General features: G+C 42.7%; 15 protein-coding genes across 26 annotated transcripts; 6 read left to right on the forward strand and 9 right to left on the reverse strand.

Annotated features, from left to right (window-relative positions):
• Positions 1 to 39,439: 39,439 nt before the first annotated feature.
• On the reverse strand, positions 39,440 to 54,793 carry LOC118117768 (SUN domain-containing ossification factor). Of its 2 annotated transcripts, XM_035170308.2 has the most exons (24): positions 54,446 to 54,792; positions 51,086 to 51,200; positions 50,808 to 50,930; positions 50,222 to 50,454; positions 49,938 to 50,039; positions 49,660 to 49,801; positions 49,446 to 49,563; positions 49,192 to 49,316; positions 49,021 to 49,088; positions 48,805 to 48,912; positions 48,512 to 48,617; positions 48,019 to 48,039; positions 47,489 to 47,544; positions 46,534 to 46,616; positions 46,295 to 46,360; positions 46,133 to 46,198; positions 45,858 to 45,948; positions 43,020 to 44,360; positions 42,841 to 42,928; positions 41,627 to 41,731; positions 40,809 to 40,966; positions 40,442 to 40,533; positions 40,279 to 40,334; positions 39,440 to 40,174 (listed from the first exon to the last, which is right to left on the reverse strand). In XM_035170308.2, the coding sequence occupies exons 1-24, from the start codon at positions 54,508 to 54,510 to the stop codon at positions 39,707 to 39,709; spliced, it is 3,996 nt and encodes a 1,331-aa protein (XP_035026199.2). In that variant the 5' UTR covers positions 54,511 to 54,792; the 3' UTR covers positions 39,440 to 39,706. The 2 variants fall into 2 exon arrangements, with proteins under 2 accessions (XP_035026199.2, XP_035026200.2); XM_035170309.2 differs by lacking the exon at positions 48,019 to 48,039 and having other exon boundaries at positions 54,446 to 54,793.
• Positions 54,794 to 56,172: 1,379 nt separating this feature from the next.
• Positions 56,173 to 77,179, reverse strand: LOC118118058 (dynamin-3). The gene is made up of 21 exons (XM_035170871.2): positions 76,974 to 77,179; positions 76,163 to 76,508; positions 73,976 to 74,049; positions 73,638 to 73,787; positions 72,021 to 72,224; positions 70,858 to 70,956; positions 70,498 to 70,658; positions 70,002 to 70,144; positions 69,687 to 69,822; positions 68,888 to 68,955; positions 68,006 to 68,144; positions 67,740 to 67,826; positions 66,353 to 66,423; positions 66,099 to 66,153; positions 64,373 to 64,486; positions 60,638 to 60,747; positions 59,593 to 59,707; positions 59,160 to 59,324; positions 58,758 to 58,993; positions 58,456 to 58,629; positions 56,173 to 57,823 (listed from the first exon to the last, which is right to left on the reverse strand). Exons 2-21 carry the CDS (start codon positions 76,321 to 76,323, stop codon positions 57,781 to 57,783), a joined length of 2,505 nt encoding a protein of 834 aa, XP_035026762.1. The 5' UTR covers positions 76,324 to 76,508; positions 76,974 to 77,179; the 3' UTR covers positions 56,173 to 57,780.
• A 10,085-nt stretch (positions 77,180 to 87,264) lies between these two features.
• On the forward strand, positions 87,265 to 89,724 carry LOC118118336 (myocilin). Its single transcript, XM_035171476.1, has 3 exons — positions 87,265 to 87,901; positions 88,363 to 88,467; positions 88,592 to 89,724. Exons 1-3 carry the CDS (start codon positions 87,418 to 87,420, stop codon positions 89,392 to 89,394), a joined length of 1,392 nt encoding a protein of 463 aa, XP_035027367.1. The 5' UTR covers positions 87,265 to 87,417; the 3' UTR covers positions 89,395 to 89,724.
• Positions 89,725 to 91,271: 1,547 nt separating this feature from the next.
• On the reverse strand, positions 91,272 to 100,100 carry LOC118117520 (polyisoprenoid diphosphate/phosphate phosphohydrolase PLPP6). The gene is made up of 3 exons (XM_035169803.2): positions 100,009 to 100,100; positions 92,987 to 93,172; positions 91,272 to 92,319 (listed from the first exon to the last, which is right to left on the reverse strand). Exons 1-3 carry the CDS (start codon positions 100,037 to 100,039, stop codon positions 91,898 to 91,900), a joined length of 639 nt encoding a protein of 212 aa, XP_035025694.2. The 5' UTR covers positions 100,040 to 100,100; the 3' UTR covers positions 91,272 to 91,897.
• Positions 93,690 to 96,989, forward strand: LOC118117521 (peroxiredoxin-6). Its single transcript, XM_035169804.2, has 5 exons — positions 93,690 to 93,939; positions 94,564 to 94,720; positions 95,323 to 95,472; positions 95,617 to 95,763; positions 95,860 to 96,989. The coding sequence occupies exons 1-5, from the start codon at positions 93,848 to 93,850 to the stop codon at positions 95,986 to 95,988; spliced, it is 675 nt and encodes a 224-aa protein (XP_035025695.1). The 5' UTR covers positions 93,690 to 93,847; the 3' UTR covers positions 95,989 to 96,989.
• fggy (FGGY carbohydrate kinase domain containing) lies at positions 97,436 to 109,346 on the reverse strand. The gene is made up of 16 exons (XM_047341912.1): positions 109,123 to 109,346; positions 107,867 to 108,060; positions 106,836 to 106,947; positions 106,211 to 106,362; positions 105,904 to 105,992; positions 105,489 to 105,604; positions 105,263 to 105,391; positions 103,799 to 103,902; positions 102,723 to 102,830; positions 102,050 to 102,111; positions 101,566 to 101,728; positions 100,529 to 100,603; positions 100,291 to 100,411; positions 100,009 to 100,103; positions 98,429 to 98,490; positions 97,436 to 97,796 (listed from the first exon to the last, which is right to left on the reverse strand). The coding sequence occupies exons 2-16, from the start codon at positions 108,047 to 108,049 to the stop codon at positions 97,715 to 97,717; spliced, it is 1,653 nt and encodes a 550-aa protein (XP_047197868.1). The 5' UTR covers positions 108,050 to 108,060; positions 109,123 to 109,346; the 3' UTR covers positions 97,436 to 97,714.
• A 5,520-nt stretch (positions 109,347 to 114,866) lies between these two features.
• LOC118117519 (transcription factor Jun) lies at positions 114,867 to 117,035 on the forward strand. The gene has a single exon (XM_035169802.2). It carries the CDS (start codon positions 115,244 to 115,246, stop codon positions 116,219 to 116,221), a length of 978 nt encoding a protein of 325 aa, XP_035025693.1. The 5' UTR covers positions 114,867 to 115,243; the 3' UTR covers positions 116,222 to 117,035.
• A 389-nt stretch (positions 117,036 to 117,424) lies between these two features.
• On the reverse strand, positions 117,425 to 123,708 carry tada1 (transcriptional adaptor 1). Its single transcript, XM_035169801.2, has 8 exons — positions 123,597 to 123,708; positions 123,050 to 123,141; positions 122,869 to 122,934; positions 122,353 to 122,447; positions 121,973 to 122,185; positions 119,917 to 120,068; positions 119,586 to 119,742; positions 117,425 to 118,670 (listed from the first exon to the last, which is right to left on the reverse strand). Exons 1-8 carry the CDS (start codon positions 123,698 to 123,700, stop codon positions 118,518 to 118,520), a joined length of 1,032 nt encoding a protein of 343 aa, XP_035025692.1. The 5' UTR covers positions 123,701 to 123,708; the 3' UTR covers positions 117,425 to 118,517.
• Positions 123,709 to 127,061: 3,353 nt separating this feature from the next.
• Positions 127,062 to 140,094, reverse strand: angptl1b (angiopoietin-like 1b). Its single transcript, XM_035170452.2, has 5 exons — positions 139,729 to 140,094; positions 135,486 to 136,320; positions 133,411 to 133,604; positions 132,054 to 132,324; positions 127,062 to 131,106 (listed from the first exon to the last, which is right to left on the reverse strand). The coding sequence occupies exons 2-5, from the start codon at positions 136,285 to 136,287 to the stop codon at positions 130,919 to 130,921; spliced, it is 1,455 nt and encodes a 484-aa protein (XP_035026343.2). The 5' UTR covers positions 136,288 to 136,320; positions 139,729 to 140,094; the 3' UTR covers positions 127,062 to 130,918.
• Positions 140,095 to 141,853: 1,759 nt separating this feature from the next.
• On the forward strand, positions 141,854 to 151,076 carry LOC118117844 (protein zyg-11 homolog). 5 transcript variants are annotated; one of them, XM_035170451.1, is made up of 14 exons: positions 141,856 to 142,069; positions 142,931 to 143,096; positions 143,897 to 144,696; positions 144,914 to 145,054; positions 146,076 to 146,270; positions 146,531 to 146,595; positions 146,875 to 146,974; positions 147,226 to 147,276; positions 148,241 to 148,402; positions 148,513 to 148,560; positions 148,959 to 149,159; positions 149,245 to 149,297; positions 150,110 to 150,226; positions 150,488 to 151,076. In XM_035170451.1, the coding sequence occupies exons 1-14, from the start codon at positions 142,067 to 142,069 to the stop codon at positions 150,558 to 150,560; spliced, it is 2,175 nt and encodes a 724-aa protein (XP_035026342.1). In that variant the 5' UTR covers positions 141,856 to 142,066; the 3' UTR covers positions 150,561 to 151,076. The 5 variants fall into 5 exon arrangements, 3 of the variants coding, with proteins under 3 accessions (XP_035026342.1, XP_035026340.1, XP_035026341.1); XM_035170449.1 differs by having other exon boundaries at positions 141,858 to 142,069; positions 150,129 to 150,226; XM_035170450.2 differs by having other exon boundaries at positions 141,858 to 142,069; positions 146,094 to 146,270; positions 150,129 to 150,226.
• Positions 151,077 to 157,008: 5,932 nt separating this feature from the next.
• On the reverse strand, positions 157,009 to 168,899 carry LOC118118035 (leucine-rich repeat-containing protein 52). The gene is made up of 2 exons (XM_035170812.2): positions 167,877 to 168,899; positions 157,009 to 160,574 (listed from the first exon to the last, which is right to left on the reverse strand). Exons 1-2 carry the CDS (start codon positions 168,523 to 168,525, stop codon positions 160,240 to 160,242), a joined length of 984 nt encoding a protein of 327 aa, XP_035026703.1. The 5' UTR covers positions 168,526 to 168,899; the 3' UTR covers positions 157,009 to 160,239.
• A 3,509-nt stretch (positions 168,900 to 172,408) lies between these two features.
• On the forward strand, positions 172,409 to 174,840 carry mgst3a (microsomal glutathione S-transferase 3a). 2 transcript variants are annotated; one of them, XM_035170909.2, is made up of 6 exons: positions 172,409 to 172,512; positions 173,021 to 173,147; positions 173,364 to 173,437; positions 173,576 to 173,633; positions 173,844 to 173,916; positions 174,198 to 174,840. In XM_035170909.2, exons 2-6 carry the CDS (start codon positions 173,031 to 173,033, stop codon positions 174,338 to 174,340), a joined length of 465 nt encoding a protein of 154 aa, XP_035026800.1. In that variant the 5' UTR covers positions 172,409 to 172,512; positions 173,021 to 173,030; the 3' UTR covers positions 174,341 to 174,840. The 2 variants fall into 2 exon arrangements, with proteins under 2 accessions (XP_035026800.1, XP_035026799.1); XM_035170908.2 differs by having other exon boundaries at positions 172,413 to 172,561.
• A 242-nt stretch (positions 174,841 to 175,082) lies between these two features.
• On the reverse strand, positions 175,083 to 180,338 carry LOC118118080 (mucin-5AC). The gene is made up of 5 exons (XM_035170907.2): positions 179,859 to 180,338; positions 178,653 to 178,952; positions 177,327 to 177,593; positions 177,067 to 177,233; positions 175,083 to 176,315 (listed from the first exon to the last, which is right to left on the reverse strand). The coding sequence occupies exons 1-5, from the start codon at positions 179,926 to 179,928 to the stop codon at positions 176,271 to 176,273; spliced, it is 849 nt and encodes a 282-aa protein (XP_035026798.2). The 5' UTR covers positions 179,929 to 180,338; the 3' UTR covers positions 175,083 to 176,270.
• LOC118118076 (importin-13) lies at positions 179,786 to 189,897 on the forward strand. 5 transcript variants are annotated; one of them, XM_035170892.2, is made up of 22 exons: positions 179,786 to 179,878; positions 180,770 to 180,895; positions 181,429 to 181,554; positions 182,384 to 183,024; positions 183,104 to 183,244; positions 183,335 to 183,476; positions 184,161 to 184,327; positions 184,576 to 184,696; positions 184,795 to 184,942; positions 185,046 to 185,227; positions 185,362 to 185,388; positions 185,497 to 185,631; positions 186,154 to 186,291; positions 186,511 to 186,591; positions 186,699 to 186,836; positions 186,935 to 187,031; positions 187,105 to 187,157; positions 187,253 to 187,319; positions 188,338 to 188,396; positions 188,497 to 188,586; positions 188,689 to 188,870; positions 189,770 to 189,897. In XM_035170892.2, the coding sequence occupies exons 2-22, from the start codon at positions 180,821 to 180,823 to the stop codon at positions 189,861 to 189,863; spliced, it is 2,904 nt and encodes a 967-aa protein (XP_035026783.1). In that variant the 5' UTR covers positions 179,786 to 179,878; positions 180,770 to 180,820; the 3' UTR covers positions 189,864 to 189,897. The 5 variants fall into 5 exon arrangements, with proteins under 5 accessions (XP_035026783.1, XP_035026787.1, XP_035026785.1 ...); XM_035170896.2 differs by having other exon boundaries at positions 179,854 to 179,878; positions 180,773 to 180,895; XM_035170894.2 differs by lacking the exon at positions 179,786 to 179,878 and adding an exon at positions 180,483 to 180,498.
• Positions 189,898 to 190,173: 276 nt separating this feature from the next.
• Positions 190,174 to 196,579, reverse strand: fzr1b (fizzy/cell division cycle 20 related 1b). 2 transcript variants are annotated; one of them, XM_035170904.1, is made up of 14 exons: positions 196,418 to 196,579; positions 195,922 to 196,109; positions 194,707 to 194,808; positions 194,557 to 194,620; positions 194,305 to 194,432; positions 193,514 to 193,596; positions 193,212 to 193,395; positions 193,049 to 193,114; positions 192,854 to 192,956; positions 192,408 to 192,589; positions 192,052 to 192,285; positions 191,652 to 191,756; positions 191,281 to 191,373; positions 190,174 to 190,755 (listed from the first exon to the last, which is right to left on the reverse strand). In XM_035170904.1, the coding sequence occupies exons 2-14, from the start codon at positions 195,997 to 195,999 to the stop codon at positions 190,714 to 190,716; spliced, it is 1,464 nt and encodes a 487-aa protein (XP_035026795.1). In that variant the 5' UTR covers positions 196,000 to 196,109; positions 196,418 to 196,579; the 3' UTR covers positions 190,174 to 190,713. The 2 variants fall into 2 exon arrangements, with proteins under 2 accessions (XP_035026795.1, XP_035026796.1); XM_035170905.2 differs by having other exon boundaries at positions 196,379 to 196,571.
• Between the last annotated feature and the right edge of the window lie 7,983 nt (positions 196,580 to 204,562).

A 204,562-nucleotide genomic window follows, 5' to 3' on the forward strand; every position in this document is an offset into this window, starting at 1 on the left:
TAAATTGGGATTGTTTTGTCAAAGGAAACAACCTTATTAAAATGTTATTTTATTATATTATTATATATTTATAATATATAATATATATATATATATAATATATTTTATAATTATATTTATTATATATTTATTATATTATATTTATATTTTTTGCTTTATTTATTTAATTATAAAGAATATTTAACAGTTATTTGCATTTCATGATAATATTTCAAGAAGCAGAGTCCGACCATGCTGAATATTTGACTCAAGCAAACAATCTGTACTAACATTTCTCTTCCACTGACATACTGACGCTCTTCCTGACATAAAAAGGAAGGGCCACAGTCGTGCATGTCTCACTCACACAAAAACACATGCAGGCGAGTCAGAGAGAGAGGGAGCATGACAGCCTCGGCTGTGGCCTCACTCATCCGTGGCCTGCTCCGATGCAGATGTGCTCTCTACCTCGTTAACCTCAGCCAATGGGAGCTGCCCGCGCGCAGCTGTGCAGCCGACATGCTCCTCTGCCTCACCAGACTGCGACGCTGGCACGGGGAACCCACTGGCACCAAGTCAACACACACTCACATGCTCGGACACATGTACGTACACATACAGTACACGCTAGCAAACACACACACGCACACACCCACACACTGCTGTGTCTGCACATGACTGGAGAGTGCTCAGACATGACTGTGTACAGGATCCACCTCTGCACACTGTGCTGGTACGTAGAACACCCACTCACCTTGTTCAAGGCCAGAAATAAATAGGTGATTTATTGACATGGGCGGTTCTCCTGACTACATTCAATTACACCGCGCAAGGGGCTTGTACAAATTTATATCCATTCCTATAATGTTCACCGCAGCTCTGCATCCTGCGGAGCGGCAACTACCACCACCACCCCATTTACAGTAACCATAGCAACTACTTGGGACTACCAGGGCTTTGAGGGGAGGGAGGTCAAGGGTTGAGCTCTGTTCAGTGGAGAAATCAAATCTGCTCTTTGCCGAGACAGAAGCTCTGAAGATTGATGTCCGGCAGGAGAGGAGTCTGCCGAGCGAGCTGCTTTGAGGGGTTCAGGCTGCTCTGACCTGGGCTAAAATCTGCTGCCCATGCCCGCTGTGATTGAGCTCCTATCTGCCTGATCCAGAGAGGCTGCTGTCTGCTGAATCAGGAGCTTTTTATCTGCCTGCAAATGCCCCGAAACATCAGAGCATCTGAAAATGTTGGATTTATTCCAGGGTGCTCTCAGTCAATCAGTTTGCAATCTGGTGATTTGTCTCTTTTTGCCTTTTTTCCTCTTTCTACATCAGAGGCGAGCCTACAGGTGGTCCCTTACTTTTCCGTAGCCATGGAAACTGCCCATGAAAATCCAAGAGTGTTTGGCAGAGAAGAAGAAAAAATAAAAAAGCCCTTCACTTACCTTTAGAGGGGCAACTTCTTGGATGAGCGTGGGCAGCTTCTCCTTCACTCAGTTGGTTTCAGGCTCCGATGGACCTCTGACTTGTTACAAAGAACCAGAACAGAATTGACACTGCAGCAGGGCCCCCGGTCAGCCCAGGTGGGCAACATTCATTCCCCTCAAGGCCAGTCCACAGATGGGCCGAGCCAGGAGAGGGTGAGGTGTGGGGGGGCGGAGGGATACTGGGCACAGTCCTGGCACGGAGGAGCCGAGCCATCTGCCTGTCAGGACTGCTCCATTTCAGACCCCTGCTCCGGCTCCGCGGTGTTCCCAGCACAGATGGACAGCCTTCAGAAAGGTGTTAGTCATGCCTGGGCTTCACCGCAGTGACACTATGAGGGCCACACAGTCTGGCTATCATTAAAAGCAAAGGCTGAAGGTGGAGAACGGCGGATTGAGGGAGAACGCAGGGATGGATCTGTTGTATATTTGAACAGGTTGAAAGGGGATGAGACGCAGAGCGGGGATGTCAAAAACTGATATTTGCACACAACATTAAGTAAACGCCGTGTGGATACTATTGAATGTTACAGCCCACAACCCCTGCTCCCACACAGCACCACAATCTTCCTGTTCTCCCTTTCGTCCTTCCTTTCTTGCTCTGCTTTCCTCCCTGTGTCATTTCCTTTACGCCTCTTTCCCTCTCTTGTGTATTCCCACATAAGCACTCACAAATGCATTGTTTGAACACACACGTTCATCTCTGGCTGTCCTTGTAGACCTCTATCCACCCACCGCTTTTTATCCTCACCTTTCCTCCATCACATCATTCCTTCCACCCCCCTCCCCTCTCTCATCTCCTCTCCTCTACACTCCTCCTGTCAGTGGTAGCCCCATCACTAATCCGTCGGGATGCGGTGCAGCATCTCTGCCGGGGTTTTCTGGAAGTGGATTTGTAAGAGAAACACCAGTAAGCCTCTCCCTCCCTGTCTTAATGGCAGATTAGAGCCTTGCTCCAGCATTAAGTCGACAAACACACAGAGCCGTGATGGCAGGTACAGGAGTAAGGTGGAGCAGCTCGGGGAAAAGGCTCGACATCCATCAGGAAGAGTGGGAGCGGGAAGCAGAAATAAAAAAAAAACATGGGGATGGGGGGGGATCATCATAAACTAAACATAAGCTGCTTAATGTACCACCCGCTAATTCAATTTTTCACAGGAGAAAAAACAGGTATGGGGAAAAGGACACACAACCCCCACGTGTTTACCTTTTCACGTTGATGCTGGGATGCTCAGAGAGGTTGACCTTTTGCAAGACATTGGGTTTGATTGCTGCTCATCTGAAAAATCTACTTTTGTCTCCCGTACAGCAGAAATATGGGTATTTTATGGTCTGCATCATAACAGTTATGTGGGAAATACAGTTTAATTACTATATATGTTATATTGAAATACATTCATATGTAATAACTACATATAGACATGTAATAACATATGAATGTAGTCAGCCTTTGATGGAAATGCAGGCCATCATTTGATGTACCTTTTAAGAAGCACAAGAGTAAAACAAAAGCAGCATAGAAATGTGAGTTGTGGATCGTATTTTGTTTGGATCGTATTTAGTGTGGACCCCAAAGTCGCTGGAGGGACTACGTATCCCATCGTATCTCTTCCTGGAGAGTGTGGCTGGGGAGAGGGACTAAATGGCAGAAGACAATGGATGTGGACGGATGGATTAACTGGATAGAATACCTTTATGACAGATAGTACTGGGTGGCACAGTGTTGCATTGGTTAGCGTAATGCCTGGGCCATACTGGGTGCATGTGTAGCCCGTGATGGCTGTGCTGCTGATCTGCTGCGTCTTGTGCGTGTCTGTTGCTTACATGTGGAGCGTGTGTCTGCTGCGTGCCTGCAACAGTGCTGCTACATGAGGTTTCTGGTATGACTACTGTATTTCCTCGAATAAACGTTGGCCTAAACGCAAGTACTCTACCACGGCTGTGTTTATGCAGCCCTGCAATAACAATACAAACCTTGTTAAATCAATTCAGTCGCCAGAAGACCCAGAGTGCTTTTACTTTGAAACAGTTAAAGGAAGTGTTGCATATATTTATGCTCGTGACATATTCAACAGATAAACATTAAAACTTTGGTCAAAGATAATTTTTACAGTCTTTCGCAGCACGAAGAGCAAATAGACGATACTCCGACTCTGTAGAAGAGCAGTGTGGCTCACGTGAGAGGCACACCTGAGACTCATGGCTCATACAGGAAGTGTGGCTGCTCTAACCCGATACCATAGGCTCTGAAATGCCCAGCAAGAAGTTCCACGATGCACATGCACTGCTCATGCATCCAGTGTGGCCTGATAGTAAGGTTAGACAGTTCTGGGTTTGAACCTATAGACCAATTGTTTTCTCCGGATTGGAGTTAGATTAATATGTGACTCTAAACTGGACGGTTTGGATGGTTGTTTGACTCTGTATGTCAACCCTGTGATGTTCTGTTGACCAGGGTGCACCCCGCTTCTTGTTCAATGTCCACTGAGATTGGCCCCAATCCTCAGATGATGGATACATGGACAATCGGCTCTGTAATGGCTGCTGCTTATCTTTGAACAGAGTTTACCGTTTCCTGATCTTGCTCGGTTGAATTGCTGACGGTTTATAACACAATACAAATGTAACATTTATAATTGATTTGACCTTTTCTCAACCCATATCTTGCAGATAACATTTTCACAGCCAGGTTGAGTCAACTGCAAGAGGAGCACCAGCAGTTTGGAATAAGTAAAAGTGCCACGTTATGATCAGCAGAAACACGCAATGCGGCTACTCCTGCTCCCCACAGATGGGGCAGTAAGTGAAAGAGACAAAGGTGAACTGAAGAATGTCTTTCAAAGTTAAGATGGAAGTGAGAAAAAGTTCAAAAAGACACATGTGTCAAAGGCATGGAGAGTTGAAGACTGGTCACAGAGGGAGACAAAGATGCTGTGTGAGGCGAGAGAGAGGCTAGTTGCTCCAAAAATAACATAAACATTTTATGTGGTTTTTTTTCTCTTTGCACTCTTCTTGAGTAACCAATTAGGTTACTATAGCAACAATTAGGCCGCTGTAACAAGAGTTATGTTTAACTACATTTGGCTTCATTTTAGCTAAATGTGTACAATGTGCTCCCGTAAATTAGTCTCATGTTCCAAAACCAATCGAAAAGCACATTGTTTAGTTATGTTGTGAAATTATTAGACTTAATAAAGAAAATAAAGGTATCTCAATGATGTGTTGTTATAGTCGGCAAATTGGTATCAGTTAAGTTAAACAATTCGTCTCAGAGCCCCAACATCAATCATGTTGTACAAATGGGGTCAAGAAAGATGTGTGTGACCCATAGACTGTTTATAAAGATGGACGATATGACAGCTCCCCAAAAGTGAAGCCAAAATATCTTAACCACCCCCTGGTGGCTGGCTGCAGTATAGACCATCATAAATCCTGCCTCCTCCATGTTAGTGGATGTGATATGAGCCGAATTAATGTTTCTTAAAGAGGATTTCTGTTATTTTAGGAAGTTCTTATTACACTGATGTTTTTACAAGTTCACTTTTATTTCTGGTGAGTTTGGTTTTATAAACTTGTTTGATGTTACAAAAATGGGCTGAAATTCCATGATTGACAGCTGAGACCTCGATACTATGACTCCATCCTTGATCACTACTATGCACACTCGGGCTCTAAATGACATCATCGAGGCAAGACGGCTAACGTCCGTATCTAGAATAATTTGGTTACATCTGGATAGAGGGAGAAGGTGGAGACGTGTTGCCATCTTTAAATAGTCTATGGTGAGACCACATGGAAACAACACCTATCTACCTACCTACCAGCTTCACCCTGCAAAAACAGAAATCTTAAAACCATTATTGATCCCCTGTAAGACCTTTAGAAGACCTGTAAGTTTTCTGGACCCTACACTGAGAACCAGCTGCCTTCACTGGCTGGTCATGCAGATGAAGACGCATCTGGACGCTCCTGCCTCGTTCAACCTCTGGCTGCTGAGTGACACGGCCATAACCTCGTGTGCCAGGTAAGGCGGGCTGACAGCAAACGGGACGGAGGGCTTGTTACTGGGTCAGCGCTGTGAACCGACACTGCAGCTCACACACCTGACCTACATTACATTCCACTTTAGCCTGGATGAGCTGCACGCCACCACACAGTACGCTCTGGATAGAGTTAAATAAAAAATGCCACATAAGCTGCATTACAGCTGTACTGAGTGTGTAATATATAACTGATGATGTGTGTTTGACTTCACCCTTCTCTTGCAATAAGTGATATTAATGTGAATGACTTTGTTTAGAGTTTTAAAAGCAATACACATGTATTTTTGCATAATTTTTTTGTTTTGGTTTGGTAATGTTTGCAGTCTTTGTTTTGCTGTCTAAATTAATATAATCCAATAATCAAATATCAAACCAAATTCAATAATACCACATGTAAACCCGTCTATCTTTCTGTTTCTAAGTCTCATTTACTTTCACTACTGAGTTTCCATCAGCAGGCTCCTCTGCATCGTCTGTTACTTCTTCCGATTTATTCGTCTCCTGGTTTTGACAGATGGTCAGATTCACTCTCCTCACATTTATAGACTTGCTCTTCTGCCACATCTTTAAATTAAATATCATCATCTTCATCGAAGCCATGATCCAAAAGTGAAATCAAACTCTCGCTAACTTATTCACAGGTCGTCTCTTCCTCAATTTGGCACCAACACCGAATGATATGTGAGCAGTCTGATTTATTCATAGACAGATTCCAAGATCAGACCACGTAAGTTTCAAGTGATGTTGTGATCGGACACAATATTCAGTTTGATCCCATCGCAGAAATATTTATTTGGTAGTGATATGTCAGAGATGGGATATGTGAGTGTGGAGAAATTTGTTGTGAGGGTGAATGTGAGTCAGCGGCTGGATGCGGTTAGCATGTCGCTCTTGTTGTTTGGCTCCAGACGGGAGAAGCTGAAGAGAAAGTGGATGTGTCCGGGTCTATGTGGGGATGTTTCATTTCTTACAAGCATTCACATCCTTACAGATACAAGTAATATTTATTAAGAACCAAAGTGGTAACACTGACTATGTTTACATGGACAATAAAAATCTGACTGTCGACCTACTGCATTTTGAATAAGACATTATATTGATTATTACATGAGTTGCTAAAGAATATTCCAAATATTCCAAATGACAGATAATAGTCTGACGATTATGACATCAAGCAGTTGGTGACTGTAGCTGTCGACATTATAATTCGTATAAGACATTTACCTGTCTACATAATGTGACTAAGATCAGTCTCCACATTTCCTAATTAGATTATTATTTATTCCCGAATATGACCTTATTCAGGTTATGGTCATCAGAAAGGTGTTTACATGATGGTGTGTTATTCAGACTATTGTTTGGGTTAATAGCTGAATGTTGGTGTCCAATGTAAACGTAAATGTCATTGTCTTCCTGACTTCTAGGGCCAGATGTATAAATGATGTATAAGTATAGTATGTGCACCTCTGGCATACTTCAGGTGTAAGCATGGTTTACTAGAAATTGCACAATATGATAAGAGGGACTTATAAATGTTTCACTGTGTTACTATTGTTAGACTACAGTCTATTTAGAGTTCTGTAAAATATCAGACAAAAGGGAATTTATAAATTTACTTTTAAAGGAGACTAGAGTAGCACTCAGTAGAGAGCATATCACCACCAAAGCCCCAACCGTCCCCAAGCTTGTGAAACCACATTTAAATTCACTCCATCCAGATTTTTATTTGGATCTGAATTAAATTTCACACACTCAGTCCCCTGAATATTTCTGAATTATCAAACTCTTTATCTACATTGTATCCATCATATCCAGGTGTTAGGAAGGTTTCCATTGCATGTGAAGTCTATGGAGTTCATCTGTGAAGTTCGACATGAGTGCTGTGAATAAAACATTGACCTTCCTGGTGTTGAATAATGATGAGGGATCACCGCTGATGAGGGTTTACGGGTACATGTGATGTATTGGTGGTAGAGAGGCTATAAATAGCTGCAGCCGTGTTTAATGGTCATGATGTAATGACAGCAGCTGCACTGGTGTTGGTGGAAAACCATGCTGAAGTGACACAGTCACTTCTTTGCTCCTTTTACTGACAGTGTAATGAGTAGCTGGAGCAGGCACCTGCATATTGATATGGAAACAAGTGATGTGCACTCAGCTCGACAATGATTCAGATTTATATGTGCAGATATATGCAGCTTTGTAATTCCAACAAAAAATAATGAGTTTGGATCTTTCTGTCTTTGTGGGCACACATAGTTTTCTTTTTTTTTATTTATGCGTCTGGCCCCCCGGTGTGCACCCAGCTTCCCCAGAAGTCACAGTGAAGCTGCAGGGTTCACACAGCTCTCAGAGTTGAAAGGTGACGCTGAATAAAGACACACCAGCCGGCTGAGAACACAGAACATGTAGAACTTTAGAGTTACTCCTCTTTTTCAGAAAAGGCCGCTTCCTTTTTTTTGGTGCCAAAATAACACTTTCTGAGCCAGCAAGATTGATACAAACCCTCCATCAAACTCCTGGCATGACAGCAAGTCACTTAGTAGCGTGTCACTCTGCCCGTGTCAGGGAGCATGTGTGTCCATTTAATGTGGACAGTTTTTCTGCCATGCTATTACACCTGTGATTACAGACCGGAATGCGGAAAATCATCCATCAATCATGTGTGATCTGCTGACAGGTTCCTATTCAAGACACATCAAGGAACCTGAAACAGATTTCCAGGCGACAGTTTAACCAAAGCTGTCCTCAACATAGCTTTGATTTTTTTTTTCCAGCTCGGGCCTTATTTTCTATTGCCTATGATAACGTCGCACTCAGCAAAGTGAATCGTGAGATGTTGTGACAGCGTCTTTAAAAATGGCTCCAGTGGGGCAGGAAACGCCGACATTCGGATGACAGGCTGCAAACAAGTCAACAGTTGGGCTAAATCATCTGAGCCACTTTATCTGGAGCTATAACTGAAAGTAATCACATCTGCAATGTGGTTTATAACCCCTCACAGGAAAGACCATGGGTGCACAGGACTATGGCAAGTACAGTGGGTCAAAGTTAAATCTGTAAACTGCATCGACTCTTTCAATCAATAGTCGACGATGATAGGAGACAAGAAAGACATTTAAACAATGTCTTTATTGTCTTTCTTGAAAATTTGCGAGTTGTCCGTTGGATCAGCACCGCTTACGACGATTGTTGTTGTCAGAAACACTCGACCAAGTGCTTCCCCCTGGTGGATGTGTTGCTTAACAACAATGACAACGTAAATGACTCGTGAAAGTGTGTGGGCAGTTACGAAATTAACTTGAAAAAACAATGATGATTTAAACACAGCTCATGTTTTATCCTGTGGTAAGTGTCAATAATGTGAATACACAGAGGCATTCATATTTTGGTATATCAAGACATCTCATGTTTTTTTAGTTTTAAAAGTCATCGCTGCTGCTATGTTTGCACCTGCCATACACAAATACGAGTTTCCGAGCGGCAAGAATGGAAATGTTTGGAAACGCTGTTACTTCAAATTTTAGATTGAAAGGTTTGCTGTATGGACAGACAAAAAGAGACGCTTTGTAAAGGACGCCACAGCCATGCACGTTCGCTTCCTGGTTGTTTGTTATCCGTTGCTAACACTTATTATCCAGTATCAGTTCCACCTCATCGACGCGCCTAAAAAAGAAATCCGGGCTCTCACCTTTCACCATTGCGGTTTTTCGTTCGTAGTATTTTCTGTAACTAAGCAACCAACTGCAGAATAGCCAATATGCTTCGTCTTTACACTGGCATGACAATGTGTGTACGTGAATGGTCATGTGATATGCATTTTTTGGTGTTTTCAATATGGACAGAGATAATTTACGGAGCTAAAACCCTCATCTCGATACTCGACGGCCCCTCAAACAACTGCACCAATGACTTGTAAAGTAAACATGAAGGTACAGACATGTGTGGTACTTTAACGGTGTGTGTGTGTGTGTGTGTTTGTGCGTTGTGTGTGTGTGTGTTTTGTTTGTGTGTCTCCACTGGTGACTGACTCCTATTCCACATGAGTAACTATGTGTTTTGATGTGCGGGTCCCTCCTGTCTGACCCACATGCATCCACGGGAGGATCTGCACACGTGAGCACACAGAACAGCACTACACACCGTAACGCACACAAACACACATGTGCATGCACACACACGCAGACACAATGCAGACCTTTTCATGGTATGTGGACAGCCTATTAGTGGCACAAAAGCACATGTTTTCCTTTTCATTTGAAAGAGATCAGTGGATTTCCGCAAAGGCAACCCAATTTAGACATCTCTAACAAAGCTCGCCCTTTCCCTCCCTCTCCTCCCCGCTTGCTCTCTGTCTCTGCGGCGCATACATTCACACATTTGTATGCTCTTTGAGGAAGTAGCGAGTCTCATCCAAAAGCCCAAGCTGTGAGAAAAGGGGATTGTGCGGGCGACTGAAGGGACAGAATTAGTGGGAAACCGAGAGACACGGAGGGAGAGAGAGAGAGAGGTGTGTATGGGTGAGAGTGGTCCCCAGAAGAAGCCAACGTCTGCCCGCTTTTAAAACGCTTTAATCTTGCTCTGAATCCACTCACCCAAGAGTTAACACTGTTGCTTTATTAAGGACCCTCTCTCCACTGCTCCGCTCTCAGTTCTGTCAACACATTTCTTTTTTTTTTATTTTGGAGCTCAAATTAGCAATTCAAATGGAGGCTATTTGGATATGCTCGCCCAGCTTCCTCCCCTCGGCTTTCCAGGCAGTTTGACAATATTTTTGTTAAGCCCCATTTCCCCCTAATGCAACTGTAGCGACGGGGGAGAGAGAGGAGATGGGGAGATGGATGGGGAGGGCTGGAGCGGTGGAGGGGGAGTGTTGCTGTGGGTGTGGAAGGTCAAATAGGAGACAGAGTGGTCCTCTCCGTTCGGCGCGTTCTCTCCGCTATAAGCTTATTTGAGGGATAATGACAGTTATTGGAATAATGGGGTTGTGTTTATGGATAAAAGGTTTAAAATCATTAAGGGATTAGAAAACAGTGCCACCCTGCTACTAGACGTCCGCTGGCTGACCTAAAGGGCGGGACGTTGAAGCGTCCAACTGTTTTCGGGTAATTTTACAAAATGCTGACGTATCGTAATCGTTCCATCAACAAGCATCCTGTACCTCTGGATTGATGTGAACAGTCGTCAGGGTCAAAGCAGAGTTGATTCCAAGTTGCAAACCAAACACGCGTCTTTTGTGTTGTGAAGGTTTGGATCCGATCGACCTTGGATTCGCGGGATCTTTGGCTCTCGGTCAGCAGGAGGGAGGGGCCTTCTGCTTGGCTGCATAATAGCTGTGAGTGCAGGGGCAACAGTGCAGGTTAATGATGATAGTTAGGTTTAGTAAGTGTTTCACAAATTCAGGTTCAGGAAACTCAGCAGTAGAAAATCTATACATCTACTGTCAAGCAATTATCAGCTGGTAAATCGAGATACAGTCACACAATTGTTCCAGTCAGGTGTTTCATGCATTTAATTGAGGAAGGGTACCGTTTCACACAAACACAGATGTTTAGACCTGAGTGAAGTCACGTGATTCATGTACAGTGCATCACATTTTAATCACCCAGTCGGTTTTTATTCCTCTTTGTTGCTTTTTGCATTGATTGAAAAGCCACATTTTCCACCTTGGCCAAATGCCTTTTATTTCCAACATTTGGAGTTTTTTTTCCCTTTCAAATTTATGCGAAAAATTGAAAATGCACCAATTTAAACCCTCCTAATGTTCGATAAGAAACTGTTGCACTGCTATGTTTGAAACAAACTGATTTGCCGTTTAACCATGCGCGAAGGCATAAATGTTTATAGAGCAGAACGGCCGTGCTCCAAGATGAGGTTACAAGGCTGCCATCATAAAGACATTGGCAGCCCTGCTTCGCGTCTCCACACACAGGAACAGCCCTCGAAGACATGATGCAATGGATTCGTGTGGACAGTGGAGCTCGTATGAGTGGTACGAGTAAAAATATCAAACCTGTAACCTTGAAAGGGCAACATTTTAAAGTGAGATCACGCTTCAGCCCCTTCGAACAAATACACCCACCGACAAACCCTGTTCCCCAACAGGAAGGATTGCATTTGAGAAAATGCCATTTCATTGTGTCTTATGGATTTAACATAATTTCTTTTACACATCAGAAGGAAACCAGTTGTATTCATAAATCAATTTAGCGATAAGTGAAATTATTCTAAGCATTCTTGTTTTGCTCTATTTGCAGTTCGCTCTCTATCCTATTAAAGTCAAACTAATAGGAATCAGCCAGGATGTTTTTTTTTTTTTATCTGTGTATGTTTGTTGGTTTATTTGTTAGCAGGATAATGAAAAATGTACTAAACTGATTTCTGCTAAACTTAGTGAAGAGATGGACCCTTAGAAGAACCTATTCAATCTTAGTGCAGCTGCAGATCTAGCGTCAGATCCATGAATATTTATTTAAGTATGTTTCATGACCAATATATCATTAAGTTATCAGAGCACTTCCTTGTGTCTTTAATTTGTCTAGTATAAGAACAAGACAATTGTGTAGGGCCGTTGGGCCATGGCGGAGGTGTGTGTTCTACTGAGTGTCGTTCCAGTTCCAGCTGGGTTTAGTCAACTGGTCCAGAGAGAGTGATGGAGGCTGGAGGAGGATCCCATTAAGAGACGTGCTGCACCAAATTGACTTTAAAATTCATCATTAGAGGTAATTTAAGGAAAAATCAGAGACAGCACAGTTATACTCACATTCATCATGCATACACACGCTTGTATGCATGGGTTGGATGCCTTTGCACAATCACACATGCGGAGTTAAAAGAAGCATTAGACACACACACACACACACACACACACACACACACACACACACACACACACACACACACACACACACACACACACACGCAAGTCTTACTCTCTCACATATGTTATTGCGGAGCTTGAAATTAAATATTATTTATCTCTTCCTCTCTGTGTTAGATGAAGGGAAATATGACAACAATATCTAATGAGGCAAATGATAGATCTCCGCCACGCGTGGGTTTCTCTCCTCAGCTCAGCCACAGAAGCCAAAAGAATGTGTCTCGGTTGGAACAGCCCATCCAAATTTACTCCATCAGATTCTATGTTTGTGCAATAACATCCAAAACAAATGGAGGGCGTGAGGAGGGGGGGGGGGGTTGACAGTTAAAGTCTAATTCAATATGTCTCTGTCCTGTCAATCAGGTCCGACTGATTAGCGATCGCTTGTTCGTCTAAATGCACTGCATCACCTCCTTGCCAAAATATAATGCGATCCTTTCAAGCGTAGTGGGCCCGGGCTGTGGCGCAGTGCTAAGTCAGCGCTCTAGTTAATAAGTCCTTTTCATTAAACAAGCGTTCATTAAACATTCATTCATTCACTCATCCTCATTTGCATTTCCTCATCATAAAAGCATTCATGAAACATTCATTTGTTCACTTGTTCTCATTTGCATGGCTTCAAATGCATTCTTCAAGTAATGAATAAGGCCGAAAACAGACAGAGAGCGAGGAGGGCGAGGAGGGCGAGGAGGGCGAGCATGGGAACGAGACGGGGGAGAGAAGCGGCGAGGGGGCAGAGGAGATACTGATTACTCCATTTGAACAATCTGCCCTGTAAATGAACACAGAAATTAGATTAGGTTTTCCTCTCGTGATCATGTGGCGGCGCTTGCCTGTTGCACGACGCAAGGCCAAACAAATCATTAGTGATGTCAAAGCACGCGGAGATGGAAATTTCATTCCTAATGTAACTGCAAACAAACACAATGTCCCATTTGGAAGATATGACCGGAAAACCCCCACTCTGTAAAGCCACATCTCAAATATAAATATTCCAACTATATACATTGAGGTCACACATATTGCATTGTTTTATTTCCCCTTTCCTTTGATCCACAGTGTCTGACTGAGCTTTTCCCGACACCATGTTGTTCCTCTCCTCTTGAGCATGTTATACATCAAAGAACGTTCCAACAAATCCTCCGTGCGATCCAGTAGCTTTGCTCTACACAACAGTGCTCTGGGTGCAACTCCCAACACATACCGCAATGCTTTGTGTATGTATGTGAATATCAACGCGATGAATCGAATACCAATGAGACGGCGGCGAGATATCATCTTTACAAGTCTCTAACCCTGGGGAGCATTCTCCATCCTCGATCCCGTCGTCATTACCTTCTCCTCCTTTTCCTTTTAACTTGTGCCATCAGGGGAGACATCAATCTGAGTGACAGCTTGTGTGATCCTCCTCCCGGGCTTGGTGGGAGAAGGAGCGCTGTCAACATAAATATCCTCTCCGGATGCGGCGGACATGGAGAAGCCATGGCCGCCATGAATCTCTATAGCCATGCTCACAGGCAGAAAAACATGAGCCCATCAGTGAGACCGGAAACATTATTGTCACCTGCAAACGCCCCAGTCACACCCTCCACCCTGCAAAAAATCATAATCAATACCGTTTAATACTTGTGCTTGATGATGCAGACAGCATGCAGACTGCCATGTCATGGCACACGCCACACTAGTCTGCATTATGGGAAGTTTTACATAGGTCCTATGTAGATGAAAACACACTTTCAGTCCCAGAACCTATTTTAAAGAACATCTTATATCAAGTTAAGGGGTATTGTAGTCTTCTATAGGATGCTCAGACTACAATTTCTGAGTCAAACAAATTTAGACTCAATTGAACTTACTTTACCTGCACATATTTAGATTTGTATCATCTAGCTAGAGAAAGCATGCAGTGTTAATGCACCACGGAGGCTCTGTTTCTGAAATGGTTATTCATAATGTCATCGTATGTGTTTTGTTTTTATCTGAATTTTGACTTTTAATGTCGCAAAATAAAATATTTCAGTTAACAAGGAATTACTCAATGAATTTGCAGCTACAGTTGAAACTCCTTGTGTATAAAAATATAAATGTGCATCACTTATTCTTGGTTACATAGTAACTCACTGTATTAGGTTTAGGTTACCTTGTTGAAAAATCATTATACCCTTTGACAATGTAAAATGTAACTATATCTATGTAGGTATTCGGTCTTTGTTACAGAACATTTCACTCTTGTCACTGTGGCAAAGTCATTTATTTTTAAAAGTTTCCACAGAAGTTCTGCATTGCTCCTCTATAGTGATCAGCATCAAAGTCACAGAGAGCCGAGAAATCACAACTTGACAATGTGAGACGCATGTATGTGAACAATCGTCCAGCCATTATCTGTGCATTCACATCGGTAAAATGTAAGTATACCAGTGACCTTCATGTGTGTCTTGGGAATGGAAGCAGGACCTCTCCGATATTAATTATCAACTTTAAACTTCTCTAAAGATGATAAATGGTCTCAGACATGTTGTAATTCACTGTAGGTTCAGTAACTTCACTGTAGTTTCTAGTATTTTATTGATTTTTCTCCCATTTTCTTCTATATTCCATTTCTTTGGTGCCCTTCACATTTACACTCAGATACACACTGACATCTATAGTAAAGCTCAGCTGGGAGAAAATAAACCTAGGAATAAACACTCAATTTGTTTTAATATAATTCATCCTAAAGCTACAATTCACAGACCTCACATCTTAATGAAAAGAAAAACATCTACGACCAAAGTTAATTAATTTCTGAGCATTAGTTCACCCAAAGATTTGACTAATGTTCAAAAAAGCTATACAATTTAGAGGGAAATAAAGACCATGAGGTTGTACCTGCTGAACTGTGAAGGCGAACGGAGTAAATGTGGTGTTAGTCAGTTTGTCTGTAAAATGAAGAACATACAGGGCGCTTCCTATTAGCTCTAACACTACATCTCTCTCTCTCCCTCTACCTCACCTTGCTCAGCCAGGGCCAGTAAGAGCAGATGCAGCTTATTGCACTCGGTCTTCCTCCCTGGGATGTTATTAAAGATTACAGGAGATAATCGCCGTGGTATCATGCCGGATGCCTGGATCAGGCTGCAAAATATCACCACATACAGAACAGTTCACCTGAGGAACGCTGGTCCGCTTCGACCTGTGGGATCCGTCCATAAGTCCAACATCTGTTAAAAGATAACACCGCCGCTGCTGGCGAAGGTGTCAGAGGGGTTAAAGGTACAGTCCGTGATTCAAATGTAAAAACATTCAAAGCACAGGATTGGGACCTCCTGCTGTCTCTTACTAACGGTTTGACCGCCACGTAAACAAACTGGAAATAGGAAACAACTGGAATATAGCAATATGTTCTGCCAACAACTTCTCACCAAAATCATCCTCTTTGTTGAAACTTTCTTTTATACTTCAGTTAGTTAATTAGTGAGCTTTGTAGGCACTGATGGATTCAAGAATATCTAAACAGCTGAAAGGAGGTGCTGCAGAACACTCGTGTGAAGATCTACCGACCACAGTCAAGAAACTGAAGCTGCCGTACGGTCGTGTGACAAGATCACAGGGACGAGCTAAGACCATTCTACAGGGGACGGGCCAAAGAAAAAGAAGGCAGAAGACATCAGTTCCCCAAATGTGCCAGTTCCTGATGAAAAATCTGTGATAATGTGAAAAAAAAAAAAGTTCTTGGATCCGCCCCCCCTGATCCAGATCTGCACCAAACTTTACTGGCGTCTTCCCTGACTCACATCGTTCACCAAGGATCGTCCAGTAGTTTCTGTGTAATGCTGCTGACAAATAAACAATCGCCCATGAAAAGACAAATCCCCTGACTGCTATAAACAACACCAGCTCTTGCTCGAAGACAGGGATGGAATCGATTACACAGCTCCTCAGTGCGGCGCCTCCTTGCCACTGGGGCTGATGGGATCTGTTTCCTGTCCTGATGCTAAGCTAAGCTAAGATAACTGGCTGATGCAGCTTCATGTTTGTCATAAAGACGTAAGAATGAAAACAGCATCATCTAAATCTTGGTAACCGAGCACATGAATGTCTTTCCAAAAAAGTCAAACTAGTTCTTTACAGCAGGGCATTAAAGGGATTTGGGACATTTCTATTAATGGGCAGCTGACTGACATAATTCTTCTTTATATGTATGAATTTAGGTCAACATTTTTAAAGTTCTGCACTGCTACAAATGGCCGTGTGTGTGTGTTTGTACTATACACGTCCATGGGGGGTTTGCATGTTTATTTCCCTGCATTCATATGACCCTGCACAACTGAAAACACGTCACTCTCATCAGCGGCAAACACACGGTCTGTGCCTATCTACCAGTCCGTGCAAGGCAGCTTATCAGTGGGCTATCATTGTCTGAGCCCGAGCCACGGACACCTGCTCTGCAGAGTCACACACAGGGAGGAGAGGAGGCCACCGGAATACAAATCAGACCGGGCTGCCGTACAGGCAAGGAGGGGCAGGGATGATGGAGAAAGAGAGAGAGAGAGAGCGAGAGACTGCAGGCTTCGGTTAGGGAAACAGAAACAGTTAATTAGCGAGGATGTTCCTATTCGTTATCCCCTCCTCCCCCCTGCAAACCCCTTCCTCTGAAGGAAATCATGGATGATGGACTCAGGCAGAGAGCTTGCTATTAAACCTATTGCAGTGAATAGACATTTTCTTTTTTTTACACTATTGATTTTTCATCACAAAGCCCTTACACGGTTGACGAATATGTGTTGAGAGAACATTGTACCGGCTGATAGTGATCTGGCTCCTGTAGCAGCAGCAGCTCCATTCTGTGTGCAAAGAAATGAAAAAAAACCTCACACGTTTGTGGTTTTGGTGAATTCACGTCCAAAACAGTCGGCCGTGTTTGCTCGCCGGAGTTGCATAACGACCACAGCTGACTCATAAACATGGCAACCTCTAATTAATATTTTGTTGAGTACCCCAAGCAAGGTCATTATCGCAACACTTCAGTTCTAATCACAGCTGCTCAGCATTGATGCAGCGCAGGCAGAGGGTGAGATATAAATATTCTGTTCTTCCCGGTGAAGGCTGTTTGATTTTAAACTACAGCCTCTGGGAGAATATTAACAGTCTGCGGCAAATGGAGAAACCAGTTTATGACCTCCGATGTCTTTCCCATTGTTTCGGAGGAAGGAACAGACTCGTAATCAAATCCAACGCTGACAGAGTCTGGAATTAAGTTTTCGGTTCAGCCGTCAGTGGCAGGTCAGTATCAAATATTAATAGAGTAAAGTTACTTTTGCAATAAATTTGCATATATTATTTAATAAATCAAAAGAGTCAATAATTGCCCACCAATTACATTCAATCCAGTGAAACCCTGAGGTTAAAAACGCCTTTATTTTTGTATCCCTCCATTTCTCTTTAAGTTCAGGACTGTGCTGCTGTGCTCAGCAAAATCCAGCAAATTAGAAACATGCGCACACATAGGACACTTTTTAAGTATTTAAATCATTGTACACAGCCACAGATTACCTCATATAGTGTAGCCACAATATGGATCTACTTTTGCAACCAATGACATTAGAGGGCTGATTAACAGCTTGTTTAGATTAACCAATAACTCATCATCATATGACAGAACATGACATCATTAAGAATATACATTATTACAGTAAAAAAAAAAGTTGGCATTGATCACTTGCCTTTTGTTTATGTTCGGGACGCCACTGCTGTGCTCAGCAAGATACCCTGAAAAACAAATGCACATATAGGAGACATATACAGTCACTATGGATTTTGAATGCAACTAAGTGAGTTCTTATTGTCATTGTTAGAAAAGGCTTTGAAAGGTGATATTTTAAATTTTTTCGGACAAAATATTTAAACCAACAAAAGAGGGGTTGTCATATACCCTCGTCTGCGAGAAATAATTTTCTGAAGCACATTATCTTGTGGGGATGATTTTTCCAGTGTCCAGAGCTACAAGCTTTCCATGTCTTCTTGAATATCAGTAGCCCCAACATAAAGCTGTCTGTAGATTACAACTAGAACAATTTATGAATATTTTTAGATCTACCAAGACTGTGAAAGTTTCACAATAGTATAAAGTTTCACTTGCAAATATGAGGTTGTCAGTATAGTAGGTGAACGAGTTTGGTCTCATATGTGTGTGAGAGGAAATTGTCATTTTTCTGGCATGTGTGAAACCTTTTCAGTCGTGCGTGTAAAAGGTTTCACTGCTACAGCTTTCAACTTGTTTGTGTGTGTGTTGCAGTTGTGCATGTAAAAGCTTTCTACTTTGGCTGCATGCACAACAACTCTAAATAATGTCCTGACGGCGCCTCATCGCTCCATCTCTGCTGCATCCAGCAGTTGCAAAGTATCGTGCAAGTTTGCGCCCTGTTTTGTAAAAGTCAACAATGTCTGAGTGACAAGAAGCCGTCACTTAAATAAATGTATGAAGCCAACAATGTTACGTGTCCCATGTCTGACAAGGGCTGTACTGAGAATAACAGCAAGCTGGCAAAGCCTCACATGCACTAGATGCTAAATATGTGTTTCTGAGTTAGATTGATAATTTAGTTTTGTGTGAGAGGCCATATATCATTCATGTAAATTGTTGATACTGCAGAGGGGAGTACAGTTTCATGTATCTCATATTTGTATAAGATACATATATCTACTGTGTGTTTTGTTTGTATATCTGTGTGTGTGTGTGCGTGTGTGTGTGATCGTTTGTGTTTACATCTTGGAGTGGATCAGCCAAGGGTCAAAGTCAAGACAAATATAATCAATAAAACATGTTTATATCTGAAAATAATAGAGTTAAAGAGACAATCTACAACTTATATTGATCAGAAAATGATTCCCTATCATCTGACTTTATATGATAAGTGACATGAGTCATATGAAGAGGTCATAAAGTTGTCAGATTCAAAAGATTCATTTTTCGAGGTCTCACTGCCTCTTAAAGGACTAAAGACACGACCTAAAGCTGCATCTTCCCTCTCCTGCTTATTGCATGTTCATTTCCCTCAATAGTACAATCTCACTGCTGTGATGCCGCGCTGTGGGACTCACCTTGTCATATTTGCATTTAATCAGTATTATGTTTTTCTTTAGCATGGAAATTAACAAGCTCAGGATTAGTTCGGAGACAAATTAATTCCACGACATACCAGGATCACAACACATACAGAATAACTAGATGTTTTTCTTCTTTATAACAGTATCAGCTGGCACAGGCGCACCATGACCTTGGACCTTAATCTCAACCAATTTTCTAGAACAAACACAATGTCACCGCCCACGGATGCAAATCCTCCTATCAACATCATCTGAAAAATTCATTAAACCCCCCTGGCTGTACCCCTACCTGTCTTCACTAATGGCTTGTCACATGTATAATGCATAGAATTATAGATTTTGTAATGCAGATCCACCTGCGTGATAAAAACAGAGGGTGAACTGTAAATACTCTCCAGCATTCATTTCAATTTCAAATTGGATGCACTTGCATGGAGTCACCTGATCAAACATGTCAAATTGAACCATGCATCGGTGACAGTGGAGCCGTGGCGCTGCCATGGGGCAACCCCAGGCTCCCCTCCCCATCACTTCGTCCTCAGCATTGATTTGATGTGAACTTGGACCATCTGTCCTGCGTTAATTGCACATGTGCTGCTATGTGGCCTCGCTGGGCCGCACTACAGAGGGAGCCATAATGAAAGTCTGTGTTTCTTCTCCCAGCAGGCGGCCCCCCCTATGCTTTTCTCTATAACGCGTGAATGTACCAGGTTCATTTAGTCCCAAAAACAGTTGGTCACCCGTCAAGCAGGAGCGTGAAATTCAATGAGCGATCCAAAATTGAAACAGGAGAAGAAGAAAAAAAATATACAATTGTCATTCACATTTTGGCAATCTGTTGCATGTATGGCAGATGTTCAGCATTAATCATGTGCATAATCAATCAGAAAGGCCGGGGCATTGTTCTCACTCTCCTTTAAAAAGCTGTGTTTGTCAGCCATCTAAATGCGTCCCTCACATTTTATATGCAGTTCATATGCAGCTCTGTGGTAGAGCCGGATTTGGAGTTTGTGAATAATAATAAGTGGCTAAAGGGAAGATTTAGTCAAAGTGCATTCATCTCGCTGGCTCTGCTCTGGGTGACATGGCTTTCCCCTCCCCTGCTCCCGGTCTCTTTTCCTCTCCCCGCGAAACGGGCGCTCATTGAAAACAGCAGAGCCGTCCCCCATTGACTATAATATTACATGGTCGAGATGAGGGGAACACAGGGCAACAGTGAGGGGAAGATATTTTTGATGTTGAATGATCAGGGACGATCCCGGAGCGGCCGAGCAGAGAGGGAGGAGGTGAACCCGGGCTAAAGAGAGAGAGGGGGAGAGGGAGGGAGAGATAGAAAGAGAGAGAGAGAGAGAGGGAAACAGTGAAACAAGACAAAGTGCAAGACAGAGCAAAAAGCCAGGAAATCGAAAAAGAGAGAGAAGGGGAATGAAATAGAGATGTTAAAAAAGAGAGAGCAAAGGAGTGAAAATAAGACAAGAGAGGGTGAGAATGAAAGAGCAACGTAAGAAGAGGGAAAGCCTGTGATGCTGTCTCCACAGTGAGAAGAGGAACAAGGCCGTTCTGATGGAGCAGGGGAATTGGAAAACATGGAACAGCCATTTCCCCGTCTTGACAGGTGTCATGTTGAGTTCCACAGTGCACCATGTCGGCTTTCTGACACACTTACTGTATATAGACATTCAGCTGCAGTCAAATGCCAGTGCTTCGCTGCATTGTACCCAGTATGTGGGGTAATTATAGACATTGGAAAGTATAGACTGTATATTTTTATCCTGTCTAAGCTCAAGGTGATGATTAGTCATCCCTTCCAGCAGACAGAAAAAATGTCCAAATGATTTGTATGCTTAGTGTAATTAGTTTTTATTATTGAAATAAAGACAAATCATCTTTGAGGAAAATTGGCAGAAGCTAACGGGCTAAACCTGAGCACAGGAACAATGCTTTGTTAGCTGTGAAACAGAAGGACCTCACCATCGACTCCAGGTCCAGAGAGTGAAGTGATGTGGAAACTGTAAATGACCAGCAGGGGGAGACTCCACTGGTCGTTTCAAGTTGTTTCTATAGAAGTCGATGAGAAAATGAAAACTTCTCACTTGGTTTATAACCTCAGTAAACACTTTCATACAGAGTCTATAGGGTCTCTAGTTTGAAACAAAAATGTCAAACTCAAAGCTTCATAATGTCAGTTCACACAGTGAGTTGTCACTTTGACCAAAGCAACATCAAATCCAATTGAAAATCACATTTCCGGGAAAGTTTTTATGCTCTGTCATAATTATAATAATAACTGGCCTACAAACTGATATTAGTAAAGGGCTTACCCAGATGAATGTTTGTTTGGCAAAGGAAAATGTGTGTCCTCGTTTGTAAAGATTGAATTTTCTGAACTAGGCATTACATACACTTACACTTGTTTTCGTGTTTGTTTCAAACCGGCCTTCCGAGGCTGAATCAATCAATATCAGTTTGATTGGCTGTATAAAAACAAGAGTGTCTTCCACGTAGATAGAGAATCGATTGCTTGCTTGATCCTTGTGCTGGTGCCCCAGCTATTTTGATGGAGTGACCTCAACGATAGCGTCGTGCCGATAAAGGGCCATCCAAGAATTACAAAAGAGCTATCGTCCTGCCACCTTAGAGCCAACGCTGAACAGTAAAGTCGCCGTATTGTTAAATCCGATGTTGCGACATGTCGGCTTCTGTCTGGGAGCTGGAAACTCAGCTCGCACCCACGTGACATTTTTTTTCCCGAGCTGGCTAAGGGCTGCAATCATTAAGCTTATAAATCGTAGAGCACATGCCATGATTTAATGAGCAGAGGTGAAGAAAAAAGATTGCTACTTCATCTCAGTGACATTAGAACATTCACTGTGACCCATCTGTTTAATGTTAAAAAGCACAGGGGGAACCTGTCTCATGGAGCCGTGCAGTCCTTCCTGTGCCTGTCTGACAACACAGCCTGCAACACCATCTCTGTTTCCACTGCAGGAGCGGCGGAGGATGCTGGGCACCTCTCCTGAGAAACAATTAGCCGTGAACTTCAGAGGAGAACAATGATAAGCATGTGTTGCTCGGATATTGGGGGGGGTGGACCGCAGTCCTCTTACTGTTACACTATTGATCCCTTACATAATAAACCACTGGATTACATAACGTTGTTTTCACGCAGGATACCCCACCCCCACTACTGCCCCATTTCTCCCCACTTACACTCACACTCACACACACACACACGCACACACACGACACACACTATATCGCTCTCTGCAGCTCTTTTCATTTTATTTTTCTCTCCTTCACAGCAGTAACCTCATTTGGACCACTGGGTTAATTAAAGGGTCCACAAACCAGCGTAAGAGCCGCCATATGCTCCCGCCAACAGAAACTCCAGTGTCACAACCTGGAGGATCAGACATACTGGACTAAAAAAAACATAACTGCCTTCTGCTCACCTCGTCCAATGTCATTAAACCCCTTCAATCTCCTCTAACGATAACAATTTAATGTTCATCATAGTGGGATTTTATAAAGCGTTAAAATAGCTATTCTGCTCTGCATCCCACTTTAGACAACATCATTATGAGTGGTGATATTTCATGGAATAGCACATGACAGAGCAAAAGAAGAAAAAAACTATTAAAAAGAGAATTTGAGGTTAAAATGAAAAAAAGAACCCAGAATATTTAAATAAGACTTACAGGCAAGGAAGCAAATATGAGCAATAGGAAATTAAAGATTACCAAAAGCCATCCAGTGGTACAAGAAGTGATTTAGAACATGATCCTGACTCTGGCAGACTGAGCTCCTGAGGCAAAGCAGCCCACAGGGGCGCTGGCGGCAACAGCACCGGTCACCTTTAATTTTTAGTCCTGATTAAGGAAGAGCAAGGAGACGCTGAGCTGTGGCTTGGAGAGAGCTCACAGGCTCATAAGGGACCAAAAGAAGCCTGAGCAATAGAAACCAGGTCACGCCGAGCCCCAAAGTAACAGACAGAATCGCTAAATCTTTCAAATGTGGCCAATATGGTGCCATGGTGCATAGAATGAGAAACATCCAAATGCTGTGATGTGTGTTTTCACTGTGAAAAATAAAATTGTGTTTCTTATATGTTTGTGATTTTAGAATTTCTTACTGGTTTAAAATCCAGATTTTAAAGGCATGATTATGTTGACTTATACATTAATCAGTAATCAGTTACTACTTATCCACTAATTAATGTGTTATTCACTGACAGACGGAGGGAGTTGCTGAAGAGAGCCCTGTTTCTCTCTTTTAAAGCTAATATTGACATTAATACAGAGGTTCTCCATTTGTTCCCCTGCCAAGGACCTCCTACAAGATGGAACATATTCTGGGGACCCCTCACTTATGCCCCCTGGAATACTTTGATAAATTTTACACTTTGCTATGTAAACGAACAGCACAAGAGAAGTGTCTTAGAAATATATTACACACGTATTACCAATATTTTCACCATGTCAAGACAGATTACCTGTATCCCAGATATTTTCAACCTTTCATGGATCCCTGGGCGTCCTCAGACCCCCATTTGAGAACCCACGGCATTAATTCATTTAAAGCTGGTCTATCAATAGTTTATAAGAACTGTGGATCAAATTACCACTTTTGCATAAAAAGGGTCACTTGTGGTAACAACCCCACAGGAGAGATCACTTCAGCTCCACAGACCTGGCTGCACCGTCACATTCTGGCTTTCTGGCTTTCTGTTTTCAATGCTATGATAGAGGCAGAGATACGACACCTGGTCACATCGATAAGTCGACAGGTTTTTGGTACTTTCTGATGTAGAAACATTGATGCTGAACTGAAAAATCAATCTTCACTAAGTGAATGTCCGTCCACGGTTCTCACTTATTTTACCTCAGCTTCTATCTCTCTCCCTCTTCGCCATCTCAGACTTCTCCAACGACTGGGTTCCTCTGTTGCGAGTTGAGATTCCGTATTTTCTCTGGCTGTTGCACCATCCACCATTTTCACTACCAAAACAAAAATCAAATGCATTATCCTCTTTCTGTTTTTCTTACACAGTGGCAGACAACCTTTGCTTGTGCTGTAAATCAAGTCTTCATTTTGGCTGGGTCTTCACCTGCTGGCAGAGAGAAATGGAAAATGATAGTAAGGCTCACAGGGAACCAATCTAAAAGACAAATGGTGTTATAGTAGTATAATAGTAGTATAATAATATCTCAGATTCCAACGCAAAATGTGGCTGGTAGGATTTTCAAGTAGCTCCATTCTAATATATAATTATATGAATATATTATATACTTTTTAATATGTCAGGACCTCCTCACAACCTATTTAACATGCTGTCAGCAGTGAGCACCACTTGTCACTGCCCCGCTGGGGACTCATTGTGCAGTCGAGACTCAGGAGAAAATAAATAGAATCAAAATGAAATGGCAAATAAAGAGATGCGGCGTCTTTTCTCTTACATGTGCAACTCATGTAATGAGGGTCATAGTGCCCTGGGCTACTCCACTGCACAGACAGGAAAAATAATTTAATTCATGAGGGTGGGGAGGAGTAGTAGCTTTCCATATCAAAGAGGATTGGGAGCATTTTGTTTGAGAGGCGCATTTTAAAATTCTACAAATTCAATATTCTCTTTTTGATTAAAATTCCGAGCGTCTGCCCGGCCTCCTCGCCCGGCTGGTGTGTCGAGGGTGTCTTTCGACAAAAGGTAACGCACTGGATTCAGCTCCTTGAGGCAAATGCCAGCTTCGAGTGTTCACTGCAGCAGGAATCTTTTAGGGGGTGAAGTGAGCAAAAAAAACATAAACTTCAGACAGCAAATCCCAAAAGGCAAAGCGGGGTTCATGATCCATGTCGAGCTGAGAGGCGCAGCAGGGTCCGACAAGGGGCTCGTGTTTTAAGTCTGATCCTCTCTGTGTCACGACGCCGGCTGCGACGGCCTTAGCAATGGCAGCGCTCACTCCTCCGCAGGATTTCCACTCACCAGAGCAAGCGTCTATCAGATCAGACACATTAAGACGCTAATTGTCCCCCTTGGGTTGGACTGTTCATTATCTGAGCCAGTGCACAGGACTCAGTGAAGCAGGAGCAGAAATAGAGGCCATGGCAGGCTGACACATACAAGCATGGTCAGTGGCTCTGTAAAGCACAAACAGGCATCAGTGCAGACAGCCTGTGGTTGTACCGAACTTGCAAGCTGTGCGTGGTTTCCCCTCTGTAAACAAGAAGTCCCTCTGTGAAATTGTCGGCTGCAGTGCTGCAATTACTGGCTACGGTTTGGAGTTTTCTTTCCAGAGTACATAACCTGCTAGCGACAATATTGTGTTTCACTTTTGTCTGACGCCTGAAATGATGCATTTTGCAAAAGGCCCAGATGAAAAAGCCCTTTCACGCAGAGGAAAGCCAATGTTTGCAATGTGAGGCGTATTGTTAGCGTTACGCCGCACGCATTAGTCCGTATTATCCGGCAACTGGAATTCTTTGAAAAGAGTAACACCTTTTATTCATGGCAAGAAAGAAAAAAAACAACCTTCCCTACGCCTGTAGCAGCAGCAGGAGGCATGTTGGAGCCCGTCCAAGAAGAGGACGCACTGGCAGGTGAAACGTTTAATGCCATTCACTCCTCCCCGGCGAGAACACAACAACGGACCCCATCCCCTTTGAGCTCCAACAAATAACTTTCCCCTACTTAGCCAACGTGTGTCTTTATTTCCTCACACAATTGAGTCATGATGGGATTACCCATTGTGTGCACAGCTGCAGTCACAGGATTAGGGATGACTGGGGATGATGGCAGAGAAAACGCCATTCTAACCAAACGCACAATGCCAGACACGGGCTCCGCAGATGCCAGCATGGAAAGCTGCTCCAAACACCTGAGATACGCTGAGTGTTATCCACAGATGTGAAAATATTGTATGTGTTTCTGTGAAAGATGCGGCACGTGTTCTAAATACAAGGAGAGGGAGATTATAACAAATAATTTCTCAGTGTGGCTGTATCATGTTCCAGGTATTCTAAATGTCACACGTGCTTCTGTGGTTTGCAGCTTGCGTGAGAACACGTCATGTTTTGGCATCACAACCTGTCAGGCTTCTCCTCACTCCTTTGTGACAACAATCGCACACAATGACTGCGGGTGCATGTACGCCTGTGTGCGCCAGCAGAGGAGGTAAGCAGCGACTGTCAGAAGTGACACGTGATGACTGGGTTTGCAAGACACACCATTATGATGGTTCTCACACCTCCGGCAAGCACGTGTGTGTGTCTGTGTGTGTGTGTGTGTGTGTGTGTGAGAGAGAGAGAGGGAGAGCCATGATAACAGGGTGCACCTCACATTCACATCCATCTTGTACGACAGAGCTGCACATCTCTGCTGGCAGATGGGCCTCGTATGAGTGGAGCAGAGCAGCCGGCGTCATGGGAACGACGTCTGGCACCGCTGTTATTACACCTCACTACAAACTGGTAATTTAGTGTAATTCTAGTCGGTGTCACAACAATGCCGGTGTGCATTTGAAAAGCTGTTATGTTTTTCAGAGGCGGGCGAGCGCGCGGATGAGGCCCAGCAGACGCCAGGCTTTTTGGGTGATGTGCTGGACCCCTGGGAACTCGAGTCACGCTGAGAGGCAGAGACGTAAGACGTGGTCGGTGGGCGGGCGGGGAAGGTGATCACCCGTCCCATGGCAGCGCAACACTGTCATCCGTGTGGGTCTAGACAGGGGGAGGGGGTGGGGGCAGGGACGCCAAGGGAGAACCAGTAGATGGGAAGAAGATTGAGAGTCACTCATCATCACACATGTGCCCACATCATCCCCCTCCTCCATTACAACCAACACCACCCACACAACTAAGAGCACATTCGTAATACATTTAGACACGCACACGCACACGCACACGCACACACGCACACACACACACACACACACACACACACGCGACAGCACATGAAAGGAGTAGCCCCTACGGTGTGTCAGAGGAGCTTGTCCGTAATGGGCGAAAGCAGTGAATCAAGCACTTATCCGGAGCAGCCGTCCTCTATAATACAGTACTCACAGTTCGAGCAGACATTCAGAGAAAGTGGTTAAAAGCTTATGCAAATTGTCATGTTTCAGTGTCTACATCCTGATAAAGGCTTTCTGCTGCTGACAGGTCACAGCATGCACCAGTCTACGATCTGGATTTCTCAGATACAATAGAAAAAGGCCTGTTTTCTGCAGGCTCTCACTGGGTAAGTTGATTATTTGTTATGAGCACACAATGCAGTATTAATACTGAAAGTGTAATAACAATCCTGTGCTGTAATAAGTGAATATAACCACATCTAACCTGCCTGCAGTACAGCGGCTGAGTGATACAGCTTATCCGCCACGCAGATAAAAAAGCTTTGGCGTGCAATTACTAAATTAGTCGCAAAATTAATTTCAACCCAGTGAACTGACACAGAAACGCACTGAAAAGCTAATCTGGGAGAAGGAGGGCTAAAAAATCCTCTGGAATTTAAAGTTTAATGGATTAATGATGTCAAAGCTCTCGAGTGGATAGGGCTGTAGTACAAAGTAACTCTGGAGGAATTAAATTGCTTCAGGGGAACGTCGGATAGGAAGCCCAAGGAGTCGGCCAGAGCAGTGGCAACTGAGCAACCGACTTGTGCTGGTGGCTGTGCAGTGCAAACTACCAAAGATGCATCAGAGTTATTGTTGTGTGTCTTTTATTCTTCTTGCCTTGTTTTCCCTCCCACGTCGGGTCCTTGAACGGTCGTATGAGTCAGCGAAACAAGCTTTCCTTCCAATATGACATGGTTTATTGTTTTCTAAAAGCCAGCTCAGTGACACTGTATCATGTTGGGAAACCCACACCTACGACATCACTGATCAGTCAGCAGTGATTAGTCATATCCGCCCCCCCCCCCGCCATGAGAAGAATAGGTCAGTATTTGAATGAACCTGGAACTAAAGTCTGAATTAAACCTTTTGGCGGGAAAAGGTTTGTTAGAAAGCTACTGTCTGCAAACACAGTTAATATGTCAACTTTAGCATAAAGGCTCTTGGGGGAAACTGTTATGTAAAACCCAAGTGTTGGACAGAATAGTGGCCGACTGCTCGCGCCAAAAGACTAAAGGTCTCCGTGGGAGAAAATACACTCACACCCACAAACTGAACTGTACATAGAATGACATGCACTAATATGAGACCATGTGTTTTGTGGGAAAAAAGTGACTCCAGAGACTTAATGAGGGTCGAACAAAAGGCCGGGATTTGGACTCCAGCTGAGAGCATTTCATTGGCAGTAGAGCTGACAGGGTAGAGACATGCTAGACATTAACATCATATGGGATGGATGGTAGAAAGGAGAAAGATTCCTGTGTTAGCACCATGTGAGCAGTCAGGACTGATGGTGTGATTGCATCATTGGTCATATGGGGATTGCTTTGATGATTTAACAGCATGTCAATTAAATCCCACTGGAGGGTGGGTTTTGAGCTTTAAGGCGTCTAGTGATTTCTAGACAAGGGGATAAATTTGAGCTATCAGGAGAAAAATCTATTTCCCAGTCATTATTGCAACTTAAAAAAGATATACTTGTCTTTAGCACTGAGTTGAACTAAAAAAGGATGTTAAGGGGGGTAAATAAGCTTTTTCACTTCATTCAATTACCATAAAACACAATTTTCTAGTTGATTACACAATAAATATTGAACTAGCATTTTCTTTAAAAAATTTGAGTTTAGTGTGATGTTACTATAAATATGAAGACATTGGTTTTATGTTGACAACTCATAACAAGTCAAGTTGATACAATCAGTTTTTCCTCAGTGGTTTTATTTTAATTTTGGAATTCAAAATGTTTGGAATTTATATCCGATGAAAACCCGGCAGTCGCTCTCTGTCTCTTCTCTCGTCCTCAGTGGTTGTATTAATAGATAGACCAACAAGTTGAAGTCAGGCAGATTAAATTCAGAAATGTCTCCGAGGAGCGTTAGCTACAGCAGATTTCATTAACGTTTGCAGGCCGTGCACACACGTCTCTCTTTCATTTGTAAGAGGTTATTGCCAATGGTCTTGGTGGAGGAATGTGCTCTACTGAGTACCATTCTAGTTACGTAATGGTAATGCCCTGTGTAGCTGTTGAGCGTTTCCCATCAAGACCAATGGTGGATGGACCGACAGGCGGACACTGCCATCCACATGCTGCTGACTTATCCTGCATTTTTTATGAAAAGCTGTAAGTAAATCGACTTGAACAGAAGATCTTCATTTTTCTTACATCAGCAAAGTTAAATTAAAGTTCCTGCATCAGAGCATAACCCAAAAATATACGCATCTGTGTTTGCCCATTAGAAAAACCTGCAGGGACGTATTCTCCTCTTCTTTCTCTTTGTTGTAGCGTCAAACCAAAAAATCATCCTTCATTACACTATGTATGAGCTGAGGGCTGACATGGTATCAACAGGATCCAGTACAAGTAAAGTGGAAGTGAACATGAGTAACAACATCCTCCTACATACCCCAAAACTGAAGGAGAGAGAGTTTTAATTAAGATGCCCTCAGAGAGCACTGCGGTGCTCCTCACTCTATATATCAATTAAACATACAATATGTAACTACAGCCACTAGGGGTCCCTCAATCAAAACAATAACAACAAATCTAGTTTGATGACATCGAGAAGCAGCTTGGGATCATGGGAGTTGTAGTCTTCAACACCATTGCTAATGAAAATCTACCTGACCCGGCTCAGGCAAGTGTGTTTAAGCTGCATTCACCTAATGCAATGAATAATTGTGACCCATTATGAATGACCCATACAAATAGTGAAAGGAAAAAACAGCCGACTGGCTAACTGGCTAGCAGATTTGACGCAATTCAAAGTCCACCCAAATGAAACGTCCAGTTACCTTGAATAAAATGTTGTATTTCTCTGGGTTTGAACATTGTTGGAAACATTTTGGATGATGTAAGTAGTCGTTTGTAGGCATTTTAATAAAGAAATTCTTACATATTATATCTTTGGTTTTTTACTAATGTTGGTGACATGTTTGATTCAACATCAAATGCACTAGAGCCAATCTGAGCACCCAGGGGCATTAGGGCTCAAAATGATGTGTTGGTCGGACTCATCTGTATCTTAAGGCAGAAAAAAGAAACTGCACTTTTGGGAGACAATTACGAGTACAACGTTTTTGATCCAGCTACCTTTTCTTCCATCATTTCACTAGAAAAAGAGGATTTGTCCATAAGGAGCCAAAAAGTTGTTCCACAGGTGGCATATGGGAGAGTGTCAGAGTGGATGTGAAGCATTAGTATTTGAAGGTGACTTTGTGAATGCCAATATATATGTGTTAAAGACAGACAGTAAAATCTAGCCTTTCAATAAGAAATGGTGAAAAAGTTACCCATAATATATTTGTTCCTGTTAATAGTTGTTTGTGCTGCAAAGTCACTAAAATGAAGACCAAATGGAAAAAGTCCAATGTCAGGAAATTCAAAAGCTAATTTAGTAAAAACGTTATTAAGCTGTCATCAAATGATTGGATCTTAAACCTGGACCATTTGTGATATGTATACTACAGGTATATAAGGTAGACTGTAGCTTGTAGCAGATCACCGTACAGAGGAATCTGTGACACAGAAGCAGGAAGAACTGTTGGAATAGTGTTCCGAGCAGTCGGATGCCTGAGCTTCTGTCTCAGAGGGATTACTTGAACATACCTTCACCTCATTATCTCAATCTCTGGCCACGTTACTATGATCATCTGACAGTGGAACATTATATATGACAGAATGAAGAGAACCCTAATAGGTTCCCCTTTTAGTAGCAACTTCATTCCTCTTGTTACATATCAGCAGGTGCATCGCTGTTCCCCCGTTTGGTTGGAAGGAAAATAAGCCGCTCTGTATTTATAAAACGAGCAAAAAGGTCAGACATATCAGCCAAACACAACCTTGCTCGGGGGAGCGCACATGCAGTCGACCTGGTCCTTCTAATTCCTGTTGCGTGCTTTTCTCACCTGGCGAGTGTCTCCCCAGGGTAGGTGACAGAGGGCACGGGCGGTGGGTGGAGGGCCTGATGGGAAAACAGAGGCCCCTGGGCACAAACTATGACAACTAACACCATCATCATCATCATCATCATAATAATCACCAAATCTTCATCTGCAAACCCCCCCACCCACAATGTATGTAACCATGGCAACAGGCGGAGTGAGAGGGCGACAGTCACCCTCGATGTTGGTGCACAATGTCAGCGTCGGTGCAGTGGCCTTCAAACTGCCTCTCCACACCTCTCTGTAAGAAGGACTTCCTTCTAACCAGCAATTCATAAGACAATGTCATCTTATCGAGAACTTTGAACAGACTGATGATCACAGATCTACGGAGCTGAACAAAATAACAGAAGCAACAAACGATTTTTCTCTGTTAGTAGTTTTCCTGCTTGTCATTTTTTCCTAATGTGTTTCCCTGTCACGTTACATAATTTTGCACTGTTTGTTCCAAGCACTATAATTCACAATTACAAAGGCAGGTACACAAGAGAGCCATATTCATTTAAATATGATTAGCACATTACGGAGGCACATGAGACCGAGCAGTCGCTGCCTGTTCTGCTGCTGAATGAGAAGGTTTGTGTATATCAACAGTGCAGCCACAGGCATGATCATTGGGTCATTAAATGGATCAGCTTCAACAGACGAGATGTGAGATTCAACAAAAGCATATTTTCAGCAGGGCTCTTGTTTAATAAGGTGTTGCCATTTTTTGTCCTTTAAGTGTACTTGGAATCTAATGAGGTCATGAAATAACTAGAATAAAGTCATGATATCACAAGAACAAAATCATGACATCACAAGGACAAAATCTTAATATCACAAGAATAAAGTCAAAATATATTCATGAGGAAAAGTGGTAATTTTATGCTATGTGTCATTATACGGGGGAGAAATCCAAAGATCAGCGAGTCGCCAACTTAATTCAGAAAATCTACAATTGTTTTCTCTTCAAAGTGACCCTAATGCTCCTTTATACAAAATAACTCAGAACGGACGACTGGAAATTTAATTAATAAGTAAGTTAAGAATAAATCTCTCTTTCCCATAGTCAGCTTTGAGTCAGCTATTTATTGCCAGAAAATAAATTCACTCGTGCGTCTTTATTATTGATATATTCGTTACTGCCCCTGACTAATTTCAGAAGTAGTCTGGACTTCAGGGTTATGGTTATGTGTTGTTATTTGATGTACAGGTTAAGGGTGGGGGCTGGGGTCGAGACTCCTGGTTAATTGCTTGAGCGATCAACAATCTGACTGTATGGATTTGTGGCCTGTCAGATTTTTTTGGTCGGCTGTCGGCTGCATTATGAGCAGTTCCACAGTCTGATTTCCCTCATGGCTGCTGTCAGAGGATTCTTCATTAACCGTAGTGATCTTGTTTTAACGTCACTGTGAAGTGTGTTGGGGCTCAAAGTCTTGATTGAGACAGTGTTGTGACATAAACTAAACTTACAGGAGAGACAGTTGGAGTAAATATTGTTAGGGCACTCCTTTCTAGGTATAATAAATTGTATTGATATTGTCAAAGGACCAAACATATATAGATTTCACTTTCATTGAGCTGGATACTAAACTGGATGAGTTGGAGGGGAAAATGTGTTTGGATGAAGCGGATGCTCTTCGGCTTCACAACAACAGCTTTCACTGGACAACATTCTGACGGAGACAGTGCTACACAGGCAGGTTTTGTGGTACGTGAGCTAAAAGCCAAGAAGCTGCAACTTCATTCAGAAAGAAAGTTTGTGAAGGAGCCGTGTTGCCGCTGTGAAGCTGCAGGAAGCAGACACAGTGAAATTAATCCAAATTGTCAGTTTGTGTCAAAGAACTGTTGGAGAGCGGATTATTTATTTATGATATAAAAAAAACAAAAAAAACACTGAGTGACACTGCAGGAAACTTCCCGATTTACTCTCTGAACTGCGATGAAACGAGAGACATGTCAAATACCTCCCATCTACTCATCTGTCTGTGAGATCACTGTTTGACATGATGGAGGACCAACTGTCCTTGGAAGTCATGCACGGCTCCGGTGAGGATCTGTTGGAGCAAGTTGATTGAGTTCAAATCAGTTGTAATTTGTATCATTATCGTCTGATAGCAAAGAGAAGCAGCTGCAACCATCACTTTAGAGGTCTGTCTAAAATGGTACTTTAAAGAGCCTGGATTTAGACCAGTTTAACCTGACATATAGTAAGACTGTATGTAAACATGGAAGACATGACAGCTCTCAAAAGTGAAGCCATAAGTGTCTCGATCGAAACCCCTAGTGGCAGGTTGCGGTCATAAACCCTGCCTCCTCTATGTTAGTGGATGGGACACGGACCAAACTGCAAATACTGCATTTTTCTGAAATATGTTTTTTGTCATTTTAGGTATCACACTGATGTTTGTTCAAGTGTTCAACTTTCTGATAATTGCTATTAAAACACAGTTAATATTAAAACTATAAACTATTTCTACTTACACACTGACACATCACATAAACTATCTGGAGCCGACAGTTGGCACCATCTGCACATTTGGCTGAAAGGGAGAGATTTTTGGAAAACGTTGATCGTGGCCGGGGGCTGTGTGGCACTAAAAACCAGGAGACAACTTTCTGTCACCTGTGAGTGTCAACGTATCCAATCAAATATTCACAATCACTACATATTTGTTGTCATTAAGCAGCATTTGCTCATTTGACTTTGCGTGGAAATGCTAAATTGCGAAGTCAGCGGCATTCAACAGTTTCACACTGAAATGTTTGCTCATGCATTAAGCTGTTTAGATTCTCAAATGTAGCTGGCACTGTTCGGCTCAGTCTGGATTTGTCTTTGCTGATTGATTACTTAGGTTTTCCTCACATTTTGGTGCTCTCTCATGGAAGTGGAGCAGTGTCTTACATTTAACCATCAATACACAATATAAATAATCACTTCCACACTGTATATTTTAAATTCACACACTGACACGTGTGTCAAATGGTCAAGTTGTGTCAGGATCATGTGTGTCTACTACAATATGTACAATGCCGCTCGATCTTTAATGGAAAGCGGACAAATAATTCAGTTGAAATCACAGATATAAAGAAAATGCGGGACGACATGCGGGATTAATAAACAATCGAGATGACGGTGAGATGTGGTTTCAACAATCTGGAAACATGACACAGAGGAAGAGTTTGGCTCGAGTCAGAGGCACAAACCGTGTAAGGTCACCTTTGGCATCTGGGTTGTGACTCATTCATCAGCGAGGGAAAGGTTAGGCTACATGCTTCTGTGAAAGTGCACGTCATGCATGATCATTCTTTACTCCAGGCTGAATGGTGTGCATCCCATCCTGTATTTAGTCAACATGTCACATCTTATCTGTGTGTACGTGTGTGTCTCAGCTGCGTCTCGCCCGTGTGTGCTTCGCGTGAGAACACAGCGCGACCCAGTGAACGTGGACTCAATATTGCATGTCCACGTCTGCACCTCGTCCCCGTGAATGCAGAAGGCACGAGTGTGTTTGTGAAAGCATATCCATCATTGCACCCCACGCACCTCGGGCCCGTGTGTCGGCCGAGCCGCGATCACAGGGAAACACCTCATGTTTCTGCGTGAGGCATTCAGACAGCAGCAAATCTCGGATGACAGAGAAGCGCGGAGGAAATAAGTCCATGAAACATTAAGCAGAAGCTTCCCTGGAGGTGACTGTTATTCATATGCGCACATCTCCAACCAGAGGCTTATCAAATGTGGCACGTCTGCAGCAGCTTTTTCAATGGCTACTCCAGCCCCATGCACCCAGTTTAATCACAAGCACGGGGGAATGGGACTTCTGCGGCGGTGGGTTTACTAAGGGTAAGGCATGGCCGAATTGATTTCAAGTGGCTGCCAACGTCTTATCGGCCTCTCGCTAAGCACCCTGCTAAACGCCCCTGTCAGAACGCCACTAGTAGCCCGACCATGAACGAGATTTAACTGCTCCTAAATCACAACTACCAGTGTGTTCGGTGTGATGTCCGACAACTGGAAGCAAGTGCGGCAAATTGGGTCATAGAAAGATGAGTGGCGCAATTTGAAGAAAAGAGGAAGGAAATGAGCAATAACACTCGTGAAGATGAAGGCGGAGGGAGGGGATGGGGGAGATCTGTGACAGAAATTGTAAATCCGCGTTTAATGTCGCGGCCTCGAATGGTATCCGCAGAACATCAAAGAAAACCCCCCTGCTCCCCTCTCACAAAAAATCTAAGAAAGCAAAGCACTCAGAGGATTATTCTCCTCCAATCGCATCCACTCACACCGACGGGATCCTCCACTCCTCGCTGACTCCACCCCCCCCCACACCGACAGAGAGGAGTACGCATGGTGGGAGAGAAAGAGAGGAGAGAGCTATAGGGAGGCCCGGAGGAGGAGAAGGGAGAGGAGGGTGAGAGCGGTGGGGGGGAAAAAGAATATATATAGCTGGATGTGTGAGTCAATCAATAACCAAGAGTGGAAAAAAGTGAATTAAAGTAGAAACAAGGTAATGGACTGAAAGAAGGAGAAAATTAAGGTTAGAGTGTGTGCCCTTTAAAAGGACAGGTGAGAATTCAGAGCCAATGAGAGCTGGCACTAGTAAAGCCCACACACACACACACACACACACACACACACACACACACACACACACACACACACACACACACACAAGCCTTGTCCTCCAGCAACCAGCACATTTTCCAGACTGGTACGAGGTCACTGTGACCTTTGACTATTGAAATCTATCCCTCAACAATCTCTGAAATCAGTTCATCTTTGAGTCCAAATGACAACTGGTCAATATTTGAAGAATTTCACTCAATAGACTTGAGAAGGCCACTGTGACTTTGACCTTTGACCCTGAGATATTGCATATACAAGGCTCTCACTTGGGGGGGGCCCCAGGCAGTTGTACTTTGCCTTCCCTGTTTCAACGCCCCTGGGTGGTGCAAACACAGCCGAAGATGTTTCTGTGCCAGTTAAAAATGTTTCAACCCGGAAGAAAGGAAAGAAAAAAGCTGCTTGGCTTTTTTTCTTGGCTGAATCGAGCATTACATCATAAACAGAGGCGAGAGAAAAAGAAACGAGCGAGAGATGTAATTGAAAGATTTCAGACGAGTCATGAAATCAATCAGAGGATGAACTGATACACATAGCTCACAAGGTCGGTGGCTTTTAGAACAACCGTCTTCACAGGTTGATTGGTGCTTTAGGTCAGATGACGAGTAAGCCGACCTTTATGTGAAAAAATTGGTGACTGTCCCTTAAAAAAGTGGAAAACAAATTGGAAGGTAAATTCTGCAAACAATTATTTTTTCGGAAGGAGTCACGGGAAAGAGTGAACAAGCCGACACGAAGTATAAAGCAGACACCTGTACGCCGAAATAAAAACATATTCAACAGCACACTGAGAATATTCCGTCCATAACAGAGCTCAGATAAAAGCAGAGTGCCTGAGTAAAGAGGATTGCAGCTCTGCATTTACAGATAATCTTTGGGACGAGGCGTGGCAAAGAGAAACCCAGGAACTCTGTTAACAAAATGAAGGGGGGGGGGGAGAAGGGAGCATCAGGCACGCTTATCTCTGAAAGGCTCCCGCTACCCAACCGGGTCAGATGAATAAAGAGGTTTTAACCTAATTTCTCACATCCACCAGCACTCTGACCGTGCCTGACCACAGCGAGAGACAGCGTGTGAGAAAGTAAATAGAAATGCACCCAGTGTTTCTGTTTGAGAAACAGCTGGAGCCATTCGATAAATGCTTTCGGTTGAGGCAGCACATCAAAGGATCCCCGCTCTTCAAACGCTGTTTCAGTCAGTGTTCTTTTCTTTTAACGATTAAAAACACTTCACATGTGCACGACACAACAGCAAGTAGGTTCAACTGCGTCTCTCCTCCTTGGTTCAGTCTAACAAGTACATTTAATAACCGAGCACAAATAAGGATAATAAGGACGAGCAGCCTCTGCGCGGGCAAAGACTGAGACAAAAGCAAATGAGCTGGCGAGGGTGGAAAAGCAGCGTTAGCCCTTGAAGTAATTTACCTCCATCCTGAGTAATGACTCATCGCATGGAAACTGATGGTGATGTTAGATCACAAACCACTGGGGTTGTATAAAGATAACACTGCCCCCTGCTGCACAAAACAACACTTACATAAGACAGGTTACTACGGTTTCCTGCAGACCAGGAGAAATTGCTGTATATTTACTCAAACTACTGCCTCATGAATACATGAAGGTCTACCGGCGTGTGCGTGTGCGTGTGCGTGCAGCCGCAACTGGAACACATTTAACCTTTTTATAGGTTGAAGGAAATTGCTAAATGAACCATTTCCCAAATAAATCAATGCAAAATATCACTCAGCCAATCAGGAGAAAGCACATGAATGCCATTGCTTCTGAAAAGACACCACATCATATATTCTGTGACCCATCCAACTCTGACCGGATTTCCATCATGTTGCCGTTTCTTTCCGTGATGGCTGACCTTGTCGTGTCTGTCTGTAGATATTTGACCTCCTTAGACGTTATGTTTTCACCCATGTCTGTTTGTTATTTGTTTTACGTTGATGGAAGGATGGCGCCTGGGAAGATATGTTCGGATGAAGACTCCGAGATGCCATTGGCTGAGGTTTGCACTCCACTGTTAGTACCATTCTAGTTTTAGTACCATTCTGTAACTACAGCTGTCAAACTCTAACATATTAAATGCATTGTATCTGTTGTTGAACTACATCAATATTCCAAGAAATCCAGAAGTATCTCAAAAAGCCACTCACTCAATTAGCTTCACACTTGCCATGTGTATTGTTGATGGCTGACGGAAGTGCAGTTTTGAATTTGGCACGACTTGGACCCATGATGCGTTCATATAAACAGGCGTCCAGTGCTCTTTAGCAGCGACGGCTGGGACTCATCAACGCAAGTGACGTTCTCTATCATGACAACAGTGCATCCAAAACAAAGGCAAACTGGATTCTGCGTACCGAGTCCCACTTCACTGAATTACAGGTGATCAGCTGTTTGTGCAGCTTCACGGTTCTATGGGCTGAGTCCTGTAGCAGGTCTTAACTCGACACGGATCAATTACCACAGGTCACTGTTACAGTTTCAGTGAGAAAGCTCCAAATTACATCACCACAGGTCAAACAAACAGCCCATTCCAAACAGCTATGTTCTGAGCGGGCACTGCACTGGTATAACAATACAAGCAGACTAATACAAGTCGACAATGGAAAGCTGTTTCATAATGCTGTGTTCTCTGACGGATGAGGAGAACATTACTCTCCCCCAGGACTCAGGGTCAGTAACAGAACAACACTCCTGAGGCTGAAAGGAGGGGATCATTGACCTGCTGAAAGAACATCAGTCAAGTGTTTCTCTGCTTTTACTCTGAAGATGAAACTGACAAAAGTAAAAGACTAAGTTGCTTCTGACCTTCAAGCTATTGCGTGAAGGTCAGAAGCAACTTATAGGCAGAAGATTCAAAATGAGATAAAGAAGAGAAAAAAAGTGTTCTAGAGACAGAAATGGCTTCAACAAAGTGAGTGAATGTGTTAAATGTGTGCAGCAAAACAAGCCTCTGCTGAGTCCATTGTGTTAGAATTTAGGTCAATGGTCACAATATTTGTAAATAACCCAAGCTCTTATTGTTAATATTGTGTAAGTGTCTTTCTGTTATGTTATTGTGAAATATTTGCTGGCTTTAAGGTCGGAAAATCTCTTTTCCGTTTTTGTGTTACATGCTTTTATTTTGAAAGTGAAGTTCCGGTAGAGACGCGGACTTCCTGTTATGAATCTGTAACTTCACAAAGGGAAAGTTTTATGTTTGTAGCGACCCCCCGAAGAGGCCCAAGCTCTTACGGTGTTGTTTAGGGAAGCTTCAAATAAACCTGAAACCATCAGTTGAAAGTCTCGACCATCTTTCGGGGGATATGCTACAATATTTCCAAACACAAGAGAAAAGCTTTAATCTTAAGCCGGGAAGACATTTCTTTGACTTGAAGTATAACAAATACAAAAAGGTCAGATAGGAACGGAACAGAGAACATGAACAGAGAACAAAAGTGAACAGTGAGAGTGAAGGGACAGCCTCATCGTGGAGCTTAAAGCTGCCTGAGGCTACAGAAATGAACATTCATGCTCTTTTAGAAAGAGTTTTGCAGTGAGTGAGGAGAAGTGGAGCCTTTGGAAGTTCGTCTCTTCTCTTCTGTCAGACAGAACCTGAGAGGGCAACATTCACTCCAAATGTCCCAGAGCTTTGCTCTGTTTTCCTGTTCATGAGGTCCTCTATGGTAGAGATGGGCAACGGTTCCCTCCTGTCCCTCTGTGGGACTTGAAGCAAGTCCACCACCGTGCAGCCGGGCTTGGGACGCCGGCGTCTCAATGCCCGTTTCTCTGCCCGGGTCTTGGGCTGAGGGAGGCTGTCGCAGATTCGAGAGCAGGCTGTGGTGATGCCACAGAAGGAGGGGTCGTCTGAATGTGAGGATCCCTCTGAGCTCCCCTCTGACAGTGAGTCTCTAAAGAGAGGCTGGAGGAATCTTTTTGTAAACGGTGTGGGGTTTGTGGTGATAGGCACACCGTTACACAAAATAGCTCCATTACTCAGTTCTGAAGCAGCGTGGATGGAGGGTTTCAGAGTCTCCACTTTTTCAATGGGCTTCATCTTACGACGTCTCCTCTGTGCGGGGAGAGATTGAGGGTGTTAATATCTTACAGCCAGTATTTCGAACTATTTCATTTTACACTATTATTCTGCACTGCGATACATTTATTTTTACACACCTTTCTGTTAGCTGGACAAAGACTCTGCGTCTCCTCGGCGTGCAGCATCTCAGGGCCTGTGAGCCAAAGAATGAGTTTAATTTTAGCAAGATTGGCTATTATTCAAGATATATGATTATATGATTTTTATTATTACCCTAATAGAACTTTAGTACAACTCTACCTTCAGTGGAGTCTAACTGGAATGACTCAGAGTGTATCAATGGATAGGACGCACTCCTCTTCAAGCCCGTCTCATCACCGGAAGAGAACTGCCTGTTATGAAAAGAGAAAAAACTGCATGTAGCTCTTTTCTAAAGACGTGAGTCACAGCTGTGTGATCCAGCTGCGACGTTTCTGATGAATACTTCTATCGATTAAGTGGATTAATGGGTGGAAGCTATTCGAGGCACTGTAACCTCTTCCCATTTGCTTTAATAGCCCATTTGGAGATGCCGCTCTGCTTATTCACATCCGCTGTCTTTGCCATGTTGTGTCAAAAACAAATGTCCCCTGACTGACTGAAGTACATTGTACAGTTGTTTACCCACCTTTCAGGGCAGCAGTAGGTGTAGCTCTTGGGTATGGGAGGCTCTGGTTCCGTGGCTGGGGGAATCGTAGAGATGCGGCAGTGGTTTGCACACAGCAACAGGACGAGACACACACACAGCGCCAGAGACAGCAGCAGGTAGTTCTGCCTGTCAGACACCTAGGTAACAGATTACACAATAAGCAAAACAGAGGAAATATGTGATGTTACAAAATAGGTGAAAGGAACACCCAGCAAAAATCCAGACTCTAAATAAATTGGAAGTTGAACCGAAAAACTAACTGGATTTGGTTGATGTTTCTGTATATCACTGGACTTATATGAAAGGGTTCAATGGAATTCACTCTATGGAGAGGAATCCATATATGTATTTTCTAGGCAAAAGCTTCATTGTGTAAATTATCGCAGTATCTAGTCTGCTCCAGTAACTTTAGCACTAAATCATAAGATAACATTCCCCTGAAGTCGCTATCCACCCGAATACAGCTGGATAAATCTGCCCTCTCCTTTAAGGCTCCACAAGCTTGGAATGAACTGCAAGTCAATCTCAACCTCGAATCCTTTCCCCCCTCTTGACACTTTAGAAAACATTTTGCTCCCCATCTTGACCGCAACTCCCTGGCAGAACAGATATTCTATCATAGTGGGCCCTTCGTGGTTAAATAAAGGAAACTATGCGTCACCACCTGGTGGGCAAAAGTTCTGGTACATTCGAATGACGTGGTCCCATAAAAATGGACTAAATTGACTCTGTTTAATCCCCAGATGAAAAACTCCTGATCACACATGAAGGCTTTATGCCTGGAGTGTTGTATCTACCTCATTCTGCAGCTGGCTCACTCTGTCTGACAGGTTGAGAACCAGCTGAGTCACATTCTCCAGCTGGCCCTGCAGCAACTGAATGGACTCAGTCTGACGCAGGTCCTATGGGGGAAAAAAAAGGACAATGTCATAATGCAATCACACACGCACACGCACACACACACACACACACACACACACACACACACACAGAATGTTAGCAAAAAGGTGCTTATTGTCACAGCCAGCAGATGTTGGCTCTCATTCGCAGTCGTGTCGCAGTCTATACACCAGCTGATTTTAAGCCCTCCAAAAACTCCTGAGGGAATGATCTGCCTGTTAAGCAGTAAAATGCTTCACTACAGTGCATTCACAGGTTTTTATAACCTTCCTGCCTCTGAGCTCTGCAGGCAGTTCCTTGACCTTATGGCTTGGCTTTTGCTCGGATATGCATTGTCAGCTGTGAGACATTATATAAGTTTATGACTTTCAAAATCCTGTCCAACAAACAAATGAATGGGTATACTCGTATCAAGATGTAGAAAGGTAGGATATATGAATAAATAATATAATATGTATAAAAGATGATCAGGAAAAGTAGGCACCTGAGCTAAACTTTCAGATGTCATAGCAAATAATAAAAGGTCAAAAGATGTCTGATGTCTGTTTTTGAGTATAGATTGATGGAGAATAGTTTTTTGTTTGTATTTTAGCATAAGGCTCCAACATAACAAAATGTGAAACCGTGAAGAGATCTGATTACTTTCCAAATGCCCTGTTTGTTCACCTATAGTCTCTAACCTTGTTTTCCATTTAGCACTGGGAAGATGACAAACAGTGAATTTATTGTTGAACCTTTACTTCCTTTACAGCTCCTTGCTGCTGCTGGAAAGAGGCTGGTAAAAAGAGAAGTGGGGACAAAACAATGAGCTAAAAGAAGATAAAATGCTCTACAGAGCTGAGGTACATCAAGTGACAATTACTTGATGTTACTGGGTTTGTCACTATGGGTTCCCCTTTTCACATGTAACATTTGATCCTTTCCTATTATAAAATTACTGATTAAAGCAGCTTTAATCCCTATGCCGACGAAAACATCTCCAATCTCTTGAATTCAGCCCAGTAAGAATTCGGAATAAATATGATTGAATAATTTTGGGACAGCTATCTCATTCTCAGACTGAAACTAAGTATCTTGTCTGGACCAACATCCATGCCCTTTCATTGCTCACCTGTTCCTCTGCTATTCTTGAGGTGTTCTGGAGTTTTATGATGGTTTTGTTGAAAGCTTTCTGCATCTCCTCCATCTGCTTACGATACCTTTAATCAAAACATGAAAGAAGATATCTTTAATATCACCTTCAACTCAGTTCATACACAAGGAGCAGCAGAGTGTGTCCTCATCCCTCACCTCTGACTTAGCTGCTCCAGGTAGCGTCCGCTGAGCGACATATTCATCTCCAGGGCCTTGATGCGGTTGTTGAGTCTCATGAACACAGACTCCTTCTGGCTGGAGCCGTGCATCAGGTTGCTGTTCTGCTCTGAGCCATTGGGGGTCTCTGCATAGATGTCCGAGAGGGATGGTGAGGCAGGTGAGGGATGAGGCAGGTTACCACCTGATGATGTAGAGATGTCGTCTGTGAGATCCTCCATTTTATTCTCAGTGATGACTGCAGGGCCACCAGAGGGCTCAAGTTCTGTGACAGGGTCTGGAGCAGGGTGGGACGGCTCTGTGGATGTGGTGGTCATTTTAGGTACAGTTGGTGGGTCAGGCTGATGTTCTAAATGAACAGAGGTGGTAGGAGGTAGCAGCTGAGGAGGATCTGTTTTGTCTGGGATTTGGACAGGGGTATTTAATTCTAACTGAGAAACATCAACATCAGGCTTTTCCTCAGTTGGCTCCACTGAGACATTGTCCACTGTTGCACTGACACTGGGCTTCACATCGATGGCGCTACTGAGAGGGACTGATGGCTCAGTGTACTTCTCTGCAGCTAACACATCCAGGCTCTCTTCTGGCCTTTGCTCCTTCACCGTTTCCTCAGGAGGCGGCTGTGGCGTCTCCACAATAGGAGTAGGTTTGGTGCCAGATGAATAGGTGGCACTGGGTTTGGGGAGGCTCGACGTTTGACTGGGCTCCAGCAAAGGAGGTTCAGACACAGGCTCTTTATGAGATTCTATTGTGTCCCCCTGAGGCTGAGGGGCTTCTGATGGGCTGGCTCCGCTCTCTGGCTCCTGCACTGAAGCATGTTCCTTTTTATGGAGCTGATGTACCTCTGTGTGGTGCAGCTGAGGCTCAGGGCAGGCGGTGGGGGACAGGGGTAGGTGCCAGGTGGGTGTTGTAGAAGGAATCCTTTGCTTTCTATCCGTTGTTTGGCATTTCCTCTTTTTGGACAGCAGGGCTGAACACTGCCAAAGGAGGTATTCCTGGAAGGAAGCTGTACAAGAGCATGAAGAAGATAATGAAGGAAGTAGTGTGCAGTAATTCTGATTATCTTGTCGCTTGTGATTGTCCATTTTTTCTTTTCCTCCATCCAATTCCTCTTCATCCTTTTCCAGAAGGACGATTGTAGAGCTGATATGTTCTTCTTCATCTTTCTCTAAAGGTATAATAATTTGTTCCTCCACTAGTGGGAGCTCTTGTTCGCTAGTTTCAGTATCAGATGTCTCTGACTCAGGGGTCTCTGACGAGGGGGCTCCAGTTTCAGAGATACTGGGGTCTGATAAAATAACTGCCTCTTCAGAGTCTGGACTATGGAGACAGAAGAAAAATATAGTATAAATTAGACACATCAAAGATCAGGCACAATATTATACCAACACATTTCAATACAAAACATGTGGCACTTCAGGCTCCACTACAAAATACAGTATATACAGCATGTAAAGCAACGTTATACTATTACTATTAATTTATTAAAACCAGCTACTGCAGCTGCAGAGCACTGGTCACCTCTTTATTCAAAGTTCATTTCATATTGAACGTATCACATGTCCAAATCGGTTTTGGAGATATGCGAGCAACACAGAGATTTCGGGAATTAGTAGATGTAAGATAGATAGGTCCATTTTTTAATATGGACCTATTTTATGTAGATTTGTAGATTTATAATATTTGATGTAGATTTGTTCCTCCTGGGCATGGATGTTACTCGTCTTGCACAAATCTATAGAGATGTTCACAGAAGATTGTCTTCTGCTGCTCTTTGCTGAGATTTGTTGCGTCACCTTCCGCTTTAAAATAGAATCAAAGATATTCTACTGGATACAAGTCAGGGGGACACGGTTGGCCAGTTCTGACCCCAAATGATCCAAACTTTTTTATTTTGGTTTCATCTGATCCAAAGAATGTGTTGCCAAGATTCATCAGGCCTCTTTTCCTGTTCTTTCAAAGTTGAAACGTTTCATGCTGTTTCTTGAGTAATCGTTTTCTTCTTGGATGCCATCCACGGAGGGCGACTTCGGGCAATGTCATTCGCACTTACTGATTAGTCACTGCAACACCAATTTCTACAGATAACTCTAGTGCCAAGTCCGAAGCACTTACCCATCTGTTTTTCTATGTAAGGCTGTGTAAGTAGCAAACTGCACAGCCACTGCACCTTCTGTTGCTGGTAGTGAGGCTCTTTATATACCTCCCCACCACTGCTGAGATTTGTGTTTCAGCTCATGTTCAGGAGCCTTCTGAAGCTCTTGTACCCTCTCCCATCTTTATGGAGTCTCACAGTCTGGTTTCTTACTTGCTCAGGCATTTTCTCACTACATGGTAACCAGCACTGTATTATATATAACCCGAGCCACAAAAAGAAAAAACTGTGGGGTTCACAGGTCATTTTATATCCTTGTTCGTGCATTTAGCCTTAACTGGAATTTCATTTTTGATTGCTAGGTAAACTGACTTTTGATGTTGTAGTCTATCAAAGCAGTTTGTTTTTAAATTATACATACGATCAAATACATTTCAATTAAAAAAAAAAAATGTTATCATAAGAGTTTTGAATCATTTCAAATTTAGTTATATTGCACAGGTGTGTTCTCAGTTTTACTGTAGCTTTCTATGCAGACCTTATATAAGTCATAAAACATTTGTTAATCAAGGCCATATTAACCACAATCAATCACTACAAACCTCTAAACTGACATTTGTTATGCAGCTGCATGTTCAATTAATGAAGAACAGTTAAACTGTTAATTATATGTTGAAGTGGAAGCTATAGGTGATGTTATAAAACTCTTGACAGGTACTCACACTGAAGTAGGATCTGTAGAGGCCGTTTGAGTCGTGGTTTCAATCTGTGCTGATGGCTCAGTCACGTTCACTTCCTGGGATGATATATTGACTATAAAAATAAGAAATAAAACATTAAGACTCGCTGCACCAATTATTACTATTCACAAGCTGTTAAGAAGTGATGAGCAAAGATTTTCTTCTTTTTGGAAACATAAAGTAGTGACTGTATTTCCTTTATAAAACATTTGAGCTGCCAGTGAGCACAGATGTCCAGCTGACTGTGGGGATCTTACCTTGCATCTCTGGGCCTCCACCGAGAACATTGACAGCAATGTTATTGACCATGTTCAGAATGACATCTGAAAAGAAAATTTAAACAGCAGAGTAACAAGTTAATAGAGTGATACAGGTCTACAGGTCTATATGCAGTAGAAATCCCTTTCAGCCAGACTTACCTTTTGCTGATCCGATCAGATTCTTTGATAACTTGACTTCACCGGGTGCGTATCCAGATGGGTAATCTGTAGGAGGTAGTTCCCTTATTAAAAACACATTGATCTCTTAAACTACACTGTGTAAACACTCCTTAAAACAAACTGTACCAGACAGGTTGTACTGTGTGTATCTTGTTCAGCAGTACAACCTGTCTTGTTCTCAAGAAAACATTCCCAGCTGTATTATTTTCAGTGCTTACCCAGGTCATCATCCTGATCGTCTGGTCTTTCTGGGGGATCAGCTATCTCCTCGTACTCTTCTACCATGCTTGTCCCAAACACCCTGGTAGCAAAAGTAAAACAAAAAAAATTATATTCTACCACCATTCACATTTAGAAGTGAAATCTAATCTGTTTCATGCAGCAACTTAAATAGAGTCAAATTTCTATTTCAATCTTCAACCGTCTCAATGGGGCAGGGTTTTTTATTAAAAGCACCCAACACACACACACACACACACACACACACACACACACACACACAGGTCATTAAATACAGGAAAGACATCCAAGAAGTGGTTTCAACATACAAAACAGTGTTAATGTCAAGCAGCAAATTAGTGTTTGATTTCCCCAGAGCAGGCAACAGGAACATTTCCTTCTTTCTAAATGACTATTATAATGAACAGTTGTTAGTTTCAATAATAACTCTCACTTCCTCGTGTGCCAACTTCAACCACATCTGTCTTTACATTATGCAGAAGTGAACTACAGTTAACATGCATGCACTAGTTCCATGTGTAAACACCTCAGGCTTTATAGTGCAATGATAAGTGTCAGCTGAATCCCTCGAGGCCACATGCCAAATATTAATTAATATTACTTGACACCATCTACAGCTCATGCAGTATGCAACAAGCTATCATTTGGAGAACAGACTCCAAGCTGAATGATTTGATATTTGAGATTTAAATAATAGATTAAAATGGTAATTAAATAAAAAATACAAGACAACTCAATCAACAACAAAGACATACACACAGGCATAAAAGAAAGGTAGGACCATAACAGTATAACACATACTTAACTTGTACAAGCTACATTTTGTGTTAATTGTCATGTTTGCTTTAGGGTAAAAACTTTTTTTTTCAGCTTTCTAAAGTAAAAGTCAAAAATGGGCCATTTCATATTTCTAATTCCTTATTTGTTACGTACCTTATGAGACTGAGGGGACAGAAATGTTCAGAGCCAAAGTGAGAGACCAACTCTACCTAAAACAAAATGCAAAAATGATTCAGATATTATGATCATGTGAAATGTGCTGCATTACACACCACGCAAATCAGCACTCAGCAGTGGATGGGCATGTTACGAACAAACAGCAAAGCAAAGCAAAGCTGTTTTGTTTTGTTGTGAATTTAAGAGAAAGGGTTAAAGAGAAACTCCAGTGGACTGAATGGCAACAAGGTACTGCATGAGGAAATAAAAGAAACATCTCAGTATATGACATGTTGGATCACCTGATGGAATATTATTGATTAACAACAGGTTGATTCAATTCGTGGGTTATCAGATGTTCTTAATGTAACATGTAGAATGTTTTGAGTATTTGGGGTTAGCAAGTAGCACAGCAAGTTAAAGATCAGATTCTGTTTAAAGATAACCACACCAGTGATACGAAAGAAAGACAAAACACAACTCCCTCCATGTTTACTATCCAGCTCACACAAGAAATGCAGGCTAACCTTTATGTACTTGGTGAACATCTGAAGCAAGAGACATGGGAAAAAGGGAGAAGTAATTAAAGACATTTATGCATCCATTCACAACAGGAACAAATGTTGTGTACTGGTTTTACTAGTCACTTCAGATTAATATTAAGTCATTAACTCTGCAATTTGTTCATTTAAATCTACAACATACAACCCTCTTGGCCTTAATCACGAAGGATGTATAATATTAACAATCCCGAAATTAACTCCGTGAACCAATGTAAGTGACTTCAACCAACCACTACTAATTACATGAAGATGTCAAGACCTTCTGCAATACTGTCTCATAATAGTCTCTCAATCCACCATAAAATGACCAGACCACTTCATAGCAGGGGAAGAAAATAAAAGTGAAGGAGGCAAAACTTCAATTCAAAGAGATTTAGAGAGAAAGCCCTGCTTAAAGTACGTGTTAAATTATTCAATTGGATTAGGAGATGACAAAGAAAAAAATATTTGTGTTCACCTTCACATATTTAGCATAGAGATGCTCATCTAATGGGAAGCTCTGGGCTGTGCGCTCATCCCTGGCGTGAAAGGTTCCCAGTTTTAACCACTTATTTGTTGGGTATCTGGAGGAGCAAGTGTAAACAATTGAGTGATCTGGATTGCAGACACAGAAAAAGCCCTGGTTTTTATCATTTAAATTTGATATATGCCAGTTGAAGAGGTAAGTAACTAAAAGAAGCTTTAAAATCTACTGAATGAGTTAGAGAAATAGTTACATACTGTGTCACATTAAGTAGCTGCAATGCCTACCTATCACTAATGGAGACCAGGAAGTCTTTGGGAGTAGAGGAAAAGAGTTCAAAGTTTGCGATGTCCAGCTGCTTCACCTGGATGGGCTCACAGAGCTCAATGATGAACCTGAGCGAGAGGGAACATGAAGCAAACAATGACAAATCAGATGGATAAATAAATAATATCAGGTTATAAATGTGGACAGTAAGCAGGAGATGCAAAAATTCTACATACCAGATCTTGTGACTACAGGGGTTTAACATGTACAAGTCCATGTTTTCCTTCAATATCGCTGAAGTACTCTGTATGAAACAAAGCAATATCAGTTTGTATGTGCCATTCGGTCAACAGCCAACAGAGCAAGCATATTCATTAGCAGGATATAGTTTTATACATACACAGTACCTTAGCTTCTGGGTTAGAACCAAGGATCTTGGCTCCACATTCCACTGAGGCATAGTTATTAAAGTTCTTCTGGGCCTTCTTCAGTGTATGAGAACCACCATTGTTAGAGGGGTGAGTAGACAGCGCTAAGGAGAAAAAACACAAGAGTTTTAATAAAAGTTTAAATAAAATTCAATCTTTACATTCAGTTTCATTAAAAACTCTTTTGGGGTTTGAAGTACATACATTAAATATGTTTTAATATGTAAACCTACTCTTCTCTTTCTCCACCTCCATCATCTTTCTCTTCCACTCATCAAAAGTGGGGATGTCCTCGGGGTCTTTGCTGCTCACACTGGGATCTGTGTCTGTGGTGACAGGGGAGCTCAGGTCCTGTCAAAGATAATGAGGTAATGAGATAATGAGAAAAGGAGAGCTGGGACATCTTCCTCTGGAAATAGCTCACACTGTGTCCGTGTTTTTTTTTACCTGCTCTCTCACCACATGTGATGTGTTGACTTCCAGAGGCTGTGTGCTGTCTCCGACTGAAGGAGTCAGAGGAGAGTCAGTGTGGGTTTTAGTACCTGCAGTGTGAACATTGGAAATGTTCTCCAGAACAATCGGAGGACTGCTGTGGAAACAGAAAAAAAACGTTGTGGCCTTGTTACAAAGAGTTATACTGATCTTTTAAACAGAATAACACTCAAACCAACTTGACAAAGTGCAAGAAACATTATGTTGACATTTTTCTAGATGAAAGTACCCACCTATCACTGTCATACGGATTGTTTTCTTCTCCACAGTCACCAGGAGGCAGCTCAGATTCAACAACATCAGGTGCAGCTTCATCAGATGCATCATCTGAAACACTGGAATGAAAAAACGTGCAAACCTTTTTAAATCATTGCACTTACAGGGAAGCCATCCTTGACAAAGTAAACATTTTTAAAGTACCTTGTTCTTCTCACTCGGTGCAAGAAATCCAATCATACATTTTTACAGAGAGCTGACAGATTTAAATGAATTTATTCTAAAACAGATAAAACTATACCTTTTTGTGACACTGTCTTCAAGGTTGATGATGCTGGGATTGTCTTTAAGCTCAGTGGAAAAACCAGAGACAGGGTCAGATGATGGGAGCAGAGCAGGTGAATCATGCTCTTGAACGACAGAGGTTTCATGATTTGGATTTTCTGAGTTTGGCTCAGGTTCTTGCTCTGATTGGGACATTTCCTTGTCTGCCTCTGTTTCTGCCTCAACATTGGGCACTTGCACTTCCAAGGCCTGATGGAAAAACAGAGAGATACTTAAGCTGTCGAGTGGAATGTTTTAACGATTAGTCCATTAGCCAAAGCTGGACCGATCTAACAAACACCTCAATCGGGAAATGTTCCAGAAAGGATCAATAAAAAGAACTGGATGGAATAAAGCATCTGATCCCTTGTCCAGGTCTGAATTCGTTGTGATGCTCAGGAAGCAACCAAATCGCAAAGAAATTAGGTGCAACAATAAACAGGTCCCTAAAATTCTTACGATAATTAAACAAGTGCCCTTACACGGAAATCATTTGTTGTGTTAAGTTGGGATCTGAATGTCCCACACCTCATTTTAAATTTATATACATTTTATAACTATACCTCTGAATCTTGTTCTTTTTTGTCCGTGTGCTGTGTTGTCTGCTCCTCGTTCTGATGATTATCTTCTAACAGCAGCTCATTGTCAGACAAGGACTGGGCAGGCAAGACCCAGCTCTCCTCAACCTGGAGAAAAACACACGCACACACACACTCAATCTGAAATGTGTCTATAAAACTTGTATAACGCGTATGGTCACATGAGTGATCTCAAATAGCAGCCGGGGGAACTTCCTGGTAATGACTTTTGTTGTTGTATAGTACTGTTCAACTGACGCTACCTTTTCATGAGGAGTCTTCTCTCCCAACTCTTCCTCCGAACTGACGTCCTGTGGGGACATGGTCCTCTGGGCCTCTTGGTGCGACTCTGTGCAACCAACATAGCAACTAGGGTACCTACATGATGAAGGGAATAATAATCAGTGAGTCATTTTGTCCTGATATGGGTCACTTCATAATACATTTGGGAAAGAAGCTCAGATTATAGAAATATTCATAAACTCTAGAATCAGTCAAGCTAAACATTTTATTAGAGCGAAGTGAGTCACACACAGAAGCAGCGGCCTGAGAAAATCCAGGTGGCCTGTACCAGAGTGTAGACAATTTATCTAATCTGTATGCAGAGTCAGGGAAATACATACACACGCCTAAAACAAGTTACATATTGCTCAACCTATTTTATCTCTTGTTTGAAACATGTGACATTTGTTGCCTCTAGAGTGAGAAAAGTCTCATTTGAAGACAATAATGTTCTTTATCTTTAGCGATTTTTGCTTCTGTATTTTTTTTCTAGCAAGTGTTAAGTTTCTCTTCTGTCTTTGTCTCCTTTGTATTAAACCCCACACTTCTGTTGGTTGAGACTTTGCCAGGAAATAGGTCTGGGTCACTCCTGGCAGGAAACCAACAATAATTAACAGTAACAAGACTTTAAATATTGCAATAATGTCAGATTCCTGCGGGGTAAAAGGTCATCCAGTCTCAAAGGCCAAACTCCAACAGTGACTGTAAATTGTCAATGATCCAGGCTATTATCTGGACTTAATTCAGGATTCCAGGTCAAGTTCTTTAAGTTCTGGCTGGCTCAACTGCTTTGTTGATCTGCCTTGAGAGGCGAGACTGGCCTCAAACACTTCGGTGAACACAGTGAACATCTGTTTTCTAATTAAAAGGCAGTAGCCGTAATGCAAGTCCCAAAGGAGCAAGAGTCATGACTACAGAATGAGTTGCTAAATAATTAACTATGTGGTCACAGATAAAGAGTGGTATGATGGGTACATGATATGTTTGTAAAACAACTTAATAAGTACAGGATAGTTTAGGTGGACTTCCTCATGATGAAATGACTATTCTCTGTGTGTGTGTAATGAATTAAGGAGACAGGATGTACAAGGGATAACATACCCTATACTAGGGGTTCTCTAAGCTGTATTCAGCCCACAAGACAATAGATCTATACAAAACCCAAAATTAAAAAATTCTCATGACAGCAATTCTTTTTTTTATCCAATAAAAGAAAATAACATAAAAGAGTAGACTGACACATCCTTCAGGGTGGTCTCCTCTGACCGAGTATATGTGCTCAACACAGCTTTTACAAGACCACATCCTGACAGAGACTATTTTACTGAGACAGGTTTTGTGGTAAGTGAGCGAATAGCCAAAAAGACAAAAATAATTTGTGGCGGTTAGTTGAGGTAAGTGTGATATGTGTGTTCAATAATTTAGCATGACCCATGGAGAACGTTAAAAAAAATGAAATGTCCCTTAACAGGAAAAAGACTTCCCATTCCTGCCATACCCAAGATTAATGACAGTCACATGAATATCATGTGACATGATGTATCATTGATTACTTAAGCTTTGAACCCGAGTAATGATCAGATAATGGACTATATGACAACATCGACATGGCACCACCCATGTGGTAATTATGATTCATACATTTAAACTGTATCATAATTACATCTCTTTGAACAAAGTGATATTGAAGCACCAGTATACTGCATGTTGTGGAAATACTTGTACTATGATATTACTTTTAACTGCAGACAAAACAATGTGATAGTATTTTAAAATGAGTCAAAATCCTTTACATTTTATTTGGGGAAATTAAAATATGTGGATGGTTAAAATACATATTTCAAGACCATAATTAATTAAGTGTAAGACGCATGTAAAGTATGACAGATATGGTGGATTATCTGAGTCCTAGAATTAGTTTCACTTCTGAAAATCACTGAATATAGGGTGAAGAAGCCTCAGAGATTTACCCTTGAAATGTCAGAACATCTCACAGATACAGGCAGAGATGCTTTTCATATTCTTTCGTACAGAAAACTGAGTCTAATGCAAAGGATTCTAAGCGGGGGTGTTTAGATACTATCAGTTATCAGTTCCACTTTGGTGTTGCTTGTGGTTTTATCAATTCGCTTGAAAAAAGAAGTGTAGCATGACAAAAGTAGAATTAAATGAACACCAACTTATTAAGATTCACCGAAAGGTATTTGAGAGCTAGTACGTAATAATTTAATATATTTTAGAGTATTTACTTTTTTTTTTACTTTTAAAAAAGGTCCTGTAGAAACCCTGGAGGTCAGGAATGTCTGCTAGTTGCTAATCCAGATGATACCAGGGCTACTACACCAAATGTAAATCAGATGCTATTTATATTATTACTGTTACCTGAGCTGCTCTGACATGAGTGCTGAGGCAACGTCAGTAAATGTCAATTAATCTGACCAACTTCCACTGACTACAGCATCTCTATATTTAACCCGACTGCTCTGTGCCAACAACACAGATAACAGACATTGAAATATTATCACTCAGAGGTTGAGTGTAAAATGACAGCTAAAGCAAAGCCGGTGAAAGTAGGCCACGCAGATCTTAATACCATATTACATCAGTTCTCCCTCCCTCCCCTCTTCTGTGTGAAGAGCAGTGGCCGGTGCGTGTTATGTTTAGTGACTTGTCCTCTAACATGATGGCCACAGCACATAATCACCCTGCATAAGCTCTCCTTCCATGTGCGTGTGTGTGTGCGTGTGTGTGCTCTGTCAGATTCACACAGACGACCTGCAGCTCTCAACAGGGCTGACGCAAAAGGCCTTTAATCCTGCCAACAGCTGATGAACCGGATCCATGTAACGTCAGCCCTGTGGCAGCGTGGCTGCTGGGACAGCGGCTCTGTGAGTGGAGGTGAACCCTTGTGGTCGTTACAGTCACGTGTCTTCCAGTGAGTTTAAACTTCCACCCACCCACCCACACACTTACTGATCAGATGAGATTCAAGAGGTGATACATGTACAGTGACATTCTTTAAATTCCTATTCTAGTCAGCCAAATAGACAGGCCGTGAAAACCCAACGAGCCAGAGGACCAAGCTAACGTTCAAGAACAACTTGTTCATTAGCTAACTCGGCTATGCTACACCTGGCTAGTGGTCAGTGACTGAAGCTAACTCCGTGACAACAAGCCAGGAGTCCGGCCAGGTGCCACATCACACCCCATGTTGACGCCAGCTAGCTAACGGGAGCTACATGTCTGAACCCGGAGCAGCGTTACTCAGACAGTTCAGCCGCGTCCAGGACAAGTGAACAAGCAGCGCCGTGTTGACATGAGACGCGTTGAGCCAAACTTACCGGGAGAGCACAGCGACACAGAGCCACACTGACACCACTCGCCATAACAGAGGTGTCATCTTCATCCCTCTCCCGCCGGGACAGTCATCCTCACCCTGCTCACTAATGGAGTAATGTCTTCTTTTCTCTCCGAGGTTCCCTCCGCCCCCGGTGTGTCGAATAGAAAATTAAAAAAAAACCCCGCTGCTTCTCGTGAACTTCCCTAACGCTGTCAGTTGGTGTGATGCTAGCTGCTGCTACTGCTGTCACACACACACACACAAGCTGCTGTCGCTGCCCCGCTGGCCAATCAGAGGCCAGAGATGAGGTTGCGCAGTTCAAACTGAGCGTGTGTGTGGGTTGGGAGCGCTCGATTCACAACGTCTGACATCCCGAGTCGGCGGAGCTTCTCCTGGCAATGGTGAATATAAACCAACCCAGCCTTCATGTGACGTCACTTTAGGTGGAATTACGACTCATGATGAGTAATTCGAGTGCTACATGAGTCAATCGTGGTGAAAGCTAATTGGAAATAATATATCTATGTAGGAATAATAATATATTATTGTAGGAATGAAATAAATGTAAAAGACTTTCAATGGTTCAAATATTAATTAGGAGATCACTGACAGCTGATTTCCTCAGACAGGTCGTTCCAGAGTTGTTGGGCCCGTCCACTTTAGTTTTTTATACTTGATCTTTAAAAAATATAACAATAAAAACGGAAATCCTATTTTTAAAATTAACTTTTAATTTGCCATCAGATTACGTCATTTACAAGCTGTAAGAGGATGACGGGGTGATATCACCTAAATGCACTGATCTATAAGATACAATCAGAATTGCTCGAATCAAAGTCTGTGTTACACGTATTTGCTTTCTCTATTGCACAAAGTGGTAAACGAGTGAGTCATGGTAAAGTTGGGTTCACTGTCCACACAATGCCACCAGAGAGCGCTCTTTACTAAATTCTACAACATTCCAATCAACCCAACTTTATTTGTATAACACCTTTCATATGGACACTCCTCATAAGGCCATGAGCCAAGAATTATACAACAAATTTATATAAACTATGACAGTGATTTCTCACAAAATATATTTTAAAAGCTAAAATAACAATACAAATATTTAAAAAAGAGTATAATCAATAGTAAGTCAATAGAACAGGATAAAAGAACATACTGTACTAAGATTAACGGACTGTTAAAATGTAATTAGATTTAAAAGCTATGCAGTAAAACAATGTCTTTAAACACCCTTAATCAAAAGCCAGCCATTCTTCAGTCATCCCAGTGATCTAAGATTTAAGAGAGGAGGGGTTGTGGTCTTTGTGTTCTAAAGTATACAGACTGCATAGTGTCACATACAAAACCTTAGATAAATAGATAGATAGATAGATAGATAGATAATTTAGGTGGTAGGCCCAAGAATAAAACACTGCACAAACAGAAAAATGTAAATGAATTAATAGTGCCATCTTCTGGCTAAAATAAAATCCCACAGAAAAAAGAAAGACATGATCATAATGTCCTCATAGCAAGAAGGTTCTCAGTTCGAATCCCAGCTCAGCTACATGGGGCCTTTCTATGTGGAGTTTCATGTGTTTTCTGGATACTCCCACTTCCCACTTTATTATTTGTCAAGAGTGTATAATGTTTGCCGCACTCCACTGAGTGGTCTACATAAATTCATACGCTCTCTGTAAAACCCAGTGGCTGAACCAAAAAAGACTCTGCAGACAAAAATCACATTATGAGGAAGAAGTTTATTGAGGAGCGATACAGAGACACAGAAAATAACAACTGATGCCCAGTTTAACATTATGCCTTCTGCTAAACAAACGCCATCCCACTACACCTGGAACCATTTCATTGTCTGTCTTAGCATAATTGTTTTTCTTCATTTTTTCCCCACTCTACATTTAGCTTTGGCAATACAGAATTGTAATTCATGCCGGTAAGGCAGTCTAAAGAGAGAAGAGAGCATTTAAGTGAATAGAGACAGAGAACGATTAAAGCGCTAGGATCCTGGATCAGGTCTTTATAGTCCACAGGTACAGTATCTCCTTATCATTACCTATATACATCAGAACACAGTTTGGGCCCACATACACAATAACAACCTGACAGAGAAGCACTTGAACATTGACAACAGCACCTTAAGCTCTGATGCATTTGCTGACTGACTGACGGGGCTTCGATGGTTTTTTGAATAGGGGAAATGAGAAGAGTTGAGAGAAGAGATTGGTAGTGTGTGATGTGCATGGAGTTGCATGTGTCAGACCTGAGAAATAGGCTAAATGGAAACACGCAATGCATGTTCTTCGTTCAACTTGTGTTTTGCCACATTAAGTCGCGACTGTTTTTCTTAATTTCTTTGTTTTTTTCAAGTGGCAAGTTCGATCTCAGCAGTCAGCGTGTGGATCAGAGCGTAAGGCTGCATGGGTCACAAGTTGACCATTGGTACAGCACGGGTGGATACCTATGACAAGGGTAAATGCATTATTGAGGCTGTTTCCATATAAGAGAATACTGAAGGTGCTCCTCAACCTTGCTAAGTGTGTATGGCTGCTACTACAACACAGGAACAACTCACAAAAGTCCAACATTAAATTTAACTGCAGGGGTTTTATGATTCATCATTAACAGCTTTGACCATGAAAACAAATACAACTGAAACGCCAACAAACGTGCAGACAGACAGCACATGCACACGTGTCCTCACGCACTCTTACACACACATACACAAAATGACCCACACACAAATACACACACACACACTAAGATACAACTTCTGTTCCTATGAGAACATTAAGCTGATAATTAACACTTACTTTGGGGGAGGGGGGTAATATACAATAAATTAATACAATACTAAATCATACTCAGCCTACATATAGGCAAATTAGTCCCTCCCCTGTTTACATACACACACGCACACACACTCCCATGCAATAAAAGCAGCTTATGTGCCATGCTGCATTTTGGAATGAGTAGGGCAGTACGACTGCTGAGCGTATTTTCATGTAGAAGCAGCAAGTGGGGTTGATGGCTGACTTGGTGAGGGGTACGTGGGGGGGGGTGTAGAGGTCCCAGGGACTGGTGGGTAGTGGATCTGCTAAGCAAACCTGGACCACAGGCGAGCAACAAGCGCACGTATACATACACCACAAGACAAGTACCATACTGTACATAGATATATGGACACCGTCACCTGGCAGGAAATCGAGGGTCAAAGGGGGGTCAAAGACAGTGTCTGCACTAAGGAGAGAACAGGACGGCCGAGCCACGGCTAAGAGAGGAGGGATGAGGATGACGGGGGGAGAAGAGAGGAGAGGAACCCTCACTGGATGATTATGGTGGGGCTTGTCGTGTAGGAGACGGAGGGGGCCGCCGGCTATGGAAGTAAAAAAAAAAAGAGACGAGGAGAGAAAAGGTTAATCTTCAGTGTTTACATGTTTTTAATTTCAAGGTTCTGTATTCATATTATAAATAGGATTCAGAAAGAAGGCTACACGACACTCTATTTCTATTTGATTGACTTTGTTGGCCTTCCCCAAAATGATGTGTCCCGTAATATTTCACCTGCTAACGCCCCTAACACTCAAGGCCAGCCCCCACATTGGATCCCTTGGACTGTGCATGCATGGTGTTGTGTTTAGGCCAGGACGGTTGTTTTCTCTGTGTTTTTCCATTTATGATAATTCATGGGCAACACCAATTTAAATTTGACCCTTTATTGCTATTATTTTTTGGTACTTTACTCCTGTGATTGAGTCTTGGGTGGAATTTGATTGCTGTGAGTGGGTATAGATTAACCACCTTGTTAAATTGGAGCTGAAAAAGAAAATGCCTGCTCTCTACTTGTACCATGTCGCACCACTCTACCTCAATAAAATATTGAAGCATTTATTTTCCTCTCGCTTGAATCAGCACACATCATGTCATTGTAAACATCTACTTTGGGTAAAATACCCCTACTTTCATACAAATATCAAAAGAGCATGCTGTGTGTTGGGCTGCTTTTACCTGGGGATACTAGGAGGAGCCCTGTTTGGGCGGCTGGGAGCCTGCGGGCTGTCAGCAGTGTTATTGAAAGGCCCCAGGGGTCCTGGGCGATTTGGCGGTGGTGGGGCCCCTCTGGGAGCCGGGCGCTGGCCTGAAGACATCCTCCTGGGGGCAGTGGGACTGGATGGAGGAGACCTGGGGAGGAGAAAGGATGTAATTCAGAATAATGTTGAGGGAGGAAGGCTAAACATTTTCAGGTATTTGTTTTTTTATTTAAAATGGTCACAGCATGCATGTGCATAATCATTCTAATTTCATTTTACCTGCGTGCACCAGTGGGGTCTCCCATCCAGGATGTGTCAACAGGCGGAGGCACGGGAACAGTGATGGTGGAGGTGGAGATATCACCAATGATGGCCAGCGCCTCCTTCAGGGCCTGGTGGGTCCTCAGCACCTCGTCCCTCCTCTGGGCCTGCTCTTGAGACTCGTCCATCAGGGCATTTTGGTCCCCTGCCGAGTACAGCTGGGCCAGGAGCTCTGCATTGATGAAGTCCTTGACCTAGTGGCATCGAAGGGGAAGTGCAGGATAATAAATCAGAAATGTGAAAGAAAAGGGTATTTTTGAAAAGATGATTAAACGCCATTATAATCATTTCATCAATTTGGTTGTAGTATCTTTACTTGAATACACTCAAATAAACATTTCAGTCATTTTTTTTTCTCACATTGCCGATCATGAGATGCATAATGGTCTTGGGCATGAGGTCCCGGATGCACTTGTTGACAATAGCCATGTAGGAGTCCACCAGGTTCCGAATAGTTTCGACTTTACGCTCCAGTTGAGGGTCCATAGAGAAGTTATCTGCGGTGGTGGTGGACTCACTCTCAACCTGTAGAGGGAGACAGTTTTATTAGTTTACCTAGATGGACATTTGAATACACCATGAAAAAGAAATTCCACGCTTGCCTCGTTAAAATCCTGGAAATTTCCCCTCAAGGTCGTAAGAGATTTAATTAACGTGTTGCTTTTTACAGGTCTGAGTTTGATATAAAACGTGGTAAGGTCAGGATCACACAGAATAAGGGAACCAAAGGTAAGACACTGTCGTAAAGGCCCTGGAGGAACAAAGTGAATGGAGAATGAATGAGTCTGCTCACCGTAATCGTCTTCTCGGGATAGACTCCAGCGCGAAGCAGAGAAGATTTCCAGCTCTCCACATCATCCTGAGAGTCACAGGCCAACTCCAAGGTGCGATTGTCCTTGTACACATTCCTAAACACCGTGACACAGGAGAGAATATGTAAGTGGAAGCCCTGGAACTTAATCTGTACAAGAATGTGACACGAAGCGTTCATTTATTCAAATAAACGTTGTTGTGCTCAACAGAGGAGATAAACTCTGACATCTGTAAGTATTAACAGTCTATACGGTTATGTGCCTCCCTCCACATGAGACATTTTGTTATTTGACCTATTTTAGGTTTCGAGCCAAGAGTTACTTAATGGGATGAAGAAACTGAATTACAATAAAACTTTTTACAAGACGCGCCAATTACTGGAAATTCTGGCAAAACACTGACTTAAAGTGCTGTCGAAAAAATCGACTGTTTGTTTTCACTATGTCATTATCATTAACCCATTATTACAACATTGAGACCTGGAAGTATTTCTCCATGCAGTGCTCCCCTCTAAAATGTGTGTTCATGTTTCAAGCGTTTGTTGTGTTGACAGTGTGCTTGCAGACTCCACCGTTATCAAAAGTTTTATTACCAGTGCGAACGAGCATATGTTTTCATCTGTGTTTGGTTTATTTCCACGATGTGTGGTGGAAGGAAGCAGTTGGTGTCAGTGAAGAACTCATAAATGTTTGGTGCAGATCCGGATCGGGGGACAGATCCAGGAATTGTTTTCACTTTATTTAATATTGTTAGGCGTTTTTTTTTTACATTTTCATTAATTTCTCTAATAATAAAAATATAATAATTCATGGACCCTGATTAAAAAATGTTTAGGGAACTGATATTTATGAGTCTGTGCAATCTGGTGCAAATCCAAATGAAAATCCGGATCTAGTGAATTACTATTGGGTCTTGGCGGAGGAATGCGCTCTACTGAGTGACCTTCTAGTTTCATTTGCAGCCAAATTAGTTGCACCTCTAACTACTACACAGGTTTAAAAAAATTTTAGGGCCTCGCAGCTGACCTTGACTCCGTGTTGAAAATGCAGAATATGTGCTTGCTGGACATGAAACTCTTCTCCACATCGCGGACCTTCAGGTTGTCCAGGGGGAGCATGTACTTCTTCTCCTTCTCCTGTGAATGAGGAAAACAGAAGATATAGATCATGCGCCCTTTTTATGACTCATACAAGTCTCTCCGTTAATCATTTTGATGTGGAAACAACTGCAGCGTCGGATATCGACGAGACAAAGGTGAAATTAGGTTTGTAAAGAGGGAGAAAGAGGGTAAGCGGAGTAGGGGGGGTGACAGGAGTGAGGAGGAATGGGGGAGAAATGAGAGTGGGAGGTGGGGGGAGTGGGTGGAGAGGGGGGGTTAAGCAGAACCAGAGAAGGAAAAAGGGAGAAGGAGCGCACATGTGGAAGTCATTACAGTGTGGGTCAAGACACACTCGTTCCTGATGGTGCGTTTTTGCCGAGCTGGAAGCTAAGGGCTTAGGAAACTCTCTGGCTGTTGTAAAGACAGGGGAAATGCAGATTAATGAAAAGCATTGAGGGTCAAGGTAATACACTGCTCTAATAAAACATTTATCATCTTGGGTTCAGACTGGGACAGACTCGAAGAGCGGCCTGCGACGGATGCTTAGGCCCAAGAAACTCTGCTCCTCGTTTTTTACAGTCTATCCAAGCCTCCATCTTTCTTAACTCTCTTTCTTTTTTCTTTTATCCCTCCCCCTCTATATTTTTTCAATATTTTTTCTTTCCATTCCAGAGGGGCCCACTTCCTGCCTGATTTTTCTTTTTTTTTGAAGACGGGGGGAGAGAGAGTGAGAGAGAGAGATTAAATGACAGCCTGGCGTTAAAACTCAACATCTGGTAGTGCTTAGCAGCACAGAGAGAAGCAGGGAAGGAGGGAGAAGTTAAAGAGACGGCAGGCGAAGGAGGAGGCGAGACCGCGGAGGAGAAAATGCGAAAGTGGATTTGCGAAAGATTTGCAGGAGAAAGACCACATCTGGTTTGACGGTGTGGAAAGCGGTGGTGGATGGTCGCAGGTAAGAAATACAGCAGATGAGGATAGAAGAAGAAGACAAGACAGGAAAACTCTGCACACCCTTGAGTGTTGTATTCCCAAAGGGGTCACTACAGCCCATATATGGTCACACAGGTCCCCTCCCTCTTCCTCTCTATTCCTCTCCCTTACTCCCTTACTCACTCCCCCCTCCGTCTCCCTCTTTCCCTCTTTTTTGTAATATCCCCTCCCTGAACGTGCAGCCAGTCTGTCCCAGTCGTCTGAGCGAATATGCCACGTCAAGGCTGGATACTCTTCATGGCCGGCGTGACCGAAACGGACCGCGAGGGGACCCCGAGCTCAAGCATCTACCAAAACAAACAAACAAGCCAAGAGACGTGTACCAAAAAAGATGGGGGAGAGCAGCAAACATGAGGATGAGGCGATTTCCAAATTTCCAGGGGTTTTTCGATAGACGGGACCCTTGCTGCCAAAATGGAGAGGCGCGAAGGGAGGGCACAGACGACAGAGACGCGAGCATCTGGAATGGCAGAACAGCACACAAGGCCTGACCCTTAACTCCGGCTCCGTCCACCCAGTGTTCAGACTACCTGTTCATTGTCATACTGGTGTACAGTAGTCTGCACATTGGTTAGACTGGGCACGGACCCTCTTCTGTCAGTCTGTCACTCTCTCTGTCTCTCTGTTGACATTTCAGGTCTCCAAGAAGTGTTTTTTTTTTGCATCTGTTGCTTCCTCTTCACCCTCTGCTATTTTTTATCTATTTATAATCTGTATTTTATCTGTATTTATCTGTATTGTGCATTCTAACACTCACTACGTTCTTTTCGCTCCTATTTGGAATAAACTTGTGTCACAAATGTTCAACAATAACTGCAGATTTAACAAAAATGCTGTGAAAACCAAGGTGTCAAAATCTGACTTTTGAACCAGAGTGGTAAAAGATTTGAAGCCAAAGCTCACAAAAATAGCGGGCTCACATAATTTATAGCATGAATGAGTGAGTGTGCAGGCTGCTAGCCTGGTGCTCTGATGAAGATGTGGTCCACGGGAAGGGGGAGGAGCAAATGTGGCTGCAAAGCATCAAACACAGGCCAAAAGAACGAAGGGCCAATCAATCAAGTGCTGTTTGAAAATACAGTCAGACACCTCTAGTGAAGTTATTTCAGTGGGTGGCCAAGAAGGACTCGGAGGGAAGAGGACAGTGAGGTTTACTAGATTGCTGTGGTGTCAGATAACTGCATAAAGCTGGCAGAAAACGTGTTTTGCAGATGGTGCAAGAATTAGAAAAAAGAAAAAAAAAACGGGAAACAAAGAATATTTGTTTGACATCTGACGCTTTACATTTGACAGGCTAGTTAAATTTGCATAGTTAAGTTATTGTGCTGTTGGTTTGTTGAGAAAGTACGAAAAAGACGCAAAATGGACATGCAACCGTTTCTCTGTTGCATGTGGAATATTCCAGGTCTAACAGTGACTTCATGTCATGGAGTGTAATCTGGTTATGGGTTTGAAGGTCGGAAAAGAGAGTGTGGGGGTGGGGGGGGTGTGAAGGATGGGGGTTGGGGGCATATTGATATTTAATGGAGGGGCTTCTCTCCACCGAAAACATTGGAGGCCGATGTTTGGATTAAAAACTTGTGATTTTCCTGCCAAGAATGCGAGCAGTTCCAAAGTAACTGCCAACCACACCAAGAGAGGGAGGAGGGCGCGCTAATGTGTGTGTGTGTGTGTGTGTGCGTGCGTGCGTCCGCGCATGTGTGACTACAAAAGTTCACGGAGTGTAAAACAGAAATATACAAGGCGAAGCCAGCGGAGTCTATAATTTCCTACATTACCACACTAACGTATCAAATGACAACGTGTAGACCCAGAGCTGTGCGGCCCATGTGCCGTCTGAGGGCTGAGTGTGCTTTCATATATTTTGGGTGTCTGAGTGAACATTTGGTCGTGACTGGGACTGTTCCAAATTCGCTAAGAAGAAGCAAATGCTCAAACTCCCAGTGGAAGGAGGTGGGTAGAGAAGAAAGTGCGGAAAAAAGACGGGAAACTGTGAGACAAAAGGAGAGATGAGTGGAAAGAAGGGGTGCATGAAAGAAATGTGGCAGCGCTCTACACATTAGCAATCAAAGTAAACTGCTCCACCGTGGACATGATGCATTCTTCAGCAGACTGTGGGCCGGCCCAACCACATATAAAAATGTATTTGATAATCGAGAGAGCAAGCTTTGGACAAACAGCAGAGCAGCACCGTGTGGCCGAAGGAGCTGCAGTGTGTCTGCCTATCTACACTTGCTGTGCAGAATATCCTCCAACCTGTACAGCAGGCACAGACAGGCAGATAGACATCAGCCCACCAAAGCAGCCAGCAGGACGGAACCAAAGCGCTGCATCCTGTCGCGGCAGAGTCGTGGGCGCAGATGAGGGGATTTCTTACAAAACCACCGTTGTTGCTCTGTATTGTAAAGTATCAATGATATTGGAAATAAAATGATGCAAATATAATCAATTAAAAAAAACTGTGAGATCCGTGTCATTTACTCAACACTGTTGTAATGTTTATTGTTGAAGTCTCGAATATTAATTAAACTACTTGGTAGTGTTGCACTTAAACAGAGTCCGGTGAATTTTCTCTTGAATTGTCATTATGAAGAACCCCAACTTCGCATTACTCATGATCATTTGATCCATTGTTCATATACAAAATATTGATCATAGTGACTTCGCTCACCTCATCATCCTTGAACCAGGAGAGGCTCTCTGCAGTCAGCACAAACCAGTACTCCTTGGCTCCTCCCTTCATGATGCTGATGTTGTTGATGGTCAACCAGCCTTTACGGATGACCTGAAGGTGCGGGAGGGTCAGACAGTCAGAAAAAAAACATTAAATTTAAAAGAAAACAAAGGACTGACAGAAGCTCTTTATCTGGAGAGATTCTGATTTAAAAAAAGAAAAAAAGAAAATGACTCACCCATCTCTCAAACACATTTCAAATAATCTGTGCAACTCATCAATGCAGGGATTGCAGTTAAATGTGTGTGGAGGTTCAGGTTAGGTGTGTCGTTGTGTCTTTGTGACTCGCTCACAGCCTATAGCTAGCATGTGAGTCAAGTGAGTCAAGGAGCTGTGTTCACAATGCCACATGCAGAAAGCCGTGTTAGCTTGTTAAGTGACCATTGTGTTAAGTGCTTCGAGCACACAATAGAGCCTGTGTGTGAGTGTGCCTTCTGTGTTAGGTGTATTAACCCTACAAGCCCAACATAAACAGGCCTGTGGGCACAGTGCCAGGTGATTATTAGGTTAGATTACTGTCAGTCTTGCACCGCCTAAGACTCACTCAGGAGGTTACCCAAATCATTACAAAGCCTCTCTGTCATGGACACAAATGAGAGAACTGTGGGGCTGGATCCCTGACAGCGTATTACAGGAATTCATACTTTTAACTCATTTGATTCTAGAGATGTTAAAACAAACAAATTTTCTAGTTGGCAACCCCTTGTAGTCAGCAGGCCTTGGTGGGTGGAGGGGGTGTTAGAGAGTAAATGGTTAGAGAGTAAACTCTTACAATCAGGCCTGATGCAGGAGGAGAGGAGGCCTGCAACGGGAAGGAATGTGGGGGGTTTAGACACCCTGCAGCACTGAAAATGGTTTCGTTTCTAGTGCAACTTCTCTTAAAGAAAATGACGCCTCTGACCAGACGCAGCCAATTTGCCATTCTTCACCTGTCAGAGTGAAATTGCGAGGAAATGACAAGTTCTTTATTTTATTTTTTAGCGTGGCGGTGCCGGAGAGCACCACACAATGGGCAGAAGTGTTACTGCAGGCACAAAATGACATATTGCAAAACCACAACCCACACAATGAGCGATACTCACCAGCAGACACCCATAAGAGGGCAGCTGAGATTCTCACTAAGGGATGGGGGGGATGAAATGCAAAGTTGCACCTTGATGACACAGGGGAGGGGGGGGTTCAAACAAAGGGAAATGTCTCAACAATAACACCAGTGATGATGGTGGCATAAAGTAACAGAACCCAAAGTGATTATTTTACTGAAATACAAATGATAAAAACCAAAGAAGGAACTGTACACAACTGGTGCCCCACTGGACGTAATACGGCATGCATGACTACAACTGAAATTAATGACATCAAATTTTAAAAATGGGGCTGAAATATATATATATATAAACACAGTTTGTGCAATGCAAAAGATAAACTGAGAAGAAAGAAAGTATATGAGCTCTCCTTCCTCTCAACATCTCTGTCTTTGCGTTCTGTCAGCAGCAGCCGTCCTGTCGTGTGTTTGTGTGTGTGTGTGTGTGTGTGTGTGTGTGTGTGTGTGTGTGTGTGTGTGTGTGTGTGTGTGTGTGTGTGTGTGTGTGTGTGTGTGCACTACTCCCTTGACCTCGTGCTCTGCTTTTTGTGTGTGACACATAAGGAAATAACAGCTCACCTGATTTCCTGCTGAACTCTGGCTCTTACTGGTCTGACTGCTCCTCTGCTGCGCACTGGAGGAGCAGCGAAGCCGAGACGTCAGGTGAGAGAGGGCGACAGGGAGAACAAGGTTAACGCAGACGAAGGAGGGGAGGAGAGAAACATGACAGGGGTACGAGGGAAACTACTGAGCATTTCTCTCCTTTAGCCTGGCGTGTTCAATAATAAATCATTCATCATTCGTGGGGCACAGCTACAAAGAGGAGTCTTTACTTAGCAAAGCCAATGAAGTCCTCGTGGTTAGTGTTGATGTAAGAGAGCTGGATGTCGATTAACAGCAGAACCTGCAACAACACGCAAAATGTATCGTGAGGAAGAGTCTGACATCCAGGGGAAGTGCACTTTTTAGTTTTCATGCCGAGACTTGGATGATAAGATGGACACCACTCTCATCTCTGTACGGTAAATATGTAGCTACAGCCAGCAGCCAATTAGCTTATTAGTATAAAGAAGCAGGTTGAACAGTTAGCTTATCCCAGTCCAGTATATAAAAGTCTGTAAAAGCTGGATTTTTAATATGTGTTAAACAAACAAGGTATAAAATGTTAATGTTAATTGGTGACCTTCAGATGCACTGAGAGATAAACTGTATTAGGGTTATTTATAAAGATTGTCACATTCTTCCACTTATTACACTTTTACAGGGCATTTGGGGTTTTTGTTGGTGGAGGCCGTGTGGATATACGTTCAGCTCCTGCTGTGTGTCGCTGGCACTTCACACTACTCACTACTTCTGGTATTCTCCTCAGCGGCATTGATTTTTTAAAAATTATTATGTATTTTGTTTTTGTTTTTTATTGTTAGGGGCTTTCTTCATTTTATTCCTTTTAGTCTTGTTTGTTTCTTATCTACTGTTAATGCTTTTACTGTTGGATGTTTTTTTCAATCTTATTTTCTGTATTATTTAAATTGCCTTAATTTATTTCCCATAGTCCTTGCTTATTCATGTAAAGCACTTTGTTTTGAGAAAGTGCTGCATAAATTAAGTTTATTATTATCATTATTATTATTATATATTTTATTTCATCAATGTAACTTATGTATGGTTTTATCAAATACTAGATTTTGAACTACACGCTACCAGCCCCAGTTGTGGAGGAATTGCTATAGTTATGGTATGTCAAAATCTCTTTTTTCTGCTTTTCATTTCATTTCATTCTAAATAATTGTGTTGTATTTTATTTTAAGTCTGAATAATAAATGTCATTAAAGTTCAAAGTTACTTTATATATATATACATATATATAGAGAGAGAGAGAGAGCATATAACTTGAGTGCACATCATTATTCACACATTTAAATCAGTCCTGAAGAGGTGGGTTGTATTGTTGTATTGTATTTTGAAAAAAATATTTAGAAGACTGATATGAGTGTCTGCAATTTTGTGTGGCTTGACTGAAGTTAAGGGCATTGGCAGAGGTTGAATTATATTATTAGTTCATCTATTTGGATAATTTGTACATTGATTGTACCGATATGGATAGAAGAACTGGCTACTGAAGTTAGCTTTGTGTTCATATGTGATTACACTGTGGGCTACAAATCACATCTTCTTGCAAACAAATGTATAAGTTCGTCATTACAATCTCAGCAGCGTTACCTGGTCCTTGGCGCGGCCCTCTCTGTCTCGGATATGAGACGTCACAATTCTCTCAGTTTCCTCGCGCAGCCTCGGGAAGCATTCCAGCTGAAAACACATCACACATAACACATCATACTCAAAACCATTCTTTCCCCCTCGTTAAACCCTTTTTAATTGCAGCTTTTTTTCATGAATCCATCTATTATCACCCATTATCTCCTTCTTATCATCCTTCTTCCCTTTCAGATCAAGTTACACTTTCCGATATATATCACATGACTCACCTTGTTGGAGCACTGGCGCACAGTGTTAATCAGCTCCTGGATGACCATGTCCACACACTTGACGCAGGGCTCCTTCAGCTTTATGACTTGCTTCTTCACTATGGCCTCGAACGCCATGTCGGGGGTGAAGAGTCCGGTCCTGAAACACACCACGAGGATGAGATAAAAGTTCAAACAGTGATGAAAAGCATCGACATGTTATTTGCTGTTGTGGCAGTACTGGTTTTAGCTCCAAAACTATCCCTGGTTTTTGATCTGTGTTTTAGTTTGGTCTGGTCACAATATCAAAGGCGTCCTTTTTATTCATGTGTTAAAATTGCCGTTATAGACGTGTTATTGTTTTTGGAGTGAATTGAAGCTAAAATGTAATGTTTCTTTAAAAGTCAGCTCCTCTCTCGCTTGGGTGGCAATTTTTTTGGTTGCCCTGGCTAACCGCTGCAGAATCAATATAGCAACACACGGAGAGGTTGAACTGAGTGTAAAAAAAGAAAGAAGGAAAGTCGACATGCTCCTCCCTTGTTTATAAATCCCCTTCCAAACCAAACTGTGTATTCTTGGGCTGTTGGCGAACCAAATTTACAGATCTGTAATTTGATTTTGTTTTTCTGTCATGATGTTTACCACACATATGGAAATCTCTTCGGGCCACAGGTTAAAAATAATTATATTTACACTTGTTTAAAGACAAGAGACAGAAATTTAAGTGTGGTGATCAGTGATAAAAATGATTTCAGAATATGTGAGTCTATTGGTGAAAAACGTATGAAAAATGGTCAACGAATAGACATGTACTACTTTGGCAAGAAGAGAATGTGGCTGTAGGGCTGCACAAGGAGATATGGGAAAAACAAAATCACATATTTCAGCCCTACAAACTCCTACCTGATACCATGGATGTTCTTGATGGCGTAGCTGATCTCGCGTCGCATCTCCTTCTCATCACACTCCATCTGAGGGGAACAGAGAGAAGCATTTTCACTGGTGAATACAGAAAAGATGAAGTGGTAAAGTACCTAAAAGTTGAACGATAGTATGACAGAAAGCCTGAGAAAAGGCATACATGATGATTATAAAATAAGGAAGGATGAGAAAATAGTGTGAAAAGCTGTATTTGATAATAGTGAAGCTATTTCAGGATGTGAAAATCACAATAAAGAGAAAAATATTGGCCAATTATATGTGCGAGGAGTTTGAAAGGGATTAGGAGAAACAATAGAGAAAGAAATCATGGAAATAGTCTTCAAAACATGTCTTGGCAGCTCATTTAGTCTAGTATTCAGCTTTCAAGATGCATTTTTCATTAACTAGACAAAAACCTTCCAAATGGAGGTGTCATTACCCTGAGTCTGAATCTTTTCTCAGGATTTTGTCTCAATCTTGACAAAAGACTTATGACACAGTGTTGTCGTTGCCATTGAGGAACGCTTCAATCCCAAAAATTAAAATAGACATGGTTGGATTGCAGTAAAAAACTGGTCTATTTACATTTGGCTACTTTAAGCAAAGAAATCCTCATGTTAGGAAATGTACAGCATTCGATTCATGACCTTGTTTTGATACCCGGCCCATGACGACAGGGGGTAAAAAGCCAATTGTACTTGAAACTGGTCGAATAATTGCACCTAAATAGATTTTTCTGCTTTCATTACAGTGCCATCTTCTTTTATGTGCAATATTTCACCTTGACCAGTTCAAAGGGGAAACGCTCGTGGAAGATGCGGTTGATTTTCGCTCCGCCCGACAGCTCCACCGTGTCCACCTGGTCTCCTGAGCCCTCAATCCTCTTATCAAAGTCCACAGAGAACTGCTGCACCATCCTGAAACACAACAACACATGAAAACCATCAAACAGATCAAGTTGGCAATTACTTCTTCGAACATCTAGAATACAAACTGAATAGGAAGCAAATGAAGAGCAATGGAAAGAAATTCACATTTCCCGTTGAACTGAATCTAATGTAAATGATCTTGCTGTGAGAAAAAGGGGGGTACTGACTGCAACAGCTGCTTGGTTTTACGAGACGGGTCATCAGGTCGGTATCCACGGTATTCCTCGGCCTCCTTGTCCAGAGCCAACAGCTGGGACTGCAGCTTGCTGCGGAAAGCTGGCAGGGTGTCCCGGATGTGGTTGGTCAGTTGCTATGGAGACACAAAGGTCGCAAGATAAAACAAGTTGTAACCACATACAGAGCCACCAATATGTAGATAATGTAACAGTTTTTTTTTTTACAATGAATCAATTTCACTGTAATCTGAGAAGAAGCCTCATTCATACAATAACAACGCAGAGCGGCCTGACTGAGTGAAATTGTAAATTATTTGCCGCTGAACTAGAAAGAGCGAGTGCATTTTTCCACCTACTGAAGGTCTCGTATCACCCACACTGATGTGCGGTGAAATGGAAGCAAAAAAAGAAAAGTAGGCCGCCCCCCTATTAATTATGAAAAGTGCCCTGTGCACGGGTAAGCAACGGGAAAAAAATCTATGGTCACCTCATTGAGTACTCGCTGCAGGCGGGGGGTGCCCATTTTTTCTGCCATGTGCCTGTAACTTGGGTGGGACAAGAAGAACTTCCTCTCCGCGTCCATCGCTGCCTTGATGTCTTTCTTCCCATCGATGTCCTTCTGACTGCGATTCACCACTCCGATGTAACCTGGGAATTAATTTACCAGGACACGCGGTGAGAGAAATAACGAATGACAGAAAAAGGAGTTGAGGAGAAAAAGGGTATAAAAAAAAAAAACGGGGCAGGCTTACTGGACACCGTGATGTAATTGAGAATGAAATGTTGTGAAAGAGAAAGAAATATATAAGAATGTGTCTGGCATGGCTCACTATAGTGTAACGCACACCTCTTCGCAGCGGCAGCAGCTTGTTCTCCAGCACTTCTCGGGCATCTGTGCCCTCATCCATCAAATCCAGTTTGGTGATAACTCCAATGGTTCTCGTTCCTGGAAAAGTGGTCAAAAAGTTATTTGCATATCATTGGTAATTGAATACGTTTGGGTTTGGGATATGAGAAACTTGAAAATGTCATCTGGAAAACATAGACTCACAGCCACACTGGCTGTATATCATAATTAATTAAATACTAAGTATTTATTTTCTGTTAGAGTAAAGGGACCAAACCAACAGTCTGACTGAAGCACTTACATTTCTCCATCCATTCTCTGATATTTAAATTTGTATCTAATTTGCAGTGCCTTAAAGAATCCACTCGTGACACATACCATGACTCACTTCAGTCCCGGTGGGTATTTTTGGGGGCTACTGTGAATCTGTGTCCTTATCCAACTTTGCATCCAGCTCATCTTTTAATTCTTTCCCTCTCACCCTAAGCTACATAACTCTGCTTCTGCTGCATCATCCTTGCCAAGAGTCTCAGGCCTTTCGCATCCTTTCTCTCTCTCCTCTACTCCTCAACCTCACTCTCCTTGATGTAATTCATCCCTCCCTCAAGGTGACTTTGTCCAAGTCAGCGTTCTCTTCGCTGCTAATTCATCCTCGTCTCCTCTCCTGTGTCCTTCTCTTCAGCCTCATGTTAAAACTCCTGGCTATTAAATTAAGTTGTTTCCTTCCTCCTTCTTCACCCTCTGTCATCATTCCACTACAAGATACATTTTTTCTTTAACCTCTCACTGTCTGTCTCTTTTCTTTCACCTTTTCCAAATTTCCTTCTTATCTTCCATTTCACATTTCATCTTTTGATGCGTGTTGCCCTCATCCTCCATTTTCCCCTTCTCTCAGCCCCTCGTATCTAATAATAATGCAACACTTGATCAGTCCCTGAGGGGAAATTCTGTTTCCACATTCAGAAAGGTCAGCGCACAAGGTCAAACACTACGCACCATCCCTGCAGCTTATAGAGATTTGGTGTCTTCTTGAATGCAGCACAATAACGACAAGACCACCCTTCATTTAGCCTTTTTTTTTTCTTTGCTTCCTCTTTAGATGTCCCTCCCACAGGGCCGATTACTCCGAATATCCCTTCCTTACACCCTCACCCACTCCTTACCCTGGGGGTCGACGTCTTTCGACATTTTCAGGGCATCAGAGTTGGCCAGGTCAGTGTTGGCCGGAGTGACGGCCAGGATCAGGCAGCTCTCTCTGGTGATGAACTGCATGATCATTTCCTTGATCTGCTGCTCGATGTCTACAGGCTGGTCCCCCACTGGCACCTTCGTGATCCCCGGTAGATCGATGAGAGTCAGGTTCAGTACTGCACAATCAGAGAAATGTAATGTAAGAACTGACTGTACCTCTGTGACGTTTCGGTGACCTAGTATTGGTCAAAGGGGGGATCTCCATCATTTCCTTTTCATTTGTTTAGCGGAGGTTGGTCCAATATAGTTTATAACATTGACCCCAAACTTGAAAAAAGACAAACACAAAACTATTTGCCACATTTCTCAGTAAGACTTTATGTCCAAAACTATTAAAACTGTACTAATAGAAAAAAAACAGTTAGCATTGGACCAGTATTGTTTTGGACCAGATATTTGTCCATTAAGTTTGCATATAAGCATTAACTATCAGGTTGCATGATTAAAGTACCGTAAAGTAAATTAGGTAATATCTTAGTTAATGTAGACTTAAATCATGTTGATGCGTAAATAGTTGTGAAAATCAAAAGCTATCAACCATGTCGACGGAAGGTCACTAAAAGGATTTTCTAATAAGAGTTGTTTGAGGAGAAAAACTAACTATATGATAAACATAGCTAACTGATAATCATCTGCAAATATGACTTTAATTGTGTTTAAGAAATGTTTAGGTAATTTAGAATAAATGGAAAATATCACATTATGCTAAACAAACCAATATATGGTAACATTTTGTAGTTTGAGGTATTTCAAGTTTTCCCTATATAAACCATTATTAATTGTTTAACATGACATTTGAATCAAGTGTTCAGGATGCTTGTTTTGTCACCTTGTTCCATTAGCTAGCAGGTACACCGAATTATCACTGTCAAAGATTGATGCTATCTAGCCTCCATGTAAAAATATTTATGTAATGAAACTATCTTTAATTTAATGATACATCTCTGTAGCTGGTGCAGCTGGATCCAGGGACTGGAACTGGGAATCACTGGCGAACCAGACAACTCACTTTTAAATGCACATAGTTCATAGTTTATAATCTGCTTTGTGTGTGAATCACAGTAGAATTAACTCAAGTCTAGAACCTCAATCCTGATGCAGAAATATCACTTTCAGCACCACAGCCCTGACTTGACCGAATAAATATGAAAATGTCCCTCAAAGCATTTTAGGCCTTGTTATTAACTGTCAACTAAACAATCACATGTATCTCAGCATTTTAAATTGTATTTGAATGACCTTTCCTGTACATGCAATGAGTTATAAACCAGAAAATCTAAAAACAAGCTAATATACAAGCTAATTTTAAAGAGCAAAAAATCTAAGGCCATCAGTCGAGGACGAAAGTGTATTTGAATGTGCTATATTCAGCCATATTAACACGAAGCCTTTGAAAATATCTCTCAAGCTGCCTCCATTTAATTCTTCACCAACATAACAAGCAAATGCATTTATCTAACTAGCAAACAACCCTGTTTTTGACACTCACTGCCAGCCATTCATACACAGCAAAGTTATTGTTTTCGCACCGTGTGGGGAGTAAACCCGCAGATTGATGGGGACGGGTGATATGCCTTTGTTGGCCCCAGTGACTCGATCCGTCTCCGCCTCGATCTCCTGGCGAACCTCATCGAAGTCTGTGAACTTCTTCCCTTTGCAGTGGAGGAATTCAGCCCATTCTGAGAGGATCAAAACATAGAATGAATAACTGAGATTAGTGGCGGCTGTTCTCCGTGAATCTGAGAGGAAAAGAGCCTGAGAAATAAAACAATGCCATTTTTAAAAAAAATGGTAGAAGGGGGAGGCTGCATGTGTGTGTATGTGTGCATGCTTGCATGTGTGGGTGTGTAAATGTGCGTGCACCCACCTGCAGTGGCGCTGATAAGCTGCAGAACCAGTGGCCTACGGGTGACAATACCAGATCCACGGGGTAGAAAGTCCCTGAGGAAAGACAGCCCATCACAATGCTTTACGTCAAACCACAGCCAATATAAACATTTATCAATCCTGACATCCTGATCCTCTTGAAGAGCAAATGTCTTATAATTATACTCTAATCAATGGCATGCCAACGTCTTCAGTGTCATTCATCTATTTTGCTGTATGCCAGTTCAATCCACTCTGAGAGGAATAGGGGCCATTTTAAAACACAGCTTTCAGCTGCTGCTGCTGCTGCTGCTGCTGCATCCCAGCACAATGTGACCTGATAAACAACAGGTCAAAATGAAGAGCGGCATCTTTGACAGGGAGCTCTCTCATTTAAAAAACGATGACCTCACAGTTTCCTGGGGCTTGCACACACACAGACTCAGTGTGTGTGTGTGTGTGTGTGTGTGTGTGTGTGTGTGTGTGTGTGTGTGTGTGTGTGTGTGTGTGTGTGTGTGTGTGTGTGTGTGTGTGTGTGTGTGTGTGTGTGTCCATGCACACCAAGCATGCCGTCACTATTGCCTCCTATGCTACAGGTCTGTTCAAAGAAACCTGATTAAGACATATCGACCCTCACAGCTCCCTCAAGTGGGATGAGTTTAAAAAAAAAGACAAGTCTGCCATTTGTCCATTCAGCAGACTAGTATGCAGAGTCAGTGTTGGACAGATGGACCATTACTCAGCATTACGACTTTCAGTGACGGCTGAACAGGCCAAAATCAATGCATCCATCTGGATCCATGCATGTGTGTATGTCAGAAGTGCCCAAGAAATGCACAATTTGGTCACACCGACTGAAGAGCTCAGACACTGCATCCTCACAAAGCAGCTAACAAGAATCAAATGAAAGTGTTCAATATTAAATGTCCTCATCTTTTAAACTACAACAACAATTCCGTCAAACATTTAAGCCTAAATCCACCTAACCCTGATGACATCATCTAGGGTTATTATCACAGATGTTAGCTAGCTCCCTCCTGTGCCACAGAAACAATGTACAGCTGTTTGGTGAGCAGGACTCTGTAAGAGGAGAAAGTTGATATTTAGTATAATTAGTGTTGTGGGGCTTTAATTTGTAACATGTTATTTTATTTGTTATTATATCAGAAGGTCGGTGGTTTGATCCCCGGCTCAGTCTGCATATTAAAGTGTCCTTGGCCAAGACACTGAACCCCAAACTGCCCCATCAGTGTGTGAATGGGCGACTGACACATTAAATAGAGACGCTGGATGAGTGTGTGTGTGTGAAAGGGTAAATGTGAAATGCAGTGTCAAAGTCCTTTTAATGGTCATTAAAACCAGAAAAGTTCTATATAAATGCAGTCCATTTACCTTTTAACCCTATAACCCTTTTTACTGTTCAGCCCAAACAAAATGCTGCAGGAAAGTAATCCCCTTTTCAGTGAATCCTGAGAAATGAAGGTCATAATTATAGTAATGCTTCATTTGAAAGGTCATCGTGCAGAAATAAACTAATTTGCAGAAAAATGCACGACATACAGACAGTAGCACTTGGGTAGTTACCGTAGGAACCTGGATAAATCTATAAATCTATAGACACTAGAACTGATGCAGCCAATACAAATCCTGTTCTACAGTTGGCATGGGTCCTTATCTGGAAAGAAAAAAGATCACCTCAAACGTAGCTGCTCATAATTTATTTGTCTTAAGTGTCCAAAATCCGGGGCGAGATGAATATTCATGTGTGTTTTCAGGAGTGGGAGGTAACACTGCTGCATGCATGATGTGGTTTTAAAATGGCTCCATGCAGAGATGGGTCTTTGCAGTTTGCATTTACAACACAAAGCAACAGAAAGGATGCTTGTAAGATGTAAAGATATTTCTAGGACTGTGAAGGAGCCTGGGTGGCACCGATTGGGCTGAAATCCCTGAGGTGCTGCATGTAACCCAAATACCTCTTCTCTCCTCTGTTAGTAGCCACGAGATAAATGTGTTGTGCGTTTGAAATGCTACACAAAACTGGAGGTCTCTGCTCATCTCAAGGCGCAGCAGCAGCGAGGGGAGATGGTCTGAACTCTGCACACAGATTGGCAACTCATAGGCCTCTTATGTCACGCTCAGGGTTAACAGGAGAAGGGATTATCCTATTTCTGGTGGTCAATTTTACCTGCCGACAAAGTTCTCCAGCACGGAGCTCTTCCCCGCGCTCTGGCCGCCGACCACCGCGATCTGCGGCAGGTCCAGGTTGCAGGCCTGGCCGATGGAGCTGAAGGCATCCTGCAGCTTGTTGACCAGCGGGATCAAGTCCTCCATGCCACGGTTTCCCATGGTGCCTCTGGACGGAGGGACTCGGAATCAGCGAATGGCGAGAGAGAGAGAAGAGGACAGAGGAGAGAGAGAGGGGGGTGGGGGTGTGCGCTTCTGCTATATTAGTCCGGGATACCGCGGTGCTTGTTGATGTAGTGAAGTCATCTAGCCGCGCATTGCCCCGAGCCAAGCGAGGGTCGCACCGACTGTGGAGGCAGAGGAGAGGGAGAGGACGAGAGACACAGGGAGCGACAGAGAGAGAGGGACGGAGAGAAAGAGGTGCAGAACAGAGAGATATGAACACACAATTGCGCAGTTGCCACCACCACCATGACCCATCTCTCTCTCTCTCTCTCTCTCTCTCTCTCTCTCTCTCTCCGTCTCGAACACAAACACACACGCACGCACACGCACACAGCTAGCAGCACGAAGCCTGTAGAGTTTCAAGGGCATTTGGTGAGTGCAGCTCCATCCCTCGGCTCCATGTACGCAGCGGTCAAACCGGTGCGCTCCAGGCTGCGAACAGTCACGGAATTACGCGTGGATAAATGATCCACAAAAGCACCTTCCCGCTGCACACACGCACACGGCACACATAAGTACAGTGGCCCGGTGTCAATGCCCATAATCCCATGCAGGTCGTGTCATTGTGTCGCGGGCGTCAGTCTTACCCCGCCTCAGGATTGCCTCGGTGTTCTCAGCGGCCCTCGGTCCCGGTCGCTGTCCAGTGCTGAAACGACAGATCAGGGCAGCGGAGGCGAGCGACGAGACCCGGGACGATTACACAAGAACCACCTGCTATGGCGGAGCATCGGCGTGACCCCCGTCTCCCAGAAAAAAACCTGCGCATCAATTGACGCTGTGCCTGGTGGGTGGGTGGGTGGGGGTGTGGGGGGGGGGCTTCTAACGTTTCGCTCGGTTGGATGTCAGCGCGCTCTCATCTCCAAAACAAATTCGCCTTTGACAGATTAATCTTTTTTTTTTTCTCCCCCTACACCCCCCTCAGCTTCTTCTTTTTCCGCGAAGCTGCGCCTACTGGCTCCCCTCGCCCTGTATTGACGCGACGGCGGACCAATGGGATGCCGGGGGTTGGAGAGAAGAAGGGAGGGGGGGTGTGGAGGAACGCGGCCTCCCATTGGACGAACAGGTGCAGGTTAGGCCTACCTGCGCCCGCCCCCTGTTTACATCCGTGCCATTTGCGCCGCTGTGAGTCATGCGGCACGGCTGCGCATCGCTGCAACGGAGGAGGTGGATGCGCTCCTTCAGATCCCCGCAGTAGAGGAGCAGAAACCAGCTGTCGTAAATTTCCCTTCAATGCCATTTCCTACATGGCACCTACCAAGTCATCATGTGTCGCCTTTGCTCCGTGCATATCAAAACATGGCTGCATCCTTTATGACACTGACCGGATTAAGCATTAAACATGAAGCCGAGAATGACACTAAAGTCTTGGTCCTTGCAGGCCGAGGCTGGTAGAAGCTTTCATGCGGAAAGGACGCTGTCATTCTGTTTTAATCTCTCGGTAGGACAACATCTGTACCACGTAGTAACAAGTTTCTCTCCTCCACTGGATGACATTTATATAACATTCATATCATGATATATTATGAGGACAGATCTAATTTACTTCTCCTCAGTTCTTTTGCAGGGAGGCTGAAAAGAAATCTGATATGCAACACAGGGGGACATAAAAGCCAGGGCTCCTTGCACCCTCCTCCTCTTGCTTAAGACAGTCAAATCTTATTGATTTAGTCGGTATTTGCCCTTTTCCTTATGACCAGGCCTTCAAGGATACACCACATATTGTAGTGAGCTCACACGTCACTAGGTGGCAGTAACGACATGGACACTGCAGCCGTGTGTTTGGGTCAAGTAGATATTTCCTGGTTGGGGACAGATTTTAGAACAAATATTACACCAGCATTGTTTTAATATGAAATAATCAAAAGTTTTAGGTGATAGAAGTACAATTATATCAGGGGGAAAGTTTATTTAATTTAAAATAAATAAATGTGTGGAAAGGAAGGCTACATGTTGAAATCTAAATCTTGCTTTGTCATGGTGGTCTTGACATTTCCTCTGTAACTAAATCTGTTGTTATGATTCTATGAGGAGTAATGCTGACGTAAAAACTGTGTGACTGCCACTCTGCAAGTGAGGGTATCCAATAGCATCAACATCAATGCAACACACTCGTCCCCCTTTCATCTTCTGCCAAAGATCCAAAAAAGATCCGGTTTCCTGAGGTATCTGGGGCAGCAGGAGAGTTGGTCTCCAGGTCAGTGTTTAAGGTTGAAGAACACATGGGCGGGCCTGTTTTTAGACCAGGAACTGGCGAGTCACTTCACCACTGACCTGTCCACTTACAGGAGAAACACCATGAAAACAAGGCCTGAACTTGACAAGGTCCCTGGGTCATTTCAGGGATTATATTTACTAATGTGTCAGCGCTGCGAGCGAGATATTTTCAAGGTGCATGGGCTAACTCATCTTGGGGTCTCCTACCTGAGCATATCTGAATTTCAAGCAGTCAGATTTGGTAAAAAAAGAACAACATGTTGTGTGTAAAGAATAAGTCTGGGAAAGTTTAGTTTAGTAAATGACTAATATACTGTGCTATAATTAGAAGACACTAGAAGTTCTTATTTATACATAAATATTATACAAATGTTCATAGTATAATCTATGGTCCTGTATAGTCAAATTCAGATAATAAACACAAACACTATTGGAAGATATATTATATATATATATATATATATAGTTAATTCAACTAGAAAAATGAAAAATGTACTCTGCCTTTAATATTTTAACTGTAAATAAATTATTTTAGTTTAGTTTTTTCTTTGTTGTTTCTATTATTCTATCTACCTTGGCTTAGGTAGAGATGTTTGATCAGGAGGATTAATGATAAAGGCTAAAGATAAATGTGAGTCCTGTTTAAATGAAATACAGGACACTGTGCTGTTGTGTATATATATATATGAGTTTGCATTTCTTTGTCATTGTAAGTGTATTTTGAATAAGAGGCAGATGGTGCAGTGCTGGTGGAGAACAGATTATTGGCTTCAGGTCAAAGGGAGACCGGGGAGAGTCGTCATCAACATGCTTGTCTCCATGCGCCCCTCCATCATCCCGATGAATCATCCATTACCCATGCTCCCTTGCAGCACTGTGATTGGTGCAGGATGGTGCTACGTGCTCACCATGAGCTCACACAACATCAATACTGCGTCCAGGTTGAGTGGTATACCAGAACTCACTGTTTTCTTTCCTGCATACCACAACAAGTCGCTGAACTGCAGATGCCTCTGCTGAATTTGATACAGCTTCAGATGTTAATCTGTCTCCAGGGAAGGAGCTCAGTTGACCTTATTGTCCTTTCCTTTCTCTCTAAACAAGATTACAAGGCCACTGAGACGAGCCGGGGAGAAATGAGCTCCTGCCATTTAAAGATGAAAACAGATCAGTGACATTTTCAAGGTTGTACACGCTATTCAGGGCTCCAGTGTTTGAGATGAAAAATAAAATGAATTGATGCATATTTCTCCCTCAGAAATTGTATTATACTGCAAGGTCAATTCCTTTGTTTTGTTGTTGTAGAAGTCCTTTCATGTGCGTTTTTGGTCTGTCAGTGGACTGTGGTACCTCCACTCCTGCTCTGTGGAGGTTAGTGATGATGTCACTGACTCTGGGTTTCTTTGGCTTTTTCTTCACAGCTCTCACAAGTTCCCTGTCATCAACTGAGCCTGTTTTCCTCGACCTGCTCAGTTTCCTCAGTAGCCCACAGTTTCTTACTTCTTTTAGGACATTCCAAAGTGTTGCGTTATGGCTCTGGTAACTTGTTGACATCTACAAGTAAATACCAGGAAAAGAAGCTGTCTTATATTCATATTTTAATTCTTAACCCATATGTCAACAGGGATTGTCCTAACTGTTCCAATAGAATTTGAGGGGGCCATGATTTGATGGCGTAGTTGTTAAATCTTTGCCTGGTTTGGCCCACAGTGAAAAGGCCCTGTTGTTAAATTGTCATAAATGGAAGGAAAACCGAGGCCCCATTACCTAACATGCATACTTCACAACACGCACTCTAAGAGGTTCGGAGATTTGTTACGATCTATACTCTCTCTTGATGTGGTTAAAAACAATATTACCAAGAAAGAACATAATGGGTCTCTATCATTATCGCTATTTATTATTCTACATTTATCGTAACAAGTGGCAGCTGTTTGACCACCGTAGTTTGCTAATGGCAACCTAATGAGTTGAAGCCGGTGTTGCATCACTTCTTTCAGGGCCTATTCGTTGATCTCTGGATGTCAATAGAAAGTGTGTGTGTACAGTTTAGGTGTTTGAGAGTTGGCAGCACCTCAATCCGAGTTTTGAGAAATATCTCAGACAAGGGAGGTCCACTCTGTGGTGGGGGACACTTACTGGACTTATAATGGGCGAGCTCAACAACCTATGACCCTATACAACCTATGACCCTAATCACACATCAATGCATCAAACCTTTAGCAAAACCACAAAAAGCAGAAACACAACATGCTATTCATATCAACTGATTACATATAGCATCAAGTGGGGTTGAGAGAGGCTTGGTAATAAGGCTGCATAGGGATGGATCCCAGAGATGGATCAAGTCAGAATTTGGGGGGAGAATGCAATCAAGTTTTATGTAGATAATAACAAAGAGAATATTTACAATGGACAAAAAGAAAAATGCTAAAATAGTCATAATGAATTCAAAAATACAGTTCCCAGAAATCCTCCAGGAGTCAACCCCAAGTGCCTCGATCTTCTTCTTCATCCTGTAGTTTTGAAACGCAATATTCATGACGTGACAACTTACTATCATGGATGATGATTATGTGCGTTCTTAGAAAAATTTATAATAAAACAAATGAATGAAAATGTATTAAATAATTTTAGACCATGGTCACCAGGAGAGGTGTAGAGATTTGGGATCACATTAGGCAGGGCCTCAACAACACACACATACACACGCACACACCATGAACAACAAATAGCAGTTTCTCAGGTATGAAAAGAGGAATTTACTGAGACTGTTAAATGTACATATTAGAGGCGCTGGAATCGCACAACCCATACTTAAAAACATAAAAACAATGTGCCTGCAGGGTGATGCTCCGAGAGGACGCGTTGTGTTTAGATGACATAATGTCAGAACAGTCTGAGACATGGACAGGGGCGTTGCGACAGGGTATCAGCAATCACCTGGGGCCCCCCGAGCTGAGAGGGCCCCCCCTTGTGAATGGCTGATTATGTTAAATCCACCTTAAATTCTATGATCAGCTATGTACAGGAGACTGCAACGACACCATTGTTGCAAACCCCTTAATCTCTAGAAACTGATTCTGAAGATATCTGAACTAGGTACATAGCTGCTATAATGTCAGTGGATTGTGTTCAACCAACTGTTTTCCCCTGTTTACAGTCTTATGCTAAGCTTAGCTATAGGCTAGCAGTCTGAAAACATTTCAGTCAGACAACTCACGGTTGAAATGTTTATTGCAGCAGAACATATTAATGTTTAGCATCTGGAGTCCGACTTCATCACAAATATTTATAACCCCCTATAACCCCCTAGCGAGCAAAGGAGATGGGACATTTTTGTAGCTTAAATAGACAAGTAGCCCAATTGGGAGGGTGTGTATTAGAGAGAATTATGGAGAATGAGACATATCACATGATTGGCGTGGCGCAGCTCGAGTTGGTCGCCTGAACTAGCTCACAAGCTTCGCTCCATATACTGTATGAGTATAGTGCACTTTCAGCAAGAAAGTGAAAAAGCATATTTCTCAAAAGGTATAATATATATATATATATAAATGCTCAGCATTTTCAAAACATTTTCATCCACAACTTTTCCCCTTGCTTGTTTCTGTTTCAGACTTGTCCCTCTCTGTAATGATTCCATGTTATAGGACCTTTATGTCACTTCCTTTGAGGCTGAGGACTTGTCGGAAATACGTACAGTACCAGACACAGACTGTTAAGTATGTTGTGTCAGTGTGTCTTTCAGACCTGATCTCTGTGTTTGTAAATGTTTGTGTTTTTCCCAAAGGGACACTGTGGAGCCGTGTCAGTCTGTTTGTATCAGTAATGAGAACCTCTGGTGTTTAACACCTGTACTGACCTGTTGAATACCTAACAACACCTACGGCCCTGCTTCAAGGCTGAGGTTTTGTGTGTGTGTGTCTGTGTGGGCGTGTTATCCTGTGATTATAGCCTCACTGTCTCAGCAGACATTTTTAATGCTTTACTCAAAAACAATCTGGGCTAATCCACTCTGGGCCCATTCAATAATCACTATAATCAACTATGGAACTATCTTCCTCCTAATTCCAAAAATGTCCATCTGTCCGTCTGTCTGTATGTCTGTCTGTCTGTCTGTCTGTCTGTCTGTCTGTCTGTGTGTCTGTCTGTCTGTCTGTCTGTCTGTCTGTCTGTCTGTCTGTCTGTCTGTCTGTCTGTATGTATGTATGTATGTCTGTCTGACTGTCCGTCTGTCTGTCTGTCTGTATGCAGAATGCATATCTTGCGACCCATTCATCTAATTGGTTTCACACTTAATATGTCTATTGTAAACTGGCCAAGGAGGTGCAGTGTTGAGTTTAGTTCAATTTGGAAATGCAATGTGTTCAATATTATACAACATTTAATAAACAAAGCTTTTATTTTATAAAGTTGTGAACTTAGGTCTGAAGATTGTGTTGGTTGCTAAACAGACCTCTGAAATTGACTTTAAAATCCTCATTGCAGATAAACCAGGTAGGATGAACACAAAGTTGTCTAACTTCACTCTGCACCAGACTGTTTAAAAAAAAGCTACACACACAACGTCCAGCACACAAACAATAGAAGTGACAGTATATTGTAGAACTGTTTGAGGAGGACTCACTAATGAGAAGGAATAATTCTGAAGTAGCTCTGGAGCATTAGCACAGGACAAACATAAAGCCCATTGCAAAACAGGCAGGTTTAGAATGGCCACTGTACTAGTATTAATAAATGCTTAATATCTGCTAAATACAGCTCCTCTCTGTGAATGAATTGCAGTGACTCATCTGAGCGTCAGCATCTTACATCACAACCAGTACAAAGAGTCCAGGCTGACTCTGTGTCTCTGAGCGAATACGCAGAGACCTTCCGAGAAAACAGTTCAGGGTCATGATCTGCACTTTCAGTCTGAGCACTGAGGCTTCGTGTTAAAATGTCACCTCTATGCTGTGGCTGTGTTAAAGCGCTTGATGCTCAGTTGCTGCTCTGGTGACTGTTTGCTTTATGTCGGCATTACATTGTAAATCAAAAAGCCAGCCTGGCACCCATGTTGTACAACACGTCACATTTGTAAATACACGTATGGTGAGCCAATACATGTTTCTGTGGAGTAGTTGCCTTTCCTCACCTGTGGAAAATAATGTTGTAGCTGCGTGAATGACCCAGTGTGGGAGAACTGGCATGCCATTTAGTTGCACCCCCCCATTCTTCTCAATAACAAAAATGTATGGTGGCTGCTGTGTAAACAACTGGTGTTGAGGGTTTCATATGTCCCATGTGTCTGCCCTGATTCAGCAATCACACTGTGTCGCTCATCTGTTTTGTTTTACTCTGTGTACACAATATCCCCGGGAGCCCCCTCCTCTCTATCCTGTTGCGTAATATTATGTAATTCACATTCAAACAAATGCGGCAGAATATGTTCCCTCTGAATTCCACTGTGGAATTCATTTAGTGCCAAGAATTCTGGGACTGTGAGGGTATTTAAAATAACTGCCAGAGGAACTATGATGTCTTCTATTTTTCTACCCTTTCCCCATTTAATCATATTACTTTGTTATTATTATTATATGTTATCAACCCACAGGTAAAACTGTTATTTTTCTGTATAACTAAATGCATACCTGCTATTACAGTTCCATTCATAACCATTCAAATTAATTGTCATTTTTACACTTACAGTTTTTGTATGGAATAAGTAAATAAGTTGTGCGTAAATGAATGAACTTTACAGGATCTGGTAGCCTTTGTTTGTTTATAACCTTTGACAATGCCACACGAGCTGTATCTCCATGTTTTCAGATTCTGTGCTAAGCTAAGCTAATCAACTGGCTGCAGACTTACAGACAAATATGACAGTGGTATCGATCCTCTCACCTGGATCTCCTCCTGAGAGCTATTGTGCAATTTGCCGAAATGTTCCTTTGACAAAGTGGTTTCCACATTGGGGATTAGGACGGTGAAAGTTTCTCTAGATGAATCCAAAGGGTCATAATACTCAACTGCTGTTTTTCTAATTCCTCTTAGATTTTTCCCCTTTTTTTTCCAAATAAAACCGTGAATACTTTCACTCTACGGACTTACTGTGTTTTATTCCAGGTTTCCACTCATTATGTCCACTCTGCAACTACTGTTTTGGTTCAGTCTCACAGCTCTCTGAGCTTTGTTTTCTACCACACCAGGCAGCTAAAGAAACTTCTAAAAATGTCAGTAAATGCTAGCGTCACACAGCAGAGAGATCTGGTTAGCATGCAACTAGCTGGTGGAGTAACTAAAGAGACACAGACCCGCAGGAGTTGGTAGAGACCAAAAACAACAACAACATTGGACTTACATTCATCAGGTATCCAGAGATATGACTCTGAATACATGATTACATTGCTCCATAAGGGTTCATGGCTTAAATAAGCAGCAGCAACTTTTAATTGACTCATTAAAGTAATCACATTGCCTCAATGAAGAGTTTGAAACAGAATACTTTTAGGCTTTGAGGAAAAAGCTAAAGGAATGACAGAAACTGCTGATCAGAGTGAGACCACTGTCCATTACTGTAAGAATCATCAAATAAAAGAACGCTCTTAGATGTACATGTTGAGCATTTCAGCAGACAAACATCAAGGTGCTGGTTCCCAGTATAGCGATTGATGTGAGAGCTATTGCCAATGGAAAAGTCTACGCGCACACGTTGTGATCTTCTGTTCTCTCAGGGGCCGACAGAGGAGCCGGGACCTTTTACAGGTTGCCTGAGTCATTATGTTACATAAGGAAAAACACACCTCAGTGGGAAAAACATTGTGGAATACGGGTGACTTTCCATAGAGCCGTAAAACAGACAGGTTAACTAGGCAGCAGACGGATCTTGTGGAACCCAACACAGATGTGCTCTGCAAGTTGCTTTAGGGTGCACTGCCGTTGGTATTTTTATGAAATATTTTTGTAACAGCCACGCTGGACGACCTCAGCATAGTGATTATGAAAATTGACAAATGGTAAGAAAGGACAGTGGAAGAAGTGTGGAGGTCCTGAGACAGGACGTGTTACCAGCTCATAACAATGAGTAATGATTGTTTTTACCTCAATAATGTTTTGTGAAATATTGGATATTTCCTCTATGTTCATCAAGAAACAGACCAAGTCCCAGTCGTATCACATGGAGCCCACCTGTCTCCATGTCTCAGTGTAAAGACTCTAACGGATGTTTATCATCATAAAAATAACTATTTTCCATTGTCATGCGCCCAGTCAAAGACAAATGCATGGAATACAAATAGTCAACACATACACATACAGAGTTACCAGAGGAGGAAACTTACTGAATCCTACTGACAATAACACCACCATGAGGTTAATTAAGGTTTGTTTTTACTGATATTTCTTAACAATGATCGCATCAATCCTCAAATTTGGTACAGATATTCATGGTGCCTGTAAAATCAATCTTAAGGACTTTGGTGAGCACCTCACTTCACCTCCACCAACACCTTTCCAGAACAATTTTGCGATTCATCCACATGCATACAGTGCATCTATGTGCAGCACTTTCACTATCAATCACACACTCTGCACAGCAGTCAGGGGCAATTTAGGGTTCGGTGTCTGGACAGAATGGGGGAGACTGGGATCAAACCACCAACAGTCTGGTTAGTGGACGAACTGCTCTACCTCCCGCGCCACAGCCGCCCATCAGCCAATATCTAATTGAACAAAATTTCCCTTGATGTGTGACCATCAGGTTCAAGATTGTGATTGTAAGAATGCAAGACGCTATGAAATTAGGCAGATGTTTTGTGTCCTTCTCAGGATGAATTTCAATAACATTTTATTTAAACATGCTATCATGTCAAGTTAAGATAGTGTGCATGGCAAACATTATTTGTTATTTCAACACCTCAAAGCTCCACAATGCCAGAGCAAAGACTGACTGAGTCACTAGTCATGCTGATTTATTGGCATGTAGGCTAGAGTTTGAGGAAATGATGAGGTTCTTTGTAAGAAAGGATGAGCAACAACATCATAATCTTCTCCATTTCCTCAGGTAGCCAGCCGGTGCCAGACATCCTGTACTGCTGTGAAAGAGGAAGAAAAGTGCCAATGTGCCCTGGGGCTTGCAAATGCTGGCTTCAGATTCAGGAATTCTGAAACACTTGCCCTCCATAGCACAAATTTCTCCTCGTCACAAAATGGCTCCTGTCAGTCGCGCGGTGGTTTAACTGCAAAAATATCATTCACAGAGGAAGTCAACTTGCAGCACCTCAGGCGACAGCCATAAAGAGATGCTGTCCAGTCAAAACAACCTGCGGAGACACACCGACGGCTCAGACTATAGGGGAAAAACAAACAAACATCGGCATGTCTATTTTTTCTCTGATGCTGTGTGATTTTCTCAATGTTTGTCACTTTCAGCACACCTCACCCAACCAGTGGCAAAAAGAAGAAACACGTGGACCTCTACACACACTCACACACACACACACACACACACACACACACACACACACACACACACACACACGCACACGCACACGCACACACACACACACACACGCACACACACACACACACTACACACCCCTTGGCTATTTCATTCCCTGCCACACTCCTCGTCCCCTCCCACTCTCTGACTGTAAACTGTATAAATATCCTTCTCTGAGCATTGCTGGGATTCAGACACTGACCTGCACTGACCAGTGACACTCGGGTAGAAAGAGACAAGCTCAAGAAAAAAGGATCTATATCCTCTGAAGGAAGGTAAACAACTGCAGGCACTCCTTAACCTGAAGATCATCGCCTGTGTCTGCCTCCTTCAAAATGTGGCTCCAAGTCTCTCTCCTGTGTCTGTCCTGCTTGATCCTGTCAAGCCAGAGCCAGGCCACAGACCGAGCCTCCCTTCGCCGCTCCAATGACTCTGCTGGACGCTGCCACTACACCTTCACTGTGGCGAGCCCAGAGGAGTCCAGCTGCCCTGGAGGCAGCGTGAAACCAGAGATGGATGGAGTCATGTCGCGGGTCATCTTGCTGGAGGCTTTGGTCAGCCAGCTCCTGGCAGGAGCAGACAGAGGCGCGAGGACGAGGGTCAAGTCTAACATGGAAGAGGGTCTCCAGGAAGCTTATGCCCAGGTCACCAGGGAAAGAAACCAGCTGCAGCAGGACAAGGAGCGTCTGAACAAGCAGCTCCAGGAGCTGCAGAGGAGGGTGGGCGAGCTGAGCCAGGAGGCAGAGAGCCTCAGGCAGAAGCCCTGCCAGCAGACACACACCTCAGGGGGGGCTCAGCATGACAGCAGACCTGCCAGTGGTATGTACATCCCCAAGCAAAGAGCAACTCCACATAAATCAAACACAAATTTCCTTTCACTCCCCATATTTTCTGTATATTTTGCTGGTGACTGCTTCTGTTTCCCATGTTTGTGGTTGACCTGGGCTATGAAAAGTCTCCCAGGGCATCAGGTCAGGTTGCAGTTAAAGTCACCCCAGGTTGAGTAAGGGGATAGGAATTTACAACACAGACTCTTTTATGGCTTGGTCCCCCATGCTTTTCTGTTTACTTGGCATGATCATTTTCAGGAGAGCCATAGCAGGGTTAAAAGTTGAACCAAATATACACTGACACTTTGATGTTATCTGTGTTGGGGCTAACTCTGGTTTATCTGTAGCTGACCAATACCCAACTTTTCAGCCATATTCTTCTCAAAAGCCCTCCCACATTTGGACTTTTGTAATTTAATGGTTTTTTTTATACATCTCTCTCTTCATCAGACCCTGCGTATGACTTTAAGAATGGGGTGTACCAGGAGATGAAGGCTGAGGTGACAAAGGTTCCAGCGTCCCATCTTAATCCTGATGCAAATCAAACCATCACAGGTAGTAGCTGCTCCAATTTTCCTAATATTTGGCAGGGCTTTGATGAAATGTAATTTCTTTGTAAATATTTCTGTGAATATGTATAAAAATACCACGATGTTTCACTCTCTTTTTTCCTGCATAGACTGTGGAGAGCTGCTGTCAGTGGGAGATCCTGTGCTGCACAGGAAGGCTGACAGTATCACAGGCAAATACGGGGTGTGGCTGCAGGACCCCGAGCCTCAGGGCCCTCATTACACCAACAAGACTGTGTGGCGCATTGACACAGTGGGCAAAGATGTCCGTCAGATCTTTGCATTCGAAGACATGGATCAATTCTCCCGAGGCTTCCCCATGAAGGTCTTGGTCCTGCCGGAGCCTGTGGAGAGCACAGGGGCGACCATCTACCGCGGCTCCCTCTACTACCAGCGCAAACGAAGCCGTACCCTGATCCGCTACGACCTGACCTCTGAGAGCCTGGCGTCACGTCTGGAGCTACCTCACGCTGGCTTCCACGGCCAGTACCCTTACTCCTGGGGAGGCTACACAGACATTGACCTTGCGGTGGACGAACAAGGCTTGTGGGCCATCTACAGCACGAGCAAGGCAAAAGGCGCCATTGTGATTGCCCAGCTGGACCCAGAGAGCCTGGCCGTGAAGAAGAGCTGGGAGACCAACATCAGGAAGAACACAGTGGCCAACGCCTTCATGGTGTGTGGACGTCTGTACACGGTGGCCAGCTACACTGCACCCAACACCACCATCAACTACGTGTTTGACACAGCCACCGGCACGCAGCGGGCAGTCGCTGTGCCGTTCAAGAACAAGTACCGTTACACCAGCATGCTGGACTATAACCACGCCCAGAGGAAGCTGTACGCATGGGACAACTTCCACATGGTCACCTATGACATCAGAGTGGGCAGAGCCAATCAGGGCAGCAGCTAGAGGAAACAGACAGAGAAACTGCTGCTGTTTACTGGACTGTTCTGGTGCAAGTGAATGTGATAAAACATATACTCATTTACATTTTATTGAGGTTATTGTAAAGATTGTCATCCATGTGTTTTTACATCATTAAAATCTATTTTGTCTATTCGTACTGTAAATAAGATGTATAATGACAACGTAGAGAAATATTCATGGAGCAGTGACAGAACTGATGATCTCAGTTATTATTAAGAACAGAAATGATGGTTTAAAAAGTGAAATATTTTTGTTGTCTGCTAATAAATGTTCATGTTATTTAAGTTCTCAATAAAAACTAAGAGAATAATTCTGGCTTGTGTCATCTTTTTTTTTTTTCAATTTGACAAACTATCAACAGAAGCTTTATGCTACTCCCTGAACAATAGTGTTTATAGAGTGAAGATAGTCCACAAGTGAACCTAAAACAGGTATCTGTCTCTGGCATAAGATATAACTTACCAAAACATACAATTTCTCCATATATACAGTATATATGTTAATAAAAAAATTATATAAATAAATATAACTTTGCATGTATAATAGATGATCCCATCCAACAAAAACTGACCCAATTCCATGTGAAAACCGCGGACCTCAAAACCTTGACGCGTGTTTTACCGCCTTCTTCTTCTACTGCGGTTACCTTGGGGGTAGGAACTTGGTTTAAGGGCCTTCTGGCTACACACATACTCGACCACACACATTCACTACATACAAGCTTAACCACACACATACATTTATACTGGCATTCATATACATAGATAGCTACAGGAACCACAGATCACACTCATATGACTTCATACTCACACATATTCTCATCTGAGTGTGTGTGTGCATGTATATATGTATATGGATGACAGTATGGATATATACTGTATGTATATATATATATATTTATATATGCATGTGTGTGCAAAGTAAATATACCTTTATGCCAAAACAGCTCCTCATAGCGCTAATCTACCCACATATTTTAATTTAAACACTTAAACTTTATGGCCAAAATATCCACAAGGTTAACTGAGTAGTGCTTGGTAAAAAGTCGAACACTTTTGTTTAGGCTACTGTTGTTTGTTGCCTTGTCACCAATGCATCTATAAACACTAATATCATGCGCACAGTCACATTAACATCCATAGCTTAGTTGTTAACATGGCTATCATTTTTTAAATATTCCCCTGTGGTCAAGTACAAGTAAGGCACCTGATGGAGCCAATTCATCACCATGTTTAATCTGACTGTTAACAGCTGACAGTTAGGTGCTTAAGTTTGTGTTATTTCAGTTATTACATTACATTAGATTTCATTTAGCTGGCGCTTTTATCCAAAGCGACTTACAATAAGTGCATTCAACCATGAGGGTACAAACGCAGAACAACAAGAATCAAGAAAGTACAATTTCTTCAAAAAAGCCAAACTATTACTGACGCAGTTTGTATTGGGGCTTATTTCTTATTGTTTTAATAAGCACTCGTGTCCTTAGATGACACACCCACTCCTCACCTGTGTGGACAGATGGAGAAATATTTAGTGCCTGTGTACTTGAAGACTTGAGCTTATAAACACAGATCCAGTCTCTGAGCTCAGCCCACATTAGTGACAAAGTTCAGAACCAGCTGATGTGGTTATGTGCACTGCACACACCCCATGTTGCTTTTTGCAGCTGCATGTTTTTCTTATGATTATGCACTGCCCTCTGTGGACAACCGGCTGCATCTGCATTTAACACACATCTTCCAGCTCTACTGACGGGCAGTTTACTCTAATGCAGTTATGCACTGGTAAAACTAGAGGACTCGTCTGCTCTCGGTAGGATCTTTTACAGTTTTAACCTGAACCCATATAAACTCAGCACATTTGGTTGTAGTTTATTTTCAAGATTGGTATGTTCATCAACTGTGTAAGATGAGATGGGATGTATTACAATAATAATGACAGTCAGGAGACAGGGCGGCAGCTGATGGAAACTTAGATAAGTGTGAGTTGGCCTCCCCCCCACCAGCAGTCACACAAATAGAAAGAACCCACAGTGTGTTGTCGCTGAGTACAAAACCACACACCCGTCATGAAGCATTGTGTCAGGAAGCACTGTGCCACTGTCAGACAGCAGTGACATGCGACAGTTACACCACTCATCCTGAAACTACCAGGATGTCTCAGTGACATACACAACTACACTTACAACTTATTTTAATTAGATTTTAATGATTTTAAAAAGGGTTTAGTTAAAGTTAGCTTTGGTTTCAGGCTGTGATTAGGTCACCAGGTTTGTGGTGCAAACAATAGCATATATGCATGAACAACTTGCCAGTGACAGCCCACACCATCAATTTCCAAATCACCCACCTAATTCTTAAGAAAATACACAATAAAAAACATAGAAATACTGGAGTCATTTTGATACAATTCAATTCAGTTTTTCAATTACGCAGACTCATGCTACACATCCCATATATATAAGTTGGCACACCACACACCGAACCTAATGTTTCCAAGCTGCCATCCAGAGACCACCACAAGCCCTGTTGAGTGTCTCTCGCAGTTGCATGAGCAGCACGTCCTGAAGGCAGTCCCAGGTCACCCACAGCCTTTCTACCAAGCTGTACTGACAGTAACCCATGGCCAAGCCAAAGCCCACATCTGTCACATAGTGTCTGGCGAGCAGCAGCCGGGACAGGCTCACCAGGAAGGCCCAGCCCACGACCAGCACCCGCATGGAGGCTGTGTCCACCAGCTGGGCCAGGAAGAACCGAGCACACATTGCCGCCCGCGTTGCGTGGCCTGAGGGGAATGAGTAACGCTCCACGAAGAAGGTGGAGAGGATGTCAGAGCGGTTCTGTGCGGGCCTTCGGCGTCTCACCAGAGTCTTCACAACTCTGACCAGCAGCAGGTCCAACAACAGAGCTGTGAGGAAGACAGAGATACAGTTTGCACTGACTCAAATCAAACCAAATATCAAACCTATTTCAAAAGCAACTGTCTAAAATGTCATTTTTGAAGGAATCTTAACACTCACTGATCTCACTTCCCATTAATATTCTTTTTTATTTCAGTTAACTTGTGTCATTAAAGCCCAGACCCTCAAGTAGTTACAGTTCTGCTATGACTGGTCTATAAGAGGAGGTATAATAGCTCACAATATTTCCAGAACACTCTCATCCTATAGATTAAAGTGGCTAGACAAGTTTGACACTTGGTGGACAGATGAGGATGTTGCCTGTAATGCTGTGCTATTTGAATATCCATTATCATCATGCAGCTCAACAAAGCCACCGGTGAGTGCCAAATGTTCCACTTCGGAATTGGCACAAATGTGCGTAATAACGCACTGGCTTTACCAGAAGCTGATGTGGTGGTAAATATAAAGGTGTGTAAGGATGAGTTTGCAAGTAAAAATGTGGTTATTTAAAGAGGAAAGAAAACCAAACCACACTCAAGGCAAAGTTAAAGATACTGTAAATTTTGCTGCAGAATAAGTTAAAGGGTTATTTATCTGGAAGACAGTTTTAAGAGGCCTCCATTCATCTCCTGGAGGTCTCACGTCTGACTTCAACAGGACACACATTGTTACCCAGGGCCAAATTCAGCATGATCTCCTGCTCTGCCGCCGTCTCTCCACGGAGCAGAGTGTACAGGGTGCCGATGAGCCACGGGATGACATGTCCGGAGAACTCCAGCAGGCGCACCAGGGGCCGTATGCTGCCCCACGGAGACTCCTCGCAGGCGCACACGCCGAGCCGCTTGGACAGCCACAGATCTATTGCCAGCAAAAAACGCAGCGTTATGGTGAACATCGGCTGACTTAAACTGACGGTGAAGTCCTCTGTCGGAGCGCCGGAGGAGACGTGAGAACAGCTGGAGCCCCGGAATGATGCGCGGCTCCCACGGCAACTGTTCCGTCTGGACGTCGGTGAGGACATTTTGGTTTGATGGCGCGTCCTCGCAAATGTATCCGCCCTTCTTCAGGGAGCACCTGTGGCCAGTAAATACTTTAATCCTGCTGCTCACATGAAAAACATCCGGCAAACTGGACAGTCAGGAGGTTTAATGTGACCGGGTCAGAACTGGACCACTGTCGTCACGTGGCTGCGTTATCCTCCCTATTAACATGAATTCAAAGTTGATGATGCACCGAATTATGCAGAAATTATAAACAACATATGCAAGTGGAGAAAGGTTTCAATGTTTCATCTTCACAAATAAATTAAAGTTCATGGTTGGAAATTAGGCATGTGCGTAAATGTGCGCCTGTGCGTAAAAGGCGCTTTTGTAAAACTCTGGATGTGGTGCGTTATATCCATCCCCATTGAACTGGCGCTCCTGTAAATAGAGAAGCTGTTCACAGGAAAGTTTCCCCCGCCTCTTCCTCATCTCTCTTGGTATCATCAGAGCAGCTGCTGAACACACGCGCACCTCCACGCTCACACTGAATATGCCGGGACTGTTGCTCGGGGATGTGTTTCCTGATTTCGAGGCAGAGGCCACCACTGGCACAATTAAACTCCACGAATTTCTCGGTGATTCGTAAGTAGGATTGTTTATTATGATTTATTATTATGTTTTTGGTATTGAGTCACAGGCTTGTGGAAGCAGTTGGTATGAGAGGAAGAGAGAACTTGGTCCAGTCCATTTCCTGTTACTGACTTCTGCTTTAGACATTTCCAGTATTAGATAAAATGTAAACCTAATGATGTTTGGTAAATGAAAAACCTGATGTGGGATAGAAAGTGACAAGTTAATACTGTCAATGACCAAATGTGATTAGATGCACAGCTGTTTATGACTTGATCACATGGTCTCTTTATCACAGTGTGATGATCTCACCCCACACACACACACACACACACACACACACACACATACACACACTCAAGCACGATGCACCATGAACTTGCTGACTTCGTAAATAATAAAAACCCTCTTGACGTTATTTTTTGATATAGAGGTCACATCCTGTCAGTTTGGTGTCAGTCACACCACAGCTTTCTAAATACAGGTATATTGTGCATTCCAACAACAAGCAGCATCATTATTCAGAAGTATAAGTCTGATGAGAGGAAACTGAGTAAGAGGAAATCTCCGAAAGGGCTAAGCACCGGCACTGAGCTACACCTGACACAGCCTCACCGTCCTCTCTTTTCAACCCAGATGGGGAATCTTGTTCTCCCACCCCAGAGACTACACCCCCGTGTGCACCACAGAGCTGGGCCGTGCTGCCAGGCTGTATGGGGAGTTCAGCAAGCGCGGCGTCAAAATGATCGCACTGTCAGTCGACTGCCTGGAGGATCATCACAGCTGGACCAAGGTGTGATGGTTAGAGCACACGCTCCCCCACTTACACTGAGACTATTCTCAATTTTCTAAATACTCATTTAAGAAAATAATACAAATATCACACAGGACCCTCTTTCTAACTTAGATTAGATAAATACATGGTCATATCTACACATTAAGATACACACCTATGATGTATTTCTAATACACTGGTCCATAAAGTACAGCGCTTTAGTGTCTCTGTGTTATAATAAAAGAGCCCTCTCTTTCTTAGACTTGTAAAGAATAAAGACGATAGCTTTGGTATGCAGGTCAGTGCCAGGGAGAGAGCCAGGGTGACCTTTGGCCTATGAGAGCGGAAATATCAGCCCTCGCTCCTATAACACTGTTAAAATTACAGTTGCATGTCACCTTGTCTCGTCTGGATTTGCACATTTGAGATGCTCACTGGGAAATCAAGCGATCCAATATCAAACATCATAGTCATCCAGGATTTTCTTGTATGGGCGCAGTATTTAAAATCTTTTTAAAACTCATTTATTTTCCCTTATGTGTCACCATACAACTGTCTATAAAAGAAAAAGCTCTCTGAAAAGCTCTGACTGACTATAACATGCACTGTGTAATAAGTAGGACATCCTGGCGTACAACTGTGAGGAGTCGGCCTGCTGCTCGCTGCCCTTTCCCATCATAGCGGACAGTAAACGGGAGCTGGCAGTGGCCCTGGGCATGCTGGACCCAGATGAGAAGGACAAAGATGGCATGCCGCTAACTGCCCGCTGTGTAAGCGTCTCTGCATCCTCTGCCAAACACAGAATTGCATTTGTTTCTTTTATAGGCTGCCTACATAACTTGTTTCGATCTCCCTTCGTTGGCTGTAAGATATCATCTCTCTAAGTCTCCATCTCTTTCCCTGGTTCTGGTCAGGTGTTTATCATCGGCCCCGACAAAAGGCTGAAACTGTCGCTGCTCTATCCGGCCACCACAGGACGCAACTTTGATGAGATCCTGAGGGTGGTGGATTCGCTCCAGCTCACAGCAGGGAAAAGAGTGGCCACACCTGCCGACTGGAAGGTACAGTGAGACTTATTTCAACTGCCGGCAGCAAAGATAAAAAGAATAGGGTAACTGGCCTCCTGCTGCGTGTAATAGCCTTGTTTCTTCCTACAGCTTGGAGACTGTGTGATGGTCTCCCCGAACATGTCTGAGGAGGAGGCTGCTGCTTTGTTCCCAGAAGGCGTCTACACCAAAGACCTGCCCTCTGGCAAGAAATACCTGCGCTACACACCACTGCCATGAACACTGACTTCTGTCACACACACTCTACCTTCACACTGAAGGTCTCAGTGCCCTGACTCCTTAATGTGCCTGATTTCTATTTCATCCATGAATTATTCTTTGGGAAAACAATGAAAATGTAGAGAAACATGCCTGATCGTGCAATGTTAAAGAAATCCTTTGTGTGGATTCACAACAAAACTTAATGGATTCCTCCCTGACCAATACCACATCTTTCAACCAAGTTCCGTTGAAATCCATTTTGTAGTTTCGGCATAATTCTGCTGACAAACAAAAAAACAACACTCAATAGAGCACAAGGACCAACAGTCCCCTTAAGTTCAGCCAACTCTGCACCAAATTTCACACAGACATACAGTAGAGACCGGTTTCTGTAATGTTCCATCAACATCCTTCACTTATTCCCTGGGAAAAAGGTGAAAATGTTGAAAAACGTCCTGTCTCCCAATGTTAATGAAAGTGATAATAAGAAATTCCTGGATTGGCCCTAAAACCGAATGGGTTCTTTCCTGACCCAAGTTCGGTGGAAATCCTTCATTTTGATCTTGTGTAATCTTGTTCACAAACAAACAAAAGGACAGAGGTGAAAACATAACCTCCTATAAACAGTAAATAGAATTGGTGAAAATAGTTTAAATATTTTGCATATGCATTTGGGTCGCTCTGTCTTTTGTAGACTGATGCAAGAGGAAGTGGCACCTGTGGTTATTTACAGACACGATGAGATAATAGCTGCAGTGAGCAAAGTTCACTCTCAATATTCCATCACCCTCTTCATTGTCCCCAAACCTAATTTATAGTCTACAGAATCAGAAAAGAATGCAGAATTGTCTCTTATCAAATAACTTATTGTAATAACTTGCGTATTTGTTGTGTCAGGCAAAGCAAATTCATTGAGTGAAAATAGTATGGCACTTGCATTTTAATGGTAGGGTGTGTGATGTGTGCATTTCACCTGTGTGAGTGAATAAAAAACGTTGCGGTTGTTGTTTTCCCTCCCACTAAAGCACCTATATTTGACTAAAGAGCAAAGTCTAGCGAACAGGGAACCTTGCTCTGTCACCGCGCTGACGCCTCTCTGATTCAGTTAGCCCTCTCCTTCATGAGTTAGTTGTTTGAAGGCGGCTGACTGTTAACTCAGCTGTGGGGGATTTGCCGTTCTCCCCTTTGCTTGGTCGACGACAGCAGCGGAGAGCTTATCAACTTTGATCCTGGGAGCTTGCTGGCAGGGAGCTCGTCTCTGTGAGCGGCCGACAGGAGAATTTAAGGACGGAGGTGGAGGTGTTACTAGCAGGAAATGGAAGGAGGGGAGGAAGTGCAGCGAGGGGAGATCAAAGGACAAGATGTTTAAAAATGAACCAGTGTCACTGTTGATGTTGAAGTTCATTAAATCATACATCTAATACTTTAGATTGTGGAGGCGGTGAAAGACACGAGCACTGTTCTGTAATTTCAATAATTTCTTTATATATTTGAAGCTGACAGTATTTCATGGTACTGTCACCTTGGATGAGTCAGAGAGGCCTTTGGGGAGCCCAAAAATACTGTTCAATCTGTTGACGTCCCCACATTTGCTTTATCATCCTGCAGCATCGGGTCTGTTTTACTTCAGTTCATTGAAAACAAATATTCGGAACTGCTCTTGTTTGCAGTGTGTGGATCCATTTTCTGTTTTACGTCACAGAGTACTCTTGGTATCAGCTCGGCCTCCGTCCCACTGACTGCATCACCCATCCTTCATGAGGGCCTGGTACTCCCTCTGGTGGGCAAAAAGCCGCAAGAACACCTTGTTCTTTCTCTGATAGAAGCTGAAAAAATATATAATATGCATTATATTTTATTGTATGTTTAATTTGTCATTTTAATTTAAGCCTGGAAACATGCGTCCTTGAGAAGGTCCTTAATTTAAAGAAAACTAATGCGATAATATAATTCAGAGCCCTTTAAGTCCCAACTGGTGATATTTTTTTATTTATTTTGTGCATAAACAAAGACCTTGTTAATGTCTGCATGGTAAAGGAATAATTGGTTAATGCTTTGAAAACAACAAAAGTTGCTTTAATAGCTTTTACGAGCAACAAGTATTGAATTATATGACGAGGTGAAAATAAAAACGTGATTAGCTGAGTTGTCTCCAGCACCTGTTGTGCATCTAAAGTTGTTAGAGATAAATTATAAAGTAAATTATCTTATTGAGGCTCTATAATCATCTTTGGTGTTACCCTTAATTGGAGTGGAATCATTTAATAGAAAAGTAGATCAGTCTCTATATCTACAGGGGTTATTTTGTAACTTTGAAATTAGATTTGAAATAAAATATAAAAGAAAAAGAACAGGTAGAAATTTATGTGAAAATGGTTCCTACAGAAAGGTGAGTATCTTTGTTTATTTGAAACAAAAAATTGTTGAGGTTATATTCATTGATTTGTTTCTCTCTCACCTCTGGACTTTATCGTCGGGCTGAACAACTCGCCCCACTTTAGCCATTCTCTCCATTGCCTCCTAAAAACATAGGTCGCAAAGGAAAATGTGACTCAATAAATCATGTTACACTCATTCAGTTTCAGGCCGGCCCTGACCCAGTTACAGTGCGAACAAAAGCCAGCTGCAGCGGTTACAGCACGGCCGAGTTTATGACTAATGCAGCGCGGGGGCCTCTCTGTCGTCTAAAGCCACCAAATCCAGCCGGTTGACTCTGGGCAGCTCAGAGGATCAGACACAACAACTGGCGGCTGCAGTTAGGGCTGAAAACGGTTTGACAGGTGCAGCCTAGTCCAAACAATAACGTCTTATTTTTAGTATATGTGGCTTAAAGGCTTGTCATTCATACGAGCTCCGGTACTGAGAAGGCAAGGAAGGATAAGCTGACCCAGCAGAGCACTGATCCTCGCTTGTATCTTAAACACACTGTGCATGAATCTGGCTCTTCTCTGTGGCAGAGCTTAGTCAGCAGAGCGATGCACATTATACATTCAAGTTTTACACCCAGCAGATGGAGGCATTGAGCCCGTTAAAAAATGTGTGCATATGGTTTCAGTCATCAATGTTTCTCAGGTCCATTTTTATTTGGAATAGAAATAAGAAGATTGGATTTAAAACCACTAAATACACTGCAAAATAAATATTTTTCAGTGATGTACAAGAATGATTTTACCCATGAAGTTCAGTTTAGAGTACCACACAACCTGTGGAAACAGTTGTATGACAGGTTTGGGACTAACCCAGGTGAGAAATACATAAATTCCTTCAATGTTTTACATTATTTAATACAAAATACAGGATGTGAATAATGGTTTAAAATATTTTGCCAATATTGTTATTTGCAATAACACAGTACAGTGGGCGGTGGTTCAGTGGTTCCCACTTGCGTCACAGCAAAAAGGTTCTTGGTTCAAATCCCTGTTCAGCCGTGGCCTTACTGTGAGATGTTCTCCCTGTGTCTGAGTGGGTTTCTCCCAAAGTCCAAAGAAATGTTCGGTAAATTGACCGTATAGGTGTGAATGTGCGTGTGAATGGTTGTTTGTCTCTGTGTGTTGAACCTGCAATGCCCTGGGACTGGCTCCAGCTCCCCCCACGACCCTCAATGGATCAGCGGTTTAGATAATGAACGGATGGATGGATGGAATAAAGTAAAGCTAAACATATGGTTCTCCAAATTTGTAATGCATTTTCATTATCCTGTATCACCAGCAGTGGCATACATACATACTAGAACCCAACTTAGCCTTACACAGACATATCAGTATCAGAATTTATGTTTCTGAATATGGCAACTTCTATTTTACAGAATAAAAAATGCAGAAAAGATGTGCAATTATGTTTATTTCTGTAAAAAAAAAATTTCTCAATTCAAGTTTTATATATTGGGTTTTATTTCTGTTTTCTTTTTATTTATTCTCTGCTACAGCCATTGTCATCTTCAGGTTTTGAAATGCTGTATGCGTGTGTGTGTGTGTGTGTGTGTGTGTGTGTGTGTGTGTGTGTGTGTGTGTGTGTGTGTGTGTGTGTGTGCTGCTCTACCTGTATAGAGGTGAAGTCCTGCGATGCACATGCTCCCAAAATGGCTGCTCCTATTAACACAGCCTCCACCTGGTCTGGTAACACCACAGGCAATCCTGACGAGGATCACGTTGAACAAAAGTGCAATGAGTGAAAGAGCCGTCATTGTAGATTCTGTTTAACCAGTGTTAGTTCACTTAATAGTTTGTATCTAAAGGTAAATGTAATCCTAATATTAGTGGAAGTTCTAGTTGAAAAGTAACATATAACATACTATTGTGATCCATTCATGACAGTTTCTACCTGTTGCATTGGCGTGAATCTGTACAAACAGAGAGTTTTTGCTCAGTCCCCCACACAGGAAGAGGGTTGTGATATCATGTCCTGCTTCCTTCATGGCCTCCAGAATATGTAGTGTACCGAGCTGAAACCAAAGAAGGAAACACAAGACTATTTAGGTTACAAGTAAAGAAATACATCCTCCCTCTGTAGGTACCATGATGTTAGACTGAGGCTCGGCCTCAGAAGAAGTCAAACTTACAGCGAGGGCTTGCATAGTGGCTAAATAGAGCAGAGCCAAGTCATCCAAGGTTTGAGAGAAACCCAGTCCAACCACCTGCAAAACAGTGATTCATGCAAACAGACTTCAGTGCTGAATAAGAAGAATCCTCCATCAAAAAATTTATAACACTCATGTCTGTGTACTGCAAGTATAGAGGAGGACATAATTCACTTGGTGACTAGAGACAGGGAGGCACAGTTCGTCTCCCTCCCTCCTGAGCAGCTCTACTTCTAAAGATCAGACTGATCTGAAGGTGATGAAAGTGATGAAGCTGGTTAGCACGCTAACTTCAGTAACGACAAAGGAGTGACAGAAATAGAAGCTGATCATTATCTTTACTCATTAAACGTTGGTGTTGCTTTTGACCACTGGAGGCAGCTCTTTGTGAGTAAATGAAGTTTAATGCAACATTTCTTCTAACCTGATAAGTAAACCGCTGATAATGCATATAATTAAACATATATGTTTTACGTTTTTGTAATTATTAGTTTTTATTGATTATTTATCCCCCTTTTTCTTTTTTTTCTTTTTTAAACTGTGATCTACATATGTGTCTTGATTTATTATTTTAATTCTTTACTTTCTTTTTCTTTTTTTATACTATAATCAAGCATTACTGTTTTTAATTCATTCATTTATTGTATTTCTTTTTCTTTTTGGTCAGTTTGATAACATGATTAAACATATATATTTTATATTTATTATTAAATAGTTTCTTTCTTTTTCTTTTGGTGTTCTTCTTTCTTTGTTCTAATCAAACATGTATTCTTAAATTAAAAATTTTCTCTTTCTTTTTTATGACCATACCTCTGCCATGTTTGAACATAATACTACTGATAAAGTTAGTAAAAAGCTGTAAGCAAAATCGTACATATAGCCCCTTTAAGTATATTTAAAGGTTATAAGAGCATCCTACTTGTTATCATTCCACCTCTGTAGGTCAGTAATAAACTTAATGCTTGAAATAACATTTTGTATCATAAAGTAATTTCAAGCCTGGAGTCGTGTCCCCTCACCATGCCCTTTAACGTGGGATCAGCCAGGGGAGACCTGTTCCCGTGGAAGTCTGGCCACAAGTGAAGACTGGATCCCAGCAGGTCAACAGAGGAACTGGAGGTAGCCATTAAACTCAGGTGGCTGTTCAGGTAGCTGTAGATGTTCTCACCTGTGAAGGGACATCTGAGGAAAAAGCACAGTAAGGAAACTGATGAAACAAGTTCAAAAATGTTAAAAATCATAGTGAGAAAAGGCCTTTTTCACAGAAGACAATGCAACTTGTCATAGGAGGAAAAGCACAGGTGTGACTGAGCGAGCACCTTTGTTTAATTCTAGAAAATCAAACCATTAAATAATGCCGGAATTATGTTTAATAATTTTCAACTACCACATAATAGACTTGTAGAGAATATACAAGCTTCTAATCTTTGTAAAGTTTAGTAAACGGAACAGGGATGACACCTGTAGTGACACGTATGTGTGGCGTGCAACACATCGACTGACCTCTGCTGTGCCTGCTCCTGGAGCTGAGCGTAGGCAGCGTGGCCCTTCACCATGTGGTCAATCTGAAGGGGGGGAGAGCAACATGGTCCAACAGAGAAAGAACCACAGATCATACAGATTTTGAGTAGCTCTCGAATCAAACAAAAATATTCTAAATATTTTACAAATCCCCATGTAGAGTTAATGAAGATTAAGCAGATTTTATATAGTAGCTGATCTTGTCAAACCAAAGTATTCACATTCACAATGGCTATAAAGTGATTCTATAGATAGAGTATACGTCAATATTTGCCTTCTATCCAAGAATGTGTCTACAGAGTCACAGACACAAGCTTGACTGCATAATGTCCCTCATACCAAGTACTACGAAAGTAAAACATAAAAAGACACAAAACAACTTGCCTTACATGTTCTGCATTAATGTGCATCTTTACAAGTGTTTCAAAGTTGTATTTGCATTTTTGCTCATATTTGAGTGACAGTACACAAAAGCCTTTTATTTACTGGGCAGAGACAAACTGCTTTCAGACTGAACTGTTTATGTGTCCAGATGTGTGATCACATCCAGATGTGTTTCGAATAAAATTATAATTCATCTCAGCTTGCAAACAGTTTTCTGTGCAGCATGAGGTGTGTGTAGAAGGATGCACGTTAAGCCGCACAGTGGACTGACCAGCCTTCCTGTAGCACTCTGTCCTCCCTCGTTGAGCCACATGTCAGGCACCATGGACGACAGGTGGGGTCCCCACACTCCAGGCACAAACCGAGGCTGCTCGCTGATCTGACAGACGCCACAGTGAAAAATAAATGTGAGGGGTTATTTTTGTCTGTCAATCAGGGTGTTTTTACATCTACAGAGATATGAAAGCCTTTTTTAAAAAGCAGCAGAAGGACTATGTATGTTTGAAATGTGAATGTAAACAGCTAGTAACAGTATTAGTAGCTGTGAGCTCCACTGCTCACAGCTACTAATTCAGAGTATATAATGACATGTGTAAGAGAGAGGATATGAGAGCAGCCCTGTCATCAGTGTTACTGAGAAAGATGATATATCAAACTACTTTAAAATAGAAAAACTACTTCAAACTGATTGGTACCAGTATATTAGTTTCAGTATTGTATTAGTATTCTCAATCAGTGTAAGCATTTTATTAGTATAAAAATCATTATTAGTATAATATTATTTTGAGTATTGAATCATTGTTAGTATTAGTATTTGAGTAAGTATTACACAAAAGTAGGTCAGAGGCCAAGGGGCTGTCACAACATGAACATTAGTATGAGTATTAGTATTATTACTATATTAGTATTAGCATTAGCATTCATATTTGCATTAGTACTTGTATTGTATTAGTGCAAGTATTATCCGTAGCATTATTATTAGTACCTGTGTTAGTAATGATATTAGTACTCGTATAAGTTTTAGCATTAGCACAAATATTAGCATTAGTATTTGTATCAGTTTTAGTATTGGTATTGGTATTAGTATTACTATTAGTATTAGTATGTACATGACTTTAGAGTTGTTCATTTTTGGTTAATAAGTGCATGAGTAATCTGAGGAGGTGTTACATTAGTCATGCAGTGATGAAGTATAATATAGTTTATCATGGAGTTCAGAGCATGCCCATGTTTTCAGGAGCCAATAAGCTGGAGTGACTTTAACTGAAATGCACAGCAGGGACCACTGTAGCTCAAGTCTGTTAAAAACACCACACAGCAGGTGAAGTGTATCTGCGACCCACTCACCGCCATGTGACAGCTGGACGTCCCACAGATCACCGCCATGCGTGAGGTGATAGACTGGTCCTCACATGGCAAATTCAAGCCTTTAACATCTGCACCTATCACACCTGGAATGAGATGTAATATTAGATTTGATGGTCTAAAGCTTTTTGGGGGTATCACCTGATCAAAAAGGTTGTGTGTAGTATTAGCAGTGATTTGCAGATCAAAAGCTTGAAATGCTTTTGAAGCGACGCTCCCACCTACATGTGGGACTCAGCAGTGACACTAACTGCTGGAATAATGTTGGTCAAGCTGGTTTGAGTTTAAGGTGCAAGGCTGATCTATGTGCAAGGGCTGGGGCTGTACATCACTGTGACATGTACAACAACTAAAAGTTCAGTGTGTTTTAACCTCCGGCTGCTACAACAATGTGTGATCGGCAGAGGTCAAAGCCAGAGGTCAGAGGTCAGAGTTCATGAGCAGTTTACCTCTCAAAACAAAACCAGATGGTTGGGCTTTCTGAACCAAGGACACAGATACAGTAAACTGAAGCATTGAGTGACTTTTACTAGAGATACTTGTTCGTTAATTACCTCCACCTAGGAGATTGTGTCCCCCCCCCCCCTGTCTGTTTGTTTGTTGGTTGTTTTGTTTGTCAGCAGGATTACACAAAAATGACTTAATGAATGTCCACTCATCTTGGTGGAAAGATGGGACATGGGCCAAGAAAGAATATATTATATTTTAGCACAGATCTGAACAAAGGAATAATATTCCTGGATAAAAAGTCGTTTTTTAGACATTTTCACCAATTTCCAAGGGAATTACTCGTGGATCATGATGAAAAAAAAAATCAAGCATATTTAAGGGACAAAAATGTGTGTGGATCCAAATAAAAATACAGATTAAGTGGATTTAATGTAGTTTCATGAGGGCACTGTTGGACCGTGGTATATATGCACTCTACTCAGTGCCATTTTTACTTCATTTTTTCACCCAGAATATTTAAGTTCAGGCCGACCAGCAGTTTAAAATGCACCTTTGCATTTTTGCACACTGCATAAGCTCTCTTTAATTGTCATCCTGTGGATATTCATGTGCCCTTACAGCACCATAATAATGGTACATTTTATACACTTGTACACAAGAAATACAAGAAAAAGAAATATAAAATGTACTGGGCAAATAGTTTTGACTTTTACTTGATGTGTTTATGCTGCTTAGAAGCTGCACTTTTCAGGAGCTTCATCTCGCACCAAAATGTGAAATTTGCAAAAACATGTATCACCAACATCAGACCCTATGCTCATCTCTTTAATATTATATATTATATAATTCTGTACCATCAGAAGTAACACCTTTCTCTGCCATGTGGAATTTGCATTACTGAATACAACCACAGTATATATCAGACAATATGTCAGCTTATTCGTGACACTGGTTGAATTTTACGCCCCGGACATTTTGTATTTCAGTGTGTGATACCTAGGCCCCCAGCATGAGCATCAATGAGAGAAGCGCCGACTGCAGTTCCCGGGTTCAGACCAAAATCTGCTGCTGCCTCCTGGGTCAGGCCTCCTCCCAACGGGCTCCCTGGAGAACAGGTCACGCTGCCTGGACGACACAAATGCCACAGCTTATAGAATGAATTACTTTAATTACAATATTTTCTACATATACTACGAATATTTTTGGTAGTTGATTCTCTGACCTATTTTGGAATAGTTATTTTCGAGGAGGTCCTCCAATCCAATACTAGTCCAAAAGCTGTCATCCCATCCCTCTGGAGGGCAGTACATCCACTTACACACCACAGTGCATAGAGATCTGTGAAACATTGCAGAATAATACTTCAACATGCCTCCAAAGATAGTTCCTTGAAATAAGGATGCTCTCTACCATCTATCCAATGGCACAGAGTCACATTAACAGTATCTTGTGAAGGCCACTGTATCAAAAACATGATAAAAGACACATTTCTTAGAATAACCCCAGTTAGGACAAGCCCATTCTTTCTTTCAAACAGAGATATTCTATTACACACATACTTCACCTTCCTGTTATATATGCACATTAAATGACTGGTAAAGGGTGAAATGATGTAATGATGAATCAGTAAAGTTCACCTTGTCAAAGACCCCGTTGCTTTCCACGACAGGAAATCTGGCAGGTCGAAGAAATGAGCCGCTTTGTTCCAGCAGCTTTCTTTGAGACTCTGATAAAAGAAGCCTCTGATTTGTGAGTAATAAGGACACATATATGCACTGGTTGGTCAGAGCTTAGCCGTGAATCACTTCTGGGGGAGCGTGTTTTGAAGAATCTGTCTCACCAGGAGAAGGTAGGCTGAAAAAACACCCGCCACATGCTGACCACCCAGTGCAAACAAGAAAAATCGGAGATCAGTGTCCTCTGGAAACCTCTCTCACCTCTCACCTCTTTGAGCCAGAGCAGCTTCGGGGGCTGCATCTCAGGTGACATGACCCCCCCTACCCTGCTCAGAGCCCTGTGGCCGGCGGTGGTTATACGAGCGGCCTGCTCTGCAGCACGATGGTCCATCCACATAACCACATTCCTTTGTCTGTCACCTGGAGGAAGCAGAAGAGAAAGGGAGAAGGTGCATGTTTAAATGAGAGCAAATATCAATAATGCTGCATGGACTGAATATCTTAGATGTAGCCATAAGATTTAACTGGGAGATGATAAACAAAGTAATTTAACCTGCATATCTGGGTCCTGACCCATGTCTACCGTGATTATTCGAGGAAAAACTCCCTACCAGCTCCAGGGATTCTGTTCTGTAGCTGACCCTGACCTGGAGTTCACCTTCAGGGATCAATGAAGTATCACATAGCATTAGACTAAACAACAAGTCCAAGCAAAGCTAACCGATTGAAAGATCCCATCTCAAAATGCTGGAAAAAATCCATTCTAGCTAAACTTTATTGCAAACGCTTTAGTATCCGGATTTCAAAGACATAATGATTACTTCCACCCTTAAAAACCCAATGTGTTCCCACATGATACTTTGCAAAGTATTCTGGTCATCTGACTCACTCACCGTCCTGACTGACTGGTACAGGCTGGAAGCTTTCATCCAAAACCACAAGAGAGCAGGTGGCATCAAAGCCAACACCACAAACCTGGTTCCTGTCCACACCCTGGGTAACTCTCTGGAACATATAGAACAGATATTAGTTTAGTGCATTTACAATATAACGCACCTTGGCTGTTCTGTTGTATGGTGTATAGATTGCAAAAGCCCCATAAATAAACCAGATGGTTTTGACACCTCAAAGCCACAAGTTGCCATCGAGAGAGCAGGGGAAGTGAAACAGTGAGTTTAAAAATAACGGATAAAACACTGACATGTTGGCTTCAGCTTAATGACTAAACAACTGAAACAGCTCAAAGTATTGAATAAACAGTGGCTACAGTTAGCTAACAGTAAAGAACAAGTAGTTGATATCATAGACTGTATCAGATGGATGATATAACAGCTCCCAAAAGAGAAGCCAAACCAACTTGATCTGCCCCTTGTGTCTGGCTGCTAAACCCTGCATCCTCCATGTTGGTGGAGGGGACATGGGCCACACTTAAAAAAATCTAAAATAAATACAATTTTCTCAAAGATGGTTTCTGTCCTTTTAGGTAGTTCTTAGTCATACATAACATTGATGTATGACCAAGAGTTTATTTGTCGGGTAAGTGGAGATGCATCATCCATCTTTATACACAGTCTATGGTTATACAGTTAGTTAACAGTAATAGATAAACAATTGCTATAGTTTGCTCAAAGTAATGGAAAAACAGTTGTTATAGTTTCCCATAATAAATGGTTGAAATCATGATTTAAAGTTAAAGAATGAACAGTAAAAATTGGTCAAAGTAATGGATAAATTGATGCAGTCTTCCACCTGCAGAGGAAGCAATAGGATTCAAACTACTTGTATAAAAATACATCCTGTTTTATGTAGTTGTTTTATGTACCACTGTTAAATCAGGGACATGATGGCTGGGTTCCCTGTTTGGGTAATTGAGGGTATCTAAAACTAAGGTTAGGAACCAAACACTGCGTTGAGGTCATCCCACCTTGACAACTGCACAGCATTTCTCCCAGATCTCAGTGGAGGACTGGACATAGTGGTCAGACTGGGGCTCCCAGATGCTGATGGGCTCCTTTGCAGTACTCTTCAGGACGCCATCTCTGGTCACCAGTGCAGCCCTCACACTGGCAGTGCCTACGTCCACTCCGACGTAATAGACCTCCGCCATGGGGAGACGAGCTGAATGTAAAGAATGCAGGGGAGATGCAGAGGTTGATTATAAACCAGGTTACAACTTTCTGGAAAGGTGATGGAGGTGCGCCTCCCTCAATGTGTGACCTGGACCCAAATAATTCCCAACACCACTGCGTGAGCATGTGGCACTTTCGCAGGACTCATCACGGTTAACATGCACAGAAACATAGAGTTCTTCAATATTAAGCCATGAAAAAACTACAGAGACAGTTTAACCTCTGACAACTGTGTCCTCTCTGGATGTGAGAGGTGGACGGATTCCGAGTTGTGACTAAGCAATTAAGTCCTAATTAAATGTCTTAAATTAAAATGGTCAAATTGACAAAATGGCCCAAACAGACATTAAACCACTTCATTCATAATGTCGCAATGTGGATGCAGGTGACTTTCCTTCACCTGACCAACTGTGAATTGATATTTACATTCTCTGACTAGAGTGTCCCAAAATCTAAATTACCACCGGAGGTTATGTTTTGGTCTGTGTTTGTTTGTTTATTTGTTTATCTGTCAGTCTTTGGGCAAGATTATGCAAAAACTACTGGACGGATTACCATGAAACTTAGTGGAAGGATGTGGTGTGGTTCAAAAAGGAACCCATTCAATTTTGGTGGGGACGGATCCAGGGCTTTTTTTCTTTTCACTTTCTGCAACATAATGATACAGGGGCATTTTCCAGCATTTTTGTTGATTTCTCAGAGAATATTTCATGGATCTTGATGAACAAAGTCAGGCATGTTTAGGGGACTGATATTTATGAACGTGTGCCGTTTGGTGCAGATCCAATTAAAAATCCCAATCTGAGGAATGTAACTGTGGTTTCATGAGGGGGCTGCTGGGCATTTGCAGAAGTATGTGATTTAGGAGCTGCCCTAACTTTGCACTCCCTATTGTAATGTTGCATGCCAGGAATTCACACTGTTAAGTTACATCAGACCAGAATTTCAACATGTACATCATTTGATCATCACGTATCTGTATTGAAGTGCAAAGGGGGGGTTGCTTTATTCAGCGAAGCTTATTTAGGAGCTGCAGAGTGTTCAGACTAACCAGCAGCGTTTGTATCCAACAGTCTCTGTTTCAGATTCCTCGAAAACTCCGGAGCGTCGTGAACGCGTCAACGTAAAAAAAAACAGTCAAACGTGGTGTGTTCGTGTGAAAGTAGCTGAACTCTTCTTCCCTACAGATTCTAATGTTACTCAGTTTCTAATCAGCTGTCATACACCGCGTGTGTGCGCGCGCGCGCGTGTGTGTGTGTGTGTGTTTGTGTGGAACAGTTTTCTGGTCATTGTACTTTGAGCTGAGGGTGGTGCTGGCTACGGAACGCGTAAGCAGCCAAAATAGGTAGAAGTCGCTTTTCTTGGTGAGCCGGATAAAACCATGGACTGTATATAAATTATAAAACCATGGATCCCTGGATAAAAGCGAGTCAAGAGGGCACCATGAACCGATCTTATTCTATGTTTGTAAAATCCAAGTTGTTAGAGGACTTCTTAGCCACATAAAAATCACTGCAACTCAACAGATCCAGATGCTGCTGGTAGTAACATGATACTTTATCCTATGTTCAAGTCGAATGAGGGTTGATGGAAATACTCTATGGGCCCAAGAGTAGGTCAGAATAAACTTGCTTCCCTCATTTTGTCGACTAAAGTCTGTTATCGTATGTATGGCTTCTCATCAATAGCAATAAAACAAAAGTTCAATATACATGATATTATTTATTATAATGCAATATGAGATTGTACATATTGAAATAATGATTTTGCATTATGAAAACACAGTGAGAAGGTGCACCACATCCGAGTTTAGAACCACAACCTTCATTCAGAAGTAAAAATCTGTCTTTAAACTGAAAAGAAACAATACTGTGACATTTATTTGTGTTGATTATCACTATCGACTGAGATTAAACCTTTTTGCTCTATCGTCCAGCCCTAATCATAAGCTCAAGTCTATACGTTCAGTTATGTTAGAGTTATTAGATGAGTTATTATGGGTGAAATGGGCAACCGACCTGGGGCCTACGACTTATAGGTGCACATGATTTTATTCATTGCAACTTTTTATTGAACATGCATGTCTGAGAATGGTCTTGCATTGTTGTCTCATCTCACAGATGAGCCTTGTAGAGAAGCCCTGTTTCAAAATCTAGTTTTAAGAACTTTTGCTTTAGTCAAACAGTATGCAGCCATCACTAATGTTTGTTATACCTGTGCTTAAACCTTCATGTCCAAAAATTTGCTATGAAAAATATGGAAAACTAAACTATAAGAGCACTGATTGTATATGAATTAGTGATGATTTATATGTGAGCTGGGTAACTTGAGATGATCATTTACTGCAATAGATAATCTGTTACATTGGTGTAGTGATAAGGCTGCAAAGTGGCCTTGGTTGCAAAATAAATAAGAGACAATAATAGCACCGGTTCTGATGTAGAAGTGACATGTCAAACTTTCTATGCTGCATCCCGCCACGTCCCTTTCCTCCATTGTGTGTGTGTGCGTGTCTTTTTCTTGGAAGAGATAAACAGCTGTCTAAAGGAAGCGGCGCTGGCTGTGATCAGATTGTTTGGAGCAGGAATGATCAGCAGAGATGGAGTACAGAGAAACAACTGAGCAGCAGGACAGGAAGAAACAGATGGTCTTCAACAAACACCGCACGGACAGTGTTTGAAATCTCGTCTGCCTCTCGGTGTGTCTCAGAGTGTGTGTATGTCTGTGTGTGTGTGTGTGTGTGTGTGTGTCCTGAAGGTAATCAAAACTTTGCTCTGCTTATACATCAACACATGCACATATAGTCTCGCTCTCTGTGTTTTGCCCACATGCAGAGGGGGGAGTGTTTCCATGGAGGATGGCCTGTCCCACCTCTGCACAACAAAAGCAGGCCTGTTGGGAGGCTGGCAGGAGCAGCTCCTGATTAGAAAACGGTATGCGGTGGAAACAGCTGGCCTGGGCAGGGAGGAGGGAAGAGCTGTTATCTGAAGGCGACCCCGTCGGGCCAGCAGAGGGGAAACACTGACAGAGAAACAGGAAGCACGGCCGGAGCACAGCAGTGGTTTGATGGGAAAATATCGTGGGGTTTACCCTGGGGGTTTAACACAGGTGTACAGAGAGAGAGAGAGACACGGGGAGGGTAAAGTGGATGCATGTATGTATAGAAGTAAGGAAGGAAATTAGAAAGGAAGGAAATTTAGGAAGTAAGTAAAGACTAAGGCAAGTAAGTCAGAGAAGAAGTAAGTGAAGTAAGGAAGGAGGTAAGTTAAGTATTGAAGAAAGAAAGTGAAGTAAGTAAGTAAATCAGGAAGGAAAATATGTTAGAAAGTAACTAAGCAAGTAAGGTAGAAAGAAGGAGGAGGACCTTCACTGTTGTTGTGGTATTAGACACAAACGTTTTTTTAAGTGTTTCTCTGCTGGTTTTCCTCCTCTGGGTGACACATTCTTCAGAATGAGTGCAGCGTGGCTGCGTAGTATTGCTGTGAGGACGACATGTCGTCTGGAGAGCGTTGACCTCAACAGCTCTGATTCTCTCAGGCTGTCTGGTCTGAGGCTGTTAACTTATTTATAGTTGGCTTGAGGAGAACATGTTGAATAATGCAATGGGGGCGAGGAGGCCACAGCGACTGAACTGCAGCTGCGTCAGTCATTAGTCCAGCTCCACATTCACCCGTTAAACCTGTGTGTGAAGAATATTATGAACATCTTTTATGCATTGAGTAGTGCTATGCCAGTTAAAATGCACAAGCACTAATCATATTTGAATTATGAAAAACTAAAGATTTTGAATAGCCTGCAAGTTAGAGCTACATTTGTAATCATGATACATTTGCCTTATTAACAAACCCTCTTTTTGACATCTTATTGATTGAGATAAAAGGGAACTTCATTCATCCAGAAAGACATTTTTCAAGCCAAACACTCTCAGTTTACAAATTAAAATTTGTATTGGTGCTTGGAGACCTCCACCAAGGCTAACGCCCTATCTCGCCATGTTAAAGAATGTGAAAAAAAAGGTTCCGGATCCGCCAGTTTATCTGAATTCATTCAAAATGTAATGGGTTCTTTATTGGGTTATACTCCAGCCCTCCACAAAATTTCAAGGAAATCAGTTCAGCAGTTTTTGAGTATTCTGGCAGACAAACAAAGGGCAATGTAAACATAACCTCCTTGGCAAAAGTAATCCATTGAAAAGAGTACACTTTTTGTCAATAGATATAGAACATAGGTGGATGATATAAAAACAGTGAAAAAACTGATTGTGGTGCTTTTGTACTAAAGACATCTCTTCCGACTACACTTTGGTTGATAAAAAATAAAAAATAAAATCAGTTTAGTTGCACTTATATGTAGCACTTTGTAGTTTTTGAATTTTGTTTGTTCTGCGTTTACCCTCATGGTTGAATGCACTTACTGTAAGTCGCTGTGGATAAAAGCTTCCTCTAAAAGTAAAGCAAAAATGAAATGAAATATGAAAATGTTTGTACAGATAGATGCATCTGAGTCAAACATTACAAATTACAAAAAAGAAATATAGATTGTAACTGGGGAAAAACTCGACTAATCTTAAATTGATTTTATTGACTTTGAATAATTAAGTGGAATTTACATTGTGACCAAATCTTGATCAGCAAGAAATCAATGGCACGCATATTTCTATAGGATTAGATTTGGTTTAATGTCCAGCCCCACAATATTTCAACATCAGTTATTGGTACTTAATGCCAGCTTACAGTTACTATAGATGCTGCATGTTAACCAGTATATTACCTGCTTGTTGTATTTCGTGTTCTCTCATCTTTATCTTTGTTATCTGACATCTTCATATCCTTCTGCAAACCTGTTCTCTGGAGTTGTCCAATTAAATTATGATTCCAGTGAGACACATCCTCATTTCAAAGTAACTAGATCAATAAAACGCTTGCAGGCCTGCATTTATTAAATGTGCTGTTCTCTTCAACAAAGGAACTCTTGTTTTAGTCCTAACCACTCAATTTCCCCTATTCCTATTTCTCTAAGCTTCTTCCTCTTCCCTTTAAATTGTCTACATGCTGCGAAACGCCCTGTTACTACAAATATGTAAAACACTGATGACTTCATGTCACTGCATTTAGATGATGCAATCAATCCCCTCATGTATTGAATATGCTCTGGTCTTGGAGTGACTCATAATTGACTTGTGGGTAAGTAATAATTGACAGTAAATGTCCGAATATACTTTTTTCAGCCATGTATATATTTCCTCACCTGGCGTGGCTCACTTGAGTTGTTTTCATGAAACATGTAAAATGCCAATGTCCCATTGTTTTAATGTATCTATCTGTGTATCTATTTCTGAACACAGATATGAGCTGGTAAACAAGCTGATATTCAGGACTATACTGTGAGGTGATTGGTTGATTTAACTTCTAGCTAGAATGGCACTAGTATAGAGCACACACTGTACCTTTGCCCAGTTCTTTATCTCACATTATAAAAGAAAGGGATTCAAAAATTCATGCTTCCACCCCTTTGTCGAGATCAGCACTGACATGTATTACTGTACAGAAGTGTCCTTGGGCAAGATGCTGAACCCTGAATGGCCCCTCATAGATGTTGAATGCACTAATTGGAAGTCCCTTCGGATAAAAGTGTCGGCTAAATGACATGTAAAGTAATGTACAGGGGCTGAAATAAGCATATACCTCCTATTATATCACATTGAAAAACTCTTGATTTGGATCCACACAAAATTGTATAATTATCAGTCTCCTAAATGTGGCAGATTTCTTTCATTGAGATTAATGCATTATTCTTATTTCACAATGTTAAAGAGAGAGAGAGAAAAAAATATACTGGATCTGCCTCTTTGTACAGATTTGTGCCAAAATGATTTTTTTCTTGGCCCATGTCCCGTCCTTTCACCAAGTTTTGTGGAAATCCACTCTTTCTTGCATAATATCATCTGAAAATATAAACAAACAAACGGAGAGGAGGGAAAACATAACCTCCTTGGTGGAGGAAAACAGATAGTTATTTTGTATAGCATTTCTCTTCTGAATGATCTTTAAATGTATGATATTTGAACATTTTATAAAAAATTGCTTGTTATTGAATAGATAAATGTGGTTTATAATACAATGCTTGTGCCAACCATACCAAACTCCTTGATATACAGTTTACAGTATCAGTTTGACATAAAGCTACAGATACTACATGATTGTTGTTTTTTGTATAACTTTAATTTAAATGTCAATACTTGATTTTACTGCAAACACTCAAGCATGTTCATATAGAAATAAAAACGTTGAAGATCTGTTCTTTACCACTAGAGGTTTTGGGTGCAGGTTTATTTACACCTCTCTACGATTAATGTAACCCCATGGATTTCTAATCTTTTTATATCACTGCTATTGACATTGAAATAACAATGTATTTTCTTTTAATTCATCAAACTCTACAAAAAGATTCAATATAGCTCATGAAAAATAATAAATTATTAAAAAATATATATTCAATTTATTAATCTTATTTTATTTTTTGAATTGTCTCCTATGTGTTAACCAGGGCTGAACCCCACAGAGCATCAGCCCTCCTTATAAGATGGGTAACTAATAATTGAGCGGGTAACTAAATATTCAAAAACACTACGTAATCCCAGAGTACATTGCTCCACTGTCTGCATTACCTAATCCCACAAACCACCGCGGGGTGGGCGTGGACATGGCTTGTTGTCAGAGCAACCTGCATGTCATTAGACCTGCCCCGCCCAGCAAATCATCTCGAGCCAATCGGAGGCCGTAGAAATGACATCATTGTTATTTTCAGTGGCGCTGCAGCTTAGAGGTGGATAAAGTTCGTCTCCACGTTGGAAGTGATAGAAAGTATTATCCCTATTCAGCGTGTAGTTTCCACACCGAGTGGAGGAGGATCAATCGAAACGGGAAAGTAGAAGTGTGAAAACGTTGACGCTCTGAGGAGGAGGAAGGATCTTTTTTTTATCGATGATCGGTCGTGTCACAAGAGAAAAGTTTTCTCAGGACACCAAGTTGTCAAGTGAGTTGAACTTCAACAATAGGCGGATTCTATCACAGGACAGAAGAGGGATCTGGAGTCCCAGGACACATGTAAACAGTGGATTCTAGTTCGATCAAAGGAGAAAACGATTCTTCCCTCAAGGTGATTCAAACTTTATGTCCAGGAAAATGGAAGCGACCTTCTACGACGAAGCCGTGAACGCGTCTAACCCTCAGCATGAAGGCACAGCGGTGTACGGCTTCAACCCCAAAACCCTCAGACAGACCATGACTCTGAACCTCAACGACCCGAAAAGCTTCAAGCCCCAGCTCAGCGCCAAGGCCCTGGACATCCTGACCTCCCCCGACGTCGGGCTACTGAAGCTGGCCTCGCCGGAGCTCGAGCGGCTGATCATCCAGTCCTGCAACGGACTCACGACGCCCACCCCGACCCAGTTCGTGTGTCCCAAAAACATCACCGACGAGCAGGAGGGTTTCGCCGAGGGCTTCGTCAGAGCTCTGGCAGAGCTCCACTACCAGCAGCAGATCCCGGTGGTCCTGCCGGACGCGCTGACCGGCGCCACCAGCAGCGCCGCATCCGGGGCTGCTGCGCCCGAGAGCGGCGGGATCCCCTACAGCTGCACGGTGCGCAGCGAGCCGCCGGAGTACACCAACCTGGGCAGCTTCGGCCGAGCTGCGAGCACCGCGTCTGCACCTGCCAGCGAGAGGCACCCACCCGCGGCGTACCCGCAACCCTCCCACAACCACATGGACCACCAGCTGGCGGCGGCGGCGGCGCACCAGCACCAGCGCCACACGCGGCCGCACGCCCTCAAGGAGGAGCCGCAGATTGTGCCCGAGATGTCCGGGGACTCGCCGCCGCTCTCCCCCATCGACATGGAGAACCAGGAGCGCATCAAAGCCGAGAGGAAGCGCATGCGGAACAGGGTGGCCGCCTCCAAGTGCCGGAAAAGGAAGCTGGAGAGGGTCTCCCGGCTGGAGGACAGGGTGAAAAACCTGAAGAATCAAAACACGGAGCTGGTTTCCTCCGCCAACGTCCTGCGGGACGAGCTGGCCCTGCTCAAACAAAAGGTCATGGACCACGTTAACAGCGGCTGCCAGCTCATCTTGACGCAGCAGCTCCAGGCTTTCTAGACTGCTATAAGGGAAAAACAACCGAGTGGCACTTTTTGGGGACCAAATGCAGCTTAAACGGGCCTTTCCAGCCTCACAGAGGAGCCTCAGCCATGTTTCCTCTAATCACTACTCAGGCTGTTGATGGTGACTGACAAGAGACTTATAATTGGTCAGTGTATTGAATTGAACAGGACAGAAGCCAGCAGACCTAATGCACGAATCACAGCTCAGAGGGAACATTTCATATATCACACCATGTCATTTTGTTACATATTTCTGTGTTTTATTGGTTTCTTAAGAAAAAAAAAAAAAAAAAAGAAAAAATCCATCCAAAACGAGAAAATGGAATTTGTAATTTGTACAAGGAAACATGGCAGGTGTCCACAGCAGCTAAATGTCAAATTGACTGTGGCCCACACAGACCTCCATCCCGGCTGGACTGTCTGTCAGAGCCTGTGTGGGATCAGATGGCACATGGAGAGAAACACAATGTGAGCCAGACATTGTCCCGGCAGATCTCCCAGTATGTCCAGTATATGTATATGGATACAGACACGAGTCTAGCACTGAGTATCCCACCAGCGAGCAGCCGATATGTACAGATTTAACACTTAAAAACCGTTTCACACCTTTACGCACGGACTCTTGTAGGTGTGTTTGTAGCGTTTACTGACAAATACTGCCTTACTTTCTTAACCCCCTGTGTTCAAACAGCTTTGTGATATACGTGTAACTAATGTTAGACCTGAATTAACACTTTGTAATAATATTTCTACGCTGTATTTTCGAGCACTTCGACTGTAAATATGACGAAATAAAATGTTGGACACGCGTTAGTACTTGTGTGTGCTGGACAATCGGAGGATGGAAACGAGGTGTAGAACCTGAAATAATTGAACGCCGTCTTTATGTGAAGTGTTTGTTATTGAAGGAACTGGGCGGACGGGATGTTGAGTCACCAGAGTAGAGTGCGACGTGCGCGTAATGGCTGAAGCTGCGCTGCCTCCTATTGGCCAGCGAGGTGTCGGAAGTTGGCTGCGAGCGGCCAAATATGGCAAGAGGTCCTGAGCCTAGCCCTGTGTGTGTGTATGTGTGAGTCACCATCCTCCCACCGCAGCTGGTGTCTCCCAGTAGAAGAAACCAATACAGGGGAAAAAATAAAATCAGACTTGTTTACACACTATGGAAGTGTATTGAGGAAAAAGAAAAAAAACATTTGGATGAAAATAATACATCATGAAAAACAAGATGCATGTTTTATTTACATAAAGTGCTGTCTGTAAAATTAACCAAATACAAACAACATTTGTGTAGAAAAAGATACAAATTTATATACATTTGAACCCTGTACTAAAAAAAAATGCAGCAAACACACACACACACTGTGGACCACCAACAGTGAGGGACACTACTGAAAGTCGCAGGAATATTCGTCACTGCAGGTTTATGAAGGAGTTAGTTTTACCCATGTGGATTGTAAAGACCAACTCACCCACAGTAAAATGTCAGATGTTTTCAGTTACTCCTCGATTAGACCTCCTCTTAGGATGTTATACAAACTGCTTGACTGACATCTGTGAAGGAGGGACTGTGCCCATCTCTATCATTCTGATTGGCCCATTAAATTAGACATAGCATTGACCCCAACTTTAGCCTAACATGAGGTCTAATCAGCCAGATGACACCAGCGTGGATTTTTTTCATTCTACGTGCAGTATGTTGTGACCTGGCCATGTACACAGTGCAATATGATTAGATATGGGCTGTAATGTTTTCTTAAAGGCTGTTGTTATCAACAGCGTTGGTGCATATCTGACAATGTGAACGAGATGAACTGCAGGCAACGCAGCCCCACTTCACTTGATTCCTGCTTCAAACCCACACAAACCAAACACGGTGCAAGTGGGGCTGGAACCTTGTTTTCTTGTCCAGCGCTCTTATAGCTGCATTCAAATTAAACGCAAATATAACATCCTCACATGTAGAATCTCACTATATGACAGGATTTAAAGTTATGGCTGGTCGACCCCCAAATTGGCTGACTGGACACACAAGAATAAAGCAGCTACAGTGCTAATTTGTCAGCGATTGGCTGTTGGCAGGAGCTAACGGCCCACTCTGTGTCCACTATCCAAATATTTTCTTTCATCCTGCTGCACTCATCCTTTTTCTGTGCAACATTAATGAAAAATTTCAGGTCTTTTATATTTTTTTCTGAACGCACTGTAGGTGGTCCATTTGTGGTTGAGGATGAGTTTCGCGTTTGGTTCCTGATGATATCCACAGTTTATACACAGTCCTGCGTCAGGGCTCCTCAGCTGACGTGCATGCCCTCTTTCCCAGCGAGCCGCTGCCGGTGCACGTGGTCTTGTTCTAGTTCTTCGTGGCTGGGGTGCCAGAGCCGCGACAGGATGCGCTCCATGTTGAGGGCATACATGGTGTGGGAGGGCATCACGCCATGGTGAACCTACACCGGACCAATGGTACAGAGGATATTAGACCATAGAAATGTCTGATGGCATTATTTCTGCTCTGTCACCATTTATGGTGACAGAGCAGAAATAAATAATGTGAATAAATTGAGTGACAAGCAGCAATTACAGAACAATTCACAGACACAAACAAACATGTTGAAATGTCTAATAACATGAAAATATAGACTTAACCTTGTTGAAATATAGTATTTAATTATCGGAATATATATAGTATTTAATTCTCGGAATTAAAGTGAATCCCTGTCACTCAGTTGTGTTTATTATAAAGTGTAAAAACAATTATTTTCTTTGTTACCACGTATTATGTTCAAGTTCATGACTTATAAACAGTGTTACTGAGGCTCACTGACTGCTACACACTTCTGCTTACACTCTATATTTACAAATCAAGAGGTAATATGTCACAACTTCTATATATGAAGCTTGTGTTATTAGGATCAGGTCTCTTGATTTAGATATTTTTAAAGATTAGGGTTGCAATCAATGATAATGTTCTCTATATATTTTTAGTTGTTAAAAAAGTCTGGAAAATTGCTTGTTACAATTTCCTACAATTTAGCCCCGAATCCACAAATAATCAATTTTATGTCACTAAAAATAAAAACAGCAGAAATTCCTGAAGAATGAGAAGCTAACTAAACAGCTCTGTTTCCTCAACTCTTATCAACAACATCAAGGTTTTTGATAGAACACGGGTATAAGAAAATTGAATCACGTTTAACCTGGTTTACAGTTGATTCATGACCTAAATCTGACAACTGCATATATTTCATTAAAATCCTAATACTTCAGAATATCATTTAGTTCCATTCGAGTTCCTTCAATCATACAAGGTACTGCTGAAAATGCTACAACTGGCAACATCCATGAGCACTTTTCTCTTTTACCTGCAACGCCTCCAGGAGATCGAACAAGCTGATTGGAGAGAGAGGCATAGGAAGAATGTCGGCAGAACAAGCCAATAAGTGGACAGCTTGTTGTTCAGCCTCATCAGGTGACACTTGAGGTGGTGGACCAGCAGGGAGAGAAGCACTTGGAGGAGGACTGCATGAAAGACAAAACAAAGATCCCTGTGAACTGAGAATGTGATCCGTATTGCTATAACTCTTTAATGACAGCTACAGAGACGATTATTACCGCTGCAGATTACTGGATAGAAATCATGCCAAATAACATTCACAATGCTTATAATCTTGTAAGAGCCAAGACAGTTCTTACCATTCAGTAACACTGTGGTAAGCAGCGAGGCTGTTTTTCAGATAAGGCTGCGGCGTGACATCACTGCCAAAGGCGTAAGGGAAATGACCATCCCGTAGCCGATACGCCTTCCTCCGGGTGATTACAGCTGTCAGGACGTCTTTCAGGTGATGCTGGAATAAATCAGAGCGGAAAGTAAAGCTTTAGCCAATCACATAAGAAGTGGTGATTAACATATATATCTCCAATCATATATTCCTGCATGGTGGTTAAAACATAGGATGACAACGAAAAAGGTCAGTCAAAAGTCATCTCTACTAAACCAAGACCAACACTGTGTGACTTTGTATTGAACCTACGGGTAATTCAATACATTTGCATGAAAAATTAATTCACTTACTGAGAAGAAAATTTACTTAAATCTAAAAGTATGGCACCATGAATTTCAGGAGCAAAACTGATTTTTGGAAAATATATTGTCTTCTTAAGGCTAGGATTGGTAATCCTGGAAAAGCTAGCAAGAGCAGGCTACACTTTGAAAAGATGTAACCGATACATCCCACTCTCGTCAAACCTAGGCCCCCACAACACATGAACGTGTGCTGCCTGACAATTGCGAGGAGGCAACTTTTCCATTACTTGCTCGTAGGGATGTCACAATATGAGATTTTGGTGCCACGATTATTGGGGGCTAAGTGTGTGTGTGTGTCAGCTGGTCAGAAACTGAAAGTGAACAAGGATTTCTCCTCTCGCTGTGAACTCCTCCGATGCAGTTTTATGTCCAGCGTTGGTGGAAATAAGGCTGTTACATCAGTTCCCTCTTCTCAACTAACGTTGCAGTTAAGTGGCTCGCACACACGAACAAACCTTGATGAAACCGTGATGTTATGAAACCGCGGTAATTGTAAAATCGGTTAATACTGACATCCCTACTCGCTCGCTAACTTCTCACTTACATCTGCTTCAGCGATGTATGTCTCTCTGGCTAAAGACCCTGGTCATGTGCAGTGAGAGCACAGGCAGACAGTTTGCTTAGTGACAGGCAAGTACACCAGCCAATCTTTTCATTCGGTCAAACTGAAATGATTGGTCGTGATAATTACAGTCATGCGACAGACACCGGCTTTTTACCCACACAACTTTATTGAATATATATATTTACTTGGGTTGTCAAAATTAACACGTTAACGCGGTACGATTCATTTGTGGAATTAACGCGTACATTTTTTAAACGCATGCGCAGAATGACCCGCTGCATGTACCCATACCCGCCTACGCTCAGAGCGACACACGCAGTGAGATCAGAGCTCGTTCACGTTAAGCAGCCGGTCAGTGACTTTGTAGGAGAACAGTGAAACACAGAGTTTCTCTGGTCTCAGCTGCTCAGTGACCAGCGCTGCTGCGTCATGATCAGAGCAGAAGCTGCAGCTGGTTTGTACCGAGCTGGAGTTTCTGTGTCCTCCTCCACTCTGCTCTCACTGGAACTAATAAACACTCACCACCAGTCATCAGGACCTGATCAGTACAGGAAGTCACTGATTCCAGAGTTTATGAGGCTGCATTTAAACATCATGAAAATGACTCGTCAACATGTTGTGCTCAGTACAACACAACACGTGACGCTCACAGTCAGGACTCAGTGTTAAAACGAGCAGAGCGACACGCAGACATGATCCGACACCATCGATTCATAACCAAACACATGACCGTACGTTTGTCACCTAAATCATCCCAATAGGAAATGAACTATGAATGTTAACTAGTTCATTTTCATCTGCATGACCTGAACTTGGAACTCATTCTTTTTAAGTGTAAACTGGCTCAACACTGCTTCTACAGATGGGCTCAGATTCAGATTTCTTGTGTAGGGTTGTTCGGCCTTAGTGGAGGTATGAACTTCTGAATTCTAGTCAAATATTTGGTTAGTTATTCCTAATACAGCAGGAAGAAATGTGGTCACATGAGGTCACATGGTATTGAACTTTTATCAGGAAGTGTATGTTTATGACACCACTTTCACCAACAGCCATTTATCCAACAATCATGCTAAATCTCTTGGTGAACCATTTCTACAAACCTCCACAGCATAGATCATAGTGCTGACAGCATCATCTGTGATGTTGTCCAGGCCCAGCTCAAAAGCTGTCACCATCATACGGGCCTCGAGCTGGCCCCGCGTGGGCAGCAGCAGCGTGTGGGCGCTGAGACGCAGCTCCTCCTCCTCACCTCCCGCCTCTCGTGGGCTGAAGGGCTGGGCGGTGCTCAGAGGGTTCTGGGGCTGGAACCGATGCTGAAGACACAAACAGGAGATACAAGCATTCAAATGATAAAGTCAATTTTTCAGACATTTCAAGATTAATTGGACATCATTAACATTTTAAAAAACAATGCAATCATGACATAAAACATAATTTTGGAAACAAGCCGTTTTGAGATCACGGATTTGAAAGCACTTACATCAAATTTCTGTCTCGAGGAACATTTCTTCTTCCCTTTTGGTTTGCCAGGCTTTGAGGCAGAGCCACCTTGCCACTGTGATGGTCCAGTGCCCTCTAGAGGACAAAATAAAACACAACAGCATATGCTTTAAGACACCTCAATGAAGATACACCAGTTAAAAAAGTGTTTCCATTCCATATATAATTTTCAATATATATTGCTTTTTCCTGCTCTGAAGCAGTGAATCATCACAACAGTTTTTCCTCTATTTATTGATTTCAGTCAACTTTAAGTTTACACATGTTGGATGGCACTGACAGACAAAATATAAATTATTTAATCACAGGACATTTCTTACTTTGTCCTCGTTTAGTTGTGTTTATCAAAATGGGGATGAAATGATACTCATTATCACAGCAGTCAGTAAAGTTACAGTATATTAAAAGGTATTGAGACTGAAAACAGTACATCTTAAAAACAAACACACGCTCTCATGCAGTTTTAGAAACACAACACTATCAAAAGCGTTCCTACCTGGCGTGGAGACGATGATCTGGCAGCGTGTGAGAATGGCCAGGAGAAAATCATTGTGAACGTGGACTGCAGAGGAAGGAGAAGAAGAAGGGGAAATTACAAAATAAGAAACATGTTTATACAGGACACAATTTATTTTCCAACAGAAACAATAGCAATGCAGTACTTCCTGTGTACTAACCATTCTCCTGGGCCAACAGACGACGGGCCTCAACGTCAAACTCCTCCTTACTGATCTTCTGTTTGAACCATAGTTTCAGATTTGCCCAGTAACTGTAAAGATGCAACGAATATTAACATAAATAAGATTCATATATAATATTAATTTCACAAACAGCTAAACACACGGTAGCCGTCGCATATCTGTATCTCTTGCTCTGTGTACAGTTAACTAGCAGCACCGTTATCATTTGTCCATCCTTCATTTGATCCTCTTGTTTCACCTCATGCTAATTGAAAGTAAATGTACACACCTCTCCAGACTTTTCATACAAACCTGCAACATCATTGAAGTAACAACTACAATGTCCAACTCGCAAATCTACGTTTCTTTGAATCATTTCACCCTGAAAACAAATAGTAAACACTAAACTCACGGATGCTACCAGTGCTAGCGAGCAGGCTACTGTCGGAATTACTTTGCGTTTTCGCAGCAAACAACCAGACACGTTCAGAATTCACCGTGAGAAAGATTTTTTTTTAAATCACGCAGACATCATTTCACTCACTGTTTGACGTTATCGCCGATCGCATCGGTTAAATTCTTCTTTGCGATCTCCAGCTCGCTAGCATGAGCCGCCATGGCGTTCATTCGCTCCTGCACTGACGTCATCACCCAGCGACACTGAATCCCACCGTTTTTTTGTAATCCGAAAACTTTATTGCACTGTAATTGTGGAAATATAATGGTAACATATTATTTCCCGATGAATAACGCTTAATTATTTTCTGTCTACAGCAAACAGAACCATCAAGCAGCTGTTAATATGAAATATTTGTTGGGAAGACAGTATTTAAAGTATAAAGTATATATTCATCTATATTATTATCTAAATTATGTCTGTGCAACACAAAGGTTCACGTACAATCCATTCACCGTACATATTCTCACACTGCACAGGTTTTTCTTGTTTTTACACTTTATATATTAGTTATTATTCCACTCATATTTTTCTATATTGTTTATATTTCTTTACACTTAACTATTATTATCCTTACACCTAAGTATTGCAAGTTACTTCTTATTACTCACTGATGTCTATTTTTGACTCTTGCTGCTGTAATATTGCAAATCCCCCTATCCTGGGACTATTAAAGGATTATCTTATTTTATGTTATCTTATCTTATCTTAAACAACATAATATCTACTTTCTTATCCCATTATCCTTGTTTTTAGTATCTATGCTTTGTTTCTATATTTATTGTTGGGGCCATATCACATTTATATTACTATCTATGCATATAATTTTGCAGTGTTTTCTTTCACATAGCCAGTTTATCACATTTTATTGCATTCAGAACTATCTATTGAGAAAATACCTCAGTGTAAATTAAAGTATATATATATAATTGCAGCACATCGTGTTTTTTAAAAATATACCGTTTATGTTGGCTGTTACAGAGAGAAGATGTCTATATGTCAGCAATACACCACTAGATGGCGCCATGGTATCCTTTAAATCCTGCAAAGTCACTTCAACTTCACATTTTAGTGCATTCGAGCTGAGTAATTAAACCAATGCTTTTGCAGTTTGCTTCATTCAAGAGTTAAAACACAACAATGTGAATTTCACCCCCAAACATGCAGGGCAGTGAGTTCTAAGTAAGTTCTCTCCTCTTATTGCATCATGGCTTCACTGGAGCCTGAGCTAATGTGTTTAGATTGTGGCTCTGGGGTTGATGTACGATTCTGATCAATGCCAAGAATGTGACCCACGAAGCCCTTTAAAATAATTATGTCTGGAATAAAGCTGAGTTGCAACAATTTGCAACAAAGTCGGAGTGAGTTTAATTTATCCTCCTTCCCAGTTCTGGGAATGTATTATTAGACTTATTTAGGATGTTCAAACTTTTTACTGCTTAATAAAAATGTATCTAAGGGGATTTTTTTCTGGTCCACAAACTTTAGAAATGTTATAGAATAACGTCGCACCAACACAGAGGCAGCAGCCAGATTATGAGTCGACGGTCATCTCACATCTGCAGCCACTTGTGAATACAGCAGCAAAAATTAACTCCTGCTAAATGAAGAGATCAGACACTGTATTTTCTGTTCTGTCATCAAAATGAGGTGGTAGAGCTGCTTTCAGAGCTGGTGGAAAAAATGTCGCTAATCACATTACAGAATTCAGGTTGGACTATCCCTCAGTCTGGACTCAATTTAGCCTGAGACATGAGAACAGTCCTGGATGTCCTCAAAAAAACAACAAAAAACAGCTTTGCGTTTTAATATATGTAAACATCTGCTGGCATATGCTGTTATTTTAACTGTAGCTCCTACTGTTTTTAGTTTAAGTTCTTGTTATCTCCAAATGATAAACCAGATAATGCTTTGGTACTTGTATGTTGACTTTGTTGTTAGTAGCTAAGACAAAAGCAGAAATAGAGCCATTTAAACTGCTGTAAGCTGCTTCTTCTTCTCCTCCACTGGCCTGGATAGAAAACATTTCTGTGGTTCCATCTGTTGTTCTCTGGGCTCACGTCTCTCTTGCGCAGGTTTGACTGGGAGGCCCTTTTGTTTCTCACTGTTTAACTCTGGTGTAAAAACAGTGGAGTCGATCACTCCTCCGGCTCTCTCTCCCCAGGCAGTCGTGAAGCCTTTCGACAGACCTCCGTGACTCACGCCATTCATCACAGTGAGTGTAATCGTATATCCAGGACTTATACAGTGAGCAGTGGTACAGGAGACGGCGAGAGGGTCTTCCAGTTCAGTGACTAATGCTGACTCCACAGTGTTCTGAGGTCACACGTCTTCACAGGGGAGATTCATTAGATCGCGTGATGGCTCTCAAGGCTTGAGTCGGGAATACAAATGTGTTTCATGCTAACCACAGGAACAATGAAAACCGTCTGAATATGTTGGTCACTAACAGATGGATTTAACAGACTTAAGTGTCTGTTAATAAGCAGCTGAAACTCAATGAGCGCACTTCTCGAGGCTCAAATGGCCCCTTTGTTTGTTATCTCTGGGCTGCGACTGCTTCTTAGATTAACTTGTTTCTGCGAATCAAAAAACCTCATTAAAATAAATCTAATTTTCCCAATCTCAACACTCGCTGGTGTGCTTCACAGCTGAATAAATTATCATTCCACAGTTTGTTTGAGAGGGAGAGTGGAAACTTAAAGCTGTCTGCTCACTGAGCTCTCCCAGACCCCAGCAAATGATCATCCATCTCAAACAAGTGTCTGTTGAGCTTCAAGTCAAAAGGCCACTTAGGAGCAGACTTAGCTATGGAGTTGTTTGACTGTCCCAGTTAGGGCAAGAATTAGTCACGGTGCTTATTTTCAAAGAAAACAGCCCCACGTCCTGTCTGTTGACTCGCTGGTTGACACTGACTTGAGGTTTTCTGCAGGATAATGAATCACTCTCATGGACATTTCCCCCAAACAGCACATGTCTTTTAGCAAATAACAACTCAGTGTGCACGGAGCCAGCTTTTTCCAAGAATCCTCCGTGCCCGGTGCCATTTTGGTGGTGGGATTCGTAGACAGCGACGCTTCACTCGGCGACAAAGAGAGCTTTCACCTCTGAAAGCTCTGGAGGACCACACAGCAGCAGCCCTCGGCCATCTTCCCTCTATACAGGCCCCGTTTTTCGAGGGGGTACACAGGCCTGAGTGTGGTCCCCTCAGCAGTGGATGTCACCTCTGCTGTTCTAATGTATGACTGCGCAGCGGTCTGGTTTTTGTGGGCTAATCATGCATTCCCATGCGGCCATTAAGCTGCTAAAAATGTGAAGGGTTCAGTGTGTGCAGGGCAGAGTTATTGGAATACTGGAGTTATAGCTGAAGCTGAATCCCACACTGGCAATCTGAGGGGCGGTTTAGCACCATGTGTCTGAGAGAGAGAGGCAGGTTTGTGACAGGACGGTGGCCTGTTATAACTTGATTCCTGGACCCAACTGGTATAATGTGGGCTGAAGTTAAACCAACTCTCTCATCACTGTCATCAGAAGTTGTTGAAAGGTCAGAAAGAAAGAAAACGTATTTTATTCCTGAATTTACAGTAGAGCTGAACAGAACAGGACAGGATGGACACATTATCCAGAATCTATGAATCCACAAAAGAGTGTGGATTTAAATGCACAGTGTGTAGCATAGTGGTAAAGTGTCATATGGGAACTAGCTGAATACACCTCACCACACCCGCTATTTTCAAGCATGTAGAAGAAACAATGGTAGAAATGCAAAAAAACATCTTTAGAGCTATTGTGTGGTTTGTCTATTCTGGGCCACTGTACAAACCGTGCAAAAGGACCCGCTCCCCACTTGGATATAAACAGGTTGTTATAAGGTAACAAGAACATTATAGTTTCAGGTGATTACAAACTGTAATTATAATATAATTATGCATTTTATATTTCATTTCTGCCGAGATCCCCTTAAATCCTACACACTCGCCCTTTAAAGAACAGATGTGCTCAGCTGGCTGGTTGACAAATAAATATCTTTTAAGAGAATGTGTGCCCTTGACCTTTTCATCTATACACCCAGATTAAATGGCTAGTGTGGGTTCATTTTCTACCCTCGTAGGTTCACCTACATTTGCAATTTTATTTAATTTACTCAAGAAAAATAAAATCCAATATCTTCCCTCAAGTACATTTTGATAAATGCTTTCCTGCCAAGAGTGAGGTGAGATCGATACTGATTTAATGTCTACACGCTAAATATGAAGACTGCATGGAAGGGGACACAGCTCTCTCTGTCAAAAATCCACCAAACATGACCTCTGAAGCTCACTATAGTCTGATTCTGTTTGAAACTGAAAGAGCCAGACTTGCTGGCTCTGTGTCCAGTCTTTATGTTAATGAAAACTAACCACCTGCAGCCTCAGCCTCTCCCCCACTCATCCTTTTAAGGGTTGTGGGGGAGCTGGAGCCAATTACAGCTGACATTGGTCAAGAGGCCGGGTCTACCCTGATCAGGTCACCAGTGTATCACAAGGCTTTACATACAGAGAGAGAGAACCATCCTCACTCAACCCACAGGGTATCCAATTGTCCAATGTCTCTGAACTGTGGGAGGAAGCCGGAGAAAACCCAGAGAAAACCCCTGCAGACAGGGAGAGAACATGCACACTCCACACAGAAAGACCAGGAACCTACTTGCTGTGAGGCGTCTTTCTGCTATGCCAATGCACCTTCATCTGCACCTTACAGAGGGTGTTGGATCAACCTGGCCGAGGGCAGTTGTGGCACAGGATGTAGAGCGGGTCGTTCCACTGAGCAGAAGGTTGGCGGTTCGATCCCTGCCTCCCTGCATGCACCCTTATGAGTTATATACGACAGGAAAAGGGCTACACATAGATGTACTGTGTGAATGGGTGAATGGAAAAACAGAACTGTAAAGTGCTGAGTGGTCATCACGCTACAGACCTGCTCCACCACTACAACCTTTGAATCTCTGAAAGCTCGACATTCAGGAAACAGAGGTTTTGAAGCAGTGACAGATTCAAGGTGTAAAAACATTCACTTCACTTCAGTGAATAATAAATACAGTGGAAAATTACGTAGTGGAAAAGAGTCACATTCAGGTTGTGAGCTAGATTTCAACTGACTACCAGTCATCATGTTTTTGCACATTCAAAATGACAACACTGCAAGTGCAATTTAAAAATAAATTGGGGGTTGGGTTGTAGATGCATTTATCCAAAACACTTCACAGTCGACACTGCACTTCAGAGGAAACCCACCAAGTTTGAAGTTGATCACGTGAGTAGTCGAGACAATCTAAGGACAGACAGAAAAGACGGAAATCTGGATTTATTAGTGGGACGACTCGTCCCCGCCCAGTCAACCACAGAAATGTGCAGACACTTGAAAAGAGATGTCTTTGCATCGCGTTCTTCCGTCTCCCCCGGTGACTGTTTCATATCGAAAGAAAACACACAGAAACAGGAATTTTGTTTTTAAGAGATCTGTTATTTCTGAAAAACTCGAATGCTGCAGAATTTAAGAAGGGGAACTTGTACAGCACCTCCCTCTGTCAGGAAGAATTAGAGGTTCTGTTTGGAACAACAATATATCAGTCTGACTCACACCCACAAGATAAGACTGAAATGTGCACGTAATCTCAACAAAGCCTAAACACTAACAATGGCATGTATCAATTACAGCTCTGTGGTTGCGAGAGTCCCCTGAAGTTACACTAAATGTTGAGTCTTAGTTGTGTAATGTTGTTCTACCAAGGACTATGACTCATTGGTTTTATTGCTGTTTTATTTCAACATTGTAATGTCATTTTATTGGATGATGCTTTTTTCTTTTACATGTCCATAAACATGGTTCCATGTCCAGCTGAGTCCAGCAAAAGTGTGTAAAAGACCTGGGTGTGAGGGCCGTTGTGGTCAATGAGGAAAAACCAGCAGAATATGAGGGTCTATTTTCAGCTCAAAGGCTGTTTCGTCTTTTCATGTGTGTGTGAACGCAACCCTGTTGTTCAGAGCAGACCCACCAGTTCAAACACCACCCCCCAGCTCCCCCTCTCCTCTGGATGGAGAGGTTCCCCCCAAAGGACACCGGTTTCCTTCCATACACTGGCGATCGCAGAGCATAGGAGCCCGTGGACTTTGTCAATGAAAGATATTCTTTATGAAAACAGAATGTACATTTCTCTGTATTCAAAAGGAAGAGGGGGGGTGGGGGAGTAACTTGGAAATTTGGACCAATTCCATCCCAGTTCATCTCCCTCCCTCCGCTCCCCTTCTCTCTCTCTCCGTCCTGTCTGGCTCTAGGCAATGTGTTTCTCGTTGTCTGTCCCAATGCCTATAACTCAGTACGCTTGGTCTGCATATTTTTCATGCTCCAAAACCACTCAAAACCAAATATAATTCCTTCTTGTTTCTCTCGCTCTCTTTCTTTCAGCGTTGCTTGTTTTTCCCAGAGTCATACTGAAATTGAATCAATGGCCCTAATGAGAAAAACATTAAGAGCAATTTTCGAGCACTCTCTGAGAATAATTGTCACATATACCGAGGAGGAAATTAGCTCTATTTTCTGCAGGAACATTCTCTGCTCCCTCAGGATACCTGTCCCCTTTTTCACTGTTTTGATAAGTTTATTGCACACATAAATTATAGTTTCAGGTCATGTGGACTTGGGCAAAGTACTTTAACATACATTATAAAGGATATATTACGTGTAAGGAGTAAAAATAAAATAAAACATGGATTTAAACCTCTTTCCGTTCTCCAACTTCTGAAGATGTTGGTCTTTTTAAATCTGGAATTGGATACAGAGTCTAAATAAATCTAAATAGGTATTAACACAATGTATTTTCCAGGTCCCGGCAAGAACAGCAAAAGTTCATTGAGGGAGAGTTTCCCCCTGACGTTTATCTTGGCGAGGTAGGAAGAGATGCATGTAGATCCTGTGACGCTAAAGCTTATGAATGAAATCAACACCGATGAAGTTGTGTGAGGATGTGGCGCCTCCTCTCTTCGGGGCGACCCGGTAATGAGGAAAACACTGTGGTTTCTTAATCATAAGGCAGCTTGGATTATAAAACTTCAAAATGTAGACCTTTATTATCTATTTCCCCCAACTATCATATGTATTTGGTGGGAAAAGAAGTTGTATGGCTTATTATAAATAATTATGTCCCATAAATTCCTCTATGTGTGCTTCTATTTTATGTTATACAGAGAGGACAATGTTCAAGCAGAGTCTGTTTCTATGACAGGGGGCTTTTCAAGTCACTACCGATGGTCAAACTCCAATGATGCAGTTCTTTTTTTATCTTGGATCAACCAGTTACCGATGACACGCAGTCAGAAGTGTGCCTTGGCCTCCACAGCTGCCCGTGGACCGGCCCGGCTTACACAGTCTCCTCAGTCTATGGGCCTGATCATCAAGCGGACAGTTTTCATGGAGTAGAAGCCTCCCCCATAGTCGGCCCAGAAGATCCCGTCCTGGAACTTGCTGCGGTAGACGCCTCCATTGTACCAAACCCCGTTAAGGTTGGCTTGGCCGCAGGCGTTGTACCACCAGCCTCCTTTATGGAAATGGGCACAGTTACCTGTGGTGGGAGGAAAAGGAAGAGGGATGATTCGATCGGTGAGGAAGAGTGTTTTTCACAGAGGGAGGGATTCAAAAAACACATTCGATGTCGTCTGCCGAATATAATAATGAAAACTTTTTATGCAATTCAATGCTTTTACTAAATGGTGAGTCACTGCCTCTGCCACTTCAAACTACCTGACCCACCACTGCATCCACGTTTTTGATATCATTTTTTTTTAGATCACCAGGCAAATTTTGCAACCATTCAGAGTGGTGGGATGTAACACAGTAGAAATACGCATTTCTTACGTCTTTCTTATTTATTCATTTTTGGGTACTTTTCACATTTACTCCACTACATATATCAACAAATATCTGTACTTTCTACTCCACTACATTTTTACAACGCACTGTGTTACATGTTCACATTGGTTTTTATATTTTTAAAGGTAATCAATAATGGGAGGGGAATTGGTTTCATGATCCAATCAGAGCGGGCAGGTAATATTAGACAGAAGAGGCCGAGACTCAGCCACAACAATGTAGACTGTTTCATTAGGAAATAGGCTACACTCAGCAAGTACTTTTACTTTCAATACTTATATTCATATATAGTATATTTAAAAGACAGTACTTTTACTCAAGCAGAAAAGTTGTGGTTGTTGTACTTATACTTTTACCTAAGTGAATTCTTGTATGTGCATTTGTTTTTGCTTAAGTAAAATTCACCACTGCTACCTGTGACCCGCCAGATATATAAAACCATATTTATTTGATTTTGACCAGTAAAGAAAAAACTACTTCCTTGATTGTCACTACTCCTATGTAGGATGTGAACAAAATCATTCAATCTCATTTCACAGATATAAAACCATATAATTCAAAGGTCACAATACCAAAAGACAGAATCAAACACACCTCACATATGCTACAATAGCACTAAGGGACCTGGTGTTCATCTACCTGCGAAAGCATCCTTGTCTCGATCCAGCGTAGTGAACTGTTTGCCGTTGTGGCTGCTGAGCGAGTCCCCGGCGTTGCCCTGGTAGGTGCCCAGGCGCAGGCGGTAGTCCTCGCTCTGCGGCTCCAGGTGGAAGCTGCTGTACTGAGCGTATACCTTTTTGCCCATCCAGTCCTCCAGCTCCACCAGCAGCTTGTAGTCCCCCTGCCTCCCTAGTTTGTAGATGCCTTCCAGACCGAGCCAGTACTCCCCGTCTATGTTGCCAAAGCCGCTCTGAGTCAAAGGAAGATTAAAAGGAAGGTTACAGAGAAATTACAGAAAATAATGCACCTTGTTTGTTATGAGGCAGCCCCGGGGGTGTTTAGAAACAGGAGAATTGTTTAGGAACTTTGGAAGACGCCGTGGAATTGTTAACAGAACAAATGGGAATTTTCTTTTTGATAACATTTCGCTCTGGGATCTGTAGTTAAGAAAAACTTCAAAAGATTAAAAAAAACTGACTAAGCAAAACAATGCAACCCTGTCTTTGACATTCCTAAGAAGGATGTGTTGTAAAAGTTTGTGCTGGAAAATAAGCATCAATCTTCAAAACGCTGGTTCATCACTCAAACTCCACTGATCTCTCAGATAAAAAATTGGAACGGGTGCTTGTGTTGAATAACCTCGAGCCATCTACATCTGGCCATGTGCCTTCAGAACACTTCACTTGGTAGAGGAGACTGAGGTTTGTGATTGTGGATTAGTCGAGTGAGCCAGGAGATGATGAATGATGTAGGGTTTCAGTCTGGGGCCTCCTCTCCGATGCAGTGTGTGTGTGTGTGTGTGTGTGTGTACATGTGGTGGCTTTGTGGGAGAGCGTAGAGGCAAATCACTGTTGAAGAGACCATTTAGCTTCCAGTTACACATGCACAAGCCTGGCCGGGCTGAATGGAACACTGGATTTCTGCGGCTGCCAGCAGCGATATCCTCCATCTCATTCTCACAGAGTTTTGATGAGACGGCTCCATACGGTGTGGCGCAGTAAGCCAAGCAGCCATCCATCCAGGAAGGCACCATAGTAGCAGCGGTTTTGGAAAGAAACGCCTGAAGATTGAGCTGTGGAACATACCTTCCTCAGCGGGCCGTCTAATGTTTCATAATGGGGATCTCAAACCAAACGAGCAGACTAACAGTGGTGCTGACGTTATATTTTGCAGTAAGTGAAAACACAAGGATGCTGGCCTCGGATATAGCCCCAAACACTCCAGATCATTGGCACAACTGTTGTCTCTGAATGAGCCAAGTATTCCGAATATTGGCCCGAGAGAGGAGAGAGAAAAAGGAGACAGATCATGTCAGGAGACGTGACATTATAATCACCTTGTAGCTCTCCCAGTTCCTGAAGAAGTTAACAGATCCGTCCCTCCTGGTCTGGATCACGGTCCAGCCCCCGTTGTCTATGTCCTGTTCGCACCAGACCTGCAGCGGCCGCTCTGCTTCGTCTGGTCTGATCAGGTACATGCCGCTGGTGCTGTGGCCGGCTTCCTGCGCATCCAGACAGTCTCTGAATGGGCCTGAAAGCAAGACACAACAATAACACTTATTTTACAGCAAAATTAGTTTTTAAAAGTGGGTAAACCTGCTTAAAAGGCAATTAACTCCTTCTCCGATAAAACCCCATGTCTACTGCATTGAATTCAGGAGTGAAAGTCAATTGTATCCATTCCCATTGTAGACAAATATCAGATGGGTGCGTGTTGTTGACTATGTCACATGTTGAAGCCGTAGCAATAGAAGAAGAACCACTTCCTCCTCCATCAACTCCATTATAAAGTATATTTGTCGATTTATTTAATATAATTATCTTTAGCTGTTGATCACAGTTATTTTTGTTCTCAGGATATGATGTAGCTGACTTGAAGTAATGATCAAGAAACAGGTGACCCAACCCCTGTTAAAGAAATGAACCAAAATGCGCACAACAAACAACAAAAGGGACCTTTGTCAAATTAAATACTGAAGAACTGTTGCAGCAGTTCTTCAAACTGTCCGGCGGACATTATGAAAAACATCCTAAAGTGACTGTGTGAGAGTTTAAGCTCCTGAACCAAGCAATGACACTCACCAAGTTCTTCTCTCTTCATCAATATTGGGTATTCCCAGGTATTGCATCTTTTTTTTCTTATTGTAAAGTAAAAGCAGCAGTAAAAGTAGTGCCAGATTATCATCGCTAATGTTTCCATCTTTTTTTTTCTCAGGCTCGATATTTTTATCCTAATAATTTATTTGCTGAACTGGGCTCGTTAAAATGAGTTGTCAGGTGCAATCTACGCTATTTCCTTCCATTTATCCGTTTCACCACTGATGCGCAAAGGTTACTTCTGTTTTGATGTTCTTAAAATGGTAAAACATGTGTCAGACAGACTCTGATCTCAACTCAAGCTTGAACACAAATTTTGTGGCTATATTTTGGCCTTGTGGGCCAGTTTTGAAATATTTTTGTACCAAAAGACTGAAACAAACACATCAGTGCCATTAGTTACATGATGCAGAAAACACTGTGTGTGACAGAGGTTTAAATACGAAGGAAAGACCAGTAAACTGGAACAAAACCGCACAGACAATCTAATAGAAAACACATTTATCTGGGTTCACAAAGATACCCTTGTTTACTATATCCTCCCGGAACAGCAGAGGAAAATGGGGCTAATTAAATTTTTTATAAGAAACTTACAACTTGCCATCATTCTAGATTGAAAAGCGGTCACCCCTGTTTTTGAGTGTGGCCCTTTTCAAGGTAATTCTCATCAGAAGAATTTTAATTATAAGCACATGTAGCACTGACTTTACTTAAAAGGGGGAAATAACCCTCTACCAGAGACCCTGCTATTAATATAATAATGTTAAGGAGTTCATTCACGACATGAAACTTAACAGGAGCTTATATCAGTCAGCCTGGGTTTTGTCTACATCTCACATGCAATGGAACAGTCTCATATGGATAATTTTCATAAACAGCTGCACTGAATTCCTACACACTTTATTATTCTTGGGCAAGGCCAATCTAAATGTGTCAGGAATTTCTGTTGATGAGGACAAAATCGCACCCGTTGGGTCTTTCTTTGCTTTGCTTTTAGTCCCCTGCCTAAATTCAGACGTTACAACGTTTTTTATTTCCACTCTGGTTTGTGTTCTTTCTGTTGAGCGGGGAGCAGAGTTCCAGCTGAATTAGCAAATCTTTAACCTTTCAGAATGAGGCCACTGGCCCACCTGCGGCTGTACTCAAACTCAGAGATTATTATTTTGTTATGGTTGGCCTGCGAAGTCAGAGCTGGTCCAAATTTTACGCTGACTGTTTTGGATTTTCGTGAGTGGATCAAGGTTTAAATGAATGAAAAATAAGAAAGCAGTAGATGGATGGACAGATGGATGGATGGATCCATTCTCCCACTTACCTTCTGCACTGAAGTTCCTCTCGGGAGGATTCTGGACTTCCAGGGTACCAGTTGTGGGTGATGGCCCAGAGCGGGAGCCCCTTTCCCGCACAAACCCTTGAGTGTTGTCTCTCTGGATCTCATTGGTGAAACGTGGCACATTGACAGGAATGTTTTCAGGCACCACCTGCACTAGTGGAGGTCCCATGGGTGGGTGCTCATGCCTGCGGCTGTACACTTGCATACACTGCTCCTCCAGCGCTCCAATCAGTACTGACTGGTTGTTCACCACTGCCGACAGGGCTGAGTATTTGGTCTCCAGTTCCCTGTACCTGGAGGCCAGACGTAATGACTCAGAGGTGGCATTGAGGATGCGTGTCTCCAGCTGCGCAAGCTCCAGTGAGTTGTCCCTCTTCCTGATGATCTCATGCAGCAGCTGCATGTAGAGTTGGGTCACCCTCGAGTTCATGTTCCTGCTCTCTTTCCTCAATAGCTTCATCTCATTCACCAAGTTGCCGTCCACATCGACCACCAGCTTCAAAGTCTCCATCTCCCGACGTTGCTTGGACAGGAGGTCGCGTACTGAAGCCACGTCCAAGCGCGTCACTCTGTCCTTGTCAGTGGAATAACCCCGAGCAGCACAGATGGGGCCTGTGATCTTCTGCTCGGGGACCAGGAAGGTGTAAGCGCATTTCTTGGCTTCTCCGTTGGCCTCTGGTGCCCTCCGTACCCGAGAGAGAATGGGGTTCTTGGTGAGGGCATGGCTGTTGCTCCAGAGGGCCAAACCAAGCAGCACAAATAGACTCCATGTTCCAGGTCCCATGGTTCTTCCTCCCTTAATCACCAAACTACAGATCTACAAACAGGAAAGAAAAAAGACCATTTTACTTTCAGGGCAAAAATGGTGTTATTCTATTTTGTAGGCTGCTAATTGTCGATAAATTCCATCAAAAAGCTATTAAAGTGTACTCGTCCATCTCTCAATACTTACCAGCTCCCCTACACTTTCCCTAGGATTTAACTTCAAGTCCATTGGTGATACGTTAGAGTGAATGTTTCAAAAACTATTTGATGGTTGCACAGATATGCGTGGTCTCCAGAGGATGATTACCAATGACTTTAAATGTGTCCAGTACTTTTTGACAAAATACCTGAAAAACTGATAAAATTCTTCACTTTATTTGGTGTGTTATGTTAGCATTGGCATAGTTGGGGACTATTTTCCACTGTGGACCAATACACAGTTTGTGGGAAAGGAGTAGCCTCTTAATAGCATTAGAAAGCAATTGTCTCAAACAAAACTATAATATATACGGATGTTCCTCATGATGTCGCCCAGTGCAAAACTTATTGGCTCACTAATCAAAGTTTTTGGACACCAGCTAAGACCTATGACACAGGGGCTCTATGACATCTATGACTCTGCTTTATAATGCTTTGGCTTCACTAATAGTAAGCTACTTTTCAGTTGATTGGTTTTAGTATTTTCTTTGGATTTGTAGACATGAGAGAAATCACCAGATTTATTCTGTAATTTGGTCTGAGTGTTATATTTTAATTTTGGCTACCACTCATCTTGTACCTTCTGTTCAATTTCCTCCCAGGCACGCCATAAAAAGATGTTGTTATGCAGATGTATTCCTTTCTTGCCTTACCCAATTTTTTCCAACCATAGTGCCGGCAAAGCTAAAATAGACCAAGAGCATCTGTTGACATAAAAGCCTGTGGTCTTGTTTCAAAGCACAGGACTTGCTTGATTCTTTAGTAGTTAGTGAGCTTTTAAATGTAAAGTGAAAAGACACTCCTGCTCCAGGCAGGATGTGCCATCTGGTTCGCTTGTGGTGGAGTAAGAGCAGTGTCACCCCCACCCACCACAAATCTGTTATCGTAACTCGTATTTTCAATACATTCCTTCATGTGTTGTCTTTCATCAAGGCCCTCACCACAAGTGTATCAGGTGTCTGGGTGTGTGCAGTTGCAGAGACCTGTTTCTCCACATCCTCCATTAACCTCCCCTATATCCTTTCAGTTTACCTGCACTGGCTCGGGAAAAAAACACCAACCTTGGAGACTGGACATTTTTTAATTGAACATGAATATACGCTACAGAAATTGAATCTGTGCAGCCATGGATGACTCTGAACATATTATTTAAAAGGTACCACATCCCCTGTCAGTCTTTAATCGATTCTGAAATTGTAGAAGCATCAGTAGTGAGCACCATGATAGAAAACAGCCGGTAATTATCACTGGGCCAGTCTGACTCTTTGTGAATTCTGCCTTCTCTGCCTGACGGGCACATACAGAAAATTTGAATTTGATGCGGAACAAAACAAATTTTCTGTTTGAGCGGTGGCAGAGGGAGCAGGAATCCCTGATCTATGAGTAATGTTTTCTGGAGTCTATTTTTGGATGGAAAAGCTTGTGTGTTGATCTTATTGGTTTTGACAGCACAACGAATGGAGCAGGAGTGGGTGATGACCCAAAAATGCACGTTAAGTAAGAGGTCCCACCTTCCATATGCAGTAGCGAGGCTCTGCTCTGGGAGCCAGGGCTACCGGCGAGCCAACTGCAGGCTGATTTTGGCGACTGTGCCAAACTCAGAAGCCTGTCAGAAGGCAGTCTGATGAGTATGGCCAAGGAGGTTAAGTAACCTGCGCCTAACACTTCTCACGGAAAGACACTATGACCCACTTCGTATCTGAGCTCATCAAAAACAAATCCAGTGAGGATTTTAACAGATGGCAAAGAGACAGGACTAAATGAGTCCAAGACAGAGGCAGCAGGGGCTTCAACTTTTTTCTGTGGTCGACTCTTGATGTTTACTTGCACTGAAGAGTTCTAACCACAGTTAATGGGACTGATCCCAGAGCATTACCTAAGCTCAAACTGCTGCTGCAGCAGAATAGTACCCTTTTATCATCGTCGTAGGAAAAAACAAGCAGGTCTCAAGAGTAAAATATAATACGAAGTTATGTGTTTTCATTAAGCACAATGGCCTCTTTACAGAAAGCACAGAAAGTACCGAAGCCAACATTGATTTTGAATAACTATGTTGTTGCAGCAATGTTTTTGAAACTGCCCTGAAGCCTGTATTTTAGTTTTAACGTATGGAACAAGGTGCAGTTTGTTTCGTCACAGATTATTAAGCATCTGAGGGCAGAGGAAAAGTGCACTTTGAGGAAAACGGCCCATGTGTCAGCACTCAGAGACACCTTGGCACTGTCACTCAGCTATTATTACCCAGAGAGAACTTTTCCCTGTTTTTTCCGTAATCACGGGTCATCCCCCTTTCAATAGCTTGGTCTCAGCAATTGGCCCGTCTTCACGTCTCCAACCCCACAATATGAATCTCACAAGCCCTCGACCTGACAGGAGTGACAGTGTTTACAGAGAGGGCTCCTCAGCCAGGCCTGTGAATCTCATCTGCAGCTGCCACCACCAGGTTTCTCTCCGTCGTTCACACCCCGCTGGTCTTCATCAAGGCGGCCGCACCAGCCCTTTTTTGTTGACTTATTGGAAAGGTATTTTCTCCTCTACTCTCCCTCACTCCGAGCCAGATCTGGCCATATGCAGCCACCTCATCTATATTAATGCTGTCCTCGCAGGTCAAACTTTGCGGTGTCTGCTTTTCCCAGCCCAGAGTGGGACGGGGGGGACGGAGCCAATTGGCCCATTGACTCTAATTGCTGCCACTGAGCTCCGTCTTACTGGTACACTCCTCAATTAAAAGTTATTTTTTTATATATTCAAGCCCAGAAAAAGCTTACACCACATTTGCACCCATAACTTTCTCTCCAACAGTACAACTTTGTTGTGGCATTTGCTTTCGTCCAACAGATTTTTAGGAGTTAACCAGTTAGCCCACAAGTTATTCCAATGGTGCGACTGATTAGATCCATCTGCTGACAAGATGCAGTAGCTCCACACATGGTGAATTTGATCAGGATATGGGTTTTCACAATACATATGAATATCTTAAAGTGGTCAAATGTTAAACTCAATTTATTAAAATGTTATAAAAATCATTCCATTGTTATTTTATGAAGCATCCTGGATGTGAAGCAAATCCAACTTTAATCTAACAACAGTGTTCAAGATTACATTGACCTTTGCTTGTAAATTCAATTTTTCTTATTTGCAGTTAAGACAAGAAATATCTAGCAATTTTAATACTTTAACAGAGAGGATAGAGAATATATACAAAGGCCACATGAGTTTGATGAATAACCTGATCACAATGGAGCAAAAATAATAACCTTACCTGTGTCAGAGAGTGAGTTTAGTCAGTGGTCCGGGATGTGCAGGTAAGACCCAGCCTAGGCGTCTCAGTTGTGGTTCCTATGTAGGTTCATGCTCTCCATTCTCCTCCTCTCACTCCCAGTCTCCCCCTATGTGCTGCTCGCATTGAGAAGGAAGGTCTGCGCTCAGCTATGGCACAGGCAAACACCGTCCACCGAGGGAGAGAACAGTGGAGGGTGGTCCGTACCCAGAAAGAGGGAGGCTGATGTTGTAATTTTCTCTGGCTCGGCCCTGCCTTCCTCCTCTGATGTCACATTTAAAAGTTTCAGCACAGCAGAAAAAAGCTAGGTGATGACTGAGAGTCACTGAACACACCGAAAATCAGGTTAACTGTCTCCCACACACACAATTTGTCTGTCGGGCTTGTAGAAGGTAATGACACACACTTACACACACACACACACACACACACACACACACACACACACACACACACACACACACACACACACACACACACACACACACACACACACACACACACACACACACACACACACACACACACACACACACACTTTGTCTTTGTTTATGTCACACAAAGAGACACATTCATTCCTCAGCCTCACTTATATTTACATTTCTCAGAGTCTATACTTCCTCCTGCTCACAAAGCGTCTCTCAATTAGGTCCATATAATGACTGAGTGGTTCTGGCAACTTCAGTAGTTTCAACATGATGGCATTAGGCCTGTTTTTTGGATGTGAGTGTTTCTCTCTCTCCGTACATGGGGTGAGTATGTCTCATGTGGCAGAGTCCAGGAACTATTGGCAGCTGTGTTTATTTTGGTTATGAGGACAATAAGCAGAGGGCTCTGTGGAGAAAAGAAAAATCAACGGCCCTCAGCTAAATGTTTTGACTAGAAGAGGAAGCACAGGCTTTGATGCGTGGGGGATTCTCTGCATGGGGAGACATATTTCAGCACGTGGGAGGACTGTTGTGCTTATGAGAAATTGAGACAGGACATAATAATCTAAATAATAAAGAGGAACACGTATGTGTGAGTGTCTGTGACCCATACATGTATGAGGACACATGTTTGCCTTCGCGTAGTTGGGATTGTATGTCTCCCATAGGTGGTCGGTTTTAGGAAATTGAGGTCTTGCAGTTTAAATAAATATAAACGTGTGTAAATATTATGGAAAGAAGCTATAAACCCTGAGCTAAAGCGCTTTGCTAATTTTGTGCTAATTCAAGCCATGTCTGGACGTGTATTTTTCTGTATCTGCTCTACATTTAGAAACTCTTGTGAAGCCTTGTAATGGGGCCACTTCCCTGCTTCATTTGTGCCGATTGTGCCCTATGTCAAACCAGAGGAGCATGTTTGCTTAATGCAATAGGAATTTGAATGGAAGAGCTACCCCATTCTTATTTTTGCAGCTGGAAAAATAAGTGTAACCAACGCTGATAATGTTCTTTTAAAATTTAAGAAGTAAGAAATTGTCTCTTATAAAATGGTCCAAACCCCAAGCCCACTCTGTGAGCCCCTCCTTGTGGCTAAAAGAGTTCACTACCCCCTCCACCTTTACAGGTGCAACGGTACAGGTAAATTTATACTGAGACTACATGATAGATAGATAGATAGATAGATAGATAGATAGATAGATAGCTTTTAAAAATGTATTCACCTTTGATTTGCCTCTTAACTAAAAGAAAGCTCATTGATGTGCTTACAATGTATCAACAATGATGAAGAACGATGTGAAGAAAATAAATCAGTGTAACTGAATGATATGATATGATACGACATCATATTAATAAATTATCGAAATAGAACCATAAAACTAACAATAAAGATAAATAGTGATAAAACACATATCATAATTTAAAAAGGGTCTTTTATCATACTAGTCACATAGGTGCAATTCAATTCTAAAAGGATCAAAAGTTAAATTATTACCAAGAAAAAGAATAAATAAATGGACTATCCCAATATAATGAACAAGTGAATAAGTTTAATTAAGGGTCACAGAAAATAATTATCCAGTGATGAGCTCTCATTGTTTGGTCAGGGTTAATGTGTACAAATAAAAGATGATTAGTTCGTTGAGCTATCGTACCTTCAGACGAGCCTGCGGTGACGTCACGTGGACTGACCAATAGGAGGCGGTCATAATGTGACAGTTGACGCTCGACGGGCAGCAGCAGCGACTCTAATCAAAACACGAGAATCAATTATATCTTTGACTTCATTCAAAGGGGAATAAATGACTTTGATCAATGGCATCTTTTGATTTAAACGCTGCGTGAGGACGTGGTTCCGCGTTTCTTCAGCCCAGTCGACTGTTTTCTTTTTAAGCATGGTGAGTTTGACTCTTCCCTTTTGAAATATAATGTAGTTGTAGTTTTTTTTCCCCCTCGTGCCCTTTGTGTCAGTAAGCAAAGTTGAACCCGCACACCGCGCTGAAGGACCAACTGCCTTTGTCCACCTCGTCCTGCACAGAGCCGCAGGATTAGGTGATTTAAACGGGCTTTACTCGTGTGCGGGGCTTCGTCTGTTGTGGATAAAATTAGAAACCTGCAGCGGGAGATCCTGTGTCACTGTGGATCTGCTGAGGCCTGAGCAGAAAGCCGTGCTTTGCGAATGTGTTGAGAGCAAACAAAGAGCAAAAAAACCTCCCCTGCACAACACCCCGTAGAAAGAAGAACCATTTAAACGTTTAAAGGGTATTTTAACACAAAATATATAATTGAATTTTTTTTTTTGGTAATTTGAGGAAATCAACATGTTAAAGGGATAGTTCACCAATAAATGAAAATCCGCTCATCATCTACTCACCACTGTGCCGATGGAGGGGTGGGTGAAGTGTTTTGGAGTTTCAAGGGTAAACAGCGTTGCAGCCAAATCCAATACAATTAAAATAACTAGGGACCACTTCTTCAAACGTATAAAAGGAAAAAAAAGATAAAACGCCTCCATACTGCTCCTGTGGTGTCATCCAAGTGTCCATAAGCCCCGACATTCAAATGTTCAAATCAGATTTAGGCTAAAACCTGGTGTAAATGACCTTGTTTCGAGTTGAATTTGAATGTCAGAGCTTACGGACACCACAGGAGCAGTATGGAGGCATTTTATCTTTTTAGGTTCACTACACTTTTGCTGCTCTACAATATGGGATTATCCAGTGGAATGACTCTTCTTATTACCTGCTGTTGTGTTCCAGGATGCTGAGGGCCCCCAGGCCTTGTGCGACCTCTGCCTGGTTCAGGTGTGTTGCAGCCTGGACTCGCTGTGCAGCAGGCGAGCAGACGGCTCCATGTGCCTCACCTGGGCCCCGCTCTTTCCACAAGAGATGGCCGATCAGCTGCTGCGTAAGATGGCAACCACAGGTGGGTGAGGTGGACAGAAAGGGCCCCAGGAACATTGGGATCCACAAAGGAGGGAAACTGCAGCTTCTATAGGAAGGTGGTTCCGCTATATGTTCTGATAAGATGAGATAAGCGAAGATAAAATGCGATTAGATAATTTACTGCAGCAGATAGGCTGAATGAGACAAGAGAACCTCTGAAAGTATAAAAATAGAACAAAATAAAGAATTTAAGTAGATACAAAATACAGATAATATGTACAGAATATACACCTGGCCCTACTGTAAAATGTAGATACACAGGATGATTGCATCAGGATGTAAACTGTATATGTGTGAGATATTAAAAAAGATATAGTCAAAGTCAACTTTATTCTCAATTCAGGACATAGACAGGATTGAAATGCTGTTTTTCTCTTAACCAGGTGTAAACATAAGTATACAACAAATGAGTACACAACAAAAACTCATGTGACATATGAGTACACAATGCAGTCAAAAAGGAATAGGGTAGATAGGATATGAACTGCTGTGTATGATTGTAGCGCAAACCGCAATAGTGCCAAATAGATTGACCAGTGGCTAATGTGAAGATAATCTACATAAATAAGATTTAATTAAATTAATTCTTCAGCCACAACTTTCTTCCATAAAATGTAAGAATAGCAACATCCTTTATTCTGTCATCATATCATGTATTGGTTCACAGTGTACTGTATGCCAGGCTGACTTGATGGGAAAATTCTACTCCACAAACAAGAATTTGGGTAAACTGATGCTACTTTTTCCTACAACACCGCTCTGTTTGCTTCTCCCAACAAGGGATACTGAATGACACAACTGTTGGGATTTTCCGAAACTGTAAAGAGCTCCGCCTGCGCAGAGCCGCCGTCCGCTGCTGCCCCGTTTCCACCGAGGCGTTCCACCTGGCCCTCTGCCCTCACCGCCTCCAGGAACTAGATGCCTCCTGGGTCTCTGGGGGCATCACTGGGGCTGACATTATCTCAGGCCTCGCTGCCAACCTGGAGTGCAGGTCCAGCCTGCAGAGGTTGTCCCTCAACGGGCTGCATCTGGACTGGGGGTCTCTGCCGGAGGATGGAAGGGTCCGAGTTGGCTTCAGCTCTCTGCAGGGCCTGAGGACGCTAAACCTGGCCAACACAGACCTGTGTGATGCTGCCCTGGAGGATATCTGCACTCTCCCTCAGTTGGAGATGCTGGATATCTCGTGCACTGCTGTCTCAAAGCTCACGGCGCTCCTTCAGTGCAAGAACACCCTCAGGTCTGTAATCGCCCACCGGCTGTGGCAGCTGGACATGTCACCTGCCAGGCTGCTCTCTGTCCTCAGCCAGCTCCACGCTCTCAGGCATCTGGACTTCTCAGATGACCCCTTTGCGATGGGTGACAATGATGGGAGAGATGGGGAGGAGCTGGTGCAACAGCTCCTGGAGGGGAGTCCCCAGGTTCTCCCTTCCCTCATTTCTCTCGATATCTCTGGGCGAAAGAGAGTCACGGAAGCAGCAGTCCGAGCATTTGTGGAGGCCAGAGGTGGGCTGGTCTTCTTGGGCCTGCTAGCCACCGGGGTTAGCTCCTGTGACGTCCTTTCTTCACAGGCAAACCTAAAAGTAAGGATGTAGTGTGAGCACTGGGCACAGAGTTGATGTCATACTGTTGCCTGTGACATGCCAGGACACTCTGAATGTCTTAAATAGATGCAGAAGCTTGACTTGTGCATACGTTTCCCATTTGACTTTGACTCGAGGCTCCTTCTTATGCATTTGCTGAATATGCACAGTGTTTTCCATGTCTGTGACGCTGCTGATGTGCTGTGTGTGTTTTAAGGTAACCGGAGAGGCTAATGAGAACCAGGTTTGTGAGGCCCTGAGAAGGTACAGAGACAGGGAGTGTTTCATACGAGAGGCCCTCGTCCATCTCTACAATCTAACCACAGACATCGACAAACCACGGCCGGATATGCTGAAGGTATCGTGGTCTGGTTAATTCCTTGACTGTAGAACATTTCGACCAGAGGTTAAACAATCTAGCTATTTTGCTTATCAATTAACCATTAAGTCATTCTTTTCAAGCAAAAATGCGAAACATTCTTTGGGTTCAGCTTCTTAAAAAGGAGGATTTGTAGTTTTTTTTGTCATACATGACAGCAAATTCAATTCCTTTGGTTTACAAGCAAACTGAATGCATCATTAGTTCCAGCTCAAATCACTCCCATGTATTCACATACACTGTCATCATCATCAAATGGAAATTAAAGAGATTATGATTGTGTCTAATCTGGTGGTTTTGACCATCATTTCTGTTAAAATAACAAAATACCCACAGGATTTATCATTAGTATCTGGAGAAACAAAACCAACAAAAAACAGGGCCGGAAATGTCATCTAATGATCGGACAGATTGTATAAAAGTCAAATAAATCAGATTATCTGAAGAGAGCACATAGCGTTGACTCATGTCAGTCTGTAAACAATGCAACTTCTCCATTTGTTATTCTTCTGAGAACTGGTTAATCTGGTTGTTTGGTTAATTTGAGGTGTTGTTAGAATATGTCTCATCCCCTAGGATGTTTTTTTTAATGACGTCACATTCACAGATTGTGAGTACAGTGTTTTCATACTGGTATGCATGTCGTCCAAAACTAGAAAACAGAGATTTTAGTCGAAATGTTCTTTACTGTAGATTCAGTTCTATTTGTGAGGAGCATTCAGAAACAGCTCAGTTTGAACATGCAGCACGGCCAAAGTTAAATCGTCCTGTGAGCTAACATCACCATGACTGTACTTGGATCATATAATATATCAGAGGTAATGAGGCTGTTTGTGAAGGAGTCTTGCAGAAAGAGAACAGTCTAAATCCACAGCTTGGTGAGCGGTTGCCGAGGTTGGAACGTCACACACTAACACCAAGCTGGGAATCGTTTCGAGACAGTTTCCAGTGTGACAGTTACAGGCACAAACATTTACTGATTCTAAAACCGTCATGACAGGCTGCCTGTTTCCCACAGCTGGTGCTGAGCGCCATGCGGAGCCACCCCACCTCTCTGCACGTCCACCTGGTGGCCACAGCATGCGCATTCAACCTGACCACTCAGGACCTGGCCAAGGCCATGCCCGTCAGCCTGCTCACCTCCGCCATCACCCAGCTGCTCAACGCCATGAAGACCTTCCCCAGTCACCATCAGGTCGGGGGCTTCACATCCATCATGACAACATGTAGTTACACATGAGCAGGAAAAATTAACAAGTTGTGATGAAGGAGATTAATACCAGTTTGCTTTTCATAAAACTGATTTAGATTTATTTCCTTTCATTACAGCTCCCATTCTGCCACTTTCACACAGTATTCATAGCCACTCTGTAAAACCTTATGCACACATTAACTCGTATATTTCCTTACACCCATGTGTTTCTTCAATATTCATGAATTATTTCATCTCTCCAGGTGCAGAAAAACTGTCTGCTGGCTCTCTGCAGTGACTACATCCTGCAGGATGTCCCTTTTGACAAGTTCGTTTACTTTCACTCACTATATGTGCGACGTATGAGCCCGCGGTCACGCGGTAGCCAAGATAATCACTGCACTAAAGGCATGACACTTGTTTTTCCAGCCGATTTTGATCCAGCTAAAATATGTTTTGTCTTGAAGTCAAACTGCCAAAAGAAAAAGTGCTTCCAGATGTAAAAGTGCTGACCTGAAGTCAGATTTTCTTGAAGCGTGCATGTAGATTGTTGGTATATTTTTCTAATACTGCGTTCCTTATACCCCATGCTGCCATCATGGTTCAGGTATTTGGCAGCCACGCTGGTTATTAACTGGCTGAGCAGCCACGAGGATCCGACCCTGCAGAGGATGGCTGTGGCTGTCATCTCCGTCCTGGTGGCCAAGGTCAAGACTCTGCTCACTTACCGTGTGTTAGTCTGCTGCAGGGAAATAGTGTGGCACCTGTCATTCCCAAGTGTTGAGCTCTCTCGTGCCTCTGTGACACCACTTTCAACAGCCAACTTTATACTTTCATTTACTCCTGTTTAATTGGGGTCAATTTCCCCTGTAAGACAAAAGTACTGCTTGTTCTTGTGTGACATTTCAAAAAGTGGTTGAAGCTCAGCGACGCTCTCGCCTGTTTGCTTTCTTTGCAGTTGTCCACAGAGCAGACTGCACAGCTCAGCAAGGACGTCTTCATTATGAAGGTACCTTTCCATTTTCAGGGTATTTGGTTTCATACTTACACAACGTTCCCATCTTAGCACTAGATATTCATGAGTGTATTTCTAGATCCCCCTCTGACTCTCTCTCTCTCTCTCATGCTCTGTCATTGGAGGTCATTGAATTTGGAGGTCATGTTGACTTTATGTTCTTGTGAACTTCATACATCAGAGACACCGATCTCAAAGTTCAAAGTCACTGTGATCTAATAATCCTTTCAAATCTGTCACAAATGTTGAACAAACTTTAGCTGTGTCTCAATTCAGGGGCTGCATCCTTCAGTGGCTGCATTTGAGGACCGATTGCATCACTGTGTCGCAACTAGTCCGTCCCATTTTGAAGGATGTGTACCCCTGAGAAACAAAGTGACAAACCGTTTTTCAAAGCGGAAATTGCACCAGCAAGTGATGACATGCTTGAGTGTCACGCTTCAACTTAACCCGAACAACTAACGGTAAACATGTTTAAAAAAATCAAGGGGCATTGAAACTTTCTCATCGTGTCCAAGTTCAGCTGTGTTGCTAGGCAACAGTAATACGGGTGGGAGGAGCCAGTGACGCTGATCATGGAAAGCCTCTGTACATTAGACCGTCTGATTTCAGTTAGGCCTCCTGGAAAATTGCAGTCGTCCAAAGGAGTAATTAGATTCGTTTGGTCAAAGGTCAAAGGTCAGATGTTACAGTGACCTCATATGTGTCTGGAAGAATAAATATGTAGATTGAAACTGCACTGGTTGGAGGAGGCATACTTCCACAGGGTGGTAATTCTCATTTTCATTTATTGTATGTCTGGGGCCACATATTCAAATGCAAGTCCTTTTATTTAACTAATGCAAGTGTTATTCAATGCGGCCCACCTCCTTACCAGAGGATGTTTCTTGTTTATCCACACATCTCTATAATCCCCTCATGCCTCATGTGTTCTCTTCTGCTCGACTCCGTCCCACAGCAGCTGCTGGCTATCGTGCAGCAGAAGGCCATGGTGGGAGTGGTGGACTCCACTCTGAAGTTTGCCCTGAGTGCTCTGTGGAACTTGACGGACGAGATGCCCACTGCGGCCCACAACTTCATCGAGTGTCAGGGCCTGGAGCTGTACGAGGAGGTTCTGGAGGTAAGAGTGCCCTGAAAAAATGCACTGATGTGTGCATAATGAAAATGCGCCTTCATGGCTCATCAGAGACAAACATTTTTATTTGTGTGCTGTGCCATTTTCTTTTACAGTCCTACTACGCTGAACCTTCTATTCAGCAGAAAGTTCTTGGCCTCCTGGTGGGTTCTCTGTGTGTGTGAATGTTCCGTTAATAGTTGTGAAAGTGTTCTTTGGATTTTTTATTACATGCTCTGCGTGCCACAAAACTGCATGTTCTTGATTTTATTGCTTATTTGGATTAACTGGTGTGTTTTGAGGCCAAAATAAAGTTATTTTTATTTTCCGTTTGCAATCATTCATAGATTCAGAATTTAATATTGTTACAACACACAGCATCCACAGTAAATCCTAAAGTCCTGTTAAATAGTTTTTATACTACCCCCCAAATAGTTTATACTACCCCCAAATAGTTTAAATTTAAAAGTTAATTTGCAGGTTGGATTAATGATCTGTAGACAATCTAACATAAAACAGTTGTCGTTGCTGTCATTGCTGTTATCGTTTGTCTCTCTTTCAGAACAACATAGCAGAGGTGGAGGAGCTGCAGTCCCAGCTGCTGGAGGAGGATCTGCTGGAACACATCCTCACCATCCTGCAGGACCCCCAGTTGGAGGTCGGGGTCCGTTACTTTGCCGGAGGAATTCTTGCGCAGCTCACCTCCAGACTGGAGGCCTGGACCCTGGACCCTGAGCTCCGCGCCAACATACTGAAGCAGCTGGTGTGTGTTTTTGTTTTGCTGTTTTTTTTTCATTTAACGGACAATAAAATTCACCTCTTTTCACTGTTGTCACTCTTCACCGCAGCACGCTTCCATAATGACATGGACTCAGCTGGAGAGAGAAATGGTCTCGTACAGGTGAGAGAAAAGCAAACTGCACAGAACAGAAGGAAAGCTTTTCAGGAGCAGTCACTTTAAATGCATTTGCACTTCAACCTCAAATGTATGTTGCATAATGCGCACTTTCTCGTCAATTACACATCCTACACTCTTACATAACATCAGTCGTTGCTGATTTAATATATATTTATTAATATATATATATATTTAATAATATGATATATGCATTGCATGAAACACTGACTACTTTTAACATGATTTTTATTATTTGTGTAAATGATCCATTATCCATACCGATTAACCTTCGAGGATCATGGGGGGGATCTGTTGGAGCCAATCCCAGCTGACATTGGGCGAGAGGCTGGTTACAACCTGCACAGGTCACCAGTCCATCACAGGGCCAACATACAGAGACAACCATTTACTCTCACATTCCTATAGACTCTCACACTAACCTCATCTCAATCTGCATGTCTTTGGACTGTGGAAGGAAGCTGGAGAACCTGGAGTAAAACATGCAAACACATAAGACCTTGGCTGAATCAGGATTGAAACAGGAACCTTCTTGCTGTGAGGTGACAGTGCTAACCACCGCACCACCGTGCTGCCCTTGTATGCCCTGAGTTCCCACATAAGGATTTTTCAGACTGAACACTAGTGCTACAGGAAGCTCAGACAATCACAAGAAACCTACTGAAAATGTATTCCTGCCGGTGACAAATCATTTTGCACCGAAGCCCAAATGGGAAATCGACCATCTGGTACTTCAAGCACAAAATAAATGATCAAAACATTGTGAAGAGTTACTCTTTTCCGTTTTTTAATCTCAGCAAACGGTCCTGGTTTCAGGTCGTTCCATCCATTCTGCCCTCTGCTCCAGACATGTCAGCCCCCGGGAGTGCAGCTGTGGGCAGTCTGGGCCATACATCTGGTCTGCAGTCAAAACAGTAAGACACACAAACACTACTGTGGAGACCCCAGGTGAAGTTTGAATATGGACAACACAAAGGGGGATATCTGTGTATAACCCACACAGATACAAAACAGTGCATATTATCGTTCTTTCTTTATTTACCTTCTGTAGAATATACCACCTTATTTAATGAAACATTGATTCAAATGGAGCTATCTGGTTTAATAACAGTCAGATGGTTTTGGGGTGGGGTCTTATCCGTCTCTTATCTTCTTCTACCTCCACCGTCATCTAGCGTCACACTACAGAAGCATGTTGGAGAAGGAAGGCGTGACGGTACTTCTGAAGGCTTTGGCTGCGAATCCTGACACACACGGAGACATTAAAGGACTATCAGAGAGCATCTTACGGATGGTAGAGCAACAGCAGAGTCACTCAGGGGCCTTCAGCAGCCAGAAGGGGCCTTGAAGCTCTTGACAACAGTGTAAAAGAAAATATTTGTTTTGATTTTAGGTGTTTGAGCTGTTCTACACGTAAGATTGCAAATATAGCAATTGTAGAGGAATATTTAATTGAATAAACAATAGAATGTATATATTTGTTATAGATATAGAAAGGATACTGAAACAAAACCTTACAGAGAGATGCAAATTATTTTCACTGTTTTGAGTTAAATTTGTTGCTGGATGTAAAAATGCCTGAGTTTAGTTAATTGTTCCAAATAAACTGAATTCTGACACCAAAGCTTGTGCTGTAGATACTAAACCTGTCACTAGAGGGTGCTTTAGTATCATAGCCTCAGGGCTATTTTGCTCTTAAGAAAAAAGTCATTACATTTTTAATTCAAGATCATACATGATCATTTATAAAATACTGAAACAGCATTATTCTGTTGCTTTGTCTGTACCAAGGGCCTCATTATAATAGTCATTTTTGGGAATATATTATTATCTCCTATCCCTCTCTTCCTCACTCTTTCTCTCTCTCTCTCCCCCCGGTGAAATGATGATGAATTAACTATAGTTTATGTAACACAGCTGGAAGACAGGACTGCTCCCAGGTATCTACAGCGTCTATTCTAAGTTGGCCTATTAATAATTCCCTTTGAAAAGTGGATTATCAAGCTCACAGGAATATTTGAGTTGCATCCCCTTGTTCCAACTCTTAAGTGTCAAATCCCTTGAGGGAATTCAAAGGGATCTGTTAAACAGAATATGGCATGTCCGTGATTCAGCCAGGTCAGGTCATTGCCTTCGCAGTGTGGTGGGCCATGATAGAGGAAAATGCTGCGAAAACCGATCCAGTGTCAGCATTTAACAACTTGTTCAACCCCTAAACATTAAACTCACTGTGGCAGTCCTGCAGGGTCAAAGGTCAAGTACCTCACAGTGGGCGTGGTGTAATGTTGTGTAATGTGAGCAGGTAAAGTCGTGAGAGGTGTGGGAAAACTGCACTGCTTCCCACAGAATGCCACAGCATGCGGGGCGATTGAGCACTGGTGTCGGCCGTTTAAACAAAATATAAAAGCATATGAGGAGGTAAAGTGAACGGAGGAGCCAAAGTTGTAAAAGTGCATCGCATTAATTAGGTCTAGAGCTTCTGTCTGTGGCTCAAAGAGCTCATCAATATTCAAGTGACATATGAGACAGAAAGACTACATCAAATAGACAGCAGAGGAAATAAAGGATAGGACTAGTTAGGAGATTTGGATGAATGTGCCTATTCGCTTTCATGTCAGGCGTAAGAGCCGAAGACTGATACCTAGAAGCTCAGGTAGTTGTGAAAGGATACTGGATGCCTGGCTCTGAAACAAAATCCAGCTACCAACACCTCTCTTATCTTTAATCTGTAACTGTAGTGTTGAAATGGAAACTATAGTTAGGTAACAGATACCTGAAACAGCAACTTCCTGTATGCTGGTCGCTAGCAAATACTAGCAGAAATAGACTGGCACACCTTAAAACGACATCTTGAACTTTTTTTTTTTTCATATTCTGTATATAAAGATGGAGGACATGACAGCTCCCCAAAAGTAAAGCCGATGCGTCTCTATCGCTACCTGGTGGCTGGCTGCAGTAGCCTATATGTCATAAAACCTGCTTCCTCCATGTAGGTGGATGGGACATGGCACAAAGTCATGGTTTCTGTCATTGTAGTTAGTTCTTATCACTCAAATGTGCAGACTTGCGCCAAATTTGCAAGATGGCAGTGTTCGTATCCATGATTTCTCGGGGGAAGGCCAAATTATTCAAATTTTGTCTAGTTCCTACAGTACTTAACAGGGTATTATATGGCAACACAAAATGTGTCAACTTGAAAGGCCACAAATCATTTTATGAAATCTGAAAAAAATGGATCCGCACAAAAAATGGACACACCCATAAATATCAGCCTACTAAATATGACTGATTTTTAAAATCAAGATCCGATCTATCTTCATCCCACCACCAAGTTTGATGGAAATTGTTTTTTGCATAATCCAGCTAATGAATAAGTTAACAAACAGGTTCGGGTGAAAATAACCAATCGATCCTTATAGAGGTAGCACTGTCTGCACATATTGAAGCCTGCAGCCCGTTAGCACAGTTTAGCGCCAATGGTTTAGCATAAAAATGAGCAGCTAGCTTGTCCAAATAGACACAGCTAGAAAGCTAATCAGCATATTTCTCAAAATGTGTAACTTTCCTGTTAAGATCTAAACAGAAGCTTTGCACTAGAAAAAAGACAGAAATAGAGATTCCTATATGGAAACTGACAGGTAGAAAAAAAAACTTATGACCAAAAATAACTTCAGACGAGATAAAAAAAAAAGCAAAGGAGTCATGCTGCAAGAGAGCGAGTCAAAGGATATTTTAGACCCTTTCATGCTCCATTATTGTTTGTGCAAAAATAACACAGACCCAATTTGCAGAGTCGCTGTCTTGGCTTGAAATTTGATTGTGCTGGTTTTGACTTAGAGCTTAGTGTGAGTAAGCATCTCGTTATCTCACTCGTGCAGCCATCTCTAATGGATTATAACACAACTGGGAACCAGTCTGGGCACTCAGAATACACCAGTGCAATACATCTCCAGCTGTGAGTGTGTGTGCACATGTGTGAGGCCGGTTCTGCAGACTAACCAGGCCCCAGTGCAGAGCCTGAGGCCAACTTAAAGGGTTTTTGACTTGGATGCTAATTAGACACCCGCTAACCTTCTAAACACCCAGAGACAGAAAGAGGGGGAAAAAGTACATTTAAAGAGCAGGAAGGTTGAATAACAAGATAAAGCTAAAAAATAAAAAAACAACACTTCTCCAGGCAGAACTGTGACACATAAAAGGACGTACCATCTCTTCTCAAATGACCTTTTATTGCTAGGGAAGGATACAGAGTTGGTAGGCCCCTGAGCCTGTGCGCAGATGTGTAACAGCAGTAAGACCATCCTCCTGTCTGTCAAGTGCAGGCAGGGGCTCACTCTTCACCGTCAATCAATAGCCATTTCCCCAGAGGAGGAATTGTCAATATCCAGTCCACTACGAAACACATAATATGCAACATGGGGTTCATGGATTTGAAATGAATCCCAGCTGACAAATAATAATGAAATAATGATTGAGAAGGTGTGCGAACGAAAATGGAGAAAACTCTGGAAAAGTGATTCTTGGCCTGTAATGAAAACCAGGCATTTTGCATGTTTGTGTGGACACTGGTTAAATGTGATTAACTTAAAATAATATAAGTTGCAGTAGCTCCTTGATGTTCCAGCTCTGGCTGCTTTGGATCTGGCTGACAGTAATTTGGTGCTGCATCCATATGTGGCAGTGACTAATGATGACATTTTCATGAAATTACAGAAATAGAAAAGCACTATCCAAAGCACAGTCGCTGGAAATAAATCCCTCATCTTTAACTTTGCTGTAACTCATTCCACTGCTCCGTGAGGAAAGGACTTTCATTTTGTTTGCATGTTTGTATGTGAGTGTGAGTGAGTGTGTTTGTAAGTAGATGTGTCAGAGGGCTAACACGGTCGGTTAGATCCGCTCTTACTTAATGTCACATCTCTCATCTGCGGGTGTTTTTATAGTGGCCACTTTGCTTTCAGCTCAGTCGATGTGCACAAAGGTGCAAAACATTTGAGTTAAACAACCAGAGGCAGGACACAGGGCTGCAGGAGCTTCTCCATTCAATAGCTTGTGTGGATTGCCTCGTCTATTCACTGAAGTGGCTCACGGTCGCAGCTGTGCTATTGATGTGACCATCGCCGGCTGAGTGCGTCCCTAACCTAAAACACATCCTGACCACGGCCTCAGCCCAGCTGGTGAATGATGGGATACTTGAGAAGAAAACAAACATCCTTTATCAAGCACAATAGAGAACCCATTAGTACAAATACAATATGTCATCTTAAAGCAATGGTTTATAGTTAAATTGTTTGTAATATTTTGAGAAATATGGTTATTCATTTTCTTTCCGAGAGTTAGATGAGAAGATCGATACCCCACTCATATACGTTAGTGCTTAATATGAAGCTCCAGGAAGCAGTTGTTTAGCTTAGCTTAGCATAAAGACTAGAGGCAGGAAGAGAAAGCTCCATGCAAAGCAGCTCTACAACTTAGAAATCACCCCCTCATTCACTTATTATTCATATAGTGGAAACTCAGTGTATAACTCTGTTATGAGCGTCGGAGCCACTTGAAGGGAAAAATAGAGATTTTGAGAATAAAGTAGTAATTTTGTATGTGAATTAAGACGTTCAATTGTTATTGGTGGTTACATCCTTGTTATTGAAAGGGATTTTGTAGTTTCTAAAAAACCAAAACAATGAGATTGGTGATCAAGTTTTTGGATGCAGGAGTGGAACTTTGGAAAGCACTGGTTCTCCTTGCTAGATCTTCTTCTTCTATATTGTCATAATATGATGACTTTATTCTTGTGATATTTTGACTTTTGTATTTTTAAATTACGACTCTTTCTCATAATCTCATGACTTTCTGCTCAACTACGACTTAATTCTCGTTATATCGACTTTCTTGGTAAATTATGTCTTTATTCTCATAATATTATAACTCCCTTGACCCCAGGAACATCACTGATGATGCATCCCAGCGCATCCTAGGGATGCAACATAACTCTCTTCTCAATAACAACTTTATTCTTATAATATTATGACTTTTCTCGAAATACTTTTTGGTAGTAGTCCATCACTTATTTCCTCAGATAACGACAATATGTTGATTTTACACTTTGTTTTATATGTATTAAACAAATAAGATATAAATCTGTTCATTGCTGAGCCTCAGATGTGCTGGTGGGGGCATTTCTCTTACCTTTGGGCAGAACCAGGTTTGCTGTTACTAAAAGCTAATTGGCTGTTAGCTGTGGTCTCGTATGTACCGTACACACAGAAGAGAGAACAATATTAACCTTCTCATCTCTTGGTAAGAAAGCTAATAAGCGAATTTCCCGAAAAGTCTCCCTCATTTGAATTGCAGATTTTGTTCTTTTGATGATGTGGGAAAATGCTGTTCTGGTTGGTGTCTGTATTCTGGTGCACACAGAGCACTTCTCCCCAAGCTTTCACACAGTACATTGTACTGAGAGGTGATATGTGTTGGAGTTGGCTCTGGAGGCAGAACTGATGCTTTTGTCTCTGTGCACCCGAGCACATTTCATACATGTGCCTCCATACAGGGCGATTTTGACTTGTGGGGGAGTAAAAAGCGCAGAACATTGAAATTCATCCAGTTAGTTCAGTATATTACTCATTATATACAGTTAAAAGCGTATTCAGTCATACAGAACCTGCAGGGTTTGCCAGAGCTGTCAATGCAGAGTTGTGAGAGGTGCATGAGAACTGCAACTATGCCAATTTTTATTATGAAACAGAGACTTGTGGGTATCCCTTGTCATTCCATCCGTCTCACTGTGCTAGCATGAATTAGATCCGCCTGCTATCCTATTTCCAGGCCGCACCCTGCACCCTTGCCTGTGGCATGGCATGGCCTTATCGGTGTGCTTACAGCAGAATGTACTGTAGCACACTCTCACAGCTGAGGTCTGCCATAGAAATGCATCGCATGTAGATATGAGGGTTAATCACACGGATGTCAATAGACATTCATATTAGTTTTTGCATTTTGTATATACTGCAGCCCATGCGGAAATAACACCCAGAGACATGAGAGCAAACCAGCACCCACTGGCTGAAGTGCTCAGCAGACTGGAACAGCTTGTAGGAGACTGACAGGTACAGTATGGGTCATTATTTTTGATTGACACTTTTAGCATCCAGCTATGTGTGCTATGCCAGTGAGTATGCTTAGGTCGGCACAAGCATAGTTCTGCTTTGAAATTGGATCACTGCCTTATATAATAATGGAATGCAGGCAACAATGTATAATCACACACACCAGATTCATTCCTTAGTATCTTATATCAGTGGAGTAATCGAGAAATTTAGACCCATCACACTGGCAGGAAAAGTAAGATTAATTCCATGAAGTATAACTCCCATTTTAAATTAAGTGAGTAAGCCATGTCTCTGAGCTAGTATTTATTCGATGTATTAAATCATTTATTTTATTAATTACACTTGTCCCAAAATGTCTCATGTAAAAAGGTCTATAATGGTGAGTTTTTTATGGATTTAGATAGAATCTCAATAATATGCACATGTGAAAAAAAGGTCTGTCAGTAGCAATTCAGATGACAGAACAAAAAAAACAACAGATGATGTGGAATCTTCACCACCTTCTCATCACACAAATAAATAACTTTACATGCTAATAATCAAATTCCTCACAATTGCATATGATAGAGTTACAGCCTCACAACCGGTTACGCACAGTCCAAAAGTTTAATAGGTAAAAGTCGCATAATACCAGTATAAGAGCTTTTTCTTTGCCTGCACATGTTTTACAAAAAGAAATGAATAATGCCTCCAATCTTTGTGCGTCCCATGCATGCACAACACTGGGACTCTGAAAGTGAAGCAGTTACATGGATCTCAGACACAGCCAAATCCATTATTTACACCTGTGCTTGTCTAACTGCAGTATGTCAAAATGTCCTCGGTGAAAAGGGTCCGTTTCCCTTTGCGAGCACAGTTTCAACAGTAGCTTGGACATGCATACATCCAAGCTTTACAATGCAAACAGTTTCAGAGTAAAACGTGTGTCAAGTCAAATATGCACAGCACAAAAGGAGGGGAACAACTGCTGGCACAAACAATTTTAAGAGAATGCCCTCGTTCTCAGGTCCCCAAAAGGTTCTTCTGTGTTCTCAAATCAAGTAAATTATTCTGATACACAACCAATTGCACACAGACACGCGCACAGACACACACGCGATAGCATTTAAGTGTAGCCACCTTTGGACTTCCCTTATCCAACAAGAGTTTTGTTCTTTCCTGAAACATTTTCAGTTCATAACAGTCAGTGTCATGGTCAGTGAAGTGGTACATCCAGATAAAAACAAGCAAAAATGCAGAAAAACCTCACACACAGCAGGGGCTGATATCACAACTGAATGATGTTTACCTCCACCAAGAGTTTTATGTTTTCATCACTGTCTTTAGGACGATTAAACAAAAAGTACAAAACTGGATTTTATTGAGTTTTGGTGGAAGGGTGAGGTATGGGCCGAAAAAGGACAACTTAACTTTCGGAGTGGATTCATTCAAGAAGGTTTTTCCACTTTCTTTACCGTTGCGAGATGGGAAATTTATTGACATTTCTGTTAATTCCTCAATGGGAAAAATCTGGTAAATTTAGTGGACTGACATCTGTGTGTGTGAAATTTGGTTATTTGAGCTATTCAAGGAACAAATTCCTTCCTGAACTGTCTTATTGCTGTAAATCCTGGTAAATCAAATGAATGAATGAATAAAACTGGGATTTACTTTACACTTTTCATATTTCTTCCAAAAATACAAAAATTATACATTTATAGATCTTTTGTATATTGCCATATGTTCCTTTTCTTTATTTACTTACATGAACGGGTCGGTCTCACAGTTTATACACATCTCATAAGGCTTTTCGGTGCATCAACAGTGCATGCAGACACAGACAGACAGGGCACTGCACTCAAACTAGCAACCCAACACAGACACAGAGAGGCCTAAATCAATTATCGCACAGTCCCGATAACTTGCCATCCAGCATGGGGCCCGCTGCCAAAGCAGACCTCAGCAGATGGCACATGTTGGCTCTCCACTTGGTAAATACTGTGGTTCCTCCGCACATACACCTTGACTGCATCTTCGTGAGAGAGTAACTGAGGGGAGGTTGAACTGTCACCACAAAACCGCACACATGTCGGAGCACAGATTGTCACACTGGTGTCGGCAAAAGCTCAGCCACACACAAAGCTACATCACACACTCTGACTTTGACTCATCTACAGGGACATAAATGGATTATATAAATGCATTTAATCCACACCTTTCATACGAATGAGCAGAATGAGAACAACACTTTAAGTTTAACAAAGATGTTGTGAAGCTGCGTCACAATTCTCTGACCATGCTTGGTGCCATCATGGAGGTCTACGGGTGAATTTTTTTGTGTGAAAACACTGCTTCATGAGTGGGCTCTAGAAATACACTTGATTTTGATTAATTAGCATCCGATTTGTAATATTTTAAGATCAAAATATTTTGGAAATTGGATAAAATCGATTATTCCACATATGCCTCACATATATGGGGGAAATAGTTGACTCCAGTCTTTCCTGACCTATAATTTTAGGAAAAGGCCCTATGGTCGCAAAAAGTAACAATGGTTTCTTGTGCAGAGTAATTAGATTTTTTCCTTTTGGCATAATCTTTTGGAAAAACGAACAGTTCACACCAGTTTATGTGGGTTGGTGGTCTGAGCCCTGCTGTTCCTTTGCTGCTCTTGGCTGGACCCACATGGCGGTTGAAGAAAAAAGTTTGACATTTTGGAAACTGCTCCTATTTATTTCTTCCTGCAAAGCGTCAGATGTGTGGAGAATGACCCCAGTCTCATATTTGTCTGTTAGGCTACAGCGAGCGAACTTTACATGGTGTCACGCAGAAGCTGGAAACATGGAGAAACAGCTGGCAGGAGGATTTTGTTACCTCAGCACAGAGCCAGGCTGGTTGTTCCTGCCTGTTTTCCACACTTTACATTACACTGAAAAACAGAACATGGTTGGACCAACGTAAAAGAAATGACTTCATCTGGTGACACACAAATTAATTAAGTTAGTACAAATTTAAATGAACAAATTATAGAATAAATGATTGATTTCTGTTTTTAAATTGGTAAACAGTTTTATTTTCCAGTGTAAGCTGAGTGACAGTTGCTGCTTCATGTTTTTTGTCTCGACAGATTGATCTCGATCTTAATTATGTTGCTATCGGCCTAGATTGTCGGGGGACATGCCACATGCTTCCCTTTCCTCCGCACTTCAGTCTGTCCTGGGAGAGGGATCCCTCACATGTGACTCTCTCTGGGTTTCTACACTTTTTCTCTGTTTTGGTAGTTTTCTCTCTCTCTTGTTGGGGGTTAAGAACAGAGGGATGTTGCTCCTTAAGCCCTCTGAGGCAAATAGTGATTTGTGAATATGGGCTATACAAATAAAATTTGATTGATTCAATATTTTTAGACAGAGTGGTTTTGATCTTCTTATTTTACTCTTGACAAGAAAACTAATCTTCGCAAATGTCAAAATAGTTTCTTAAGGTGGGAAATGAGACCACTACCTCTAGTACATAAACCGGAATGATATTTCTAAATATCTCATGTTAAACCAGCCTGTTATTTCATCAGAGCAATGATAACCACCTTTACTGATTTCTTTCTGCAGGGATGACCACTTCCCACTCAAATGTTTCACAGACCTCCATTATGGCAGCCAGAGTGCGTTACATCACCTGAAAGCCCACTACAGATGAGCAGAATGACATTCCCTCTATCTGACGAGTCCTCTCTCCTCTCTCTCAGAGCGGAGCCTGTTAAACAGACTCTGGGCTTTAATTGGACTTCACAGACTGTCCTGGAAGTTGACAGGAGGCACTGTGGGTATCCATGGCGTCATCTTTTAAACATTGTGTAAGGTTTTTAAATTCCCGTTGCCATGGTCACTCCTGGCCCGCGAGGTGTGGCCCGTCTCGCTGGTTTCTTCCTCCGCCTCCTCGTCCACTTCGAGCCGTTCATCTTTTTTCTTGATGTAGCGCTCGTAGAGCACCATTATGACGCCCATCACCCAGGCCGACACGGTGCCGGCAGCAAAGATGACGAAGCCGATGGCGATAAAGAAAAGGTAGTCCCAGGAGCCCAGAGTCTGGTGACATAACGTCCGCAGCTGGATGCCCACGTCACCCAGCCGACGGCCCTGCATGTCGGCAGGTGAGCCGCACACCGTCTGGCCCTCATCTGTGACACAGACGCACACCGAGAGAGAATAAAGAGCATTAATCAAAGGATCAGGACATAATTCATAATTCATAGCTCTCGGAATATAATTTATTTTTTGCATGAACAATATTGTCTGTCCTAAGATCACAGGAGTTAAAAAGATCTCAGTTCTTTTGTAACCAACAATACTCTGGAAAGCACAGAGTACATATCGTCTCCTGAAAATGTTCTAACCAGTGAGTTTTACTTGTTGCCATCAGGATGTTATGTCACCTGCTTGTACTACAAATCCCTCCTGCAACTTATCAGTACATAGATTCTTTAAATCCTTGCCTTCTTTGTCACTGATCTTTTTGTATCATTTTTTTTTTACTTCTTTACTGTCTGCAACTTTGATATTTATTCAATATTTATTTTTCATACCCTTCATTTAGCTCCCTTGTATCTTGTACCCGTCTGAGTATGTTTTTGTATAAGCCGTTCCAAATTCCAAATGAATGATTGCCCCCATGGGATTAATAAAGTTGTTTGAATTGAATTGAATCGCTTGGTGTTGTTAACTGGTCAGATTTCCTGGAGTGGTATCATTCAGACAACTCATGCTGTTCTGGACTGAAGGTGCAGGGTGTGTGTGTGTGTGTATCTTCATAGCATCAATCCAGGACAGGGACTTCCTGAACCCACATGATTATTCCTTTACTAACAGTTAGTAAAACTGCATTACAGTTGGTCAAAGAAGGATACACGTGCACTAGAATGTCATTCAGTAGAGCGCATGCGTCCGCCAAGACCCAGCAGTCCCCTTATGAAGCCTAATGAAGCAATAGATCCAGATTTTTATTTGGATCTGCACCAAAATACACACACTCCTAAATATCAGTCCCCTAAACATGCCTGATTATTTTCATCAAGACCCATGAATTATTCTCTGAGGAAAATGTTCAAAAAACGCAACTCATAACTCATGTTATTGTCACGATGTTTGAAAAACACATTCCTGCTTCGGATCTGCACCACAATTGAATGGGTTCTAACCAACTCATAACACATCCTTCCAAAAAGTTTAATGGAAATCCATCCAGTAGTTTTTTCCGTAATCCTGCATTATAAGAAAAATGCAAATGAAAACATTACATCTTTGGCAGAGATAAGCAAAATATTTTTTCAATGAAATTAATAATTTGTGACGAAATGAGCAACAATCGAAGTTAAAGTTAAGAAAGAAAACGTCCTTAGGTATTGTTTGCTGAGTTTTACACTCAAAAACATCATATTTCCTGTCCCTTTAAAGTGAATTTAACTGCTGACCTTCTCTGCAAATATCAAGTGACATTTCTAACAGTATAAATATTCACCGCCTTGATAATCAGCATATGTTTTATAAGGATTCTTTGATGTTGTGAGAGCCACAAACAAAATGCACAAATAATTCAGCAGGAAAATTATTCTACATATGGCATTAATCACAGCAGCCTGTTAAATCATTCATGAACACATTACGACATATCACTTTACATAACATTTGTAAATGGCACATCTGCTGCAAACTGAGCTGAAGAGATCCACAAAACATTCGAGTTCAAACGGCACTTGCATAACCATGTTGCTCTCCTTATCAGAAAACTGGGGGCTTTGGGAGCCTCCCATGTACGACAGCCTTGAGTTGATGCAGCATAAAAAAAAAAAAATCATGGATGAATTATTCAAACTCTTTTCTCCCCCACAGGATTAGAGAGTGACTTGGGCCTTTGTGTCTGCCTGAAACCACTGATAATAAGGTTTCTCATCATCAGGCGCCGGGTACGACTACGACTAAGACCTTGCTGAAATCCACAAATCCTAACAAAAATGTCACAAAAAAAAAAAAAAATCCCACGCCTCCTAGCTCTCACAAAACTACAGCTTGGATCCAGTTTCAAAGGCCTTTCAGTCAATATTAACCGCGGCCACATTGTGGATGTTGAGCTCTGCAGCGGCTGACGAGAGATGCATTTTTCAGGGAAATAATCCCAAAGCCTTTTGTTACTGAGAGCAGAAAGTGTGTGCAACACAACCGAATGCTGCCGTCTCCACGCGGCCGCTGTTTTTAATTGGCATCTGTGTTTCCAGAGCTTTTGTGCTGAGGGGAATTCCCACAGGGACAGATGAAAAGACTTGGAAGTTCCTGCACAGGGAACAGTTTTCCATAACCCTGTCTCTGAACAGCTTTAAAAATCCACTCTCTCATTTTGCTGCCATATATATTGTAGAGTCTGCATGTAAATGTTTGCTGCTTTGCCTCTCGGCAGCCTGATATTTAAGGAAAACCTGGATCGACACACTGTAATCACACTTACTGTACAATGCAGTTTACTATAGACATGTTGTCCTCTAAATCAAGGGTTACTAAACCTTTTTTGTCTTATGTACACTTCTCTATCAGATGAACTGAATACCCCTTCATCAACACCATCCTCATGTTCCAAATGCTGATGTGAGTTCACTTTAAAGTGTACAGGTAATAACAACTTCTGTAATGTCTTTCATATGACTGCATTGTTATTGTTGGAGTCAATTTCTCGACTACACTCTTGCAATCTGTTTCAACTGTCTATGAGTTGCACCTGCTGCGCCTTTGTCTTCTTTTCTATCATGTAGCTCCAGTAATGCTGCCTACCATGCACCAAATGTGCTCTCAAATATGTCGAAAAAACAAGGAGACAACTTAGATGTAAGATTAACAAACATAAAGGAGCCATCCACCGTGCTGAACCTCAATAAGCTGTCGCTAGACACTTGGCAGACAGCACTCAGCAGATTTGGCATTATGTTACCCAACCATCTTAGGGGTTATATAAACCAAATTCTACTCCAATGTGAATATATATTGACCTTAAAACACACTAAATGAAGAACTGGATGATCTGACATGTTTTGTGCGACTCCTTTTATTGTCTCTTTGTACCAACTTAGCCCAATGTGCATTTCATCCATGTATGTACAGTAGGTATACCAGTATTTGTTTTTGGCTATGCTTTGCTGTTCTGCTTGTAATGATCTGACCTGTGGTAACTGACTTCATGTGTGTTTGACCAGGCTCTTGATGACATGCTAATGTCAGAGGAGCCAATATATATACATTTTAATTGGCTCTATATACAGACTAAGCTCCATTTTTGTTATATATAGATATATATATATATATATAGAGAGAGAGGCAATTAAAATCCAGGACTACATGAGGAAGATAGCCCCAAGTGACGAGCTGTTAAGTAAATACCTCGACCGCAGAAACCCAATGATGATGATGAGTAGGAGGAGGAAGATGAACCATCATCGAAGGACAAGCCCCTGCACGGCATGTACCACAGAAGAAAAGAGGAAGTCGCTGATATTAAGAGATCCTACCAGTGGCTGGAAAAGGCTGGTCTGACAGACAACACAAAGGCACTCATCATGGCAGCACAAGAATAGGCCTTAAGCACAAGATCCATAGAGTCTAGGGTCAACCACAGCAGACAAGGCCTCAGGGGCCGGCTGTGCAAAGACGCCCTGGAGACAGTCCAGCACATAGAGACAGTCCAGCACATAGTAGCAGGGTGTAAGATGCAGGCTGGGACAGGGCACACTGAGAGGCATTACCAAGTGGCTGGGACAGTGAACAGGAACATCTGTGTGTGGATTAGAGGTACACAAGTACTGATCATGGGACATACCACCAAAGGCGGTTGAGAACAACAGAACTGAGATCCTGTGGGACTTCAGATTCCAGGCTAAGCTACATTATTTTTTTACCGGTTTATTCATTGATTTTAGATGCTTATTAATTGTTTGGCTAGGTAGCCTATTTCAAATATTCTTCACCTGGTTAACTCCTATTTATAATTTAGTCATTCATTAATTTTTCCTATTTTAATTCCTGCTAGCAGTTGCAAACTAGTCTTGATGCCCTCCCAATGGTACCACGCGGTGTTGTGACTGACTCAGGTGGGTGGGAAGTGTGAAATGACAGAGGGTGATAGAGAGGTATGGTATCCTTCAATCACTTTCATTTATTAGGAAATTTACAGGACGGCTGAAACCGTTGTTTTCCTAATGTTTTTGGCTCAGAGATCTGAGGAACACAAAGACAGTCGGCTTCTCTAAGCTCCATCTACCACAGATAATCCAATGCCTGCTCTGATCCTGTGCACTGTTCACACAAAATGCAGTTAGTCACAAACACACGTGTCCACCCATGCAGAAGCACACACTCTCTTATCTCATATGTATGCACAAACCCTCTCCACAAGAATCAACTTTCCCATCTACTATCTGTGCCCTTGCAGCATGTGTGTGTGTGTGTGTGTGTGTGTGTGTGTGTGTGTGTGTGTGTGTGTGTGTGTGTGTGTGTGTGTGTGTGTGTGTGTGTGTGTGTGTGTGTGTGTGTGTGTGTGTGTGTGTTATACCCGTGCGAGTGTTTGTGCCTGACAGCCAGGAAGGAAACCCTTCTGGCTTCAGCCCCACCACTCATCCTCCTCCACCCTCAAGGGACTGGCATCAAAGAAGAGGGCTTTCCCTCTTTCCTTCCCCCATCCACGCTCTCTGCTCTATTTCTAGACACTCTCCTTATATAACAGCTGAGAGAGTGCTAATCCAGCCAGTAAGGCGAGACAGAGGAGAATCTGTTGGTTCCTTCCTGAAGCTTTCTCTCCCTCGCGCTCGCTCACGCGCTCGCTGTAGATGCGTTTCCTAAACCAAGTAGACAGGCGGCTCGTGTTGTATGAACCAGGTGAGACCGAGATGCGAGATAACAAGGCTGTGGAGACAGAGTTTGGAGCCGAAACACAGTCGCCTCGAGAATGTTAACCTTCTGTCTCCTCCACCTAAAGCACTAAAAGTCAGTTCTGTGTGTGTTTACATGCGTGAATGCGTATTTGTGGTTTTGTATGCATGTGACAGCACATGTTAACATGGTTTAAAGACACAAGGTGCTCAATTTAGGCGATATTGAGGTGTTGTCTGCGTTGCTGGCTGCTGGAAAAAAAGATGGACAGGCTATGTGTGTACATAGCAGAGATGGAGAATGTGTGTGACAGTGTGTGTGTGTGTGTGTGTGTATGTGTGTCCGCCTTCTCCCATGCTGGCAGGTGTCACTGGAAGAGGCACCACTCAAAATTAAGATAAACAAAAGGCAATGAGCGGCAAGAAAATAGGACAGCTCTTGCAGGATTCAATTTGGACTTGAACTAAGCTTCACAGGTACCATGGTGAACCGCTGTGTGTGTGTGTGTGTGTGTGTGTGTGTGTGTGTGTGTGTGTGTGTGTGTGTGTGTGTGTGTGTGTGTGTGTGCGTGCGTGTGTGCGTGTGTGTGTGTGTGTGTGTTTGTGCATAGGAGAGAGAAGCAGGGGATGCCTTTTTACTATGAGTGGTGTGCATTCAACAGCTATAGTGTTCGAATTATGACTGGCTTCTTGCTCACTAAGACGCACTATAAATAGCTGCTGCCCTTTTGCATAGTGACACATCCACACTAAAAGTATTATGGAATATCAAACACTTCTATCAGCTTGACCGAAATAAAACGAGAAAGAGCGATCAATATTTGATGGTGCAACCGTGATCTATTTATCACACACCTGCAGGAAACTATCCCACTCGCTAAATAGATCGATAAGTAATTTCTGGGATAAACGACTCGCTGCTCTCCTCCCAAACTGCAGCGAGCGTGCAGGGCTGAATTAATGAACACGGTTGCTACTGAAGAAATCAGATGGCTCCCGGTCTCCGATCTTCTTTCAGCAGCTTTGTTATTCGATAGTCTGAATGCTGTCACGCTCCAGTCGTCACCTGCGCCTCATCCCACTGAAAGCTGAGAGAGGGTCGAACTTAGACTTGGATAAAGCCCGGGCTGTATATTTAGCATATGAAACACACTGTGTCTTACCATTGACAATGATGCAGTTGTGGGTGACGATGTACGATGCTGGTTGTCATGATGGTGTGTGCTCAGGGGTGACGACGTGACAGAGCGTTTTGATGTGACATGTTGACGTGACATGGTTCAACACCAGTAAGCATGGAGTCACCCCTTCCTTGAAGGGCTCTGAAGAATATTAGTGCTGCTTTGATAGAAGCAAACATTTTTTTACAGTCACTTATTTTCAATTCCTCCCTTTTGTTTTACTGCAGATTGAATAATGCATCCTTTAATAATGACTTGTTTTATAAATGGTCAATCCATATTTCATAAACCTTCAATAACCATAGTGTTATTGTAAGCAGGGTGGAATTTAAAAAATCACCTTGACTGATATAAGCCGTGGAATATCAGCACGGCTGTATTACCAGCCAGGCAAAGTGGGCCACAGGGAACCCAGAAGCTCCGGTTCGAGTGGCTCTTTTTGCACACGGCCTGTTCAAGGTGGAAGTGTTCTGCTTTTATTCTGCGTCACTGTCCTGTAGAAAAGGTGCAAACACGAGTTCCACTCTGATGCTGGCAGCAGATGTGGCCACAGAGGGGAATGAGCGTCTGTGTGCAGCTGGAATGGCGTGAGAGATGCCCACGCTGTTGTGCTGCGTGTCACGCCTCTGACTGCGGGGAAGCCGCCGTGCAATGTGACAACACACACGAGGTCACAAAATGCTGGCAAGTTTCTTTTCAATGTAACCAAGCAAAAGTGGCATGAAGAGGGGCCTTTGAATGGAAATACAGCAAGATCTCTGAAGGGATGATTGTGGAGATCATGGTATTGAAAAGGAGTTTGGCAGTACAGAGCACCCTAGGCCCATCAGTTGACATGATAAGCTTGAGAGAGGACACTGTAATCTTGATGCCCCTATATGGCAAAATTCAGTTTTACAACTTTCTATCTAAATATAAACAATTCAAATCAATGGCTACTTTTTGTCCAGAGGCCCAGTAGCAGGTTAACCCAGCCACTGAAACATGTATTTAGTGATTGACTGATATATAAAGCTACAGCATATTTTGATCTTTAATTTTGACACCAAATTTATAACACCAATAGTTTATCAGATTTAAGTATCTAATAGTTAAAGTATTTCTGCTATCTAAGTTGTCTGCTTTCTCTTTCATAACAATTTTAAGTTGTCTGTTGAAATATAAAATGAAAAGACACATTTCCATCTCTTCGTGGATACAGACCAGTTATTGAGCCAGAAAAAGACCAATAGTTTACATAACAGGTTATCTAATAATTAATATCTAGAGCACAGGAGTCCATGTGGGACGAATCCACTCCAGGCTCAGGAAAACCCACCCTCACGGTACAGGTTCGTGATATTGTGCAGCACCGTATATCATATAAGAATGAAATAGAATAAATCATTGATAGGACCTTGGAACTTGAAGCCCTCCAGGTGGACCCACAGACACAGGTCCTCGTTGTCGCACTCGCAGCTCCACGGGTTCCCGCTGAGCCCCACGGAGCGCAGGGAGGGCATAGAGATCAGGGAGGTGATGTTGAGCACCGTCAGGTTGTTCCTGCTCACGTCCAGAACCTGGAGCGCTGCGTTCTCCGAAAAGGTGTCCGGGTGGATCTCCGAGAGCCCCGGGTTGTCCGTCATCCTCAGCATCACCAGACTCGCCAAGGGCCCGAACGTCCGGTCCTCGATTCGGGTCAGGGTGTTGAAGGAGAGGTCCAGGTAGGCCAGCTTGCGCAGGTTCCCAAACGTGGACTCCGATATCTCGGTCAGGGAGTTGTTGCTGCAGTCCAGGTACACCAGGTCCGAGAGGTAGTTGAGCGACAGCGGCGGCAGCTCCACGATGCGGTTGTTAGAGATGATGAGCTGCCGCGTGGCCAGCGGCAAGTTGACCGGGAAGGTGGTCAGGTGTTGCCCGGCGCACTGAACCACCAGCTGGTCGTCACACACGCACCTGTCCGGGCAGCCGGCGGAGATCACCGGGGACGCGGTCACCCCCGTGGCGAGGAGGAGCACAACTAGGAGCCGCAGGGGTTGCGCGCTTGGCTGCGGGGCAAGACGCATGTCACCGCCGAGGGCTTCATCCACCCCGTTCGGAGAGAATCAGGCGCGGTCACATTCTTCATTGACATGTCCTCGCCAAATGATTAATCACAGAAATGATCCCCGCAGAGGTCAAACCTTCGCGCCTGCCCGTGGCACCCGCTTGCGCGCAATGTCTCAGTTCATCCTGTCTTCTCCCGCGTGGATCCAGAGCGCGCATCCACTGTCTGGAACTTGACAATCGCGTGTTTTTCCTGCTGCTTCACGTGTCATCGGATCGAACGAGTTCCCGACATCAGAACGTACCCGGGTACAAGCTCACCGCGTCCTCTCCCGCTGCGCTGCTGCCGACGATCACGGTCAGTCGCTCCCTTCAGCATGTCTCGCTTTTCCGAAACTGAATCCAAAAGATGGGGGAGGAGGGGGGGGGGGTGGGTGAGCGCTGAAGTGCACGGCGGCGGATGGGGGTGGGGGCGCGGGGGGTTACGCGCTGTGGGGCGATCTGACGCCTTGGACAGATAGAGCCGAGGTAATGGAAGACTAACATTAAATATTGAGGCCGTTGCGAAGCATGATTCAGGAGAGCAGCTGGAATAAAGGTGACCTATAATGCTTCAGCTGCAGGCATCACCACCGTGCCTCAGGTGTGTGTGTGTGTGTGTGCATGTGAGTGCACCCATATGAGATCTGTGTGTGTGTGCGTGTGTGCACTACAGGTATCTTTGTGAATATAAAGTTTAGCCTATATACAACTTAGAGAGTGAGGACATTCTGGGGAAGTGTGGACATTTTGGCTGGTCCTCACTTTCAGACCCATTTGAGGGTTAAGACTTGGTTTTAGGGTTATTGGGTTAGGTTTTTGCTAAGTATTGATGGTTAAGGTTAGGGTAAGGGGGAATGTCCTCACTAAGATAGATTTACAAACATAAACACAAGTGTGTGTGTGTGTGTGTGTGTGTGTGTGTGTGTGTGTGTGTGTGTGTGTGTGTGTGTGTGTGTACTTGTACAGATATCTTTGCGAGGATCATTTTTTAGCCTATAGGACTTGTGGATATTTTTAGAAAGTGAGGACATTTTGACAGGTCCTCACTTTCTGAGTCACCTTCAATCGGGTGTTTGAGGGTTACACTTGTTTTTAGGATTAGAATTAGGTTAAATTTAGAATTAGGTTAAGTTAGGGTAGATTTTTAGGGTAAAGTTTAGTTTTAGTTAAAGGGTTTGGTTAGGCATTCAGTCGTGATGTTAACCATCACGACTGAATGCCGAGTGTATTGGGCCACAGGGGGTGCATTAGGGCAGTGAGTGTCCTCATCAAGATAGTACAACAAATGATAGGGCCATTGTATGCAGAATGCAGGAATATGCACTCCCTGTCATGTGTGTGTTTGTGTGTGCGCACATGCGTTTGTGTTGCATACACTTCGATCAGCCTTTGCCTCAGGTGTGTGTGTGTGTGTGTGTGTGTGTGTGTGTGTGTGTGTGTGTGTGTGTGTGTGTGTGTGTGTGTGTGTAGCTGGAGCAAGAAGCAGGTGCACCTGACACCTGACACCTGAGATTGTGTGAGATAACATCACATGGGGTTTTAAGCTTTCGTAACAAGATAGTGGACCAATTATTACAATGTGCTGAGCGAGGGGGATCCCTATCAGCCCATCACAGCTCAGGCCCGTATATGTGCAGAGAGACGTTCATGACAATGACTGACATATCTGCCACTGGCAACCAGCCGAACTCTGCCCAGTATCCAGCCAGCAGACGGTGGGACGAGATGAGATGGGACAGGGTGGTCTCAGGCAGCAGTGGTTCTCTCCTCCCCTCTCCAGTCTAAGTGAGAGTCCCGAGTCTATTCTCGGTTCTGTGTGTAGGTGTTGAAGTGCTGAATCAGACTAGGCATGATGGAGGAGGAGGAGGAGGAGGAGGACAGATGTGCCGCTGACAATCCGTGAAAATAAAACGACCCCCTCAGATGAGAGTCGACAACCAGCTGCACACTGACCACACTCACTCTTTCTCACACACGCATGCGTCCACATGAAGAAGTTTGGAGTTGTACTTGCTATTCCCTGGTGTAAAAAAGAGCAGGAGGCCTGTTGGCATATATAACCTAGTGCTTTTTTTACACATGCTGGGGCTGAGTTGTTCCACACAGCTGTTTGAAGCCAGGGGATGTTAAGTGACTTCATGAGGACATCTAGTGACGGATACTTGGTATTGTTCTGAGGGAATAAACTTTTGCAGGGTCCCTCGCTTAGGACTGACCCAAAAGCATTGCTATGTCAAATAATTAGTTACATTGTAATATAGTTTATAAATAGAATAACCAACTCATTTTTAAGTCGCTTTTATATTGTACAATTCATTGACTAATAAAATGCTTTATTATCAGTTCTGACACTTGTGGTCCTCCATTCTTCACTACCAAATTAAAAAGGCCAATTCTGTGGAGAACTGGAGGGTTTTCTCCATCTTTTGTCTGCTGTCATTGCACCTTTTACTGTTTTAATAGAATTTGTCTGTGGTTTATTAACCTGTGCCGATTTTGCACACACTGTAAATATAAATGCATTAAAGCTTTTTGATTTTGAGAGGCGGAACTTTTATGCATTTCTCTCCCTACAGGCTCATCTGAGGTTTGAGGGTTTTGTCACACTCTAACTAACCACTGGAATATTTTGGGAGTGTATCAATATATCAACCAGTGATTTTAAATACAGTGAACATGGCAAACACAGCAAAGTATGAGTCATCCCTGGAAGTGATAAGTGAGCATTGTGCTCGCTAATTATTCTCAGGGGTTGAAAATGTGTGCTGTAAGTCTTTGGCATAAAGGTAAGTGTGAAAAACAGTGCTCCTTGTATGTTTTTCATTTCTTGTATAGTTCTTGATTTGTGTTTTTCTGTAAGAGAATAAAACAGATATGCTATGGATTAGGAGAGATTGCATTTATTTCTATTCTCAAGTATTTCCTTTTCTAACATAAAAGAAATAGCAGACTTTGAGCTGTTCTTGAGGTTGCCGTGAATCCTCATCCAAGAATCATCCACTCACTCACCTGTTGTGCAGTCCGATCACTGCTGCTCTGCCGGAATGCAGATTTACCTTGTGGTAATCTCGATTCGGCCAACGTTTGCTTGTCTTGAATGCTACGGGTTTACCTGCTGTGTCACTGACGTCTGATCCAGCTCCATCAGCCACACTACTTCCTGGATTCTCCCCCCTGGACAAACACTTTGGTCTCTTCCCATGGATCCCCTGCACTGGCACTTGATGACTCTTTTCCCCTCATTTTGGCTTGATAGCAGGTCTTGTTGTTCGGTATAGCCACCTTGCATTATGTACTTTGTCACACTTAACCTCTGTAAATAATAGTGCTTAGAACACAAAGATTGTATTGATTGACATTTAAAGGACATGAAAGAAGGATGTATTTCCCCTTGTGGTTATTTATGATCATTATTGTTATTATTTTCTTTGTTGATATTATTATCAGTTATTCAATTATTGTATCTACAGACATTATTATTCAATTATAGCTCGTCAACTATCAGAAGACAGTCACATCTGTGTTCTACTGTTCCCTTCGGCTGATACTTTCAACTTTATTTTTCAGGGCATACTGACATGTTTTTTTATGCAAATTTTCAATCAATAACAGCTCTAATTCTAGATAGTGGAAGAAGGTAGTCATGTGTCTTCCATCTTTATATACAGTCTAAGATTTTCATACATAGTAATCCCAATTGTTCTCAGTGACAACCCCATTTGACCTGGTTTCCTCAGGTCACCTGAGGATGTCTACAGGTCCTGTATGTGACGAGTGAAAGTGGGTGCTGCCCTGACTTTTAGCACACATCCGCTATAAAAGCTAGTCAATCATCTAAGAAAATAAAACACAGGCATTTATTCTCAGCGGTGACCACGCCCCCCCGAGCGTCTGTGCTGGTACGTCATCCTGTGCGCACACGGAAGTAGCTTTAAACCAGAAAACTTCGGGTCTTGCGAGAGTTGGTCTGTGTTGTGTGTTCTCTCCGTGTGTGTAACAGCTCTCGCTTCATCTGTGAGTTAAACGTTGTGTTGTTGTTAGAGAGCTGGGGCTTTGATCGCTTCTTCTACTTGCAGACATGTTGTTGTTGTAATAATGGCGCCGCTTGAATCCTCCGATGACCTTTCGTCTGAAGGCGTCCCTGCTCCTGTCTGTCTTTTGTCCTCTGTGACACTCATGTTACTCTTAATCTGAAGAATTGTGTGTTTTCGTGTCTGGGTTTTTTTTTGTGACTGTACGTTTTTTTTTTTTTTACTGTTTAGTCTTTTAAGTGTGCAATGTTTTTTTGATCGCCTACAATTTTTGTGTGACTGCTATTTTTTGATTGCCTGTTTTCTTGTGTGACTGTGATTTTGTGTGACTGCGTAATACTTTCTGTGACTGTGTACATATTTTCACTGATATTCTGTGTGTTTATTGTGTCCTCTTCTTGACTGTGTTTTGTGTGCGACTGTAATTTTTCCTCTCTCTCAGGTCTGTCAGGATGGTTGTTCTCTCCAAAGAGTATGGACTTGTGGTGTTGACGGGTGTTGCCAGTATGGTCATGGTTGGGCATCTGGCCATCAAAGTTGGCAAAGCTCGCAAGAAGTACAACGTGCAGGTGAGCAAGTATTACTGTTCAAATACATATAGGAGAGTCTAATGTAAATTTTCCTATATCAAATCACCACTCACTGTAAGCATAGGTCTCTACTTTGATGAAGTTGCTTCATACGTGGGCAGGGCCTCTTTGTGGCCCATGGAATGCGGTCTAACAGTGAATTGGTTTTGTTGAAAGGTGCCAGCCTGTGCAAATAAACTTGCCTCGCCTTAACAGTATCCTCAGATGTACAGCGATGACCCTGAAACCGGAAACATTTTCAACTGTATCCAGCGTGCACACCAAAACACGTGAGTATACACCAGAGTAAACCAGGACAATGCAACAAAGATTTGCACACTGTCACTCAGAAGTTGTTGCATTTGAAAAGGAGGTTAAAGCTAATGTAGTAATGTGATAAAAAAAAATCTGTTATCACCTCTCATTAGCCTGGAGCTGTACCCTGCCTTCCTCTTCTGCCTGGCTGTTGGTGGTTTGAATTGTCCAGTGAGTTTATTTTTGTAGTGTCATACTAACACAACACTTAAATACAATTCGCAGACTAAGGTGTTACAAAAAAATGTAAGCATTTATAAAAACAAAGTTTGACTGAAATTTCCTTTTGATAGGATTTGAAAAAATAGGGCCATTGTATGCAGAATGCAGGAATGTCAACATTCTCATCATATCTAAGTGTTTTATGTGTGTGTGTAACAGCATGTAGCCAGTGGACTTGGAGCTGTATGGATCATTAGCAGAGAGGTGTACGCACATGGGTACTCTACAGGAGGTAAGAACGTGTTGCCTTTCATTTATATTTTCTGCTCTTTTATCAGCAGTTAGCACTGCCGCCTCTAAGTACCAAGGTTCTGGGTGTGAACCTGTTGACCCACTGTGGCATGTCTGTGTGGAGATTGCATGTTCTCCCTGTGGGTTTTCTCCAGCTTCCTCCCGCAACCCAAAGACTGGGTGACTGTCGGATCTGTCTCTAGGGTGTACCACGTCTCTTACCTTTTTTCCTCTTAGCTAAAGCAGTTTAGCTAACGGATTGTTATTTTGTATCCCAATCAGATCCTAAAAAGAGAATGCGGGGAGGGTTTGGCAATGTGGCTTTGCTCGGGATGATCCTGACCACAGCCAACTTTGGCCGCAACCTGTTGGGTTGGACGGGACCACGGATGGGGCCTTTCTGTAAGGCGCACTCTTGCTGTTGAGGACAGCGACCAAGCCTGGGTTTTAGTAATGATTATAACAATAAATACTCCTCTACATAACTAATGTATGTAATGTACCTTGAAGCATGCATGCTATAACCTCTCGTCAGGGAGCCGTTGACAAGTGACCTGACCGGTTCTCGCTGAGGGAAAACGCCTCATCTGCTCCATGTGAGATCACAAGTCAGTTTATATTTCAAAGCATTTTTACCTGCTTTCCGGTTTTGACAAGTTGAATGAATTGGCCAAAGAATGTATCTTTTGTAATAAACAAATGAAGACGATGTTATAAAAAGGGACATTTCAGGCACGTTTGATGGACAGAATAAAACCTTATGTTTTACCTTTTGTCTGGCTGAAAAAAGAAATGAAAATGGTTATTTAAAAGAATGCGGGTGTCGTGTAAGAAAACTCAAACATAATTCCAATCACAATCATTATCGTAGTTATTTTTTCATGATAAAGTCTCATGCTATTAAATATGACACATTGGTTATGAATAGGTTTGTGTTTCCTCCTTTGTAGCAAGTGGAATGGGGTAAGGGTTGACATTCTGTCCTTGCAGCAGTGGACTGTGTTTAAGGGAGTGGCTTCATTTATTTAAGGAGGGTATTTGTTCAAATACAACATGACTTGTTGAGGCAGATTCACTGACAAAAGAAACAAACATTCACAATGACACAGCATACGGTAAGGCTTAAAGCTCATTGCTTTTATAAAACAACACCCCACTCTAGATGTGCAACTTTACTGTGGTTTCTATTTTATTATCAAACAGGACATATATCAATAAACTCTTACAGTCTACCTTTCAATGGCATATATATATATATATATATATACACACATAACTAATGGCACTTAATGCAGTCGTAAAGTAATACTAGGTTAACATCTCTAATACATAATTTAAGGTCAAGCACATCTGCACAATATTCCAACTAACACAGATACAGGTAACAAAAAAAAAACGTCCCTGATGCTGCTTGACATGACATTTGACTCATATTTAAGTGGTTATTTAGTGTAGCAGGGTCTTGTGGTGGATGTGCACTGGTGGATTAAATATTCATCAATAAAAGCAGAATAACCAATTTCAAGTTTTATATATTTGCATCAGACTATGATGATACAAGTTCCACAACACAGATAAGTAGACATTAAAGGCTGCAACGCAACAAGAAATATTTGCCACATAATTTTGGTCAATTGGTTAGTTCATGAAAACAGTTTAATAATCAATAACTTAGGTATTACTTATGTTTTTCCAAAATATAGGGCTTTTCAATTGTATATCACTTGCGTTTTTTCATTTTTTTGTGCAGCAACACTGGCTTTAAGACAACACGTGCGACCTGGCAATATGGTGTGAAAGTGCACTTCACTAATATTTGGTCACCTAAAAGATAATAATTCAAGTTCCTTAATCATTTGGGGGCGTGATGAAAACTTTTCAATGTGTCTCAAAGACTTTGCATTCTCAATCTTTATCCATCACTCTCTAATGTCTCCCTTCATAACCTGAGGTGGTCAGTTAATTTACAATAAGGGACCATGTGCAACCTTGATCCACATAACCCCAAATGTCCCCTAGAGGGCAGTGTGACCATACGTGCCACATTAAAGTGCTGTGCGTACATAGGGAGTCAAGTCAGGGATACATAGAACACATACGTTTCCAAACCCGACTGAAGATCTCCTGTACTTTAGAGGGAATGTGGAAAAAGAGTTGAAGTTATACAAAACCGTCGTGTTTAAATGAGTAAAACAATCGTTCTTACGTAGCATCAGAGAAACGTTTTCACCACTGACCCAACACACTGATCAGCAGTGATGCAGCTGCATCAGGTAAAGGCTTTGCTCGTGTCCACACTTTCTTCCTTTGGTGTCCGCTTTGCTTCTGTTGCCTCTGACTGACAGGACGCGTCCATCAGTAAGTGTATCTGGAGAGCGGTGTGTCCTCCATCAAATCCTCCTGGAGGAGATCATTGAGACAAAACTTGATGATAAGTTGGACATTTAGTGGAGTGCAGTTTTAAGAATGAGATTAGAGCACCAGTTTATAAAGTTACTGAGATACAGAAGCATATTTGACTTTTCCAGTGGAATAGATTCAGTTTTCCTTTTTTTTATACACTTGATTTTATATTATAGGAGCCCCAAAAGTCAAGGAAATATATATATTTTTTAAATAAACATTCTCTACTGTACCATTTCTGTTATATATAAGTATAATAATATATCTTAAAAGGTCTGGTTGTATAAAATTTGGGAATCAACAGGGGCTGAGACCTGTATCCGAGGACCAAAGGTTCTGGGATAGAGAAGGTGAGACAGGTACTGGGGGGTCAGGTCATGCAGGGATTTGTAGATGAGGAGGAAGATTGTGTATAGAATGTAGGACTGAATGGGAAGCAAGTGAAGATGAATTAGGGTGAGGGTCATGTGCTGCCACACACCCTACATTTCCCACAATGAGACTGGGAACACTATATCTTCCATAGGAACCCTCCTGGCTTGTAAACAGCTACCTGTGTCAAGATCCACACTCTATTATTATTATTTCCTCCAACAAGTCCCCTTAAAACCACAGTGGACACATATACAACTTTTTTTACATGGTGAATAGTACTCCTCAAAATCAGTAAACCGACCTTTGTGTGTAAAACATTGACGGAGTAAGGAAGGATATCATCCTCACTGTAATGTCTGCTCGGAAGTCTTACCATGGGGAGATCCTGCAGCCGATGAAACTCGGGGTGGTTTGTCCGCTGGCGGAGCTTCAGGAAGAGGACGACAAAGACGATGGCAGTGGTGACGATGAACACCGACAGCAGCCCAGCCAGCAGGGGGTCTAACGGGGAGCTTGGGTGGTACCGGGGCCCCTTGAGGTCTATGTGACACAGGAATGGACAAACATAATAAAACACACTTTTTTTAGAGAAAATGAGAATTATATTGCGCTTTCACCTGTCCGTCACCGTACCTTCATCTCCAACGTTAAGTTCAGATGGGGCCTCCCGGTGTTTTGGCCCCACAGGGACTGGAGCTGAGGTGGAAGGGCGGCCTGTGGGCTGTGATTTGGGCCGTGACCGGGTGGTGGAGCTCATACTCTGCACCGTGTGGGCTGGCTGAGATGAAAAGGTGGCGGTGGGATCTGTGGCCGGGGGCTTCCTGTCCTCAGTGGTTGAGACGTGATGCAGAGGGGTGGGGCTCTGCGCCGTCGGTGTGGATGAAAGGCTGTGGGTGCCAGCTGAAAGTGTGGATGTGAGGGTAGTGCTGTATCAATTCAAAACAGTACAGAGGATTCTTCAAAGCAAATGGAGCACACACATACACACCACCCTGCCCATTACAGCAGGGTAACTCCCACTGACATTACAGCACACACTCCTGCTGTAATGTTATTGTTGTCAGCGTCCACCTGCGTCCACCAGCATCCTGCTTGACATACACTGTTTGTATTTTCATGCATGGACTCCACGGCACAATAACAGTGGTAGTGGTGGATATAACACATGTTCACTGCTGTAAATTAAAGCTTTGTCAAACAAAACAGAGACAAACTTTTCCCACCGTAGTGAACATTGGTTTTGGTTCAGCTAAATAGTCAGATTAAAATCACTAAACTGGAATGACAACACAAAGGCCCAACAGGCCCCTTATGAAACAATTTAAATTCACTAGATCCAGATCCAAAATTTCACACACCTATAAATATCATGATCTCACTATGTTAAAGAAAATGAAGGGGTGGATGGGTGGATGGATGGATGGATGGATGGATGGATGGATGGATGGATGGATGGATGTTTGGACGGAAGGCCCGACTTCATGACACTTTAAAAGCGATGCCAGTTTTAGCTTTTAACGTGTCGAGCTCCGCGTTATTCTACAGAGGCCGAGGTGAGAGAGGTGACGATGACTAAAGGGAGCTAAAGTCCGATGTCACATTGTCTGTTATTTCCATGCTCCTCAAAGAGGCGACGTGGCCTCAACATGGCCGGTTTATATTTAACTGATCTATTAAAAATAATGAAGTTACGACACGCCTTGTGAACGAGGGCCCTGTTCCTGGAACGCAGCTGGGAGTGGAGCTGACTCTGAGGAAAGAGGCTGTGTTTGCAAACAGGAAGCTCTCAGGCAGTTATTATTTTAATAGTTCAATCTGGACTAAGTAAACAGAAAGGATTGGAAAATTATAGATGCAGAGTAAAAGACTTATGAATGGAAAGATGATCATAGTTTCTTGGTCGATAATTATTTCCTTCAACGCTTTAAAAAAAAAAAAGGGCATGAAGGTTTGTCTTACCTGGAGAAGAGGCAGCACCTGTGTGAGCCTCCATGACCACTGCTCCATCCGTGTGTGCAGATGTTGCAGCTGCAGAGCTTGTGCTCAACAAGTGGGTTTTAAATGCTGCATCAGTGACATTATCTGATCTGACTGTTCCTTCAGCCCCGGTGATGGTTTCAGTGGAGGTGTCATCCTTTCCTGCAGGATCACGTGTCCACTGCGGGCCCTCATTCCCAGGATCCGCTGTCACACGGTCAGGAGATGCTGAGGTGTCAGTATGACTCCCAGGGAGGACAGGGGGAAAAGCACTGCTCTGACCTTGAAAAAGTGGATATAGAAATGAAATAAATCATAAATATAATAAAATATAAATAGCATGTAATTGATATTTTATATAAATAGTTTTTTTCCGTAGACTTGTGTCCTTAAAACAAAACAGTCCTCTTTGAATTCACCAGAGCATAAAGTGAAATATTCATGTCTTGATTGGTCTTTTTTAGTTTACTGGCACAGAAGACTAAAATAACCTGACATGTTTACATGTGAGAATCTGGAATCAGAGAAGTGAACAAAAATGATTAGCTGATTATCAAAAGAGTTGCCAAATTCCAATTTTCTGATTCCGATTACTCTCATATTGTAGAGCCAGGATATAGCTTTTAGCATTTTTTTTTTTTCAGAAATGACAAAAGTGATTCATCGATGATCAAGATCAAGAATCACTCAATCAATAACTAATCAATTAAGTGACATGTCATCCAATAACAGTCTTCTGATAAACCATGATTTGAAATTTGAATTTTAAACTGTGAGGCCTGGTTGCATTTTTCTATATAAGCTGTAAAAAAGAGATACACTGAGATACAAGTCTAAATCAAGTTATGTATTAAAAGTTAAACGAAATAATATTTGATATTGAAGGAAATAAAAATGAATACATTTGAGTTGGGTGATCTCATGTAAAGGAACAGTGCACATCCTTCTGACACCAAGAAGCTGATGAATGAACTCAACCTTTATAATATTAGTGAATAATGATCAAATTCTGCCTCCAGCTATGTCACAACTTTCTATTAGACGAGTAAACAGCGGAGAGCATCATGTGCTGAATTAATAAGGAGCCCAGCTCACGTCAGCAGGATGTCCACATCAAACACACACACACACACACACACACACACACACACACACACACACACACACACACTGGGGATGGCACCTTACCTCTTGTCTGCGATGAGCCGGTAAGCAGCAGCACCAACACGACGAACACCAAGTTTATTTCTAATCTCATCTCACCTCCCCCTGCAGATCTCCGTAAAAAAACCGGACTGTGCACAGCAGCTCCGCCGCTTCAGCTCTGAGCTTGTTTTCCGTTACGTGATTTGACAGAGCTCATCAGCAGCAGCGCTAAAAATATCCTGAGGGAGTCGGGCAGAAGAGGAGCAGGGGTGGGGCCGCATGGCACGCGGGCGCACAGACGCACGCGCCGTCCTTATTCCCAAAAGAGCGAAAGGGTGTCAATCTGCAAATTCGTGCTGCACCTTCCATCCGTGTGTGGCTTTTTCCTCTCACAGTCACTCATCCATCCGCATCCATCCCTCTCTGGAGCGCAGCGGTTTGCAGGCGCTGTCGCTCCGCCGCTCCAATCAGGCGCCAGTGCGTCAGAGGCGCAGTTGTGTGCGTCAGGACTCTAGCGCCTGTTGTGGCGCACGCACACGCACACACACACGCACACGCACACACACACACACACACACACACACACACACACACACACACACACACACACACACACACACACACACACACACAGAGTGCCAACGCAGCTTCCAAGTTTCCCCCGTGCTCTGTGTTATTGCAGGTTTGGTGCATGAACTGGTTCAGAGCAGTGACAGCTGACGAGGTGTGTGTGTGTGTGTGTGTGTGTGTGAACAAACTTTTCAGCCCCCGCAGAGGTCAGTGTGTCGTCACGCCTGAGCGCACAGCCCACATGTGTACTGTGTAGACAGCTGAATGACCCGCTGCGTCCTCTGTCAGCGTGCTTTGACACACACACACACACACACAGACACACACACTTCAGAGGACAGCGAGAGCTCGATCTGATCACTTATTTACTTTCTACCGATCAGCAGGCTGTAGTTTCCTGAGGGACACCCAGAGAAAGCTGCCAGTTGCGCCAGATGGAGCCTCCGGACAACCCGGGAGAGAGCCCCGTGGAGTTAACGGTGGAGTTAACGGTGGAGAATGTGGAATCGGTGAGTTAGTTGTCAGTAACCAGCCAGCAATTTTCTGAATGACTGTTTAGTGAGTTTAAACCTGCAGATGCACTCAAAACACTTCTGCTAATTCAACTACACACTATTGTCACTGCTGCATCAGTATTTATTATTGGTAAAGGGGGTTTAGTATAATTCATATACTAGTGAAACAACGGCAGTTAAGCAGAAAAGTTGAGTTTTGTTAATTGTAGTCGAACATGAGCAGATTAGTCAGAGTGGACCCTTTGTAACATGATACCAGCTATAAGCATATGCTGTCCTAATAATAACTAACACCATGTGCTTTGGATTAGTTGCCAGGACAACACATATTTTTTTTATCTCTATTCAGACAATAAGTCATCAAGTATGATTATCAATGCATGGGGAAATTACAGATCTGCAATTAACTGTAAAGTCGACTCTTGTTCGTGTATCAGCCTGTTTCACAAGATAAAACCTCCCCAGTCAATACAGACTGGAGCAGGGTCCTTACTTCATTCCTTTTTCTTGTCCCTCTCCCTGCACAGGCTCTCTACCAGCTTTACTTTGATCCGGACATGGAGCGTAAGAACGTGGCCCAGAAGTGGCTGACCCAGGCCCAGGGCTCCGCACAGGCCTGGCAGTTCTGCTGGGCCCTGCTCAGCCCGGACAAGGTGTGTTGTTGTTGTTGTCGGTTCACAGTTTGTCCCATATTTGAATTATGCTGCCAGGATAATGTAGAAGACTCGTTCATAAGTTTGCTCCGATGTGCTTCAGCTGTTCATGGTGACAAGAGGTTGGATTCCTGGATCAATCAGACAAACATGGGAGATGATAAGACTGTGGAATCATTTAATCACACAATTCTCAAGCTGTTTTTTGGGAAAGCTGGATTACAAAATATGTAAAACAGTAATTTATCATGGAGCATGAACCCAGTTAGAAGATACCAAAAATGATGAACCTATATTTAAATCAAGTATTATGGCTCTGGGTCCTACAGTATGTTACTTATTGAGGAGTCAAAAGGTGTTTATTGTCGCAGCTGAGAACAGGAATCCTTCCTCTGGGTCTCCAAGTTGATCAATTAAAAATAAAAGATCCCTGTGAAAGACAGGTTGTTTGAATTGTGTGAATTATGAATCACAGTTTCTTCTGTGATGCTGTTATTATGATGACTTAAGATGAAGATTATTAGACTATTAATTTTAAAGAGATACTTAGAGATACTAAGTTTGTTCCTTTAATCTAAAAACATCAGGATGGTTTATTTGATAGGTTTTGTAATTGATGCTGCCACTCTGGTTACTAGTTTTGGGCTGTGCACACAATGGGCATTTAAAAAAATCCATATACTGTAAACTGTAACTGTAAAAAGGACATTAGGAAATGTTTTGTGTTTAAAATCCCAGTGATTTATATTATATTTTTACTGTGTTGATTTCAAAACAGTTGTTTCGTCTGTTACAACGTTGCTCATGATGTCAAACTGTCTTCTTGCAGCTCCCAGAGGTTCAGTTTTTTGGAGCCAGCACCCTCCACACCAAGATCTCCCGCCACTGGAGCGACCTCCCCGCTGACCAGCATGAGACCCTCAGGATGCAGCTCCTCTCCCACATCTTGCACTTCTCCTCGGGGCCCAAAATGGTGCTGACTCGCCTGTGTGTCTCCCTGGCTTCCATGGCTCTTAACTTAATCCCCCAGGCTTGGTCTCATCCGGTGGCGGACATGGTGAGGGCATTCCAGCCACAGAAACCCACTTTTGAAGGTGGCTCTGGTGCCGAGGCCTCTCAGGACCCCCAGGCCCACTGCCTGGCGCTGCTGGAGCTCCTCACCGTGCTTCCTGAGGAGTTCCAGTGCAGCCGGCTGGCTCAGGCTCGCCGCACGCAGCTGAGAGGGGCCCTGGCTGCGGAGTGGGCGGTGGTGTGTCCCATGCTGCGTCAGCTCCTCCAGAGCCAGGACTCCTCCAACCAGGTGAAGGAGAAGGTGCTGCGCTGCCTGTCCAGCTGGGTGGCGCTGGACGTGCCGTTGGGGGAGAGTCATGAGCTGGTGCAGGACTGTTTCGCCGCGCTGTCCAATCCCGAGCTATTTGACACGGCCGTGGAGACGATAGTTAACGCCCTGTCACAGCCTGACTGCCAGAGGTGAGAAACACGCCGGTTCTTAGCGTCAGAAGGTCAACGTTCATTCGTCAGGTGTGTGAATGAGAACATGTGTTTGCAGGTCTACTGACGCTCTGGTGAACCTGATGCCTCTGGTGCTGGGTCTTCATGACCAGCTGAAGACTGCGGCTCAGGGCGGAGACATGGAAACCTCACATGGTATCTGTCGTATCGCTGTTGCCATGGGAGAAACACACTCCAGGTACACCCAGATAAGAGCTCACACGACCTCAACCTCCGTCAGTGTGGCTTCTATTTCTTAATTTGGATTCATTGTGTTTGTGTATGACAGGGTTTTATTGGAACAGTTGGATCACTGGCAGGAGTATCTGGCTCTGGTCAACATGATTCTGTACTGCACCGGTATCCCTGGTCATTACCCCGTCACTGAGACCACCAGCTCCCTCACGCTCACCTTCTGGTACTCTCTGCAGGTACGGAGGCCGACTGGAAGAAGACATTTTTGCTGTTTGTTTGCCTCCACGCCGGTGACAGCAAGTGCTCAGAGGCATCGTGTTTTCATGTTATGTATACGTATGTCTGTTGTCCCATCTCAAGAATGTCTAGAGGGAATGTCTTCAAATTTGGTCCAAATATTCCCTTGGACTCAAAGAAGAACTGATTAGAATTTGGTGGCCAAAGGTCAAAGGTCAAGGTTCCTGTGTCCTCACAAACCCTTTTTTTTGGCCTCACGAACATGTGATCTTAAGAAAGCCTCTAGAGCATTCTTTAAAATTTGGCACAAATGTCACTTAGATCCATCGTCAAAGGTCAAGGTGGCCTCTCAAAACATGTTTTCTGCCTCTTGAACAAGTATACCTTTGGGGAATAGCTTCAAATTTGACTAGTTGTCAATTTGACTAAAATATTGATTGACTACATCGCAGTTGCCAAAGGTCAAAGGTCATGGTGACAATATATCATCTAATCTGAAACTGCTCCGGTTGATGGAGGCATACAGCTGCAGTGCGCCACTTCTACATTAAATGTTTATTTTGTCTTTCAGTTTTGTTCGTTACTCGTGAGCACGAAATGTTCCTGTGTATTTTTGTGTCATTCCCTCTGACAAAGGATTTAAACACAGGCTCTGTTGCTCTTTCTATTTCCTGCGTGTCCAGGATGACATATTGTCGTTCGAGGAGGAGAAACAGGCAGTTTATCTCCAGGTTTACAGACCAGTTTACTTCCAGCTCGTGGATGTGCTGCTACAAAAATCCCACTATCCCTCGCAGGAGGAATTCACCTCCTGGTCGTCTGATGACAAGGAGCAGTTCAGAATCTACAGGTTAGTCAGGAAGACGGAGGAAACTTTCAAGGGGGCCAAAAACTCGGCTGTCGTCCTTCATCACAGGGAAGATTTTGGATTTAAGGGGACAAAAAGCACATCTTTCTATCTCTTTCTGTTATAGCTACACACAGAATAACTTTATTTTCTTTTCAAACTATATCCTTAAATGCATTTCAGCCTCATTTGGAGACTAAAAATGGAAGTTACAGATTGACCCTTGTGTCCTCGACTGTTTTCCTGTATAGGGTGGACATCTCTGACACTCTGATGTACGTCTATGAAATGTTGGGGGCCGAGCTGCTCAGTAACCTCTACGACAGGCTGGGCAGGCAGCTGATGGACCCACAGCAGTCTGCAATATGGCAGGTAATGCATTTGATAACTCCTTTCTGACTTCGTTCGGATCTTTAGTGTTTCCTCCTCCTCCTTCTCCTCTAATCTGACATCACCCTCTTCTCCTCTAGGACACGGAGGCCCTGTTGTTTGGCTTCCAGTCCATAGCTGAGACCATAGATGTGAACTACTCTGATGTTATCCCGGGTCTTATCGGTCTGATTCCCAGAATCAACATCAGCAACGTCATGCTGGCCGACACTGTCATGTACACCATTGGTACACGCAGACACAACACCAGGTTTTTTTTTTACCTTCACACATTTTTCTTACAATTAATGAATCATCACGTTTTGCTGCTTTTTCCCCCCTTGTTGTTCAGGATCCCTGGCTGAGTGGCTGGCCGACCACCCGGTGATGCTGGGCGGCATATTACCCATGGTGCTCCAGGGTCTTGTGAAGGCGGAGCTGTCTGTGTCCAGTGTGTCTACTCTGAAGAGGATCTGCAGAGAGTGCAGACATGACCTCAGCCCCTACGCTCAGGACATCCTGTCCGTGTCACAGGTCAGACCCCCCCGCCTCACGGGATCATAAAAATGTTAAAAATTTATCTCTAAAGGTGCTGCATGTATTTTAACCAGAGTGTGGTTACTGCCTTTGTAAACGCATCCACACTCACGATGGATTTTTGTCTGTAGGATGCACTGATTAAAGAAATCCATAAGGTGAGTAAACTGCCTTCAACATTGCCATTTTCTTCTGCAAACATGCGAACACCCACCACCTCGCTGAGGACATTGTGAATAATGTGCACTGTGTGTGTGTGGGTGCAGAGCAGCCAGTGCATGTGGCTGATGCAGGCTCTGGGTTTCCTGCTGTCGGCCCTGCCAGCAGACGAGATCCTGGCCAGACTTCACTCTCTCATCACCCCTCACATCCAGCGGCTGGACACACTGGCCCAGCACGAGGTACAGTCCATCAGCAGAAACTCATACAAGTCTTATACTGAAATAATAAACTGTACTACAGGCTCTTGTGCCATGGAAGAAATAAAGCACACTATATTATGTATATAATATAAATTGTGTTATAATGTTTAATTTAAATGAGAAAAATATTTTAAAATCGTCATACACTTTACTACTTTAAAGGATATTATTAACAATATTTAAAAATGTTCTGTATTAATATTTATGTCTGAATAATTAAAATGGTTTGGTTCATACATTCTGGAATACTGCATGAAAGTGTGCAGCGTCAGCTAACGCTACCACATCTTATATGGGTGTAATAATTCTGGAACCACAATACAAATGTTCACAATCATATATACATGTACAGGAAAATACCAGTACTGTCTATTAGCTGGTTTATTTAGCTCAAGTTCGATGATAACCCTGAGAATGCAGAACACCGGGGCCCATTCAACTCCTGGTTGCTGTCAGTTGGTGGCTTTGTCTCAAACCCAGCCACTTTGTGTCCCTCTGCAGCCTGATCCCACTAATAAACAGTCCATTGTGCACATCCTGGGGATGATGTCCAGTCTCTTCACCACTCTGGACATCAACAGACAAGCAGACGACTTAGAAGGAACCCCCAGTCCCAGACTCACACCCTCACAGAGCCCGGTGAGTTCAGCTTCAAATAACAGCAGACGAAACCTGTCAAATGAGCACCACTAACTCCACTAGTCATAGATCATACCAGCTACTGTTAATAAAATAAGGATAAAATGATCTCAACTAGTTCCTGGATCTTAACCATCAGTGTATCTGACAATTTGCTTAAATTAACTAAATCATACTTCATATTTATATCTACTTTGTCTTTATTTAAAATTTTCTCAGGTTGTGGTTGTGCTTCAACAAGTGTTCACACTGATCCAGACCATCCTCAGCAAGTGGCTTGATGACTCAGAGGTGGTAGAGGTAGGAGGGTTGTTATTACTGCTTATATTAATATGTAGGGTGTCATGTGTGTCTGTGCATGTGCGAATAGATCTGACTCACACTCACTCACATCTGCCCCCCTGCAGGCGGTGTGTGGCGTCTTTGATAAATCCGTTCGAACCCTCCTACATGATTTCGGGCCCATGGTGTCTCAGCTGAGCGAGATGCTGGGGCAGATCTACAGCGCCTACCCACAAGCCTCTGCACTGGACCTGGCTCGGCAGGTACGCCCCCGCAGAGCAGGGCCCCGAACAAAACCTGGAATTAAAGCTCTCAACAAGCTTCTGGAACCAATTTACATTTCCTGTCTCTTCGCGTTTAGATGGTTCACATATTTGCAGGAGACGAACATCACAGCTCTAACATCAGAGGCCTCAGTGAAGTCTTGACTACAGCTACGCTCTCGATATTTCAACAAGGTACTGCAACAACATTTCTTTTCGTTTTTAGGAAATCCCTTTCCTTGCTCACCTTTACACATTTGTTCTCCAGGTCCACGGGATCATCCGGATATAGCAGAATCATTTATGCACCTTCATGCTCAGGTTGGTCAAATGCACGTGTCCATTTATCACTCGTGCATTAGAGGAAATCTTAATTTTTTTTCTCACCACAGTGCTTGTGTTTTCTTGATCGTTAGATTCTTAAAAGAAAACCTGATTTGTACCTGTCTGATCAGCTGGATAAAAAAGCTCTGTTTTACTGTGGTGAGTATCATTACCTGCTTCTACTGTTCACCTGTCAGTCCATTATTATTAGTTTATGATTATAATTAATTGATTTGCATGATTTTTACTCTTTGTACATGTTTGGTGCGATACAGTCTATTATCTTATTCAATTGTGGTTCTTGATAATATAAAGTGGTGAGAAAAAGGTTTTGGATTTATCTGTATATATGCAATATTTTGACTTTTAAAGCTTTTTACAATTAAGCCCCTGCCTGTGCAAATCAAGGATTTTCCAACTCAGCTTCCTTAGATCAGCTGATATTCTGCTTCTGGTTATCCAAGAGTCCGACTGGTGACTAAAACTCTGGAATGACTTATGAGCAGGGATCAGAAATGCTTCATCTGTCACTGCTTTTAAATCCCATCCAAAAAATGTTCTTTATTAGAAAAGCTTTCATCTCTACATTTAATATCTGAATTATTTGTATTTTATTTATTATTTTTAGGATTATTATTCTTGTTGTTGGCTGATCAAGCATGTGCAAATTCTCTTTAACTGATAACATACAAATCATTGTTTTGGTTTAATCCATATTGAATTCATCAGTTACGTTAAAACAACATGTGAAAAAACGATATGTGTCCACCAGGTGAAGCTCAGTACAAGTTGGGTAATGCAGCCGTACAATGAGCCTGAAGTAAATAACATTCAAAGGGAATCTGCCTTTTGGAGCGACCCAATCAGAGCCCAGACTTTAACCTGACAGAGAAACTGTGGAATGACATCAGTCTTTGAGGACGTATGGTCCAAAATGTCCTCCCCGTGCGTTTTATTACCATGAGCACATTGTGTTTGTCTGCACTTGTGGCTCAGATAAAGATCACACCCCATCTTATGACCATTGAATGTAGAAAACCAAGTAATGGCAAAGGGTTTACTCCCCTTTTCTCACCACTCCTAGGTGCTTTCTGTTGTTTTGCATGGTCTTGAAATTCAGTCTCAACAGCTGAAGCAAACATTTAAGAAAAAAAGAATCTTATCCTGTTTTCTCCAGGGATTTTATCACTCAAGTTTCCAGAGACGCCCACAGTAAAAGCTGCCAGTCTATTCTTTGTAAGTTGAGCCTGTAGTGTGTATGGTTCAAGTATCTTTATTGTCTGAATCCAATTGGTCAGGTCTTGAATTCGTGCTATTTCTGTCTTGTCCCTGGAAGACAGAGCTGCTGCCTCGCTGTAAAGACATGCCATGTCTTGGTGAAGTGTTGCAGAGGGATGGAAAGCTCCTGACAGAGACCATACTCCAGGTGAAGGAGGGTTTAGACCGAGGACAGAACTAGATGGAGAAGTGGAAGATATCTACCTCTTCGAGTGTTAACACCCTGTATGTGTTTTATTCCTGGTCTCAGGCGGTCGGAGGCGGCTCTCCTCGCAGCCTGACGGAGCATTTCTCCGAGGTGCTGCTGAGTCTGAACAGACACTGTCCTGCTCTGTTGTCCCAGTGGCTGAAAGACACGCTGCAGAGCCCAGGATTCCCCTCGGCTCAGGTCTCCACAGAACAGAAACACACCTTCACTCAGCAGCTCCTCAGGTAAAAACTGATCTGTTAACAAGGTGACTTCGCAGTTCACTGTTTTACCGTCTTTGAGCTCAATGTTTTGGTTTTCTGGTCCATAACTTTCCTGCTGTGGTTCAATCTCAGCATTCTCATAAATCTCATTTCCAGCTGCAGCAGCTGTTTTTAAGTGAAAACGCTCTAAAGACGTCACTGTGCATCTGCCCAACACCACATGGAAGACACACAATGTTATTAGCCGCATGGCGTCCATTGTGGAGTGTTCGGCAGCTATAAGAAAACAAGACTACAAAGAGAGTGAATGCTTGACTGACATTTATACCATTTTCCAGAAACTCAACTCTAAATGAATGCTCATGTTTCTTTGTAACTGCTGTATACTGGCAGTTTCGGGTTTTCATAGTTTCCCTCTTCCCCATGTGGTCAAAAAAGTTATTGTTAGTTATTGCGGAGCTATCAACTGAATTCCCAACCCTCACAAGTGCCCAAGTCTATCTATCTATCTATCTATCTATCTATCTATCTATCTATCTATCTATATATATATATATATGAATCTAATCTATTGCTGTTCCTGTCAACATGGAAGATTTATCCTCATCATGTTTTTTTAAGTAGAATTATGGGGCATTTCTGTGCTTTTATTTTGATAGGGGAAGTGACTAAGTGACTACAGGCAGTGTGGGGTAAGAGAGTAGGAGAATGTGGCCAGGTACACACCTCTCAGTTTATTTACACCCACGCGGTGTGTGTCCTAACCACTCACCTATGGTTGCAGAGAGTTTCATTTATGATATTAATAAATAAAACCATAAGGATTATATTACAGGATTCAGGTGCTGTGCCCAGTTAAAACTATAAAATCTGAATGTTATATACTTTTGTGATCAGTACTTTTCTGTTCTTTCCTCCAGGGAGCAAACCAACAAGCGTCGTGTGAAGGAGATAGTGAAGGAGTTCTCTCTGCTCTGTCGAGGCCTGCAGGGCTCTGGATACTCTGATTACTAGTCTGAGCTGCCGGAGCTGCTGAGGACAGTCGAAAGAAAAAAGAAATGATCTGAATGTGTTTCTGTGACAAATGGTGCCACATAGGATTTGGGCAGGTGACACTGGACGACCAAAGACCAGATCACTTGGACTGAGCGGAGAGAGAGTGGACGGTGATGAGGATGAATGAGCCTCTGGGCAAAGTGTTTATAATAAAATAACAATTATGGAGAATAAAATGAAATGAGAAGGTGTCATATTATGTCTCTTATCTCCAGACATGGATTCAAACCACTGACGACTGACAAAAACATACTCAAATACTCCAATCTTTCTTTCCAGCTGCGTGAACAACTGAGTGTGTGTGTGTGTTCACGCATTTATTGTTTTTCTTCCTCTGTATACTGCTGTTGATCATATTCACACATTATCAAAATATAGAAACCCTCCCCACCCGAGTCAGACTTCTTCTTCTTCTGCTTCTTCTCTGATCCAAGCAGAGAAGTTTAAAAACTTGACGTTACATTATTATAGCTTAGAACTCTTGTAGATGTATATTTCTGCTAATATATAGTAAAACAATTTCATCACTTACACGACAGAAAAGAAAACAAGACCCACATTTGTAAGCAGACAACATGTCCTGACAATACGCTGCTCATTCTTCTTTTTTTAGATCAGTCACTGTGAGGGATGGCAGTTGTCGGTTGAAGTTGTGGCTGTAGAAAAAGTGGACAGTCTTATTGGGGGTTGTTGAGGATTTGTCTCTGAGATGAGTGGAAAGTGGCGGCTGGTCTGCGAGCGTCACTGTGTGACTGTACAGTTCATCCACAGCTCAGTATTTTCCTCCTGAACCAGTCCTGACACAGGACTATCGTATTCTGGTGAAGAGGTTCAGCACTGACTTTGATTCCTGAGGGAAACAGAGACATTAAAAAGTGTCAACTGGGGTTGATCCGGACAAAGAGCCAGATCCAGGATTTCTTTTCCCTGTCTTGTTTTTTTACATTTTCAACATTTTCTCAGAGAATAATTCATTGATCTTGATGAAAACAATCAGGAGACTGATATTTATGAATGTTTGCTATTTGGTGCAGATTAAAATTGGAATCCGGATCTAGCAGATTTAAATGTGGTTTCCAAAGTACCTCAGCGGAGGAATGCACTGTTCTAAGTGCCATTTTAGTTTACTTATGATTTTTTCATTCAATCAGGGTGAACAACTTTCTGTTTCATGAACACTGAGCCCTCAGTGTTTCCAGAGAGTCTAGAGTTACACAAACATCAAGTTTTTGAGTACTTTGCAAATTTCCCCACCGTGGGACTAATAAAGGATTATCTTATCTTATCTTATCTTATCTTTTCAAGGCCTCATTCAATAATTCAAACAACCAAGGCATTGCACTCGTACATACTGTTATTGACAGACAGACTGTACCTTTGTGCAGCGTGTCTTACTGAAGACGTTCCAGAAACGTAGTGTTTCATCTCCAGCTCCTGTTACGATGGCCTCCCCGTCAGGAGACACAGCCTGAGAAGAGAGGACAGAGAGGTGAAAAGGTGTGTACGTGCACACTGGGGACATTAATATTCTAAATACTGAGAAAAAGCTTGATGTTACAGGAAACAGAACAAGTTCAGGCTCATAATAAAAGCTTTTATTTGAATGCTACATTTAGTACATTTTTACCAGCTCTTACTTAAATATGATTTTAAATGCAGGACTTTTACTGATGCATGTTAATACTTCTACCACTGGACAAAGGAACAGTATGAAAACCCTGGACATCATTAAACCTGTTGTCTCACCAGATACAGCACTCTGTACGAGTGTCCTGTCAGCTTGGCCACCTGTGTTAGTGATGGATACTTCCACACCAGGATCTGGTTCTGCGAGTAGCCATGAGTGCTCACCTGAAAACAAAGAAATTACTATTAAATATAAAATCTGAAAAGATATTGGCCTATTATATCAAATATAACAAAATATCTCTACACTTATTTTCACTAGTTTTTTAATGTTTTACATCTTTACAATAACAATATAACCCTGCATAATATCTGTTATCATTTTTATCTGTAGATAATCGGATGGTGTATATTTTATTTCCAATTGTAACATTACATTTGATTGATTAGTTTATTATGATATACTATATCTGCACAAAGCATCTCCAGGGTGTGTGTTGGTGTGTGTGCGCCTCCTCACCAGTTCATTGGCATGTTTGGACCAGGCCAAGTTGCAGACCTGGGAGCCGGTGTCTGTGCTCTGCAGCGCCTGACCCGTCAGTGTGTTCCAGAAGCGCAGGCAGCGGTCCGCGGTGCCGCCCCCCGACGCCAGCAGCCCGTGCTGGTGGGGGGACCAGGCGATGGCCTTCACGGCTGCCAGGTGGTCACTGTACTGCTGCACGGGGAGCAGGCTGGAGCTGTTCCACACCAATAACTGTCCAGAGACAGACAGAGGCTTTGAGTGCGTTCACCTTTACACTTAAAGATCAGTCGAGCTAATCTCAGGGTGCCACCTGAGAAAACCCTTGGTGAAAGTGAAGCTCTAAATTCTCTAACCTTATTGTCGTTGCCTCCGGACGCGAGGTGCTGGTGGTCAGGAGACCATTTGAGGCCACAAACTTCTTGCCTGTGACCTTGCAGCCTCCTCTCAGCAGAAGGGGGGGTCCTGACGTCCCGCTGGAGGATCACTCTGTCCCGACTTCCCGACGACAGCTGCTCCCCGTTCCATGCCAGGGCACCTTCGGCACAAAGGGAGGGAGGGTCTTGCATTTCACTGGAGCTATCAAATATCCATCTGGCATTGCTTGTACACCACATAGCACATGCTCACTGGCACAATAAATGCATTACCGGGTGGAATTTAATATTTAAAAAATCACAGTTGAATACAAATATTTTTAAAGCTCTGTTAGGACAATTTCATTTTCCTTTTTTCATATTGCTGACTCAATCACACTGTCACCAGAAATGTGTAATTGTATTTTACTCAAGCAATGACTGACCTACGCGGGCTGAGTGACCCTCCAGACTGGTCAGCTTCCTCCCTCCAGCTGCGTCCCAGATCTGAACGTAACCTTTATGGGTTCCGACAGCGACCAGACTTCCCTGGTAGGGAGAGCAAGCAAGTTTTTTTTATTTCTCTGTTCTACATTAATTATTGAATTTATAACACGGTAGATTCAGTTGTGGCAGCTCACCCTCTCATTCCAACATACTGAAGTAACCGAGTCTCCATCCACTGAGAGGTCACATAACCTTGTCACCTGTTAGGGCAGTAAAAGTTCACACACACTTAATTCCTTCCACTAACGCCAAACGCAGGGGAAATGTCACAATAAAAGTCCAAAGTCCTCCTCTGACCTGGCTGGTGCAGGCACTCCACAGGTAGACGCAGGCCCCCAGGCCGACACTGAGCAGGTTGCCCGCCGACCAGTCTACCAGGTTGAGGTAGAAGTCGTCTTGCAGCTCCGGAGCGTCCAGCACTTTGAAGGGGATCTTGGAGATCTTCCGCGCTGGTTTGCGAGGAGAACGGAGCAGCTTGTGACTGAAGACACATCGAGAGGAAACAGAGAAAGTTCACTCACCAGGATCGGAGACAAAAAGCGTAAGCATCAGTTGTGTTCACGCAGCAGTGAGTGAGATAAATGAGGTTTATACTGTACCTCTTGTTACTAAGGGGAGAAAGGGAGTATGGTGAGACTTCATTATCGCTATCGAAAGGCACTCTCTTAGTGTGGACAGTGTACTGCAGAGAAAGAGCACAGAGCAGGATTATTGCAGGAAGCTGCTGACTGCCAAGATGATCACATGTCACAGTTTGTTTTTTTTCAATTTACTTCTTCAGTTCTTCAGTAAAAAGCATAATAAAATGTGGATACCCATTTTCCTTATGTTGTTAAATTGTGGTTTGATATTTTATCACAATGTCGAGCACCTGTCTTCTTCATAACATTTGTATTATTAATTCCTCTTATTGTTTATGGTGCACGATGTAAACAAACACAGATAAAGGTTTAGCAGATTTATCACTCAACCAATTGAAAGCTCTAGATACATTACACAACCTCCTGTTGCTAGATTTATTTTATTATGTAGCTTAAGCTTTCTTAGTAAAACATTAAAGTATTAAAATAAAAAATGTAAATAGGTAAAGTTGAAGATATATTGATGTGTCCTGATTATTTAGTCACCATTCGTGATAAAAAAAACATAAAATCGGAGCTGAATCCAAATTACATTGTAGCATTTTTATATCTGATTACAGACCACGTATAAAAAAATGCAGGGACAGATACACAATACATATTTTACACATGAGATCTTTGTCAGCCTAATACAATCCAGTGTTACCGTCATTGCTCCTGGATTTAAAACTTCTTCATATAATGTCAGATTCTGTGGTGTCTCGAAAATGTCTGGAAACAAATGACAAAGGGATTGAGACGACTTTTACCCTAAAAAGGCTGTGAGAGTCTTGAGAGAGGACTGTGTGCCTCCGGTCGTCCGTGTGAGGGTCTGGCACCATCTCTATTCCCGCCCCCAGCAACTCATTCCTCAACAGGGCAGCGTACGCCACAGTGTCTGCAGGGGGGGGCAGAGGGAACACAGAGGGTAGAGGGATGTGATCCACAATCAAAACACTGCAACTGTTGAGGGAAAACTGCAACTTCACATCAAAGTGTCCACTGAGGGTTTCTTCTTCTACCTTTGCTTGAGTCTGAGCTGGCGTCCTTTGGTTTATGGGTCTGACTGGGAGAGCGGCAGTTCTCCTGTGGAGAGGAGCAGGACACTGATTACTGAGCGGCACCTCCCATTAAAATACCTGACTGAGTAGACAAACTGAGGAGCTGCTCACGTTAGCATAGTGGAAGTTGATGCTCCAGTTGCTTCCAGCTCGGGTGGGAATGAAGCGGTCCCCTGACTTCACACTGACAGGACTGCAGGTGGCACTTGCACACTGGGAGGGACAATAACACCATTTAGACAACAACAAACAATTTAGCAGAGTTATATCCCTCATGGCTAAGATGTGGCCGAGGGAGATACTTTTCAGGGGTCCTGAAATATATAGCAGCACTGCGGTGGCCCGTAAAAAAAAATCACATAACACAATGACAAATAAGAAAACACAACAGCAAATCTTAAAACACGATGTCACGTTTCCTTCATGTTAAAAAGACGAGCCTCGTCGGCAGCAGGTACCTACTGTTTCAGTTTAGAGGTTAATGTGTAACTAAAAGTTTGGGCTGAAGTGTCTCTCCCTGGAAATTCAAAAAATGCCCTGAGAACGCAGTGCTGGGAGGCGGACTAAGGGACACCTAGAGGCGAGAAGCCCTCTACTTTGTGAGACATTTCTGTTGAAAATCCATGTGTGTGAGAGGAGACATGGAGGGGCAGGACCTCTCCTGCCCCTCCATGTCTCCTCGACCATTCAGAGACGGGGGGTCTCTGAATGGTCGAGACGGGGGTCTCTGAATGGTCGAGGATGTGGTGGTTATGGATTTAGTTTCAGCATACATTGAAAACAAGTGCATCTTTGCAGATTCCCACTCACGAGCGGTCGCTTTGATTGGAGGGTGTTAACTGGTTCCGTGGAACATGGATTGAAATATCAGGTGGCGTCATAAGCCACATTGAACCCATACATTTTCTCTGAAAATAAATGTGGTAATAAATGTGATATTAAAACCTGCACTAGTGTGTTTCATCACAGAGGAGCGATACAATTTGGTTTAGAGATCAAAAACAGATTTACGTGTGCAGTATCTCTTTGACGTGTGTTTTGTTGTTTCCTTCTTCGTTGTTGTGTTTTTGAGATTGGTTGTTTTATCTTATGATTTGTTGTTGTGTGTGTGTGACACCTCGGGGCCACCGTACCACACCTCTGCTCACACTGCTCCAGGACCACATGATGACACTGAACCATCTCTTCCACTCGGTCTGCGGCTCCATCCCGCAGCTGCCACACACACACACACGCACATCATGTCAGGCTGTACGTCGCATCACGCAGCTGCGCGTGCACCGGTGTTCACAAACACAGTGTGTGCTGTGCTGCGGGGTGTCTGACCTTTGACAGGCGGGCCTCTGTGGGCAGGTTCTGGTGGTTGATCTGCCGGAGCAGCCTCCTCTCGTACTCCTGGTCCATGTCCTCAGGGCGGACGAGCCGAGGAGCCTCCCTCTGCTGGCCAGTCCCCGCCCCCCTGGATTAAACCTCCGCTCCCTCTCGGTGAGGAAACCCGCAGAGGATCTCCATCTCTGTGAAACACAGGGGGCCGAGGGTCAGAGGAGGAAACGCCGGATGTGGGAGCCGCTGCTGCGGCTGGAGACGGTGAGGACGCACCGCAACAAACGACCTGCTGGTGTTATTCTGTTCTCGTTTCTTAAAGAGCAACTTTACTGTTTATTAAAATCATCCAAATATCAACGTAAACCCGCTAAACAGCCTCACGCTGCGGTTCTGACACCTGACACATTGTCCTGGCATCCTGCTCCCGCACACAGCCCCCTTTAAACAGCGCTGTTACCGTCAGGCCGACGACACCGACGCTTTGTCAGCCACTCACCCGGCGGCTCAGGTGACCGGGGCGGCCTCCATGTCCAGGGTGAGGCGCTGCGGCGGTGCGAGCTGCGGTCGCTCTCCTCCGGTGAACAGCGGCACGTCCGACGCGTCACTGCTGTTGTTTATGTTCGCGACAAAGATGGCGACGGAATCAGCTGGAGCAGGAGCCGTCTGGTCTGCCCCTCTCCGCTGTCTGCGCGCGCAACAGCGACCCCCGCCGGTGACACACGCTCACTGCGTTTAAAGCCGCACTCTGGTTGTTCCCCGCGTGGCCACAGAGTGTCGCTGCTGCACTGTAAAAAGAAAAGATGTAGCTTCACTGCTCCCAAATGTTTCCATCTGGGTTTTTATTCTTTAACCATTGAAAATAATATACTCAATATACTTCCAGTACGTTTTTATAATTGATTTTATGGTACTTTTAATTACCTACAAAGCACTGCATGGGCTGACTCCTCAATATGTTTCAGATCTCGTGTGACCTTGCTCGCACCTTGAGATCCTCGGGCAGGGGTCTCCTAATTGTCCCAAACTCTCGGCTGAAGACTAAGGGGGACAGAGGCTTTGGAACACCCTGCCCCAGGAAATACGACAGGCGGAGGCAGTGGCCTCTTTTAAATCTATGCTCAAAACAATTTTTGCTTTTCCAGGTTCTTCTTCTTTGTTCGATTTATTGGCGGGTGGCACCCAGTGTCAAGGTGCATTACCACCAATTACAAAAATGTAGTGGAGCTCAAGTTCAAATACAGTCACAAAGTAAATGTACTTTTTTGCATCCGACTGCATGTTTCAGAATCTAAATTCCAAATAAAAGGAATATACATTTCTTCACACAGAGCCCATATAACGCACAGCATATCTCCATATTTGGTGCTATAACACAGCTGAATGGTCCTTCCATATTGTGTCACCTGCATCTCATGTGAAAGCCCAACTGTGAGACATCATAACCTCATCCTTCTCTGTCTAACTTGTCTCTTATTTGATTTTAACCTTGGGTTCTAATTAAATTATCCCAATGTTCAGTCAACACAGGAATAATTTGAATCAAACCAACAAAGGGCTGGAAAGGGTATTGCCATTGCCCTAAAAAAACATTGCACTCATCCAATACAATGATAATAAGCGGGAGCACATGAAACACAGTGTAGAAGCACCCACATCAATTCAGTCAGATCACTCCATTACTTAATTTACGATCATGTCTTCTACACTGTCATTATGTCCAATGCCTTTTGTCCTCCTGCACTGAACTTATACAGCTGAGAGCCGAAGCAGAGCAGCAGTCTCATAGATAATCTTGTCCTTTTGGTCATCGGAGGCTTTATCTGGATATTGTCCTGCTTTTTTGTCCTTTGCCAATAACATGTCTGGTTTTCATGTGGTGTATTGTCAAGTGTCTTTGTCTCTGAACTTTTAACATTTAGTTTTACTTAAGTTGTTCTGGGGTTAATATATGATGTATCATAGGGCGTACTTGGGACTTTAGAAAAACGTCATGGAAATAATAATAATAATAATTATGATTTTATCATTACTATTATTATTGGAAACATATTAACATCACTATTATTATTATTATTATTATTATTATTATTATAACTTTGCAGTGCAATTAGAATCACTTCAATACTTATGAAGAATAAGATAAGATTTTAAAGAAGACATTAGCCACAAATAAAGGCTTTTTTTGTGTGTGGAGGTAATGAGGCCGGTTTCCTTATATCATACATTTTGGTCACTTAAGATGTATGAAGAGAAAATAGTTCCCTCGACCATAATGAACCCTAGAAGCCCTGGATTCTCCTGTCAATATACGTAAATGAACTTTTAAAACCAACCTCTGGCCTACATGGTATATAGGTGTACCATGTGTGCCGTCACCGATATCTGAGCGTCATGCAGAGAAAGAGTATTGATAACACGTGCTTGCCTCAGGGCCCCTGTGTGAGCGTGACTTCAAAGTAAATAGAGATCTCACATTTGCCCCCACTGATACTACTTTTTCCATGCACCTGCTAATAGCACAGCAGAGCAAAAGTTCACTCTCTGAACTCTCTCATGAGAGGGTTTTGTTTTCCAAACCACTGAAACTGTGGAGGAGGAGAAGGGAGCGACAGGAAGAGTGGCCCCCGCTGCTGCTGCTGCTTCCAGGCCTCTAATGAGATGGACATGGTAGAGTGGAGACAAGGCATGGCATCTCTGGTGGCACGCTGATCCGCACGTAGGCCCCGTCTGCTACACTGCCCCTTGGCTCACAGCGAGACCCTCCACCTACATTCACATGTCAGCCGACATCAAGTGTAACACACAGACACCGTTTAGATACTGTCGCCGCTTTTCTGTCTGAGCTTGATTGTCTGTTTTTGATACAGAGGAAGCTCATATACTTGATTCAAGTGCAATTTGACATCTTGAACATAAAAGGACGTCACTTTATAATTTTACATTTTCCGGTTACAAGTGTCAAGCTTTATAAGTCATTTAAAAATAATTAAAAATAAATAAATAAAATAATAATAATAATAATAATAATAAAAATAAACTTTATTTATATAGCACTTTTAAAAAACAGAGTTTACAAAGTTCCCTGACAGCAAAGCAAGAAAAGTAAATATAATAGAAATACGCAGGATGCAATGTGGCAAGGAGGCCAGACAACCACGTTTAGGTGGAGGGTTCAAATTAAATGGATAAATATAGAGCTGTGTCACGTGAAAACTTGAACACATAAAAGCAGCAATATGACAATTAAAATAAAAGGTGAAAAGAAAAAATACAACATCACATGAAAGCAAGTCTTTAAAAATGGGTTTTAAGAAGCGATTAAAAAGAAGTCACTGACTCTGCGAGCCTTATCTCCTCAGGTAGGCCGTTCCGAGGCCGAGGGCCTGGGTTGACATGACTTGGGTTGAATGAGAATGACAGGTCACCTCAGCAATATGAGCAATGTCATAAAAAAAAAGAAAAGAAATTAAATCTAAATAAAATAGAGCTCATATATAAATACATTTTAAGAAATCAAATACAATTCTATGTGCATTAAGAGTGTGAGGATGAAAGTGTAAAACCAAAGTGACGAGTGTATTTCACAGGGTTATATTGTTGACCATCACTGGATTAGAGCAAACGTGAAAATGTCATATAAATCTGTGACCAACCCAGTTAATCACCTCACGATCTGACCTCCGGGTTGAAAACCACTATATGTGTGAATGAAGTAGTTTAAACTGTAGCACCACCTTGATATCCACCATTTGCACCAGTCACTGAGAGTGTAATAATGTATGTTAATATAGGTGGATCAATTACGTGTTATACCTCCTCACTGTGTTTACACAATCCATACATACATATTGAATCGTATTATAACAATAGATTAAAATGATATTATATATAATTATTATATTGTTTTATTGTCCAGTTGTTTTATTAAATCAGTCACAGAGGCCAGTTGATTGTTTTACTCTTACAATCAGCTGATAATACCGCTCTACCTTTACCTAACTAAGGGACAGAGTGTTTTTATTTTGTTGTTTGTACTTTTACCTGCATAAGGGACGTGAGTAGTTTTCCACCGCTGTGTATTATTCACTATAGGCCTGTTTACAGCTCTCACTGTGCCCACATTCCACACATGGTGACACCCCAGGTGCACAAACACCAGCCTTACTCACAAAGAGCTATCTGATCATGATCTTATTTTGCTTTGAGACAGCCCCAGTCACAACAGCCTCCCTTATCTGCATCCTCCATCGGGTTCCACACAGGAGCAACAGGCCCTATGTGTTCTGAGAAGCCTGATGCTGACATGGAGGGCAGCGTCTGGGGAGGGGGGGTGGGGTGTGAGCTGCTGTCTGCCTCGGTCAGGGTGAAGGGGGCGGACGCTGCGGCCTTATCGCTCCCGTGATACAGTGCAGCCCAGTGGGCACAGAGGAAGCTGGGTCAGAGCTCGCTAGACGGTGACGCTCTCAGATCCTTACTGGAATCCACAAACACAACAAGAATAGGCCTCTGACTAATCTCTTCTCTTTTGTGATGACAAGAAAAATGACAGTTTCAGCACGATTTGAAAACAAGAAGCTGACTTTGTGACAGTGTAGGTCTCAAACGCAGGATCGGCATATTTCCAGGCAAACGTGTGCAGCTTTGTTGTTCATACTATCGGAGACACACTTGTTATTGTAATGATAACGCTGCGTTTACTGTAAGACAAAACAATTGGGTCAGCAGTGCCACATGTTGTTAACTTAGGCAGGTAATCAGTCAAAAACTACAGTATTTAAACATGAAAACACCTCTACATTTATGTTAGACTCTCTTTTCTCATGAATGTTGTTAATATTTATATTTTGTTGACGTGCTCTGTTGCACGTAACATCTCTTGTCCTTCCTAAGAGAGGAATCTCTCACTTGTGACTCTCCCTGAGGTTTCTGCATTTTGTTTTTCCTCACTCTAGTCGAGGGTTTAAAGCAGAGGATGTGGCACCTGTTAAACCCTATGAGCCAAACTGTGATTTGTGAATATTATAACATTTAATTGACTGATTTATTATTTACTAATACTTTGTCTGGCGTTTAAAATCAGTACACAAGCTACAGAATCTTGTTAGGTTTTTACGGATTTTTTATTCAGTAAAGAGGACATTCATTTTTTTGTGAGAGCGACATTAAACTCTGAAGGTTGAGGGAGAGATTTGGATCTAAAACTTCAACACGACCTTTGATAGAATGTCAGGAGTTTACATTTCCTGGTAGCAAGAAGTCTCTGTTTATCTCACCCCTATAGATGTGACATATTTGATATTTTCACATCGTGTAGGCCTCACATTTCTTTCTCTCGCTCTCTCTGTGTTTCTCCTCCTTTACCGCAGACTGTGCAGTGCACGTTGAGAGTCTCCTCCCACGCACTCGCTCGCTTTGACACAGCATGCTCTCCCCCCTTTCTCCCCCCTTTCTCCCCTCTCGCTCTCTCCCCTCTCGCTCTGTCTTTGCCTCTGTGTCAAACAGGGACAACTATTGATCATGGCGAAATCAAGAGAAGGGCATGTGGACGAAACATGATCTGGTTTACAGTAGACCTTTATCTTGTGTGGAACCAAATTCCACAGAGAAACTGGTTATCTCTGCTGCTGCAATGGTACAAGACCAAACCTGATGTTTGGACTTCGGTTGTGTGCCTGTGCATGTACAAACAGTATCTACAATTCCACCTCACCACTGCAGATGTGCTCCCCCCGACAGGAGTTCCCTCAATCTTCAGGTGTCAGATGTTGGCCCACTCTGCCACACAATATTCACTGTGTGTGTGTGTGTGTGTGTGTGCGAGTAGCATGTCATCTTTAAGATACCAGGGGTGTGTTTGTTTTCCTCTCTCTTTTTTTAGTCTGACAAACAAAGATGACAGTGTGCTCTTGTGTGCCACTGCATCCCCACAGGGGTGCTCCCTTCCAAGTACAAACAATTCCTGAGCAGGTTGCATGCTGGGTAAAGAGCCCACAGGAATCAGCACAAATGTCAGGCTGTTGCCATGTCCTTAAACACATTGTGATTCAATGTGATTTGACACAGGCAAGTCCTCTACACATGGGCTGATGTTCAAGGACCCACTTGTTTTGAATCAGCCAACACCAGCGTATTCTTTTTAAATGAAGAATTCGAGATCGCAAGATTAATGCAAATATCGCTCCAAATTACCATCAAATGTCTGAACTCCACATATCTGCGTAATATTATTCAGTCTTTCCAACTTGGTATTAACCTGCATGCATAATCCCACTTTACCTCATTGAAAGGTCACAAAAACTCGGTTTCCTCCTTATTTTCTGGGCATTTCACGTGAATTAGCTCTTTCTGTCTGCATATTATAGAACTGCTGCCGTACATATTCTGTGTATGCGGAGATATGTAAGACAGTTGCACGCAAAAGGCGAAGCCACGCTGGGAGAAGCTCTGCCGTATCTATCAATCAATCAATCAATCAAATTTTATTTGTATAGCCCATATTCACAAATCACAATTTGTCTCATAGGGCTTTAACATGGTGTGACATCCTCTGCCCTTAACCCTCAACAAGAGTAAGGAAAACTACTTAAAAACCCTTTTAACAGGGAAAAAGAACGAGAAACCTCGAGAGAGCCACATGTGAGGGATCCCTCTCCCAGGACGGACAGAAGTGCAATGGATGTCAAGTGTAAAGGAGAACATCAAGATAAAGGTTTTAGCAGCATTGATTAGGGTAAACATTTTGAAGTATAACTGAAGGTCAGTGAATTGGTGGATTAATGTCATTAATGGTCAAGTGTCTGAGGAGAAATACTATGTATCGAGCAGTCCTGCTGCAATCATAGTCCATGGTCAGCAGCCAGCAAGATCATGATCCACCATCAAGATCGGATGCCACTATAGTCCACAGTTATTGTCCACTGCCGCCATTAGGATCCACCATCAGCTGCCACCTCGGTCGTGGTCCACTACCAGTATCTGATGCCAACACGATAAAGGATCTGCCTTTGTTATCACGATCAGCCAGCACGATGCAGAGTCCGCCATACTGGATCCACCATTACGACCTCTGATACGTGATCCACAGATCCTAATCCATGATGTGGCCACAGCCGCGGCCCTGGGTCTGCGGACAATAAGGCAAAGGACTCCGGGAAGAAGTCAAGTCAGTAACATGTATTGATGGGATATGAATTACTTTGATGTGATAAAGATTGAGAAGAGGAAGGAGAAGCTGGAAAGAGAAGCTCCGTGTATGATGGCTGCCGCCGTGTTCGATAACTCAGTGATTTGTGACATTTTCTGGGAAGGATGCATCCTGTTATTGTCCTGATGCCGCATTCATGGCCCCACGGAAACACAAGGAATACACACACACACACACACACACACACAAAAACCACAGAGGTCTTAGAGGAACTAACTGCCTCATCTGATCTTTTCCAGATTAATCATTTCTCAGCTCACTTCCTCACCCGCCTTTCTCAGCTACTCTGACCTCCATTGAATTATCCTGGAATGCCCCATGTTAGCCTGTATTCCTCTCACCGACGGCCCAGTTGACTTCAGTCCTTACTGTCAACCTGACTAAAAACAAACAGCAGCTGGCCAGGAGAAACTCCAGGAAGACATTTGTTTTTATAAAGTGGATATGGAGAGAGAAGGTTTGTTTCTCTGGAAGTGGTTCTCTTCCTCTCTTGCCTTGGCCCCGGGCCCGGGGCCTCTCAGGGCCTGGCTGGGTAGAGTGGAGAGAGGTGGCTGAGTGGCTGTCAGCTGGACGGCAGCAGTGAGAGCCTCGGGCTCAGCCTGAACTCAGGCGGTTCACAGACGGTGCTGCCGGGGCTGGGGGAAGTCCGCCCTCACCCTGCTGACGTCATCCAACACACCACAAGACTTGTGTTAGACTTTCAAAAACAAACTGCCCATTGCTCTGGCACTGTGGACCACCTCCATGGAAAACACTAGTCCCTGTCTGTGCCCGTGTTTACCATAAACAGTTCCCTCATTTCTGCTGAAAGGAAGAGGAGGAGGATTCAGGTTTCCTGCTGCCATTCAGGTATCCATAAACTGCAGAGTAAACAGTCCAATGTCTCAAACAATATATCCAGTGATACATTAATTATGTATCAAACATGTGGTACTTCCCCATTTGCATACTTTGAATTGTGTCAGGAAGAATCTAGGTGAAACTTTCCCAGCCCTGATCCAAGAGTCCTGTCTATGTTTTCCTACCATGTCATTTTCATAGCTAAGTGATGAGTGTCGTTTAACCCGGACCAGATGATGTAATTGACTTCCTGACAAGCAGCTCTGTGTGTCAGGAGCTGAGCGGGAAACTGATTATCTAATTATAAAAAGTTTATCAGGGTTTATCAGCCCTATAGAAACCCACACAAAGCTTACTGAGTTTACACAGAAACACGACGGTGAGATTACATCGGGAAATGTCTCCAGTCCTCCCTCTTCTGTTTTGTGGCAGTAAGTCAGTCCCTGAAATCTGCAGCACTCATCTCTGCCTCCATGCTAATTCTGCTCAGCGTGCCCTCCTGCTGATCACGTATTCCAGATGCTTATCAGCGGGTCAAGGTGCTCGCGGCTATGGGAGAGTGAATGCCCTGAGGGCCCGGCACATAGCAGCACTATC

This window comes from Hippoglossus stenolepis, chromosome 11 (genome assembly GCF_022539355.2).
Source record: "Hippoglossus stenolepis isolate QCI-W04-F060 chromosome 11, HSTE1.2, whole genome shotgun sequence".
Taxonomy (NCBI): domain Eukaryota; kingdom Metazoa; phylum Chordata; class Actinopteri; order Pleuronectiformes; family Pleuronectidae; genus Hippoglossus; species Hippoglossus stenolepis.

What these genes read in the sequence shown, in the direction of transcription:
- LOC118117768 (XM_035170308.2), bottom strand. Translation starts at nt 54,510, where the DNA reads ATGAAGATGACACCTCTGTTATGGCGAGTGGTGTCAGTGTGGCTCTGT. An exon ending in CTGGAGCAGCTAAGTCAGAG is followed by an intron (nt 42,929 to 43,019) that starts GTGAGGGATGAG and finishes TTTTGATTAAAG; the next exon opens with GTATCGTAAGCAGATGGAGG. An exon ending in TTTGTCCAGCTAACAGAAAG is followed by an intron (nt 40,175 to 40,278) that starts GTGTGTAAAAAT and finishes CTCCCCGCACAG; the next exon opens with AGGAGACGTCGTAAGATGAA.
- angptl1b (XM_035170452.2), bottom strand. Translation starts at nt 136,287, where the DNA reads ATGGGACCTGGAACATGGAGTCTATTTGTGCTGCTTGGTTTGGCCCTC. An exon ending in GAGGAACTTCAGTGCAGAAG is followed by an intron (nt 133,605 to 135,485) that starts GTAAGTGGGAGA and finishes TCTTGCTTTCAG; the next exon opens with GCCCATTCAGAGACTGTCTG. An exon ending in AGACAAGGATGCTTTCGCAG is followed by an intron (nt 131,107 to 132,053) that starts GTAGATGAACAC and finishes CTCCCACCACAG; the next exon opens with GTAACTGTGCCCATTTCCAT.
- mgst3a (XM_035170909.2), top strand. Translation starts at nt 173,031, where the DNA reads ATGGTTGTTCTCTCCAAAGAGTATGGACTTGTGGTGTTGACGGGTGTT. An exon ending in CAGCGTGCACACCAAAACAC is followed by an intron (nt 173,438 to 173,575) that starts GTGAGTATACAC and finishes ACCTCTCATTAG; the next exon opens with CCTGGAGCTGTACCCTGCCT. An exon ending in TTGGTGGTTTGAATTGTCCA is followed by an intron (nt 173,634 to 173,843) that starts GTGAGTTTATTT and finishes TGTGTGTAACAG; the next exon opens with CATGTAGCCAGTGGACTTGG.
- LOC118117519 (XM_035169802.2), top strand. Translation starts at nt 115,244, where the DNA reads ATGTCCAGGAAAATGGAAGCGACCTTCTACGACGAAGCCGTGAACGCG.
- fzr1b (XM_035170904.1), bottom strand. Translation starts at nt 195,999, where the DNA reads ATGGACCAGGAGTACGAGAGGAGGCTGCTCCGGCAGATCAACCACCAG. An exon ending in CAGTATGTTGGAATGAGAGG is followed by an intron (nt 192,957 to 193,048) that starts GTGAGCTGCCAC and finishes TCTCCCTACCAG; the next exon opens with GGAAGTCTGGTCGCTGTCGG. An exon ending in GTAAGACACGCTGCACAAAG is followed by an intron (nt 190,756 to 191,280) that starts GTACAGTCTGTC and finishes TGTTTCCCTCAG; the next exon opens with GAATCAAAGTCAGTGCTGAA.
- LOC118118076 (XM_035170892.2), top strand. Translation starts at nt 180,821, where the DNA reads ATGGAGCCTCCGGACAACCCGGGAGAGAGCCCCGTGGAGTTAACGGTG. An exon ending in CCCTGCTCAGCCCGGACAAG is followed by an intron (nt 181,555 to 182,383) that starts GTGTGTTGTTGT and finishes GTCTTCTTGCAG; the next exon opens with CTCCCAGAGGTTCAGTTTTT. An exon ending in TCACAGCCTGACTGCCAGAG is followed by an intron (nt 183,025 to 183,103) that starts GTGAGAAACACG and finishes ATGTGTTTGCAG; the next exon opens with GTCTACTGACGCTCTGGTGA.
- tada1 (XM_035169801.2), bottom strand. Translation starts at nt 123,700, where the DNA reads ATGACGTCAGTGCAGGAGCGAATGAACGCCATGGCGGCTCATGCTAGC. An exon ending in TCTGTTGGCCCAGGAGAATG is followed by an intron (nt 122,935 to 123,049) that starts GTTAGTACACAG and finishes CTTCCTCTGCAG; the next exon opens with TCCACGTTCACAATGATTTT. An exon ending in CCTCGAGACAGAAATTTGAT is followed by an intron (nt 122,186 to 122,352) that starts GTAAGTGCTTTC and finishes TTGTGTCTTCAG; the next exon opens with CATCGGTTCCAGCCCCAGAA.
- fggy (XM_047341912.1), bottom strand. Translation starts at nt 108,049, where the DNA reads ATGGCGGAGGTCTATTACGTCGGAGTGGACGTAGGCACTGCCAGTGTG. An exon ending in AGCTGCTCTGGCTCAAAGAG is followed by an intron (nt 105,993 to 106,210) that starts GTGAGAGGTGAG and finishes TTCTTTTATCAG; the next exon opens with AGTCTCAAAGAAAGCTGCTG. An exon ending in AGGACTTCACCTCTATACAG is followed by an intron (nt 98,491 to 100,008) that starts GTAGAGCAGCAC and finishes CTATGTTTTTAG; the next exon opens with GAGGCAATGGAGAGAATGGC.
- LOC118117521 (XM_035169804.2), top strand. Translation starts at nt 93,848, where the DNA reads ATGCCGGGACTGTTGCTCGGGGATGTGTTTCCTGATTTCGAGGCAGAG. An exon ending in TGCCGCTAACTGCCCGCTGT is followed by an intron (nt 95,473 to 95,616) that starts GTAAGCGTCTCT and finishes GGTTCTGGTCAG; the next exon opens with GTGTTTATCATCGGCCCCGA. An exon ending in CCACACCTGCCGACTGGAAG is followed by an intron (nt 95,764 to 95,859) that starts GTACAGTGAGAC and finishes TTCTTCCTACAG; the next exon opens with CTTGGAGACTGTGTGATGGT.
- LOC118117520 (XM_035169803.2), bottom strand. Translation starts at nt 100,039, where the DNA reads ATGTGCATCGCAGGACTTCACCTCTATACAG. An exon ending in AGGACTTCACCTCTATACAG is followed by an intron (nt 93,173 to 100,008) that starts GTAGAGCAGCAC and finishes TGCTGGCAATAG; the next exon opens with ATCTGTGGCTGTCCAAGCGG. An exon ending in CATGCTGAATTTGGCCCTGG is followed by an intron (nt 92,320 to 92,986) that starts GTAACAATGTGT and finishes TCTTCCTCACAG; the next exon opens with CTCTGTTGTTGGACCTGCTG.
- LOC118118336 (XM_035171476.1), top strand. Translation starts at nt 87,418, where the DNA reads ATGTGGCTCCAAGTCTCTCTCCTGTGTCTGTCCTGCTTGATCCTGTCA. An exon ending in TGACAGCAGACCTGCCAGTG is followed by an intron (nt 87,902 to 88,362) that starts GTATGTACATCC and finishes TCTCTTCATCAG; the next exon opens with ACCCTGCGTATGACTTTAAG. An exon ending in TGCAAATCAAACCATCACAG is followed by an intron (nt 88,468 to 88,591) that starts GTAGTAGCTGCT and finishes TTTCCTGCATAG; the next exon opens with ACTGTGGAGAGCTGCTGTCA.
- LOC118118035 (XM_035170812.2), bottom strand. Translation starts at nt 168,525, where the DNA reads ATGCGTCTTGCCCCGCAGCCAAGCGCGCAACCCCTGCGGCTCCTAGTT. An exon ending in GGAGGGCTTCAAGTTCCAAG is followed by an intron (nt 160,575 to 167,876) that starts GTCCTATCAATG and finishes TCTGTGTCACAG; the next exon opens with ATGAGGGCCAGACGGTGTGC.
- LOC118117844 (XM_035170449.1), top strand. An exon ending in CACGGCCGGATATGCTGAAG is followed by an intron (nt 145,055 to 146,075) that starts GTATCGTGGTCT and finishes CCGTCATGACAG; the next exon opens with GCTGCCTGTTTCCCACAGCT. An exon ending in TGTACGAGGAGGTTCTGGAG is followed by an intron (nt 148,403 to 148,512) that starts GTAAGAGTGCCC and finishes TTTCTTTTACAG; the next exon opens with TCCTACTACGCTGAACCTTC.
- LOC118118080 (XM_035170907.2), bottom strand. Translation starts at nt 179,928, where the DNA reads ATGAGATTAGAAATAAACTTGGTGTTCGTCGTGTTGGTGCTGCTGCTT. An exon ending in CGGCTCATCGCAGACAAGAG is followed by an intron (nt 178,953 to 179,858) that starts GTAAGGTGCCAT and finishes CACTTTTTCAAG; the next exon opens with GTCAGAGCAGTGCTTTTCCC. An exon ending in AGGTGCTGCCTCTTCTCCAG is followed by an intron (nt 177,594 to 178,652) that starts GTAAGACAAACC and finishes CCACACTTTCAG; the next exon opens with CTGGCACCCACAGCCTTTCA.
- LOC118118058 (XM_035170871.2), bottom strand. Translation starts at nt 76,323, where the DNA reads ATGGGAAACCGTGGCATGGAGGACTTGATCCCGCTGGTCAACAAGCTG. An exon ending in CTGGAGAACTTTGTCGGCAG is followed by an intron (nt 74,050 to 76,162) that starts GTAAAATTGACC and finishes GTCTTTCCTCAG; the next exon opens with GGACTTTCTACCCCGTGGAT. An exon ending in GCTGCTGCCGCTGCGAAGAG is followed by an intron (nt 70,659 to 70,857) that starts GTGTGCGTTACA and finishes ATTAATTCCCAG; the next exon opens with GTTACATCGGAGTGGTGAAT.